Source organism: Saccostrea cucullata, unplaced genomic scaffold, assembly GCF_032062105.1.
Source record: "Saccostrea cucullata isolate Sc308-1 unplaced genomic scaffold, CSIRO_AGI_Scuc_v1 ctg298, whole genome shotgun sequence".
In the NCBI taxonomy this organism is placed as follows: Eukaryota; Metazoa; Mollusca; class Bivalvia; order Ostreida; family Ostreidae; genus Saccostrea; species Saccostrea cuccullata.
Window position 1 is genome coordinate 1 of NW_026926095.1, and position 268,262 is coordinate 268,262.

Below are 268,262 nucleotides of genomic sequence, written 5' to 3' on the forward strand. Positions count from 1 at the left end.
TCACCTTGTGCACTGTCTTTTTCTTTTTCTTTCTCCTTATTTCCTGTACGTGGCATCTTTTTTCCTGAACTTTCCGAATTTCCTCGAAGAAAGTATGGTCCCTCCGCCCGTAGCATCCAGTGATATGCAGCAACCCTGAATCTTGCACAAACGCAAACCACACCTACTTGGGGACTCGACTAGAGCACATTACATTCAATATACCACGGCCCACACACTAAACCTTTACGATAAGACCCTCAGCCCTCGTTCCCGCTTTACGCCATGTGCGTCGCCACACCGGAAGTCCTCAAATATTGAAAAAATCCTTTCCAACTAAAAATTAGATAACTATTAGACTTAGAATCATCTAACTTGAGAAATGAAATTGTATTTTTTGAATACCGTTTTAAATTCGCCCAAAGGAGAATAGTGCGAAAGGAGCGAAAATAAAACAGGGACTAAAATTTCCCTGTGTACTGTATTCACACCAGATTAGAGGTATTACTATTCAGCATTGGCTGCCACTCACAGACCTGTTATAATTGTAATAGCAAAAAGTAGTAATAATAATCATGACTACTCGAAAGATTGTAAACTGTTTTGTTAAAACTACATATAAGGCAACACTTTGTTATAAAACTTTCTAAAATTCAAGATCATACATGCCAACTTTTGAAAATTCCCATAGGGGGTTTTGCGCGTGAAAACAATTTTCAAAGCTTTAAATTCGCGGCATTTTATTGTGAAAATATGTAATACTTTGTTTAAATTTTAAAATATTGATATCACTCATTAATAAATCACAAATAACACATACAAATTAGTTTTATTTTTCCAAATTTAATATCTTTGCTTAATAGTTGTCACTCTCATGTATTTATTTACTTTCTTTCTGGTATGTTCCCCTTTAAAAAAAAAAAATTTCACTTTTATTCCCTAAGTTAGTAAATTTATACAGAAAATGCATGATTAAAATTTTTTCTCACACACAAAACAATTTAGAGAAATAATTAAATCAACAATGTTTTTTAACACAATCCCCACCCACCCATTCCAAACAGTGCCTATGATCCCAAAGAAAAATTAAAATTGTAAAAGACTACATTATGAACATAACTACATTATGAACATAATGAACTTTGGCAGTGCCATGTTGGTATTTACATGTACCAGTAGCAAAGAAATACAATGAACAATATGAGCATAATCTGGGGAGGGGGGGGGGGTTAAGGGATTCAGTGTACTTATCACAAGACTATACTTTCATCTGAATTATTTTCAATTTTTTTTTTTGACTGGCAAACTATACAATATTTTATTATTAATTTACAGATGAAATCAGCAGCTATCTTTGAAGTTTTTCTCTTTCGTTTTCAAAAACAATCTTTTTGGATTCTTATTTTATTGTTCGAATATCATTTAATTGTCTTTATTTTTTGTTTTCAATAAAATGATCAGTAATTTAAGCCCTTAATCTATGTGCTTCACTTTGCGTACCCCTTCAAGCTGAAGAGATTAATCCCTTAACTGCTCCAGGATATAAGCTATCTGTGTCTCGACAGCAGTGCCTGCGATCAAGCAAAAAATGATTTCCTGTGGCTAATTAAGGGGGATGTACGGCCACCTTTAGTGCTGTGAGAACAAAATGTAAACATTTCTTCAAATGGCTAAAATACATTATATTTTGATCAAATTTTAAGTACTTATGATAAAGATACAATAAATATGCATTACTGAATGCATGATGTGTATAAAAAATCTATTCTTTTGCAGAAAAATGCTTTTGATATGCTCTTTAGAACTGCGCAGCTACAGAATTCATCAGAGCCTTAAAAAATCCAAAAAAATATGCAAATTGTGCATTAATGTTCTCTCTACAACCATTTGTTGAGAAAATGTCTAAATTTTGAACTTTTAAATGATAATTTCAAGTTCAAAACAAGGTACCGTTGTCTTCAAAAAGAGTGCAAAGAACTATGAAAGTAGTTCATGGATAGCAGCACGTGGTCTATTTTTAGCATAGAATTTTGTTTTCCAGACCTCCTCTTAATATGGAGGGACATAACAATCTTTAAATGTAGAAGAGAATTACAGTTGCAAAATATTTCAAATAATATGAACACTTTTAAAAGAGGAAAGATGTTATAGTGTGGCTTGAAGTAAATTATTTAGTATTATTATCGAACAGTTGTTAAATAGTGTACGTATTGATATAAAAAATATCTTAAACTCTTTGATTCCAGGTAAGGAAAAATGAGCACCATCAAAGTTAAAAATAAAGAGTTACATAAGTTTGCCATAGATAACTTATATTATCTATCAAAATTTTAATTATCACTAATGAAACACAAAGAAATAAGACACATATAATCGATATGAATGGCCTTGTTTTAATACCTATTAGTACCAGGGGTGATCAAAAAGTTCAAACTATCTCTATATCTACAAAACCACAATTCAGATTAGAAACATAGCCAAACACAAGTTCTATAAATAGCATATGCTGAAGTTTTGCGCCTTGTTTATGATGTCACAATCTGAAAATGACGTCATGCAGGTACTTGTGACGAAATTTCTATTTGCCCATATTGTCAAAATTAAAATTTTACAAAGTAAAGAAAAAAATCAACATAATTAAATATCTTATACCATCTTTAAAATGACGTTTGGTGGTCCTCCCAACTCAGGGAAAAATTATTGGGCCCCTATTTATAGGTGAGAAAGAAATTCCTTAAAATTTAACATAATTGTTGACGAAAGAAAAAGAAAAAAAATCGTGTAATGGGATGTAAAAAAAAATATGAGTCGGGCCATTTCCAGGCAGTAGATCGATCGGGAGAGAGGGCAACCAAATATTTTTATGACAAGTGGTCTTATAAGGCTAGTACATATTCCATCACGTACTTAGTAATGCAAACATTTTTTTATCTTTTGCACTATTTTGAAAAACAAACATAGGATTTTCGGGGGGGGGGCTCTCACTTTTTTTGCGATGATAGATATAGCATATGCAATGGACCTTTCTTTGCAATTCTAAGAAACAACTCAATATATTTTATCAAGCTTCGTATGTTCAATGAGCGAAAGCTTACAACGTTGTCAACATAATAAGACATGATGCGTTTTTATGTCCAAACATTACTCCATACAATGTGTTCACCCCTACTAATGTGTTCGGAACCTTTTCTTTTTCGGTGTTCTGCAAATTATAAAATCCGATGAGTTCAGAGTAGCTCTGACAGTAGCTCTGGCGAGAGTTAGCGAGATTTCAGCGAGATAGGTAAATTATTCACGGAAATGTGGCTAGGAAGTGACTAGCACGTGGAGACATGGTAAACAGAAAAGTTATGTTGCGTTTTAGTTTTCACCACCCTATAATATCATTCTGTAGAAATGCACTTCAATAGATCTCTCTTGAATTCATTCAATTTTTAATTATAAGTATTCTTTATGATACAATTTTCTGCTGTCATGAATTAAAATTTCTTTTTGGACAAATATTTTGCATGGGAACCGGGACTATATTTTTTCGTCAGATTAGCAAATGGGGCACCAATGTGACTTTAACTGACAAATGAGCTGAATGAGAATTGCATTATGGGTTACTACGAATACTACAGGAATTTTACGCTTGATAAATTCCTTTATTGTACGGTGAATACAATTGAATAGATTCCCTGGCCAACACACGTGATAACGAGTATAGTTACGTAAAAAATGTTTTGTCCATTTAAATGCATACGAGAAGGGTGCTCGTTTTCCTTATCCTTGGAGTGCTGGTGTTCTGAACTTGACACTAACTACGTATACATTTTATAAAACATATTTATCTCTAGTTAACAACAAATTATAAACGCCCATGAGCCCCGTGATATCTTTCATAGTTTCTAATATTTGCATTTTGTTCATAAGAACATTTTTTTTATTTTGCACTCCATTGACATGATCATAGATTGACCTGAACCACGTGTTCGAAGTAACATGTAAACATGTACATATGTATTTGGCGTAAACGTATTCAATCAACAAATGCTCAGTTGCTCGTGGTAAGATCCTCTGTGCGCATTAATAGCAAAAGCCATATAAGGCAAACATAGGTTTGTCAGTGTAGATAATTTTACACATTTTTTTACTAGCGTATCGGTCGCTATTGAGCTGTGATTTTTGTAGTAAACTATGATAAGATGTATTAATTTTTATCCCCCCTTTAGCCACCCATTTCTGTTGGAAATCATGAAAGTCTTTCAGAATGGTCTGGAAACATATTTTTCACAGGACATGTTTTCAGAAGAAAACAGACTATAGCAATTTCCTGGCTACTGCCAATTTTATTTATAAAACCGTTGTACCCTATAACCTTTAAATAGGTAAACCTAAAACACGTGTCTTGAATTTAAATCACAATAACATTAGTAGGGGTGTGTTGGTCATTGCAAACAATCTAGCTATTTATGTGAGGTGCCTGAAGGAAATCCTAAAACTGCCTACTTTTTCTATCTAACTTCTAAACAAAATATACATATGTACCAATTTTAGAATGTAAGACATGTAACTACAATTTGTTTTTTATGCACCGCATATTGTTTAACATTTTCAAATTAAATGCTAAGCATCCTCTTTGCAGTGCCCCATTTGAAAATAACTTCTATCGCCACAGAAAAAAGACCCGCCGTAAACACATATGAATAGGACATTTTTATCTTTTTTTCTTGAGTTTTAAAGAAACCAACAAATTATCAAGACTTTTTCCATGAAAAATTAAATATAATCATTTGAATAAACGGATATATCCACAGCAGATATATGCACATGCCAACCACGTGCTCAGTGGAATAATTTTAACGAGGAAACTCGAACTGTAAATAGAACAGTTTTTCCCGATTTGCTGGAGTGGGGTTAAAATCGTGTTTTTCATTAATTAGATGATGCGATGCAACAAATAAAAGTAGTAAGTAATATAACCTAATGATTATTACTGAGTAATTTCTTGTCTTGATGTTATTATGGTCGCATTTATTCTAAAATCAATGTTATTCGAACTCTGTGTGACAGAGGAATGGCGGAAGAAATAAACACATTGCCTCAGGAAGACACCCATATGAAAAATCAAATTTTCAAGAATTATGGATAATGACAAGAAAAAAGCGAAACAAATGGTTGTAGCCATATTATCAATGAATCAAACTAACCCCATTTTCAATGCATTTGTCATCTCGTAAATGCTGTAGCTGTGCAGTTCTAACATGATTAATTTCCTCCTAATTAAGACAAAATAAACTTAATTGTTTACTAATTTTGGTCTCTAACAGTAGGTAATTAGTGCATTAGCACTTTGAGTAACTTTGGACTAGTTTAGTAGAGTATTAAGCGCATTCTTGGTATTTCTTATTTTACACCAAACTAGATCCAATATGGCTTGTACATCTCCCTTAACTCCTCTTGCACACTAAATAAACAATGGGACTTTTCTGTGTGCATAAACAAGTTTGATATTCTATTCATGATTAACAAAAAATCGACAGTAGGGAAACAGAAAATCTTATTTTTTTTTAAATCAGGAAATTATTCAAATTAGGGCATTTTTTTCTCGCGATCGGGACAACGGGATGAAAGGGTAAAATCGGGAGAATCCCACCTAAATCAGGAACATTGGCATGTATGCAAGATATGTATATTTTAGATTTTGGTGATATACATTTAACACATTTAACTGTATAACTTCTGTTACAGGTATCTGTTAAAGCCAAAATCATGGACCAAAAAGAGACAACTCTTCAAACCATCAAATCTGGAGAAGTCATTCAAAAACAGTATGTTACCATTTCAGATGCCTCCGATACCATACAGCTATGTGCCTGGGATAAACATATAAAACAAATTCAACTTGCGAAGAGTTACACCTTTTGCAATGTCTCAGTCAGAAATTTTGATAACATAAAATCACTCACCACATGTCCTGACACTGTAATTCAAGAAATATCAGATATTGGGGCGATCAACAATGCACAAGTTCAGTCGGTCAGTGTTATTGATACTATATTGGTGGATTCTGTTTCTTGTGTCTCACTGACCCTTTGCGGAGTGTGCAACAAAGACATCGGAACTTTTAATCCTAATGTACCTACAGTAAAATGCAAAGTATGCAACATGCGACAACGAACATCAAACCTGACAAGTTCCATGAAAGTGCAAGTTAATTGCAAGTTCCCTGATAATCCAGCGGCATTCAAATTTTCCATCTCAAATGGGATACTAAAAAATTTTGGTGACACTAGCCAATTAAACACACCGGATGACATTGAAGATTATTTCCTCTCAAAAAAACTAAAAGTGGAGATGACTCCATCAAAGAGTCAAATTTTGGCAATTATTAAGGCTTTGTAAATTTTGCAGTTACTTAAGACAGTTGATTGTTCCTGGCTAGAACATTATTGTCTGTAAATATCATCCGATTATTTTGACATTATAACAGTGAACAGTTGATACAGTTCTGTGTAGTGCTTCTACAAGTTAAATTGTTCATATAGAAGGCACAACCTAAAATTACAATATTTTATTAGGTTAAATAACCTTTTTTTTATATATATTATTATTGTTCAACCAGTTGAAGTACTTTTTTTTACCTCTTCAATTTTTTCATACCTTAAAGAGAAAAGGTTGTTCATACAGTAAAGTTAATTTTGTTTTAGCTTTACTGGTCAGAGATCAGAAAGGCTAGCTTATGCCATTGTAAGGTGTTTATTGTCCATCCGTCTGTATAGCTGTCTGTAAATTATTTTTTTAAAATGCTACTTGATTTATTGCATCTGTTTTTGATTTCACTAAATGGTGTTGCCATGATTACTAAAAATAGAATTTTTATAGAATGTAAGAATTCCCTTAGAATGTCACTCCTCCCACAGTTTTTTTTAAGTTCATTATAACTTGGCACACAAGTAGACTATACTAAAGAACATAATATAGAGCATCGGTTTTTGATTTCGATCAGGGGTCTTGCCAGAGTTACTAAAATAAGAAATTACTATGAAATTCCTCTAAAACGCTACTCATACAATTTTGGTTCAATTTCGATATTATTTTGCACACAAGTATTTACTTGAAAATAGTAAATAGTTCTATTTAATGCTGCCTGTTGCAAAGTTTGAATTTCAAATGCTACTCGTCCTTTATTTTATAGACAGACCAGTAGAGCAATAGTCTCATCAGAGACTTCTAGTTTATGTTAAGTTTTTTCATGATTTTAGTTTGTTTTTAGCTCTACTGGTCAGAGACCAGAAGAGCTTATGCGATAGTAAGGTGTCCGTCGTCCGTCCGTCTGTCTGTCTGTCCGTCTGTAAACAATTTTTCAAAATGCTACTCCTCCTACAGTTTTGATCTGATTTCAATATAACTTGGCACACAAGTAGTCTACACTAAGATACATAAAATAGTGCATCGGTTTTTGATTCTGATGAACGGTGTTGCCATGGTTACTAAAAATAGAAATTTCTTAGAAATTCCTTTAAAACGCTACTTCTCCTACAGTTTTGATCTGATTTCAATATAATTTGGCACACAAGTAGTCTACACTAAGATACATAAAATAGTGCATCGTTTTTTTATTTTGATGAGCGATGTTGCCATGGTTACTAAAAATAGAAATTTCTTTGAAATTCCTTTAAAACGCTACTTCTCCTACAGTTTTAATCTGATTTCAATATAACTTGGCACACAAGTAGTCTACACTAAGATACATAGAATAGTGCATCGGTTTTTTATTCTGATGAACGGTGTTTCCATGGTTACTAAAAATAGAAATTTCTTTGAAATTCCTTTAAAACGCTACTTCTCCTACAGTTTTGATCTGATTTCAATATAACTTTGCACACAAGTAGACCACACTAAGACATTAAAATAATGCATTGGTTTTTGATTTTGATGAGCGATGTTGCCATGGTTACTAAAAATAGAATTTTCTGGGAAATTCCTTTAAAATGCTACTCTTCCAACAGTTTTGGTCTGATTTCAATATTAATTGACACACAAGTAGACTGCACTAAAATACATGGACTCCTGCATCAGTTTTTGATTTTCTTGAACAGTTTTGCCATAGATACTAAAAATAGAATATTCTGTGAAATTCTTTCAAAATGCTACTTCTCCTACATGTATTTAAGTTTCAGTTCAATTTCAGATACACTAGGTAAATAAGTAGCTTATACAAAGATACATAATTTAATTAATTAGAAATGTCATGTTATTTTCTGTTTCCTACTATATGATCATTGTTGTCATGGTAATAGAATATTCTGTTATATATACTTTCAAGATAACTTAAAAATAGTATAATCTGTCATCTACTTTTAAAATGCTAATCTCAAAGTTTTAATCTGATTGTATAATAAACTTTATACACAATGAAATAGACTTTTAAAATTTTGCTTTAAATAAAAAAATAAGTTAACATAACATAAGACGTTAACGACAAAAATTCACTCGGGTTCGATGTTCAGAAAAAGTTGACGTACAGTCGCCATATTGTTTTCTACAGACGGCGTGGTCAGAAGTTGAAAGTGTCATCTACATTCGTTTTACAATTAAGGGTTATTTAATCAGTCATTGATAATACGTTTTCTTGTGTTATTAAAAGGTATTTATTGTTTACTATATTTATTTTACGTTTCATTGCTTTGTTGCGTGGAATGCAATGCGTATTGAACAAGGACTGGTGTTGAATCATGTCAGAATCTAAACTTGCAGATATCAAATAAATATATATACCAACGACACCTATGCTTGAACGATGACAGGTCGTTACGTATCTAATACGTGAATGGATCTTGTGCAACTTGCATGTATTATTTTAGAATTGGTTTTTACAAGATTCACGAGGAAAACAAAAGGGACGCAACTCTAGGTCAGTCTTCTCTATGACTAGAACGAATTTAGCATTAAAGGCATAAAAAATAAACTGGTTTTCCCGTTCATAACAATATAAATAAGAGAAATCTTCGGTCAAAAACCCATGTTGACAAAGCAAAGAGATAGATATTTAAATGGCTAGGAACTTAAAAAATTTAAACATTGAAACACTGAGCATGCTGAGGTGAGAAAATGTAATTACATTATTTTATCATTTTCTAAATAGCGGTTCGACACTGGTACTCCACTGTGTGTTTTTCTATAGGAGGACACATCGTCTCAAGCCACAGTCTGGAGTCCGCATATATAGCTCTCTCCTACCCATAGCTGCTTGAACACAAAAACTGTCGTAATCTTGAATATTTACGCCTCTCTATTGTGTCCTCATATTCTGTCAGTGGCAAGTTTTTTTTTAGCTCTACTGGTCAGAGACCAGAAGAGCTTATGCGATAGTAATGCGTCCGGCGTCCGTCCGTCTGTCTGTCTGTCTGTCCGTCTGTCTGTAAACAATTTTTCAAAATGCTACTCCTCCTACAGTTTTGGTCTAATTTCAGTATAACGTGGCACACAAGTAGACAACACTAAGATACATAATTCTGTGTATCGGTTTTTGATTTCAATGAACGGTGTTGCCGTGGTTACTAAAAATAGAAATTTCTGTAAAATTCTTTCAAAATACTACTCCTCCTATAGTTTTGGACTGATTTCAATATAACTTGGCACACAAGTTGACTACACTAAGATACATAATTCTATTTATTGGATTTGGATTTCGATAAACGTTGTTGCCGTGGTTACTAAAAATAAAAATTTCCATGAAATTCTTTCAAAATGCTACTTCTCCTACAGTTTTGGACTGATTTCAATATAAGTTGGCACACAAGTAGACTACATTAAGATACATAATTCTGTTTATCAGTTTTTGATTTCGATGAAGTGTTGCCGTTGTTACTAAAAATAGAAATTTCTGTGAAATTCTTTCAAAATGCTACTCCTCCTACAGTTTTGGTCTGATTTCAATATAACTTGGCACACAAGTAGACTACACTAAGATACACAATTCTGTGTATCGGTTTTAGACTTCGATGAACATCATTGCCTTGGTTACTAAAAATAGAAATTTCTGTAAAATTCTTTCAAAATACTACTCCTCCTATAGTTTTGGACTGATTTCAATATAACTTGGCACACAAGTTGACTACATTAAGATACATAATTCTGTTTATCAGTTTTTGATTTCGATGAAGTGTTGCCGTTGTTACTAAAAATAGAAATTTCTGTGAAATTCTTTCAAAATGCTACTCCTCCTACAGTTTTGGACTGATTTCAATATAAGTTGGCACACAAGTAGACTACATTAAGATACATAATTCTGTTTATCAGTTTTTGATTTCGATGAAGTGTTGCCGTTGTTACTAAAAATAGAAATTTCTGTGAAATTCTTTCAAAATGCTACTCCTCCTACAGTTTTGGACTGATTTCAATGTAACTTGGCACACAAGAAGACTTCACTAAGGTACACAATTCTGTATATCGGTTTTTGATTTCGATGAACAGTGTTGCCGTGGTTACTAAAAATAGAGATTTATGTGAAATTCTTTTAAAATGCTACGTATCCTACAGTTTTGGACTGATTTCAATGTAATTTGGCACACAAGTAGACTACACTTAAGATACACAATTCTGTGTATCGGTTTTAGACTTCGATGAACATCATTGCCTTGGTTACTAAAAATAGAAATTTCTGTTTAATACTTTCAAAATACCACTCAAATACAGTTTTAGTCTGATTATAATATAATGTGGCATGCAAGTAGACTACACTAAGACATAGAAAGACTTAATCAAGGATCATTATTCTATTTATTGCTGTTATAAAGTTTCAATTCCCAACTGCTTAAGTATTTTTCTCTTCCTTTGCTATAAGTACAAACCAGTAGAGCTTCAGTCTCGACAGAGACTTCTGGTTTCCATCACAATCGAAATCAACAACTGATGTCAACAATATACAAGATATATTTCTTATACTGCGATTGGATATTGAAAGGTCGCGATAAAGTTCATCATCCGACTATGCTTTACTCACAATGGTCAATATTTTAATGAGCTACGAAGAATTCTCTCCTCGTTCAACCACAGCCAGATGGGAGAGGAGCGTACATTTTGGCCGTGGTTTGCGACGATGAGGAGGACACTACTTTCGATCTTTTTTTTTTTGGTTTGTTATCTTTTTATTATGCCTAGCATCAGGATATTAGCACTGCCAAGTGACTTGTTTGACTTCCATCTTACTATTTTCTTACAAAACCACTACAATTGTGCAAATTGTGGATTATTATTTTTTGTTGGACAAAATATAGGGTTTTTTCATATGTAATATATTTATAAAGTGAGAAGTGAATAGAACACTCATCACTGCAAACTCGGAAAGCTACACCTGGGTGTAGAGAAAATTGGGACTATCACACATATATTCCTAAAGTTCAATGAAGCTAGTTTGAATTAAATTTTAAAGCATGCATAGCAGCAGAATTGAGTGACATGCCACACATCGGTGGTCAGATATAGGTATCAGAGCTTTTTTTTTAGAGAAAGACAAAGGAAAGTTATGTTAATCACTAAAATGTAGACAGTATTGTATTACGTGAAACGGATCTGTTCTGCATGGTGTGATATGTTTGCAAATGACATCGTAATAATCTTACTGAATGACCTTAAAGTAGAAATAAAATTTTAATTCACATTGTGATTATTGTACTAGTATTAAGCATTAGCTGCTGTGTGAACACAAGTTTTAATTTGCTTTATACATATGTATTTTTATTCACATTATTTTAGTTTTTACTTCACAATAATTTACTGTGAACAGGGCATAGATTACACAGAACAAATTCTACTTTTTTACAGAGTCTGTACAATGTCATTAATATGATAGAACATGAAACTTGTTGCTCTCTTGTTAAAAACGGATAGGCTAGAGAGCTATAGATCCAAGCACTGTAAAAAACCTGCTTTTTGTCCTGTGTTTTCAGGTGTTTTTTCTTGATTTTATGCATTTGCCTACGTTAAGCGTGATATCCATTATTTGTCCCCTACCAGTGAAACCAGAGGGGACAATAGGTTTCCTCAGTGTCTGTCTGTCCGTCCATCGGTCCATCCGTCTGTCTGTTAGTCTGTCTGTCTTGGTTTTCCGCACTTTTTTTCTGAACGCTTACAGATATTGAGCTGAAATTTGGTATGTAAATGTATCTTCATTTTAATTTTGTTTTGCTTCATTGATTTTTGACGGAATTATGGCATTTTTAATTTTTCATAATTATAGAGTTCGTGCTGCGCTAAATTTGGATGGTCGACATTGAACAGTGTGTGTTGTAAATTATGAAGCGAGAAAAAGACGAGGGTAGATAATGAAGAAATAGTTTTAAAAAATGTTTGCATGCTTTAAAAATCTTTAAGAACAACTGGGTTGGGAAAGATGATACTAAAGTGGAAGCATCCTCAGGTAGTGCAGATTCAAATTTGTTCAAATCATGACTCTTGGGGTAGGGTGGGGCTGCTGGGGCCACAATGGACAATCAAAGTTTTTAAAATCCTCTCAAGAAAAAACAAAGTCATGACTGGTCATATTTAGATGGAAGCATCCTCATGTAGTGTAGATTGAAGACAAATCTTCTCAAGAAGAACAAAGCCATGATTAGTCATATTTATATAGAAGCATTCTCAGGTAGTGTAGATTTAAGTTTGTTCAAATTATGACCACCAGGGGTAGGATTGGGCTACAATGAAAAAATCAAATTTTAAGAATGCTACTGTAAACAGGGAAATTTTTGCCTCCATTTTATTTTCGCTCTACCCTCATTTTGGCAAATTTAAAATGGGGCAAATTAAAAGAATAAAATATAATTTTTTAAGCAAAACTACAACTAGGCAAATTTAAAACGGGGCAAAATTTTTGCAAGTGTGAAAGGCCGAAAATAAGAAGGGGAGAAAATAGCCTTGCATACAGTATATATAGAAAAAAATCTTTAAATTTCTTATTGGAACAAGTAAACCATGATTGGTCATGGTTATATATAAGCATACTCGTGTAGAGTAGATTTGGGTTTGTTCAAAGCATGACCTCCAGTGATAGGGTGGGGACACAATGGATGAACAATATTTTACATAGGAATATATAGGGAAAATCTTCTCAAGAAGAACAAATTCAGGATTTATAGCCATATTTATATGGAAGCATTTTCTGGAAGTGTAGATTTAAATTTGTTGAAATCATGACCCCTGGGGTAGAATGGAGCCAAAAAGGAAGTTCAAACTGATAGGGAAACAGCCATAGTATTCAATGAAATATGTAAACATTCTTAGCTAGTGTGGATTCAAGTAATTCAAATCATACCCCCATCCCTCATTTTATAGGTAAGTTTGGGACCACATGCTTTTAAGCTTTTCAATACTGGATTGATTTATGCTTTTTTTCTAGCCATAGTGCTCAGGTGAACAATTTGACTCATTGACCTCTTGTTATGCTTTTCCTATTAGATAGAAGGGGAGGCAGACTTCTCTTTTACCTTAAGTTTGCATATTGATTCCTTTACCCAGATTGAAATTCTTGTCCAGCCAACAATGTTATGGAGAGTAGGTAGATTGTTTATGTCCTGAGGACGTGTCATAAATTTATGCAAGGTCATAATGGTAAAGTTCAAGGACACAGAAAAGTGTAAAATTCCATTACAGGTCTATTATTTTATAACAAAAGCATTAGAAGTCCACATTTCACTAAAAGAGTACATACTTGTGACAAATTAGATGTCTTTTTTTAAGCAAGGTGTTTTTGCCAAGTTCAATGTCGTATTTACTTAATTAACCCCCCCCCTAGCTCCGCAGTGGAAACGAAATTTAGGGGGGGGGGGGGGTATATTGGAATGTACCATGTCCGTCTGTCTGTCTGTAGACGAGATTTTGTCCGGACCATTAAGAAAATATTGGAAGGATTTGTCTGAAAATTTGTACACATATTCACCATATGAAGTTGTGCACCTGATATTTTCATCTTGATTGGATTATTATTTTGAATTTTACAGGTGAAAAAGCTCACCTGAGCCGAAGGCTCAAGTGAGCTTTCCTGATCACATTTTGTCCGTCATCCATCCACCTGTCTGTCCGTCCGTCCGTCTGTAAACTTTTCACATTTTCGACTTCTTCTCAAGAACCAATGGGCTAATTTTAACCAAACTTGGTGCAAAGCATCCTTGGGTGAAGAGGAGTTTAAATTGTTAAAATGAAGGGCCAAGTCCCCTTACAAGGGGAGATAATCAAGAAAAGACAAAAATAGGGTGGGGTCACTAAAAAATATTCTTCTCAAGAACCACTGGGCCAGTAAAGCTGAAACTTATGTGGAAGTATTCTAGGGTAGTGTAGATTCTAAATTATTTAAATCATGACCCCCGGGGGTAAGGCAGGGCCACAGTGGGGAATCAATGTTTTACATAGAAATATATAGAAAAAAAATCTTTAAAAATCTTCTTCTCAAGAACCATTTGGGCCAGGAAAGCTGAAACTGATGTGGAAGCATCCTTGGGTAGTGTAGATTTTAAATTGTTAAAATCATGACTCCCAGGCGTAGGGCGGGGCCACAATAGGGAATCCAATTTTTACATAGAAATATATAGAACAAATCTTTAAAAATCTTCTTCTCAAGAAACGCTGGGCCAGGATAGCTGAAGCTCATGTGAAGGCATCCTTAGATAGTGTAGATTTTAAAGTTTTAAAATAATAAAGGGAAGTGGGTTGTTGGGCATGATGGGTATAGCAAGAGGGGGACTCTGTTAAAGATCTGCATCACCCTAGTTACTCAGGTGAGAGATGTGGCCCATGGGCCTCTTGTTTCATTTTTAGCTCTACTGGTTTTGTCTGGACCGTTTCTCAGAAACTATTGCAAGGATTAATCTAAACATTTGTACACTTATTATTCACCATATGAAGGTGTGCACCTGGAATTTTCAACTCATTTTGTTATTTTTTTTTTGCATTTTACAGGTTTTATTTTTTATTTTTATTGACTTGTCCATTTTGGGTTCATGTATAAGGTTTGAGATGACTGGACATGCATCCAGTTAAAGATAAATTAATGAGTTTGGTGTTGGAAGTTGTTAAGGCATATTTCTTATCAAGTGTGTGTGTTATCTATCTCCAGGGAATAAGGCACAAGAATTAAAGATCTCTCTTCTCTTATTCTCTTAATTGTAATTTATTGTCTGTCAAAGCACTTCATTACTGGATGACCAGCTGTTTATTTTCAAAATGCATTTCAAATTGATATATCAAGATTAATTTGATTTTGTATAATGCTTTTTTTTCAACATTCAGTTTGCAGAGTGACATAACACATAATTGCAATATATTTTTTTAATGCAGTAATAAAAAAAAATAAAATGAAAAAATTAAAACAAAATGTTACAATGGAATTACAATGTATTAGTTTTGATGTTTCATTTGGTTGCACCTTTGTTTCATTCATTAAGAAACATGATGAGCAATTGTATTTCACTGCAAATTTTTGTAAGTAAATTGTGAACACCTCTAGATCCATAAAGTATTTTTGAATTGGCACCTTCTCTGAAAAACCCAGTGGGGGGTATTCTGTCCCTATTGGACAGTTCTAGTTTGAATTCGCTCATATGATGCAATGGTTACAACGTTTGTTTAAAATCGCAGAGTAAGGAGCTGATCTTTACATTGTACAATAGGGTTCGAATCCCATTGCGGGATTTTGAGACAGGATTTTAGATGACACTATATAAACAACGGTCCTATGCCACATTAGGTGCTGGTACTGAAAAGGTCCCTCAATACTCAGTGGCCTTAGTGCCAAATGTAGATCTATGTTTCCAGCCCTACACCAGCAAGTGGTGGCATCTCCAAATGGGTGAAAAATTCTCGATAGAGATGATAAAAAAAAAATTGAATGGGCTATACAAAAATGTAAGGGGATGTAAAATGTTCTTCAGATGTTTATTATGATTTTAGACTGTCTTGTTGTTATTATACCCCCCGCAAATGAAGATTGGGGGGATATATAGGAATCAGTTTGTCTGTCTAGCTATCCGTCTGTCTGTGCAAATGTGTCCTGTCCATATCTTTCTTAGGGAGAAACATTAGAATCTACTACTCCACACAAAGACTGGTCATAAGTTAAGGTTGTGTCATGACTTTGACCTAAGGTCATCTGGAAAAGTTCAAGGTAACTGGAAGAAAAATTTCATAATTCTTGTCCGTTCCATATCTTTCCTATGGATAAACTTGGTGGATTCTCATTTCACACAAAGATTGCTCATGACCTAAGTGTGAGTCATAACTTTAGCTCAAGGTCAGCTGGGGAAGTTCAAGGTCACTGGAAGAAAATTTTATATAATTCATGTCCAGTCTATATTTTTATTCTGGTTAAACTTGGTAGGTTCTCATTTCACACAAAGACTGCTCATAACTTAAGGGTGTGTCATGACCTTGTCATAAGGTCATATGGGGAAGTTCAAGGTCACTGGAAGGAAATTTTTTTATAATTCATGTCCAGTCCATATTTTTATTTTGGTTAAACTTAGTAAGTTCCTTTTTTACACAAAGTTTCATCATGACCTAAGGGTGTATCATGACCCTCACCCAAGGTTATCTGTGCAAGTTCAAGTTCAAGGTCACTGAAAGAAAAATTGTGTAATTCATGTTTGGTACATACCTTTATTGAAAACCTTGAATCTACTACCTTACACAAACATTTATGACCTGGGGTTGTGTCATGACTTTGATCTAAGGTCATTTATGCAAGTGCAAGGTCACTTACAGAAAATGTTCATAATTCATGTCTGCTCTGTATATTAAGTCTTTTTTTTTTATGAGGCTGCACATTCATTTCATTAACAAAATATAATGATCGATTACATTTGCACTAAGAATGTTTTAGCATTTCTCTCTTCTCTTAGATCTATAAAATATTCATGATTTAGCACCTCTAAAAATCCTAGCGGGGGTATTTTGTCCTGTTTACCAGTAGATGGTTCTATATATTATATTATTGTTTACAATTTTCTTAGATGCCAAGAAAGGGGAAAGCATCCCAAAAAGCCAGAGGTATGGCTAAGACAAGATGGGTAGCAGAGACTCCCTCAAAGGATGGTAAGCATTCTGTTTCAGATCCTTTAAATGCCTTGAAGTTGGCACCTCTTCAAGGAAGTCTGCCTATCCCAGAGAGGGGTAACATAGCTATGTCTGACTCGCCAGAGTGCGTTTGTACACCAGCGAGTGTACCTTCACCAGTGTGTGAAGCAGGGCAGGCGCCACTAACTGACTCGCTGCGATGCGTTTGTACACCACCGAGTGTACCATCACTGTCAGAAGTGGGTGATGCAGTTAGTAAGACAAATCAGAAAAGATGCAAGAATCAAAATGAGGAAAATATACAAAACAAAAATGAGAAAGAAATACATGAGAGCAAAATAGAAAAATTGAACAAAAATGAGAAAGAAATACATGAGAACAAAAATGAAAAACTGGAAAACAAAGGAAAGGAAATGAAAGAGAACAGAATAGAAAGGATATGTGATAATAAGAGTCAGAAAATGTGCCCCTTGACAAGGAACATTCAACTAGAGGATAGAATAATAGAAAGAAATCAAAAGAAAACAGGTAACGGAATTGACACTGGAATGTTTTTATCTGTACAAGGACACTTTCATCAAGGCTGTGCAGATCTTTTTGGATTTTCAAGTGGCAAACAATGTGTAGCTAATACTTTATCAAGCATGATTTTTTCAAAGATAAAAGTTCAAAATATTTGGTCAGCATCAGATATTGATAACATTTTGACAACTGGGAATGAACTGTATGGTTATCTGCAAGCAAGTGCAACTGTGCAGAATGAATATTTATTAGTATATGAACTACCAAGTGAGATAGAAGTTTATAACAAGTGCTTCTCTATGCAGATCTTTGAATCATATGTTGGTTTGATTGGAAATGATAAAGCATTAGAAAATCATGGTGAAACATATGGCATTTCAATTAAAGAGGCATTGCAAAAGTCTTTTGAAACAACAGAAGGTGCCTTTGTTTGCTTTGGAGGAAACACTTTTTCTGTCATGAAAGTTGGAATACAGTACTTTCTTTTTGATTCCCATGCACGAGATCTTAAAGGGTTACTTGATGCCAATGGAAAAAGTACACTAATTAGAGTAGAGACATTGGAGGGTGTTGCACAACATTGTTTAAAGTTGGCATTATCTCTCTCTGTTGACCAAAATTCTCAGTTTGAAATAACCCCAGTAAATATTTTTGAGTCAAGTATAAATGCGCTACAAGCAATGAAAGAAACATCTGATGGAAGAGCAGAACATAAAAAAATTGACAGACTTCTTGACAGATATTTTGATGATCAAGAATGTAGACAGAAAGGCATGATCAAAAAGAAAGAGGAAGGAAGGATCATTACTTCTAGAAAAGAATACATTAAAAATTACATGAAAAACTGGAGAAAGAAAGAGCATGGTAGAAATATTGAGAAAGTAAGAGACAAAGTAGCAAAGCAAAAAAAAAAGGTTAGACAATGAAAGAAGAAAAATTGAGAGAGGAAGAGAAAGAAGAGCAAGGCAAGTAAAGAGATTAGACAAAGACACTAGAAAGATTGAGAAAGAAAGGGACAAATCAGCAAGGCAAGCAAAACGATTAAATGAAGAGACGAGAAACATTGAAAGAGGAAAGGACAAAACTTCAAGACAAGCAAAAAGATTAGATGAAGAAACAAGAAACATTGAAAGAGAAAGGGACAAAGCAGCAAGACAAAGAAAGAGGAATAACCCAACATTTAGGCTGTCTCAGAAAGAAAAAGAGAGAACTGCTAAGCAAAAACAAAGGAAGAATATCGATGTCATGAAGAATGAACGGGAAAGAGATGTCAAAAGAAAAAGAAAGAGTAGGGAAGATTCTGCATTTCTTGAATTGGAACGTATTCGAAAATCTATGAAAAGAAATAATGTGGATTATCGTTTGAAAGAACAATTCAGAGGAAAGAGTGCTAAAGCCCAAAAAAGGAAAGATCCACATTTCTACAGGAAAGAAAAGATTGCCAGAAAGCACAGAAAGTATGGCTCAACACTGTCAGAATCAATATCGGTGTTTGATAAAAGAACAGAGGAAGGGCCATTATATGTATGCACTTGCTGCCAACAGACTTGGTTTTCTCATTCAGTTATTGATAGCAGCTTTCTTAAAGAAAAATTACCACCTGAAGATGTTGCAAAATACCTCAGCAAATACATATCAGTTGATGGAAAAGAATGGATTTGCTTAACATGTAAGAAATCTATACAAGATGGGAAAATGCCAAAGTTGTCAGTAGCAAACCATGTTCAATTTCCTTCCAAACCAGAAGAACTCCAACTTCATCAGTTAGAAGAACGCCTCATAGCTTTACGGATTCCATTTATGCAGATAAGAGAGTTGCCTAGAGGAAGACAATTGTCTATAAAAGGAAATGTTGTTAATGTTCCAGTAGATTTACAACCAACTGTAAACTCTTTACCAAGACAGTTTAACAATGACATTACAGTCCCAGTCCGATTAAAGAGAAGACTAAGTTACAAAACATGTGATTTTGTAGAAAATGTCAGACCAAAGCATGTAATCATTGCATTACACTGGTTAATGAGTAATAGCCAAATGTACAAAGATGCAAAGATTCATGTAGATGAAGATTGGGAAGCTAGAATAACCGCAGATAGCAGTGAAATAATATCAGAATATTTTAACACAAGTACATCCGAGTGTATTGAAGGAAGGAATACAAATCTTGGTGTTACATCAGATGAGAAAGAAGAAAGTACATTTGAAGAAATTGATGAAAGAGAGGGGAATTGGCAGTTGTGACACATTATTGGATGATGCAAATCCTGTGCAAGATCAGGTGTATACGTTTGCTCCAGGAGAAGGTCAAACCCCATTGAGTTTGTACACTGATAAGGACGCAAAATTCTTGTCTTTTCCAACCATTTATTGTGGTCAGAGGATGGCATCAAATGATGATCGTGAAGTTAAAGTTCATTACAGTGATCTTGTGAAATGGGAACTTAGAAATATTGACAGACGTGCAGCAAACAGTGTGCCAAATTTATTTTTCAAAATGAAGAAAATTCAGATGAAGCAGATATCGGATAAAGTCAATCTTGTATTAAGAAGATGTAAGGGCACAGAGAAGAAATTAACAGCTGGTGATGTTCTCAATCAAGAAGTACTTGACAAGATCACAAGATTAGATGAAGGATATTACATTTTTAGAACTTTGCGTAACAGTCCTCCCTATCTAGAGGCAAAGAAAAAGGAGTTGTTTGCCATGATTAGACAACTGGGGTTACCAACTTGCTTTGCATCTTTATCAGCAGCAGATACAAGATGGCCTGAGTTACTCAAAACTCTTGCTAAACTCAATCTCAAGAAATCACTTACTGATGAGGAAGTAGACAAGTTGACATGGGCTGAAAAAACTGACTTGGTGCAAAAAGATCCTGTGACATGTGTTCGCTTTTTTGATCACAGAGTACATGTGTTTATCAATACAGTTTTGAAGAGTGAGCATCAACCTGTTGGAGAACTGATAGACTTTTTTTATCGTGTTGAATTTCAGCACAGAGGATCACCTCACATTCATATGCTTATGTGGATAAAAGATGCTCCAAAATTTAAGGAAGATCCAGTTACTGACATTGCAAAATTTATAGATCAGTACGTATCTTGCTCTGCAAATTGTGATGATGAAGTTGCACCATTTGTAGAATTACAAATTCACAAACATTCCAGAACTTGCAAGAAAAAAGGAGAAGACATTTGTCGATTTGGATTTCCTCAGCCTCCTATGGATTCAACTTTGATCTTGGAACCTTTATCAGCAGATGAATCAGATGCATTGACATACAGAGAAATTTTTACAAAGGTGAAGAAAGAATTAGCAGATATGAAAGAAGGGAAAAACATTTCTTTCAGTGAATTTTTAAAATCACTGAACCTGGAGAAAGAAGATTACATAAAGTCAATTAGAAGTTCCCTTGATGGACCACAGCTTTTTTTGAAGAGAACCCCTTCTGAAATAAGAGTAAATCCTTACATGAAAAATGTTATGACAGCATGGCGAGCTAATCATGATTTGCAGTTTGTCCTAGACCCATATGCATGTGCTATGTATATTGTGTCCTACATTAGCAAGTCCCAACGTGGAATGAGTAATCTGCTTGATCAAGCATGTAAGGAAGCAAGAGAAGGAAATATGGATTTGAAAAAACAGGTTCGACACATGGGAAACAAGTTCTTGAATGCTGTTGAGATAAGTGCACAAGAAGCTGCATACTTGAATTTACAATTGCCTTTAACAAAAAGTTCAAGAGATGTTGTATTTATAAATACTTCACCACCAGAAGAAAGAACTCTTCTTTTGAAATGCAAGTCTGCTTTAGAAGAATTGCCAGAGAATTCCACAGACATTCATGCAAGCAGTGTGATCAAGCGTTATTCTCAAAGACCAAGGTAACTTGAAAATTGGTGTTTAGCAGACTATGTCGCAGAACTAGAAATTGTATATCCAAAAGATTTCAAAGAAAATTATGAGCTCTTAGAGCAAAATGATGATTCTGAAGATGAAAAAGAATTAAGAGACTTGGAAGATGAAGAGATCAATTCAGAGCTGATTAGGATAGTTTTGAAAAATGGCATCATCATAAGGCAAAGGAGGAAGGCGAAGTGCATTCGTTATGTCAACTACTCAATCAAAGTTGATTCTGAAAATTATTATAGAGAAAAGATTTTACTTTTCCATCCATGGAGAAAGGAAGATATAGACATTAAAGGAGACAAATCAACTTATAAAGAAAGTTACAACCAACTGAAGAGTTTTATAGGTGCTAAATTAAAGAAGTATGAACACAATGCAGAGGAGCTGGAAGAGGCACAGAGGCAGGCTGAAGAGGCTGATGTACAGTTTGATAGAGTAGCACCTAATGCAGAGCAAATTGAACAAGAGGACTTGGATGAAGGGAGTAGGGAAAGTGAGGAATTTGTGTATTTTGACCCAAAGCGTCCTGAAAATCACCAGAACTATGACATTGGAATAGATCTTTGATTACCTAGTAGTTCTACTAATGATGATCAAACTCTTCAATACAAAATGACCAGTGAGATGTATTTCCAACTAGTTAGCAAGTTAAACAAAAAGCAAATGGAGTTTTTTACTCATGTGCTTCATTGGATTAAAACCAAAAAAGAACCACTTAGAGTTTTCCTAACTGGTGGTGCAGGAGTTGGAAAGTCTGTTGTTGTAAGAGTTTTGTATGAGGCACTCACGAGACACTATTGCTCTACTGAAGGGGAAAATCCAGATGACTGCAAGGTTCTACTCTGTGCTCCAACTGGAAAAGCTGCATTTAATATAAAGGGACAGACAATACATTCAGCATTCAAAATTCCAGCAAGTCAGGGATTTAACTGCAAGCCCCTTGATAGTGAATCTTTGAACAGCCTTAGAACAAAGTATAAATATTTGTCAACGGTCATCATTGACGAGGTTTCAATGGTTGGAAATTCACAATTAAGTTGTGTACATGAGCGTTTGAAGCAGATAAAAGGCAGTAAGGAATACTTTGGAGGTATCAATGTCATTTTGATTGGAGATCTTTTCCAGTTAAAGCCAGTGATGGATGGGTGGGTTTTTGATGACTTGAAGAAAAACTTTGGACCATTGGCAACAAACTTATGGCGAGAATTGTTCACAATGCATGAACTAACGGAAATAATGAGACAGAAAGATGATGTTCATTTTGCCGAGTTACTCAACCGTTTACGAGAAGGAAATCAAACTGAAGCTGATATACAGACATTGAAGCAGCGATGTGTAGATGAGTCACTACCTGTATATCCCAGAGATGCTCCAAGATTATATACGAGAAATGAAAGTGTGAATGCCTACAACAACCAAGTGTTTCTGCTAGCTGATGGTGAAAAGGTCAATATACCAGCTCATGATTCTGTAGTAGGAAGGGAAAATTTAATACAGCACTTGAATTTGCCAGATGACTCCTCTAAAACAGCTGGATTGGCTAAAAATGTTCCCATAGCACTTGGTCTCCAGTATGAAATCACTGCAAATTTATGTGTTGAGGATGGGCTCACAAATGGTACATCATGTAAGGTAGAGTACATAGAGAGGAGACAAGAAAGCACTGAGAGGCCAAGTATAATATGGATTTCTTTTGATGACACAAATACTGGTAAATCATGGCGATATCAGTATAGACATCTGTTTGGACGTGGGATAGATAAGTCTTGGACACCAATATTTGATGTAAGAAGGAGCTTTCAGTACCTGAGACACACTGTTGTACGTATACAATTTCCGTTGCGACTTTCTGCAGCCAAAACTATACACAAATCTCAGGGAGACACAATGGTTCAAGCTGTGATCAATCTTGATATGAATCCGAAATTTACATTGCCACACATTCACTATGTTGCTCTAAGCAGGGTTACAAAGATCACAGGACTTCATATCTTGAGTTTAAATGAAAGCAAAATTTGTGCGTCTGAGAAAGTGAAAAAAGAAATGTGCAGACTACGGACAGAGGCAACATTACAGTTATGTTATCAGCCTATGGATTCTACAAACAACCAGACCATAAACATTGCATTCCAGAATGTGAGATCACTGCATGCTCATTTTGCAAGTTTCAAAAATGAGCCAAATCTTCAACAGTCTCATATCATAGGAGTGGCTGAAACATGGTTGACAGCATCCGATGAAAATGAAGATTATGAATTGGAGAATTACAGCATGTTCAGGTTGGATTTTGCATTGAATCAGCAAAGAGGCAGACCTCATAGAGGCATTATTACATACATTAGAAATGACTGTCAAATCATTAATCATGTGAGCAATTCAGACAAAGACTTAGAATGGCAGTACAGTGAAGTAAAGTGCAAAAATGAGAATTATCAAGTTGTTGTGCTATATAGAAGTCCAAGTTCTACTGTTGAAAGGGCAAAAAACAACTTTATCAACAAATTGTCAGAAGTACTTAAGAATCAGCAGAATATAATCATGATTGGGGATTTCAATATAGATCTTTCTCACGGAGACTCTTCACTGGCTACATATATGTCTGAAGCTTTCAGTTGCAAACAGATTGTGTTAAAGTCAACCCATTCTTCTGGATCATTGATAGACCATATTTACACAAATGTGACATGTAATATTATCACTGATGTCATAGAAAGTGTTTATTCTGACCACAAAATAATATATACATCTTTAGCTAGAGATTTTTGAAGGAACAATTGAGGAAAGAAAAGGTTCATTTTAAAGGAATAATTTAGGAAAGAAAAGGTTCGATCATTTTATTTTTGCCTATCCCAGAGAGGGGTAACATAGCTATGTCTGACTCGCCAGCGTGCGTTTGTACACCAGCGAGTGTACCTTCACCAGTGTGTGAAGCAGGGCAGGCGCCACCACCTGACTCACTGCATGCGTTTGTACACCACCGAGTGTACCATCACTAAGTTTGTGATGCAGGTGGTTTTGAAAGTCTTTGCCATAAGGTGTTGTTCACTTAAAGTGTATATCCCTCAGTATTTATTTCCCACTGAAGTCATTGTGTCCCCTGATGCAGTTTCATTATTTAAATTATATGTACATGTATAAATATTACATCTTCAAGATTATTGAAAAAAAACAACTTTCATTGTCTGTTCTTTTTACAATATTTGTGAATACATAATATGACTAATGACAAATTTAATTTGCTTTGTATTTATATTTATATATGAATCAACTATATGAATGCCATGCTTTTTGTGGAACTAAGAAAGCCATTGTGTTTATTAAATTGGAGAGAATGTTTATATGTTTGTATATTTTTTAAATTTATTGTGCTGAGGGATACACATTAAGTGATATTTGTTTTCTTATATGTGATATAAGCTCGAAAAAATAATTTCTGTACTTCCTAATTTCATTTTTATAGTAATGCTTCTATCAGACCAATAATAACAGAGTTGTTCATTTGCTTGTAAATATTTTAAGTAAATACTAGTGAACCTTTCTGAAAAGGTTATGCAGTTTGTTTTATTTCGATTTTTTGGGTAGACGGATGTGTCTTGATGTTATCTTCATTGGTCAAAATTGTTACATTATGCAGTAAAATTTGTTTCGTATGAACATGGAATATTGCAAATTCACGGATATACCGAAGTCATCTTGGATTCCCAGCTATACAAATATAAAGAATTCCTTCTACGGATATAGTGAATTGCCTATATTATAGTGATATAATTTCATATACATCTCAGTGACTTTGTAATAACTGAGTTTGACTGTACTGTAATAATTGAACATAACTATACTTTGTGGTAAAACAATTGTGAAAGACAAATGTACCGGGTACTGGATTTTTATTTGACATACTTACAGGAATAATCAATATTGACAATAATTTCTGCTCCAAATAATTTGCTTTATTTCTAATTATTTCTATTTATCTTATAAAAACAAAAGTTTGTGTATATGATGTATATATTCCAAGCAATGCTGAGACAATATTGAATGTATCTCTATACTTAAAACATTTTTGTGACGTCATCTTTTGTTAAACCTGGTTCAATAAATTTGTTATTGTCCTGCATCCCGTCCAATAAGTTACCTGTAGGTGTCCAGTAAGATTCAACTTATTGGACAGGTACAGGTAACGTTAAAATGAAGACAAAGGGCGAGGCAAATAAGTAAACAGCACTTAAAAGACAATGACAAATCAAACAATTTTTTAATATGAACAATGTAGGAAATTAGTAGCGTTAAATGTTAATATTTTACAAAAAATCCTATTGAAAATGGCACAAATAATCCAGTGAGTTGAATGTCTCAGATTCATTATTGTAGACGCATCCGTGGCTCCGATCATAAATTTCCTAAATTCACCGTTCATTGCTATAAAATAGATTTATTTCACAATGATTGATCCATGGAACATATATAGAATCCAATGGACACAAAGATGAACGAAAAGCATACGTTTTCACTTTTAACACACAACCTTGGGCTTTTTGTTTATTGAATATCCATTTTTCCGCATTTAGCACAAAATATAGCTCAGGAAATTCCAACAGAATCTGTAAGTTCGTTCGGTGATTTTTGACCATTTGTTCACCTAGTCCTGCGTCGTTTGAGCGAGTGTCTGTCGTTGTTTTAAGGAGTGGCTGGAGCAAAACCTGCACACAAAAGAGAAAGTGTAGCATTTTTAAAAAAAAAATACATCAGAAATAATCTCCCAGTTTCATAGAAAATAATGAAACAGTTGTTTGGAGTAAAATCCTTCAAATCCTATTACTTTACGAAAATTACCTGTTCACGGGAAACTGTTCTTGCAAATTCCGAAACATAAGAATGTATATCCGGATTTCACATTAGAAAACTTGAACTGAGGAGGCTTCTTGGTGTAATCGATAAATGGCATCGTCAAAACACCCGATTATGAAGGTCTTTTTTCAAAATTAAAATTTACGTCGTCATCCGTGGTCGTTACGTTGTAAAATGAATAAATTGTAAAGAATTTAGTAGAACTGACTTTTACGCATGCGTAGTTTGTTTAAAAAATGTCGCAATGCGGATAAATAAGACTAAACAAAGTTAATGTTCATATTTATCGATATAAAACACCTCTCGGTGATTCCTAATATTAATAAAGACAGAAGAAAAACCAAAACTGGTTTTCTTTGGCCTAACTTGATGAACAGTGCCAGGTAGTCATCAAAGCAGAACGAGACCTTACCTGTGGCTGTCCAATAAGTTAACAATGGAAGTGTTCGATAGTGGTGAAATGTTTTAAGTAAGTTATAAGCCTCAAACTGACCATTATGTCAGATATTAGACTCTCCTCGGCGCTAACGCGCCTCGGGTCGTCTAATATCTGACATAATGGACAGTTTTCGGCTTATAACCATTACATATAAATGAATGTATCGATTCACTTATGTACAATTAACAATTGATATTGCAATATGACAAAACTGACCAATGTTTGAATTGATTATATATAATGTTCATTTAGTTATTGAAATGATATGGGAATCAGGATACAATTTTATATCACTCGCTAAGTTAATCGTCTTGATTATTTTATATTCACACAACTTTAATATTAGAGAAAATGTATTATGTAAAAAGTCCAGGTTAATACTTATAGCAAATTGGTATGTATATTTGTAGTATATATCTGAAATATTTTGTATACCAAATTTAATTTAGTAAGTAAATCAAGTTATGGACATAGAGTGTGTTACATGATTTAATTTTATACATGTATTGTACTAGTTAAATGCAAGTATTATGTATTTAATACTTGATATGCTTTTTTCCTAATGAGTTTTAATGTTGAATTTTCCATCAGGACAGATTGTGTTTTCATTTGACAGACAGTCATTTTAATGCATTGCATTTCACACTTCTTTGAATTTCAATATACTATGAAAGAAGTCTATTCTGAACATATATGACCATATATAATGTTCTATATAAATTATTATATATTATATATTACCATATTATGGTGTAAATATAATTTAAAAAAATATATAAAACAAATTTATAGACAAGTGAGTGTTATGAAAAGAAGGATAACGCCGCATGTCCATTAAACCATCTATAATAAGAATCAAGTATTATTCATCAAGTATATACTATGATGATGAAATAAATATTGAGAGGTGAGTATAATTGGAAGAGGGAGGTCACTGGCCAGCCCGTAAAGGGAGGTAAACCGTTCCTCTCCATTCATGTTTCACTATATTTATCAAGTAAATACTATGATGATATACATGAGACTAATTTCCCAATTATATATATATATATATATATATATATATATATATATATATATATATATATATATATATATATATATATATATATATATATATATATATATACATGTATATATAACATTTTAATTTGACATATAAAATATTTTAAGCACAAAATACTTTGATATAATAGTGAACTTGAGCATGGATTTGTATGTCAAAGAAGACTGAATATAATAGCATAATACTCAAATCATGATCTGTCCTGCTTCTGTGACATGTAATTTACTGGATTTAAACACAATTTTCATGTTGTAGTAAAACACTTAATCAATTGAATCAAATGTTACTTAGTATATTATTAATAGTTGAAGAGTGAATGTATTCATACTTCCAAACTATTTTGTCATTAAATATTATACAAGTTTTATTTCTGACTATCAATATCAGAGCTAATGTGTAACAGTGAATTCTTTAAATGCTGATAATGATTACAAAATTAATTTTTCATAACCATTTCTTGTAACTAAATCAGAATATATAAATTAAAACACATTCATTTTGTCTTATGTTTTCTCTTTGCAAGCTTGTATGACAGTACAATTAAATTGTCCAAAGGGGAAAAAATGCGATAAATGAAAAGTTTAGCTAAATGTATGGCACGCCAAATTCACAAAAATGAGATAATCATAGTTTCACAAACGATAAACTAGGTTTATCTGTTGTAAACTAAAGTTTACGAACTGTAAACTAAAGTTAACAACGTTAATCTATATTTCACATCTGTAAACCATAGTTAAAGCGATAATCTATGTTTCACACCGTAAACTATACTTAACACTGAAAACTATCATTTGCGATTGCAAAACATAGATTATCTGATAAATACAGTTTCACGATTTGTAAACTATAGTTTACAAACCGTTAACTATAGTTAACGATCTGATAAATATAGTTTCACGATTTGTGAAACTATGTTTAACAACTCTTTACTATAGTTTACGATTGTAAACTATAGTTTACAAACTATAGTTTACAAATGTGAATCTATGTTTATCAACAAAATCTATTGTTAACGCTTTATTCAGACAGATAAACTTAGATTAGCATTCATAAACTATAGTTAACGGCCGTTAAATATAGTTTTACAGATGAAAACTATACTTAACGAATCGTTAACTATAGTTTACGGTTTGTAAACTATAGTTAACGGTTTGCAAACTATAGTTTACAGTCGATAAACCTTGTTAATATCAATTGTGAAACTAGGTTTATCTCATTTTTGTGAATTTGGCGTGCCATATAAATGGTTCAATTGTTCATGGAGCATTTCGGCAAACCTCGGCTCATTCCATCATCTTCATATGAGGTTAGATGAGGTATGAATTGGCTTAAGTGTGCCGACTTGGTTCATGGGGGTTATCACAAGGACTGTAGAATTATTTTATCTTAATGTACAAAAGGCAGACTACTCAATCATTAATGACTAGTATAAGGTACTTGTATTGGCATAGAAAAGTGAAATTTTGAATGAAATTTAATCTCAGAATGTCAGACAATTAATTACTCCCCACCTTGTTTCCTATTCAATCAAACCAGTAGAGCTACAGTCTCGACAGAGACTTCTGGTTTTTTTTCAAAATAGTTTTTAGTTTTCTTTTTCCATCTGCTGCTAGATGTGAAAATAATTCACAAATAGAAAATGAGAAACTGCTAATTCTCAGAATTTTCCAAGATATATTTGTTAATATAAACTTCATAGAAAAAAACTGAATATTGCTCAAGGCAAATTTCACAACTGCCATTTTCATTTTGTGATGTTAGTTTGAGTTTCTTTGTTTTCAATATCACACAGCCAACACTGACAGCACGAACAACACTGGTGTTACAAACTTTAACCAACCTTTTAAGACATAATTATGCTTGTGTATGATTATCAAGTATACAGGAAAAGGTTATGTGAAGAACTGTTTTATAAATCATGCTTTCACAATATTGATTAGTGTGTTTAACTTGAAAATAAAGTAAAAAATATAAACTAAATTATTGTGATTTATTTATATATCTTATTGCATATAAATATTATCTATTCAACAAAATATCAAACTAAATATACATGTCATGAAATAATCCTTTTACATGGAACATAACTGAGCAGTGGAAATACATACACAAGGTGTCTATTGCCTTCATTACCAGAATAGAATTTGCCAGGAAAACAAATTGTAGTAAAACTCAGTTATGAAGAAGTCACTTGGATGGGGGGGGGGGTGTTTCTATATATTGTGTTTATTTGTACTATTCAAAGTTTCACATGCTGCAGTTTCAGCAAAGCAAGGACCAGGTTAATGTTTTTTAAGCAGGTTAACATTTTTGGTGCAGTTTTTGGTGTAGGTCTCATTTCTGAATAACTATAAGCCCTATGCTGACCAAACTTGCATGGATGATACATTTAAGGATGCACACTACCAGGCTTGCTTTGGATGCTGAATCTGACCTACATTTTCCGCTTGAGTGAACATTTTAATGTTTTCAGTAAAGGTATCATTTCCAAGTAACTAGGAGCACTACAGTCACCAAACTTGCATGAATGATACATCAAAGAATGCATACTATTAGACTTGCTTCGGATGCTGAATCTGACATACATTTTCCGGTTGAGTGAACACATTCATCTTTTTGTTGCAGGTTTCATTTCAAAGGTATTATGAGCCCTATAATAACTAAACTTGCATGCATGGTACATCTTAGAATGCGTACTACCAGACTTGCTTCAGATGCGGAATCTGACCTACATTTTCCGGTTGAATAAACAGGTGAAAGTTTTTTGGCACAGGTTTCATTTCCAAGCCGTACATCTTAGGATACATACTACCAGACTTGCTTCGGATGATGCATCTTTGGATGCATACTACTAGATTTGCCTCGGATGCTGAATCTGACCTACATTTTCCGGATGAGTGAACAGGTTAAAGTTTCTGGTGCAGGATTTATTTCAAACTAACTTTAAGCTCTTTAATAAACAAACTTGCATGGATTATACATCTAGGGGAGCATTCTACCAGGCTGGTTTCCGATGCTGAATCTGACCTATATTTTCTGGATCAGGGATAAAGTCATTTAAAATCTTCTTTTCATGAAGAACAAAGCCATGAATGGTCATATTTATATTGAAGTATCTTCAGGTAGTGTAGATTCTAGCTTATTCAAATCATGAACCCGGGATATTAAGGTGGTGCCAAAATGGCCAACCAAAGTTTTACATAAGAATATATAGGAAAAATCTTTAAAAATCTTATTCTCAAGAACAACTGGGCCAGAAAAGATGAAACTCATGTGGAATCATCTTCAGGTAGTTTAGATTCAAGTTTGTTCAAATCATGACCTCCAGAGGTAGGATGGGTCCAAAATGGCCGATTGAAGTTTTACATATCAATATATAGGAAAAAATCTTTAAAAATCTTCTTCTCAAGAACAACTATACCAGGAAAGATGAAACTCATGTGGAATCATCCTCAGGTACTGTACATTCAAGTTTGTTCAAATCATGACCCCAAAGGTAGGGTGGGGCTAAAATGGCTGACCAAAGTTTTACTTAAGAATATATAGGACAACCTTTGGAAATCTTCTTTTGAAGTACTTTAAAGCAATTATTAGTAATATTTATATGGTATCATAATGGTAGTGTAGATTCTAGTACATTCAAATTATGATCCCCTGGGGGGATGTAAAATTCACCCCCCCCCCACCCTCCCAACCTCAGTAAACTTTCAGTTCTGATCTGATATGTGCTTTTTCCAAGTTGATATGCTCAGGTGAGCGCTGTGGCCCCTGGGCCTCTTGTTATACTTTATACAGATCATTCATGTAAATGTACATCTATGGAATAAAAAACATGTATTTATAAAAAAAAATTGTCAGCAATTTTTTTTTATTTTCATAGTGATACATAGAGTACTATGTTACAATTTATATATTACATATAATGTTGGGTATTAGAATGAAACAAGATGTGTTTGTGAAACACTGACGAACCCGTGTCGCAGCATAATTCAAAGTTGAATTTTGTCAAATGCAAGTCAAACTCCAAGATCAAGGCAAATGATCAAAGTTATTGGTATCCAAAAGAAGGTATTGTCACAAGGAATACAATTAATTGTTCAATATGAAAACCATAGTACCATCTTTTCAAAAGTTATGGCCAGGCTTGAAGGTTAAAATATTTCAAAAGTTTTCAATGGTCAAGGTCAAGAGGTCCAAAATATTTATACCACCCATTCTAAAGTTATAGGCATTTAGCATTCAAGTTTTTACAGACAAACAGACAGCTTAAGACTGACAACGGACAGTGCAAAAACTAGATATTTAAATACAGGAGTAGAGAGAGAGAGAGAGCTAACCTTACCTCTCTTTTCCTTGGTATGGGTCTCTACTACATGTACTTACAGGCATTGCTGCATAAAATATACAAAAAACATATACATTAATTAATACTTTGTGTGTTTTATTTTAAAGATTTTGCATTTAATGGTTATAATTTATATCTTCAAGATTGGATTGGTGCAGCTTAAATTGCTACGGTTTTATTGATAAAAATATGAATAGGCCATCTAATTAAGAGGAAATGTACTAATGTGTACCATCCTTGGTCATTGAACTTAGATAATATTAACTCTTAAATTTTTGTTCCCTTCTTTTATGTATTATTTTTTTTTTAAGTAGTTATTGAGAACATAAAGGTATATAATTATATTGTGCAATATTTACATGAGGCACTTAGTTGTCTTGTTGGGCTAGGTGGGGAAAGGGGTTCCTCTAAGGGTGTCTCCATGGCAATGAATGCATGACTTGCTGGAGATTGGGATGGCACAGGAAGGTCCTCACAAGCATTTTGCCAAATGTCCACATCATGATCCTTAGTTATCATGTTAGTTACAGTCTGAGTGCATGGAGATACTGCCATGTAGGATATTACTATGGGAAAAATAATCATTATTAATAGTCTTTTTTTACTTACCGGGTATACACATGCACTGGTAGTATTAATGCAGCAATTTATAGGCAATTCTAAAATTATGTACTCATAGCATAAATTCATCAGATAATATCTTTAATATATATTTACTTTTCATATTTATAGCACTTTTTATATACATATTTATATATGTATGAATGAACACATAAAGATGATAAATAATTTTCTTTATTCTAATACTAAGTCATAAATATTTTTAATTTTTTTTATTCTGTAGAATTGTTATTTTGTAATTTTCTCTTGTTTTTTTTCTTTTTTAAGTTTGCTTTTGTAATCGATAAAAAAAACCACATGTATAAACAAACATTAATAAAAAAAATCAAAAACTGGACCCCCCCCCTTCTGCGTTACTCGGAATTTTTATCAAGATGATAAGATTGGCATTACAGTTAATTATCTTAAAATTCATTTATATCCTTTCCTAACTTCAGAATGGCTATCAAAGCATTGGTTGAATGAACTTTTTGAGGTTCTTTCAGATTTATTTTTTAACTTGGGTCCACACCAGAGACATATAAATAGATCAATCCACGTGTTTTATTTTCGCATTCGACATCCGTATCCTCTTTCGTCCCATTTTAAAGATAGAACACGGTACTTTTACTCATCAACGTAATTCACTAAACCTGCTTCATAAAACATTTTGGCGAAAATCCGACTAAAATCGGTACCGCCGTTTCAAAGATAATCAATGTTGAACGTCTGCATTTGCACCTGTGAAAACGATCGATAATCCTTGACAATGTCACTTCCGGTTTAAATGCAATCAAGTTAAATGACGTCACAAGTGTGTCTCGCTTCTCTCAATTGATAGACAGAAAACGCTGTTTCGGATAATTCTGATAGTCCATTATAGGAAGAATCGTTAGAATTTTCTTGTGGGTCGTCAAGTTTTGATGAGGATTCATTGCTGTGCAATAATACAGAAAATGTGGGAGTAGAACCCTTTCGTTTTGAGCCCTTCGGGAGTGAACCGTCAGACGAAGAGAATCGACCACAAACGGTGCGGAACCCGAGGAAGCAAATCGTTTGCATACTAGATTGGTATGTGAGTAAAACGATAGAAAATATTCTCAAGTAGCATTTTAAATCCTTATTTTAAAAAATATATTTAATAAAACATAATTCGACACATTACCCATTTGCACCCCCACCCCCCAAAAAACTTTGACATATAAAGGCTTAAACAGCTGATAGCATGAATAATATTAGTCCCTACTGATTTTAATTTTGTTGTGGGAACCCAACCCACTCTTTTTTCTACACGTTTTAAGTTTGAGAATATTTTTTATTGTCATTTTTTTTTTAATGTTTTGCAACATTGAATATTTTTAACAAATGACCCCCTCCAGTAAAACTGGATGCATGACTTTTTAAAATTAATTTATAACAAAGGCACGTTATTTCGGTGCTTGCAGTTGTATAAATTGATTTTAAAAAATAAAATTTGTATGTTTTACAATTTTGTGAAAAGAAAAAAAATGTTTTAATTCTCATATTAAAATATTATGGAATTTAATAATAATAATAAAAAAACAGGTTACGTATATATCTAGGCTTGATGTAACACAATCAATTAAAAGTCAGATGTTGAATTCGACTTTCAGAGTTTAGTGAGTTTACTAAAATTGTTAGAATATAATTGATATGTATAATCTGTTTTTATGTGTCACATTATTCATGTGTTTGTACGTTGTTTCATGCAATAGTAATTTTATTCAATTTTGAACAAGTCAAGGGTCCCGGATGATCGTTATTCTACCATGTAGAATTACTGTAATATAGAAGTTGATACACAGTTACATTTATGTAAATTAAAAATTAAATAATCAATTAAATTCATATTCAGTGTCAATGAGAACAAGACAATTGATGTATATATATAGAACGATAGACGATGTGAAATGGGCCTCACCCCTGAAAATCCAATGAATTTTCAATGTACAATATACACTCTGTTCTCGGTAGAAATTTCAGAGCGTGACTGTAAGCAAAAACTTCATTTATCTGTGATAGAAAGATCATTTTGGCATAATGTGCACAACCGGCAATCCTCGGCTTACTCCGCTACACTCCATCCAAACAAGTATACGAGCCATCCAAGGAGATCCGAGTGATGTACATGTGTATACGCCATACCCCCTCCACCACCCCCACCACCCAAAAATAGAATTAATAAAGGCATAAATTAATGATGATCGTAGGATTTTATTTAGAAAAACAAGTAGTTAAAATTAAAAAAAAATATCCTATTTAACATTTCATTCTTATAGTCTGGTTATGACAGGGTGGGTAAATCTTAAATTAAAATGTCGAAATTTCTTTCATTCCTGATTGAAAAATTGAAGAAACAAATTTAAAATCATATGCTTTTATGAAATGGCTTTATAAAAGGTTATTTTACAGAGACAAAATATTTTACAGAGATAAAAAAAGAAAGTCAACAGACAATATTATTAAGAGTTCACAAGCGTAAATAAGCAGTGGTTAAATACAATAGCAGAGTAAATTGAGACAGACTGGTCTACGGCAACACTAAGAAAGAGGTGAACAGCTTCCAAATGTCAAATTATTATGATCCTCTGAAAATGACATCTATGATTAAAAAAGAATACGGAAATGAGGTTTGGAAAAAAATTCTACAACATGCACTTTACCGATGGCGATGATGTGAACTTCAAAACAATGACCGGTCCTTCCTCATGACCTAAGGGTGTATCATGACCCTCACCCAAGGTTATCTGTGCAAGTTCTAGGTCACTGAAAGAAAAATTGTGTAATTCATGTTTGGTACATATCTTTATTGAAAACCTTGAATCTACTACCTTACACAAACATTTATGACCTGGGGTTGTGTCATGACTTTGATCTAAGGTCATTTATGCAAGTGCAAGGTCACTTACAGAAAATGTTCATAATTCATGTCTGCTCTCTATAATTTATTCTTTAAAATTTTTCATTACCGGAAAGCACTAAATTCCTGAAAAATGTCAGAGATGAACACTTTAGAATGTCGGAAATGAAAGTTTATAATGTCGGAAATAAGAAGTTTAAAATTTTCACACCAAAAAAAACAAAACAAAAAAAAAAACAAAAAAAAAAAAAAACAAATCCGAAATGGAATGCAGACTGAAACATTTTATGAAAATCAAACAATTTAAATCAATCACGTTTCATAGATATCCGAGATTTAAAACAATGGCCGATTCTTATCGACTCGGAATTTAAATATCAGACACAGTTTTAATTCAATTAGTTTGAATTTAACTGATAGAAACGTGGGGATATTTAAGTTTAATATCGGTGAAAATTTTAATTTGAACATAAAAACCAAATGTCATGTAAATCTACGCTTAATCTTGTATTTTAAATTTTTAGCTCAGATACGCCATATTTAGCTTAAAATTTTCAAATAAAGATTTAACATGTATGGTTATAATTATTAAAAATGTCGCAGTTTGGAAGTGTACGTCTGAATATTTGGTTCCTTGGCATAATCTATTAATTAAGAAATCAGATCTATTAATATGTAAAGCTAACACATGACCCTTAGGTTCACCGACCATTCAATGACAGCGCCATCTGTCGCGGGCTCTACCTGTGGGTACAGTGGGTACCTGTCAGGTAAACAAATACGTCACACACCCATTGTTTTATTAGCTATACACACCGACAGATTTCACACCTTTAATCGTACTAATTTACAAAAAGCAAATTCTAAGTAAAAACAAACACTTGCAAAATAATTGTGGCATGATTTTTAAAGAAATCATGGCCCTAAACGGCACTGCTTAAAGCACACTAAACGAGTAGATTCTTGTCTAGAGATACTTGTATGTTGTACAAAAAATAAAACACAACAGGGTTAATTCTTCTTTCATCATATAGTATAAACAAACTACCCGGTAGCCTTAATTTCATATGTTAAAGTCAAGATTAAAACACCCGGACCTTAAATCGCAGGGGGACCTTTTCTTATACGGGCCGGACCTTTTCTTATAAAAGGCGGACCAAATATGATATCGTATTAGGTCCGGCCGGACCTTTAAACGAGGCGGACCAAATATTATGCGACACCGGTCCTTCGGATGAGACCGTATAAACCTAGGTCCCGTGTCGCAGTAGATGCTGGCACGATAAAGATCCCTCCCTGCTCAATAGCCCTAAGTGCCGAGTATAGGACAAAATTTGCAGCTCTCCACCGGCAAGTGGTGGCGTCTCCATATGAGTGAAAAATTCTCGAAAGGGACGTTAAACAATATACAATCATTCAATCAAAACAATGATCCGGCACTTCATTACAATTTAATTGATCAAATATATGAGCGATGTTTTTTTAGAAGGGGAGATGTGGTGCTTGTACCAGCGTTTTAAAGGTTATGGTCGAACTAAAAAAGAAATTTTTAGTAAATTAAATGTGTAAAAACGAAAATGGAGAAGCAAAACTGATCGAAACGAAAAAAAAATACTCAAAAAAACTAAGAGAGAATAAAGAAAAAAAATCGGAATTAATCTATGAAATGCCTCCCTTTCCGTAGTGATAAAAAAAACTTGCGCATCCAAAAAAAATTGGGGGTGGGGTGGGGTAAGGGGGGTTAATCAAACCATATCATTACAATATTTATACATGTAGTCCGGAAGTATATTGTTTTTGCCAGAAATAAAATTAGTAATCAAAAAATAAAACTAACGTTCTGTCTGCATGCGTTTGATTTTTTAACAACACCTCGTTTCGTTTTAATGTATTGCAATTACTGTAGACAATGAAAACAGGACATCAAATTACCGGTAGTTTTGAAAATGACCACTGCTTATTATCTTCACATTTTATTGCGTCTTGCAGTTTTTAAACTTCTGAGTGTTGCGCCGATGTTGATGATTAACTAATATATATATTTATTCTGCAAGTCACACTTGTGACGTCACACACGTCACTTCCGGTATACTGCCAAGTTCACTGCGAGCTCTCAGGTGTAAACTAAGCTATTTTTAGTAATATCTCTAATCAGCAAGAGAGTTAGTTGTTGTGTTGTATATCATTTTACTCGTAATTATAATGCCTATAGAACTATGTTGAAATGTAAAACCTACCAAGCCTTTCTTTAATTAAAGATTAATTACTGAACTACATATTCAATCTACTTTTCTCTCAAATTCAAAATAAAAATAATCAGTCAAGATCTAACAAAAGCTAGATCTAATCAAATTTTACATGTAAACATCCAGAAGAGATGCGCTAGAAGAGAGCACATGTTGATGGTGAGTTCGCATTTTAATTTTCATTTTGAATCGAAGGGCACATTTGGAAGATTAAAAACGGCAATCCGAGAGCATTATATTTTATTTCTAAACTCAAACTTTTCATATTCGGTCACAATTCTACATGCATGGCAAGTGTTACGATTGTATTTTCGATTTGTATTAGCCCCATCAAAAGGTCAAGGTCACGTTACGGTAAACTAAATCGAAAGAAAATACGGGGAAAAAATGACAATATTAACTAATCAATCACATTGTTAACAGCATTAATTAGGCTTATAAAAGAAAGGATAGGCTCCATAAAAAAGAAAACCGAACCTTTTTATACAGGTATTAAATAAAGATTTTAACAACAACTGAGTATGGTTTCATGTTTTGAAGCAGACGAAAATGTCCCTTGGTAGTAAAGCAATAGTATGGGACATTTCACTGTTTTGTTCCAATTAAGGTACAAAATTTTAGATCAAAGTAGTATGTTATTTTAAATTGATAAAATAATAATTAATAAAGAGTCATATTTTACCATAACAGCCAGGCATTGAAGTTTCAATGCCCCCTTCAATCCCATGGAAAGAACTGGCATCCTTATACATGTATACAACATCCTGCATTGTCTGGGAAAGAGGTGTGGGTGGAGGCCCTCCTCCTGTCTTTGTCATCTGTCTTCTGTTCTCTGTAAATTTCAGTTTGGCTTCTTGGCACATGTTGCGCCACTTGTCTTTGACTTCTGTCAAACTTCTTTTTGCCACCCCCACTGCATTAACTTAACTTTCCTAACAATTTCAAGCCAAATAGCTTGCTTCTTAGCATTGGTTAGAGTGTTGCTGTGCTTTGCCTCCAGAATAGGATGGAGCTTTACCTCATTTTTAGTAATTTCAACCTCTGTTAAGGAGAAATTAGTACTCCTGGCTTTCCTACCCTTTTTTATGCAGACGACGTCAGCCATGATTGTGTACAAAGGAAGTGAAGTGCATTTTTAAGCAGTTAACACAGTGTTAGCTAACCAATGCGTTAATTTAACCATCTTTTGAACAACCGGGCCAAGGAGTAAAGAAGATTTTTTTTTTAGATTTCATTAATTTTAGTGGACTTGGCCCCACCCCTCAGGCCCCAGAGGGGCGAGGACCATAAAATTCACAATTTTTGTTCCCCTTCACCCATAGATGCTGTATACCAAATTTGGTTGAATTTGGTTCAGTGGTGTCAGAGAAGAAGCTGAAATGTTTAAATGTTAACACACGACGGACGACGACGGACGAAAACGGATAGCAATAGGTCACCTGAGTGACTCAGGTGACCTAAAAGAAAGTAAGAGTAGTGACAATAGCAGCAGTAGTAGCGACTGTAGAGGAAAAAAGACGATTGAGGAAAATGGAGGGGGTCGTGATGCAGACGTAATCCGAGAGTTGCAGAAGGCGAATCTACATCTTTTTTAGCTCACCTGAGCCAAAGGCTCAAGTGAGCTTTTCTGATCACAATTTGTCCGTTGTCTGTCGTCGTCGTCGTTGTTGTTGTTGTTGTTGTCGTCGTCGTTGTAAACTTTTCATATTTTCGACTTCTTCTCAAGAACCGCTGGGCCAATTTCAACCAAACTTGCCACAAAGCATTATTTGGTGAAGGGGATTCAAGTTTGTTCAAATGAAGGGCCATGAATCTTCTTCTCTAAAACCACTGTGCCAGGAAAGATGAAACTTTTTGGGAAACATCTTCTGGTAGTGTAGATTCAAGTTTGTTCAAATCATGACCCCCGGGGGTAGGGCGGGGCCAAAATGGCCGACCAAAGTTTTACATTGAAATATATAGTAAAATTCTTAAAAAATCTTCTTCTCAAGAATAACAAATCCATGATTGATCATATTTATATGGAAGCATCCTCAGGTAGTGTAGATTCAAGTTTCTTCAAATCATGACCCCCGGGGGTAGGGCGGGGCCACAATGGCCGACCAAAGTTTTACATAGAAATATACAGGAAAATTCTTTAAAAATCATCTTATCAAGAATTGCAAAGCCATGATTGGTCTTGGGACTACTGCTGGATTTTATCTATTCAATAATAAATCAATTTCTACATTTTCCTAGCCACAGTGCTCAGGTGAGCGATGTGGCCCATGGGCCTCTTGTTATATCTATACATGTATGAGCGCTATCCCGTTTTTCTTTGTGTCAGAAGTGGGATAGCCGTTGAGGTTTTTCCTTTACAGTAATATATAATGTAACAAAGTCCAATAAAACAAAAATTTGGAAATACTTTTGTCGCCAGCGTGGCGCAGTGGTTACAGCTTCAACTCGAGTCGCGAACTGATTTGATCCTAACGTCGCAAGTTCGAATCCTACTGTAGGACGTGGAGATCGGTCCTTCGGATGATCCCTCACTGCTCAATGGCAGTGAGTGCCGAGCATAGGACAAAATTTGCAGCTCTCTACCGGCAAGTGGTAGCGTCTCAATATGAGTGAAAATTTCGTGGTAGCGTCTCAATATGAGTGAAAAATTCTCGAGAGGAACATTAAACAACAAACAATCAATCGAATCATTCTTTTTAAAAAGAATGATTCGTAACTTTTAACAATTTTTAATGTGATATTGAAAGACTACGACCTACATGTATATGAATATCAAATGAAAGTTCTATCCTGCTATTCCTTTCAATGGGTTACCGCTCTTTAAACAGTTACAACAAAAATGATAACTCATCTGGCTTTCCTATCGTCGTCTGAGAATAACAATGTTTTAATTAAGTGGCTTAAGAGCTATGAATATTGTTGGAACCAGCTCGACAAGATCCATCTACCTTTGAAGACGTATATACTTTCAACAAAAAAGAATTTTGATCTATATCCATTCACTCATTTATGATACGGTGTCCTATCTCCTTGGACAAATCAAACTGATGACAAGTGGTCATATAATGCATAATGATCTTCATTGGACAACATTGATTAAAGTAAGTTGGATGTACTTTAAACTTGTGTATTATACACGATCTGTTTTCAAAACTTGCAACTTAAAAATTCTTGAATTTTAAATCAACGAAATGCATTCAGTTTAAAATCAATGAATTTGTTCTCTTTGGAAATAAAACATTATAATTCTGATATTGATCCTTCGTTTTACACTAACACGACGACAATGGACCAAACATCAATATACATGCTGGTATAACAGATGGTAGAAACTGCCACTTTCAATCTCGTTTCAAACCAAATAATGCATTTTGTCAAACAATTTTATTCCATTTATATTGATGTCTTATGTAGCTGAACAAAATATAAGCCTCTATTTCTACCTTTAATGCTAAAAATTCTACTCACATTTTTTCAAAGTTATCCCTTTTATTTCGGCCGCATGGCGCAGTGGTAGAGCTAGTGTCTGCCCAATGGTGGAGTCAGGAGTTAATTCTTACGTCGCGCGTTCGACTCCCACTGTAGAATGTGAAGACCGATTCTTTGAATAAAACCGCTGACATACATGTGTATAATCAAGGTCCAGTGTCGAATAAATGCTGGCACGAAATAGAAAGCTCAATGCTCAATGGCCTTGAGTGCCGAGTAGAGGTCAATTTTTTTTTCGATGCTATTAAGATCAAAGCAAAAATTTTATCAGAAGAAATCAATTCGACAATTTCTAAACCATCAGTCTCATCGCTTTCGTTTTCATCATTTTCTTGATGTTTGTTTTTTTTTTCATTATTACTGTTGAAAACTGCCCAAGTTGATCCTTATTCAAACACTCATTGTAATCACCAACAACGTAGTTGTCGCAAGAAGAACAGGATAATTTTAGAGTATGAAGTTTATCGTTTTCTGTTGAACAAATTTGGTGATTTTCTCTATTATCTTTCACTGGTTGAAAATACCGATCTCGGTTCTTGTGAGTTAATGTACATGTACCTAAAAATGCGACGTGAACATTTAGATGAATCGGTTGTGCGAGATAAATGACTTTGGGCAAGCTCAAAGAAATCACAGCACTTTGAATAACTTGGGATCCGCGAATAACGGATAAATTTGCATTTTTCACGTAACCCCCTGCTTCATCTTGAGGTATGGGGCGCCGTTTTGGTATTTACTGCCAAAAGAATCACCTATTCGAATAGGTGATATCACCTATTTGATTTGAATTCGTGATATCACCCATTCGAAAAGGTGATATCACTTATTCGAATAGGTGATATCACCTATTCCTTTCGAATAGTTGATATCACTTATTCGAATAGGTGATATCACCTATTGGAAATGAACAGGTAATATCACCTATTCGAAAAGGTGATCTCAATTATTCGAATGGGTGATGTCACCTATTCGAAAAAGTGATATCACCTTTTCGAATAGATGATATCACCTATTCAAAATGAATAGGTGATATCACCAATTCGAATAGGCGATATCAATTTTTGCTAGTAAATACCAATACGGCGCCTCACATTGAGGCCCTCGTGCATGAGAGGTTTCAAAAAAAGAATCTTATAACTTTGGAATATCCAAAGTCAGAGCATGAATAGACTAATGTCTCCCATACAATGACGACTTTTTTATTTTGCAATGCACCCGTCGAATTCATGCATCACGGACACATAACATGATAAAGCTCGTAAATACTCCGAAAGAAGTTTTGTACATAAATTGTAAAGTGATGGTCATGCTTTTGGCCCGGACTTGTAGAAATAAAATGTTCAGTGACAATATTTGGATCGTTTTCTGAAAAGCAGACGTCAGTATTTTTAAACTTGCGGTTGCAGCTAAATTTCGTTTTGTTTTACTTCTCTTACGTTTTCTTAAGCAGATTCCTATGGTCTGTCACTGAATGAAACGTGGAATTTCTCAACAGCAGGTGATTTTGTCGCTCAATTTTATCTTCATAAGCAGAAAGTACAGCAGCACGTTTGCTTGTTTTTTTTTGTTTTTTTTTTTGTAAGAGCTTTATGTAGATGACAAAAGTTACAGATAATACTGTTTGTTAAAAACCTGACGAGTAAATAATTAATAAATATATTCCCTGTGACCAGTCCATTCTGGTTCATCATCTGCAAGTTGTCCTCAATGTAAGGACCAGCTGTTACTGGGTCGTTAATGTCTAGTTACAATGTCTTGACGTATGATCCCTAGTTATACAGCATAACGCATGCCACAACATACATACACATACACGCTCTGTGCGGGTTAATACGAAGTCCTGACAGGCAGGGTAATCTCCGTTTAAGAATACCACAAGTTTGTCCAATGGGGACTGTTGTCCTACAAACGGCCCTATTGAGTTTCTTCCTGTAGCGAACATCATTAGTTGTGTGAAAAGGAGTCTTCAGTTAAGTTTTACAGGGGTAAGCCCGTGGGGATCCGGGTTAGAATATGTCCTCAGTACCCCTTGCTTGTCGTAAAAAGCGACTAAATGGGGCGGTCCTTCGGATGAAACCGTATAAACCGAGGCCCCGTGTCACAGCAGGTGTGGCACGATAAAGATCCCTCCCTGTTCAAAGGCCATAAGTGCCGAGCATAGGCCTAAATTTGCAGCCCTTCACCGGCAATGGTGACGTCTCCATATCAGTGAAATATTCTGGAGAGGGACGTTAAACAGTATATAATCAATCAATACAGGGGTAAGCTGAGTCTAACAATCATAATCCATCACGTCGACCTTAAAATAATATATATGATAATTATATATATTTTAGCTCAACTTCAAGACAATGTTGAGTATACTCTTTATGATATTGAGGTATTACAATGTATTACCATTTTCAAATTGCTCACAAAGCTTGCTCTCCCGCAATATCCTTGAGTCATGACAAGAGCCCGGTCATCTTGCAACACAGTGTGTCACTAAAAAATTGCTGTCACAAGTCAGTCATCTTAAATATCTGGATGGAAAAAAGATTACCCCATTGCCTTTTCATGTATGGATATCTCTTAAATTTTTAAAATACTGTCAAAGCCAAGAAAACAAGATAAAAAGTAAATTACAGTTAAACGGTATATCTGAAACACTGGTATCTCGAATATGCTGAAGTGATTTGGATGATCGAACCATATTCCTTTAATATTTTACCTTTGTTATCTCTAATACTCTTTTTCGGTTTACAAAGTCCTGCTCATTGTTTGCAAACATTCCCAAGTTTTGCAAGGTAGATATGAAAATTCTACTCTCAAATCAAATATGTGTTTATTGAAATTTTCAATAGAGAACGTAAGTGAAAAAGATAACTATTTTAACACTGGGTTTTCTACCCAAGCTGTATTTAATGAAGTTTTAATTTTTTTTAAATCCTGGTCCAAATGGAGAAAATATAATTCTCAATACAGGTAGTGCAATTTCTCTTACCTACGTTTGAACCTTGAATATTTGTCCAAATGATAAGTATTTACTTCAGTTCATGCATCCATCCTTTACGGAAAAGTACCCTGATAGGGTCATTATAGATTGCTCGGAAATTAAAGTAGAAATGTCATCATCTTTACTTTTAAAATCCTAAATACATGTATACAGTAATAACAATAAGACTGCAAATTACGTTGCAAATTACGTTGAAAGGTTTGGTAGGTATTTCACCTTCAGGAAGTGTTAGCTCTGTAAGTCAGCTATTTACAGGATGTATATCTGACAGAGTAATCACAGAACGTTCTTGGTTTCTTTAACTTCCATATTTCAAAAGGGAGATGGTGTTATGACCGATAAAGGCTTTGACATTCACGACTTGTTAGTTCAAGTACATGTTTAACTGAATATTCCGCCTTTTTTAGGCATGTATGATCAAATGGCAGGTGTTGATGTTTTTTAAACCCAGAGCATTGCTGCTGAAAGAATTCCATGTAGAAAGAGCTGTAAACAAAATTAAATCATTTCATATTTTTGACCAAGTTATCCCTCTTAGTTTAATGGGGTTCATTACCATATTTGGACAGTGTGTGCACTTCTTACTCTTTTTCAACAACCTATTATTTCTGTATCATGAATACCATTGAGACTGGAGCATGTTTGAACATATATGCAAAAAAGTTGGTCTAATCTTTGCTTATTGTATTTTATACTTGAAATGAATTAGTGATAACAATTGATATTATACCAGTACAGAGAAACCAAAAACTTTCAAAAATCGGTCAATAAACAAACTTGTCCGCCAAAATATGACTGAAATATTGCCGACTCGGCGTTAAACAATATAAAATCAATCAATCAATCATTACAAAGCCTAATATACTAGCTGTTAACCTATTCCTGCGCTCATTAAACCATCTTTCTGATAAACTTTGTTCTCTTGTACTTTTTTCTAATTCTGTTGCTTCTGAACTACTTAATCTTAGCTTCAGCTCATCTTCAACATCAGCTTGAACTTTAAGTTCACAAGTATCTTCCCATGGGAATGAAGCTGGGTCAACTTGGGGATCATCCTTACATTCTTGCAGAGTAGCGCAGTCAATGTTCTCCACAACTCGTTTTCGTCATAAGATCTAGATCAAACTTGTCACTTTCACCTTTTTCTGCTTTGTATTTTTACTTGTTACATATTTACACTTTGAACATTTTATTGTCCCCCTCTTTCGCAAAAGCGAGGGGACATTAAATCTCATTCGTCTGTCAGTCAGTCTGTCCGTCCGTCACAAAAACTTTAACCTTGCTCATAACTTTTGATTTAGTGGAGCTATATCTTTCATGTTTCACATGTGTATTCCTAATGACAAGACCTTTCTTTGGGTACCACCAAATTTGACTTTTGTCCTTGACCTTAGAGTTTGACCCACTTTTACCCAAAAATTCCAAACTTTGACTTTGACCGTAACTTTTGAATGGTCGATACTAAGGCTTTCATATTTAACATATGTATTTTTTGTGGCAAGACCTTTCATTGAATACCAACAACTTTGACCTTTTGACCTTGACCTAGGAGATTTCCGTATTTATGAAAAAACTTTAACCTTGGCCATAACTTTTGAATGGTAAGGGCTAGGGCTTTCAAACTTCACATATGTAATCCTTGTGAGAAGACCTTTCATCGAATACCAACAACTTACCAGAAACAGCTCTCACTCCCACAAACTTCACCGTTGATGATCCGCGGGGGTAAGATTTTGGTTTCTTAGATCCTTATGTTGCGGGTATTGCTTGGCCCTCTGTGTCAAGAGTGGCGGAGTTGATACCAGATTCGAATAAAGACCGGTCGGCCACTGTTTCAACCAATGTGAACACAGGAAGTGGAACCGTTACGTCCGAGAGGGTTGAAGTAGCATCGAAGAAGTTAAAGGATAAGAAGAGTGAAGGAAGTCGGAAGGCTCCGAGGAAAGAAGATCAGGTAGCAAAAAGGAAAAGAAAAGACAGTGAAAACAGTAGCAATAGTATAACGAAGAAGGAGAGGAAAGAAGCAAGGAAAGCGAAAATGGAGGGGATCGTAATGCAGATAAAATCGGAGAGTTGCAGAAGGCAAATTAATATCTTTTTCAGTATGATTTATACAAGTATGAGCCCGTGGGGATCCGGGTTAGAATAGGTCCTCAGTACACCCTTGCTTGTCGTAAAAGGCGACTAAAATAGGGCGGTCCTTCGGATGAGGCCGTATAAACCGAGGCCCCGTGTCACAGCAGGTATGGCACGATAAAGATCCCTCCCTGCTCAATGGCCCTGAGTGCCGAGCATAGGCCTAAATTTGCAGCCCTTCACCGGCAATGGTGACGTCTCCATATCAGTGAAATACTCTGGAGCGGGACGTTAAACAGTATTCAATCAATCAATCAATATACAAGTATGAGCGCTATCCCGTGACAAGTTTTGGTGTCAGAATTGTGATAGGCATTGAGCGCTTTCGCGATATAATAACATCGGATATATCAAAGTTAAAAAACCCATTAATTTTGAAATATTTTCTATGAAAATATGGAATGATTCGTAGTTTTAACAATATTTAATGTGGTAATGAAAGACTACGACTTGTATATCAAATGAATATTCTATCCAGCTATAATCTTAAATTGAGTTGTCGCTCTTTAAACAGTTTCAATAAAAATTCATCTTGCTTTCCTTTTGTCGTCTGAGAATAATACTTAAGCTGGCAAATTAAAAAAAGAGTTATGAATATTGTTGGAACCAGCTCGATGAGATCTATCGACCATTGAAGTCATATATTCTTTCAAGAAAAAAAAACCGAAATATTTATAAGTAGTATAGTTATTTTGATCTTTATCCATACAAAATATAAACTTAATCACCTATTTTATCGATTTGTTTTTACATTTCAGAAATTTGAAACCTCTCTGGATGTCGGAATTAAAGACATACTTATTTCATTGTTATTGCACATAGTGTAAAGTTTGAACAAATGTACTATCATTTTACAAGGATCTCACCAACAGTTCTTGTCTAAGTAGTCAAACCACTAGATTAAAAGAATTTATCATTTTTTCATCATACTCGAAGTTTCGGGGGTCGATTGTTTTGTCGTGTCCGTCCATCTAACAGTTTGTTTGCAAAACTTGAACCTTGACCATAACTTTTGATATAATGGAGCTCATATTCCACTTGTGTATTCCTTGTGACAAGACCTTTCTTATGGTACCACCAAATTTGACGTTTAGACATTAACCTTGGATTTTGACACACTTTTACGCAAAAATGTCCAACTTTTACTATAGATTGGCCATGCATAGGTTTGAACGGTAGATATTAGGACTTTCATGCTTCACATCCGCGGCATCAGTGTTTCACAAACATATGTTGTTTTGAAAGACATAAGTATATATTTTTTGATCAGGCGGTCAGAAACGTTCATCAGGATTGCTGTTTCTGTTTATATTAACAAAGAATGTGGAAAATGCTTTACTGTTGCTGAACAGACTATGTGAAAACGATGATGAGAACCGACAGACCGTCTAAGATGATAACCCAGTCATTGTTTTTGTTTGTTTGTTGTTTAATGTCTCTGTTGAGAATTATTTTCTCTCTAAATAGCCGGTGGGGAGTTGCAAATTTCGTCCTGTACTCGGTAATAACGCATATTGAGCAGTGAGGGCTTTATTTCGTGCCAGCATTTACTGCAACACGGGACTCGATCGTTTTAACGGTCTCATCCTGTCTCCACGTCCCACAATGGGATTCAAATCAACGATGTAAGGATCGAATCCTTTCTTCTTGACTCTAGAGCAGACACTCTAACCACTGCGCCACTGTAAATTTTCTTCAGTAGACTAAGTATACCAACACTAACGTGCAGAATGAAGGTTATAGTGATTATGAGGGAAGAAGACTTGAATAATAATAAAGACTTAAATGACATTTTTGACAGCATACATAAAGATCAAGTTACAACATGTATTGATAGTGACACTGAAACACATCCAAATTACAATGTGAACCAGATGAAAGCTTAAATACAGAAGATCAACATCTTTTAAAGCCAGAAAAAACAACCATCCTCTCGTTGGAAACAAAGCAGCGAACCTCCAACTCTATCAAATGATGAACTGAGCTAAGTAATTAAAAGATGATACATGATCGTGGTAACATAAACACCCGAAATTAAAAGAAAAATTGCATTTGCTGACAAGATCATTGTATGAACCATATAACTTGCAAATTATGACTTTAAACGAGACTGTTGATATTTTTGTCTCATCAACATTATTGTCAATAGCTTGCCTTATTCTAAAATTGTTCGTATTTAGAGCAATCCCTTGCGTATCGCATCAATTTGGCTTGTCGATATGAAGAAAGGAAGATTATAAAACTAGGTTTTTTGATGTAAAATAATGTTTCTTTTCCAGATGTCAAATTTAGAGGAATCAAAAATGAAAGAAAAAATCCTTAATAATAAAATTTTGAGGAGAAAAAACTTTATTTAACCAAAACTAAACGGAGCGGAAAATTGATAATGGATCACACTAAGCGTTGAAAGTACTCTGTACCTATTTTCCGTATTCGCAGTAGAAAAACGATATGCCGATAAAAAAAAACAGCGTGTGTTAACAGCGTTAGACCGATCATTTAATTGATGGTTAGGAGATGAGGATGGCTATAGGACATCCCACAGCTCTGTCGTTAGGATATGTCGTCTTTTAATTAATAGCTCAACGGAAGTTCTGTCAAATTACCCTGTTTGGCATTGTAGTGACAGGAAATCCTTGGTTTTGTGCACTGGACATGAAACTCGAAGGTCTGCTTTTGCCAAAGAGGGTTTTTGTGTTAAATGACAAAGACAAACTGTAGAACAACAAAGTCTGTATTCTTTATACAAATCATCGTTCATCTTAATTATCTTTTTGAATTCGTCTTTGATTGTTTTGTATGTCTAGCATGTGGGAAGTGTCGGTGGTAAAATACTTTAAAGAATGTATTTGCATGATTATGTTCTTTGGTTAACGGTTCTTCAAGAAATGCCATCATTTGGCGCCAGAGGGCTGCAAATTAAGACCAGAGGCCTGTCCAAAAGAGCGAATCTCGCGAACATTTCTATTGGAGGTATAGGGAATTTTGGTGAGCGCTCGCGAACAGGCCTCTGTACTTGGTACTTAGGGTCATTGTGCTGTGAGGGATGTTGTTTTATACGGTCTTATCCGAAACTCCAGTTTCCACGTCCCGTAGTGGGATTCAAGCCCCTCGACGTTTGATTTACATAATTATATGTTGTGTATTAAAGGTTGTAAAAGTATAAGTACTCAAGTGAATCAATGAAATGGAGGCGCTGTGCATTTTTTGCACTGAATTGTCTTTTAGCAAACGTAAAATGCTAATAACGGTATTAATGATTCCGTGAATTTATGACTACAAATATACCACAAATATACTTAAATACATTTTTATATTTTGACGTTTGATTTTTCCATAATGATTGGCCGCAAAGTATAACCTTCAGTTATATTATTAGTGTATCTTGCAGTTGGCACAAGTAATTTATAGTATATCTAGGGACATGCAACAGTTTGAGTTGCATCTAGACACAAGCATTCACTTTGAAATTTATTGATTAGTTGCCTTCGTTGCAACAAAGAAAGCGATCAAATGCAGCGTGTATATAACAACCAATAATCTAACACATAATCTCTACCTTACACTGGCCCATTTAGAGGGGGCAGCACCCCTCCCTTTTGTCCAAAATATGCATGATATAATAAATCTATTTTTGGTGTGGCTTTTGGCTCCTCCCCGACCCCTAACTTCTCAGGAGCCGTTTTCAATATTCCTAGATCCACCATTACCCTAATAAACATGCCTCGTGATAATCTTTAAAATGATCATTTTCCATCTAGATCTGCTTTTTTAGAAGATTATTTTTCCCAAGTTACAAATCATCTCTAACTTCACATTCGATCCAAATATTTGTCGACAGCCTCAATAAGTCGTGCAGAACTTTATTGAACTTTCACTACAAAAAAATAATAAATTCTTGATATCGCTTCTCTCGATTAATTCACTGCCTGGATTCTAGGAAGCCTAAAAAGCTTTAAACCTACGATAATGTTAAGATTTTTTCAGATAACTGGATAATAAGCAAATTTGTCATCAGCTTCATCAGCAATCCTCAACTGCCTTGCTTGTGTAAACTGGGGATGATTTTTCAAGACATAATTTGACAGAAGCGATAATTTTACGTCGTGAAATGAGTAGTGAAAGTGAAATGATGATTATCTGTTGATTTAAACAAATCCAAGTTTTTTGTGAAATGTTAACGATTTTTCACCAACAGCTCATTGCGGTAGCCAGCATATAAATTTAACCGAAACCTATCTTGGGAAGTTCTTTTTTCACTGTTCATTAACGGCAATAATTTCAAGGCATCATTTGGGAGTAGCTGTAATCTTTCATTATTACTTCATGTAATTTAGAGTCGTTCTGTTTTGTACCTGCCCGCGCAGAAATTTCAAATTTACATGTAAATTTCTCGTCTAATAACACTTTCCCTCCTCAAGCATGAAAATATTAATGTGTGTTGGTTTGTATATATAAACCTTAAGCATGTCGATTGAATGGCCAACATTGAGAAATTAATCTCCGTTTTATTCATTATATACCAAGAAAGCTTTAAAAAAGTATTTTAAAATTGTCACGTTACCTAGAAAAAAATACAATGGTAAATTTAAATTTATTTTGATCTGTTGGAAATATCACCAAAGAATGTAAATCAATATCATGATATTTAAAAAAACATCATCATGGCAATACATGCAATTTCATTGAATTGAAAACCTAGAATATGGAAATTTTCTTCCAGATCAATTGATAAACATAGGTACAGGAATTACATTCCCATTAGTCTAATTTTCTATTTCAGAAATTTGTTTATGCCGTTTGAACATATTTTGATAGGTCACCTGAGTCACTCAGGTGACCTATTGCTATCCGTTTTCGTCCGTCGTCCGTCGTGTGTTAACATTTGAACATTTTCAGCTTCTTCTCTGAAACCACTGAACCAATTTCAACGAAATTTGGTATACAGCATCTATGGGTAAAGGGGTACAAAAATTGTGAATTTTATGGTCCCCGCCCCCCTGGGGCCTGAGGGGTGGGGCCAAAACCACTAAAATTAATGCATTCTTTAAAAATCTTCTTTACTCCTGGACATCAAGCAGTCAAGCTGTTGTAATTAATGTAATGAGCACCAAAATTGTGAAATTCATGGCCCCAGGGTCAGGGGTTCTAGTGCTAGGGCAGGGCTATAAAGATTATATAGTGAAAATGCATTATTTCTTTAAAAATCTTCTTCTCTGCTCCTGGGTATCAAATAAACTAAGTACATAGTTATGATGAGCAAGAGTACCTCTTCCAAATTTGTGAATTTCATTGCCCCAGGGTCAGGGGTTATGGTGTTAAGGCGGGGCTCTATTGATTATATAGTGAAAATGCAGTAAATCTTTGAAAATCTTCTTCTCTGCTCCTGGGTATGAAATAAACTAACTAAGTACCTAGTTATAATGAACAAGAGTGCCTCTTCCAAAATTGTGAATTTCTTGGCCCCAGGCTCAGGGATTCTGGTGTAAGGGCGGAGCTCTATTGATTATATACTAGTAGTGAAAATGCATTAAATCTCTGAAAATCTTCTTCTCTGCCCTGGGATATTAAATAAACTAAGAACATGGTTATGATGCGCAAGAGTGCCTCTTTCAAATTTGTGAATTTCATGGCCCCAGGGTCAAGGGTTATGGTGTTAGGGCGGGGCTCTATTGATTATATAGTGAAAATGCATTAAATCTTTGAAAATCTTCTCTGCTCCTGGGTATGAAATAAACTAAGTACCTAGTTATAATGAGCAAGAGCGCCTCTTCCAAAATTGAATTTCTTGGCCCCAGGGTCAGGGATTCTGGTGTTAGGGTGGGGCTTTATTGATTATAAAGTGGAAATGCATAATTTTTTTCAAAAATTTTCTCCTCTGCTCCTAGGTATTAAATAAACTAACTTGGTATATAGTTATAATAAGCAAGAGTGCTTCAACCAAATTTGTAAATTTCATGGCCCCTGTGTCAGGGGTTTTGCTATTTGGTTTAAGGTGAGGGGGCTCTTGATTATACAGTGAAAATACATTAATTCTCTGAAAATATTTTCCTTTGCTTCTGGGTATTATGCCAATGATCTAAGTATATGTATGATGAAGAAAAGTGCATCCAGCAAAATGGTTCATTTCATGCCATGCCCCCTGGCTCAGGGGTATCGGGGGGGGGGGGGGGTACATAGTTTGAAAATAAATTAATGCTTTGAAGTCTGCTCTTTGGTTGTAATCAACCATTTATGATGAATGAAAAATAAAATTTCCAAAATTTTGAAATATGTGGCCCCAGGGTCAGTGGTTCCTGTTGGGTGGGGTGCACAACTGGTTTAGAATGGAAGTGTATTTTCTCTTAGTTACTCTGATCTACCTATGGGTATTAAAAGACTATCTAGTAACCATTGCTAAGTGTATAATTATGATAAGCAATGGTGCTTTTTTCAAAATTGTGAATTTCATGGCCTCTGGTTTGAAACACAAACCAAATTCAATTGTTGGAAAGTTGTTACATGATACTCAGGTGACCTATAAGGCCCGTGGGCCTCTTGTTGTAATCTATAGTTCTTAAAAGAACTATATATGCGGTATAGTGCACATTTTGCCCCCATAAAAGCCATATCTTGAAAAGTTCTTGAAATGTGCTGAATTGTATGAGAAATACAAATTAACAAAATATATTATAGTTTCTAAGTAGGCTATTGACGATTTTTGTTTTTATGACGTCACAAACTAGTCGGATTTTGTATTATTTTTCAGGGTGAGTTAAGGAAAAAATGGACAAAATTTTAGCTTTGAAATTTATAGAGCGCTTGCTCAAGAACAATATTTATATATTTCATTGATATTGTAACGTTTTTACAGAGTACAAAGGATAATAATTGGGTTCGCTCAGGTTTCCTTTCTAAGAATAACCTTTATAATATAAAATCAAAACAAACTTCCAATAATATCAATGACACTAAAAGAGCAACTTACTGAAATTCACTATATATACTTTTTCCTTGGTCCTATCTGGATAATGATTGGTAAACTAAATAAAAACATAATATAGTAAAAGAATCATCAATAATTAACACACCAATGATCAAACCTATTACCTTATCCCTATAGCTTCAGACTGAGTGGTTAAACTACCAGTTCTATTGTTTCCCGACACAGTCTGCAACTACCTAACAATGTCACAGATACACCTAAAGACACACAAACACAAGCTAAAGTCACCAATACACCATAGAGCTCTATCAACAGGACACTATTACTTTTGGTTAGACACAAGCTAAAGTCACCGAGACACCATAGCTAGTCACAAAGACACTAGGGAACTGGGTCCCTTGGCTGAGTGGTCTAACTAACAATTCTTTTGTATCCCGACCCTTCCAAAGTCACCTAACTCTGATAAAGAGTTACACCAAAAGTAAACGAAGCTGGATTGATCCCTATATCTATAATTTGCATCTGTTTAATGAGTACTTGATTGGTTAATCATTCTAATCATTTGGTTGGCTAAAATATCAACTCTGATTGGCTACACATAAAATTATTTGATTGGGTTATTCAAAACCTATTTCAATCCACCGTAATAATTTTGATTTATTACATTATTATCATTCTACACATTCTATCAGAATAGATTTAGCAGACCTACGCTCGATGACTTTTACCCAAAATATCGACGTAAATTTACCTTTTTTGTAGAAATCATGGATATTTTAATTTTTACGTCATTTTCCTGACGTCATTTCAAAACATGACGTCATTGCTAATGAAAACAATCAGTGCTTTAAAGTCTGCAGATACCGTCCTGTTTTAGAACATAATTATTTTTTCAATGAAAAGGCCTTTGAGCATGGCTACTGAAATTCAGTTTATAGAGATGTCACGAAAACTTAAGGTTAAATGTATAAGTCCAATATAATCTTGTAAATTATTTTCAGCACTTTTTAAGTGCATCGACTTTGAAAAAGATCACTGACCAAGAACATCGAGACGGATCAAAAGTCGTTATCCATTCTGATATTATTACTTATCACTGATTCCATTTAGATGATCCAAGGGACCACTCAACAAATCGTAAGCATCATCAAAGAATTCCCTCTTCACATTGGCCATAAGTATACTGTACCCTGGGGAATTTTATAAAAGTACTCAGACAATTGTCTTTGACAACAGCTCTTAAAGTGGCTTAGTGTGTTGGTAATTTGAGTCTAGAATTACATCTGTAATATTCCTTTTATTAGTGAACTGATCAATTTGTTGTGATTTCCAATAATCTCGAATACAGCATTGCATGACACAGACAAACAAAGAGGATCTGTACTGAATATAGACACAGCGTTTGTGTTCGCTTCTGTACATGGCATAAAATTTCAAAGGGGTAAAAGTTAAATGGCATTAAAAACTCCTTCCATATTTCGATGTCATTCCGATTGTATTTCATACATTGTAATTAATGACCGAATAAATAGATATACCTGTATGTATGATAGTTCTATATACACGTATGTAATCCAAATTACGTGGTGAAATTGAATACAATAATAAAATTTAATTTGTAAGAGTCGCACTTGTGTGTACTACTTAAAATTGGACAGTTCTGGTAAATTTTGGCACCTTTCTACGGTTTTTTTTTTTTTGTATTGTGCAAACAATGTACATGTAAGTTATACTAAGTGGAGACTACAAAAACTATTCCAGATATTAATCAGATGTGGATACTTAAAAATTCTAAAGAAATCTTGGACAATTTGAAATCACAAGACTTTACAAAAATCAACAGTTTAAAAGCTTAACGACTTTTCAACTTTATACACAAAAATTTCCCACGACAAATCCAGGCTTTTTGATATCATTGACAGCTGCTTCTTCAATAAAAATGGAACTTGTAAATTTACTTACCTCGCCATAGGTCATTTACAAAATTATTTTGTTAAAACAGATTCTGATTGCACACATAAGTACTCTGAAGTTGACATCAAGAAGATGCTTGAGTCTCTTATTGAAAATATCTATGTGATTTTTGGAGACCAGGTATTCCAACAATCTATTGGAATTCCCATGGGTACAAATTGCGATCCTTTATTAGCAGACTTATTTTTATATTCATATGAAGCAGAATTTATGCAAAATCTTATGCGTGAAAAGAAGAAAACACTTGTGGCCTTCAATTCGACATTTAGATAATTATATCGACAACGTATTGTCAATTAACAATGGTAATTTCCATTCCTACGTCGATTTGATGTATCTTGGTGAGCTTAAGATAAAAGATACCACAGAGTCTGACACTTCTGTGTCATACTTGGATATTTTACTTGAAAAAGACGCTAATGGTAATCTAACAACCAAACTATATGATAAACGTGATGACTTTAACTTTTCTATCGTCAACTTTCCTTACTTATGCAGCAATAGACCTTCATCACCTGCATACGGAGTATATATATCTCAGATGATTCGATAAGCAAGAGCATGCTCTACGTACGAACAATTTCTAAAAAGAGGTAAATTATATATTGACAAGCAAGTTGATGAAACAAGAATATCAGCAGTCTCGTTAAAAGTCATCATTTCGTAAGTTCTATGGTCGATGCAATGACCTTGTCAGCAAATACAATTTATTATTGAATCAAATGCTGACTGACGTTTTTCATACCGATTGTTAGTCCATTATTTATACACTGAATTGACGACGAATGTTTCCGTTATTTCCTAATCTTGACAATGAGCACACGGCGGGTGTGACCGGTCGGCAGGGGATGCTCACTCCTCCATGGCGCCTGATCCCACATCTGATGTTTCGGGGGTCTGTGTTTGCTCTGCTCTTATTTTGTATTGTTTTATGGACTTTGAGATTGAATACTGTTCGTTATCTCCATATCCTTCCAGAAGCTTTTATTGTTGCAAAAAAAAAAAAAAAAAACTAGACGTACTGTGAGCAATGAGCTCACTAAATGATATGTCCATGTGTTGCTATATATTGTTTTCTGGTAATATGTAAAGAGGAATAACTCGTCCTATCAAATGTGATCCAGAAGCTTCTATATGTGACGTCATAGGTAAACATATAATGGCAATGCCTATATGTTTTGCTATGGGAAACCTAAAATACGTGTCGAATAAAAAAGTAAAATAGGAGGTGCACAATGGCAATATGTAATAAAGATTCTGTGAAAGTTTCATTAAATTTCACTCAGTAGTATAGGAGGAGTTGCGGATAAGAGATAAAGCGTAACAGACGGACGGACATACAGACGGACGGAAATCCCGATTACTATATACCCTTCCACTTTTCAAGCGGGGGGTATAAAACCAACAAGAATTTTACATATTCATTCAAATATCCTGCAAATGTTAAGAGTAAAGAACGATTTTCTTTTGCAATAATTCATTTATTATACCCCCCGCTTGAAAAGTGGGAGGGTATAATTATAGTAATCGGTATTTCCGTCCGTCCGTCTGTTACGCTTTGGGGTACCCATCTCTTATCCGCAACTCCTCTCACACCACTGAAGGAAATTTAATGAAACTTTCACAGATTCTTAATTACATATTGCCATTGTGCACCTCCTATTTTACTTTTTGATCTGATATATATTTTTGATTTTCCAGAGCAAAACATGGACACTGCCATTATATTCATATTGGAGGCGGGGGTATCATTTAGTGAGCTCATTGCTCACAGTACCTCTAGTTTGACTCATGGCGAGGCTTAAATCTATATGCGCATCACGCAATACATTTGAAGTATAATTATACAGCTCAAATTCCCAACTAATTTCAGAAGTATACATGTTAACTAGAGCCGAGCTCGTTGCAAAGCAACGAGTGCGTCCTGTTTGACCGGAAGTAACTTTCATTTAAAAAAAAAGAGTAATGAAGTCCAAAAATGGGTTAATCCTCTAGATTTATGTTAAGGATAGCAAAATTAAGCCATTCATATATAATATTTAAGCTTCTAGTGAGACATTTCCAAAAACCTGTCAAAAACGGCAAAAATATGCAACTACATCGACCGGAAGTGACACGTATTTTGACGACCCCATTAGATAAAGCTTGATATTTTGAACAACTTTGCTTCTTTGATGCGTAACAAATTCTCAATACTTTTTGAGATATCTGGAAAAAACTTTTGACCCCTCTAGGTCCCTTAATTTAGGGGTCAGCCCTTTTTTCGACATATCATTTGAAAGATCTTCTAATTCTGCACAAATTATGTTCTATATATTTTAACAGTAATTTTTGGTTCTTTTAAGCGTTCTAATTTTTGACTATATAGCGCCATTTTGAATACAGAAATCGAAAAACAAAAACCGATGTGCACAACTTCAATCCTTCTATTATCTAAATTCAGTAAATCCAGCTATATGGCGCCTATAAATTTTCCTTTAAAGGAAAATAATCAAAACCGGAAGTGGCTTTTTGAAATACATTTGATAAAGTTTATAATTATACTGAAAATTTGAGCGAAATCCGTTGAGAAATGAGCGAGATTCCTCAAACTAGGAAGCAGAAGAAAAAAAAGAATAATCTTTACCAACAGAAAGTATCTTGTTGGAAACGCAAGACCTTAATAATTTACAGTTAATTGACTATTGTACATATATGACTACAGAAGAGACTTGCATTGAACAACCATATTCGATTCGTAATAATTTCTGGTGTGATATTTGAATACAACAGTAGAAGGAAGAAGATGATTTTTCTTTTAAAATACATGGAAATCTGTTTGATTTTAAATTGTCGACAACTTATATTTAAAGAAACCCAATTACCATCTTGATTTAAGACAGTTAAGAGGCTGAGTGCTCTTTAGGTGGAAAAATCAATCGACAAGATCACTTCAAATAAGCAACATCGACATTTTCATCGGCTTCAGTATCGCACTTTAGGCACCCTTTTCCAGATTTTTTTTAATTTGAGTGTCAGAAAAAGTCTTGACATCATTGAGAATATGTTTTCTTATCTTGAAAAGACAATTTCGATTTTTTTTATTTCGATGAACTAACCAAGAGGAAAGAGACCGAGCGCTGAATCTGATCATTTATCGAATAAAAGCTGCTCATTAGTTGCTTTGGATGTGTGAGGATGCATTTCGGGCTCGGAAATCTGGATTTCATATATTTATTGGAGTAACATGGAAGTTTGCTGTGTAAGAGAAAACCATTTGCCGAGGACCATTAAGATATTCGTGTTTCTACTACTTTTGCCAGGTACATGTAATTATGTAGCAGTATATGAATATCTCTAATAATCCACATATCAGCTTTTAAACTATAAAATTATACGATAGAAAATGGTCAAAATGTAAATTAAATCAGAAGATATTGTTGAAAGCATTTATTTGTATCATAAAATTTAATGCAAAATTGGTTTAAGTTTGAATTTTCTTTCTGAATTTTTACATGGGATCTTTTCAAGTACATGTACTTGTATTTATTTTAATAATTAAAATGTCTTAAATTAGTTTGCTTGAGAATTAATTGAACTTCTTAAACCTTGAACTTACGTTAATGAATATTATTGGCTGTTGAGAAATCTCAAATTATTATGTGATAAAGATTAAGTTAGCTTCAAGTTTAAAGTTTTAAATATTCTTATGGTAATACATTAATATTCGATAATAACTTTATAACTACAAGTGTAAATGTACCTGAAAAAAGTCTTCAAGAACCACATGAAACAAATATCGACTTAAAAGTTTGGATGTGGGGGGGGGGGGGGGGAGGAATAAATTCGAGAAAGTTTCATCTAGTTTTATTTGCTCTATTTTATGCACTACACCCTATTTAAAAAAAAAGGAAATTGAAATTAAAATTTAATCCAGAAAACCCAAAAGGTATAAACAAATCAAAATTAAAAGAAAACGGAAAATAAAAATCAAGAAGGAACATTTTGACACTTTATTTTAACATCTTGATACTGTTATAATGGCCTTTACCTCGATCGTTGTTCTTACATAACAAGGACTAGAAACTCAAAGGAATGAAAATCATATGCAATCAATAACAATTTTATTATGTGTGCACGTTTAAGAAATTAAAAACCGTTGTATTATCGCAAATTCATCTAACCTGTGGCGCGATTTTTCATTCAATTACTACTTTGTGTGCACGGAAGAACCATCCTTTATTTGTTTCAAGTCTGTAAAATAAAAATTTCGAAAAGCAAATGCGATAAACATGTAATGCACCGCATTACAATTCTAATATTCGACGCTCCTGGCTTTCCTGTAGACCTTCCGCTAATCCTTTGCATTGAATCTTGATTCTCGCGGTTCAAAATGGTAATCAATTTTAAAGCATTTGATCTACTGGAAACTTGCGTGACTGGAAGACAAAGATGACACGGAGCTTTTCCTACATCCTTTCTAACGACACAAACAATGAAGGTTTCCCGGGCTCTTTTTAACTGAAAGTCTTCAAATCCGACAGTGAGGACGGGGAATTCTTTCTTGCATTGATTGGGATCAAGGGACCATTGAGCCTGATGTCTCGAGGATGTTCCGATTATATGCTAACTAAGAAAGAATTTCTTCTTTGTAATTGGTAAATATCGTAGGTTTTTGCCCTTGACAAAATATTATAGTTTTCATTTATCCCATAATCAGTGTAGAGAATTAAATGCACATCAGGTATATCAATCAATTTGACCTTCTGCAAACTAGAAGTATAAATCTTTATGAGTATTGATGATACTATTGCCCGGCTTCAGGACAGAGTTCAACTGGTCAAAATGTCAGTCAACATTTAAAAAAGTTATGGCCATTTTTCTGAAAGCTCAAATATACAGTAATTGATAATGACAATAGGACGCGTCACGGCCTTGGCTAAGAATTATCTGGTCATACACATGTATTGGCATAAGAGGATAACTTTGAGTGTGGGTCGTTACTTCTGGAAAGAAGAAAGATGGAAATTCACACACACGTATATCAGGAGGGCTGAATATGTCATTTCCCATCGATGACGTACACCCTACCTCAAATTTGAAGGTTCCTGACCATAAGCATTAAATTGTCTTTTTAAATTTACGTCCGTCCGTCTGTCCGTCCGTCCGTCTGTCCGTCCGTCGGTATTTCCGCCGTCCGTCTGTCCGTCCGTCCGTCTGTCCGTCCGTCTGTTACGCTTTGGGGTACCCATCTCTTATCCGCAACTCCTCTCATACCACTGAATGAAATTTGATGAAACTTTCACAGAATCTTTAATATGTTGCCATTGTGCACCTCCTATTTTACTTTTTGATCCGACACATATTTTGGGTTTCCCGGCCACAGGAAAACATGGACTTTTTCAGTTATAACCATATGGGAGGCACGAGCTCATCGCTCACAGTACCTTAGTTAAATTTAGGTTCAAACTGTAAAAGTTTTCTTCGGACACGAATTGCGCGACTTTGATTTCCTATAGATCAGAATCTTACCATGAGTTAATTTATTGATGAAGCGACTTTAAATATGTTTTTCAGGGTGTTTGGATGAGCAGAAAATCTATATGGTCGTACTCGGGTACTCACTTTGAACCTCTTAAGGAATATTGTCATAATTTAAATAGATAGAATGCTAACCGCTACATGTATAATTGACCTTGTGAATAAAAATGTTTCCATTTGTAAAACCGGAAGCAGTTAACGGAAGCCGTTTGGCTTTTTCGCTTAAGGTTATGAGTATTATGATGCAAAATACTTTTAAAAATTTTAATGATTAGGAATGCAATCTAAGTATTATTTAGAGAGACATAAAATTGCAGAAAACAATTATGTGCTAATTTATTTAAATCATTTAAAATATTCTGATAGAGACTTTATGCAAGTTTTTCTCATTTCTTTAGAGCACCTTGCAAATTTTCCCGCCAGCATCACCGACAGTGCATTTTATAACGTTACGTACGTGATGAACCGTAAGGTTGATGACGTCATTACAAGACCGATACCTGATGAGCAGAGGTTGATGAATCACATTTTGAGGGGATATGAAAAAGCTGTGAGACCCGTTCAGAACGCTTCGTCAGCTGTTATCGTAAAGATGGGCTTGACCCTAACTCAAATATTTGATATGGCAAGTATTACGAGGACCTAATGCACACTTTAAAATGACAGTCTCATTGATTTTTGCTATTTTGTTTACATCTCATTCATCACACTAAAACGTCAATTTAGCATGCATTTCTCATTGTACTTTTCTACATGTGACACTTCGCAAAATTGGCAATTAATTCAATTTCATAGTTGGTTTAGCAAAACTAGGAAATCTAAATACAAGGTCATAACCTACCGGAAGTGACGTTGTTTAACTTAAGGAAGCAAACCATTCAATATTAAAACTGCTGTTTAAACAATTTTAATTTAAATTTTTTTTTTTTTTATTAATGAACTGTTCCGAAAAGGTGTGAAATATGGAGATAACAAACCATTATTAAGCTTAACACTTTTTTACGAAACAAACCTCGAAACGGGAACAGAACAAACACATACCTCTAAAAACAACAGAGGTAGGGTCAGATGCCGTCGAGGAGTAAGCGCCCCTTTGGGCTTAATGTCATACTGCTCGATTGTTGTATTTTGTAACGCTGACATTTTTCCGGATCATGTAAAATTGTTCGAGTAGCATCTTGATGCTGTTTAAAGTGTTAATGTTACCATGTTATGCTGATTGTAGTTTATGTTAGCTGTTAATGCTGATTATGGTTGCTGTCAGTGCCCAGCAATTGTTTTCAGTACTGGTTATGATTCCTAAAGGCTAGTTATATCTGTCGTTGATGCTGGTTTGCTTGTTGTCAAAGCAGACTATGATCGCCTTTCAGTGCTAGGTTTGGTGGATGTTAATTCAGGATATTGCTACATGTAGCTATATGGTGGTTATGTTTGCCGTTAATGTTTGCTTTTATTGCTGGTTGTGGTGCTATAAATACTGTTTTGGTTGCTGCCAGTAATAAAAATGCTTAGGTTTAATAAAAATAGCGTTGCCTGCATGAGGCAGTGGTTAGTATGAGCCGAAGGAGTTTAAACTTTCATGGCGGACTTGAATCCCACTCTAGGATAAATAGACGGGTCCTTAGGATGAGACTATATAAACCAAGATTTCTTTTGCAGTGGATGCTGACATGTAAAAGACCCTTCACTGTTCAGTGACTCTGAATACCTTGTTCGCTAACAATTTTATCATGTTTGTTGTAAATGCTTAATATGGCTTTTATTCCCCCGCTTTCGCGAAAGCGAGGGGTTATGTTTTCTGTCACAAAAACTTTAACCTTGCCCATAACTTTTGATTTAGTAGAGCTATGACTTACATATTTCACATGTGTATTCCTTGTGACAAGACTTTGGGTACCACCAAATTTGACCTTTTGACCTTGACCAAACAGTTTGACCCACTTTTACACAGAAATTTCAAACTTTTACTTTGGCCATAATATTGACTAGGACTTTCATATTTCACAAATATATTGTTTGTAATTATTCATTGGATACCAACAACCTAGAGCACCTTGACTTTGGAGATTTACGTACTTATGAAAAAACGTTAACCTTGACCATAAGTTTTGAACGGTGCACGTGAGGACTAAGGCTTTCGTACTTCACAAATGTAATCCGTGTGAGAAACCTTTTATTGGATACCAAGAACTTTTTTTGACCTTGACCTTGGAGTTTTAATACTTTTTAAAAACTTTAACCTTGGTCACAACTTTTAAACAGTAGATACTAGGACTTTTTTTTCACATATGTATTTCTTGTTGCAAGACATTTCATTGGATACCAACAACCTTGACCTTTTGACCTTGACCTTGGAGATTTACGTACTTATGAAAAAACTTTAACCTTGACCATAACTTTTGAACGGTGAGGGCGAGGGCTTTCGTACTTCATATATGTAATCTTTTTGAGAAGACCTTTCATTGGATACCAACAACTTTTACCCTTTGACCTTGACATTGGAGTTTTAACTTCTTTTAAAAAAAATTTAACTTTGGTCACCACTTTTGAACGGTAGATACTAGGACTTTTATATTTCACATATGTATTCTTTGTGGCAAGTCCTTTCATTGGATATCAACAACTTTGACCTTTTGACCTTGATCTTAAAGATTTACGTACTTATGTAAAAACTTTAACCTTGACCACAACTTTTGAACGGTAAGGTCTAGGGCTTTCATACTTCACATATGTAATCCTTGTGAGAAAACCATTCGTCAACAACTTTGACCCTTTGATCTTGACCTTGGAGTTGACCTACTTTTAAAAAAGTTAACTTTGGCCAAACTTTTTTTAAATAAGGGATTTATCCTTCAAAAAAATCAACTTCAATGATAATTTCTAAAAAAATTATAGGATGTTCATATTAATTACAATATGTCATAAAAAATAACATCTCACCAACAAAGACACCTTAAAGCGGGGGACCAAAATTCTTTAAATTTGCTTGTTGCTGGTTATGTTTTCAACGGAGGTGATTGATATGAGTTCCTCAATAGCAATTTCTAAAATATATGACAAACAAGCTCATTTAAGCAGCAATTTGCAATTCTTTATATTGAATTGTCAACTAGTATCGTTTAATTATTCATTCATTTCATAGAGCACACGGCGAATTTGACCGTCGAAACGTGCGCTTACCCCCCCCCCCCCCCCCCCCCCCCCCCATGACGGTGATCCCACCTGATAATTTCATAGGTCCATAACTGTTTTGCTCACAACTTTAATTTTTTCAAGTTTGATAAATAATTCAATCGTTGTTTTTTTTTAAATTATTATTACCCTTTTCCGTGTTAATGGATTGCTGTAGACACTTATTAAGTTGCTGTCAGGGTTTACTCTCGAGGTGTCTAGCTGGTGCCTGTTGCTATTTCTAGCTGGTGCCGGTTGCTATTTCTACTGGATATGGTTGATTACTGGTTATGTTAATTATCAATGTTGATAATGCTGCTTATGCTTGTTGATGCAGGTTACGGTTACCCTGTAACGTTTGTCTGCTGTAAGCTGGATAATATTGCCGCTAATACTGACTTTCTGTTGTTAATGTTGGTTATGGTTGGCGTCAGGATTGATCATGAGCACTTAATATCATTGCCTATAGTAATTGTTCCTTATTGTTGTTGTAATGCATTTTCTGTTTGTTGTTAATGCTGGGTTTAAAGTTTTTGGAATTGTCAGTGCTAGTAAAACTTATTGACAATGTAGAGTATGGTTTGTGCAAATACTTAGATTTTCTGGCAGTACTAGTTGTTTGCTGTCAACTTCATTTTTGTTGCTGTCAAAACTGTAGCTAGTGTTTGTTGTCTTGCTGATTGTTTGTTGTCCATATTGACTTTCTACTCACAATCTTGGTTATGGCATTGATAATAATAAATGTTTACTGGTAATTTAGAGTATCTACTGACAATTTGTATTGCTTACTACCATGTTGACAGCTTGCTAACCATGTTGACTTCTTGCTGACCATGTTGACTGCTTGTTGACCATGTTGACTGCTTGTTGACAGTGATGACAGCTTGCTAACAATGTTGACTGCTTGCTGACCATGTTGACTGCTTACTAACCATGTTGACTACTTGTTGACCATGTTGACTGCTTTTTGACAGTGTTGACTGCTTGCTGACCATGTTGACTACTTGCTGACGGTTTTGATTGCTTGTTTACTATGCTATTTTTGTTGGCAATGCCGACTATTACCAATTTTATCAATATCAATTGTATGCTGACTGCATACTGACTTTGCTTATCTTATTTGATTTAACACAGTATCTGAGTTTTTAAAATGAATTTTCATCAAACAAAAGTTTGACCCTACAGTGGCTTCCAGGGAATATTGACCTTCATCATGTTCATTTTGACAATAATCTCAGAAATTTTGGAAAGTGTAACAATATGGCATGACCACCTTTGATCATTTTGACGTTCCTTTCTTACCTTGCCTTCAGTTACAGTGTGTCACATAATCACATTAGTGTACTCTTGCAGATGGTGGTCATCGATTCTAAGATAATGCGATTTGTTATTTCTCTTGTAATTGACTCATTTTTGGGCTCTAATTGGTTCCCGCTCTCTTTACCAATAAAAGTGATTGGTTTGAATATCTTGCCATTTTTCTCACTATGCATGCTTACAGTGTTCGCAACTCTAAAAGATCCTACCTGACTTTTGTTGAAAATCCTACGATATGTACTTATTTTACGTTTGATATAGTTGTGAATGTCAATTGTTTAAAGTCTGTGAAAATATTGTATCATACCCTGTAAAGGGGAATTTGATTAACATGCAAAATTCAGTGGATAGGTAAAGTGAGTAACCAGTGGGATAGGTAAAGTGAGGACTCATTAGGTCCGGAAAATCGATTGTCTGTCGATTTCTATTTATCTCTTCCTAGCACGCACACATCGTTTACACAAACATCTTCCTAACCACGTCAGATGACATAAAATTTCTCTTTTATCATCCACCATGTTTTCTTTAGTAGCAGTCATAAAGCCGGAACTCTATGAATTATTGTTATTCCTTCGATTTCCGTTCAGTATACTACTATTTTTACCTTGTTCCTTTGCTTAGATGTGCTTCATTTATCCCGAAGAACAATGAACATATTTTTATGTGGTCATAAGATGCACTGCAAAATGTGTACAACATGAAATATTCAAAACGAGGCCTAGATATCTTATCTAACGTACATTTTATGGCATATCAATATACATGTGTCATTTATTTTATGTTTTGACAATTATTATATGATGTTCAATTCTAACAGAAATAAAGAAAACAAATCAATTTTAAATCAATAATAAATTCAAGTTTCACCGTATTCATTATTAAACAAGAAAAAATCGAGTTCGATATTATACTATAAGTCTTATCTAATTTCACCGTCTACATCATGAAACAAGAAAAATTATCCTATAAGTCTTGTATTATCTAAAATCCTCTTAAGTTATCATGCCATTCTATTGTGTTGATCTTTTTTTTCAGGATGAGAAAAATCAAGTTCTCGTCACGAATGTCTGGCTTGATCAGGTAAGTCTTCACTAATCCATGAAAAAAAATGATATTGATTTTTCAAAGAATATTTAAAATGCCGAATTTAAGGATAAATATATATATAAATCTACAAATTAAGCTTCTAAAAGATTTTCTTTCACAGGAATGGGACGACGAATTTTTAAAATGGGATCGAGAAAAATTTTCTAATATTAGTAAAATTAGAATTCCTTGCCATAAGATTTGGCTTCCAGATATTGTTCTATACAACAAGTAAGTTTTATTTTCAGTATATTTTTATGCTTTTTGGTGCATGCATATCTGGCGCCGTTGTGTTATTTACTGGCAAAAAGTGATATCACCTATTTGAATAGGTGATATCACTTATTCGAATTGGTGATATCACCTATTCATTTTTAATAGGTGATATCACCAATTTGAAAAGATATCACTTATTCGAATAGGTGATACATGTATCACCTATTCGAATTGGTAATATCACCTATTCGAAATGAATAGGTGATATCACCTATTCGAATAAGTGATATCACCTCTTCGAATAAGTTATATTACCTATTCTAATAGGTGATATCACCTATTCAGTTTGAATTGGTGATATCACAAATACGATCAGGTGATATCACCTATATGAATATCTTACAATAATGAATAATGAATGCTCCCTATAATACATAGATTACCACTGGAACCAAGAAAATTCGGACTAATACCCAGTTTTCATGAGTTTTTCCAATTTTTCTTCAAGTTATATATATGAAATAAATAAATTTGTGAGCAAAACAAACCACAATATCAATTGGGGTTGGTTAAAATTAAACCCAAAATTGTAATCAATTGTCACCTAGAATGATGAGTTATAAAATGAAAGTGAAAATAAGATAAAGGGACCTATAGTCTTGGGAGTTGTTCTTATTTCATAAATAATTTGAATAGTTGATATCAACTATTCGAATAAGTGATCATCTTTTCAAAATGATATGGTGATATTACCTATTCGAAAAGGTGGTATCACCTATTCAATTTGAAAAGGTGATAACACTTATTCGAATAAGTGATATCACTTATATTCGAATAAGTGATATCACATATTCGAATAAATGATATCACCAATTCAAATCAAATAGGTGATATCACTTATTTGAGTAGGTGATATCACTTATTTGAATAAGTGATATCACTTATTCGAATAGGTGATATCACTTTTTGGCAGTAAATATCAAAAGGGCGCACCATAAATGCAACTCTCTCTCTATCCCGGTAAATACAAGAAGAATACAAGTAAAATTGATGAGCATCACCTCTTCGCAAAAAATTTAGCATTTAAAAAAATTATTTCACAATTTTAAAAGCGTTTGCAAGGAAAGATATTCAAAGGTGAAACAGTTGAGTACTTTTTATTTCAGGCTGTTTTCAAAACAAAATAAATAATTTAAAAAAGTAAATAAACAGACATTTTACTGCGTTTGCTCATATATAGATTCATCGATGGAAAAAAAAAAGTCAATGATAAATGATTTAGCGTTATTTCCATGAATCAAAATGACAAAATGACATAAACACGCCTTGATACCCCTGGATCTTGGTCAAAATAATGCCCATAGTTTCTACAGAGTAGGCTATGCTGCAAGATTAAATGCAAAATGTAGAAAAAAATCTATTGTCATAAATTTCAGCTATATGAAAGTATTTTCAAAACAGTTTTTATAGGCCTAGTTGAAGAACTTTTCAATTCACCATGCACTTTTAAATCATTATTTCGGAAAATCGATATCGATTTCTTTTCAAAATATATGGTGATATCAACTATTTTAATGTAACCATAAATTATCAATCATCTGATGAGAAATGATAATGAAATTGAAACAAAATAACAATAATTTATACTTATTTCAAAGCAAGTTTTTAAGATATTTTAATCGAGATTTTTACTTGTTATAATTTAAGAATTATTTTACTGAACTAATGAAAAATAACGTCTCATTTCCCCATGTGCATTTTCTAACATATATCACAAATAGATCGGTCGCTGCTTATGGCACGCCAAATTGACAAAAATGAGATAATCATAGTTTCACACTCTCTCTTTATCCCGGTAAATACAACAAGTTTACAAACCGTAAACTATAGTTAACAACGTTAATGTATATTTCAGATCTGTAAACCATAGTTAACGAGATAATCTATGTTTCACAACCGTAAACTATACTTAACACCGAAAACAATCATTTGCAATTGCAAAACATAGATTATCTGATAAATACAGTTTCACGATTTTGTAAACTATAGTTTACAAACCGTTAACTATAGTTAACGATCTGATAAATATATTTAGGATTTGTGAAACTATGATTAACAACTCTTAACTATAGTTTACGATTGTAAACTATAGTTTAACGTGAAATGTTTATCACCAAATCTATTGTTAACGCTTTATTACAGACAGATAAACTTAATCCACTGACTATAGTTAACGACCGTTAAATATAGTTTTACAGAGAAATTAGTTAACGAATTGTTTATAGTTCACGGTTTGTAAACTATAGTTTACAGTCGATAAACTTAGTTTATCAACTGTGAAATTATGTTTAGCTCATTTTTGTGAATTTGTGCCATAGCTACAAAGGATAAAATAAATATTTGATAAATAATATACAGTAAACGCATCATTAGTCAGCGGTTTGGCGACAGATATTAGTACATGAACATTTACAAAAATTCGTCTTCTTGTTACTATTCTCCGACGGAATAAGTTATTAGTCAAATATAATGACATCTCTAGAGAGCAAGATGAAAAAAAAACTGATACCACAACATAAAATATTTCTACAGCCAGATATGAAACGCATTAGATCCAATTTCTCTCTCAATAACCTTTAAATGAAGGCAATGATTCCTTTTAAAGAAAAATGATCAAAAAAGGCATCTAAATCAGTGTACTAGTATATGCAGATGTGTCTGTCTTCTCAAACTTTTAACTAAGAAAATAAACGGAATGTACACAACAGTCAATAACCCCATATACGAATCAATTTCCTTAAAGTACTCCGACCTACCTGCATGCACTAGATCTTACTCAAAACAATTTACAATGTAATACATCTTTAAGCTTGTCTATTTTCCTAATATTACATTTCAGTGCAGCCGAGTACACAGATGGGGTCATGTCGGCAAATGCAATGGTAGAAAACAATGGAAACGTTTTCTGGCCCGTACCTACCAAACTTCAAAGCTCCTGTAAAGTGGACGTGACCTACTTTCCTTTCGACGACCAGATCTGTAAAATGAAATTTGGGTCATGGACATATGATGGCTTTCAAGTAGACATCACGAATAGGTCATCAGAAGTGGACCTCACGAACTATGTCGTGAATGGTGAATGGGTTCTGATAAGTGTCAGAGTTCAAAGAAACGTGGTTCAATATACATGCTGCCCGGAACCATTTCCGGATGTGACGTTTTTTGTTCACATAAGACGAAGAACACTTTACTATATGTACAACGTCATCTTTCCATGTATTATGATGTCAGCGCTCACCCTGTTGGTGTTTTGTCTCCCGCCGGATTCCGGAGAAAAGATAGCACTCGGGATCACTGTTTTACTTGCCTTTTCTGTATTTATGCTTGCAGTGGCAGAAAATTTACCAGAAACTTCTGAGTTTGTTCCACTTATCAGTAAGTAATATCAATACAATATACAATATATAGATAATATCTTTGTTGCTTTCACATTGTAGGTTTAATTGGTGATAAATTAATCTGAAGTGATGTGTTTCCAACATATTTTTATGTCCCTGTACTACAACATCATATTGAGAGTAAAACATCATTTTATTTTCTTATTGATAAAATTTTCTTTTTGTACATGTAGAAATTTCTCTGAGCTTTACAGTTCTGAACCATCTTGTCATTACTGCAATTTCTGGGATCATGGTTCTAAACTGTCCTTTGGCAATGACATTGATACGTCTATTATCACATATTTCCTGGACATATTCTCGAGCAGGACCCGGATACCCTATGGGAATTCCGGCTTATATTGCAGACCTATAAGTCAAATGATATCATTACCAAATAATCCCCAATCTTAAACCAGGAAGCATTAGTGAGGTCTGCCGCCCGTCAAAACTTTTTACACCATACATCATATTCCACATCATGTTGATCGTAAACAATATTTAGCACAATATGTATTTAGGTATATTTAGAGAAAGACTTGACTCGTAAATAGTTATATTTTCCTCTACAGAAGTATATTAAATGTAGGATAATTTAAAGATTTTAACTTGCAAGTTTTTATGATTTTACAGGTCTTTTACCGACTATCGAATTATGTTCATATTTCTTCTAAAGTGAACTTGACGGGTTCGGAATATATTTTTAATCTTAGGTTTCGAATCAACAGCAATATAACCAAATCTTTTGGCTCTTTGGGAGAAACATTTTCCTTTTTAGACTGCAGATGAAACAAACCGCGTCCCTATGAAAGCATGGACTGCAATAAACGCACAGATGACGGGAATAACAATTTGTAAATTTATCACATAGCATGTCCCTTAATGCAGTCTGTCATGTTTAAAAAGATAGAAACTGGACATGGTGTTGTTCATTTGTAGTTCTCTTTCCCTTGGAAGGAATACAAATGACGAAGATATTGTATAAGCTTCACATTAAGAGAAATAAAGAAGTCCATAGGGAATATCAGAGAAAGAGGAAACTGAGAAGAATTATACACAATTCCCGCCTTTAATTATTGGATATGAGAATCTTACGTTTTTAAAATCCAATTTTGATCTCAAATATTTGATTAATTTTTATTTAAAAAGTTTAAAATTATTTTAGCTGTGCTGATCAAAGCCCAGGAAGGATAAGCTTATTGTCTGTCGACCGTCTAATTTTCTTGTAACTGGAGAATCCTACCTGAAATTTTGATTGGAAGAAGCAACATTAGATACTCATATTTAACATATAATTTATGTCATAATATATGATAAATATGAGTATCAAATGTTGCTTCTTCTTTAGCAAAGGAGGAAATTATAGCAAAAAAGGATGCCCTTGTTTTGAAAACGACGTTGGTTGAGTGTCGCATTGCAACCGTTTATTCTGTTACATGCACCATGCAGTTGAATCTGTGATAAGATTTTACAGAATCATGAACAAGTTAGGGAAAAAACTGGAATCTTATAAACAATTCAAAATGCCCATTAATTACAATATTGCCCTGTGGGGATCCGGGTTAGAATAGCTCCTCTGTACCCCCTTGCTTGCGTAAAAGGCGACTAAATGGGGCGGTCCTTCGGATGAGACCGTATAAACCGAGGCCCCGTGTCACAGCAGGTGTGGCACGATAAAGATCCCTCCCTGCTCAAAGGCCGTAAGTGCCGAGCATAGGCCTAAATTTGCAGCCCTTCACCGGCAATGGTGACGTCTCCATATCAGCGAAATATTCTGGAGAGGGACGTTAAAGAGTATACAATAAATAAATAAATAAATTACAATATTTATTTAATATTATAAGTAATGAAATATATTATATAATTTGAAACATTGATGAATTTTACAGGAAAAAAACATGCATTATCTCCGAATTTCTCTCTAATTCCAATTTTTCAATTTTAGGTATCTATCTCACTATCGTTATGTCGTTGACATCAGTTTCCGTAATAATGACGGTATTCGTGCTAAATCTTCATCACAGAGGCCCAAACAGGCACCCGGTGCCGGTGTGGTTACGTAATTTCCTTCTTGGACCAGTTCATGATATGTTATGCATGAGAAAAAGTAATGGATTACCATCAATAAACCAAGAACAAAATCATCGAATTTTAAGAACAATGTCTTTAAGAGCAACGTTAGAAAATATTGCTCAGGAACTTCAGAATGAAGCGCAATTAGAAAATGGTGGAATGGCGGACACAATTATTACAGATGGACAGGGAACAACGCTCCATAATGACGTTAGGTGTGACGTCAGACTATTACCAAACGAAACACACCAAAGGCCAAAAAGAGGAATCCAAGTCAAAAATTTGCATACAAAATCGCACGAAGAGATCATTAAAAATTTACAAATTATTTTGGACAAGCATGAAAAGGAAGATCGAGATTTTCAAGTTATTCAGGAGTGGAGGAAAGTGGCACAAGTCGTGGATCGCATCTTATTTTGGATTTTCCTTTTCGGAACATTATGTTCGACCATCATTATTTTGGTTATTACTCCAGCAGCAAAATAAGTACATTCATTATCCATTGTCTTGTTAGGTCACCTGAGTAAACTCAGGTGACCTATTGCTATCACTTTTCGTCCGTCGTCGTTCGTCGTCCGTCGTTCGTCGTGCGTTAACATTTGAACATTTTCAGCTTCTTCTCTGAAACCACTGAACCAATTTCAACCAAATTTGGCATATAGCATCTATGGGTAAAGGGGAACAAAAGTTGTGAATTTCATGGTCCCTGCCCCCCTGGGGCCTGGGGGGTGGGGCAAAAACCACTAAAATTAGTGCAATCTTTAAAAATCTTCTTCTTTACTCCTGGACATTAAGCAGTCAAACTGTTTGCATGATTGTAATCAACATTGAGTCCTCTATCAAAATTGTTAAATTCATGGCCCCGGGGTCATGGGTTCTAGTGCTAGGGCGGGGCCAAATAAGTATATAGTGAAAATGCATTATTTCTTTGAAAATCTTCTTCTCTGATACTGGGTATTAAATAAACCTACTAAGTACATAGTTATGATGAGCAAGAGTGCCTCTACCAAAATTGTGAATTTTATGGCCCCAGGGTCAGGGGTTCTGGTGTAAGGGTGGGGCTCTATAGATTATAATAGTGAAATTACATGAATTCTTTGAAAATCTTCTTCTCTGCTCCTGGGTATTAAATAAACTAACTAAGTGCATAGTTATGATGAGCAAGAGTGCCTCTACCAAAATTGTGAATTTTATGGCCCTAGGGTCAGGGGTTTTGGTGTAAGGTGTGGGGGGGGGCTCTATAGATTATATAGTGAAAATACATGAATTCTTTGAAAATCTTCTTCTCTGCTCCTGGGTATTAAATAAACTAACTAAGTGCATAGTTATGATGAACAAGAGTGCCTCTACCAAAATTGTGAATTTTATGGCCCCAGGGTCAGGGGTTCTGGTGTTAGGGTGGGGCTCTACAGATTATATAGTAAAATTACATGATTTCTTTGAAAATCTTCTTCTCTGCTCCTGGGTATTAAATAAACTAACTAAGTGCATAATTATGATGAGCAAGAGTGCCTCTACCAAAATTGTGAATTTTATGGCCCCAGGGTCAGGGGTTCTGGTGTAAGCGTGGGGGGGGTCTATAGATTGTATAGTGAAAATACATGAATTCTTTGAAAATCTTCTTCTCTGCTCCTGGGTATTAAATAAATTAAATAAGTGCATAGTTATGATGAGCAAGAGTGCCTCTACCAAAATTGTGAATTTTATGGCCCCAGGGTCAGGGGTTCTGGTGTTAGGGCAGGGCTCTATAGATTATATAGTGAAAATACATGAATTCTTTGAAAATCTTCTTCTCTGCTCCTAGGAATGAAATAAACTAATTACAAAGTTATGATGAGCAAGAATACCTCTTCCAAAATTGTGAATTTTATGGCCCTAGGGTCAGGGGTTCTAGTGATAGGGCGGGGCTCTATTGATTATATAGTGAAAATACATTGAATCTTTGAAAGTTTTCTTCTCTGCTCCTTGGTATTAAGCAGATGAACTACCTATATAGTTATGATGAGCAAGGGTACTAATCTTCCAGATTTGTGAATTTCAAGGCCCCAGGGTCAGGGGTACCATAAAGGAGGGGGGGACTGTACTTATATACTGAAACTGGATGAATTGTTCGAAATATGCTCCTTGGTATTAATCAAATATTTTTGAAAAGCAAGGGTGCCTTTTCAAAAATTGTGCAATGTGTGGATCTAGGCCTAAGGGTGAGGGGTTCATGTGTGATTGGGGCATTACTGATCATGCTGAATATTACTGATTACTTGAAATGCATTTTTTGTTCCCCTACCCTGCCTATGGGTATTAAGTAAACAAACTAAGCAACTGCTAAGTGTATTGTTATGATGATCAATGGGGCCTCTTTCAAAATTGTGAATGCCATAGCATCTGGATTAAAACATGAATCGAATTCAATCACTGGAAAGTTGTTGCATAATGCTCAGGTGACCTATAAGGCCCATGGGCCTCTTGTTTTTTATATCTATCAAAACTTTAAGTTATAAAATGCATCTCATTTTTTGAATCACTTCATTTTTACATGTGTCAATTTTGTTTCATACATGTTAGTGCAAACATGTTTCAAATATATGACAAGATTTTTACAATTACACGACTTTTTAAGAAATTTAATGCATCTCCACTTTATATTAAAGATCTTAAGAATGTCATGATATTCAGCACTAGATTCAGTATCCCTCTCCTTTTTTTGCATAAAGATTGATGTTGTGATTTTGTATGAAATTAAATACCTGTTCGCTGGAGCCTAGAGCACCAAGTCCGTCTTCAATCAAATTTGATACTCGATGAAACATTGAGATATGGTTGATTAATTTTAATTTTTTAAGACGCTTGATTCTACGTTTCTCAAACAGCGGCTTCCTTTGTTATTTTACTATGTCAAATCATCAGCCATTAATGGGAGGACGGATATAATTGATTCTTTTAATATTATACACCTTTTTATGTGATATATCAAAACTTTAAGGTTCTACAATGTATTATTTTGATACACAATATTTTATCCTTTTCAACAACTCCTGATGATGCTGTCAGCAGTTCCTTTGGATCAATAGAACTGATTTTACTTTCTATATACGTATGTCAGTCTCTGTCTTCGTTTTCTCAGTCTCTGATAGGTATACCGGCGTGGGGTCTATTGCTATGCTGAGATTTTAGAACACTGTAGTGAATCAATTCATTACACAGCTGAACAATTCATCATGATATTGAATGGCCGGTGGGTCATTACTGATCAGAAAAATGATTAATTAAAACATTATTTCCGGTATTTTCTAATCAATACAGACATCGTCAGAATGATACAAATTTGTAAAGCAGTTGGACGCTAGAATACTCAATACGGAAGCTGATTGTTCTTTTTGCTACGAGTTTTGAAAATGGTCTCATCTAACAAAAAAAAAATAAAATGTAAAGTTTATGGTTGTTTCTTTCTTTTGAATATTATGTCTGGACAAACTTATAATATGTGCCAAAAAGTCACGTCAAAAACGACGTTCGTAACATTCAAGTGTGTGGTGATAAACAAAACCTACCGTTGTGTTAAAAAAAAATACTTACATAACTATTAACTAAACGAAACTTGAAAGCAAAAATTGAAATTAATTGAATTAGTAAAAATTATGTTTTATTTGGTTGGATTATTTTTATAGAATTTAAAAAATTAAAGTAGTGACATTACTTTTGCATCCACCCCCGTAACATACTCCTTGACATGAGAGAAGAAAGATGTTGAACTTATTATTAAAGGAAACGATTATTCAGTAAAATATGATGCTTATAATTTAATACTCCGACATCTGTATCAACAATTTAACGATAGTAAGAGGATATTGCATGAAAGGGTCACCAGACTGAGAAGTAATTGAAAAACAATGATAAACGTGGTCAAAAGGGGTTGATAAAAATCGTTAAATAACGTCACATGTCTTAGACGAAAAAAAAAATCTCTATCTACACATCAATTTCAATGATTTTGTATAGTAATCAATTGCCACATCAGATTTTAATAATCCTTCGTTGACTACAAATTACTTTTTTAAGATAAGGACATAACAACCTACCTTACCTACTGATAATTTTTCAAGATATTTTTAATTTAAAATTATTATGCCATCAGATACATGTATAAAGACAAAAAATCAGCATGCATTACCAGGGGTTTGAAAAGATATCATTTGATGAAATTTTTTGTTTTATTCCAAGAAAAACTAGGGCTAATTGTAACGGGAACCGTTACAGATGTTCCCCAAACGCTCCCCAACTCCCTTTTGGTGCCTTACTCCCTGTAAGCTTCATTAAATAAGACGAACTCTATGCCTTTTAGACTATAACAATGTTTTCCCAAAAGTATATTCAGTATATTCAAATTTATGCATTGCACGCATGCGCATTTGAATGCATGTGCGTAATGACCTTATCATCTTGTCTACACTATTTATACACTAGAAATTACAGCGTTTTATCCAAAAGTATTAAAAATACGTTTTAATCTAGTGTATTTGTAATTTTACTCATTTCACGTGCACGCACGTGCGTGCATGTGCATGTCGACCATATCTTCTTGTAGGAGTCTGTTATGTATGTCTACGTTCTAAATCCCATCCTGTTTGGTTGAAAAACGAGGAAGTTATAGCCATTTTAAGTTTAAGCCAATCAGATTGCAGCGCACGTGTATGCGCATGTTTTCATGACAACTGTTATATATCATATTGTAGGACATCCTAATGCATGATTATGTTTAAAATTTTAAAGCATTTCCTCAAAAATTAAAAAAAGATATTGCGATTTTTGTTTCAGCGAATCACAGCAAAGCACACGTGCATGCCTGTGCATGACGACCATACCTCCTTGTGGGAGACCATTATGTTTGTCTATGTTCTAAATCCCATACTGTTTCGTTGAAAAACAAGGGAGTTATAGCTATTTAAAGTTTAAGCCAATCAGATTGCAGCGCACGTGCACGCGCATGTTTACATGACAATTGTTATATATCATATTGTAGTACATCCTAAAGTATGCCTATATTTTAAATTTCATAGCATTTTCTAAAAAAACAGAAAAGATATTGAGATTTCTGTTTCAGCCAATCAGAGCGAAGCGCACGTGCATGCGCGTGAGTTCGTGCTAATTTGACAGTGTCACATTATCTACACTATGAATATATCCTTATTAAATGAGTTTTAAAATATTTCATCAAAAAATGTTAAAGTTATGGCTATATAAAGTATATCCGTCATTTCACTCATTTCACGCGCCCGCACGTGCATGCGTATGCGCGCAAAATAACCTTCGTGTTGCACACCTACACTACACACCTATTAACCCTAAAAAGGTTTTAGCTCAGTTGGGTGAACAGTTTCTGAGAACACTCGCGGACAAAAAAGTACCGGAGAACAAAGAAGAAAAAAAAGAATAATAATAATAACTAGTGCTAATTGTAACGGGAACCGTTACAGATGTTCCCCGAACGCTCCCAAACTCCCTTCTCGTGCCATATTCCCTGTAAGTTTCATTAAAGAAGGCAAAATCTATGCATTTAAGACGTAAAAAAAGTTTTCCCAAAACTATACCAAGTATTTCAAATTTAAGCAATGCAGGCGTGCGCAAGTGATTGCATAAGCGTAATGACGATATCATCTTGTCTACACTATTTTACTCATTTGCACGTGCACGAACGTGCATGATGACCATACCTTCTTGTAGGAGTCCGTCTATCTATGTTCCTAATCCCATCCTGTTTGGTTGAAAAACAAGGGAGTTATAGCCATTTAAAGTTTAAGCCAATCAGATTGCAGCGCACATGCATGCGCGTGTTTTCATTACAATTCTTATATATCATATTTTAGGACATCTCAAAGTATGCTTATGTTTTAAATTTCAAAGCATTTCGAAAAAAAAAACAGAAAAGATATTGAGATTTTTGTTTCAGCCAATCAGAGCGAAACACACGTGCACGCACGTGCATGCATGTGAATTGTGACCATACTATCTTGTAGGAGTCCTTTATGTCTATCTATGTTCTAAATCTCATGCTGTTTGGTTGAAAACCAAGGGAGTTATAGTCATTTAAAGATTCAGCCAATCAGATTGCAGCGCACGTGCATGCGCGTGATGTGATGAAAAAATTGTAGTACATCCTAATGCATGTCTATGTTATAAATTTCAAAGCATTTCATCATAAAACAAAAAAGATATTAAGATTTCTGTTTCAGCCAATCAGAGCAAAGCGCACGTGCATGCGCGTGAGTTCATGCAAATTTGACCATGTCATCTTTTCTACACATCTTATATATCTTTATATAATGAGTTTCAAAATATTGTATCAAAAAATATAAAAGTTACAGCCATATTAAATATATCGGTCATTTTACTCATTGCACGCGCCCGCACGTGCATGCGAATGCGCGCAAAATGACCTTCGTTCAGCACATCTACACAACATGCCTACTAACTCTAAAAAGGTTTTAACTTAGTTTGGTGAACAGTTTCTGAGAACACTTCCGGACAAAAAAGTACCGGAGAAGAAATAAGAAGAAAAAAGAATAATAATAATAATAACTAGTGCTAATTGTAACGGGGACCGTTACAGATGTTCCCCAAACGCTCCCCATCTCCCTTTTGGTGCCATATTCCCTGTAAGCTTCATTAAATAAGACAAACTGTATGCATTTGAGACTTTAACAACGTTTACCCAGAAGGGTACCAAGTTCATTCAAATTTTAGCATTGCACGCGTGCGCATGTGAATGCATGTGCGTAATGACGATATCATCTTGTCTACACAATCTATATACTTTAATATACTAAATATTAAAGTATTTAATCTAAAAATATTAAAACATACGCTCATTCAAGTGTATTTTTGATTTTACTCATTTCACGTGCACGCACGTGCATACATGAGCATGGTGGCATACCTTCTTGTAGAAGTTCATTACATCTATCTATGTTCTAAATCCCACTCCGTTTGGTTGAAAACCGAGGGAGTTATAGCTGATTAAAATTTCAGCCAATCAGATTGCAGCGCACGTACAGGCACGTGTATGGATGTGCAATACTTTCTTGTAGTAGTCCATTATATCTATCTATGTTCCAAATCTCATCCTGTTTGGTTGAAAACTAAGGGAGTTATAGCTATTTAAAGTTTCAGCCAATCAGATTGCAGCGCACGTACACGCACGTGTATGGATGTGCATGGTGACCAAACCTTCTTGTAGAAGTCTATTATATCTATCTATGTTCCAAATCCCATCCTGTTTGATTGAAAACCAAGGGAGTTATAGCTATTTAAAGTTTCAGCCAATCAGATTGCAGCGCACGTGTATGCACGTGTTTTCATGAAAATTGTTATATATCATGTTGTAGGATATCCAAATGCATGGCTATGTACAAAATTTCAAAGGATTTCATCAAAAAACAAGAAAGATATTGAGACTTTAGTTTCAGCCAATCAGAGCGCAGCGCACGTGCATGCGCGCGAGATCTTGCTATTTTGACCATGTCATATTGTCTATGCTACTACTATATCATTATATTATGAGTCTCAAAGCATTTCATTAAAAAGGTAAAAATTTACGCCTATATCAATTAAATCGGTCATTTCACGTGTTGCTCGTGCGCGCTCTTGCAAGCACGTGCACACAAAATTGCATGTTGACAATGTCATCTTATCTACATTTATAATATGTCTATATATTCTAAATATCAAAGCATTACATCGAAAAATGTAAAAGTTACGGCAATTTCAAGCATATTGGTCATTTCACGTGTTGCACGTGCGCGCTCTTGCAAGCAGTGCGCGCAAAATGACCTTCGTTCCGCAAATCTACATAACATGCCTACTTACCCTAAAAAGATTTCCCCTTAATCGGATGTGTACTTTACAAGATCATTCGCGGACAAAATTTTCCCGAGAAGAAAAATAATAATAATAAGAAACAGAGTAAAAACAATATGTTCCCCAACTTCGTTTGGGGAACATAATAAGAAACAGAGTAAAAACAATATGTTCCCCAACTTTGTTTGGGGAACATAATAACTAGTGCTAATTGTAACGGGAACCGTTACAGATGTTCCCCAAACGCTCCCCAACTCCTTTTTGGTGCCATATTCCGCGTAAGCTTCATTAAAGAAGACAAACTCTGTGCATTTTTCACTTTAACAACGTTTTCTTAGAAGGATACCAATTATATTCAAATTTTAGCATTGCACCCATGCGCATGTGAATGCATGTGCATTATGATCATATCATCTTGTCTACACTATCTATATATTTTAGTATACAATATATTAAAGCATTCAGTCCAAAAGTATGAAAAATCACTCTTTCAAATGTATTTTTCATTTCACTCGTTCCAAATGCACGCACGTGCGTGCACGTGCATGATGACCATACCTTCTTGTAGGAGTCCCTTATATCTATCTATATTCTAAATCCCATCCTGTTTGGTTGAAAAACAAGGGAGTTATAGCCATTTCAAGTTTAAGCCAATCAGATTGCAGCACACGTGCATGCGCGTGATTTCATGATTTTTTTCTATTTCGTGTTGTAGGATATCCTAATGCATGACTATGTTTTAAATTTCAAAGCATTTCGTCAAAAAACAAAGGAGATATAGCCATTTAAAAAAGATTGCAGCACGCGGGCATGCACATGCTTTCATGAAAATTCTTATATATCATGCTGTAGATCTTCATAACGTAGTTCTATGTTCAAAATTTCAAAGGATTATGACAAGAAACAAGAGAGATATTGAGACTTTAGTTTCAGCCAATCAAAGCGAAGCGCACGTGCATGCGCGTGAGATCTTACTTTTTGACCATGTCATTTTGTCTATGCTTCTAATATATACTTATAATATGAGTTTCAAAGCATTTCATCAATAATTTAAATAGTTACGTCTGTATCAATTATATTGGACATTTCTCGTGTTGCACGTGCGAGCTCTTGCAAGCACATGTGCATGCACATGCTTTCATGATAAATCTTATATTACAGGCTGTAGACCTCCCTTATGTATGACTATGTTCAAAATTTCAAAGGATTTTATCAAAAAACAAAAAATGATATTGAAACTTTAGTTTCAGCCAATCAGAGCGAAGCGCACGTGCATGCGCGTGCGATCTTGCTATTTTGACCATGTCATCTTGTGCATACTATAATATATACATTATAAGTTTCAAAACATTTCGTCACAAAATAGAAAAGTTACGGTTAAATTCCATTATATATTGGTCATTTTAAGTTTTGAACGTGCGCGCTCTTGCAAGCACGTGCGCGGAAAATGACCTTGATTCCGCAAATCTACATAACATGCCTACTTACCCTAAAAAGGTTTCACCTAAGTCGGATGTGTAGTTTACAAGAACACTCGCGTACAAAATTTTCCCAGGAAGAAAAATAATAATAAGAATAAGAATAATAATAATAAGAAACAGAGTAAAAACAATATGTTCCCCAACTTCGTTTGGGGAACATAATAATAATAATAAGAAACCGAGTAAAAACAATATGTTCCCAAACTCCGTTTGGGGAACATAATGTACTGAATTTACTTAAAATATTCTTGATGTTTTGTTTATACAAAGTTGTTATAAAAGACATGCATAAATAGACATTGAAAGGTAGCACACAGTTCCTTTTAATATTGGAACTCTTCAACTCATGGGAAAAAGACAATCAAATTCAAACTACAAGTAAATTGCGTATGCATTATTTCTTTAAAAGTACATGTGAATTATTAGAAATATGCGTCGTCATATCTATCTGGTAATTTTGAATTTTGAAGCTATCATGCATAAGTTTGGAGGCAAAAATTGCGCAAAATTATCCAGTTTAGTACAAAAAAGATGGGCGAAAAAAGAAAATAATATATCTACATATAATTTGAGCAAACTTGAATCTACACTACCTGATCTTAAGAATTCTTGCATCTCAAGCTTAGCTATTCTTGAGAACATTTTCCCCCTAAATATTTTAATATATAAAAAAAATATTCCCCATCGTGACCCCATCCTTCCCCCAGGATTCATCATTTAAAAAAACCCCTTCACCAAGAATGCTTGAAACAAATTTGGTCGAAATTGACCCAGTGGTTCTGGAGAATAAAACCAAAAATGTAAAAAAAAAAAATTCTACAAACGGACAGACAGATGGACTACATACAAAAAAAAACCCTGCGATGTAAGGATCAGCTAGTTACTTCGCGACTCTAGAACAGATGCTTTAACCACTGCGCCACGCGGGCGATTGCATGGTTGTGGCTATATATCAAAACCATTGGACTGTATATCAAAACCATTGGATGCTAGAAAATTCGTGTTAATGAGGGGGCGGTTTTTCAACTTTGTTGAATAATGATTGTTCTATTGAAAAACACTTTATAGCATCTGTTTACAATGGCTTAAGATGACAAGTATTTAAATGAATCCAAACATTGATTAAAACTGTGAAGGATTCGTCGATATAATGGTATCTTTGCATCAAATTTCTTAACGTAAAAAAGTCCTTGCATTGTCACACAAATTAAAAGATTAAATCTATTACATGTGGACAAAACCATACACACAAAAAAAAAAAAACACGAGAATGTAATTAAAAATAAACAATGCTATCTATGTAATAGGATAATAATTCAAAATTACAAAAATATAATAAAAACAGATGGGAAAATGATTTTTTTTGCAATTCAAAGATGATATGTAATTAAAATACACACTACTGTAGTTTTTATTTTGTTTTCTTTATTTTGATATATATACATTTAATGTATTGACAATAATCAACTGGTATTTCACTTTAACTGAAATAAACGAAATACATAGTACTCCATTTTAAATATCATAAAATGACTGGTGAACAAATGGTTCCACTGTGTATTCACAAGTCTCATCTTTAAAAATAATTTAAACATATCGTTGCTTATTATAAAAAAAAAACTGCATAGATATCGTGAACACTCCGTCTAAGCCACATCCGTGTATACTTTTTATGTTATTAAAATCTGGGACTCTCTGCTCTCAAAGACAGATATATCATGGATTTCTCCGACGGGACTACATGTATTCTTTTACAGTATTCTTCTGGATACACCTTTCTCTCTCTCGAAGAATCTTTGATAATTCAAAGAAATATACATCATCTCTGGATTTCTCTTGATTAAACTGATTAAAAAATGTTCAGCTAGTATTTTCTGGAAAACCTTTGAATTCCCATTTCTGACGTTTGTTCGATCTGTCGCAGGTATTCATGACGAGATGTAAACCGGTCTCTGATACTTCCAAACACAGAGCTGTAGCAGCATGTTTAAGGACCTGGAACTATATAGAAAAAATTATCTGAAAATACATTCTGGTCCTCACACGACCAAAGTCCAACCTGGCTGCGACCAAAACACAGGAAAATAGTTGAGAGAACTACGACTGATCGCAAAGATCGTGGTTGATCGCTCTTGCAAAACCAGGTTCAACGTTTACAACGTGCAGATCAATTGTGCATAATCGCAAGTCAATCAGCTACTGTATACACTAGTTATCTTACTCGAACTTAATTGCATCTAATAGTTTAATGGGTTTCATTTCATAATTATATATACAGCTAATACTGGAAACAAATGAAATTTAAACCATCATATTTTTTTTTCTTCTTCAGCTGTACATGTACATCAAAATTCTTTCATGTCTATCTATCATTGTATGTATTTCTTTTTGATAGTGCAAAATTATAGCAATACAATACAATATTTTTGAATACTTACCTCGTATGACCACTGTGTGACAGAAATGTTTCTAACTTCCGGACAACTCTGTAGATGGGGTACGTAGTCCAGACCATCTAGAATCACCACAACACACTGAAGAACTGTCCGTAACTGACCACTATTTGTAAGGGCAAACACCTGGAACAAACACCGGTCATGTACTCTAAAAACTTTATATATCTTAAACTATAGTAAAGAGTCGTGGGAGCAACAAAATCTATAAAGCAGGAGTAAAACAGTCCAATGGAAGTTCAATTTCAATCTAAAATTTCCGTACACTGCATGGAAGAAGGGGACATCAAACATACAACCTGTGGCTAAATTCAATAGTGATATGTTATAAACTGTACCATGTTCTTAACAAAGTGAGTTAAAGACTGAAACGGGCACTTGTTTCGTACACGTGTAATCCCCACTTCTATTTTTCACATGGAACATGTATCTGACTCGATTTCAGACACACCCACTTAACGTATTTTTATTAATTAATAAGTCATAAACAACTTAAACCTGATTAGTTCGCTTCTAGAGATTTTCTCCCTTTCTTATAAATCGTTTCAGACAACCTTCAGTATACAACATTCGTTTATTCCTTCAAGCTGAAATTTTCCTCACGCCATCTTAATTTACATAGGATACAGCAACTTCCGGCTACAGTTAAAATAATAGCCTAAAGATAAAACCGTACCAGAGACCTTTGAAATTTGAAATCTCTTGACTGGTTTAATCCTAAACTTAAATTGTTTTTAAATAAATTAAACCTTTAAATACTTTAGGATTTTACCTTTCAGAAAATATATAGGTTGCTATATGTAAAAACAGAAAATGTCTAAATTTCTATTCGAAATTTTTTAGTCAATTTTGCAGTAAAAACGCAAAATCTCTGGTAGTTAAAGATACAAAGGTCCTTGCCTACATAGACGGTTCTGCAGCAGAACACATGTCTAATGTGTCTCTGAAAGGTTAGCTTGGTAACTTAAAAAATTGAAATGTTTCTCAGGCGGTCCAGATGTTCGTGTTGAAATTTACTTCCGTTTTTATTATTCTTCACCCCTTTACTGCGTAATACCTCGGTTTCAAAGCCAGGGACCGAGAACATAAGATTTACATTCGGTCAAAATTAAGAGGCGGACATTTTTAATCTTTAGAGCATTTAAATCCTGAGAGATCTAGTTCTAACAATGACTCTAAACAGACGAGCTTTATCATAAAAATTTAACTTTCAGGAAAAAAGAATATAACTTCCGATTAAAAATAAACAGTACTAAATCAATCAATCTCCATTTTATTTAAGAACACTGTTTAAATACCCGGTATGCTTACCAAAAACTATGCACACAAGTAAAGTACACTAAATTAATTATAATACTAAAAAACAATATAAGAAAACAATGATATTATGATAAAGTAATCTGCTGACATTCTATATGATAATAGGCGACAGATGGCAAGCCTGAAACATTATAGGTCTGGAAAATAATTGAAGAACTATTATGTCAGAATCCGTATTTTTTTTTATAACAAAAGTACAGATGTGGGAAACAATTGACCGATAATTTGTCGATAACTTACCTCTGTCACTGGGTCCTCTTGACAAGGTCTCACTGTCAATTTCTCAGGCCACGAAAATAGATACTTATTATTATTCAAGCATATTTTCCGTGCCAACATGTCAGTCTGAAAAAGATAATGTACATGTAAATCATAGGCAAATCCAAGCAAAATCGCGCATATGTAACATTAAGTTGGACAAGATTATAGGACGACGTGGATAAATTCTTGTATTCACCTGTACTTTACCCCAGACTTTGGAATTATGCTGGTATGGGAGTAATTCTGGCCAGACTGTTTGGAGAAACCAATAGAAAGGTTTGCATTTTAATGTTCTTCTGATTTCTTGCCTTTTACTTATATCCCCAGCATCTGCATCCTTAGTAACAAAAATAAAGACTGATTTTATGAACAAAAACAGCTGCATGTAACAAAATCAGTCGATAATAAAATAATGAGTAGCACATACATAGGCATATATACCACTCATGCATGTATAATGACTGATTTTTCGATGATTTTGGTATTTTATTTTTCCTTTCAAGGCTTAGGATCTAGAATAGAAATCTTTATACAGACCCTAAACTATACCACTTGCACGGTATGCGATTCGTTTCGCTTTGTGCACGGTTCGTTTCGTTTTGTGAATGGTACGGTTCGTTTTGTGCATAGTTCGTTTCGTTTTGTGAATGGTACGGTACGGTTCTGTTCGTTTTCTTTTTTAGGTGTAATAGCACGTTTTAGGGTCTGTTATTATCTAAATATTGTATGCGGTTCATTACGCTTTGTGCACGGTTCGACAATGGTTTTGTGAACGGTTACGGTACGGTCCAATATTTATTATATTTTGTGCACAGTTGCGCGCATAAATTCTGCGCAGTCGCCATTTTTTTGTGAACGGTACTGTTGCTACGCAGGACGCTTATATTTACTTTCATGTAAATTACTTGAATCTGATTCGTCGAGAAACATTTTTAAAAAACACTATTACCCGCTGAATAATGAAGCCACACCCTCCTGCGTAGCAACAGTCAACACAATGGTTTTCTTGGGGTGAAAATGTTCAATGTTACACCCAACTACATGCAATATTTATATAATATTATATAAATATATCTCATCATACTATATTACATTTTATGAATATTCAAGTTGGTCAGGCATATAATGATCATAAAAACCAGTATTTCTATGCATTTGCTTAATAGAAAATAGTATTATCCTATATTACATTGAATTAAGCATTTAATTTTTATAAAGGTAACTTGTAAACTTTCAACAAATATTATAATTATAAAGGGATATTTTATGTTTGGAGATTAAAATTGTCGCTTAATTTTTAACTTTATTGTATTTTTTCCGAAATATCCTGCCGACTTCTTTTTTTTCAGTCGGTTGCAAATAAGAGTAATTTTTAGAAAGTGATACACTGTAAACGAATGATGGTGGTAAATCTTAATTTCTGAGATTATATTAACCGGATCATATAAAGTTTTAATTACAACTTTAATTCATGTGCCTCTACCTCAATATTCGCATTATATTCGCAGTATATTGTTTTTGTCCTGTTTTTTTGTCTGTTTATCTGTTTGTCTGTTTGTCTGCAAACTTTTCGACATAATGGTGAATGATCTCTTTGGTAAAAACTGATTAAGCTCTTTCACATGACTTTAAGGTCAATGACCCTGACAGTCTATATGCCTAAACCTTCGCCATAACTTTTGAAACAGTCATAAATGCATACACCACTGATTAAGTTTTTTTGACACCAAGTTCAATGACCTTGTGACCTTGATCTCTTTGCTAAACATAACTTTTTTGAGCAAACCTTATTTTGCCATAACTTTTGAAGTATAGAGACTTAATACATGCACTGATTAAGCCCTTTCACATGACACCAAGGTCAATGACCTTGACTGTGACCTATATGCTAAATATATGTGTTTTTTTAAACTTTGTTGCCGCCGGGCGCATAGCGTTTCACAAACACATCTTGTTTCATGATTCATATGGTTGTCTCTTTAAAAAAACTAGCTATCTGGATATATATATGCAGTCAAATAGTTGTATATAGTTTTTGATACACATATTGTTGTCTGTGTCTGTCTGTCTGTTTCAAAAACTTTAACCTTGCCTATAAACTATGACATTCATATTTCACATGTCTTTTGTAATTATATATGACCTTGACCTTGGAGTTTAACCAAATTTAACACAAAAATTTTGAACTTTTACTTTGGCCATATCTTTTGAACAATAGATACCAGGACATTTATATTTGATATATGTATTTTTTGTGGAAAGACCTTTCATTGGATACCAACAAACTTGACCTCTTGACCTTGACCTTGGAGATTTTTGTATCTATGAAAAAACTTTAACCTTGGCTATAACTTTTGAACATTAAATACTAGGACTTTCATACTTCACATATATAATCTTGATGAAAAGACCTTTCATTGGATACCAAGAACCTTGACCCTTTGATCTTGACCATACCTACATTAAAATATTGACCATAATTTTTGTGTTAAATTCACAAATAACAACCTTGACTCTTTGACCTTGATTTTAGAGTTTGAAACTTTTTACAATCTTTAACCTTGGCCATTAAAACATGTAAAATGTTATCTTTATATCTATGAACCTATATACTATAGCCAAATTTATGAACATGTTTTGATGTATCTTTTAAAAAAAAAATTAAAATTTGACAAACGAGCTATCTTTAGGTATCCTTACACACGAAACAAGTAATGATTCTTTAATTTGTTCTCGATCCTTTCGATACGTTGAAAAAAAATAACATTGATATATACCTTCATAGTTGGATAGATTTGATACACATATTGTTTGTATTCGTCAAACCACACTTCCACAATTCTCTTGTAATTGTATATTTCTATGGTGCTCCTATCTTCGAGAAAACTGTATGGCTGGTCACGTGCAATATGACCGATCTTTGAACATGCTACATGGATGAGCCGACCCCCGCATGTCCATACCTGATATAGTTCATATTTTTGTGTTAAATTAATAACAAGAGCTAAAACGTCCTTCCATTAAAACATGTAAAATGTTATCTTTATATCTATGAACTTATATACTACGTAGCCAAATTTATGTACATGTTTTGATGTATTTTTTGTTAATTAAAATTTCGCCCTTAGTGATGATAAGGGTTTCCATATGAATATGTGATATGCAATGAACATCCTAAGACAATGCTTTACCCGTATTTATGCCACCGTCATCAAATGTGAACACTCCACGTTTACTGCAAATAATAAATGCCAATTTTTGTGTATAAAATTTACACGTAAACTGTATCCAGTATGTGTTTGTACTCATAGGCGTCGAAACCGAGGGAGGGAGCTGAGGGTTAAGTTCCCTACCTTTCCAGTCTGATAAAAATCAGATCTTTGTTACGCTCCGAAATTCTGATGACGTTGTACAGCGTCATCAAAATTTCGGAAAGGAACAAGGATTTGATTTTAATCAGACTGCTCTCTTTCTAGCAAAGATAGACATTATAAAGGCATTAAAAATCAGGGTTTAGCTCTTTTTGTTTGTTTAGCCCCCCTTTTCACTTTTACCCCCCCCCCCCTTCAATTTGTGTCCGAAGTCTATGTTTACTTACTATCTTCAGTTCTAAATTACTACCTATATTCATGTAAAGGAACAGTCGTATTTTTGAAGTTTCTCTGAAAAGATTTAGTAACAGTATACACATGTATATACTGATCATGAATAGCCTAGGATATCCATTGAACAACTCTTATTATAGCTTCTAGTATTTCCTTTAAAAAAATATCAACAATGATATTAAAAGTTAATGTTTACATATCAGTATTGATGTTTGCAAATGTTTTTAACTTAATTTCAAGTTTACCTTTAAAAACAAAAAGACTGTTTAGATCCATCTGTTATTCCATGAACATACATCAAAGAACTTTATACATGATACATGATGAAAGATGGCCATGCAGACACCAATCATAGCGTTTCTAGGACAGTTCAAGGTACATCTATATGTGTAGCACATACAGGTATCAAGTGTTAGTAACTAAGTTTATGTAACCCTATATGTGTACCGCAAAAGTTGAAATATAACAAACACATACATTTATTAAATGACAATAAGTATATAACACAGATAAAGTTAAGGGGAGATCACCGGGATATTTCCTGAGTACAAGTTTACTCCTTTGAGCTCAATAATAAGTCAATATTAATAAGCATAAAACGTAAATGTAATAATAAGCTCTAACCTTCAAATTTAAATGATCATACATACAATCTCAAATTGCAAAACTATTCGATGTGCAACCACTTAGACCTGGACGTATTTCTTATACATGTAAAACAAGTAGATACTAAGACCGGACCAAAAAAGATAAAGACCACTTTGTTCTGGGGTATGTTCACAAAATCTTTATCAGTATATTACAAAACATCGTACAGAGTTCCTTTAAAATCAATTCGCTATATAATAATTACAGTGAATAAAATTTCATTTTCATTTTTGAAAACATCTTTTGATCGAACAGATTAAAATATTAATATTTAAGTCGAATTGGATTGAAACTTAACGAGGCCCGATCTACTTGATCTGCGCACACGTTTTAACGCAGCGTCGACTCAGGCACGTCACAATACCCTTGACTGCCGTCACAATTGAACACAATAACGTCACAGTTAAAATGACGTCAAATTGCGCTAAAATGTTTCGCTGATCTTGCTTACCTGGTAGCTCTATAGAATATGCATTGAAAGCTGGCATTTCTATTATTTTTTTTTTTTTAGATATTCAAATTAATAAACAACTTTGGAACCTAATTAATTTTGAGGGATTAATTTTTTGGTACAGATTCATTAATTTTATTCTGTTTTATTTCAATTTACGAGTTTAAAAAACAAACACTGCAACTAAAAGTAAACGATATTAGTCTTTCTCTTTGAACATGTTGAAGTGTTTATACACACTCTTTTTATTGCGGACTTAAATATGCATGGATTATCTTCAGTTTTAAAAAGTAAAATAAATCATCATCAACCGCCGAAATATTTTATTTTTCTATATATTACATGATATTAGTAATTGCAATTTTGTCGCCCTTACCCCCACCCCTCCTCCCTCTACCCCTTTTTTTTCATGTAAAACAACGTCGAGTGTTAAGAGAAAAATAAAACATGGCGAGAAAATTATTTCATAATGTAAGAATTATTTATTTTTTTAGAAACTAATACATTATTGTAATCGTTTGTTGGCGTTATGTAAACCCATTGCGACCTATAAAATACGAAGTTGGATAGAATAAATCCAAATTTTGTGTTTTGACATGCCCCCTTTTCACTGCAATAAAGGCTACCTCCAATTTTTCTTTCATTTTTTATAAGAAAAATGAAAATTGCATGATATATGTGAAAAACAAAGAATTTCATCATGTATTTTTTTTAATTTGTAAATTTCTTTGTTTATTGAAGAGTTTTAGTATGTAATTGTGTATGAAAACACGAAAAATGGTCCATATCTTGACAGTGCCCCCATTTCACTACAATAAAGGCAAGGTAACAAAATTTCATTCTAATTTTTCTAAGCATAAAACATACAAGTATATTTCTAAGAATTAAAATTTTTTATCATTCCGTTTTTGTAATTTTCAACTATATCGGGCCTCGTTAATTAACATCGTTGACGAAAATAAGAATTGCTAGAATAAATTCTTAGTTTACCTTTCTCCTACATATATAGGTAGGTCTCTTTTTACATTTTTCTTTCTTATTTTAATTTTGGTTCCTACTTAGGATCAGCCAATGGCGATGCAAAATACCACAGAATGGTCTTTATCTTCTTTGTACAGCGTATACATTTATCAGACACCTTAACAGAACTAAACTAAGTTAAGAACACGGTACTACTTTATTATATACCATTAAAGCTGCATCTGTAAACCATAAAATGGCAAATACACTCATTTTCGTATCTTACTTCCAAATACATTTTTGGATGTATATTAATGATAAAAAAAATAATAACAATAAATAAGAAATTATTAAATTGTTCATTTCTGAAATTCACATGCAGTTTTTTCGTAAATTATCTATATATTTTATATCATTGCTTCGTGTTTTATATACCGAGTTAAAATTTTCATTCTGAAAGAAGTATTCAGCATTATAGTGACGAAGTAAAAAAAAACTGCATAATTATCCGGATCAATTTTAAGTCGCATTATCATGATTATGTGGCATTTCAACAAAAATATAAACTGACAGGCAACTTACGGCAGAGATGCAGTATCCGGTTTTCCTTCTGTTTGATCTCTCCGGAAGTAAGTTTCAAAGAAATGTAGCTGCCAATCAAAACCGTAACGTGTTCGATAGTTCCTCTCGTGTGAGTATTTGAAAGTTTTGGCGTCGATGTAATCAAGGTGACACATTGCAATTGTTGCTTTGTTGTCCATGATTTCCACCAACAAAGGTTGCAACCTTAAAAGTTCAAGTACCTTTAGTTTGTGACTTTCAAAATAAATATTTTAATTGGTGGACAAAGTTTAAACTACATGAAAATTTTGGAAAGCGAAATCACGATGTACTTGCAAACACGTTTAGTAAAATTTGAAGAAAAAAATTCGGACACCAAAAATCGGTTGTTGTAGGTTTCAGGATAAGTTTACATGCATTCTAAAATGTTGATACTGTGATATTGTTTTATGAAGGAATGTTACACCAAAATTTGATTTCATATATCATTAAGACATCCTTACTAAATTACGGTGTCAGCACTGAAAGGCCGACATTAGCCTAGCTCTTTCAATGCTGAAACAATTTATTAAAGGGATGACTTTAAGATTTATGAAATAACATTTTGGTATGGCGTTCCTCCTTAAGAATATTAGGGAAGAAAGTGTTCTGGTGGCAAGACTCTTTGAATTTGCCTACGTTGACAATGGTTTTCGAGAGTAAAAAAATTTCAATGTTACATTCAACTACTTCAATATTTATATAATATGTACATCAGGCATAACATCAAAGAAATACGACCATTTTAAATAAATCAGTATCAGGTAGGTCTATTCATCAGCTTTATACAAACTTTTACACGCATCAATAGAGAAAAGGCCTTGTGGCATATCTAATACCTGTATATCTGAGCACAATCAATGGTTTTTTATGATGAATCAAGATACATATTTCCCAGTAGTGGTTTATAATTAACTCTGATGATTATAATTAAGCAAAATTAATTACTGTACCAATTATTGTTGACCTCCATGTGACTATCCAGGAACACAACGACTTCTGACTTGACCTGGGATAACCCATAAAGTCGGGTTCGGACCAATCCATGCCGCTGCTCTAGTCTTAGGTATGTAATAGGAGAATTTGACACGTACGTTTGTAAGAAATGGGGGCCTTGAAGGGTTTCTCGTTCTGTAAAAAATAACATAAAGTCTTAAAAATATCACCAAAGAAAACATATAGATGTACAGTCACCTAAACACAGGTGTTTGCATGCACGTACATATAAGAATTTATTTTTTCTTGAGCTGTTCATAAACTTTTGAAGTTTTTAAATCAAATGAATATTTCATCTAATATATACAATCCGGTTTAATACTACTTGTAGTATTCATCATGTTCATTTTATATAATGACCATGATGAATCTTTCGACAATTTTTGCAAATTATTAACTTCGTCTATCATTGAGAAAAAAATACTCAGTTTAGTGCACATATCCATTTAAAAGAAAATATTATATTTTTAAAAATTAATCAAATTTAATTATCAATTGATGATTACCAGTACTGGCGTCGTCCACGAGTATGATCTGATCCAGCAGGTGCGCGGGGGTTCTCTGTATCACGGAGTACACGGTACGTACTAACACTGACGGCCACTCGTTGTGGTACGCGATCACTATGCTAGATTTGGGTAAATTCTGAGGCCATGTCATTCCACTACAGCTGGAAAATGTTTAAAATATATCTGATCTAATATGTTTTTTTAAATCTGGACTAAACTTTCATGTATGTATATTTTGTTTTACAAGTACCAGGGAACCATTTTACAAAAGAACTTAATATAACTATAATAAAAAGCTTGAGGTTCTTTGTAAAATTAAATTAAGGTTTATATCAAAATGGTCTGCATAGATATATATTTCATTTATATATATTTAAGTTATTAAATATTTTGAAATATAGGTTTCAAATTAATGTAAAAAAGAGAGTTATTCGCTAAATTACATGTTGGTCTTATTCATACATGTATAAGTTCTTTTGTAAAACAAGACCCTCGATTTACCAAAAATAAAAATTACCGTAAAGGTCTGGAATCAGGAACTGGGCGGTTAACAGGGATTCGGTCACTGAGGAAAACATTCATTTTATATTTCCTCCGGGGGTCCCCCTGGTCTCTGGAAATATTCGCTAAAAGTTGTTCAAATGGGGATTCTTCTTTAAGTGTTTTGGTAAAGAAGACTGCATCGGCTTGAATGGGGATATGCATATTCTCCGTATCTCTTCCGCGTTGCCCCCCTTTCATAAGTAGCACAATGTACACAGTCGCGACGATCAAAGAAGATAGTAAAAGAGTTTTCTTTTTGCGGTATATTTGTTGTGTAATCCATTTTCTAACCATTTCGCTTGAGTACAATTATACGAGTAATTTTCCTAAAGAGTTTTGTTATGAATCTTTATAACACGTGTGTACCATGCTGTTTCATTACATACAACAAAATGAACAAATGTACAAAACAAACAATTGCACCCACGTTATGGACATCCATTAACAGGTGTTGGTCTCAGACTGATATCCTTCGGTCATCTCTGAGTAGTATAGACTGGACTAAGCTTTCATTTCTTCCCCTTTTAAATAAAAATATCGTTAATTTCTTACTTCATTGTTGATGTCATATTTACCTTGCCCAGGTAGATTTCCTACTTTCATTTTCTAATCAAAGCAAGAAAGGTAACTCTGCCGGGTACTCAGAAACGCAAAGCATGGATCATTTTCGAATTGCTTCCCTTGTACACGTTCAGTTTATATGCGTTGATATGTTTAATATAGGCCTACTTGAGTTCTTTGCTCCTTCAAAAACTTTTTTCAATAAAAATATGTGTCATCGTTTTTTCTTCTTTTTTTTTTGAGTTTAAGAAAAATCAAACTCCAAAGAGAAAAAGACCCAAAGAAAATAGCAAATGGGAGTGGGTTTCATATGGTATTTTATACCCGGGTATACTAGTACCTTTTCAATCTAGTTTTTGTGTGGTTACACATGTATAGAAAAAAAATTAAAAATGAACAAAGAATTGGAATTTTGAATTCTAATACAAAATTATATGCAACAATATATTTAATTTTAAATTTTCCCATTTTTAAAATGTAAGCCTGACATCTTTCTTTCATTTTTTTTAATGTTTGGGATGAATCCAGCTTTTATCTAGGGGAGATCAGGCACTTAATTGATGACCAAAAGTTTGATATATTCTTTTACTTTCTATACATTGCATGTACAAGAAAATGTACATAGAATAGAATATAAAAACACCTTAAAGTTTGCTTATCTACACCTAAGGATTAAAACTAGTATTTTCTTATCTTTTCCCGTTAAAATGTTAATATTATTTTTCTGAGAGGTGAATGGTTGTCCCCATGCTCTGGATGAGAGAGAAAAAAAAATTGAAATATTAATTTAAAATGTATAGCACGTACTCTGATCCCTTATTCATGGAGAAAGCTTGTCAATTTTCTCCCTCCCTACTAGCATGTTTTCAGAAAGTCTTAAAATCAAATTATCATATGTCTTCATATTTATTTGTTGATTGAAATTGGATCGAGCTAGCTATTTACCTGGAAATAACAGGCCTATGTTAATTTAGAAGTTCTAAGGGGGCGATTTTGTGCCCCCTCTTAATCCGGGATTATTCAGTATTACATACTGTGTAATCTTGTCAGAAAGTGTGCTAGGAAATACGTTATTTTCAATCCACTATTTTTTATAACCTTTTTGCCCTAACTAATATACATGAAACAGTGTGAATTATTTTATTTCTTTGAGACTTGTCTTTTTTTCGGCATATCAGAAAACTTTTCTGGATTTGCTGTGGGGTTTATTAATTAATAATTATGGCAATATTTACTAGTATTTAATATGTAACATGTAGCTACACTACAACTCTGTCATTCAAACGACAGTCAGTCACATGCTTATGTAGTAAGGTAATCTTTACTTTGGTTTCGATAACGAATTTTTGCACAGCCCTGCAGTTTCATTATCAGAGTGGAACAAGTTAAAATGTGCATTCTCATACAATAAGAATTTCTCTCCTACTTTTAGCAAAGACTGACGACAGTGGAATAAATCGATAGGGCAATTCCACATTTTATTGATTTTTTGTTGTTGTAAAGTCTGCCTGCCTTCCATGTGCTGTTCTTGGACGTAATAGCGTGAGTGTGTTTTGAGACGATCCCTCTTTTTTGGGGGAAATGCACTTGTCTATTTTTAACTTTTGTGGGGGTCTTCTTGCACTGCATCACGGAGGTTTTTATCTGTAAAGTAAACAATGGACGTCAAGATACAGGTAGAAAACCATAAGGACAGGTAAGACATTTTACTCAATATTTAGGATCATTTCTTGCTGTGATTTAATTTCCACACTCGTCCGTAGTGCTATATATAAAACAATCATGCTTATGAAAATTTATGAAAACCATCATAAACTGTATAGAAAGCGGTATCCTACGTACGGGTCTGATACAGTTACATATTGACCCCATTCATACAAATTTTTATTACTAACAAGGCTATATTGTGTATTGAGATCAGGCGTCTTATCGGCTTATTACAACTGTACAATGCGGTTAGTGCAACGTCGTTAGTGATAAATGCACACTTGTAAGGGTGATCCTACACACACGCGATGCTACTTAACATATGCTTATATACACTTCTTTTTTCTTATCTCATCAAATTTCTAATCGGGAACTTTACTGGCTTGGAGATTTGTGTTTTTAAAAAAATCATTCTAAAATATTGTCCTAACCTTAAGCATGGTAAGAATTAAAGTTTCCTACAGATACAATTGTACATGTATTTGATGGGGAGGGGGTATATGTTACAATATTGTATTGCCATATCCTTTAATTTATAAATAGTGAATTTTGTATGGATTTTTTTTTAAATCATGAACTGGTCAAATATATAATACTTGATTTACTTTTGATAAAGCAAATTAAAAGTTGGTTTTGGATGGAAGACAACATGGACAATTACAAAATACTTGTTTTCCAAAACCGGCATTATATGCCATAGATAATAAACAATGAGAATACATTTATTTCACCATGATTCATTAATGAAATATTTTTCAAAGTTGCTTTTAATATGAAAATTTAGACAACCCATGCTTATTTTGTTACATCCTTTTAATTACCATGTGAAACGTATAGCTATTTATTAAGCGAAATTATTCATAAACTGACGATGGGATTTGGCAAGTCCCTAGTTATATATTCAAAGTGGCCAGGTAAACAGGATGTCAACAAAATGACCTTAGCTATATTTTATATTTTTGTGTGTATACATGAGTATATACTAAGACTGTATATACACTTTCTCAGCGTGACCCGGTACATGTAAATGGAAACAGTAAAAAAAGGAAACACAGAGTTCTTTCCTAGATGATTAACGAGGGGGCTACATTAAGTGTAAGATCGTTATCTAAACCTAAACACTGGTATAGCCTTGTCCGTAATGTTGTACTATGCTGAGTGTCCGGGTTTAGAGGTTGAGGAGTGGGAATTTTGACAGCTGGACTGCCTGTCCTCAGCCCCGTGTGAAGACTTGATTAGGATCTCTCAGGTTAGTTTATCTATTTCGGGACTTCATTAACTGCGATAAGGTATGTGGATCCGACGTGTGTACATTTTTTGTTGTTGTATCGGAAATAATGAACTTTTAATGAAATCTATTTTGTCTAACCTTTTGACCATTCTCTTTGCAAGTTAAATTCACCGTCACCTCATCCATTATATACGCACTTGACGTAATGTACGTGTGCAAAACGTGAATTGAGAAAATAATTCTTTTCTTTTCAAATGAAATAATCGAAAGTTAAGTTCAAACGTACATGTATTAGATGTACCTGTAATAGATGACATTTTCCCCTGGAGAAAAGTAAGATTTCTTCGTACGTGAGGTTAAAAGACAAATCATTCCCATTAAATTAATCTGTTACACACATGAGTGGCTCCTTTTCTATCAATTTCAACGCGATTTTTATACGAGAGAACATTCTATCGTCTTCGTTTTGTTTGCTAACGAGAATGTATGAATGAAATTCCATAATGTGCATATATAATTAACCTCCCGATTTAGAACTTTGATTTGCGAAGTGACGTGTGACGTGTTTGCTCCGATGATAAAAATATTATCGTTAAAATGATTTCCTAACATTTTTTTTTCATTATTAATAGCATATTTCTGTTATTGTCTGTTATTGTCCAATGCAACAGTCCATGTACAAGGACATGGCATTGTATACATTTATCATTATGCATGTATGGACATTGGTTTACGGAGTAAAAAAAAATATGATGACACCATTTGTTACAGGTTATTTAATAAACAATTTATAATACAACTTTAGATTTAATGTTAAACAATTACCATATACTTATGCAATTTTAGGTTTTTTTTTTTTTTTAGAAGATTCACGTTTGAGTGCGTGAAAAAATTGTGTGACAGTTATCAAGATAAATGCATTACTTCTGTGGCTGCAATTAATTTTTTTCAGAAAACGGAACCACAAAGTTTAAGGCTACTTTGCATAAAATATTTGTAACCTTTACGAAGGTACAGTGAATACTTTGCTAAATAGAAAGGAGTTTCTATTCTTTGTGTTGTTTTTATATCAGTGGAAGTGAACGGTACGATTGGCATTTAGTGAGGATATCCATGTACTTGTGTTATTTGAATGGTCCCGGAAGTACGGACACTGTTAATGCGGAAACTCCTTGAATTAATACCCAGTAATGTAGATGTGTTTGAAAATGTGCTGTGTATAAACTGGATTCTCAACAGTAGCTATGAACAATTCTATCTGATTAAAATCTTTGTTACGGTCCGAAATGCTAATGGTCGCTATACAGAGCGTATCAAAGATAATGATTTTAACCAGACTGTGAAAATTTGCGACAGTTACATGTACCAAGATAAATGCATATCTCTGTGGGTTAACTTATCTCTCCATCAGAATCATTTGACTTGCTGTTTATAAAAAGATTATAACTTAAGCGTCAAAAAAATATTACAGAACTTTATAAAATGTCAAAGTTCTTTTTTCAGTTCAATTTGTTATTTTTCAGGTTGACCAGACAGCAGGAAGTTAAAAGAAAACAGTGAATTTTACGGGTGGATTATAACACGACATCCGGTCACAGGTCATTGATTTCATACCGTAAATCTCTCGAGGTGTTCGTCTGACATGTGTAATAGAGATTTAAACAATTCGCCATGTAAACAAATTAGAAATCTGTGATTGAAAGAAAAGGAAAAATGAAAAGAGAAAAAATGTGACGCCAGACGGCGAAGTCTGGCTGTGTTTTTTACTCTGGAATTTATTGTTCTTTTGATGGACTATGCGCCTCACGTACCGATATATAGTGGCGTGTGTTGCGGTCATCCTGTTGGTTTGTACGTACCAGGTTTACATTTTGTCTCGCAATGGTTCCTTCCTTAGACTACCGAAGACCAGAAAACGAACAGACGTTGTGTCGGTTGCGAGATCTGGTTCGATTCTCGGCAATGACACACGAAAAGACAAGGGCAAGGTTTCAAAAGGTGTGATCGTGTCCATAACAGCTGAGGAATATAGACAAAATCCAAAACTCAAAACAGGAAATCCACTTATAGACGATTATGGAGAAAATGATCTCACGAAGACGGGGGAAATGGGGCGGGGTGTCACGTTCGTGGGGAAGGAGAAGACTGCGGCGGCGAAGAGAATGCAGCTCTACAACATCAATGTGATGGCCAGTGACCTCATTCCACTGAATAGGCTGGTCCCCGACTCAAGGCCGCCAGAGTTAGTACTTTGTGTGTCTGTCTGTTTCAATTAACGATAATCTCGACTGACTGAGTTTATATCTACCATGAGTTAGGAATTCTGTATGTTATTATTATTTTTTTAATTTAGAAGACGAAGATCTAGACCAAGACAGAATTTTTAGAACATCTTACAAACGTTACATTTACCCCCCCCCCTTTCCCCTATTTGTCTTTTGAAAAAAAAGAACGTTTTTCCACACTTTCAGTACTAAGGGTTTGTTTAGAAAGAAATTGTAACCTTTTCATATCTTATATGACTGTATCCTTAATAAGAGTTGGCAATATGAGGATTCCTATTACGTGACAAACGCATTTCTAGGTTTAGCTTGGATACAGTAAACGGTGTTTTAATCTTCCTTTAGAATTGAAATTCAATATCAGCAAGTCATATAAACAGGGAATATTGATATTCATAACTTCGTTTTTCCCAAGGATATTATTTTCAGCATAAGTGAAGTTTAAAACGTCGATAAACATGATAAACGAATTGAAATTGAATCGAAATTAGAAAAGAGACTTTATCAAAACATTTCGTTCCCTCTGGCCAAAGTTAATGAATACTTTAATTTAAATCGGTTTCTGCTATATAATTTTAACAGCAAACAGATGTTTCAAGGGGTTCTTCACAGCAATATGACTATCAGGCATAGAACATAAATATTATATGCATGTAACTATGATCATGCGTGTACAGATATCAAAACGATAAACATTACATATGTATAATTATATGTACGACCAAGACAGATTGTAAAATTACAGACATTATTTACATGTTTTACCATGTTTAATACCTATTTTTAGGTTTGCAACAGTATTTTTTATTTTGCCCATTTTCCTCGTTGTCTATGAATTTTCCTGGGGTTAAATAGCTGGTACCCTTTGTAAAAATGAAATTACCCATTCCATGAGTTTTGGATTGTTAATGATATATATATATATATAGTTTTGAATTTCTTAATTGCAAGACTTTAATGTAAAAAGTTATCCTACTTCTTTTAATGATTTATTCGTAAATCTATCTACACATTATGTAAAAAATATTTTCTCAATGTTGTGTACCTTAAAAATTGTCCACAACTTAAACACAGTAACTAGTATAAAATATGGCCCCCTCATATACACAGCTGATACATGTTACGTTAATTGGAGCTCCGCAGGTACTTTTCATGAGCACAATGTATCCTTGTACTATACGTTTTCCAATTTGTTATCTACATGTAACAATGAAGATCCCTTCTCAATGCCCGGACAGTGTGCTGTATATAGATTTCTCTAACATTTCTTTTCTGAACTCCAGTTAATTGAGATCTGGCAACTTTGACGGCCACATTTTCACATAAATGTAGCTGCAGAACTGTAGCTCTCTGCTTGAGAAAATTCGGACAAATAAAGCAGAGAGCTACAGATCCAAGTGTTGTAAAAACCTTTGATTTACGCCGACGATTTTTTGTCGCTACTTTAGGTTTTTATTTTGTGAAGCTTAAGTTTTCTCTGGCTTTTAGAATGGTATCCTATACTAATTCATATATTTAACTCTTATATTTGATACTTTGTTTACCTTTTATTGGTCCAAAACAGTCCTAAATATAATTTTGTAATGTCGGTTTAAAAGAGTTCCATTTCGACGTCCGTAACCACAAACAGCCATTTGTTATCGTTGGGAGGTAAGTAAATGATCAGGAATTGAGGTTGAATGTATGATTAACTATTAAATACCATTAAAAATTATTTTCAACGCTAGGGAAAGTATGAAACACGCGAAAAATACCCATAGTGAGCGACAAAAAATCGTCGGCATGAATCAAAGGTTTTTACAACACTTGGATCTGTAGCTCTCTGCTTTATCTGTCCGAATTTTCTCAAACAGAGAGAGTTCTGCAGCTAACAAAAATGCTGTGTGTTGTATGGCAAAGTGCGTTGTCCTATCATAATGACAAAACCATGCCTCTTTTGGCAAGCATAAGCTTAATAAGCACTGGTCTCGGAAATCATCAAGATAAACGTATTTTCGTACTGTATTCCTAACCTACTATATAATTATTATAATAAGGCATTTTGAACTGTTTCACGCTTTACTTTATGTTTTTGCGTGATCATGAAACAGTGAACTGTTGACCGGGCCACAGAATGAACTGTTGCCTGTTTAAAGCGTCATCGTGATATTCAAGCGTTTTGATGATCACGACATCACTATTTACCTGCTCTATAATTAATCAAATTTAAATAAAACACACAAACAATCAATTTATTAAGTATTACTTTTAAATTAAAAATATTAATTTAATCTTTATATCATGTGTTTAGCTAATTAATAGACAAGTATGTGAATAAACAGTTGAGAAAACTTTATATTGATAGTTTGTGTGTTTTTATTACAATTTAATTAATTATATAGTAGGTTAGGTAATAAAACACTTATTCAATGACTACTCGGTGAAACAGTCAAAGTGTTGTCCCTCGGTAGTGGGGGAGTGGGGAAGACCCTCGGCCTTCGGCCTCGGGCAACAGTTTCCCAGGTCTCCCCCACTACCGAGGGACAACACTTTGACTGTTTACCTCGTAGTCATTAAATAAGTGTATACTGTTTCTTTCTCAGTTGTCCATTTGTTTTTCGATAGCCCCTTTTTCGGAGGTTAGTTTTGTTTCGTTGAGACAAAAAGGACGCTTGCACAGTCAGCCTATGCCAATCAGCCTTGCATCTAAATTAGTAATTACATTGTAATATAATATAGATTATTGAGATACATGTAAATATCGAAGATCTGAAAGCAGTCATAGTATTATTTAGAGTACATATATGTATTACAACGAGAGCGATAGCGAGCCGGGCCCCGCCCTGTATCTAAATTATTCTAAATGACTTGTGACATGACCTTTCTTATGACCTCACTAATTTACATGCGTATTTGGGTACATATCACTCAACCAATCAGATGATTTTGCAGAAAGTTGATTTAGTATTCCATTTTAAGCATTCGCAACTGAAATGCCGAGTGACGTGGACGTGCAGGTATTTATCATTTTAAAATAATTATTTAGGGGATGCATAATATAATTTGTTCTCCAAAAAAATTAAATTTAGATTTCATTATGTAGTGTTTTTTTTCTCTTTTCAGCTCTTGCTGACATTTTTTTTTAATTTAAGCCACGACTTAATTAATGCAAAATATTTTGATATATAAGAATCATGCAGAATATTTTTGAAACAAAAATGCTTCGGGGAGATCGTATTCTGAGAGAAATGTCCGAGAAATGTCCTCCGGTCGTCAATATAAAATTGAAATAAATAGATGAAAGGAAGGGGACCCACCCATATTTAACTTCATGTTTTAAATAAAATGTAGTGTAACCAAAGGGGATCCGAGCAATCACTGGTGCCCCCCCCCCCCATCCTCCTTGATTTTTTTCTTTTTCGCTTTCGTAAATGATTTTTGGTAAACTTGTATACATATGCTTTTTAATTTATCAACAAGTAACGATATCACGCACATAGTGTCTTGGTTGGTTATAAATCTAACCCCACGAAATACGATTTCACTGATTTTTTTTTTTTTGGGGGGGGGGGGGGGGGGGTGTTCAAAGTAATCAGTTGTTTCCCTCTTTTCTTAAATTTTTGAATCCGACACTAATAAATTTACGTTGTAAAATTTTATTTTTAATTCACCTCAAATTTTTAGTAAATACTAACAGTGCTATCATGCGAATTGAACGATTTTGTGTCTGTCTATACAGATACAGCTTTCCGTCATGGCTAAAAATAAACCGTACTGTATCGTTGATATTTTGCAGATACAGTACAGTTTCTGTTCATTTGCATAAGAAACGCCCACAAAAAGTGTTCTGTATCGCAGTTACAGTATGCTTGACTTCAAAGGAAAACTCGCCGGGTCATGTCACAATATGTATTAACAACTGCATTATAAATTTTCAAAATTTAAGATTGCTGTCAAAACCTTCTCGATCCCCAATTCTTACAAACATTTGCGTGTCTCTCTCAATATGAATTATATCATATACAGCATGTTGAATTTCCTCCTAAGCTTCTGACTGAGCTGCTCCCTTACTGAAGTCAGTTTTCACAATGAAATAATCATATAAAGGATAAAAAAATAATTTTTATCATAAGTAAAACTAATTTAAAGTTTTTGTATCACAGCAAAGTGATTTCATTTTCTATTTCAGATGTAAGAGTCGGACTTACGAACACGATCTCCCGACTACCAGTATTATAATTCCGTACTTTGACGAGTGGCCTTCCGTCCTTCTCCGATCTCTATACAGCATTGTCAATCGAACACCCCGACACTTACTGCAGGAAATAATCCTCATCGACGACGCCAGCACAATGCGTCAGTAACTAATACAGAATTTTCTAAAACTGATTAAAAAACTATATTTAACTTCTTTCAAATCTTAATATTGGATGAGGATGATTCAAACAAAAGCTTCAGAAGTTTTGTAATATTTATCTACTTTGTTCTCTTAAAGTCTACGTTTTTAATTTATGCAAACAGTTTAAATATCAATGCAATTTATTTTCTGTTGGATTCAATCTTAGTTCTAGCTTAAGGCTTACTTTTGAAATTCGCAAGTTTTATCGGACAGAGTAACTATCTTTTATAGTTATGTATTCAGAACCTAAGACCCGTTAACATAGATCTATGTGAGCGGATCAAAGGATCTCTAGTCTAATATGCTTAAAATCTCCAGCCTGTAAATTGTTCGCTCATTATCATTTCCAAAATATTTCTTTTTACAGCTGAATTAAAAGAATCTCTCGAGGACTACTTAGACAAACACTTTCCTAAAGGTCTCATCCGGGTTCTACGTAATACTGAACGTAAGGGTTTGATAGCAGCCCGTCTCCAGGGGTGGAGGATCTCCAAAGGTCAAGTCGTGTCCTTCTTTGACAGTCACATGGAGGTCAACGAGAACTGGTCAGTATTAACAAGACAAGATTAACAATGGTCTCTTTTACAGAAATGTTATGATGTCTTTTCGAGCATCGATATTTTACTGGGGTTGGGGTGGGGGGTGGGGGATGTATTATTCAATGGTGAAATGGTATTTTTATGCACCAAAAATCAAACATCAGGAAAAATGTTGCTTCCATTCACTCTTACAACCATGTATATGTGTGGTACTTCAGTTTTGATCATATATCATTTGAAGGTTAATTGCCTTATATTATTGTCAATATGACTATTGAGTGTTTAACCATTATTCAACGTCGATGTCCAGATTTTAAAATAATATTCTTTTTCTGGCATATTTTGCTTTTTAAAACATCAAGTTGGCTTTGATCAAAGGTCACGAACAAGTTCAAGGCCACAGGGTATATTATTTTTGGTTCATAACTGTGTAAGGGAAAAAGTTAAAATCTTGTACTGGGCGCAGACGGAAGAGGATGTAAATATATCTGTTGCTTAGCACAATGATTTTATTTCGTTTGCACATGTTACAAATGTATGTATAAAAGATAACACCGTCAACCTCGCCAGGTTACTTCTTGGGGAGTTAACAAATGACATTTTTAGAAGAGTGGTATTATACGAGTAATTGTGAAATCCGCTTTAGAAATTTCTCTATTGAGAAGAAGGAGTTTTGCACTTTGGGACGTTTAGTGTATCAACCGCAAATGAACAAATATTGTGTGCATTAATCTGTCTAATATCCCTAGACGTACTAGATTTCTGGTCTGAGTGAGGAAAAAAAATGCGAATCTGTGTGCATCGACCTGCCATTGAAATGTGAACATTTTTTAAATATATTAAATAAAACGCATTTCATAAACGTGTATAAGCAATTCATAAAATGAAACACCTTAAATTTGTGACCAATATAGACGTACACATGTACTTTATAATTTTGCATAATAAATACACATGTGCTTTTAATTTTGTTTTCTGTAAATGATGACGACTGCATGTGTCATCTTCTACCTGGAGTCCTGCTAATTCTGGTATTTACGTAAATTCATTAAAATTCAAAAATTAAAATAAAATACATTTACAACAGATTTTATTTCTCAAAGTCATAACTAAATTGTAATGTTAATTTTACGACAAATGTTTATGGAGAGTACGTACACTGCAGTAAATATGTTGAGGTTTTTAGCTATAGGGGTCCAATTTTGCTTAGCTTCCAATTAGTCTGCTCCAAAGGATCTTTAATCTTGATTACTAAAACTACTTAGTAGATTACATTTCAACCACTTAGCAGATTACACTCAAACCATGCAACAGATTACATTTCAACCATTTAGAAAATTACATTTTAACCACTCGTGAGCGAATCTAGAAGCTATTTTCTTAAATTCCAGTATACAGTATTAAGTCCTTTATGGTATGTCTGTTGAATAACGGAAAAGAACTCTATCCTCGAAGGAAAACACAATCATGTTTTGTCACATAAAGGAGTTTGTTACACTGGAGTCTGTCGTCTTTCTGTGATTTGGCAAATTTAAAAAAAATCTGCAATTTTACTGTGAATTAGATTTTCTTCCAATTAACGTTAGGAAGTAGCCATATATTAACTGAATACGTTCATGCTATAATCGAATCGCTCAAATCCCTTCCTTGCCATTTTCCTCAGAAGAAAGAAGCAGATTATAGAATCCACATAAAACAGAGATGTTGTTGGACTCATTTTTGAAAAATTAATCACCCTAAACCTTACCCAATTCATTCTCCTGTTTTGAATTGAAGTACAGTCAAACCTCGTGACATGTATATATATCTCGAAAAAAAATATTGATAACATATCCCTTTTTCGGAGATATATCAGTGTTCGATACAGACATGTATCTCAACATGTATTTTACATGTACTTGTACTTCATTAATATACATGTACATGTACTTGGTTTTTATAAAATTTCTTGACGTGACTTTTTTCCTGTGTTCACAGGTTACAGCCGCTCCTTACAGAGATTAAAAAGGACCGTAAAACAGTTGCCATGGGAGTGCTGGATTACGTCAACGCTGAAACGCTGGAGTACCGCTTCAATGACGGTTATATGACGCGATACGGCTTTGATTGGAGAATGGTTTTCTTTGAAACTTTCTTTAGACAAGACCAAGTTGGAAAAACAGAGGCGGATACCAGACCGTAAGAGTAGAATAAAATTTTCAAAATTACGAATTGTATTTTTAAAAAACGAATATATCCTATTGTTTATTTTTATATTGTTTATCTCTTGGTGTTTTAGCGGTACCGTGATGGTGGGAGCTGCCTACGCCATTGACAGTAAATATTTCGGGGAGATTGGATCGTACGACGAGGGGATGAAAGTGTGGGGAGGGGAAAACCTGGAAATGTCATGGAGGGTAATTTTTATTTAGCTTAATTTTATACTTTGCAATTTGCATTGGAATCAGTTCTTCAAATTTTTCTCTTATCTTTCGATATTTTTCCAAGAGCTTTACAAATTAGTGAAATCACATAACAGCAGTTGCTCGCTTAGATTTTAATCGCTTGCGGAAAAAAATTATTGCTTTGTACAAAGGGAACAAAACGTGCACGACAAATCGGTTTCATCGACCGACTGCATTTTATACTAGGTTTCGGATACATAAAAAACAACATTTAGAAATTTATTCAGTATGATATTAGCATTTTAACCGAAGAAAAAAAGACATACTAGAAATCGGTCTATAAGCATGCAGTGGGATGTATTGACTTTTGCGACTGAGTTTTAATATTTGCTAATATCTTTATTATTGTCTCATCGAAATACGATCAGGCAGACTATTATTTAAATCTGGATGTTTATTTTTTATAATTATGATGAGAAAATGATAGCATCAATATGTCGATCACCAGTCCTCCATTCTCTAGTCTTATTTGAATAGATTTATAGCACCTTTGATTTTAGTGAGAAGGACAAAAGATACTAGTAATTACACTGTACTTTTATTAGATATTTAATCCAAGTGTCTCTCCTATCCTTATGTAAAAAAGCATGCACCTTATATTGAAGATTTTTTGACTTAAAGATTTAAGTCTTTGATGTTTTTAATATATTGGAAAATGTTTGTTTTTTGTTTTTGTTTTTTTGCATTTTTATTGGAAATAACATACCTGCAGGTTTTCACTGGTTTTGGAATAGCGCGCTCACAACAGATTTTGTTTAATTAACTTTTTATTTACCTTTGGATCTGTCTGCCAATTTTTAACGAGCTTTAGTCATGTACAGAGAAATCAACAAGAAGATTGCCTTTGCAATTCAAATTTATTACGTTTAAAAAAAAAATATTGACCAAGCTAATTCAAAGAATAACTCTAAATTTTATTTGTTACTTGAAATGTTACATGCTATCAAGATGAAGAAAATTTTTCTCTTACAGGTGTGGATGTGTGGGGGTAGACTGGTCCATCTCCCTTGTTCTCACCTGGGCCACATCCCCCGGTCCCAGCCCTACTCCTTCCCTGGAGGAAGGAGAACCATTGAGGTGTATAACTACAAGAGGGCGGTAGAGGTGTGGGTGGACCCGGAGTATAGGGGCTTCATCTATGACCACTTTGACGAAATGAAGGTAATTCATGATATTAAAAAAAATACTTAATAGCCTATAGTTTAAAGCATCCAGGGCTAGAAACTGAATAAAAGGCATACATGTGGTACATTAAATTGGAGATAGGTCTTTTGTGTGAATTCGTGTTGTGTTACTTATAAATGTTTGGTCGTGTGTAACTAAGTGAATCTATTAAAAAGCGACCATGAATTTGATTTTACCCTTGAGTTGTTCATGGATTCTGCAATCTAAGTTTAATATTTATTTTACCTAATCTAAATTCACATTTCTTTTTTTTCTCGCTAAACGATTTTTCGATTTTTTCCCTTGTATGTTCAATCTTCTTTTTGATATCGCAAGATCAAAGGTACATGTATTGATATTCCATAAAAAATGGAAATTTTAGTACTAGTATACGTCTGTACGCAGATTATGATCTAGAAAACAGCTAATAATTAATGTTATTTAACTCAAGATCTAAATCGGACCGCGATCATTCTCAAGCCAGAAAAGTACAGAGCAATCGATACTGAAGTCTAATACCTCTCTCTGATGTAGATTTTTTTTTGATTGTTTACTGATTAGAGGTTAAACATGCAGTTTCGCTGTTGATATGGATTTTACAGTCAGGAAAAAGCTTATTGCTCTGATATCTCTTGTTCAATCTTCATTTATATGTATTTATAAAAAAGGGATCGCATCTGCAAATGATTGATAACGACATATTATTTTAAACCAAGGAAAATTAATGACAATGATTGATGTGATAGCCTATGCCCGCATGTATAACAGTACATATGCAACTTTTTTTTTCTTGTTTGAGGCAATGATTAAGACACGTGTTACCTTTGTTATACATAAAATGGAAAACAGAATATGTGAAATTTGTACATGTATGTTAATGTTTATGAAGTCTTCAGATTTTGCAACTAGCTACGAATTTACATTACATATGCTAAGTAAAAAATGTTCCTCTTACATGTGATCACTTCAACTGTACATAACTCGTGTTTTTCCATAAATATTCACAACTAAAAAATCCCCACTTTTTTAATTAAAAGAATGGGGGGTTATTTCTTGTTTTAAAAAAAAATACATGCATGTACATATGTTGTATAAATTGTCCGTTAGTCTGTTTGAAATGATTTGCTTGCAAAATAATTAAAGTGAAATATTACAATTTCAAACCCTTATCAGACATAATTATAAACTTTTAATAAAAATTCAATTCAAAAATTAACAAATAAAGCGATATTGTTTATTCAGTTTTTATCAGAAATGTTTTTATGTTTTGATGTAAGAGTGATAACTCTATTTCAGACTCTTGACGCTGGGGACTTGAGTCCCAGACTTCAGTTGAAGAAGGACCTCCATTGTAAAAATTTCACGTGGTTTATCGACAACGTCTGGCCGGAACTGTTCATCTTCAACAGAAATGTCCAGGCCTGGGGATCGGTAATATTTCTAACATTAGATGTTTGATCATGGCCGTAGGAACTGAGGGTATGGGGGAGGGGGAGGGGAGGGACGTGTCTCCTCCAATAATTTTGCCAATATATAGTATAATATAGAAAACAGCCACAGGCACCTGACGTTACTTATTTTTCTTTTAATTAAAAAATATACACATACCTATGTTTATTATTAGGTATGTGTATATTTTTTAATTAAAAGAAAAATAAGTAACGTCAGGTGCCTGTGCTCCTATCGCAGAATTCATTTTAAAATGTAGGATATAAAAATAATTTTCAAAATAGTTCAATTTCTTTGTTAACTTTTATTACAGTTGCGCAATGTGAATGACAATAAATGCTTTGACAATCATCAGTATCTGTTCCAAGCCCCTGAGCGTCTTTTCTTTGAACCGTGCCATTTTAAACTTGCTACGCAGGTAAGCATAAAAAAATCTTTCATTAGATGATTTAAAGAAAAATAAATATATCATATAAAACTTGTAAGAACGAAGAAGGTGAAATTTGACAATTGTCTTTTTTGTATACATTTAATCTCGATTGATGAAAAATATCTTATTAACCCTTACATTTGTTTCCCTCGTTTTTTCATAAAATGAAATTTTGTCATTGCTATTTTTTGGATTAATTTTTTTAGGGATTTTCTCTGACAAAAGATAATTTACTAAGGACTTCCTTACAATGCGTGGTGCTAAAGGAAAATCAAGATGGGGCTCGTCCGATGTTAGAGGACTGCATTATAGGTCCCAGGGATAAGTGGACCCACACTAAGGTAAGAAGGGGGGTGGGGCTTGACCAATGTTAGAGGACTGCATTATAGGTCCCAGGGATAAGTGGACCCACGCTAAGGTAAGAAGGGGGAGGGGGGCTCAACTGCTGTTACAGGAATGTACATCTACATGCATTATAGGCCTTAGGGAAAAGTAGACCCACGTTAAGGCCAGAAGGGGGAGGGCTTAACCAATGTCACAGGGCTGAAATCAAGGTCCCTGGGATAAATGGACCCACTTTAAGGCAAGATACATGTAGCGTAATGCCACAAACAAGATGAAAAATCTGTAGGTGACATGTTAGTCCTGGGTAAAAATGAACCCTGTGATGTTCAAGAAAGAGGAGGGCTAAAGGAAGATAACCGTTTTCAAGTTTAAGGTACAAAGGAACCCATACTATGACGATATGAGGCTTGGGGGGACGGGGGTCAGGAGCAATCATGTCAAGGTAGGAAGACTGAATTATGAAGGCAAGGTACAGTAGAAATCACTGGCACTAGGAAAATTTTGATTTATATCCTAAGACAGAGAGACAGGAATGATCATGCTGAGGCTGGATTACTGCATTATGTATTAGATAAGGACACAAATACATGTAATATTAAATAAGACCTACATGTAATTAATTATGTTTCATATAGCAACATCATAATATGAGAAATAATACAAGTGGAAAAATTATATATGATGATTGCTGACATATATATATTGTCTTTGCGACATATTTTCTAGGATTATATTATTTTATTTTTGTGAATTGAATAAAATCTAGCATCTGTAGCTTCTTTAGTAAGTACAGTAACTATAGCATGGAAAAATTCAGCTTTCATGGTTTATTTTTGATATCTTTACAGAACAGCTATATTCGACATGAAAGGACTGGACTGTGTTTGGACGTGGATCCAGCGGGAGTGGTAGCGAAAAAATGCACGCCGGGAATAAAAACACAGCAATGGCAGTTCAATTACTATGTTTGACAAAAACAAAGACTTAAGTTCATTTATACAATTTCAATGTACATACCATTCAACATGTTTTATTGTTAATTGTAAAAAGTTACGAAGTTTTTACAGCTCTCTGGATGTACATAAGTCATAACGCATAAATTATTATGTGTATGTCTTAATTTTATTTGCAATGAATGTGGCCAAACTGAAAGTTTATCAAACAGTGTAGACACTTCGGTGCGATTGGTTGATGACACACATGTGATTCATTGATGACAAAGATGTGATTGGTTGATTTTGATGAGAGTGATGTGATTGGTTGATGACACAAAAACTATTTTTGATTATAAATCGTTTTATAGGGTAAATGTGGATATGTTATTGTGTTTCAAGTTTTAATCATATTAGTGGGTAAATGTGGAGAAGGTTTTTTGTGTTCAATGTTTGAGGGCATAATAATTTAGGAAATTGCTCATAATTTAACGGCATCATGTCTAACGGTTGAGTGTGTATGTACAGGGTGTGTGTGCGTGTGACTTTGGATGTTTGTAGTCTTTGGGTAAGGATAAATTGAGGTTACTTTTAAAGTTTTATTTGGCATTAGACACGATTTGTGGTTTTTATTGTGACATGCTGAATTTTTCTTTAAAAAATTATGATAAGGATAATTTTAAGCAATGATTTTTCATCCTTTTGAATTATTCATAAGATGAGTGTTAAATTACCTTTTAACTACAATCATGTTTACATTTAATTTTAAGTATTTACTTGTGCCATGTAGTGTATTTGAATTTGAAATTTGTTTCTAGTTGTTTAATGAGGAAATAATTCCTTGTTGGTATGATTCATGATTAGAATCTTAATTAAATGATTTTAATAAAATCTAGAAATCCTGAGAGTTCACATTATATTCAGTAACGTCCACCAACGACTGTTGGTAGATTAATTGATTTTGAATCGTTTCTTATTTAAATATACTTTAAAAAAATATGAACGAATGAAAACCAAATTCTTAATCTAGATACAACTAAGGATGTCAAATTTTTTGTATTTATTTTTTTTTCAAGATCATTAATGTATTAAAACAGTACGTACAGAAAGGTTTTTAAAACAGTAAACTGATACATGAAAAATATTTATATTTGGTAAAGGTGGCCGCACAGAAATTAACAGATGCGGTTTGATTACAGAAACGGAATTAACGGATATCTGATCTTCAGCCAGGAAGGATACATGTAACTCTTGAATTTACTATCAATTTCAGTTCAGTGTTAAGTTTTGCATTACGTCACGATCCTTTTCGAGAGATGCATCCAGCGTAAACAGTTCACGTGATTGGTCAACTCATATTATCAACATTGACACAGAAATAGTCTGTTGTACGAGCAACCAATCAGGGATTTGAAGAAAATTCTAGTCGTAAAGCTAGCGGTTAGGAGGCGTGTACGGTTTACATTGAGCGCAGCTGTCAAACTAGATCGTAACTTAGCGTAAAACTTCACACTTAGCTGCAATCTATAGTATTATTTAACTAAAAATAGTCTCAACGTGAAACTGAAAAACTTTTCACGCAACAATTTTCATTTTATACATCTTAAATACGATTCAAGGTTCTTCGAAGTCTTAGAAAAAGTGTAGTAAAAAGTTGACAATTCATATATTAATTAAATTTTAAAATACACCATGAAAGTTAATAAACAGTGCCGTACTGTAAACGTATTATATTTAGCGTGTACGATATTTGGCGGAAATTGATTCTTGCACAAGTTAAGCGTATATTTGATTAATGAAGCGCATTTTCTCAGTGTTCCTATTTATGTGTATATGTGCAAGACATTTGGCGTTGTACTTGAATTAGCGGAAGGGTTTACTCCGCCAAAAGCGCTTAAAAGAATACACAGCCAAACCATATGAACTTTAATTAAATGAATATCTTACTATCTCTCATGAAGTTCTTTTAAAAATACAAAAGATGCCAAAGTTTTAGTTTTTTTATTGTATAAAATAAGTATAAAATAATAATAATAACACCAGGTATTATATTTGACTAGTATTATGACAATGATTTGTTCCGTTCGGCGCTTTCTTCACATTTTCTTTAACCATACTTCATTATGACGGTCCGTCACTTTGTACGGGCTATCGTACCCAGAGAAGAAATAGAATGCATTCTCGAATCTAGCGGTGGTTCCAATCTGATCAGCCAAAGTCTGAAGTTCGTTCATGTAGTCGTCTGGAGTTGCTTTACCTCCAAATGATCTGTAACGTTCAATTAAAAAAAATGTATGTTACGTATATATATTTCATGTATATTATATTGGTAAATTGATTAATTAAATAAATGATCATTTATTTATTTACCAAATTGTGATATATATAATTGTTACGTTAAAAAGAAACATCTATGAATTTTAATTATCTTGCATTAACAAAAAAATAAATAAAAATAAGTGCAGTAGGAAAAGAGCCATAAAGTTTACTATCGCATTATTTAGGTTTGGGTCGATATGGGATAACGCGATTATGCCATATAGCGCGAAAGTACGATGACGATGAAGCGATGTTCACTATCACTTCATCGTGCTTTCGCACCATCGTCATCGCATTGTTGCATCATTGTCATCTTGCTACATCGATTCATCGATATCGTTTCATCGTTATCTCACCATCGCATTTTTGCGTCATTGACCCTTTAGTCGATTTTCGCAATATTGAACTACGTGGCCCTTCCAGATTCCATAGTTTACGGAATTTAAGAAAAATAGAACTTCCCTGGACGTTCTTTAAAGGTGTGACCGCTTTTTGGAGGGTCTGTTTTAATTGTTTATCCGCGTTGTCGGCTGACGTACTGTTCTTGACATTGCTACTGAAATTGTAGCATCATATGGAAAGATGGGGAGTATTTTGAAATATGAGGGAAAAATGAAGATAAGTGTAAGCGAGGATACATGTAGGCTTTTCTTGAGAAAAAAATTGGAGAAAGGGGCAGCATTTTATAGAATTACGTATTCGAATTGGACTTTAGGGTGAGATGCTTCTATAATGTGACGTGACATGCTTAACTTGACGTTACGTCGAAGTCTCCCCCGGGTTTTACAACAATCCATTTTCAGAAAGCTGGTGTGACCTTACTTGTTATTGGAACACGGTGAAATTTTCCAGTATTGTTGCATTATGACTCTATATCATAAATATGTCTATTGTTTGCTATAATCAAATCTCGATAAAATTTTAGAAAGAAATTCCACGAACTTTTGGATCAATCCTCGTACATGTACATCTGCACGGTTGCTAAATATTTTGATCCTTCACCCACAAACCCCAACCACCTCGCGCGGCAACACACAGCCCAAATAGTTTCAGTTACCATTCCGTCCAGTTGCTCTTTAACATTGGTGGACTCCCATAATAAATACCACAAGAATTTACCTTACAAAAACCTGCATGGCTGGTAAGTCCCTGATATACACGGTCGGATCTGTGGGGGTGGGCGTGTTCTGTTGTAAGGAGAAGGGGATCATAAAATGGGTCAAAAACGTGCTCTCACAGGCTGGACCCGGTCCATGGAACACTTCTCGTAATACTGGGGCGGTCATGGGGATTTTTGAATCTGTAGAAAAAAAATTATTTTAATTCTTTAATTGTACATATACAGAGCATAACGATTCAGATCCGTCTCTTACAAAAAGATTTCGTTTTGAATATTTTTCATGGCTGCATGATACTAAGAATTTTGACATTTCATAAGATTTTAGTACATACTTACGAGCAGAATTATTTCCAGATATATAATAAAACAATTTATCAAACATTTTTTTGTCATCGTCGTCCGTGAATATCATGGCGGTTAAGTTTGTCATCACCCATTTTGATGCTTCGTACTGGCGGAGCTCATATCCCTCCTTCAAGTATAGAGAAATAAATTTGAATATAATAAATCAACCATAGAAAACAATTTAAAAGCAAAACAAAAATAATTTTTTAGCGAGGATTTAAATTTAGAATTATTAGCGAAGCTGTTGAGATCGCTAAAATTGAATACCGCTAAATTACGTTTTATTAGTACTAGCTTGTTTAGTGAGCATTTTAAGTAGAACCAGTTTTTAAAGAAATATCGCTAATTTTGCGTCTCGCTAAAATTTCCACTTATATGGTAATAGAAACACTCGAAACTTCAAATTTTATTTAACTCTATACATTCAATTTGTTTTTTAAAATACAAATTCTACATTGAAATTATCAATTTTTAACCCCCCCCCCCCCCCCGCGGTCCGATAATATCTAAGAAATTGTTGAATTACTTTGAATGTTCTTAGGACGGAGAATCGTGGACAATCCAGATGATTACAGAATGCTGGCAGAGGAGCATTGTGGTCATGTGTGTGGGGGTTGTGAACAACTAACCCGACGGTTAGTGTCAGGAAACTGGAAATAAGTACCTCGCGAATCATTCTGAAAATGAAATATAGAAAAATAAATGCAGAATTAAATAATTCCTAAATGGTAATAAGATGACTATAGGTAAATGTATATGTTTGAAAAATAAAACAATTGGATGCTGTCGAATTGAATCGTTTTTCCTTCAAATTTTTAATTAATCATTAAGGTTTATTGATACTCTGATAAGGGAGATAACTCTTACTGTTATGAATATCTTTATATTTTATCTAAATCAGTTTGTCAAATTAAAAAGTCTTTTTTGTGATGTATTGCCCCAGAACCTTTGTTAAAATTATTACTTAAAAATACATTAATTTTTCTTCTTGAAAATCGTAAACGTTAAAACGTCAAGAATATGAATGAACAGAGTTAAAATGAAACTTAAAGAGTATGATATGGGATTAATATAGCCAACCTACCTTATTGCCTCTTTTAATTTAAATTTCAATCAAACTGATCACTCGTGTGTTCTATTACCTTATGATGTGCGCATACAGATTCTTTTTATATTTGAACGAAAATGAGTTATATCACCAGTATATACTCACACAAGGCACGTGTAAAGCCACGTGGGATGACCCCCCAGAAGAAAGATAACCAAGTTAAAATCATATTTATTCAGACATTTTGTTGTGTAACCGGCCTTCTTCAGAAAATTACCGTTTGAAGAACAAATAGCTGTTATCTTTCACAAATTCCATTTTGATATCAAAGTTGACTGGACGAGTCCTCATACATGTACGTCACTAAGGTCATGTAAATGGCAATGACTTGGTCCTTTTTTTCGGCTACGTACATGTATAACCGAACACTACCAATAGTTACAATGAACCTTGTTTATATTGTTTGGGTGGGGTGGGGGCTGTGGGCTTACATGTACCCTGGACTCAAGAAAACAAAAGATTACAAATTCATTGATAAAACATTTACAAGATAATAAGTATTAATGAACACAATGAACTTAAAATATATTTTTAGATCTGTAAAAGATGTAATTTCAAAGAACTGCATCTAAAATGCATGTTATGACTATAGTTATACCACCTAATTTTCTAATTTTTTTTAAATTAATGAAAAAAAAAATTTGGAAGATAATAGAAATTGATTCCTCGGATTCTGTTTAATTTTTTATAAACATGAAATGTCCTATTATCATTTCTTCCAAATTTGGAAAAAGGACACTAGCATACCCTCCTGGAAGTGTCAATAATTGTTCCGTAAGACGCTCTCACACGTGTCAGGCACGTTTGTACGTTATCAAACCAAACTTTAAGGCCCCCGACAGTCTATAAATACGGAGGATCAAAAACATCGAAATTATTCTAAATTCCGAATTTGAAAGGTTAATAATTTGGTAGCATTCAAGGTAAGAAATGAGTATAGAATAAATATATTCATTTAATAGTACATGTACTGAGTATTCAAAATATTGCTAATTTTGAAATATTGAATTCTTGCTTTATTACATGTAGGTATATAATGCGGATATAAAATCCCTATTACAATGGTATACAAAATACGTTTTTTTCATATTTTTGTTAGAAATAAAAAAAAATCAGACTAACGCATTTGCGTTTTCATGAGCTTACAAGTATAATCCCCCCTTCTTTGTTTATTTTTTTAAATTAATATCTCATGCGAAATAATATTTTTTCTTTTTTTAAAGATTTGAGTTAAACGCATACAACTGTCATTGTGTTTGATAATGATTTAATACAGTGCTCCACCATTTTAAAGTTGAAAAGCATGGGGAAATCTAAAACTTGTATATTTCTAAGACACTTTGAGAGTCTCTGAAAATTGTATGGGGATATATCAAAATATTTTTAACATTTATAGATCCATTAAAACAGTCAATTTTACACTTGTAAATTCTAGCCGGCGCAATGTTTCTACTCGCTGTTGTCGCATCTATCCTTGTTTTCTCTACTGCAACACCCAGTCATCCATGGTTTTGTCACGACCTAGACTGCCCCAAGTATACCGTCTTGAAAAACTTCACAGTAAGTATTGAACAGTATCCGTATTTCATTAGTCTCCATATGAGTGAAAAATTCTCGAGAGGGACATTAAACAACATACAATCAATCAATCATTAGTTACATTTAAAAAAGGGAAATAACTTTTAGTTCATTTTTCCCAATTCGTCATGCGTTTCATCATGCACAAAAAATTGTATATTTGTATAATTGCTTTACAGTGAATTCGTATCCGACCCATTTAATGAATTAGTTCCACTGTACATCTACATGTATTTATTAAAAGCACAAAAAATGTAATTAGTCTTCAACAATTTTATTATATATAATTCTGTAGCCGTTTTCAGCATCATATTTTTTTCACATTTATACGTATTTATAACATTCTTTTTTGTGTACTTTTCAGGGTTATGAGTTAAGGAGATATGAAGTCTCACAATGGGTAGCAACCAGAGACATGATTACAAATTACGACACCCACAAAAACTCACAAATGTTCTTCAAGCTCTTCTACTATATTTCTGGAAACAATACTGCAGGTATACACTAAATTACATTCATCAGAATTTAATTATAAAACGCAGAAATTGTAAAATAAAGTATACAAACTTTCAAAGGGTCTTTTCGATATTTTTCAAGGCATGAAGATCCCCATGACTGCCCCGGTGGTCAACATTTTCACCCCAGGGGTGGGGATGCAGCAGACCGTGTCGGAGATGCACTTTATGATCCCCCATAATATGCAGCCCTACCCTCCCCAGCCAACTGACCCCACCGTGTATATCACGATGCTTCCAACACTGGATGTCTACGTCAAGTAAGTATTAGAAGCTAATTAATACACAAAACTAAACTGTACCGTACACCTTTACAGTTGAGACCATTGTTCTAGAGATGTAAATTAAATAGCAAGTGCACGCTTGGACTTACATGTAAGATTAGTCTACAATAAAACAAAACAGTTATTGAAGCTGAGCACGACTCGTAAATATGCATTCGCCATATTAGTTTTCTTATCTCGGATATCAGCAGTGGGGCATACACTTCACATTTGTCGCACTAGCGTAGAATAAAAGACGAGTGCTAGTGTTAGTATTATAAATTTTATGTTACATAATCCATGTTTAAATTTTATTGCTGTTTACGTGTATTTGTGTTTGTTTGTACTGCACTGACCTGTGCAACTGTTGTCGATTTCTCTGGAATTAGGGAACTCATATAATGAAGGAATGACAAATATGGCGGACAAATTAATTCCTTTTACGAATTGTATTCAGCTTTAAATTAAGTTACATGGGACTTTCAAACATGGTCAAAACTGAGTAGTTGTATTCAGCAAAAAATTTGTTTATTTCATTGCTTTGAACGAAATATGACCACTTTTTTTTAACAAATCTACTAGTAAGTCATTTCAAGTGTGTTCGATATGTAAACATTATTTTGTCATAAGTACTGTATACATGTATATATTATTTTATTTCTTTCAGATCTTTCAGCGGGTTTTCGAATCACATGACAAACATTGTAAAAGTAACAGAACTGAAAAATGAAATTAACAACAGCAGCCTGCATTACGACGATCATTTCTATACCGCGGGTTATGACGGACCGTACTCAGTCAATAGGCATAATGAAGTCTGGCTAGCTGCCAGAAACTAAATTCTGTGATACTGAAATGTACATATGTAACATAACGTTCATTATCATATATAATATGAGAACTTATTCATATCTCACATAGACTTTCGTCTCACATCATTTGCATTTTTCATCTGTATAAAGAAATACTACCATTACTTTGTAAATATACTTTAATTGCTTTTTTGTAAATAATTTTCAATGTGTAATAAATATATTTTAATAACATCCGATTATACTTTTTTTTTTAAATTTCAAAAATGTAACAAGGTGTGTTTGTAAAAAACTTATCCCACATATGACAGCTTTAGGGGAATGCTGTAATTTCTCAAATGTATTCATTAAGCCTAACTCCAAGGTCAAGGAATGAAAAAATGTTGCTACCCAAAGAAAGAATTTGTTCCCAATGAATATATTTGTGAAGTATGAAGATCCAAGCACTAACCATTAAACAGTTATGGCAAAAGTCAAAGTTTTTTAATTGTGGGTCATACTCCAAGGTCAGGGTCATGGTCAAGAGTACAAATATGTTGACACTGAAAAAAGGCCTTGAAATTTGTGAGCCATAGCTTCAATAGCGTCAATAAGCTCTCATGATTTGCTACTAAATGGGCTTAGGCATTCTTTGATACTAACTGGGCTGAGACATTAATTACTACTAACTGGACTGAGACACTCATTGCTACTAACTGGACTGAGACACTCATTGCTACTTACTGGACTTAGACACTTATTGCTATTAACTAGGCTGAGGCACTCGTTGCTATTAACTGGCCTGGGCTGAGACACTCATTGCTACTAACTGGGCGGAGGTACTCATTGCTACTAACTGGGCTGATACACTCATTGCTACTAACTGGGCTGAGTTACTTTTTGCTACTAACTGGGTGGCAACACCCATTGCTACTAACTGGGCTGAGACACTCATTGCTACTAACTGGGCTGAGGCACTTACATATACTGGGTCATGGTCCTCATTGAAAAAAGGCTCACAAAAACTACACCTGAAATTTGGCCATAGCTTCAATACAATGAGCTCTCATGATTTGCTACTAACTGGGCTGACTGGGCTACATTAATTGCTACTAAATGGGCTGAGGCACTTATTGCTACTAACTGGACTGAGACAATCATTGCTACTAACTGGGCTGAGACACTCATTGCTACTTACTGGACTTAGACACTTATTGCTATTAACTAGGCTGAGGCACTCATTGCTATTAACTGGCCTGGGCTGAGACACTCATTGCTACTAACTGGGCTGAGACATTCATTGCTACTAACTGGGCTGAGGTACTTTTTGCTACTAACTGGGCTAAGGCACCTATTGCTACTAACTGGGCTTATACACTCATTGCTACTAACTGGGCTGAGGCACTCATTGCTACTAACTGGCTGGAGGCACTCATTGCTACTAACTGGGTGGAGGCACTCATTGCTACTTACTGGGCTAAGGCACTCATTGCTACTAACCAGGCTGAGACACTCATTGCTACTTACTGGGTGGATGCACTCATTGCTTTTTACTGGGCTAAGGCACTCATTGCTACTTACTGGGTGGATGCACTCATTGCTACTACCTGAGCAGAGGCACTCATTGTGACTAACTGGGCTGAGGCACTCAGTGCTATTAACTAGGCTACTCAACCTGGCTGAGACACTCTTTGCAACTTATCCCAGAGATATTCATTGCTACTTATCTTGGCTGAAGCTTTCTTTGCTCCTAATCTTAGCTTAGGCATTCTTCCTTACTAATCTCATCTGAGACACTCATTCCTACTGATCATAGCAGAGGCTATAAATTGCTACAAATTTTGGCTGAGATGATGCTTGGCTGGATGTTTGGAGTGGTCTGTTTTTTTTCTTTGTTAGTTTTTATGAAAGTTTTCTTTAAAAATCTAAAATGGCCAAATGCAGATGTTAATAGAGATTTTTTTTAGATGAACTTCTGTATAATAGTATTTGAGGGCAATGCTGCATAATTGAGGATTGCAAATCTTTCTATAAATGTGCATATATAGTTTTGTTACTCTGTAATACTCTGATAAGAGAGATTAACCTCAATGAGATAATTAATTCATTTACGAATTTTTCAAGTTGAGAGTTGTTTTTACTCAGTATTGCCCTGAAAATAATGCTTCAGTGCTTTGCATTTTACTTACAAAATGCATTTCTTTAAGAAAATCATAAGCATTAATTTAAAAGCAATGTGTGAACAAAGGACATTAAAAGTATGAGGATTGTCCCAAAATTTCATAGACAGAGCTCATATCTTTTAAATAAATTAATGTAAATTTACAAAATTTTCTTGGTGGATAAAGCTTCTTCTTGGCAGAAAAATTACAAAATACAAAGTTTAATCATATTTACTTGAAAACAATTCGAGTTATAAAATTTGAAGTAATATCCTTATCTGACACCCAGAGCAATCTGCACGTCAAAAAGACAAATGTCAACAGTTCAGAATTTTGGAGAAAATATTCTTTTACCAAAATCAAATTCCATAATTATTCAAAACGATCATAGATATTTATATGAAACATCTTAATTGCTATGGTATTTTAAGTTTACTTAACACACTTAAATTATTCACTGAATAAGGACTAAACAAAGGTACAACAAAGCACTATTTATTTGTCAAAATTGTGAATTCAGAGATAAATTATGCATAATACAAACCTGGTTGTCCCTAGACTATATGACAAATTATAAAGAAAGTTCATATAACACTGTTACACATTTTTCACTTGATACTTACAGTATCAATGCGGCAATACATGTACACCAAATCTAATCTCAATAACATATGAATATTATAATCATAATTTCATAATTGCTCTAAATAAAATTTGCTCTGTATCCCTTTTGGAGAATCATACCTGAAAAATTGAAATTGCGGTTTGTGGTATACAAGTATTAATTATTCTTTAATTTGAAATTCCTACTGCATTGCATATTTAATACCACAAGTGCATGTTCATTATTACAGCAAATGTAAAACAACATATGTATTTACTATGTTATATATAAATGTAAAAATTATTTAGCCACAGGATTATACAGCAAATGACATATACATGTACATATGTACCAAAGTCACACAGCACTGTAAACATTTATCTGGAAGCAAACCTTATATTTCAAATACACAAGCTGTTCTGTCAACTCAAATCATTAAAACAATTACTTCATGTACACCAAAAGCATTATAGCTTCACACTTGTTCTAGTTCCACTAAAACACCATTGCAGTCTTTAGGATGCAGAAAAACCACAGGTTTACCATGGGCTCCTATCTTGGCCTCTGCACTTAAAAGTCGAATACCCTTAGATTTTAGATCCTTCATTGCTTCATTTATATTATCAACCTGCAAAAAATACTCATATTTGTTAGTGACATCAAGTAGATGAGTACATATGATATACATGTACATGTTATGTAATTGTGCCATTGTCATAAGCTATTTGTGTAACTTTAAAGGGTTATTTGTTTTAGATACTGTGGTTGAAATCATTGTACCTCAATGCAAATATGGTGCATACCACCACTTTTGTTTTTGTCCAGGAAGTTCTGAATTGGACTTTTATCTCCTAATGGATTTAAGAGCTGCAATAGAAAAAAGTAATCTGGTGTTAAAGTGTAAATAGTGTATGGGTTGCTTTGTTTCATTTTGAGGAATTTCCAATTATTATCCCAACCTCAATCTTTGTTTCTCCTAGCTCAACAAATACTGTATATACTCCATGGTCTGGCTGAGGCTACAAGAAATAGATATTGATTGTGTGAAAGTATCTGAACTTGGTTTTTTTTTCTTTAGAAAAAGACAATTATAAAAGGGATATCTCTTAAATTTATTTTCTTCTTTAAACGCAATGAATTATCTCAAAATTTGTCCTTATATACTGCACAGCATTTTATTCCTCTCAATTTTCTGTCAAAATATTATATAATAAAATTTTTCAAAAAATTTTTTACATCTTTTTATCTCAAACCACAGTCCTATATCAAGATATAGGTCTCTTCTCCCAGAATGGGAGAGAACCATTCAGCTTGGAATTGATATATGTATAAGGTTCTGAGAAAATAATGAGTTGTAACTTACATGCTTCTCGCTGACTTTGGCTCCCAGAACATCTCTAAACATTGAAGCTGCCTTTTCAATATCAGGAGTTGCTATTGCCACATGATTGATCTTGCCAATGTTCCATTTCTGACAAAAAAATTGTGAAAATGGAGGAGGGGCAAAACAAAATGATTTTTTTTCTTATCCTAATGTAAGCCACTTTCAAGTCAAAAAATAAGTTTTAGGTAAATACAACCTGAGTCAAATAATTGAAATTATGCTTTTTTAAAAAAAAAAAACTGAACTAATTTTGATTCCCTGGCAAAATGTTACACCAAAAATAACAGTACTATACTTACCCCAGCTGCTAAATTCTGGTGCGTGTGAAATGCTTTGAATGCTGACCCTCGTGTCTGGAAAAATATACCAATAAAATTCATATTTTACTGTTAAACCAAAAAATGAACTCTAGTCTTTTTTTTAAAGTTTGAATTCCAATGGGAAACCTGCAGAATAAAACACAGACTGGTTTTCATTTCACTCTAAATGCAAATCAAAACAATGTCATCATAACCATTGGGTTATGTCCGATATGTATCTATTTCTAGAACTATTTGCACGATGAAGAATATTATACAGGCTTTTCAAATTACCACAATTCTTGAAAATTGTTGCAGCATTCGTGATGACAGTTGGGCCATTTTTTTTCTACTTTTACTTTTTGTTTTGGAAAGGTCAAACCCGATCAGTAGGAGAAATATGTATGTGTTAAAGATAAATGTATTTTATGCCGACAAATATATAAGAATTCATTTATTGAACATGGAAATTGTTGTTAAAGCATTATGTATCTTAAAATATAGATTCTTTCAATGAAGAAATTAATTACATCGGGATCGAGGTAATCAAAATTCACTATAAACCAACATGTCGACCTTGGGCCACGCTGCTGGTGTTGTTTGTCGTAAAAGTTGTGTTTTACAGGTAAATTTTGCTTAAAATGTTCTAAAGTATATATGATCAATCTATATGCCATATTGTGTTTGCCAGTGTTTTTGATTTTCTTGATGATATTTTGTAACAATAACCATTTTATAATTTTACATTTATTTTGACTTATGCAATTTCCACAAATAACTACGTCTCTATATTTTCACAGAATTTTGTAGTAATAGTTTTGACTTTCAGTGTTTTCGTTTCCTTTTATTTCTAGCTTATTAAATGTCAGCGATGTTTAATACCACGTCGTCAGAACCATGTGTGTGGAAACGTCAACAGAGGATCAAATGTGCTACAGCAAAACTCTATGCAGGCACAATACAAGCAGGTAATTATAAAATAAATATATTGGAAATTGTCTGCAGCATATTGTTGTATGGAGAAGATAAGTGATAAATGATAATAATTTTCTTTTTTTTCCAGGTCCGATTTTACTCAGAAAACCAACAGCCAAGAAATTTCTTTCAAAAATTAATCAGTCAAGTTCAAGAAGACCTGAAAAAGAACAAAGAAATCAAGGTAACATAAAAAAAATCTTACATGTGATAGTTATACAGAAGTTGACACTAAGACAAGTCAGACTGATCATGACCTACTCACCCAGTGTAGTAAGTTAGTTGTACTTGAAGAAGACTGACTGGTTTTGTGGATGATATAAATATTAACCCTCATTTTAGTCTTTCAAATAAATATCTCAGAAACCCTTAAAGAAATTATTTCATGTGATTGATGATAAATATAGACATGATGGTTGTGTTTACAATCAGTCAAATTAAAAAAAAAATAGAATATCCATAAAATCATTGTCGTGTGCAGAAGTGAGTTCTGTATTAATCAGAATTTTCAGATACTTTCAATTTTCATAAAAACCTCTTACTCTGATGTGAAAGTTCATGATATGCTTTCTTATCACAGGAAAACTTGAAGAAATTCAGAGAAGAAAGAAAAAGTCTAGAGGAGTCAGAAGCATTGTTAAAAGCAAGAGAGAAGTTTGTAAGTTAAAATCTCTTTATCATATTGTTTTAAAATTTTAATTTGATTTTTTTGGCATTCATATACCTTGAATAATAATTAATTCTGGTTGTACATGTAGGATTGGATAGAAAAATCTGTTTATGGTGAAACCCGTGTTGCCTATATCTCAATGTCACATTTATTATAAGTAAAAAAGGAAAAACATATAAATCCATATCAATCCACTTGATGTTTATATTTAAATAAAAAAAAAGAAAGTATAATTTGAAGGTATTTCTGAGGGAGAATTTGTCTTAATTTTTAAACATTTGTTTAAAAAATGAGCATTATGATTATGCATGTATTTTTAAAAACAATTGTATTAATTTTCCAGAAAAAAGTACAAGAAGAAACCAAGAAAAGTTCAACGGTCTTTCAGAAAACTTTTGAGGATGTTAAAGGAAAAGTCTCAGAGGTAACTTATTACTTAAGTTATTCTTATTTTTGACTTTCCTTGAATATGTTTTTTAAAGCATTGTGAGTTATCAGTATCTTTTTTGAAAAATTGTAGGCTTCTGATTGATACGTTTTTTATGGCGTCGGGCTTGCCCGATCGTCATCTAGCGATCAGTCAGGTTTACGCGACCGCACGTGTCGGTGGATGCATCCGCAATAGAAAATAGCAACAGCTGTAAACCACTTTCTTTTAAAACGTTCACAATGAATAATAGCTTGAATATAAAATTAAATCAATTGTATCTTCAATTAATACTACTTCAAAACAACGATATTATGTTTAATTTCTATGCAAGAAAGAGGGTGTGCCGAATGACATGAATCACATTTTGGGACCGATTAGTAATACAAACAATCTTAAATACGGTAAAATAATTACAAAATAAACACGAATACAACAAGACTATAAAGATTGAATTTCTTAATCTAATTTTTAACATCTTCAATCCAATTTTAAAAATATTGACCAGTAGTGCCAGTATTACTGTATTTATCCATTTCCTCCATTTGTTTACCGCGCCTTATCGTAAGTCGATGGTACTTGTAACATTAGAGTCATGGTTGTAGTAAAGATGCAATCACTATACATCAGAACAGCACTCTGACAATGGCAATTAAGTAAAATAATTTATGAAACCCTTCATATGTCTTCGATTGACTGAAAAGAAATTAGATTGATATAGAGGATGGACATTTCTTAGCACTGGTTCTCTGCCCTTGATTCCAGTCGCTGCCGCTAGGAATTTTTGTTTTTTTCCTTGAATATGTTTTTTTAAAGACAATGTCTGGTGAGTCGGACCAGGACACAAGGCTATCAGGCCCTATACTGTATTTGTGTTAAGACTATTTTTTTAAATTTTATTATTATGTTAATACTGGAGTCACTTACTTGACCTATTTGCAGATCTTTTGAAATTGTTTTTCTTGTTGGACGCCATTGAAGCCTTTCAGGCTTTTTTTTCTCTCTATATATAAAACCTTAGGAGCATAATGATTTGAATTTACATGCATTTGCTCTGTTTACAGAAGTAAGGATGTGAATTCATATCATTTAATACCCTAAACCATATATTTGAGGAAAAATATTGGCTTGTGGGGATTGGATTTTGTGGTAAATGTTCATGTACATGTAAATGAAATTTTACATACCATGGTGTACATGAATTCAAGGTTCTTTTTATTCTTTGAAAAATAATTTAAAAAAAATTAAACTCTCCAAAAAAATTGTGATTTCACAGTAGATATTTAAAAATGTGGGAAAAAACACTTTTTAGACAGTGGATGAAGTCAGTAAATCAGAGTTCGGGAAGAAAAGTAAGGAATTTACAGAAGAACTTGGGAAAACAGCTGGTAAAGCTGCTGAAACAATTTCCAGTGCAGGAGAGCAGCTGGCCAAGACCCAACCGATGAAGAAAGTTGCACAGGTATACCAAAACAATTGGAGACTTTGACTTTTATGCCATATATTTATCAAAACAGTAAGAGAGATACTTCTAGTATGTTTCATTGTACCAGTCAAGGTTTCAGATGCTGCAATACGCGAGTTTCAAGATTGTAACTCTAATACCATAGAGGCGCAAAAAGTATCCATTTCAGCATGGACGTGGGACAGGTTGTTTCTGTATACAAACGTGCATAAATAAATGAACGATATTTATGGCTTTTAAAATTTATTAAATGTGATAGAAAGATAATAATGTTAAGCAGTGATGTATTTGATGAGTTCATCAAACTCAACTATGTATAATTATTTACAAATCTACTTTCACTTATAGGGCACTTGAAAACGAGAGAAACGTTGTACTCTTTATAAAACGTAACCAATTTTCTTGATTGTACAAACACTTTCTAAAAAGTTAGTGGGTTTTTTGAAGTTGTTTAGTTGGTTTTTTGAAGTTGTAATAAGGAAATAAAAGAATCAATATGTCATTTAGATTGCCGACATGCAATGATTGCATTGTACAGTATTTATTAGAGGTCCATATCTCTTCCCTCGTCTGAAAAGTCTCACATCCACTGATACATTGTATTTTCTTTTTTGTTACGATTTTTTCCCTTTAAAAATGACGCCTTTACATTAATTCGGTTATTCTCAAGTTGAAGAGTGTACCCCGACAGTCACGTCGTTATGATAAACAATTTTTCAAAACGCTACTCCTCCTACAATTTTAGTTTGATTTCAGTATAACTTGGCACACAAGTAGACTACACTAAGATACATAGAATAGTGCATCGATTTTTGATTTCGATGAACGATGTTGCCATGGTTACTAAAAATAGAATTTTCTGTGAAATTCCTTTAAAACGCTACTCCTTCTACAGTTTTCGTCTGATTTCAATATAACTTGGCACACAAGTAGACTACACTAAGATACATAGAATAGTGCATCGGTTTTTGATTTCGATGAACGGTGTTGCCATGGTTACTAAAAATAGAATTTTCTTTAAAATTCCTTTAAAACGCTACTCCTTCTACAGTTTTGTCTGATTTCAGTATAACTTGGTACACAAGTAGACTACACTTAGATACATAGAACAGTGCATCGGTTTTTGATTTCGATGAACGGTGTTGCCATGGTTACTAAAAATAGAATTTTCTGTGAAACTTTAAAACGCTACTCCTTCTACAGTTTTCGTTGATTTCAATATAACTTGGCACACAAGTAGACTACACTAAGATACATAGAATAGTGCATCGGTTTTTGATTTCGATGAACGGTGTTGCCATAGTTACTAAAAATAGAATTTTCTTTGAAATTCCTTAAAAACGCTTCTTCTACAGTTTTGGTCTGATTTCAATATAACTTGGCACACAAGTAGACTACACTAAGATACATAGAATAGTGCATCGGTTTTTATTCGATGAACGGTGTTGCCATGGTTACAAAAATAGAAAAAAACGCTACTCCTTGTACAGATTTCAATATAACTTGGCACACAAAAACACTAAGATACATAGAATAGTGCAGAGAAACGGTGTTGTGGTTACTAAAAATAATTTTCTGTGAAATTCCTTTAAAACGTTTTACAGTTTTGTCTGATTTCAATATAACTTGGCACACAAGTAGACTACACTAAGATACATAGAATAGTGCATCGGTTTTTATATGAACGGTATTCAGAGCTATGGTTACTCAAAATTATAGAAGATTCCTTAAAAACTCTAAAGTTTTTGTCTGATTTCAAAATAAGTTGGCACATAAGTAGACTACACAAAGATACATAAAATAGTGCAATGGTTTTTGATAAGTACAAACCAGTAGAGCTACAGTCTCGACAGAGACTTCTGGTTTGAAGTTGTAATAAGGAAATAAAAGAATCAATATGTCATTTAGATTGCCGACGTGCAATGATTGCATTGTACCGTATATAATATATAAAAAAATTTCCCTTTAAAAATGACACCTTTACATAATTCGGTTATTTATGAAGAGTTCCCGACAAAAATGATAAACCATAATTATACCTGTGATGCAATGTATCCAATATATAAATATCTGTCCCACCTGTTTGTTTACATGGCAACAAAACTCCCCTCCTCAACGAAAGAGCGCACCAAGGGAGATAATCTCGAAACTTGCGTATTTCAGGTTAAGATTGATCAAGTAAATGTGTTTAGAGTATGTTTCATAACACATTTGTTTTCTTGTTCACAGGGTGTTAAAACAGTATCGGAAGAATTAGATGAACTTGCTTTCTCTAGAAACAGAATTTATAAAGCTCCTGGTCAGTATATTCTAGTGATTTTCAAAATTAAAAAAAAGAACAGAAACCAAAAAACATCAAATTGAGAGAAATTGTGTTTATAATAAATTCAGTTTTGTTGCATTTGAAGACCAAGTTACACTGTTGGTTTTATTTATTTATGCAGAGAGACCACTGAAAAGATCAGAATTCAGGACAATAAAGAAGGAGGAGAAAGAAATCAAAGTGGATGAGTAAGAATTCTGTTCACCTTATCAAGTAAAATGTAATAAAAAAATTCCAAATTGTTTATAAATTATTTGAAAAAATGCCCTTATTTAAGACCAGTCTGTTTATTTATTAGTGAAACCACAGGTGTGACACTACATAAAGACTCCAAATTTTACCAGAGCTGGCAAAACTTCAAGGAGAATAATGCCTACTTAAATAGTAAGTAGAAGTGAAGACACCTGCCTCTGTGTTATGGAGGTATATTGGTTTAACATTCAGACACTATATGATGATAGGATTCCTGTTAGGTACAAGAATCATCAGTGTAAATATTGGTAAAATGTATGAAAGTATTAGATATGAATAGCTTGTAATCTTTATTAATGAATTTTATTAAAAAAGAAATGTAGGCATCTTTTAAAATTCAGGATTTTACCCAGGGGTAGTTATGTTTTGAAATGAGTCAATATTTTCTCATATTGTCTGGTACCAGGCCTAGGGGCCATAGATTTAAGACAATCTCACTTTTGATCTCAGTCTCACTTTTTCCAAAGGAATTTAAAAGAATGGAAAAGAGAGACAGAAATCAAAAGTGAGCTCTTCTAAGTTTTATGGACCCCAGGCCAGGTTATAATTTTGGCATACACCCTAAACCGATAAATGTCTTTTTGATGCATCTATCTAGACATGCTCAAGAGATGCTGCATCTGACCTCTATATTCTAGATAAATGAAAAAGTTATCAATTTAGAGTAAGTCCTGTTCCAAAGCAAAGACACACTCTTCCCTGGCCAAACCTTTAGAATGTTTGAACTCTTTACACAAGTAAACTGTTGACTTTAATTTTTGTATTAATTAAAAAATTGTGAGTTACCCCACTTTTAATTTTTTCAGAAATGTTTGAATTAAAAATGAGGTATGATGAAAGTGATAATCCTGCTATTAGAGTAACCAGAGCTGTGACAGATTTGATAGGCAGGGCTTTAGGTAAGTGTTGCTCTGACTTTTTGAGAGACACCATGATAATTGCATACAGTAGCTCTCTTTCTGCTTTGCATTATTCTAAATTCATGTATTTACAATGGACCCTTAAACAATACTTGTTACTGAAAATTGTGTACAGTTTATTTGAAATGTTGAGTATGGAATTGACAAACATGTACATGTACAAATATCTTTGGTCCATATTTTCTCTTCATATTTTTTGTGTTTAAAGAAAATATGGGGATTAAAAATGCTATATTTCATGAAATAAAACCTGTCAAAATGACCACATTTCCGTTAGTTTTGGTTGCAATGACAACGGACACCCGAAACATTAACTAAGGAGGTTTTCTGTGTTAGACACTTGACTACACTCTATATACAAAAAAATTACGTATTTCAAGGACATTCGTTTGAACGGCTCTCTTGGATTCTTTGGTTTTTACAGAGAATGACTCTTAAAAGTTGATACATACAGTGTAAGAAATTAACATTCAGTTCTGGTTGTTTTAGGTAGTGTAATGACACCTTCAACACTGAGTGAGGCTTTGACAGAAATCAACAAATACGACCCTTCCTTCACCCCAGAGAGTTTTGCTTCCTATTGTGAGACCATTGTTGTCCCTCATATCTTAGAGGTAATGTATACTTGGAGGTCTTGAGATCTGATAATAGACGACTTTCACATTTACAAAAGTTATTCCCCTTTGAGGGATCAATCAGGGGTCAACCGGCGTAAGGTACTGTTTTCCCTTGATAACCTTACCAACTTTATGGGTCAGTGTCTTAGAAATAAAATCTATATGAATATGTTCATTCTGTTTTTCATCTTGTCCCATACTCTGGCAATACAGGTAAAGTTCGAAATTGTCCGATAACGTTTGAAGATTAAAAACATCAACAGGTATTTTACAAAGGACAAAGTGCGAAAAATGAGCGTTACACCGACAAGGGAGATAACTCTTAGGAATGTGAAGTTTGTCTATTATTATAAAACTAAATATTGGTGACATCTGGGTAAACACATTATGTAATGTTCTTAAGAATTAGAAAAAAGGAAGGAGGTGGCTGTATCGTGAAAATGTTGGGGCAGTTTACGCTTGATAAACCTTGAAACTTATGTGCACCCATTTGAAAAGCTACATGTATAATTTATTTCTACAATTCCCTGTTCTTTTGTTTGTAGGCCATGATTAGAGCTGATTTAGAAGTATTAAAAGACTGGTTGCATGAATCAGTAAGTACTATAAAGTTTGAGTACTGTGATTGAGGTTCTAGCTGAATAGTTCAGTTGGCACTTTGCAAAAAATGTGACCTTTTGCTGAATAGAGATACATGTAACTTTTATTGTAGGTGAACAAAATTCTTATAACTATTAATATCTTGCAATATGATTACCTTTTCTGTATTTATATAATATCTTTTGCAGGCATACAATGTTACATCAGCCATATTAAAGCCTTACATAGAAGCTAGATACAAACCATGCTCACAGATCATTGATATTGGTCGTGTGGATGTAAGTAGTTTCTTGTACCCTGGGTTTTAGCTCAGATATCTTTTTATATGTCAATATGAAAGAAAATGCTTTATTCAGTCTTTACCATCTTGGATATTAAATTAAAAGAAGGTCATTTTTTGATAGGGAACAAATTGAAAAACTCAGGGGAAATTTTTTTTGTTTTGTAATTCATAAACATGATAAATTGAACTGTAGATAAATTATTCTAAGTGTTGTATTTTTATTTTTGACTGCAGCGTTTTATTGATCACTGCGATGTTTTTTGTTTGTCAGGTTCTGGGAGGACAAGTGATGGAGCAGGGCCCAGTTTTACTAATTCAGTTCCACGCTCATCAGATTGAATGTTGGCGGGATTTTAAAAATGAAGTGGTTGTTGGTAGTCCAGTGAGTAAAATCTGTATATTAATCATACTTAAATTTTTACATTTTGCCAACCAGATTTAAATTTAAAAATCTAATGAAAAGCTTTGGAATTATATAAAGAAATGGACTTTGTACTTTCATATTGACTTAAAAAATATTTTTGTTGTGATCTTAATTAATGCACTGAATTTAAAAAGTAAAATATTTGTGCAAAGTGTCAACGTTTTTTTCTTTCAGGATGATATTTTCAAAATGACCTACACTTGGGCCTTGTGCAGAGATCAAGATGAATTGGATCCAAAAGCTGCCTGGAAACTGTTAGAATTTAGTGCTACAAAAACGAACGTAGTTATATAAAACACTGCTACAGACCCTAGGCTTTTAACATTTATTATATGAATGGTGCCAAAAACATGTGAAGGTGGTTCCTTCCTTCAGGCCTTGTCATCTGTGTGAAAGATGTGAAGTGATGAAAATATGTGAAAGGGTTTCTTCTGTTTAATGATGCAATGTGAAGTGATGGCAGAAAAACTGGAACATGTTTCAGACTATTATCCATGTGAAAACTATCATTCCATGTGAACACTTGTATGTGATGTATGGAATTTATGTGGTTACACAGGTGCATCACATTTTATAAACCATTCTTAAGTCTGTGCTCTTTTATCCATGTACATGTATAATAACTGAAACTTATTCTATGTTCGTTTAGAAGCATGTTTCAGAACCATTCGACATATACTTAGTAGGTATTCTTTTACCTACTGACATGACAGTGATACATAATTAAAATGTCAATAATGTTGAACAATAAATTATTTAATTATGATGAAAAATATGAACATTGTTTGAAGTAATTGTCTATCTTAAATGTTTGAATTTTTATATAAATCAAAATAAGTAAAGGTTAACTCAACCTTCAGTCAAAGGGAAAGAAAAAAAAAACACCAATAAACTTGTATTATTTTATAAATCGATTTGATTAAATTAACTCTTGGGATCCTTTCCAACATCAAGAGGCCAAAGAGTTTTGTTGTAGGTCACCTAAGTATCATGTAACAGGTTTCTCACAATTGAGATGGCCAGGTTTATGTTTTAATCCAGAGGCCATGGAATTCACAATTTTAACAGTTGCACACTTGCTCATTATAACTATTAAACTGTGTCTGTTTACTAAGTACCCAGAAGCAGAGCATGAAGATAAAGATTCTTTTGATTTTGTTGATTTTAGCCCCTCCCCTCAGGCCCCAGGCAGCCTAGGAGCATGAAATACACAATTTTTGTTCTCCTTTACTCATTGATGCTTTATGCTAACATTGGTTGAAATAATGGTTGAGCAGTTGCAGAGGAGAAAATGAAAATGCTTAATGGAGGATGGACAGCTCATGACAACGGACGAAATCGAATAGAAATATGCCACCTGCGTGACTTGGTTGTATAAGCACACTGCATTTTTTCTATACAGTTTTATAAGTATAGTGGATTTCCTATAGCCTTTCACGGAATTTCAATCAAATGTGGCAAAGTATAGGCATGTATGCCTAAAATATCCATTGCAGGCATATATTCCTTCCTTAGTTTATTTACTTATAATTTTCCCATCTAGCCTAAGTTGTTTTTGCACTAAAGATTATGATTCTTTCTGTTGACTTGTTTCAAACAAATTGTAAGGCCTTTGTTTCGGTTCTTAGTTTGACTACAGAACCTTCTGTCTTATCAATACATATGTAGGACTCACGGCGACTGTGACCGGTGAACAGACGATGTTTACTCCTCCTAGACACCTAATCCCACCTCTGGAATTTCCTAAGGGTCCGTATTTTTGCACTTTTCATAGAGATCTGGCCTTGAGGCCATAAAACTTGGACGAGTTCACTTTTGATCTCAGTCTCACTTTTCCACTATATATTCCTTTGGTAAAAGTAAGACTGAGTTCAAAAGTGAGCTCGTCTAAGTTTTATGGCCCCCAGGCCTGTACTTTTAGCTCACCTGAGCCGAAGGCGCAATTGAGTTTTTCATCGACATTTGTCCGTCGTCTGCCGTCGTCATCGTTGTTGTAAACTTTTCACAATTTCCTCTTCTTCAGAACTTCTGGACCAATTTCAACCAAACTTGGCACAGAGTAGTATCCTTGGGTGGCGGGGATTCAGGTTTGTTCAAATGAAGGATCACGCCCTTCTTATAGGTGAGATAATTATGAAATTGCAAAAATTAATGGCATCACTGAAAAATCTTCTCAAGAACCAACAGGGGAGATGAAACTCATGCGAAAAAATCCTTAGATGTCGCAGATTCAAGTTTGTCCAAATTATGACCCCCCAGGGGTAGGGTGGGGCCTCTATGAAAAGCCGAACTTGAAGGGAAAAAAGCCACAGTCGTTACAATATAACAATTGTTACTCTTCCAGGAAAACTATATACATGCATTATGGATAGACTGAGAATTATTTCACTTGTCTCTGGAGAAAAATAAAGATGAAACCTAATGCTGTGTAACTGACTATGCATAGCATTTGTATGACAAGGCACCTATCTCTATTTCTATACATTATTAATCTATTAGTTATTTTGTGTTTGCTTTGTTCTGGGAGTGTAGCCATAGTACATGTTATCAAATAATCATCATCATTAAGGACTGCATATACGTGTACATGCATGTAATATTAAGCAAAAATTTAATAAGTTGTTTGGATTAAGGCAGACAATAGATTCCTCGCCCTAATATCTAGTTTAAAAAAATATCTTTTCTCAATACAAAAAAATATTTAATTAAAATTACTAATCCAGTGTTTTGCGATTTGAAACTGTTTTCTAAAATTAAAAAAAAATCGTTATTAATCAAAATTCAGCAGTGCAAGACATTTCCAGTAAACTTATACATATATTTCTCCGTGTAATTATATATTGCCCAAATGCCTTGTTAATGTATAATTTATCTTAATTAATTTCTTCATAAAGTAACAGCTACCCCGTAGTATCTAAATCACACATTCTTGATATATTCAATTTCAGCAACACATGAAATGAAAATAAAAAGTTTGATACAGAATAATGGAGGCTTCCAATCTAAGAAATTGAAATATTGATGTGCCGAACCTTGAGAAATGATGGACAATAAATTCCTGAATGGAAGTGGCTGTCTACACTAATAAATGGAAGGATCCCTTATTTTACGAGGGTTGTTCGAAAAGTTCGTGGACGATGTCAATCTTCGTTACATTACTCACTAGAAATATAAAATGAACACAATATAATTTGTAAAAATATTTGTTTTGCTGATGTGTGAAGTTTCATTCCATTCGATTTAACAGAAATCAATTTACTTTATTTTAAAATCAAAATTTTTTAGTACCTGCGGAGCACACTTAACGGCTTTGTATCGTCAAAATATAGCGTTAAGAATTTTTGAAAAATACTACATGTATCCCTCAACATTTCACAAGTATAATCCATTAAATCATTTTTTCTAATACTTGACATTTATTTTTTAAGAATCGGTAACGTTGTATAATTTCCATTGTTATGATTTTAATTTCTTTTATTAATTAACTCTGCTTTCTCAGGTTAAGCAACTCTGAAGCGTCTATGTCTTTACTTCAAGTTCCAACTTTTTAAAGTTTTTGTTAAGATTTTTACAGTTAAACTGCTACTTCACAGATTGTCCTCATCCGATATGTACAGAGTCTCTGTCACTCAAATATTGCTTGTACTATTTGTCCACACATGCACAACTTCCTTGTGACATTTTTTTTTTATTCTTCCAACATTTTTTGAGTTTATTCAAGATTTCTCCCGAGTAAAACACGAAATAGCATCGTTTTCTGCTGGTCTGTGACGTTCTAAAATGTCATCGTTTTTGTCGTTTTTAATGAGGAATATATCTATCTTCTCAGGTTGATTTCTTTTCAACAAAGCAAAATAGTTAAATATTAAGCCATAGTTTGGAATACGAATTCTCCCGAGTAAAACACGAAATTGCATCGTTTTCTGCTGGTCTGTGACGTTCTAAAATGTCATCGTTTTTGTCGTTTTTAATGAGGAATATATCTATCTTCTCAGGTTGATTTCTTTTCAACAAAGCAAAATAGTTAAATATTAAGCCATAGTTTGGAATACGAATTCTCCAGAGTAAAACACGAAATTGCATCGTTTTCTGCTGGTCTGTGACGTTCTAAAATGTCATCGTTTTTGTCGTTTTTAATGAGGAATATATCTATCTTCTCAGGTTGATTTCTTTTCAACAAAGCAAAATAGTTAAATATTAAGCCATAGTTTGGAATACGAATCGATGTAAAAATTCTTAATTTGAATTTCTATGTTAATTTGTTTTTCGTTTTTGCTCCATTTTACATAGACTATGACTACAGACATTATTTAGTGTATTGTTTGCAACTTACTAAATTTTGACCTGCTCCTCGATCTGATTTTTGCATTTGTAAAGATCTGAATAAGTTTTGAACAAATTGTGATATTTAAAAAAAGTATAATACAAATCATTTGGATTTATTGTTGAAATATTTCTAACTCATTTGGATAACATATTTTGTTAAATGGAAGATATGACAGAAGTCTACGAACTTTTCAAACAACCCTCGTATAATTTTTAAATTATTTTCTCTATTTATCGACATTATGATATGACCCCCTGGGTAGGTTGGGGCCACAATGGGCTATTAAAGTTTAACATAGGAATACATAGGAAAAATCTTTAAAAATCTTCTCAAGAACCATACGGCTAGGAAAGATGAAACTCATGTAGAAGATTCCTCTGGTAGTGAAGATTCTAGTTTGTTCATATCATGACCACCGGGGTTAGGGTGCGGGACAAAATGGGGGATCAAAGTTAAATACAGCTCAACAAACTTTTTAAACTCACATGGTTTTCCGCACAAAATAAGGTCACATTGGTAAAAACTTCCGTTTTATAAAAAAGACAATTAAATGGACTTAGAGGGAAAAAATCAATTTATTTATTCTCTAAATGGATGATAAATTCATCATACAATTAATATTTGGTAGCTCCACCCTTTGCTTTTATCACTGCTTTTATTCTGTCAGGCATGCTATGAACAAGGTCCATGCAAAATTCTTTCGTAACTGTGTACCACATTTGTTGTATCTGTTCCCACATGTCTTTCTCCTTAGAGGGTAATTTCTTGGACAGTTCTCTTTTCATTTTAGCCCAAATGTTTTCGATTGGATTGAGATCAGGACTGTTACCTGGCCAGGGGAGAGCGTATTCTCTTACTTTCAAGAAAATTTCTAGTACTCTTTGATATGTGGCATGGTGCAAGATCTTGTTGAAATATGTACGATGTTTTAGGAAACACTAAACATTCACAGGTTGTTTTTAAATTGTTGATTATTTCTTCTTGATATCTGCTGGAATTTAGTGTTCCCTCATATTTTTTCAAAACCCCAACTCCGTTTGCTCCAAAAACTCCCCAGCATGAAATTTGGGTAGGATGTTTCACAGTAAACTGTAGACATTTTGAATCATACTTTTCAGATTTTCTTCTCCAAATTCGACGATTTTTCCTGTCACTGTAAGACTTGAATAAACTTTCGTCTGAAAACACAACACTTTCCCAATCTTTCTTCGTCATGTTCTTGTGATGTCTTGCCCATTGCAAACGTCTTTGTTTCTGTTCTTTGGAAAGTAATGGCTTTTTAGCAGGAACGTAGCTCTTAATTCCATACTTGTTTAACCTTTTTCTTACAGTCGTTTCACTTAAGGAAACCCTGTTTGATTTAAGAATCTTTGTCTTCAGGTCTCTTATTGTGAATCTCCTATCTTGCAACGCCAGGTTCTTTATCGCTCTTTCTTGTCTACGGGTGACTTTGCTTCTTCTACCTCGTCCAGGCAAGTCGTGCAATGTGCCATGTAACTTATACTTCTTGTACAGTCGCATGAGGCCGTAGCGCGAAATGGAGACGCCATATCTTTCTGTCATCTGTTCCTCTACTTCTTTCCATGTTAACTTCGCATTTCTCAAAGTAATGATCTGAAGTCTAGCATCGAGAGAGATTCGTCTTACTGCAAAATAACAAAATATTAAGTCCTAAAATGTACGAAAAAATCTTTTCAATTGTAAAAATTACTTATTTTTTTTACAAAAAGGAAATAGTAAATAATCTTACCTTTTGGCCTGGTCTCCATGTGCAGCTAATCCTTTTTTGTCGCCCGATCCCAATGAAACCGATGGGAAAATTATATGTAACCAAGGTTCATTTAAAAATATTAATCTTTAAGAATTGATTTTTAATTTTTCGACCACATACTTCTGCAGAAACTATAGGGAATGAATTTTTAAAAATAGTATGAGAGAATCATTTTAATTGTTGCATCATTTTAATTTTTTGCTTAAAATCATTTATAAAAGCGTCTTTTTAAAAAATCAATAATTTTTTTCAAGGGCGTGTAACCTTGACAAAAGATATTAAATACAGTTCATGGTCAATACCTTGTTCTTTTGCTATTATGTTGTAAAATATTTTCAAAATTATGTGACCTTATTTTGTGCGGAAAACCATGTGAGTTTAAAAAGTTTGTTGAGCTGTATAGGAATACATAGGAAAAATCTTTAAACATGTTCTCTTTAAGAACCACTGGGCCAGGAAAGATGGAACTCAAGTTAAGAAGCATCCTCTGGTAGTGTAGATTCAAGTTTGTTCAAATCATGACCCTCGGGGGTAGGTTGGGCACACAATGGGGATCAAATTTAAATATAGGAATACATAGGGAAAATCTTTTAAAATTTCTTTCTCAGTCACAGTAAAGCCATGGCAAGTCGTATTTATATGGAAGCATCCTCTAGTAGTTTAAATTAAAATTTGTTCGAATCATGACCCCCGGAGTACGTAAGGGTGTGGCCATTATAGGTGATTAAGTAGGGTTACATAGAAAAAATCTTAAAAATAATCCTTCTCAAGCACACCAAAGCTGTGCGGTCATAGATATATGGGAGCATGCTTATGTAGTGTTGATTCAAGTTTCTTAAAATCAGGACGGCCAGGGGAAGAGTGGGGCCACAATGGATCGTAAAGGTTTTACATAGGGATACATGGGAAAAAAGTTAAAATTATTCACAAGAATAACAAATCCATGATTAAATTTAAGTATAAAAATAAATGAAAAATAGTTCCAGAAAATGAAAACAGGGTATCATTATGTTTTTTTGGTTGTTATTTACAAGTACTGCATTTTTTAAATTCATAAATAATAAAGGTTTATTTCAAATATTATTTATCTACATATGATATGCTAGCTGATTTGAACATTGAATGTACTGTGCATCTGTTCATATTTATGATACATATTTTAAATTATCCCACCAAAACGAAGTCAGTAAATATGTGTAAAAAGTATTGAGAAGTTCAGTAAATATGTGTATTTTCTGACTGAAATAAGTAAATACTTGTATTTCCTAAGCAGAATAGAAATTTCACGTATTTCCTAAAATTCAGGAAATACATGAAATTCCTGATTTCATATATTTACTGTAACATACGTATAAATATTTTACAACTGCATGTAGAGATGATAAACATATGTTAATAACAGAATATATGTATTCAATGCAAAGAAAAAACAATTAAAAAGGACAAACAGTCTCAAAGATATTTGAAATAAATGTATAAAGTTTTCTTTAAGGTTTAACATATTTGAATTTGCCATTAGTTCATAAAACTTTACAACATTTGGTCTACTGCAGTAGCTTTACATATAATATTTAAAAAAAAAATTCGTATTAATAAATCTCTGAAAAAGCTGTTCTACAACATACGTGTAAATATGGCATTAAAGCTAAGAAAACATTTACTTTGCCAACTGTCATCAAGAGAGGCAGTTTTGTATACAAGACAATCGCCAGTATTAAAATTAATTTTAATTTAGAAACATAGGGAAGGAATCTGACCATTTGTAGAACTCTATTTCAGTAACCTATGGCGGCCGATGGGATATTGCCCTTGCAAAACTCAGGTCTATCGAAAATATTTTGAAAATCAGTTGTTAAGCTTTATCTTTTCATTTCGAGTATAGATATGCAAAATCAATAACATCCCTTTAATATTTTCAAAGGAAAAAAGTGAACCATCGATTATAAAGTTGAATGCAAATGCATGAAATTAATATTTTATAAACTTTAATATTTATAATCTTTGAGGATGAAACAAGAGTCATTAATTTTTTAAAAATCCTGTTAACCGTCGAATTTGTAACCAAATACATTTCAAATATGATATATACATGTAATCTCAAAAATTATGAGCATGCGCAAAGACCTCAAGTTCACTGATATGAAAGTGACAATTTGTGTTATCATATGCATTCATCTGTAGTTGTATAAATTGTCCCACCAGGCACCGGGGACAAACAATTATTACATTCTGGATCTGACTGCCGGAGTTACAGTATGCCATCTCAGAAACGTTTGTTGTTAATCCTATTCTGACGTCAAAGTTAACACATGTGGCTGAATCTGTTCAAAATAAGAAAATTTGTATGATGATTATTGATCCAAATAGTAATTCAAACGAACAATTGTGCAAAAAGCTGATTAGCATTGTTACGAGACAATTCAAATTTTGAAAAGAGCAAAGTTTGATGTCATATATTTTGATCTTAATTACATTCCTAAAGATATTTGATACTCTAACGATCTAACATCTATTGTGATTATACACACAAGTACTCTGAAGTTGACATAAAAAATGCACGAGTTTTTGATTGACAATATCTATGTGGGTTTAAGAGACCAGGTCTTCCAACAATATAAAATGGAATTCCCATGGGTACAAATTACATCCCGTTATTAGTAGACCTATAATTGTATTCACATAGCAGCATTTGTCCAAAATCTCATACCTGAAAAGAAGAAAACACTTGCTGTGGTCTTCAACTCGACATTTAGATATACATGTATCGACGCGGTATTGTCCATTAACAAAATTATGGTTATTTCAATTCTTTTGTCGGTATGATATATCCTGGTGAGCTTGAGATTACAGATACCACAGAGTCTGACACATCTGTTTCATATTTGAATATTTAACTTGAAAAGGACGTTAATGGTAGTCTAGCAAACAATCTCTATGATAAACGTGATTACTTTAACTTTTCAATCGTCAACCCCTCTTACTTATGCAGCAATATATCTTCATCACCTGCGTACGTTATGTATATATCTCAGTAGATTCGATACGCAAGAGCATATTATACGCAAGAACAATTTCTAAAACGAGGTATATAATTGACAAACAAATTGACGAAACAAGAATATCAGCAGTCTCGTTTTAAGTCATCATTTCGTAAGTTTTATGGTCGATACAATGACCTTTTCAGCAAGTACAATTTTTACTGAGTCAAATGCTGACTTCATACTAATTGCCAGTCCATTATTTTCACACTGAATTGACGAAGGATTTTCCATCATTTACCGATCATGAAAAGGAGCACACGGCGGGCAGGGGATGCTCACTCCTCCATGGCACCTGATCCCACCTCTGATTTTTTTAAGAGCTTGAATACTGTACGTTATCTCCATATATTTCATGTTAATAATGTTTATTTAAGGACGCTCTAAACACTGCACACTTAAGAGCTCTATTTATTGGATAGTTTTATGCAGTTAGAGTGATCTGCCCTTTGATGTAAGATTAAAGAAATTGGTATTTACCGTTAATTACATAATTTATGATAGATTTAAATATTTTTAGCATTATATAAGACCAAGAGTACGAAATTTAATTCATCATTTTCATATATTTTCCCTATGTAAGTAAACAACAGTGATTTCTGCTCACAAATAGTCTATTGTCTTTGAAATTTTTTCCTGCGCAAATAAGGCACGTACCCTATATTCTAAGTGAATGAAAAAGTCTCAATATGCAAATCTTTATATGATATATTTTTCTCTGAGTCCAAAAAACCAGTTTCTGTTAGTATTTAGAGCTTCCTTAATGAAACAATGAAATGTTAGTAAAATGTGTTCTTTGTTGTCTTTATACATGTAACCGCTTTACCTTGGCTGCAATAATGTAGCCCTCTCCGGTCTTTTTTTTTTATCTGATATTCTAATAAGAAGAGATTTTTATTCACTGTCGACAACATAGCCCGTTTAACGCCAAAACCATTTAATAAATCTGAGTGTTTAAATTTCTTTTCGTTTTCATAATATTGCTTATGTTAAGCGTAAAGTTTTGCGCATTTATTTTTGTGTGATTTGGTCAAGGTATTTAAATACCGTCTCAGGCCGTTTTGGTCATTCGAGTTTGTACTCAGCTATAAATAGCAAATAATACCATGAATATTGATGTCGAACACAATTTTTTGTTCAGGGGAATTTATTTTTAAGTCGTTTACAATATGTTTTCTATTGCAGTTTTTGAATGTCCAGATTTTGCAGTACAGTTTGTTTTAAAGAAATTCTAAGGGCATAAAACGATTGCATTTTATATTATAGGTAACTAAATTTGTAACAATACTTTTCATGTATATCGATATTAAAGAGAAATAATTTTATAATGCGGAGAGACCAAGAAGACTTTATTCAAATACTTGAATATTGTAAATCGGAGGGAAGATTACGAGAACTATTATGTTAATCGAGTTGAGTACACGACTCATATCTAATAAACATTGTAAAGTATAAAATGTTCTTGAATTTTATTATGGATTAGAAAAGAAATGTTTTATTTGCGGATGAACAGAGTGAAGTAGAAAATAATACCTGTTATTATATGATTAAATAATTTCCATCTCTCTGATTGGCTGAGATCCAACTATGTTAGAAAAATACTACGTTGTATTGACCTGCACGTGACGTTCCAGGTGAATACAAGGATTTATTTCCACTACATTGATCTAAAAATAGATCAGGAAATTCCAAATTGATACAAATTGTTTTGAAAAACATAAGCGATTGTATAGCTTTGGGTAAGGGTGGTGAAAGGGGATGCAAGGACACCCCCCCCCCCCCCCACCCAAAATTAACTGAACAACAATTTTTACTTTTTCTCGGCTGTCAGTTTTCCCTCATAATACTCATTCCTTTCAAAGTCTATCCTATAAAAAGAGTGACATTATATCTTCTTTCATGGCAACTAAAATAGATAAAAAAAATATTCAAATTGATACGACTGGTAAGGTTTATTTATAGTTTAATTCTGCTTCTTTCTTCTAAATGGCTAAGACTTCATTAAATGCAAACAAGTAATGAGCTGTATCATTTTATCGGTGAATCATATAATAAAACAATTGTTGCTGTTTTTTGAGGGTCAATACAATGATTTAGCCATCTTCGAAGTACAATATTCATCTCGCCCTTCGGGCTCGGTGAATATTGTACTCCTCAGATGGCTAAATCATTGTATTGACCTCAAAAAACAGCAATAATTGTATATTGCTTCTACTCAGCCGCCATGACAGTTCAAGCGTGACGTACTAAGACTTGCACTTGAAATTTAGAATAACTCAATAAAGCAGGTACGTGTCGGTGTTTATAAATAATTGTGATGAATAGTATCAGTAAACATTGATAAGTAAAACCATTCCATGTGTTATTTCTACGTAAACAGCGATATTTAGGCTTAAAATAAGGTATTTCCAATGAAATCCGCTCCCTATAGATCCTTAATCTCATTGGCTGTCTTAAAATAAAATCTGTTAAGGTCAGTAAACATGGCTGATAAATTTAAGTTGTGGTGTTGACATACACAAAAAATAACCGATATATGGATTGTTCTGTGTATTTTTGGATCGAAAAATGTCTTGGATAACTACAAGGACTGTTCAGTAAATAATGTCCTGAACTGTATGACATACAATACAGATATCATATGACATTAAGCTTGACTTTTTCGCATTATTGAATTTTTAATGAATTTATTATTTTATAACAATTTATGTGACCACTTTTCATCAAATAGTTTCATTGTGAGAAGCTGGAAAACAAGGGCTATTCGAGACACTGCATGTAATATGAATGTTAAAGAATCAATAAACTAGAGTGAAATTAAACGCTTCATTCAAGCTGCTGTAAAATTCGTTAAGAATCCCAATGAAATATTCACTGAAATATGTAACATTTAAGGCAACCAATGTCTGTCTTACAGACAAATGAGCAGGTGGATTTAAATGATAACAAATTATATAATGGGCATCAAAAATGGGTACTGTCCTTGCAAACAAAAATTATAGACATCATTTCGGGAGTAGTTTGACAGTAAAAAAGCTTAGTACTCAAAAGTCACCCTATGTTTTGAAAAATGAGTGAAAACGACAGCGTGTAAGAATATCTAAACAATTATTTTAAAAAATGAAAAATTGTAGTTATTCTATTTGGTATTTTTGGGATAAAAAGAAAGTGATTTTTTTCACACTAACAATATTCGCCAGATCTTCCGCCTTTTGATTTGTTTCATTTTCCAAACTTGAAAAAAAACATCTTTCAGAACAAAGAAACTAGTCCAGGAAATCATAAGATCTGCCATTTTCCAGTATACATGTACTAGGGTCATACCCAAAAATGAGTTCTGAAAACAATCAGAAGTTGGATAAATTTTTTTATCGATATCAGTTTTAATTGAAAGAGAATATGAAGTTAAATTATTAAACGTTTTTTGCTTCTTACTGAGCACCGAGGACATTATTTATTGAACAGCCCTCATACATTTTGGAAGTCCGGGCAAGACATGTTAATTAAATAGCCGTTTACTGATAATTTGAGCCGAAATCCGTGCGGGAGTGAATCGCTCCCGCTTTGCACCATTGGAGATCCTAAGGAATTGTAGCCCCTCCCCCCCCCCCCCCCCCAAAAAAAAAAGGGAGAGGGCTACATTATTGCAGATAGCTTTACGTATGTGTATATGTGTACCGTAAATCATCTCATATCTTAAAAAGAAAAACTAAAATTAAGACTCTTAAGACTTTTAAAACATAAGATGCCTTATATTTATATTAAGTTCGATGAGACAAATTTAGGCGGAAAATTTGTGACCACGTACATAACGTAAATTAATACAACGCGGAAAAAAGTACTTGTACAGTAATTTCTGGATTATGATGAACATATAAAATTAAAACATTTTAATCATTTAGGCCATCCTTAAAAAATTGTTTGTTTGGAATTGCCGCCTGGAGGGTTTCAGACACAGGAGGGAGGGAGGGAGGGAGGGAAATTATTTTTTCTTAATTGAAGAAAAATTATAAATTTTTGATAAAAATCTCAGAACAAAAATACCTAATTTTACATAGATCTGACACTATATTTCAGTGTTTTGTATGGTGCATGTGATACATGTAATGGGCAAAAAAAATTGATTAAATAAATAAAATCTTCCTACTTTTGGTCAATAAAATTTTTTCAGGAGGGGGGCATTTCAATGAGGCGGGAGGCAATTCCAAACAAACTATAATTTTATTTTGGCCTTACCATGATATTTGTACGTCTTTATCTGGTTTATCTCGTACACTCGTCCTAAGTCGAGTATGAACCATGGTCTCGCGTGATCTGTTTCACTCCCCTCTAACGTTTTTTGTCCGTTAGTTACATAACTGGTATCAGAACCAGAGGACGAATAAACAGTCTTCCCAAGTGCAGCATTCACAGAACTGGCTGAAAAATGACCCTTTTTAATATAGAAATTAGGAAATTTGTAATGTTAATACAATGTACACAGTCATGAATAAGCAAGTGTTACATATACATGTACAGTGTATATTCTGTTCAAAGATTTAATAATGAAAAATAATTAATTGTTTACAAATATTGATTTAAGTTTTGTAAAGTTCACGTCATTAATGAAATTTCTGGATATGCATGCATGTATTTGTAATTTATTTACGTTTTTGCTAGGAAACTCCCATCAAAATGTTTATCAAATCAAAGATGTCTCCCAAGTTAAAGCATGATTTGGCATTATATGGACATCAAGTTTTGTATTGTCCATACGATTTGGTTAAGACTCAATCTGATCAAGACACGTTCAGTATTCAGTTTAAGGAGAGGACGTTGTAAGTATTAAGTACTTGTGACCAATCCTTTTGTTGTAACATCTTAACAATAAAATATGTTCAAACCAATTCAGTATACAAGGATTAATGCATGTTTAATTGTACATGTACCTGCTTTGATATTGTAAAAGGGAAGGCAAGCTCTTGCTCCTATTTGTGTTATAAAGCATTCCTGGTATTCTTTCAGGCATTGTGGTTGTTGAGCCATCTATATGGAAAAAGAAGTATAAAAACATTGCAAATCGAGAGAGAGAGAGAGAGAGAGAGAGAGAGAGAGAGAGAGAAAATACTTACAGATTCTGAAGTAGTGTTCTTCTTGTCAATAAGAAAATATTGAAAATTGCTGTCGGATTTCAGCATCAATGGATAATCATTGTCGTCCACAAAATTAAGCTCACACACCAAGAGTTTTCTGCTATAATTTACTGATCTACAAGCTGTGTTCCGGACGCAATGTGATATACATGTGTTTTTCCCATATTTGTTTGCGGTATGAAAAGTTGCATTGAGTCTTTTTCCTTCCTCTGTTTTCAAAATAAATTGATTGTAGGTTCCGCAGTCAGACAAAATTAAAACAGGACAAAATAACGCATTCAATACCGAAAAATAAATGTTCATGGCTGTTTTCATGGCGCATTAATTTTGTTCTTTTTATAAACAGCTAATGTTAAAAATCCAGTATTAAAGTATTTCACATAACAGGGACAATCAAATTTATAATAACCATGCCGAGGTCTTTCAAAACAATTAACTCTCCGTTTGACAATTCATATTTAATATAGCCGGTACTTCGACTTCTCCCGGAGAGCATTTATAGCTTTTACTTTTATGAACTTGTGTCACATTACATTGATCGACAAGGACTAAACCGACCAATCATGTCTTTAATTAATGCCAATAATTGAAATAATTTATACGGTATGAAAGGATTTTTTTGCAACTGGAAAGTCGTAAATTGAAACTACCATGTAACGGTTGTAATCGAAAAGAAAGTAAAAAAAAAAACTTTAAAAATTTTTTTCAGTTTGTTTCTTTGTTGTTATTTTAACGTCCCTCAGAAAAAACAAAGTAATTTCAGATTAGTAGTCACGATTACCCCTTCCTTTCTTGAATACACATTGGGGAACAATATTTTCTATATTTTTAAGGCTCAATATATATAAATGTTATTTTAAAGGCACTGCATGGGATTTGAGTTTACAAGTGGTAAAATCCAACTTATACCCAAAGCCTCCTTTATAAGGAAGAAATTCTTCAAAATTCATTTGTTAGTTATAATTTTAACACTAAATATTCCCAACAAACAGATTGAATTTGAGGTGCACTTACATGTACCTATAATGGATTACTAAACTTCATAAAAATTGCGGGTTCCAGTAAATGTTCTACCAAGCTTCCTTCTTTATTCCTAACTAAAAATACTAGTAATACAGTCATGTAAACAACACTTTTGGAGTACTTTACAACAGTATATATCTTCGAGAAGTGGTGTATATTAGATATTAGATACTTAAAATATCCAAGGAACTTTTAGAAATCTCTAAATCATAAAATTTTAGCAAAATTAGTAACAATAAATCTACAACTTTCAACACGTTACACAACCTTCCAGAAGAATAATGAATGTCCTACCTTTCTGATATCACAGACAGTTGCTTTTTCAACAAGAAAATTATAATAAAAAAAAGAATATAATGTATTCAAACAATCTGTCGGAATTCCCGTAGGTACCAATTTCGCCCCGTTATTAGAGGTTCAATTTTTAGTATTGATATCAAGCAGAATTTATTTAAAGAATTTATACAAGGAAAAAAGGTAAACAATTACTGTGGCCTTCAAATTGAAATTTAGATATACATGTGACTATGAAAATGTGTAATGAATACAATAATTTCTTCCATTCACATGTCGACTTGATATATATTCCAGTTAACTTGAAATAAACCACAGAGTATAACACACTCATCTGTTTCTTACTTGGATATTTAACAAGAAAAAAGACGTTAATGATAAAAAATTAAAAACAAAACTTTTTGATAAACGTGGTGTACATGTAGGTATCGCCAACTAGTGTACATGTAGCAGTATGTACCCTTATCACCTGCATGTAGGATTTATGTATTCTACTTGATTCTAAAAACAAAAGCATGCTCTACAATCTAAAACAAGGCAAACTATTAACAAATCAGTTGATAAATCAAGGATATCAACAGTCTCGTTTAGTCAACATTTCGTTCTAAGGTCGATGCAATGACAATTGTAATAAAATTAAGTCGAATGCTGACTAACTTTTCCAATTGTGAGACCATTATTATCTACATATTTTTTTCTGTTTTTTCACTATAAAGACAAGAAGCACACGTTGAGTATGATCCAAGAAGGGGATATATGCTTACTCTTTCACGTCACCTGATCCCACCTCTCATGTTTTAGATGCCCACTCTTGGTTTGTATTGTTTAAATGGTCTAATGAGTTTGAACACTGTTGGTTATCTCCACGTTTCATTTCTAAAGGATTGCTTCCGTGGGGAAGACTTAACGCGTTCTCTCTAGAGTCGCTGAGTAAGGAACGTCACGGTTTCGACTTCAGTGTGGGACGCAAAGACTGCGTGCGGTTCTGCCTATGAAACAGTATAATCCGAGGTCCCGCAGACCCCCACTTCTCAACGGTCCTGGTGAATATAGGGACATGTATAAATTTGAAATCTTCCCCCGTTAAGTGGTGGCATCTCCATATGAGTTAAAGAAAACACATACATGTAATATATAATATACCAGTAGCTTAAAATTGGACATTTCACGGTTCATTTTGAAAAAAAAAACCCATGTAAGTAATGATTTCAATTACTTGATAACATGTAATATCAAGAGCACTTTAATCTTTTTAAAATTGTGATAATTACTGCAGAAATACGTTTTATATAATATACCAGTAGCTTAAAGTTGGACATTTCATGGTTCATTTTGAAAAAAAACAACCCATGTAAGTAATGATTTCAATTACTAGATAACATGCAATATCAAGAATACTTTAATCTTTTTAAAATTGTGATAATTACTGCAGAAATACGTTTTTTTCTGTTTTACAGCAAAGAGGTGACCACTCGAAATGTATAAAAGTACCAGAATAATGAACTTTTCTTGATATATATAAAACACTTGCAAAAAAAAAAATATTTTTAAAGTTTAATTGCATCATTCATGTCATTATAATGAAATCATATTTTGCTGGTCTTCACAACTGCTTGAATACAGCGGGATAACCATTTGCAATCGAGCAACAAAAGGCTTAAAGTCAAGGATCCAGTACAATATACAATGTACATGCATATATCTTCTACTTGTCCAAATCATGTAAAGATGGAGCAGATGGAGTGGTCCTATTTAATATCTCTTGCGGAGGATCTGTGCAAAACAATTCATTACATATCTTACATTATAAAAAAAATTGTGAAAATAGGCATTTCATTACATTTGAATATTAGTTATGATTGTAGCATTGCAGTCAAGGATACAAGTATTTTGACTCACCCTTAGAGTATAGCGGAGGTAAGGGCTCATTAGTATATGGGGATGATGACAAATTTCCTGTTAAATGAATTATTTAAAGATTATGTAACTTAAAGATCAGGGAAAAATAGAACATCACTCTCATGAAATGTCTATTTGGAGAGAGAGAGAGAGAGAGTTGAAAGAAATTCGATATATATTCTAAGAATTTTGTTATTTTGACTCACCGTCAGAGTATGGCGGGGGTAAGGAATCGTTGTGGTATGGTGGGGGTGAAATTCCTAAAATATCACAGGAATTTTTTTTTAAGTTTGCCATAAAATTTACTGAAAATATGAACTTCCAAAAAACAGAAAACAAATGATATACTTTAACATACCTGTACGCTGATGAAATTGCTGTTGGGAATTTAATGCTTCGGAAGAAGAATGGGACGGAACCTGTGCTAAAGAATAAATATCAGATTAATTTTAATTATTAAACATAATGCCAGTGTAAATTGATGTACCGGTATGTATGTAGACCTGTGTGAGAGTGAGGGTATGGGTGAGAGAGAGAGAGAGAGAGAGAGAGAGAGAGAGAGAGAGAGAGAGAGAGAGAGAGAGAGAACTTACAGGTGCTAAATACCACATTGGTAGGATTTGATGTTGAGTGGATAACAGTGCCCGCTGTTCTTTGCTTTCGTCGACAACACATGCAGGTAACAACTATAATCACTATAGCAACAACACAAACTAAAACCCCTACGATAGCTCCGATGTAAAGTAGTCTATGGGTGAAAAAAAGAATGAAAAGTATTAATACGTGCGACCATTAGAGAGAAATTTTAAGTGAAATATGTGATAACGTACAGTATTTGAGCTCAAAAGTCCATTAAACATTAGAAAGTAGGAGCAGAGGTGGGATCAGGTGCTATAAATGAGTGAACATCCCTGCCAACCTGTCCCACCAGCCGTGTGCTCTTTGTCATGATCGGGAAATAACGAAAAAATCCATGGACAACCCAGTCAGCATGATAAGTTGTATTCGCTGAAAAGGTCATTATATATCGACCATAGAACTAACGAAATGATGGCTTTAAAGGAGACTGCTGATATTCTTGCTTCATCATCTTGTTTGTCAATAATTTACCTGTTTATAGAAATTGTATATACGAAAAATATGCTTGCTCATGCGTATTGAATCAACTGAGATTCATTAATTCCGTATGTAAGTGACAAAGGTATATTGCTGCAAAAGTAAGGGAGTCGACGATTTAAAAGTAAAAGTCATCACGTTTATCGCAAAGCTTTGTTGATAGATCACCATTATATTGTATTTTTCTAGAAAAATATCTAAACATTTCACAGATGTGTCAGACTCTGTGGTTTCTTTTATTTCAAGCTCATCGGGATATATGATGTCGACATAAGAATGGAAATAACTATTGTTAATTGACAAAACGTAGTCGATATATCTTATTGTCGAGTTGAAGGTCAGAGCAAGTATTTTCTTATTTTCACGTAAAAGATTTTGAACAAATTCTGTTTGATATGTCGTTTTCTTTGATCTTTTTTTAAATAAAAAAATCAAAACTCTTAAAGGTCTTTTTAAAAAACTATAAAATTAACTAATTACGAAATTGATTTATCAGTAAGTAAAGTTACCTTGAGTAAGAAATAAAAATTTCTGATATCGAAAGAAAATCAAAGAATAACCTGAATTATTTTTCACTTGCATATATGGGTTAATTCGATACGCAGGAGCATGCTCTACGTATAAACAATTTCTAAAACGAGGCAATTGCAAGCTATTGACAAACAAGTTAATGAAACAAGGATATCAAAAGTTTCGTTAAAAGTAATTATTTCTCCTTGTCAAAAAATACAACCTATCATTTAGACAAACGCTAACTAACGTTTTTCATTCTAATTGTAATTGATACACTGAATTGTGTACGGAATTTTCTGTTTGTGCCGATCATGACAAGGTATACACGGCGGGCGAGACCATACGACAGGGAATGCTTACTCCTCCACAGCACCTGATCCCACGTCTAAATTTTGGGGGACTGCATTTGCTTATCGTCTCAAGCCACGGTTCGGAGTCCGCTTATAGCTATCTCCTACCCGTGGCTGCTTGATCACACTTGAATATTTACGTCTGTATGCTGTTTGCCTTGGTCTTTAGGGGTTGAAAAGCAAAAGAAAACAAGTTTTTGTTGTCGAAAAAGTCTTTAAATGTTTTACTTGTTTTACATGTATATACCTTACTTTTTAGTTTGTATATATCTTGGACTCGTCGACAGTTTGCCATGAAAAAGATCAAAGGGGTACAATATCTAAAACAACGGTCCAACGATCTCTCTCTGTGTTTTTTTTGACCGCCTAGAAAAACATTGGAAATGCAAGAGTCTGACTATCTGAGTTTATAGATTTAGAGAGGAAACCATTTTTTAAAGTTTAAGAATTTATTTTGTATTTTTTCTCATTTATCAATCGAAAATTATGTACGATTGTTGCACGAGATACCTGATCGGTAAGAAAATCTAGAAAAATAACTTGAGAATACAATACGTTCGTAATCAGAATACGAGTCGAATTATTAACGACAAGATGTGTTTGTGAAACACTTATGCCCCCGTATGGCAACATAGTGAAGTTTAAACTTTTCTTGAATGCAAATTTTATATATTGGTACCCAAAGTAGGGTCCTCTAAATGGAAATACAATTGTGAAATATGAAAACCCTATCACCGTCTGTACCCGAGTTATGGCCAGGTTAAAGTTTTTCATAAGTACAGAAATCTTCAAGTTCAAGGTCAGAAGGTCAAGGTTATTGGTATCCAATGAAAGGTCGTGTCAAAAGAATTACATATGTGAAGTATGAAAGTCCTAGCCCTTACCTTTCAAAAATCTAAGGTCAAGGTCAAAATGTCAAGGTTATTGGTATCCAATAAACTGTCTTGCCACAAAGAATACATATGTAAAGTATGGAAGCCCTAGCCCTAACCATTCAAAAGTTGTGGCCAAGGTTAAACATTTTGAAAATTAGGCCAAACTACAAGGTAAAGGTCAAAGAGTCAAATTAAGGAGGCTGGGGGGTCAACAAATTAATCACAAATTAACCATCAGATTTGACTTATTTTTTAGATACGGTATCTGAAGCTGTCAACTATGATTTGGCAAAGAAAAAATTCATACATTTTAGTTTTAAAATTTGATCATTATTGTGTATATTTATATGGAGCTTTTCTTTTAAAGGAGATAGAAATAGTCTAAAAATGGCTGCCACCCCCAGCCTCTTTAAAGGTCCTGATATCAAATGAACTGTCTTTTCACAGGGATTATATAAATAAAGTATGAAAGCACTAGCTGTAACTCTTTAAAAGATATGGTCAAGATTTGTTTTTTTAAAGACGGTCAAACTACAAGGTCAAGGTCAAAGGGTCAAAGTTCGTGGTATCCAATGAGAGGTCTTCTTACACGGATTACGTATGTGAAGTGTAAAAGCTCTAGCCTTAACCGTTCACAAGTTATTGCCAAGGTTAAAATTTTTTCATAAGTACGGAAATCTCCAAGGTCAAAATGTCAAGGTTGGTGGCATCCAATGAAAGATCTTGCCACAAAGGATACATATGTGAAGTATAAATGTCCTGGTTACTACTGTTCAAAATATATGGCCATAGTAAAAGTTTTGAATTTTTGTGTAAAAGTGGGTCAAACTCCTAGGTCAAGGTCAAAAGGTAAAATTTTGTGGTACCCAAAAAAGGTCTTGTCACAAGGAATACACATCTTAAATATGAAAGTCATAGCTCCATTAAATCAAACGTTAAGGGTAAGGTTAAAGTTTTTGCAGACAAACAGACAGACAGATAGACAGCTAGACAGACTGACGGACGGACGGGCACGACAAAAACTATATACCCCGAAACTTCGTTTACGGGGGCATAAAATTTGATTAAAAAATAACACTATGATCATCAACAGGATACGAATCAATGTCTCATCGTTCTCCAGAATTTTTGAAAACCTCACAAGCTAAAAGAGTGACCTGATTTCCACACATATACGTTGATAAGTAATACTTTAAAATGGAAAGAGATAAATATTTATTATGATGGAAAAGGATTTTCCTTAAAATATCTATGCACCCTTTTCCTAAGACAAATGAAAGGGCGCTTAATCATTTACAATTGCATATAGAAATGTACATTAAAGGGAAGGAAATTAAGTTGATATAGCTATATTATTACTTTTTGATTTATTTATTGTACTTACGTATTGTAATTTTGAGTACTAGTAGTACTAGCAGATGTAGAGTTAGACGTATATCTGTAGTAGGAATAGTATCTATTATAGTACTGAGCTTCTACGGTGATTAATCCTGTAAAAATCAAGATGAAATTTGAATAGTCCGTTACATATTCCATGCACTTTTTATATTGATTAAAAATTAAAAATTAAAAAGTGATTCGTTGATGTATGTCTGTGTAAATATTATGTATTTCAAATAAAAATGCCAGTCTTACTTGCACACGATTAGGAGAAAAATACTTGATAAGAAATTTTTTCTCTCGAAATTTTAAAATGAGGATATCCATTTCCATAAGCTGATCAGTTATCCGATACCTATAAAATACTACAGGTCCGTGCACTTTTAAAACTCGCATGGTTTTTCGCAAAATATTTTGTCACATTGTTTAAATAAGAAATCGTGTAATGAGGCAGAAATATATATATATATATATATATATATATATATATACAGTAAAACACGTTTACGAACACGGATATAGCGAATTCACGGATATAACGAAATTGTCCCCGGCAAAATTCTTAACAAATCTTTGTAAAATTTTACGGTTATAACGAATTTACGGATATAGCGAACTGATTTTGAGTCCCGCTGAGGTTAAATATAATGAATTTTACATCTTTTATAACGAACTTTCAAAGATTTCAAAATTTGAATAATTGAACTGACTTTATTTTCTCTAGCATTTGAATATAAAATTCAATTCATAATAAAACCTTAGTTATCGAAGGTATGTTTTGTAATATTTGCTTCCCTAACATATTTGATAGTAACTTTTGAAGGAAAACATGCATATTGTGAATTCGCTATATATGCTTATACGAATTCGTGATACGGATATAGCGAATTACGGATATAGCGAACTCTGATATAACGCATTTACGGATATAGCGAACTGATTTTGAGTCGCTGATGTTAAATATAATGAATTTTACATCTTTTATAACGAACTTTCAAAGATTTCAAAATTTGAATAATTGAACTGACTTTATTTTCTCTCAGCATTTGAATATAAAATTCAATTCATAATAAAACCTTAGTTATCGAAAGTATGTTTTGTAATATTTGCTACCCTAACATATTTTGTAGTAACTTTTGAAGGAAAACATGCATATTGCGAATTCGCTATGTATGGTTATACGAATTCGTTATACGGATATAGCGAATTACGGATATAGCGAATTAAATGAACAGGTCCCCAGGACTTCGCTATAACCGTGTTTTACTGTATATATATATTAAAAGTGATTGTTTAACTTAATTTGAATTTCATTTCACTAATTAAAACATTATTCACAAATAATAATTGAAAATATTTTGATGTGCTCTTAATGGTTTTCATGGTTTCTCGTCAAACGCTGTCATCTTGTATCTGTTAATTTGAAAGCAGTCCTTTACCTTGACTAGACACAGAAAAATGCAGCTCATGTTACTTCTGTCTTTTCTATACATTAACGTGTCCCCAAAGCACAAGATGAAAACAGCTTGTTATCTCATCTGCTCTTCTGTTTTCAATGTTAAAAACCGGTTTTTTTTTTTTTTTTTTTTTTTTTTTACATTTTTACCTACTAAATAAAACATGGCGATAACGAACAGTATTCCAGATCAGAAGTCCATAAAACAATACAAAATAGGAGCAGAGCAAACACGGACCCCCAAAACATCAGAGGTGGGATCAGGTGCCATGGAGGAGTGAGCATCCCCTGCCGACCGGTCACACCCGCCGTGTGCTCCTTGTTATGATCGGGAAACAACGGAAAAATCTGTCATCAATTCAGTGTATGAATGATGGGCTAACAATAAGTATGAAATAGTCAGTCATCCACTGACTCAATGATAAATTGTATTTGCTTACAAATTCATTGTATTTATCATACAACTTACGAAATGATGACTTTAAAAGAAACTGCTGATATTCTTGTTTCATCAACTTGTTTGTCAATAAGATGCCTCGGTTAAGAAATTGTTCATACGTAAAGCATGTTCTTGCGTATCGAATCAACGTGAAATTAATAAATTCCGTATGCAGTGATAAAGGTATATTGTTGCATACATGTAAGTAAGGGAAGTTGACAATAGAAAAGTTAAAGTCGTCAAGGTTATCGTAGAGCTTCGAAGGTAGATTACCATTAAGGCCTTTTCCAAGCAAAATATCCAAACATGAAGGAGATGTGTCAGACTCTGTGGTATCTTTCATCTCAATCTCACCAAGATACATTGTATCGACATTATAGAATGGAAATTACCATTGTTAATTGACAATACGACGTCGTAGATGTATGTAAATGTTGAGTTGAAGGCAACAGCAAATGTTTTCTCTTTTCACCATAAGATTTTGGACAAATTCTGATTCATATGAATAAAAAATAGATCTGCTAATAAGGGGCGCAATTGGTACCCAAAAGGAATTGTAATACGAGTAGATTGTTGGAAGACCTGAACTCCAAAAACCACATAGATATTGTCAATCAGAAACTTAATCGTTTGTCTTTTTTGATGTCAACTTCAGAGTACTTTTGTGTACAATCAGAATGTTTTTTAACAAAATAATTTTGCAAATGACCCATGACAAGGTAAGTAAATTTACGAGTTCCATTTTCATTGAAAAAAAGCAGCCATCAATGAAACTCTGTATCAAAACGACTGGACGTTAATTTATCGTGGGGAATGGTTGTCTATAAAGTTGAAAAGTCGTACGTTTTTAAGCTGTTTGTTTTGGTAAAATCTTCATATTGTCCAAAAGTTAGATTTACACCATTTCTCGAATATATTGTTGCACATGCAGTACTCTTGAAGTTTCTCCTACACTACTGTTAATATCTAAGTGAGGAGTAAAGAAAGAGGCTTGGTTGAACATTTACTTGAACCCGCTATGTATCTTTGTTTGTAAGGATTCTTATGAAGTTACGAAATCCAATATATATATATGATAGTCCAAATTCATTTTTGTTCTTAGTGATATCAAACATTTTCAAAACTGGCATATGATTTTGAAGAATATCTTCCTTAGAAAGGGATCTTTATGTATAAGTTGGATTACCACGTCTAGCAGAATTAAATATATATTATATGAATAAATAATGTAAGCAGAGACTAGAAGAATGTGACCTTAATTTGTGCGGAAAACCATATGAGCTTAAAAGGTGCGTAGAATTATCAAAACATGTCGATACATGTATGTATGGTAAAACTTCATTTCTTTAACAGTATATAAAGCAAATTGTTAAGATATTAACCTATGTATATTTTTTGACATGATTTTCTATTGTTTTCTCTTTACTGGCATCTGCACAATCATTGTATAGATATTGTGCAAGTGGGAAGAAACAGAACTTATCAATTTTTTAATTTTCACAACAGAGCAGAAGAAATGCATGGATTTCCGTTAATGTACAGAAAATTACTTTCAGTTTACACACTTTTCACTCTACCAACATCGAGTTACACTATTAATAAAAAACGCGCATAATTGATATAGACACTTAATGGTTTTTTTCTTCAATATTTACGTACCCACAACGTAACCAAATAAATTCAAAATGTAACGAAGATTCCTCATTTTCATTTACATGAATAAACTTCCTCATTCTCCAAGTTGTTTTTATGTCACGCATGGTTAAGCTAAATGTAGCAATTTAAAAGGTAAGTTGACGTGCAGAATGAAAGTTATGGGAGTCATTCTGACCGGATTTTAGACTGATCACTAACAGTGACATTATAAAATTGTAACAGGGGCAAGAATGAACATTGTTCCTCAATCATAAACACAAAGCGAATTAATTCATAAATTAATGGTAATATAAAAACCAAGCTTTATGATAAACGTGATTACTTTTCAATCGTCAGCTTCTCTTACTACAGTATACCTAGCTTTATCAGCTGCATACGGGAATAATATCTCTTATAGTTCATTCGATATGCAAGAGGATGCTCTCTTAGAATGTACAATTTCTAAAACGAGGTCAATTATTGGCAAACAAGCAGATGAAACAGAGTATCAACAGTCTCGTTTAAGTCATCATTTTGCCAAAAACAATTTATCATTGAGTAAAATGCTGACTGGCGTTTTTCATACCAATTGTTATGCTATTATTATTATTTAGACATTGGATTGGCGACGTATTTTCCCGTTATTTCCCGATTATGACAAAGAGCACACGGCGGGTGTGAGCGGTCGGCTGGGGTTCTTGAAAAGATTTTTAAAAGAATGTTTTCCTATATATTTCACTGTAAAACTTGGGTTCTTTAAAACAGTGGCGTAGCATCGTTTTTGAAAATGGGGGGGCCAGCCAGAGAAAAAAATTTTTACTTACCTGAAAAAGTTGACAAGCAACAAAAAAAAAAAAAGTTAACTTTTTCTCAGTGTCAACTACTTTTAGTACCAATTATAATACTACATTTTCAGTGTATCACTAGATGTGAGGGGGCCAGCCAGGCTTTCAATTAACATTTCCTATAGTATAAGTAAGGTTGGGAAAAAAAGTGGGGGGCCAGCCCCCCCCCCTGGCCCCCCGGTTGCTACGCCCCTGTAAAGTGGCCCCACCCTGCCCCCGGGGTTCCTGATTCGAACGATTTAGACTCTACACTACCCGTGGATGCTTCCGCATGTTTCGGCTTTTGTGTCGCAGTGGTTCTTGTGAAGAACATTTTTATTATGACCTTTACCCTATTTTTAATTGTCTTTTCCTGATTATCACTCCTAGTTAGTAGACATGACTCTTCATTTTAATAATTTAAACTTCCCTTCACCCAAGGATGCTTTGTACCTTTTTTAAAAATTGATTCAGTGGTTCTTGGGAGAATTTGAAAAGGTGAAAAGTTTACAGACGGACGGACGGACAACTAGACCGACGACGGACATTCAGTTATCAGAAACGCTCACTTAAACTTTCAGCTTAGGTGCACGAGCTAAAACTCTAGACTTCCTTAAACCATTGCTGTACATCCAGTTGCCACAAATTATACCCTATAAGCTGTCTAATCCATTACTATCATTTATATATTTTTAACTGGTTTAAATGACGAAATAAATTAAGCTGTTTTGTAAACTCAATTAGTACTTTGCTTGGTCATGATAGATATCCATGAGGTCAGAGCAATGACGCGCAACAACGGCAATTAAAATATGCATATTGAGAAATTCAAACTTTGAATCGCTGAATCACCCAAAATATTAGTTTCTAGCAAAAAAATCTAAAGATTTTAATAGCATGTAAACTTCATTTTTTTTCAAAAATGTTTTGAGACATGAAAAAATCCTTTGATGGTTACTTCCCAAGGAAATCTATGCTTCAAAATTAATTACCTTAATATGATGGTAAAGAAAAGCATGATGAATATTTATTATGGATAGACCTTGAATGAGTGCATATACCACCCGACAAAATAAAAAATTGGTTAAACTTATCAGAATGTAATTGAAACAAATCATTTGTGTCCCATTAAACCTGTTTCAAATAAGATACTCATTGTTTATTTATTCTTGTAAATAGTGTTTTCTTTGCACTTAATTTCAATTTCTATTGTGGCATTTGACTTCGTGGCCATCAAACGTAGATGAGCTCACTTTTGATCTCAGTCTCACTTTTACAAAAGGAATACAGTATCTGATGGAGAAAATGAGACTAGGGTGAAAAATTAGGTCTCTTTTGTGTTCCAAAAAATGGAAAAATTCTGAATTAAAGGAAAGCTTTAACAATTATATAAGCTTAAGAAACGCAGTTCCCAACAAAACAATGGCCATTATGAGAAGTTTGCATTGGTTAAATAATGAAGGAATCCGACCATATTGACCATAATGGCGGACAACGGGAATTCACCGTTGCAAAATACATGTACATGTATATGTCAATCGAAATTTATCTTTTAGTTAGCATTACTATTCATTTGAATATTGTGTCTCAAAAACATACGTTTCATGCATAAATATCTAAGATCAACTTCAAAAACTTATTCTGCTTTATTGTTTTCAAAAGACACAAAGTGAACAATATATTGAATTTTTAAAACAAAAACAAACTGAATATTCATAATTTTTGAGGATAAGAGGAGAGACATCGACTGTTTGAAAACATCGTGCAAAACATTAAAAAAAAAACAACATCTCATAAATGTTTTAACATGCAAAACCAAATACGATACATAAATCCTAAAATCTCAAAAAACATGAGCATGTGCAAAGACCTCAAGTTTACCTAGTAAATGAAAGTGACAATTGGTATTATCATAAGCATTAATCTGTAGTTGTATGAATTGCCCCACCAGGCACCGGGTACAATCAATTGTTACGTCGTGGACCTGACTGCCGTAATTACAGAATACCATCTCAGAAACGTTTGTTGTTATTCCAGTTCTGACGTCAAAGTTAACACAGGTGGCTGAAGCTGTTCAAAATAAGAAAATATACTAACATTATTTTTTTACTGATCCAGAAATTATATATTTGGTCTATTAATTGCAGAAATAGTTATTGGAATTGATACAACACGCATCCACATTAAGCTTTCAGTGAAGAGCAATATTCACAAGAGTTGTATTTTGGCCCTGTGTTAGAGTCTCGACAGTAAGCCTTTGAGACGATTTGGCTGGACCTATAGACTAAATATTTGCATAATTTCTTTTATCTAAATATAAATTTGGATTCTACAATGTCAATTAAATTATATTCAATAAAACCTTCGTGTTTGAAGTCCTAAAGTTTAAAAATTAATTAAAAACAATTATTTAATTATCTAAAAACGACACATTTAATTTAGTTCCGAAAAAGATAATTTTCAATGTATTCAGCAATAACAAAAGGTTTCCCCAACAAAATCCGATTAAACATATTGAATATATGCCTGCACGTGTGTAAAACAATCTTTACTGGTGTATATAATTTCTAAACGCCAAAATATACAAAAACTCAGAACAATGATTAAAAATATTTGATGATGATTAATCATTAGAAATATTATATTCGTAAGCGTTACTGTGAATTCTGTATGTCGTTATTTCAGTTATCTCGTAGGCCTGTCCTAAGTCGACTAGAAACCATGGTTTGGGGGCGGTTGTTATAAGGCCATATCCAGTTGACGAGTATACAGTCTTCCCGAGAGCAACATTCACTGAACTAGCTACAGGAGAAGTAAGAAACATATTTTAGGTCACCTGAGTCACTCAGGTGACCTATTGCTATACGTTTTCGTCCGTCTTCGTGCGTCGTGTGTTAACATTTGAATATTTTCAGCTTCTTCTCTAAAACCCCTAAACCAATTTCAACCAAATTTGTTATACAACATCTTTGGGTGCCGGGGAACAAAAATTGTGAATTTTATGGTCCCCGCCCCCTGGGGCCTGAGGGGTGGGGCAAAAACCACTAAAATTAATTAAATCTTTAAAAATCTTCTTCTTTACTTCTGGACATCAAGCAGTCAAACTGATGTCATGAATGTAATTAGCATTACTAGTAACTCTCTACCACAATTGTGAAATTCATGGCCCCAGGGTCAGGGGTTCTAATGCTAGGGTGGAGCTATATACATGTAGATTATATAGTGAAAATACATTATTCCTTTGAAAATCTTCTTCCCTGCTCCTGGGTATTAAATTAAACAACTATGTACATAGTTATGATGAGCAAGATTTCCTCTTCTAAAATTTGGAATTTCATGGCCTCAGGGTCAAGGGTTCTGGTCTTAGGGTGGGGCTGCATGGATTGTATTGTGAATTAGTTCTTTGAAAATCTTCTTCTCTGCTCCTAGGTACTAATTAAACTAAGTTAGTACATAAGTTATGATGAACAAGAGTGCCTCTACCAAAATTGTGAATTTTATGGCCCCAGGGTCAGAGTTTCTGGTGTAGGCTGGGGCTCTATGGATTATATAGTGAAAATGCATTAATTCTTTGAAAATATTCCTCTCTGCTTCTAGATATTAGATAAACTAACTAAGAACATAGTTATGATGAGCAAGAATGCATCTACCAAAATTGTGAATTTTATGGCCCCAGGGTCAGGGGTTCTGGCCTGGAGGTCATAAAGCTTAGACGAGCTCACTTTTGACCTCAGTCTCACTTTTCCACTATAATTCCTTTGGAAAAAAGTGAGACTGAGATCAAAAGTGAGCTCGTTTTATGGCCCCCAGGCCTAGTGTTAGGGCAGTGCTCTAATATGATTATATAGTGAAAATACATTAAATCTTTAAAAATTTTCTTCTCTACTCCTGGGTATTAAATAAGCTAAATAAGTACAAAGTTATGAACAAGAGTGCCTCTTCCAAAATTGTGAATTTTATGGCCCCAGGGTTAGGAGTTCTGGTGGTAGTGCGGGCCTCTATTGATAAATTATATGGTGAAAATACACTAAATCTTTGAAAATCTTCTTCTCTGCTCCTGGGTAATTAGCAGATGAACTACCTAGATAACTGTATTGAGCAGGGGCCCTTCTTTCAGAATTTATGAATTTCAAGGCCCCTGGGGGGACCGGGGGGGGGGGGGCTCTACTCATATACTGAAAATGTATTGTTTGAAATCTGCTCCTTGGTATAGCAGACATAATTATATGTGCATTGTACATGATTTTCAAACAATAAATATTGTTTTCTATGAAAAATGATTAATGTACAGTCAATTCTCGAATTATCGCCATTCCATTCATCGCCATTTTCGCAATACCGCCATGATTTGCTAAGAACGTTTTTCTTGCTATATAAAAATTCTCTTTATAACGCCAAATTCGCATACCGCCACCCTGTTTTCAAAACAAACATCCATTTTTAAGTGTCAATTATCTCGATATACCGCCACAGGTGCGTGCGGTCAGTGAAGCGCGGCTAATTGGTTGACGCTATCCCTGTTGTAAAGCATGCAAAGCCAGTCAAGGTACACGCAATTATATAATTACATAAGATCAAATAAACAATGATTTTAACATTAACTGTTATGATAATTTTTTTTCTGTTTAACAAAAATCATTTAGTGACGGCTTTGCCACGAAAGCGGTCGTTGTTTAAGAACACAGATAACGATATTATTTTGATGATCTCTGCTTTAAACAATACAAAATTCTTTGCTTTAAAAATAATTATACGGTACAAATGGTGAACGTTTTATTAACAATGATGCCTTAAAAAAATGAATTTATTCAAGAATTCTTTTACGTATTATCATATATAGCGATAGATCACGACGATCGACCCAGCGTTGTGCAGATTTACATCATCCACATGTATTTGTCTTTATTTCATAAGTGCATATTTTGTTTTAACGAAATTGTCCATAAAAATTACTTGAAGTATTTTAAAATTTAGAAATATGTTTTAATATGTACATGTACATGTAATAATGAGATAGAAACGCTAAATGGTATTCCTAAGAACGGTTACTCTACTTCTGGTTTCCTAAACGATCGGAAATTCAATTCATCGCCAAATTCGTTATACCGCCATGATTTCTAAATTACAAAAGGTGGCGGTTTATCGAGAATTAACTGTATTATAATTTACAATATGGTAGTAAACATCATAAACATTTCTGTAATTTTTACTTAAACTACTTTCATAATTATTATAACAATACCACATCGATCAAACATTTATTTCCTCAAATAAAAAAAAATTATTTGAATTGGCATTTTTGATCTCTAAGATTCCTATTTTCCTCCACATCTTTGAAAAAAAATCAGGTTATTTGAAACAATTTCAGAAAATACAAATGTTTAGTTTATACATGACTGTACATGTACAATACCTTCTTTGAAATCGTGAAAGGGAAGGCAAGTTCTTTCTCCCATGTGTGTAATAACACATTCCTGGTATTCATTCAGGCATTGTGGTGTCTGAGAAATCTAATTTGAAAAAGAAAAGCAAGATCTGTTTGTGAAACACTGATGGCAGCTTATGGCAATAGTTTCATTTTCTCAAATGAATGTCAATCTCCAAAGATCAAGGTCAAAATTTTTGGTGTTGAAAGGAAGGTCTTGTAACAAGGGATACTCCTGTGAAATATAAAAACCCTACTTCTAACTGTTCAAAAGTCATGGCCATAGTTCAAGGTAACTTTTTGAAAAGTCGGTCAAACTCTTAAGACAAGGTAAAAGACTGAGAGGTCTTGTAACAATAATAAACATGTGGTGTTTGAAGGCCCTAACACCAAGAGCTCAAAAGTTATGATCAAGGTTAAAGTGTGAAAGAACATTTTGTAAAAGTGTGCCAAACTCCAAGATCAAGGTCAAGAGGTCAAATTTGGTGGTACCCAAAATAAGGTATTGTCACAGTAAATACATATATGAAAGCTACATTCCAATGCTCTCAAATGGAATGAGCACGGTTAAATCTTTTTCGAGACAAACAGACAGACAGACAGAAAGAATACTTACAGATTTTGAAGTACTGTTGGCCTTATCAATAAGATAATATTGAAAATCGCCGTCGGACTTCAAGAACGTGGGATAATCAATGTCGTCCACAAAATTAAGCTCACACACCAAGAGTTTGCGGCTATAATTTACTGATCTACAAGCTGTGTTCCGGACACAATGTGATATACATGTGTTTTTCCCATATTTGTTTGTGGTATGGAAAGTTGCATTGAGTCTTTTTTCATCCACTGTTTTCAAAATAAATTGTTTGTAGGTTCCACAGTCAAACGAAGTTATTCCAGGATACAATATAACATTCCACACCAAATAGATAATTTTCATAACTGTTTTCATGATACATCAATTTTGTTTTTGTTTTTTTCAACAGAACATATTTTCATAAATCCAGTATTAAAGTTTATACATCACAGGAGTTTACAATTATAAGGTACTCCCATACTCCAAGAAAATCAACAAGTTCTTTGACAGTAAATATTTAATTAATGTACAACTCTCAGGGATATGAACAAGAGTGCAGGTACAGCTAGCTTCTCCACCTTTATAAATTTGTGTAACATTACATCGATCGACAGCAACCCAATTACCAATCATTTCTTTAGTGAACAGCATATATAATTTTTGAAACTGATTAGTCGTTAATTTTTCCGTTAAGTAATCGTTTACTATAGTAATCGAACAAAAAATATTATTTTAGTATGGATTTTTCAAACGATTTTCTTATGGAAACTGATGCCCCTGCATGGCAACGTATGACAAAAGCTAAAATTCTCAAATGGATGTCAAACTCCAAGTTCAAGAGATAAAAAATGTTGTTACCTCGCCCCCCCAAGGACTTGTGTCAAAGGATAAACCTGGTAAATATGAAAGTCCAAGCACCAAGAGTTTGGTCAAGGTTAATGTTTTCTCAAAGTGAGTCAACTCAGGCCAAGGTCAAAATTAATAATACGCAGTGGATGGCCTTAAAAAGTCATACATTTTTATGCAATATGTGAAAGCCCTAGTACCAACTGTTCAAATTATATGACAATTTGGCAGATGGAGTAGCTATTTTTCACAAAACATTTCAATAAATTACTTGCATTTTAATTAAGGAGTTAATTTAGACAAAACAAATCGGGAGCAGTACAAACATGGATATCTCAAACATGAAAGGTTTCATGGGATCAGGTTCCATGGAGGAGTGAGCATCCCCTGCCGACCAGTCAGATCCGCCGTGTGCTCATTGTCATGATCGGGAAATACTGTCAAATCCCTCGACAATTCAGCGTGTAATAAATGGCCTAACAATTGGTATGAAAAGAGTCATTCAGCATTTGATTGAATGATAGGCTGAATTTGCTGACAAGGTCATGTATCGACCATAGAACTTACGAAATGATGACTTCAGACGAGATTGTTCATATCCTTATTCCATCAACTTGCATTGTTTGTCAATAGTTTGTCTCGTTTTTGGGATTGATTATAGAACAGAATATGCTCTTGTGTATCGAGAATCAACTGTGAAGCAAAAGCCCCATATGCAGGTGATAAGGGTATATTGCTAAATTAGTAAGGGAAATTGACGATTGAAAAATTAAGTCATCACGGTTACCATAAAGCTCTGTTGTTAAGTTCAGTCCAGTCCAATACGAAAATTCGTAATATTACAAGTTTTCGTAATATAAAACTTTTATTACGATTTTTCGTAATGTAGTTAAATTACGAATACGCGTAATATAGTTATTTGTAAGAAACTATATTACGAGTTTTCGTAATCCAAGACAAATTCAAGCATTGAAAGAATTTAGTGGTGGGTAGCAAAGTATGACGTCAGTAATATATCAGAACGGCTAATGATAGCATGCTGTCAGTGGTCAGTTAGCCTATCAGAAAGCAAGGAAATTCAAGAAGAAATATAAAGTGGACAATTTCTTTTATTATTCTTTTATAGGAATTTTCCCACGGATAAGACCAAAGTAAATTTCAATATTCGCTCAAGCATGTAGCATTGGTCTATATCACCCGAACTCCCTACTTTTCTTCCGAAGTCTACCCTAAAAATCACACCCTCGTTTCATAATTCAACTGTTCGTGCAATTCTTATTAAAATACACTGAAATTCAATTCTCAGTAAGCGTTTTACAAGTTATCGCCCTTGACATCTCGTATTAAACGCCATACTTTGCTACCCACCACTCAATTTCTTGCAATGCTTGAATTTGTCTTGGATTACGAAAACTCGTAATATAGTCTCTTCATCTGCTATATTACGCATTTTCGTAATTTAACTACATTACGAAAAATCGTAATAAAGTAATCTTACGTTTTTTCGTAAAATTACGAATTTTCGTATTGGACTGGACTGAAGTTACCATTAAAGTATTTTTCTAATATGATATTCAAATATAAAACAGATGTGTCAGACTATGTAGTATCTTTAAGTTCAAGCTCACTGGGATATATCGAGTTTGACATATGAATGGAAGTAACACAAAAATGTTCTACTAAATTAAAAATAATGTTCTTTGTTTTCGTCGACAACACATGCAGGCAATAACTATAATCACTATAGCAACAACACAAACATACCCCCCCCCCTTCCAACGATATCTAAAGTAAATAAAACAAGTAAATATTTATGAAATTTTGAGGATGACAAATTGCAATTTAAACATAATACCATAGTCTCTGACTTCCGTTTCATGATGGGATTTTAATTGCCTAACGGGTAAACTTTATTAAATGTGGATGACTTTTTAAAAACTTTCCTTTATAAAGCATACATCAACACCTGCAAATGAGTATGATCTGCGTAATACAGCCAACTCACAAATAAGAAGCACTTAATTAACTGGGGAGCTTTGAGTCTGTATTTTCCAAGACTATAGTACATTCTGAAAATAATGGTATAGTTTGCAAATTTAATACATCCTTGCTACAAATATTAACTGTCGTTGTTCATACAAATGAAATTGTAATTGAAATTCATACATGAAGTTGAAACGTAATTGAATAGTGTTTTTGGGATTAAATCTATTTATTTATTATGAGGTTATCATTACATCCCACTATATTAAGAAAATGGCAAGAAAGTATAAATAACAACGTTATATTATTTTTTAACTTGCATGGAAGCCATCTTTCTTATATGCACTCTAGAAAACAGAAAATTCAGCATGGATGTCGAAATTTTCAGGGGAAAAATTGGTTACTTTCCTACCAATCCCTTTTTCATCCTGAGTTGGACGAGGACAAATAAACATTTTTTGTTTAAAGTTGGACTAGGAATACATATTTGTCTCATTCATTTGTCAATTAGTTTTTATTAGGTCACCTGAGTAAACTCAGGTGAATTATTGCTATCCGTTTTTTTTTTATCTGTCGTCGTGCGTCGTTCGTTGTTCATCGTGTGTTAACATTTGAACATTTTCAGCTTCTTCTCTGAAACCACTCAACCAATTTCCACCAAATTTAAAAAAAAAGCATCTTTTGGTGAAGGGGAACAAAAATTGTGAATTTAATGGTCCCTGCCCCCCTCAGGGCCTGAGGGGTGGGGCCAAAACCACTAAAATTAGTGCAATCTTTAAAAAGCTTCTTCTTTACTCCTAGACATCGAGCTGTCAAACTGTTAGCATGAATGTAATGACCATTGAGTCCTCTACCAAAATTGTGAAATTCATGGCCCCAGGGTCAGGGGTTCTAATGCTAGGGCGGGGCTCTATTGATTATATAGTGAAAATGCATTATTTCTTTAAAAATCTTCTTCTCTGCTCCTGCGTATTAAATAAACTAACTAGGGACATAGTTATGATAATGAAGAATGCCTTTTGCAAAATTGTGAATTTTATGGCCCCAGGGTCAGGGGTTCTAGTGCTAGGGCGGGGCTCTATTGATTATATAGTGAAAATGCATTATTTCTTTAAAAATCTTCTTCTCTGCTCCTGGGTATTAAATAAACTAACTAAGGACATAGTTATGATAATAAAGAATGCCTTTTGCAAAATTGTGAATTTTATGACCCCAGGGTCAGGGGCTCTAGTGTTAGGGTGGGGCTCTGATTGATTATATAGAAAAAATGCAGAATTTGTTTGAAAATCTTCTTCTCTGCTGCTGGGTATTCAACAAATTAACTAAGTATATAGTTATGATGAGCATGAATGCTTCTTCCAAAAATGTGAATTTTTTGGCCCCAGGGTCAGGGGTTCTGGTGTTAGGGTGGGGCTCTATTGATTATATAGTGAAAATACATTAACTCTTAAAAATCTTCTTGTCTGTTCCTGGGTATTAAATAAACTAAATAAGTACTTAGTCATGATGAGGAAGAATGCCATTGTGAATTTTAAGGCCCCAGGGTCAGGGGTTCTGTTGTTAGGGTGGGGCTCTATTCGTTATATAGAGAAAATGCAGAAATTGTTTGAAAATCTTCTTCTCTGCTCCTGTGTATTAAGCAGATGAACTACCTATATAGCTATGATGAGGGCCATTCTTCCTGAATTGTGAATTTCTCAACGCCCCTGGGTCAGGGGTACCATAGAGGGGGGGGGGGGGGCTCTCCTTATATACTGAAAATGAATTAATTGATTGAAATCTTCTCCTTTGTATTAATCAAATATTTTTGATAAGCAAGGGTACCTTTTCCAAAATTGTGAAATATGTGGACCAAGGGTCAGGGGTTCATATGTGGTAGTGGCACTATACTGATTATTACTGAATATTACTGATTAGTCGAAATGCATTTTTTTTGTTCCCCTACTCTGTCTATGGGTATTAAGTAACCAAACTAAACATGCTAAGTGTATAATTATGATAAGCAATGGTGCCTCTTTCAAAATTGTGAATACCATGATGTCTAGTTTAAAACATGAACCAAAGTCAATTGTTGTAAAGTTGTTGCATGATGCTCAGGTGACCTATAAGGCCCATGGGCCTCTTGTATTCTAGGAATATTAATTTCCTGTGACAAAGTGATAAACATGTATATACGAGGGGTGATCAAAAAGTTCGCAAACTAATTGAATAACTTCCATACAAGAAACAATATTTGGTTTTAATGTTGATTATATTTTGAATTAATCCTCCCCGATTTTAATGCACATCAACCACCGTTCTGTGCATGCGCGAATCACGTGATATTGGCGGTCACGTGACCCCCTCCGTAGCGTTCTGTCACAAAAATTAAAAGATTTTTCCGAGTTTTATATTTCTTTCCATGTGAGTTAATTTTTATGACAAGAACAGTTAATTTGTCAGAAATGGTCATATCTCGGCAACAGAACGGGTGGATAATAACATCATTTCCAAAAATAAGCATGGCGACCATTAAAACACAAATCTTCTGTCTCAGGAGAGACCTTTATTCAAGGTGGATAGAGAATGGGTGCATCCTTTTTATCATATCTAATATGTTTAAAATCTAAAGTAAACGATATCTTAAGTATTTAATACTTATATCATTGTTCAAATATTCAACTATTTTTCAAAGTGCTAATTGGAGGTCTTTGATAGCAAATTGCTTATTTAAAAATACATATCTTTTCAAACTTGCTTTCACTGGGCAAGATGACAAGTATCATTTTTAACCATCAGCCTTCCTTCACTAAAACGATTAATCCAATCATTAATTGAATTTATAGGAACTCATTTATCTCAATAAACTGTGTACAAATTATTATATGATACTGTAGAGGGATTTCTAAGAAAAAAAATTGTACAGTGTTTGCATTTTTATAAAATTCACAATGACCTAAAAAAAATTTTATTGTGACGTCATATAAAGAAATTAATTCGCTATTTATAGACCTTGTGTATGGCTATGTGTGAAAATTTCATTCTAATCTGAATTGTGGTTTTGTAGATATAGAGATAGTTTGCGAACTTTTTGATCACCCCTCGTATGCATCGCCTAGCAGTGATTTAGTTTTAAAGACGTACAACACACTGGGGGAGAAACTCTTGCGATTTAAAAATTCCAATTTTAAATAAAGCGTCAAAACGACTGTAAAACGATCCCGATGTATATCAACCATGAAATAAAATTGAGATATGGGGCTTGGCTGTGATTGTATACCATACTCAATCCATAAGTATTTTTTAATTAACCCGATTAAACTCCGTAAAAAGCAAGACATAAAATACCATCCCTTAATGTTTATTTCATTTCATTTCATATACAATAAATTGTATTTTTGATCAAAGCGCAGCATTTTTTTTTATTCTGAAAATTCCGATTAATGGTCTTCATTACAATTTGTGCATACACGATATAAATATTGTTTTTCTTCTTTAATTAAATAAAACAACAATAAATAAACAAAAATCTTTTTACAATGTAAAATCGATGTTGTTCTCAGACCTTTACTGATCAAAGAGGAACAACTCTGAAAATGTAGGAAATATTTATTTTCCTCCATTTATTCACGGTTTTCCAGAGAATCAGATACATTTACAGCAAGACCTGATAAATCCGAGAATTGAATACTATAGACCTCATATACACAATGTAAGTATAGAATTGAAAAGAATTGTTCACTTGTACTGAAATTATCTGCATTTATGAATATCCTATTGCAGCAAATCGTAACTTTGACTTTCTGTCAACAATGTCGGTTCGCATTTCCTCGAATCAAAACAAAACGTAGCCTATAAGATTTTAAAAAATATATATTTGATATAAATTGAAATAGATGAAGAGTTTAATTATTGATATTTTGATGTTAATGTGGACGAATACGGTATTTTCATTTTAACTTTAGAAGCGACGACATTGAAAGAAATGCATACAATATCATGAGGGGTGTATGTACATCTAATGCAAATGTCGATGTATCCCCACGGCCACATACTGTCTCGTTTGAAATAATGACATGAAAGAAACTACAATTATTCCATTTATATCACAGGAGAGTTGAACATACACCATTTTTTAATAAAATTAAAAATCAACATATTCAAGTTCAGCAAAACTTGAATTCGTATCCAGGTTTCATGTGATATGGAATGCATAACGCAAACGTATATGGACTAAACACTAAAATTTTTAGTAATTTTTTCCGATACATATAAAAAGAGTAGTCAATATTTATTCTGCATTCATGAATTTAAAAAATAATGCATACCTCCCTTGGAAATACCTATATTTGCACTGTAAACGATTAATCCAAATTATTAATTGAAAAAAAGAAGGGGGTGGGGGTGATAGGGGTATTCAAAAATTGCCTAAAAATCTACAAATTTTACATATGAGAACTTTTAAATTTGTAAGGTAATATATTTTTAAAGCAAAAGCAATATTCCAATTTAATTTTTTTGATGTGTATTTGTAGATTCATATAACAAAGTGATCGACCCCCGTCTGAAAGACGCGCGGGAACGTGTTTTATTGAGAAAGGGGGGGGGGGTGTAATTTTCCGCTATTAAATCAAAACTGGTCGTACAAAAATTATACAAAAAATTATGAAGATTATTTTTACTACCAGCTACCTAAAGAAAGTTTTTTATTAAAATTGTGACAGGTTTTTTCACAAAAAATTTTGGATAGATTTTCAAGGCTTAGAAAATTCATAGTTTTTCAGTTTAAGGTCTTTAAAAATTGTTTTGATATATGTATATCAAAAAGATGTATGTTTTAGTGTGTTGAATAAGGCAATAAAATTTGACATATATACCTGGTTTTTTTGAAAATCAAGGTTTAAGTAGTTCATGATAAAAAATTTTCACTCCTTATAAACAATTAAAGGGGGGTAACTTTTTGTCCAAAAACCACTCACGATTTTGTCCAAAATATGCATACATGCAGTAGATATAGTTATGTACTACATATACAAAAATAACGAAAATTAAAGCAGGAATTTTTTGAGGTGTGTAGTTTTAAACAATGCTCTATGTCATCTAAATAACATATAATTCATGTAATTCAATAACTTTATTTCTTTTTTGAAAAGAAATTAATAACAATAACTGTCTTGCTGCCGAATAGGCAGAGATATTTTTAGAAATTGTCTCGTTAAAGTATAGCTTCAGAACAAGACATCAAGCTATCCGCCCCTGTGAATGAATCTTGAAGAAAGGATCCAAAGTCCTGTAATGTGCTCATGTCTGGTAACGATTGAGCAGACGAAGTGACCCTGTTTAACATTTGCAATGGACGAAGATTTCCTGTTCAAAAAAGTATACAAAATTAACATGATTTTTAAATCAGTTAAACAACTGAACAAGTACAAAGATAAAACAAAGTGTCCTGAGTTACATGTACCTGTACTCTGTTGAAATGGCTGGTGGGTGTGAAATCCAGGGGAAAGAAGTTGTAATTGAGCTAAAGATAAAAGTAAAGTGTAATTATTTCCATTTTTCAGATGAAGTTTGTGTATGAGAGATAAAGATTCTTGATACTTAAGAATCTTTATCTCTGTATGTATTATATGATACTTACAAGTACTCTGCTGAGATTGATAGAATGCGGGCCGTTGATAATGTATTGCATGTTGCCCATGTTGTGCTGTGGAATTAAAATGGAATTCTAAAGTATTTATAATAGAAAATATTCTGAGAGAGAGAGAGAGAGAGAGAGAGAGAGAGAGAGAGAGCTTACAGGTGCTAAAAACGACATTTGAAGGATTTGAGTGGATAACAGTTCCAGCTGCCCCATGATGTCGTCGACAACATACGCATACAACAACAATAATCACAATGGCAATGCAAACAACAACTCCAATGATGGCTCCTACGTAAACCAGTCTGTATTGTGTCAGAAAAGAAAAGCATCGTCATGAAAATTGATCGTTTTAGAGATACATAAATGATGAACAATGTTTTTGTAGTAATATTAGAAATGCATGCATAGTATGCAAGTTCTATGGTCGATACAATGACTTTGTCAGCAAATTCTCAGTATAATCTTTCATTGGTCGAATGCTAACGGGCGTTTTAGATTCATAATTGTTAGGCAATTTTTATACACTAAATTGTTTACGAATACTGTAAATGAATTACGGGCGTTTTATATTCATATTTGTTAGGCAATTTTTATACACTAAATTGTTTACGAATATTACCGTTGTCCGATGGTGAGAAGGACCACACAGTGGCTATAACCGGTCGACACTAATTAGCTGCAGAACTGTAGCGTTTTGATTCAATATACAATGTTTTAGTCTTTGACCATAACGCTACAGATCCCGTAATGCAAAACAAAAAATGTGCAATTTACGGCGCAAGATTTTTTGTGCATTTTTGGCGAGAATTTCTCCATTTTTTTAGCATTGGTCAATCATCTACCGTTCACTCCCTAATTCTAGACACATTTTTTTTTTACCAATCTGTATATTTTATCCACCTCACAACCCTTTATAGTCGTCTCTACAGGCGATAAACTCGCTTGAGGTGAATTTTCAGTAATCAACAGTCATTTGTCTTCAAGCCAGTTTATCACTTGCAGAGACGACTATAAAAGACTGGGAGATGGATAAAAAAAATTGCAGGTTTTTTTTAGAATTTGTCTAGAATACGGGAGCGAAAAATAGTTGGTTGACCAAATTAAGCTGAAGTGAAGAATTTCTCCCCAAAAATGCGCAAAAAAATCTTGCGCCGTAAATTGCATTTTTTTGCATTATGGTAGCGTAATGGTCAATAAAGACTAATACGAGCCATAACGCTACAGTTCTGCAGCTAGATCGACAAGGGATGCTTACTCCTCCATGGCACCTGATCCCACCTCTGATGTATTTGTTCTGATTCCGAATTGTTCAAACTACTAGTATCTTTTAAGCTTGATTAATTACAATGTACTGTTTTTTCTCCATATTTCATAACTTATTTTAGCGAGTTCGAGAATATTATTTACTCATTTTTATACTTACGTATTGTCATATGTCGTGTAAGAAGTATAGGACGAATTGTAATCATAATAGCTCTGTGCTTCTACTGTGAAAATACCTGAAAAATTGAAATAAGATACCTACCCAAGTGATTCTCACAGGTATATATTTTATCACCATCATCATAGACATTTAAAGTTTTGTTTATATTAACATCAAGGAACAGAAGAGATTTTCACAGCATCTTTTTATATTTTTCTAAATACACAGAAATATTTGTAAGGAATTTTTAATAATGCCTTTCCATTCTTTTATCAATAGAGCTCCAAATTTACACCAGAACCCCAATTTCAGGGTTGTGAGTTTCGCGATTTTTAAGGAAGAACCCTTGCTAATCATAAAGATGTACATGCACTTCATAACAAGGAGCACAAGGTGGGTGTGACTGGTCAGCAGGGATGATTTCTCCGCCATGGTACCTGATCCCACCTCTAATGTTTTTAGATGTTTGTGTTTGCTCTGTTCCCTATTTGTAATTATTTCTTTGGACGTTTCAGCTTGAATACTGTTAGAGTTATCTCCATATTATACTTAGTCTATCTGCAGAATACCAGGTATATTGCGGGGATGAGAAGATTCACTATAATATGATCACTATTGGAGATCCACCCTGAATCCAAAATCCCTTGCCCTAGGTTCATGAAACAATTCGCAATTTTGGGTAGAAAACTCAATGCTTATTACAATCATGCCAACAGTTTATATTCCTTTTAAGAAAAGTGCTAATTCTTATGGCTTTGGTCTCATACCACACTACCTTAAAGGGATTGATTATTATTGTTTAACGCCGAGTCCGCAATATTTCAGCCATATTTCGGCGATGCCTTAAAGGGTGAATAATAATTTAATTTTTGGTTCTTTTTCAACCATCGATGCTATGAACTCATGTAGCCATTGTAAAGAATTTTACGACCGACGGTCTAAATGAGTTTCATGTAGCAACTGTCACCCTGAATGATCTAAATAACTGTCTGATAAAAGGAAAAAACGGTCTTTTTAGTTAGGTTTTTTTGTGCATGTGACCATCAATTGCATCTGCGCATAAGCATTTTAAAATTAACAACTACAGACATTACGTTATATCTTTAATAAAAAGTTTGTTTCATAAAAAAAAATTCATTTTACCTTCCTTTTCAAACATGAAAAAATATTGTTTATATAGGTATTAGCCATCTTAATTTTGATGAATGAAGACGATATCTATACTTAAAATCGTGTTTCTATTCTTGCTTGTTATCTTGTAATCAAGTTCCTTTAATCGTCATAATTCCTCGATTTTTAAAATGTAAAAACGATCAGAATATTTTTTTACTTGATTGTATTTGTATTTATGATCAAATCTCCGTTTTTTATTTAATGAAATGTTTAATGCTTAAAATTAATGTGAATAGTAAAACGCCTTATAATTATTAGAGACATTGATATCTTTTACAGTATAACTTCATTGCATTCTATTACAATAATTAGTTTAATTACAATATATATACATTTTGTAAGTAACGTACCAACAGAACCAAAAACAACCAAGAAGTTACCAAGATTCCTCATTGTCAAACTCCGTTTTTCCTCAATTAACGTGTAAAATTTTTGTCATGCTTTGTTAAAACTTTGTAATGAAAGGTGGGATTTTTAAAAGGTAATGTGCATTATCAAATGCATTTACATGTAGTGGCAAACAGACTGTGACTGGGTTTTCTTCACATTTAGAATTTGAACAAAATTAACATCCTTGTGTCTTGTGTATCTATCATACATATATTTAGATATACATGACTGTATTTACATCATTCATTAGCACACACCAGGCAGGAAAAATAATTTAACTTATAGACCTTTTTATTTAATTTTCTAATTATTCTGAGATTTTCAATAATTATAATTAGTTGAATATTTAGCAGCAATTATGTTAAATAACAAAATTCAAATTATTTTTCGATAGTATTGAAGATATTAAATGTCAAAAAATTATTTTTCCAAGAGAATGATTTTTGTCTCACATTTTCCCATTGACGCCCATTGTGTTTTATTTTACATGTACGCATATACAGTGTAACTTTTTATGTACATTTCATTTCAAAAGCAATAAATTATTGTAGTTTGCAAGCACTCTTTGAGTGTTTGTTACTGTTTTGCATCAGATTTGAACATTGAAAAAATACACGTATTTTCCATTAAAAAATATATGTAAAGCAATAACTTACACAAATACATGTACATGTAAGATATCAAATCTATAGTCTCCAAGCATATCATTACAGGTCTACATTGTAACATTTACAACACGAATAGAAAGCCACAGAGACTTAGACAAAATCGCAAAAATTTTATTGTTGTTTATACTTTGTTTAACGTCCCTTCAAGAATTTTTTGCCCCTTGTTCTCAAATGCTGAGGTATATATAAAGACTGCACGGCCATGTTTTTTCAGACAAGATAAATCAATAACTTAATTTTCATTGTAACACACCATTTGATTGGATAAAACAAATGTTTTTATAGTATAACATAAGTTGCCAACATCACAATGAGTTACGTCTAAAACGTACTACGGATACTCCGTTTGACAAACTTTGAAAATATGCTCCGATTGAATTCATTTCTGAAGGAAAAATCGTCCTACTGTCTACACTGAATGATGAAAAATTAAATTATAAGGAATGAATATAATAACTACCCAAGTTATACTGGCATAACATTGGTTGGAATTGTTTAGGTTTTTTTCTTTTGATAAACCATATAATTTAAATAAAGCGTCAACTGCCCCAACCCATGTTATACAGTATAAATGGGACGCTATCAAATTCATTCCTTAAATATGCTTTCTTCAAAATTATGAGGTTTTTGTCTTAATTAGGAAAAAATTATCGAAAACAAAATCTTTATGTAATTTGAGTTAATTTGTAGCAAATTTGAAAGGGAATAAGTCTATATTTTGCAGATATCGACAGTTGCTTTTATCACTTCTATTAAGATATGGATTCCCCCTTATCTATTTAATTCTACTAAACTGCACTTTGCTTTCCCCAGTGGGGTCCCATACTTTGTCTCTCTGGGCATTGATTGAACAAACTAAAAAATCAGATTGCACGTTTTCTTTTTTTTCAGTTTGATGGTTCTATATACTTATGATAAGCTTTGTGCTAATTTAAAAGTGAAAACAAAATGAAACATGAATTTAACATACACTAAACAAGGTCAAAATGATTTTCTACTCCATTATTTGCCTTTTTGTGAATCTCCGTATTGATATAAAAAGTGTTTTTTTAAACTTGTGATCAGAGATTATTATAATCTGCGATAAATCCTGTCTTTATTTACATGCAGAAAATTTCTGTGAAAGTGAATAGTACATTTGGTACTTTAACAATGTATCTTTAAAATCACAAATAAAAAACAAGTTAAATTTTATGCATGTTTTAGAATTAATTATTACATATGTAATTCATTTTGAGTTACAACATTTTTTGTCTTTGTTAGTCTCATCGCTTTCATCACAAATGTTCTCTTGACAGTCCTCATCATCAGATTCTATTTCATCTGTCTGTAAATCATCGAAATCACTCAAAAACTCATCATCAACATCACCACTTGCTTCCTCTAACTGTTCGCTTGTTAACTTTCCTTGCTGTTGAAGACGCATAAATGTTCCTACAAAATGAAAATAAAAAGGACTTAAACAGTTTTTTAAAAACAAAATTAAGAGCTACTGTAATTCTTGAATCAATTTTTTGTAAAGAAATATCGTAAATTTAAGGGTTATCTTTTTTCAGCCTCTCTCTTTTACAGGGAGGGCTGACGTCATTGTACATGTCACTTCTGATTGTGTTTAGGCCTGTGTATTGAGCCAAAAATTTCGATACGATACAATACAATATTTTTTAAAGAGATATGCAATATATTGGATTCTGAAACAAGTCCATCAGAAAAGGCTTCTAAATCATTTTAATGCATACATTTCATAACAATTAAGTGTTTTATTACCCTTTTTAAAGTTCTTGTCTCATTGTCTTTAAAAATAACACTTCAATTAAAACTTTAGATGACAGTAAAATCAACATGTTCAAAACAAATTTCTCTTTGTATTTTTAATAATTATAAAAACTGTGTTATTTGACTTATTTCCTTAGAAATTATGTAATTATTGAAGGTTTTAATTCAAAAAAGTAAAATATAATCTTTGGTGATTGAAATTCCCATCTTTTAAACAGAATTTGAAGAAAAAATGTCTGTCTGATGCGTATTGGAAGTTACTTTTCGATACGATATTTTTCTTGAATATCGATAAGTATCGATATATCGATATATTGATACAGCCCTAATTGTGTTATGGCATTTGTTATCTTAATTAAACAAAGATTAGTCATTGTAAATTATACTGTAAATGTAGTATTCAATGATAAATAAAAAATTTACATGATGTTACATGTAATACAAATAAGACATGGAAATCAATCAATCAACAGAATTACACAACTTACTTCTTTTTCTCTCTGGTAACATTTTCAGTTCTGCTTCTACCTGTGCTTCATTTGACATTTGTTCTGCAGGGGTGCGTGTTTCTGCCCTAATATATAAACATTACATTGCTTAAAATCTTACAATATTGCCTGAAGATTTCTATTTGTAAAGTATGCATTCTTCATGTAGTAAATTTTTCCAGCATTTTTTTCCCCTTCAAATATATGAGGACTGCAGCTAACATTATATTTACTAAAATTATGAATAGGTACATGAATACCAGGTATGTCTGTCAGAAACATGATTATAAATGTGAAAATTATTGATAAATGATATTGTTATACCTTTAAAAATTTGTTCCTATACAAATCTATACAAAAAAAGTCTAACATTTTAATGTTTTGCTGAGCGGGCATAAAAAAATCGATGTTGGACCACTGGTGAGATGTTGGACCGCTTACATCACAGAATGGGCGGAGCTTAATCTCATTTTCATTCGTTGGTGTTAAGCAGTGACAGACCTGATGTTACATCATGGAATACAGTACAAAGAAAAATGAAAGGTATAACAAAACATTTATTGACAGAGTTCTTGGGCAAAATGTGTGTTGTCGGACCCTCGAACCAAACTGTCTGCCTTCGGCCTAACGGCCTCAGGCAGATAGTTTGGTTCTTGGGTCCGACAAAACGCATGTTGCCCGAGAACTCAGTCAATAAATGTATAATGCAGTCTAATAAGAAAAACTTACTCTTCCACGATTTCTGATTTTTCTCCACATTTGGCACAGATATCTCTTTCTTTTGCACACTGAATACAGATTGTATAGTATGCTTGCTTTATCCTTTTTTGGAGACACTTTGTGCTGGAAAATAAGTGGCAAGTTTTAAAATTTATTTTCAAATATTTATAGATAATAAAGATTTGACTTCCTATGGCAGCCACCATCCTAATCAGAGGTTACAATTTATTATTAACAAATATTAATCTATACTTCAGTAAAGATGCTCACGTGCATGTATCAAGTTATCAACATCACTAAAAGAAGACCTGCTATTGTTTAGAAGGGAAATATGAAAGATTTTTACTTGATATATGAAATAAGCCTTTTTAGTTTTAAAATATTGTTGATGTCACATAATACTCTAGGCCCAACCCTTTGGTGTTGATTTATTTTGTTATCCCTCTTCTTGGCCCCATGCACTTGTCATGTGAAGTCATATTCTATAGTGTGGCAAGTCTGCCTTTTAAAGTAACATGTTATGAAGAGATTGATTGAAGTCGAAAGTACTTATATTCTTGTTTAATGATACCCACTTCAGAATGTGTGCCAGCATTCAGACTGCATATAATGACTTTATTGTTCTTGTGAAGAATTTTCACGATTTTTCCTATGTTTTCCTTCGTAAAACCTTGATCACCCATTGTGGCCCCATTCAACCCCCGTGGGTCATGATTTGAACAAATTTGAATCTACACTACCCGAGGATGCTTCCATATAAAAAATATACAAACAATCAGAGCTTCGTTGTTCTCCAGAAGAAGAATTTTAAAGAACTTTTCTATGCAAGTGAGTTACGGCTGTGTATGGAGGTTTCTATGCAAAAAAATCTAATTAAAACCCAAAATCGCTAACCCTACCTCACAGATAAAGTTAAGACTTGTTTTCTAATACATTCTTGGTATTCACAATATGTGATAGCCAGTACTCATTATGATGTCATATTATGATGTCATTGAGCTCTGCTACTGAAACACAAGTTTATAAGGAACATCAACAAAATCGCTTCGGCACAAGGGCGTACCCTACTTTGTTTTACAGAAACAAGGTATAAAGAGACATAGGATATTCCAAAGATTTAAGATATTGCTGCACAAATGAAATGTCGACACTGCAAATGTTTAGTTAATATATGAACAGTTTTAAATTGAAACAGGGTAAAAATTGACAGTCCAGTGTAAGTTTCCTAAAATTTTTATAGATTGAGAAAGTGCATAAGATTTGTGCAGCAATTTTAATAATTTTTAGAATATTCTCTTTAATATGATACATCATTAATTTTAAATTAAATAGGATATGCCCTTGCACTGATATTGTTTTGTTGATGTGTTTTATTACCTTGAATGGGAAAGAATAATGACGTCATAATATGTAATATGTACAAGCTTTAACATGCTGTGGGTACTAAGTATGAATAAGAAAATCTATTTTAACTTTCTTTGTGTATAAAATATACAGCTTATGCATTTTTATTAACTAATGTGCATAGAAACGCCCATGTTTGGCCTTAAGGATATGCGATCCTTAGCCAGGAAGGATAACTCCAAAAATTAATATTTAATTTGAAACGCATCAAAATGAAGTTTGAAAATGAAATTTTTTCATGCAACAATTTTCATTTTATTCAACTTTATAAGATTCAAGGTTTTTGGAAGTCCTAGAAAAGGTCCTATAAAAGTTGACATTTGTACCATATAAAAGGAAAAAAATTCATACGGTTTTAGAGAAGTAAGATTTTATTGAATTCAGCCTTAGATACCCATGCTTATTAGCATGATATAAAATAAGAAGTGATTTGTGGTGTCTTGCAATGATAGAAAAAGCCTTTTACGCTATGTATTATAGAATACATGACGAAAATAGAAGACAAGAAATACCAAATAAGTATAAAAATCATGACAATTTCTCTGAATGCCTGGATACATATTGTTTTTTTTAACCTAAAATATATTTGTTGATCAATTTGCAATTAGAAAATGCATTGCTGATATTCCAATTCGCTTTTTCTGCAAAAATATTGAAGATTTGACAATTTTCCCTATATAACATGATAAACTTTAATCTTTAACTTTAAAGAAATACTGTGGATAAATTTACATAACTTTGTGGATTCAGAGATACTTTTATGAGTATTTTTGATTACTTAGCTGCTAATTTCATAAACCTAAGGATCGGACTACCTTAACTCACTTGCATAAGTAATCCAACTAATCATCCAGTAGATCACCCATTATGGCCCCACCCTTGCCCCAGGGGTCATGATTTCAACATATTTGAATCTACAATACATGAGTTTCATCTTTCCTGGCCCAGTGGTTCTTGAGAAAAAGGTTTTTAAAATATGCCATTAATTTTTCACTAATTCATATTTATCTCCCCTTGGAAGAGGATGTGGCCCTTCATTTGAAAAAACTTGAATCCCCTTCACCTAAGGATACTTTGTGGTTAAAATTGGCCCAGTGGTTCTTGAGAAGAAGATGAAAATGTGAAAAGTTTACGACAACAACAACGACAGACAATAGACAAATTTTGATCAGAAAAACTCACTTGAGCTTTCAGCTCAGTTGAGTTGAGCTAATAAAGTCTTAAAGAGCAATTAAAAAATGTGTTTATTAGGGCTAAATTCCTGATATATTAGTTTACTATAAAGTCTCAGTTCAATGTGTGTTCAATGTACTGGTTTATCCACACACTAACAGGTTGGGCACACACCGCCAAATGGTCATTTAACCCCCGTTTGGTGGTCAATCGCCCATATCGGCGTCTTTTTTACCTACCAAATGGTGGTCTTTTTTATTCAAATCCAATTTTCATTGAAATAAAGCAAAAGCGCATTTACTTAGGCATTGAAGAATTTTAATTAACATATTCATCGCACATTTAATACAATTTAGTCAATTTTCCATGTGGAATTTCTGTGGAACTTCGTAAAAACGAAACCCACAGCTGTTCGTGACGGCAGAACTATTAGCTCAAACAATACGAAAAATTATTTTGTTGTGTATAGTTCGGTAAAAAATACATATAAACAAGAGGTGTTAGTCTAGAGAAGTAACTTTTCAAACGATCTTTCGATCTGCGTCTACATTAATTTTTATAAAATCCTGTTAAACACGAGCTCCTCGAATCTTATTCGTATGGTGGGCAGTTATTGCTATAATATTCATTTTTCCTACATTTGAATGTACTATTTATTCTTTATTTTCTTTTAGGATGAAGTTACGATTTCTGTGCGACCCTTTGTGGTTTAGTATGCATATCTAATGTTGTATCTACCATATTTATTAAATATTTTTGAATAAAAGATTTACAAAGTGATATTTGCAATTATTCCTGTTTTTATTCCAAGATTATGGTTTTCGAGTGATTATTTTAACATGAATTCACTGCATATCGCTTTTGTACAAAGAATAAAGCCATTGCTTACGAAATAAACTAAATAAAGGCGAATTCTTACCCTTCCTCTTATTTTACTTTTTGAAAATTAACACTTATGGGCCTCCGTAGTTAATTCAGTCTTTTGACCCAAGTTTGGAAAAGATCGTCATTTTTGATCACTGAAATATGAAGTGATCAACACGATTGATAGCGAGCGCAGCGAGGCGGCGCGAAGCGCCGCTCGCATAGCGAGCTCTTAAAGCAACGCCTGTGCGAAGATAAAATTCGGACTTCTGCACATTCATTCGATAGAATTTTTTGATGCAGTAATTTGGACCCACAATGCATCACTTGTTTTAGCTACGTTCCTGCGAGAATCACGGCAAATGTTCAACAAAAAGTTTACTCGCCTTGATTTAATGGACATATATTGAAGATAAATAGAAAACAAAACGTTCTTCATTAACTTTCAGCACTGTTCAGGCTTTTTCTCGGTATATTGCGACTTATATACGTCATGTGACGTCAGAATCTAGACGCACCAAATGTCATGTGCGGTTTGACGAGCCCGATCTAAATCAAAACAATAGAAGAGTTTGCGCTCGCTCTAACGGTCGCACCGTCAACATATTAGGCTCAACTACGCGCGAGACGGAGGGAATTTTTCTTTTTAAGTTAAAACAGAAAACGTTACACTTGTTTACATAGGTGACGATTTTGTCAATTATTTGAACGACACTGCGCAAAAAAGTCCGCGTTGAAATTTTAATTTTTTTTGTTCAGAGTACAGATAAATATCTATATTTTATTCCCCGTGAGTTGAAATTATGCGCCATTTAATGTCATTCCAGAGAAGTGAACAGAACGATTTTTCTCTCCCATTTGGTGGTTAATAAAGACGCCGATATGGGAGAATGACCAACAAACGGGGGTTAAATGACCATTAGGCGGTGTGTGCCCAACCTGACTAACATATAACAAAACAATCTTTTAAAAGTTCTAAACGGATTTAATTTACCTACCACTTTTTAGGAACTGTGAGTGGTTTGTACTTCTTGTATTTAATTTTCCAGTCAATGACATCTTTACATCTTTTACAGACACCTCCCAGCACGACACTGTTCATCAGCTTCACTCTTGGGGTTGTGTCATGAAGATTGTTTTTAAAAGCTGATTTATTCTGGTATTTTTGGGGACCAGATTTTCGAACATTTCCCTTCTGACTACTCATTATTACAAAACGAAACTAGTTTTGTCTAAAATTGACTAAATATTTTAGCAAAAAACAAACAGTGAAACACGCTGTCATCAAGAATTCATGTAGGAACTTGGAAGGACTCCATAAACTCAAAATAAAAATGCACAAAATATTATATTCCGGAATAATGCAACAAAAGCATGTAATATTATCTAGTATGCCTTTCTTGCATTTTATATTTGAACTTAATGAAAAGATATTAATTCTATAATGAACAGTCATGGTCTTTTGATTTTTGTTCAGTCTTTTTCCATATATTTCTTCGGATTCTTCGAAAAACTTAAGTTTGGTTCTAACACTTATTTCAAAAGTACGAAACTAAAAAGAGACTGTTTGTAATTTTTCTTCAAACAGCCATGAAAAAATATGGCATTATACTGTCTTAATTCTGATTGTAAAAAAAATTGTTAATTCGAGGAAAACCCATAGACCCATTCACCACCTGTGACTAAAATAATTATATTCGAAACCTTTAATGAAATTTTCTTCCGGTGACTAGCAAAGTGACGTCACCGTATATTTTTTTTTTTAGAGGAAAGGAAATCTTGAATGAAATCTTACTTTACACTAAGTTTATGAGAAGAAAGCCATTCAGTTGCCATTTCACTATGCGACAGTGATAACAAGACGGTAAATATTTGTAGAATTTGTGAAAGACCACTCCCGTCAGCATCACAATCATCTGACACCATGAATAGCTTATCGTTCAGTGAGCTTTGTGGTTTGTTCTGTTGCCCACCATGTCCATCAAGAATAGCAGCTAAATTAGCCTTTCTCCCACCCGAACCAACATATTCCCTTATATCCGACGATACGGGTTCCAAGTACAGCCTACATCTGACTGAGAGAGCAGAATGGCAATACACACAAAGAGAACTAGACTGTATTGAAGTTTTCATGACCAGGACTTCCAAAGGGAACAGAATAGCATGCATGTTTGTCAGATGTTCACCCAATGCTAAATATACTATGTTATTTAGTCACGGAAATGCTGTTGACCTGGGGCAAATGAGCAGTTTTTACATAGGGCTAGGTTCTCGCATTAACTGTAACATTTTTAGTTTTGACTATTCAGGATATGGAAGCAGCTCAGGAAAACCATCAGAAAAGAATCTGTATGCAGATATCGATGCCGCGTGGCAAGCTCTGCGTAGTAGATATGGTATCAGTCCTCAAAATGTAGTGTTGTATGGACAGAGTATTGGCACGGTACCCACCATTGACCTGGCGTCTAGATATGAGGTTGGAGCAGCTATTCTTCATTCTCCGCTTATGTCTGGGATGAGAGTGGCATTTCCAGAGACCAAGAGAACATGGTTTTTTGATGCCTTTCCAAGGTTAGTTTTGAAAGAACAAATCTCAATTTTGCCAATGTAGTAATCGTAGTAATTTATGTCTGATACAATATAAGTTGATAACCATACACATTCTTTACTGGTTAGGAACAAATTAGTTCTATTAGTCAATGACTAGAAGAGATAGGCCATGCAAAGTTAACATACATGCCAACTTTCCCGATTTTTGCGGGAGTCTACCGATTTTGAACCCTGTCTACTGCTAGTCTACCGATTTATTTTTTCCCCCGTTTCCACAGATTTTTCGAAAATCCGGATTTTTTACCGATTCGCTTTGAGTTTGAATAATACAGTATTTCCATGTGCAGAAAACATGGCTGTCTCAATGTTTATCAGTCGGATATCTGTTTATTGCCGCTGATAACAGGTAATCAACAAGGTGTCAACTGTGCTATCAGTCATTACAGTGGTTTTAATTGCTCCCGATTCTCATTAACAGTGTATATTAACCTAGACAATTATGCCAGATGTGGAAATTTTAGAAATACACACGACAGGATACAAACTGACAAACGTGTGAGAGTTCACACTTTACAGCAAACTTTGACAATAAACCGTTTATACAAGGTTTTCTAGTTTTGAAATATGGCATTCCTCATTAAATTATGATCTACTTCATGGACACTGCCAAAATCCAACATGAAAAGATGTGCCTGCAAGTACAAACCATTAGAAGTGATGCAGAAAAAGAAAGGAAAAAGACCATGCTTTAATTTTGCAGACTTTGAATGAAAAAAAAATGACTTCTTAATATATTTCCTCTGATTAAAAAAAAAATAATTATGTGTCTGTGACAGTAGCCTTATAAACTTTGTTATTTACCAACAGACAATGAACAGTAACCACATGGTAAATGCATAAACTAAACTTGCTTCAGCTTATTTGTAAAGTTTAACATCCTTATTCAAGTAATAATCTGTTTGTATCACACTCTTTAAGGCAGTGGGTATGTTTATCTTAATATTAACCTATTAAATAATTTTGAATAAAAAAGTCTTTTTAAAATTTCAAATAATATTGTATTTGTGCTTTTGTTGAAGTTGATAGAGATGAAAACACTTTTCAAAGTAGTGATAATATATGATACATGTACAAGGTAGTAGATTGATATTTTTAAAAAAAACCTACAAGTAGTTTTTTTTTTCAAGACAAAACACAGCGAATTAGGAACTTTGAAAAATGTCGTTACACGCAATCTCCCCCATGAAAATTTCCAAAAGTTGGCATGTATGAGTTAATTCCTTGGTTCTCGGGCTTTTTTTTAAAGAAATATGATGTAGGATTTAGTCATTTTTTTTAATACTTTTTTTATTGCCCCCAAAACATGATGAGGCAGCTTTTTACATTGTACAAAACCTCAAAAAATGAAGAAGAGGAAATGGAGCGCTACGAGTATATCAACCCACGTAAAATCCACCTTTCTGAATGTTTTTTTTTTTAATTTGTCAATACATAATAAAGAATATTTATATGATACACTGTAAATACTTATTATATATTAGTAGTGTTAAATTCATATATAATATAGAAAGAAAGGCGAAACAACTGTACTGAAGTTCGTCTAACTCAATGTGTTCCAACAGCTTCGTTAGCTCAGTGAAATGAGTACTGGACTCCTAAGGTGAGGGTACCGGGTTCGATACTCACTTTACGGGTACTTTAATTTTCTTAATGTGAAACTAAACTTTACAATTTTCTAAACCTCTTCTCTAAAATTTTCTAAGTTCTTTCCTCGGTAGAGGTATGGAAAGGAGAATAAGACAATAACAAATTCCGTTTTCAATGTAATTTGCAACTCTCCATTCTTGAAAAGTAATGGAGCGCTCAAACAAAAGAATGACGTCACAGGTGGATTTTACGTGATGAGAGAGGGCCTGAGAACCAAGAAATTAATTTTTTATGGCCTTAACTTTATACAATGATAAGGATTTGTCAGCCAAAGGTTGGTCACATGGTTCTCTACAAGTCATTGATTTTTGCTTGCGGCAGATTCACCGCGGACTTCCTGTTGTAAACAATTGTTTGATCAATGATATTTTTTTTAAAATGCTTATTGAAATTGAATCTAAGATCTGAATATAAATCTTTGATGAAGCTGACTAGATAACGCATGGTATCATAGCAATAGCATTTTCATAATACCGGGTATAATTTTGATCCAAAAATATTGAGCCGCATCAACATCAAGGGTCAGTTTAATTAACATATTGCTGTTGAACTCCTGACTAATATCATTCAATATTCTATTGGCTGATGGGCTCTGAAATCTTTTGTGGAAAGTACACATCAGAATTGTTTTTCTTACATCTCCATTTATAGTCACATGAACCCTGTCAGTGACAAACCTGAGCACTGCTTCCTACAGTTACTTTACGTGTACGTTTTATATCAACCAATGAAAGCCCTGATCTCTCTGACAGATGCGTCTCAATAAGAGAAGAGAAGAAAGTCTGTAGAATATCAAATGAAATTGGTCAGGGGTCCAACAGCAATATGTTGGTTTAGGACCCTTGCCATTTTATAAAGGATGGTGTTTACCAAGTTTACTCTTTTATCATGTTTATTATAGCAAAGTAGAAAAAAAGTGTTAACAATCTTTACCTTTTTTCTTGTATGCAAGAATTCTTATGAATTGTTGCAGTTGTAGTAATATTTTTATTTAGTACAAAATGGTCAGAGGTAAGTTGGTGCATTTCAGTGTTAAGATATTATTTTCAAAACAATAATAATTCTGTATCTCTATAGTCAACTCTTTGCTAATGAAGTTTTCACAGGCTAAGCAGATGAATGAATTTGTTTTGTCAAAACCATATTATGCAAACACATGTATTCCACCTTCCAAGTGAATTTAATGAACAAATTTTCAAATTTAAAAATATTTCTTCAAAATTTCAATTGTTTAATCAATTCTTTTCAGAGGGATTTTGTAAGGACATACATGTAGTTTGAGACTGAAATTGTGTCTCCAAAATCTGGTTTCAAATTATCAAAAATTTCCCAGGAATGGAAGGCATAGCCCTTGACCCTATTACATGTAGCAGACTTAAGCCTTTGTCATTATGAAAGTAGTTCACATTTCTTATTCTTGAGATTACTAGTAATCCTTGTTCTTTCATTTCAGCATAGATAAAGTACCCAAAATTACCTGCCCCGTGTTGGTAATTCATGGGACAGAGGATGAGGTGATAGACTTTTCTCACGGACTCGCCATTTACGAGAAATGTCCCCGGGCCGTAGAACCTCTGTGGGTGGAAGGGGCAGGACATAATGATGTGGAGCTATATGGACAGTACTTAGAGCGTCTGAAACAGTTTATAAACATTGAACTCTCGGTCAATTGACAACTACTGCAACTTAGGGGGGAGGATGTTACATGTAATGCCACAAGTGCAGACTTCTGTGTTCAGGACTTCGGTAACTCTCTGTCAGCAATTGTGGCGGACACTTATACTTCAGACGATGGCAATGCATTTAAAGTTAGGAAAGGCACGGGAAGGCGGATGAAGAAACACCGAGTCAAGTTAAAGTCTGATGCTGACAAGAAAACAAAGGGTGATGTATCTAGTGTTCCTAGTGGACCAGTGAAGTCTGACGGTGAGCATATCAAAGAAAAAGCTCAGGAAGGAGAAACAGAGGTCGTAGTTCATCCTGTGAGAGAAACTGCTATTGATGAACCTTCAGTGGAACAAGATGCAGTGGACTCATCTGCCCCAATTACAGACTCATCATCTCAAGTCCAAGAAAAAAAGGAAGTGGAAGAAGAGTCTCATTCTGAGCTCACGGAGAGTCATAAAAACAATGGACAAGTAAAAAGTGATCTGGAATGCCCGTCAGAAGAAGGGGGGTGTCATGATATGAGAGAGTCTGAAAACTCCTCTCCAGCTGAAAGCCGTGTTTCTTGTGATGTTCATATACAAGATATCATTGTAGAAGTCAACAACAGTATTCCCATCAGGAATTGTGATGACGATGAGAACGATCTTGTTGAATCTACGGATCTGTAAAATTAAATTCGGCAGCAGCTGCATGTAGCTTCTACTCTAGCAATAAATTTATTTATTATCAGATATGTTAGAACAACTACAGAGTCTGTTTTTTCTTCCTGTCCAAAGTATGATTTTTTCCCCCTATTAAGTGACTGGGGAAATTGGAATTTTGCTTTTATAAGTAAAACAGTTTTTTTTTTTTTAAATCCTCATTTGAAAATGGTATATTTTATAAAAAAAACCAGAATAATTACCTTGGTACTGAACATAAAGGATAGATTTTTTTCTCTCCAGAATATGAAAAATGTGAATTTTTTCTCAGTAACTATGTGAAGAGTTGTCTTTCTTTTGCCAAAATGGATAATTGTAAACAGTCTGCTTTTGTAGACCAGCTTTATATACAGTGATTTCTGTAGCTCAAATGTGTTTCAGCTGTGTTTCTCAACTTTTTATGACTACATTTTGCATATGGTATCAATGATAAGTTCTTCAAAAATAAATACATATTCAAGAACAAAACATCTCAAAGGAGATGTACATTTTTGCTTGATATGGTTTGAAAAGCAAAAGGTTTTGTCATATGAATTTATGATATGTTGTAGATCTTGTTATTATACTTATATTTAATAATATGTATAAACCTGCATGTTACAAAATATGATGATACATGCACAAGAAACAAATGGAGTCAGTGAGTTCAAGTATGTATAAATTATATCTCTTAAATTGCTTTATGTACATTAATTAGGTGTATTAGTCATATGATTTTTGTAAAAATGTAATATTACACTAAATAATACTGTAACATCTCTGCTTGTTCGTGCATGTTAGTCGTTATGTGTTTGTGTGCAAAATTCTTTGTAAGGGGCTTTTAAAGATTTCAGAGGAGATGCACTGATATTGATAAAAATGAAAATATCATTTAATGTTTCCTTAAAACTAAATGTTTTGTGACATTGCATCCTTTGGTAAAATTATTTGGCACATTTTAGAGTACAAAGTGTTATTTGTAGGTACTCTATTATTTACATGACTGTATATTTTGTTTTGTTAAAGCATGAAAAAGGCATGTTCCCCATCACTGACATCATTCAATGCTTTAGCACTGTAGTAGTGACATTGTGTATGCATGTATTTATCATATAAAATATGACGTTGTTTCTGTCCAACACAAATAGATCTCTGATTTAGAGTAGTACATGTATTTCTGCCATATATCTTGTGTTCTATGTGAATGTATCATTTCATATGCATGTTTTTTTTTTTTGGTGTATAGTACATGTACAATTGCTTTTATAAATCACAAAAAAGATATTAATTGTATTCTTCAGTTCAAAAGACAACTTGAAATTTTTTGATATTGTTACATAGCAGTTATCATAGATGTATTTTGAATTTGATGTGAAACATCTTATTCACCTAAATCTAAGACAGATTTTACCTGAACATATCTTTAATTTAGAGATAAGAAAAATTAAATGGAAAATGCAATGTGAGGATCACAAACATGTTTACTTCATAGTCATGCAAAACATTATTTACTTCATCATGTTGGTATTCATTCAAAATATTATTGTATGAGCAAAACAAAAAAAATCTGTCCTCAATGAAACAGCATGATAACAATAATAATGATTATGTGATTAAGGAGAAATTAACACCTCATTTTAAGGAACACATGCTACAAATAAGACGTCAACTTCGTGAGGTGTCTAGAGCTTATTGATATTATTAAATAAACAAGTCACTTATGAAAATGAGATCAGAATTTAATAACCTTTAATTGAACTTTTGAATAATTCTCAAATTATAGGATATGTAGATGGCAAAATAACATTTGTTTAAGAAATTTTGCAGTCAAAATTATCATACCAGATATTTAACAACTTACATACTTTCCAATGAAACTTATGGAGATAACGAACAATAATCAAGATCCAAAGTCCATAAAACAAAACAAAGCAGGAGAAGGATAAACATGGACCTCTAAAACATCAGAGGTGGGATCAGGTGCCATGGAGAAGTGAGCATATCCTGCCGACCGGTCACACCACTGTATATTAGAGTATATGTTAAACCTCCTCCAAACCCATTTCTGAAAAAAAAATGGGGGATGGGGGAGGGGGTGAAAATTGTAAAGGAATCACCATGTCCAGTTGTCTGTCTTTTGCTTGTTTCTTGAGTCAACTTTTAAATTAGAGACATTAAAATTTACAGTTAAGTTGGCTTCTGAATAAAGAATCTAAATGTTAAATTCTTGTCTGTGCTATAGTTTTGTTCTACAAAGAAAGCAGAAGTTCATACATCTCTTATTTTTTCAACCACAGGGTGTGTCATGAACAAAATTAAGATTGAAGGGTTTTGATACACAATGTTTTGTTTGGTCTGTGAAAATTGTAATATAAAGTAAAAAGAGACACTGGTAATTTAGACAGATAATGCCATGACTAAAGGATTAAACTTGACCTTGAAAAAGGTCAGGTCAGTTTGAGAAGATCAAGGTCATGATTTTATCAAAGAATAATATAATTCATATTTCATACTTTATGAAGATTACTACTTATGTAATAACCTTGAGAAAAGACAATTTGTAAAGGTTCCAGAACTTGGAAAGGAATAATTTTGCTTTAGTCACTGAATGGGATAATCAGAGATTGCAGAAAAATAACTGCAAGATTGATTTTGATCATAACTTATATATAAATTGAATATTAACTTATTCCTACACTTAATGAACAATAAATACAGTTGATAAATATCAATGGTAATGGAATTAATTTCCTGATCCTTCCCAGTTTCCTACGTTCCAATTAATGTTCAATTATACCATTTACAGTGTTTCCTGTGGTTGGTACAAATCCTATTTGGACACATTTAGGAACTTTGAAAACATAAATTAATATTTCAGGTGTTAATAAGTTACGGATGTCATATTTATAAATTACCTACATGTACAGATGGTAAATTTACTGCAATGAATATAGAAGTTGATATGTGCATGGGGAATTATATTGTTTTTTACACAAACTAATGTTGTCAGCTTTCTTGCAGAGACTGCCTAACATCAGAGTATGGCAATATTATATTTTTTTCATAAGAATACATAAATTTTCAATTTTTTTTTCTGAATATACGTATGATTTTTTTTAAATGAGTATAAAATAGATTCATTTTCAATTAAACTTGTTCTTTCATTGATATTTGGCTTGTAATTCATTTAATAATATGAAACATAGTCTGTTTTCCTAAGTGCATGTATAGAAATAAAATAATTGTCTCCTCAATTTGCATAATTACCAAACATTAAAAAGTATTTCCTCAACATGTACTCAAATTAATTTTCATGAAATAGGATTAAACAGAATTATAGATATCATTGAATGTGAATGTAGCATGGCCGTAGATCAGTTCCAAGGGGCTTGTTAGACAATCATATGCAAGGTCGAATGTTCTTAATAATTAGATGAATTATAAAATTTTTGAGTTTTAATTGTTTAATGATTGAATGTATACATTTTTATCACAACATTTTCTGTTTGTCCTATAGAGCTTATACACAGAACACCGATGGATTGTAAAAGTAAACAATGCGATCTCATTCATAAGTAATCAGAATATGAGGCCATTTTATGTCGGGAATTGAGTGTTTGTTTCACCAAATGTATTTATCAAGTTTGTACATGTCTCTTTAGAGATCGATATAAGGAAAATAAAAACTGCATGCTCTGTCATTTATATTATCAACTCCTATATCTGTATTTGGTACCTTGTACATATTTGTAGCATGTGAAACAGATATAAAGATATCATACAGACAATGTACGTGTTCTGTGTTTCAGGAGATTGAATGTATGTCTGAACATTTTTTAAAATAAAATCATGGAACATCATCCATAAAATATTTCTTTCTTATGAAGTAATCATCAAGCGTATTTGTAATCTCAAATGCAATGGACCGAATTTTCTCAGCTTGTGAAATAATCCACGATTTCTAATTTGAAATCTAGACAAAACTGAATTACTTGTGATGTTTAGTAAAGATATAATGTAGAATATCATGAATATGTCGAATTTAAAATTACTTTAATGTACTTCCGTCAATAAAAAGCTTACTTCCGGTAAAGGGAGAAGTCATTTTAATGGAAATTAAATGAAAATAATGAAGAGAGGTATCTCTCTTAGCAATAAAGAGATATCTCTTTTTAGGTCACCTGAGTAAACTCAGGTGACCTAATGCTGTCCGCTTTCGTCCGTCGTCGTGCGTTAACATTTGAACATATACAGCTTCTTCTCTGAAACCACCCAACCAATTTCAACCAGTTTTAGCATAAAGCATCTATGGGTGAAGGGGAACAAAAATTTTGAATTTCATGGTCCCTGCCCCCCTGGGGCCTGAGGGGTGGGGCCAAAACCACTGAAATTGATGCAATCTTTAAAAATCTTCTTCTTTACTCCTGGACATCAAGCAGTCAAACTGTTTGCATGATTGTAATCAGCATTGAGTCCTCTACCAAAATTGTGAAATTCATGGCGCCGGGGTCGGGGGTTCTAGAGCTACGTCGGGCCTATATAGATCATATAGTGAAAATGCATTATTTCTTTGAAAATCTGCCTCTCTGCTCCTGGGTATTAAATAAACAAACCAAGTACATAATTATGTTGAATAAGGCTGCCTCTTACAAAATTGTGAATTTTATGGCCCCAGGGTCAGGGGTTCTTGTGTTAGGGTGGGGCTGTATTGATTATATAGTGAAAATACATTAAATCTTTGAAAGTCATTAAATAAACTAACTTATAAGTATATAGTTATGATGATCAAGAGTGCCTCAACCAATATTGTGAATTTCATGGCCCCAGGGTCAGGGGTTCTTGTGTTAGGGTGGGGCTCTATTGATTATATAGTGAAAATACATTAATTCTTTGAAAGTCTTCTTCTCTGCTCCTGGGCATTAAATAAACTAAGTAAGTACATAGTTATGATGGGCAAGAGTGCCTCTTACAAAATTGTGAATTTGATGGCCCCAAGGTAGGGCTTCTGGTGTTAGGGTGGGGCTCTATTGATTATATAGTGAAAATGAATCAATTCTTTGAAAGTCTTCTTCACCGCTCCTAGGTATTAGATAAACTATGTAAGTACAAAGTTATGATGGACAAGAGGGCCTATTCCAAAATTGTGAATTTTATGGCCCCAGGGTCAGGGATTCTTGTGTTGGGGGGGGGGGGGGGGCTCTGTTGGTTATATAGTGAAAATGTATTAATTCTTTGAAAATCTTCTCTGCCCCTATATATTTAATAAACTAACTAAGTGCAAAGTTATGATGGGGAAGAGTGCCTCTTCCAAAATTGTGAATTTCATGGCCCCAGGGTCTGGGGTTCTAGTGGGGGGGCTCTCTTGATTATATAGTGAAAATGAATTAATTCTTTGAAAATCTTCTTCTCTGCTCCTGGGTATAAATAAACTAATTAAGTACATAGTTATGATGGGCAAGAATGCTTCTACCTTCTACCAAAATTGTGAATTTCATGGCTCCAGGGTCAGGGGTTCTGGTGGTAGGATGGGGCTCTAAATGATTATATAGTGAAAATACATTAAATTTTTGAAAATTTTCTTCTCTGCTCCCCTGGGTATTAAGCAGATGAACTACCATACCTATATAGTTATGATAACAAGGACCCTTTCTCCAGAATTGTGAATTTCAAGGCCCCAGGGTCAGGGGTACGGGGGGGGCGCTCTACTTATATACTAAAAATGAATTAATTGTTTGAATTCTGCTCCTTTGTATTAATCAAATATTATTTTTTGATAAGCAAGGGTGCCTTTTTAAAGATTGTGCAATGTGTGGACCTAGGGTCAGGTGTTTATGTCACAGTGTTAGGGGCGCCGGCACTACTGATTATTGCTGAATATTACTGATTAGTTGAAATGCATTTTTGTTCCCCTACCCTGCCTATGGGTATTAAGTAACCAAACTAAGCAATTGCTAAGTATATAAGTCTGGGAAATAAATGTTGAAAAAAGTGTTTACACCTGTACTTATGATGAGCAATTTTGCCTCTTTCAAAATTGTGAATGCCATAGCATCTAGCTTAAAACATGAAGCAAATTCAATCACTTGAAAGTTATTGCATGATGCTCAGGTGACCTATAAGGCCTATGGGCTTCTTGTTACTTGAGAGATATCTCTTTTAGACACTTTTGAAAGATATCTCTTTCACTCTGAGAGATATCTCTTAGGATAAACTAAGAGAGATATCTCTTTTACTTTAAGAGATATCTCTTTAACTTGAAAAGATATCTCCAAAAGTAAAAGAGATATCTCTCTAGGTGAAAGAGATATCTCTTTAACCTTTAGAGATATCTCTTTTCACGAAAGAGATATCTCTCAAGGAGAAAGAGATATCTTTTCAAGTGGAAGAGATATGTCTAATTAAAAGAGATATCTCTCTAAATATAAGAGATATCTGTAAGTTCAAGAGATATCTCTTTTTCAAAGAGATATCTCTTTAAGTTGGGAGATATCTCCATTTTTTAAAGAGATATCTCTCTAAAATGAGAGATATCTCTGTAATTTAAAGATAGATTTTATTTTACGAATAAATAGCAAAAGGGCTTGCCATAATTAAGGTCAGACGACACGTTCCTCAAATATATCTTTTGTAATTCTTGGTATTATATCAAAATTATTTGTATTTGTCATTTTCTTCTTATTTCTACATTGTTTTCAGAATGTTTTTAAATATAAGTACACCAAAAATTATGAAAAATGCCATGCAGAATATTATCCATAAGGGTTAGATAAGAAATATGACCTTCTGGTATCTTATTCAAATGCCTGGTAAGGTACCCTAATTTTTTGTGAGGAAACTTGTTTAAGTACTTATACTTCAATGACAAATTCTTAGAAAAAATTATATATAAATTATATAAATTTGAGGAACGTGTCGTCTGACCTTAATAGTAATCTAGCAAATATGATCGATCTACCTGTATATAGAATATATACATGTACTATACAAAAATGTTAACATGACATAAAACACGGACCACGGAAATTAAACAGTTTGGATGTTACTTAGATATTTGCAATGCTTACCTGTCAAGGCCAAACAAATTGTAATCGAATGTTTAATTACTCTACCGTGACCGTTTCCGTTAAAAAGCATGAAATTAGAGTTCCATACGTTTTTCGGGTTTATTTTTCATTTTTTTTATTTCCATCTGTTCTCCATCTTTAATTGTTAACGAAAAACAGAAAAAGGCTTGATTAAAATGCGGTGTATGTCCACAAAACAATGTGCAAGTGAAGTTGAAATGGCCCACGCTGGTCGTAGTTAACGAGAGTTTTTCCTTTTACTGTATGTCTTCATTTTACTTAAAACCTTTATAATTACCACCCGGAAGACTTACAAAGCATACCTAAATTCCTTTCAATAATTAAAAAATCGATATATTATTAACAAACATCACAAAACCATCCTAGAATTTATCCGGAAATAACATTTAATGGAACCGGAAGTGACTCCTCAATGTCAAACTGGGGGAGTGGGGAATGCATGTAAGGAGACATTATGTAACTATTGTCGGCAGGGCACAGACAATTTCGGTAAGCCCCCTTGCCATCCACATTTCAACCCTAACTAGCATGTATGGGAGAAGATAGACATGAGAGTGAGACAGCTTTTCTTAATTTATTATTAGGTAGGAGGTATATATTTTTTCTTATTAAAAGAAAAATAATTATTATTTAATACTTTAATTTTTCAAATAAGACAGGTGTTCTTGAACAAAATGAAAAAAACAAACAAATTTGTTATTTATTTTCTTTGCAAATGAGTGGTTAGAGCGTCTGGTTTAGATTTGCAAAGTAAGGAGTTCATCTTTACGTCGTGGGTTCGAATCCTACTGTGGTATATGGAGACCGGTCCTTTGGATGAGACCGTATAAACCGAGGTCCCGTGTCGCAGTAGATGTTGGCACTAAAAAGATCCCCCCTGCTCAAAAAAAATTGTTGTTCAATTTGTGAACGTTCTACTGTATTTTTTTTTTTACATTTGTATCTCATTTCAGAGGAATATATGACATTGATATACATGTACATGTAGTCAATGTTGTCTTAAATTGATCTTAGTAGTCAAACGTATTCCACAAGGATCAGTTTTTGGCCATTTACTTTTCTGATAATGTGCAGAAAAACATGGGTTCATTTGTTTGGAGATGATATCTTGTTACAATCTTCATGATATAAGGTTACATATATGAAACATATATTGAATCATGATTATCATATATATCTAAGAAGTCGACATATTTTATGACAAAACTTGAAAAATTTGATATTGCGATGCTTGTGTTGAAATACCTGATATAAATTACAATCTACATATTGCTATAGTTATAGTACTCTGTGAAAAAGCATTTCTTTTAGTGAAGAAAAAATATGTAATTATATAAACATATTTACAATTATTAAATGATGTTGTGGGTTATAAATAAACATAGAATTATTTTCTATTTCAAACAATTTATACGGAAAAAGTCTTTTAACAAAGAAAAGGTTTAACAAAGAAAAAATTCCTTTTTCTTTTAAAAAAATTAAATTATATGAAAATTCATTTGAATATATATCTAAGTCAAGAAAAAATTTTTGGATATATTCTTTGAGGTAGGTGGTGAAACAATACTTTTGTTGCAGTCTTTTGATTTTGCTGAAGAACAAAGGTCAAAAGTCCATTAAACAATACAGAATTGGAGCAGAGCAAAAACGGACGTCCAAAACATCAGAGGTGGGGCCAGGTGTCATGCAGAAGTGATCATCCCCTGCCTACCGGTCACATCCACCGTGTGCTCCTAGTCATGATCGGAAAATAAACTACGGAAGAACCTGTCGATCATTCAGTGTGTAAATAATGGCCAACATTTGACTCAATGACAAACTGTATTTGCAAACAAGGTCATTGTATTGAACTTACAAAACGATGACTTTAAATAAAACTGCTTGTATTCTTGTTTCATCAACTTCTTTGTAAATAATTTACCTCGTTCTAAAAATTGTACATATGTAAAGATGGTTCCTTTGTATCAAATCACCTTAGAGATATAAACCCCATATTCAGGTGAGGAAGGTATATTGCTGTAAAAGTAAGGGGGGCTGACGATTGAAAAGTTTTAGCCATCACGTTAATCATAAAGCTTGGTTGTTAGATTACCATTGACACTCTTTGAAGTAAAATATCCAAATATGAAACAGATGTGTCACACCGTGATAAATAAGTTTTCGTATAAAATCATACCTACTTGAAATATACGTATCATGTAATATTTTCATAAATAATAAAAATCAGTGTAATATTCTGCCATCAGCTACAGCAATGATTCATCTATTTACTGTCAAAATGAGCTTAAGGGGAAGTGAAGCGTTTTGTCAAAATCAAAATTCTGGCCCAAGACCATAAACTAAGAACAGACAAGTTAATTCAAAATTTTGATTAAAAGCTTTAATATCTCGAGTTTTATTTAATGTATTTGAAATGTTGTGTAATTTTTTAATTCAAATATTTGATGAAAATTTTGATTTTTTTCTCTATTTTTCTTTGTCTTCTCATCATATTTCCCAATACACTGACATTTAAATACCAATGAATTACCAATGAAATACCAATGAAAATTCCAAGGACGTCATAACTAAAGATTTAATTAAAGAACTAATATCAAGAACTCTTTTTTTTATATCAGAAAAAGACCCCCCAAAAACGGCGCCTAATAGGTAAATTGTATATCTGATATATCATACCATCTTCGTCTTGAGCATGTATCTCTTACCCAAGAAAAATACTAAAAATATAGAAGACAGCATGTTCATTTGATGTTAGAAGAAAATGTTAGAAGAAAACGAAAAATAACAATTTAATTTCTGTTGTAACACGTCATTTTATTGGATAAAAGATTTAGTTTATCTCATATAACATGAGCTGCTTACGTCACAATGATTTGAGTCAAAAACGAATTACTAGTACTCTGACTGCTTGACGTTACTTTTAAATATGCTCAATTTGAAACCATTTTTGGAGAAAATTATATTGACGTATTGTCCACAATGAAATTAAATTATAAGTAATGAATCTTACTTTAACCTATGTTACTAGTATGTATACGATATAACATAACTTGGGACAGTTTACACTTTTTTTTATCCAAACCGCTTCTCGGTTTCTAAAACGTAAACTGTGTCAAGTTATGCTATATATACATGAATCGTATAATGTAGGTTAAAATAAGCTACATTCCTTAAATACATATGTACTTGGTAGAGACTTTATGAGCTAATACATGAAAAATGCATGAATTTTTGTGTAAAAGGCGTGAATATCTATGATTGTCCTAAATCTCTAACTCAATAAACATACAAAAAATAAAAATAAAAATTATCAACATGTACATCCCTTATTTTATTGATATACATGTCCATATAGTAATTAAATGTAAATATGTACATTCAAAGACACTTTTTTTTAAAAATATTTAAATAATTGCAATTACTACATGTATTTAAAGTTATAATACATTTAATCTTCGATGTATTTTATATTTATGATACCTGTTACATGTAACATAAAATCAAACACACAACATTTTTGACATTCCTTTAAATGTTACTTTTTTGATTCTTAATAAAAATAACAAACAAGCTCGTGAATTTGTTCCTAAGTTGTTATTGCCCCTAACAACATGCCTATGACCACTAGAAAGGTTTTTCTAATCTATTAGCAATTGTGTACCTCCGTACATAATAAGGTTCAAATGTCAAAGTAAACCATCAACTGTAAAAGTCAATGCTTCTCGCAAAAGCTTATTTGTATGAAAAACATAAGTCAGCACTGACTTGATATGATTGTTTTAGTCCTCGTGTCGACAGAATCCATGGTATCTTTTATTTCAACCCCACTGGGATATACCGGGTCTACATATTAATTAAAAAATTAAAGTAACTATTGTTAATTGATAATACGTTGTCGATTTATTGGAAGCCACAGCACTGATTAGTGTCCATATATATGAAGTTTTGAATAAATAGTCTTAGAGACTCATATCTGAGACTGACGAACCCAATTTTGGGGTGCATCACGGAAAGCAGTTGAAGCTATGTTGTAGAGTAAGGTTTTCCTCTTAGCACGAGTACCCCCCATCGTCGGATACCCACGGGTGATGTCATCTTTACTCATCTCTTATAAATAAAGACGAGATAGCCTGTAGGTTTCCGACGATGGAGTATCCCGTTATCTGTGCTCTTAAGTTACTTAAAGGGGCATGGACACAGTTTCCATTGAATTTTTTAAAAACCAATTTTAATGTTTATTATTCCCACCTGTGTCATCATCTAATGATTAGCAAAAATTTGAGCATAATTTGTTGATTATCAAACGAGATACACAAGTTAAAATTCTTCATAATGTAAACAAGGCTCGTGCCTTGTTTTTGTTTACATATAGAAAATATCATATTTATAACAAAATGAAATTCAGCAAATCAATAAGAAACTGTCGAATCATATTCAAAATTAACTTTTTTTATTTAAACTATCTACTTTGAACGAACATTAATTAGAATATTAACCTATCCAAAATGTTGTTCCTCTTTCCCCTCTTACATAAATACAGCCGAGATACATGTGTATTATTGAGTGAGGAATAGCTCTGTGGGAAACCGCACTCTAAAACATGTATAGAGGAAATTCCAACTGACAAATTTTGTGAAGGAAAAATCTACTCAATGGCCTCTTATCTGCGGGAATCTTACACTAGAGCAGGTTCTTCTTGGAAGATATTTTAGAGAGGGAAACTTAATTACTTTGGTACAAACACACCCACCCTAAAGCACAAAAAACTCAACCCCCTCCTCTTATCTCCCACAAAGAAAATAACATTTCCGATGACCTTCTTGTATAATTTAGAAGAGTACGTTTGTCTTAAATTTGGTTTAATTTTAAAGTCAATCTACTGAACTAAAGGTAAAACCTTTAAAAAATATTTTTGAAAACTTTAATAGCTACATATACATGATATATCAATATGATAATTCGAAGAACATTTCATCCCCAGGGAGAAGATTATTACTCTGTAACCGTGGCTTGGTTATTACTTTGCAGCCCTTGATTAGCGATACAATATTTTCACGAATTGTGGTTATTGCTCTATATAATCTTAAGGAATACTATTATACGCGAGAATTAAATTTTCGAGAGCACTTTGTCTCGCGTAATTGCGCGAAAATAAATTTCTCGCGAATAAAAAGTGATTTAGAAATAGGTATTGAATAAAAAAGTAAATATGTAATAACCAATGTTATCAAAAAAAGACTGGGATTTTCTAAACTTAAATGGAAACTTCTCCACAATTTTGCAACATTCTTAGAAATGGAAAACTTAATGGGGTTAAAAGAACAAAATCCTCAAAAGAAATGCATGTAGACCTCTAACGTTGACCAAACTTGCAACTTTTAAGGCATTGTATCTGGAGCATCGGATTTCACACGTAACCTACATTTGGCAGTTGAATATTGTTCAAATTTCTGTTTTAGTGCATTTCTTAGTATCGACAATCATAACAACGGCCAGATTTGAGGGAAAAAAATGTTTTATAGAGGGATATGAACAAATCATTTTCGGGTATTCCAAAAACTACTAGTATATGGAACATGCAGGGATATTAACAAATCATATTTCGGTTGTTGCAAAAGCTACTTGGAACATAGAGGGGTATTAATCAATCACATTTCGTGTGTTGCAAAAGCTACTAGTATATGAAACATAGAGGGATGTTAACCAATCATTTATTGAATGTTGCATTCATAACTGATGGCAGACGGATAATAAACAATTACATTTTTGGTGTTGCACACAGAGGGATAGTACACTTAAGTGATCGGTCATAGTGGGATATTTACCAACCACACACTGAGCGAAACATTTATATTTTTCAGCAGACGGATCATGATAAATCCATTTAAGGTCCCCATTCATATGTTAATTTTGTTCATATTTGTACATACAGTATATGGAATCTTTCACTGAATTAGAGGGAAGAGAAAAGGAGTGTTTGTCTACGTTATTGTGGATTGTTATGTGTTGTTGTTATTACATAACCTTGTACTTGTTGTTGTTAGATTTCAATCCTGGCATACTAATTGACACATGTGTCCTGTAAATCAGTTTTGTAATCTATGTTTTTGTATTTATTAATAAAATATCTGTAGGATCGGAAACAATTTCTTTGAAATTAATTGCCATCTCCTTCCTCGCATGGTTATCAACAACAAAATAAAAATATAAAAATACAAATCAATATGATCTATTTGAACAGAGACACATTAAACTTGTAAACAGCAAAACAATACCAAAAAAAAAAAAAAAAAAAAAAAAAAAAAAGAGAGAAGAAACAAACACTTCTTTATGCAAAAGAGGGGTTTACCCAAAGGTCCCCCAAAACTAAGTTCGTTTTCTCAATAAAATCTTTTTATATTAGATATTTGTTAATATCATATACCTAGTATATAGTGTGATATTCTATATTTATTATTTTTTTCAAATATTATGGTAAATGAAAAACGCCATGCTTTCATTTTTTCAAATATTATAGTAAAAGAAATACGCTATGCTTTTATTACACAGTCACAAAGGTATATTGATTGATTTAGTGTATACTGTTTAACGCCACTTTCAAGAATTTTTCACTTATATGGAGAGCCACAACTTGCCGGTGAAAATCTGCGAATTTCGTCCTGTATTCGGGACTTAGGGCCATTGAGCAGGGAGGGATCTTTTTCGTGCAAGCACCTACTGCGACATATGGGACCTCGTTTATTACAGTCTCATCCGAAGGACCGGTCTCCACGTCCCACAGTTGGATTCGAACCCGCGATGTAGAGATCAACTCCTTACTTCGCGAACCTAGAGTAGACGCTCTAACTACTACGCCACGCGAGCGACACACAATAATCATATGTATATAAAATTAACATAGAGTTTCCTACATATTGGAGATTATGATATTATACTTTCTTGACCTTTACTTAAAAATTGTTCATTTCTGATTTATCAGGGAAAATAATTTTCAGTTATGCATTTAATTTGAAAGTTTCGTTTCACATTAACGCTTGATGTTTCGTGAACCCGTTTTATCTTAGTGATTTCTGCATTTTTTAATGAAGCATTAGAATTTTATATAGTTCGAATTTTACTAAAGTTTTGCAGCGAAGCATCACAAGTACAGAAAAAAAAAACTTAAAATGTCTCTATAAACATGTGATTAGTTAATCCCCCTTAAAAGTTCACTGACAACGTATCAGATATCGACTCTGATAAAATAAATTTCAACTTTCTTTTATCATGTTTATGAGACAAAAATATTTTTTTAAAAATCCCCCCTCTAATCTTTAGATCAATATTATATTTCATTTTTTTTTCGCTTAAAATGCACTATTTTGAATTAAAGTTATTTACAAAAAAAGTGTTAGATTCTTGAAGATACATGTAATTTTGAAATTCTTAAATTGGAAAATTGTAAAGCAGCAACTGAACAAAGTAACGATTCACAATTCAGTCTAATTAATCTATATCTCAAAATATTAATTGTTAAGATGAATTTTAAGAAGCCTCAAAATTAATAGTCTTAAAACAATTATTTCCATGCATGCTATTTTATCAAGATAAAGGTTCATTATACTCATTTCCGTATCATGGTCACTAAGTAATTTCAATGAGACACTTAACTACTTTCTGTTTACACTCACTGTGTTCTTCAAATCAAAGATTTTAATCAATAGCATTATCATTTCATGAGATTATCTGGACGACTGAGCGTGTTTATCGCACGTGCTTAATTATCACACGCAAACTACGAACATAGTGTAACAAAGTCTTAGAAAGACAGCTTGCTAGGCAGCTAATCGTTTTTGCCGGTATTTTTCGCGGATGAAATCAATCCGCGGTGTGATTTGTCTCCTACCGGAAGTATTAACGACTGGGAGTGAAAACCTTGCACGGAGATGTTTGCCGGTCACTTATTAACTTTAATGGACATATTCATGACAAACCAAGTGTGATTAAATTCTGATTTCAATATGAAGAGGGCGCCCAGAAACAGATACATTGTCACACAAGAAAGCTTTTTCTTTTTATGTTGGATTTGAGGTTATAAAATGACTCTTCAAATAAACATGAAAAGGTATATTTCATATGTCTATGTCTAAGGTCAAACCATGATTTATTATAACTCTATTTACAGTTTTAAGGAGGATTGTTAGAATCAAGGCTATTTTGTGGTATTTTTAAATGATATGAGGGCAATATCTTAAAGAAATTAACGCTTTCTTTAAATCCACACTGAGATGTTCGTGCATCTATATAATTATACACACATGTGTAGATACATGAAAAGTTCTTTATCATCAACGTCAACACGTTCATCATGTATTCCATAAAGTATTTTGAGAATTTAAAGCTATTCTGGGATTTGTGGTTATTAGTCAGCAGTAGGTAGGTGGGGGATTAGTGATGTCATTTTACATAGAATGTCTTGCCCATGGGATGTTAAAAAAAAAAAGTAAAATACAAGGGTTGATCCAAAATTGATCTACAAAGAACATTGGAATCTATGTTTTGGTATTAGAATTACAAGTAGCTAAAGTTGTTCCAGGACCACAAAACTTTTAACAAGGAAGTTAAAAAGCGTGATTTTCAACACCTATTTTTTTTTTACTGCAAAGGTTTGGAAAAACACTGATGAAAAATAGTTAGTGATATAACTCACGTACATATAAGTGTACTTTATCAATATTATAGCAGAAAGGTTACATAGAAAATATGGATTCGTAACCAAAATAAATGACTGTAACAAAATGTAATTGCGAATAATTTTCCATCATACCGGTACATTATTTGAAAATGATTTCACTCTTTTAAAAAAGATATTTTTTGCTTACAAATTTGAAGGAAAACGTTGATTTTTGAAAGATTTTAAAATCAACTAAAAATGATTGGTCATAGTGATTTAAAGTTCCTTTGTAAAACGGGCTGGAAGAAAACTTCCTTGTGCCTCATAATCATGTACTTAATAGTTTGTCTGCTATTTGATCAAGGTGCAAAGAAGATTGTCATTTTAAAAAAGTGAACATTCACTATATAGTTAATAGAGTTCTGCTTTAAAAGAGGGAATTTCTGATCAAGAGGCCACGAAGTTAACAACTTTGGAAGAGGCACAATTGTTCATCTTTCTAATGTGCATAATGTACTTGGTTTATTATTTTGTTTTCAACCCAGTAGTAGAGAAGATTTTCTAAAGGGACACAGACGCAGATTCAACCGATTTTTATTTAACCAACATTAACATTACTATTCCTAATTAAGGTAATTCAAATGATTAGCAACAAAAAAAATTGAACATCATCATTTGTTGATTTATATAGGAGATAGGAAATTTTCATAAGGCAAGCAAGTTTCGTGTCATGTTTTTGTTTACATATGTAGAAAATATCATATTTGTAACAAAACCAGATTCAACAAATCACTAGAAAATGTCTAACCGTATTTTTCTTTATGGAAAAAAATCGGACATACATGTATATTGGTATATTTAACCTATATGTAAACAAAAACATGGCACGGGCTTTGTTTACATAACAAAGGTTTGGAGTTCTAAATCTGTCTTGTGTCTCGACAACTGAAAATCGTTTTTGTTCATCATTAAAAATACCTTAGTTAAGTATTTGTAAACATAAAAATGGAAAAATAAATTTGAAAATTTTCAGCTGAAACTGTCATGACTGTGTCCATTTCCTTTAATAAGAACCCCTTCTTACATTTTCCCTGACCTTTGGGCAATACATTTCATAATTTTAGAAGAGGACTCATGGTCATTAAACCTATGCACTAAGGATCTTCAAAACGTTAAGGAGCAAACTTTAAGATGATTTTCAAAGAATTTAAGATTTAGATATATAATCAATAGAGTTACGCTCTAATAAAGAAATATCTGGCCCAGGGCCACGAAGGTCTCAATTTTGAAAGATCGAGACGCCAATACTCAACATACCGGGTTATCTATATACAATGTACATGTATACATGTACAAATGTACTTGGTTTGGGACCCGAGAAGACTATATATCGCCCTTGGGCCAAAATTTTCCATATTTCTTCTGAGTGATTCAAGTAATCTTTTTGTGGCCTAAGTCTGTGGGGGAGTAATTTACACTGTAAACAATTAAGAATCTTCTACGATTCAGAAATCTTTTGCTCGAGTTTCACCTTTTCTGCTCCAGTGGTACTTGTTCTCAGACAAAGCATTTTTGCCCTTATTTTGCATTATTTTCTCGTTGATGGTCCTTCATTTTTAATAATATTGAGTCCCTCTACCTAAAGATGTTTGGTTGAACATTTTCGAGTGGTTCTAAAATTCCTAAAAATATCTATTACGATATTATTAACTTAAAATTAATTAGATTAGATTACTTTGTACTGTATAAATCAAGATAAGATTTGTTTTTCTATTGTTGGGTTACTTTTTTTGATTTACGTTGTTTAAAGGTTAATTGTCCATGCTCCAGAAAACCTGATAAATGTAATTTTCAGAATTTATAACCGAATTGATTTTTAGTGTACACGCCAACAACCTTTCCAGAATGGCAGTATTTTTCCTGACCATTGACTATCAATCATTTCTAAGATATTCGTGTCTCCTTCTGTTTGCGTTCTAGAAATCGCGCGGGAATCTTCATCAGTCTGATGCGCCTCGGAACGGAAATCATCCCCAAACGACCCGGATGGCCAGGCTCATCATAGCAGGCGATTGATTGCAAACGAAATCCACATAATTGACTTTGTCAGCATGGATTATAACTCTGTAAACGCAATTACTGGAATTTATTCTCACTAATGTTCATAAATCTAGCCATTTAGAAAGTAATGATATCTGATACGCCGTTATATTTCGCTGCTGCCATGAAAACATGGGAAAAGGAATTTGCTTTTATTAACAAATGTGTTGTATTAATATTTCTTTTGAATTTCATAAATTGATTCTTATTATTTGTGTGAGATAGTAATGGTTTCCTATCTCCTCTATTGACCCTTGTATTAGGAGAAATCCGGACACAAATTGTGTGGTTCAAAAATGATGCATTATCATGTTTCGTTGAAAAGTAATGTATTATAAACAGAGAGAGAGAGAGAGAGAGAGAGAGAGAGAGATTATTTTGGGAATTTCTTTCTCTTGTTTTTCCCTCGTTGCTTCTTTAAAAAAAATCCTTGGTCTTTTCTTTGAATAAAGGTTTTATTTTCATAAAGATTTTATTTTTACAGTAATAATAATTGCGTTTTTAGTGCAAATATACCAATCACAAGTACTGAGATAATTAAATAAAAATAGGTAGAATATGCAATAAAAAGAAGATGCCAATTGTAAAAAAAAAGACCATGTATGTAACATAATGGATCAAATTAAAATTAAATCATACTTTTCAGTAGTATCTATTTTCTTCTTAATATTCTATTAACTTTTGAAACAGATTTCATATCCAACTTCAATGTTAAAAAAATTGAATATCCTCTGAATACATCGACTCGAAGTACCATTTACCATGATCTGAATTTAAGAAGATAAGTTAAAAATTTTAAATGTATGAAATCAATTTCTAACGTTGAATTTAACATATTTTAAGAAGCAATGAAATTGCACTGACATGTAGCATTTTCATTCTATTTTTTAATATATTTATTAAATGAAATGGCAACTGCAGTCAATGGACATACTATTTCAATATAAATATTCTCTCTCTCTCTTTTCTTTCATCCTTTTTTCTCTGACATAAGTAATGATGCCTTTATATTCAATAAACCGTTATTAGTACCTTATTTATAAATCTAAGACCGATTCCTCACATTGTGTTTATTTCTTTACGACTATTCTGAGACAAATCGATCTGTCCAATATTCTCCACCACCTCTTAGAACCTGAACTGAAAATAAAATAAATTATTCTGCAGGAAATGGCTTTTAAGGAATTTACTTGGATATAAAACGTTTCGACTGCAAACGCTTTCATCCAATTAGTTCTATGACAAAGCTAGGCGCACTACAAATGGATTTTTAGAAGTTTCTTTTGAAATGTGGCTATTTTTCGTGCTTTATAAAGCTTTCTCGGTTGCCTTAGCGTTTAATGCATGAACTCTGTCTTAACATATAAAAATGTAGTTAAGATTTAACAATGAAATTCTAGTAAAATAGACTAGTTTTACAAAGCTTTGGCAATTTATGGTATTTAGATTTATTATTTGTAATTAAAATTAATGAACAATTTGAAAAAATGAAAATAAAAAAAGAGTTTCCCAAAATCAAACAATGTTTTTTCTCTCCTTCAAATATATTTCAAAAATTTTAAAATATGATCCATTCATTTTATACCGCGCTGATTTTAAGTCGAGGAACTATTTCGTTTTAACTTTTATTGCTTAGACTTTTTACTCATTCATACTACTATATGCACATTACGCTTATGTCACTGTACTGCAACAAAAATAGCTGGGGGCTACCAGTCGGACTTTCAATTACCATTTTCTTATCTGAAAAAAAAAAATGGGGACAGGCCCTTGATCCCTGCCTCCTCCCTCCTCCTGCTATGTGCCTGTTGAGGTCCGCCGAAGTAGCTCATTCGTTTGACAGGAGAACTAAGGAACATAAATACATGTTCTGCTCACCCAATCTAAACAATAAAAGTTAGCAACTGTTCTTTCTGCCCTTATCGCTCTCAAGAAATAATTATGAGTTTACCCATGTATGTACATCTGGTGCCCATATCAAAGGGACATTTCTTCGTATATATTTTTGTTTTTGTATAGAATTAAGAAAATTAACGGTGTTCAATTAAATTACATATCTTTGCAATCATGTAAAATGTTTTTAAAAAAGTTCTTTGAATTTCAACAAATATATTTTTCAGATAATTATGGAATGCAGTTCTTAGTTAACCCCAACCTTAATCAAAAATATGACGTACATGTATCCCTACACCCCCATTTTGTTACTCCCATATAAAGCTTTTATAATCAGCGTTCTCTAGCGTACTACAATGTATGTCTGTCACCCGCAAAGCAGTCGAGGTTTAATTTGTTGGCATAGCTGATATATGTTTCTTTTCCCACTCAAATACATGTACGTGCTAGTGTTTGGCCTTGAACAACGCCAATGAAACTTTAATTTCAACAGGATGTTTGTGAAAATACCAAGATGTATTTGTGAAACACGTATACCCCGTATGACAGCTTTTGGCGAAGGTCGTCAGCCAAGGTTAAAATTTTTAGGTGTGGTTCAACTCCAAGGGTCAAATCAAAGGTGCCTAGAGAAAGACACTGTCATCAGAAAATTAAATACCTAGATCCAACTGTTTGAAAAAAGTTATTGTCAGGTATATATAAAGATTTTTAAAAGTACGTCAAAGTCTAAGGTCAAGGTCAATGATGTTGTATGAGGCCTTGTCATAAGAAAAATGAATTCCCTTTGGTAACTATCCAAACGTTATTCATAGGGTAAAGATTTTTAAAACGGGTCAAACTCAGAGTTCAAGGTCAAAAGATAAAAAATATTTATATGTTCAAAAAGGCCTTATAACAATGATTACAAATTTGAAGTGTGAAAGCCCTACACCAACTATTAAAATGTTAATATGGTCAAGGTCTAAAGTCTGATTAATTCTTGCAAAATTGGGACAAACTTCAAGGTCAAGGCCAAGAGTTCAAATATGTTGGTACACAAAGAATTAAGGTCTTGTCAGCTGTCACAGGAAATACACATGTGGAATATGAGAATTTTAGTTGACAGAAAATCATCTTGTTTTTAAAAGTGATAATAAATCAGCAGATGTAACAATATGTTAATATAATCTTATAAGATATTTAAATATCACCTATGACGTGAAGGTATGAAAAATATATTCCTGTAAATTTCATCTAATACGTAGATCAACTCAAGTGATATATATATATATTTGCATAATTATTCTCACTTGTTAAAAAAATGTTTTAATTTCGAGGAATAGTATAGACTTAAACAAATAATTACACCAGAACACGTTCTTAATAAACCGTTAGAAGCATACATACTGTATATGTCAAGGCAACACTTTCCTCCAATGTTTATTATTTTTCAACAACAAACAGAAACTGACAAAACTCTGACAGAAATATTATTTCAATATGCCAAAGCATATAATACTAATTGCATACTGTTAAAGAATTATTAAACGGGGCTGTGAAAAATACCAAAAAGGTTATTGCAGGGCAGTTTTTCTTTAGCTCCCAAGGGATTAATTTTGAGGTAATACACTGAATTCTTAACAATATTAAATGGTTAATTTTGACTTTAATACAACGACACACCTGCAATAAGCAGCCATAAATCACTTTGTCAATCGACATCAATCGGCATATTGAAGCACGTGGCTCATTGTGTCTATAACGGTCCCCGCACGCCCTTCATCTTGTTTATAACGGTAATATTGAATTTCAGAAGAGACAAAATAAAGACGAGTTCAAAATGGAAGCAAACGTCGCTCCAGCTAGGGTTTTTAATTACTGTTTATACAGTGAATGCATATCACCACAGACAGCGATCCATTTCATGGGATTTTCCTTTTCTTTTATCGTCCCCTATTTTGTCTGGTTAATTACTACGGATATAATTAGAAAAATATACCTGTATCTCTGCTATATGACGTTTTTTTTCGTCTTATGAACGTTTCGCTTAACTGCATGCTATTGGAACAATTTCTGAATCGTGAATCTTTACATGCCATAAAATGTGAGAACATTGGCTCTCCATGGCGCTTATTCTGTCTTCTGGATTCAGAGGGATTTTCTGCGACAATTATTCCTGTAGAAAAAAAGCAGTTTATGTTATTTATTATCTGGATACCAAAAAACTTTCATTTATTTTGATCAGCCAATTAACTTCCATGTTTGATTTTGTATTAACAGTACTTAAATGCAGATGGACAAAGAATAACTATGTTGGATGAGAGAGAGAGAGAGAGAGAGAGAGAGAGAGAGAGAGAGAGATATTTTCTAACCCAAACGCAAACTTTCACCAAATACCTTGGTAGTGCTACATGTAAGCATTGGTGGGTGTATTTTAAGCATCTGAAATTTTATATTTACCAGGTCCAGTCCAAGCACTATTTTTACCTATGTAGCTACTTATAGCTACATGTACGTAGGTATATTTAAATATACTTTTTCAGTGTTCATTCATTTATTCTCTCAAAAAACCATATACATGGTACAAAAGGTACATATATACATATTTACAATAATTATGGACGAGCAGAAATTACAGGAGGACAGTCAGTGTCAAAAATTTTTGTGATAAATATACACAATTTTCGTAAAAATGCTGGATCAGTACTTGTCATCAAATTACAGAGTTTTATCATTTTCGGATGTACATAGTATTTCTGCAACAAAAATCTTTTCGGATACTTTATAATGCATTACATTCCAGTAAATAATGTAAAATGCTAATAGAAGCACTTTCATTAAGATTTTAAATTTTATATTATTAATAGTATATAAATATTAAAAGATAAACTATCTTGCAATTGAACATTTTATTAAGTAGTAAGTATTATGTAGTTAAACTTCTGATTTTTTAAGCATCAATTTTGTTAGACACATGCACTTTGAAAATGAATGAATCAATCAATAAATAAAAAAAATATTTAATTATCAAATTATTTATTAATTTTACAGCAATAACTTATGCTATTAATCAATAAATAAAATATGAAAACATCGCAAGAATTTAAAAAAGTTTATACCCGATTTCCTGTTTAAAAGAAAAAAAATGCTCAAAGACAAATTCTTAATTATCAAACTTTAGTGAATATCTGATATCATTGTTGAAAATACATATATTAATTTTTTTCGCCGATATACATGTATAAAGAAAAAATACACATTATACCAGTAAACGTAATTACTAAAGACTTCTTGTCTGCTCCTTAGACATTCTGAAAAAAAGACGTAGGCAAACAAAAAATGCCTTTATCGATAACTTAGAAGGAGAAATTCGTCTTCCCTGTCTGTCGATAGAATAAATTACTGCACAAGAGAGACCTTTGGTAATCCCCCGACTTGGTAATTTCTTTCTATCCCCCGCCGTGACTTAACGCGAACAATGAATGATCCTTAAATATTTTATTTAGATTCATTTATCGAGGCTTCTCGTGAGGAAATACATCTTTGATTTTCATTCTTCTCCGCTAGTTTCTTCACTTAATCATATTTAGCATATTTATGCAGCTAAAAACCGGGAGAAAACGGAAAAGAACATTGGTCTTTTATCCTCTCCATATACTATTTTATGTGCATAAGAAGTGCAATATTGTGAGAATTCTATCCGGAAGCTTTTTTTTTTCTTCGTAGTAAAATATTATATTGCATTGTCGTAAAATTTTGTCTAAGGATTGATAAAGATCACGTGACTGTAATCATAGCTACATGCGACTCTACGGGACACAAACACTGATTAAGTAATCACAGCATCATAGCTAGTTTTTCGTCTTCTCGATATTGCTTTGTCGCTAATATGTGATGAAATATTAATACCTAAATAAAGCAAATGTTTTCTTACTTTATTGGCAAATTAATTATAATCATTACAAAGTTAATAAGACCTACCCTATATTTATAATATAAAAAGTTTTAAAATGAATCAATGCGTTAATCATACTTTTTTAAAACTCTTATGACGTCATAAGTAAAGGTTATAATGATTAAAATATAATTTGTTTTTCATTAGATTAGTCTTGGATATGTTAACACCTTTTTTGTGGAGGAAGAAAATTTCCTAAATCTATTTTTAGCATTTAACTTAATCGCTCCTTACACGAAAGGAATAGTCATGGTTAAAATGTAACCAGTTTTTCACCATTCATTAGCACATGGTGATTCACTTGGCATTTAATAGTAAACAAAAAATTACGTTAAAAATAAAATATTTTTCACTTTTATCTATGGCAAGTCAAACGTTGCAATATTCGATCTTTTCCATTTGTATTGTAAAATTTTCTATTTGTATTGTATAATTTTTATTTGTATTGTATAATTATTATTTGCATTGTATACTTCTTCATTTGTATTCTATAATTTTCCATTTGTATTGTATAAGTTTTCATTTGTATTGTATAAGTTTTCATTTGCATTGAATAATTTTTCACTTGCATTGTATATTTTTCATTTAATATTGTAAAAAAAAATTCATTTGCATTGTATAATTTTTCATTTGCATTGTATCCGAGGGATTGTTTATTTTGGTTTGTTACGAAAGATTTCATTGGTTTAATCTAATCATATATTAGTCTTGTCCCATGATCCCTTGCACTTCGTTATTGTCCCATGATCCCTTGCACTATCTCGGGTATTGCAACATAATACGAATATTGCAACGTTTGACTTGCCATATTTATCCTTCTTTACAGTGTAATAAAAGTTTACACATTCGATCTACCCAAAAGGGGGTTTGTTTTGTCTTTACATGATTAATGGAACGGAGTAAAAAGGTAGTTTTACGAGGTATATTATGCCCTACAGATGATTTTTTATAGGTAAAAAGTCTCAAATCCTATGTTGCGAAATGAACTCGATAAATATAAATATTTCCTTCTTTATGCTTTTAATTTGATAAATTCCAGAAAACATACGTATGTAATCATTACATATAGAACGTTATTTTAACGTGGCAAAAAGCAGAGTTCTTTATAAATATGAAGAGGAGAGAAAAAAAGGTTTCTGAACAAACTTTCTTCAAGTTCGTTATTAAATTAAATGCATGGACCCCCCACCCCCACCCCCCGATTTAAGCATATGTTTCCCTACGCGAAAAACCTCACAACATACATGTATTACTGTACATTCCTTATTTTTCGCGAGTACTTATTATTGCAAATGAGCTCTTCAGCGTCAAATCGCGAGAATAATAATTTGGGAATGAATGGTTGACCCAGAAATTATACATAGATTTCAGCACCATAAAAATAAAGGCGAGTAATTTTATTTCGCGCGTTGTGTCTCTCGCAAAATTACGCGATCCCACGCGTATATTTAGGAATCTACAGTATATAGTACTGAGGAGAATTTTACATCCACAGCATTAACATTGATGAAATGTAAAAGTCAAGGGAAATGCTGCTGTTTTGCACATACAAGAGGATGTGTCCCACTTCTGTAATTCTTACCGGTTATCACTCCAGTTTCGTCAAAATAAATACCATTCTTCCTTTTAAGAATATTTTATTCATAACGTCATTTGAAACTCATTCACCTAAAAGTATTTCCTTGTTCTCCACTTTTATCAATGCACGCTAAAACAAGAGGTCAATGGGTCGTACCGCTTACCTGAGTAGCTTTGACCATGCTGTTCTTAATCAGATTTCCCGCGTTGTAATACCTATTGTGATCCCACCCTACCACCAGAGGTCATGATTTGAACAATTTAGAATCTACACTACCTCATTATGCTTCTACATAAGTTTAAGCTTTTTTTAGCCTGGTGGTTTTTATTTGGTTAATATTTGGATTCCTTACCCCGGGGTTCTTGATCTGAATCTATACTACCCTAGGATGCTTCCACATACATGTAAGTTTCAGCTTTTCTTGCCCAGTGATTATTGAGAAGATTCAAGAAGATTTCCGAAGATTTTTCCTATAAATTTCCATGTATAACTTGGATTCCCTATTGTGGCATCGCCTTACCTCCGGGGGCCATGATTTGAAGAATTTAGAATCTACAAAACTCCAGGATTAAAGAAATTCCCTATTGTGGCCCTGGCCTATCCAGGGGGTCATGATTTGAACGATTTAGAATCTTAACTACCCCAAAATGCTTACACATAAGTTTCAGCTTTTCTTGCCCATTGGTTCTTGCTAAGATTTTTTAATACACCCACCCTATTTTGTCTTCATTTTAACACCCCCTCACCCAAGGATGTATTGTACTCAGTTTGGTTAAAATTGGACCAGTAATTCTTATAAAGAAATTGAAAATGTGAAAAGTTTACAGACGGACAGACAGCTTTCAGCTCACATGAGCTGAAAATAAAGAGCAACATCCATGGAACATTATTTTCAATGTTTTATTTAATATATATTTAATTTATTAATTTATTTACCATTCATGTTTATACGTCTAAGAAATATTAAGTTGTATTTATTAAATACTTTAAACATATAAATAATGTAGTATTTCAAGTTGCACAACCTTTATAATCTACATCATGTAATTGAAGGAAATTCCTCAATGCTATATATAAATTATATTTCATTAATACATTTGTATGATTAATTAACTAGTGTTATATAAAATTAATATCTGATTGGAGGATCAGGTGAAAAAAAGGGGAAAACCAACATACGTATAAGTAGTCTTTTAAAATGATAACAAACGCTGTCTAGACGATTCCAATCGCATCATCTCGGGTCTTTCCGTCAGAGATCGGAAAAACCGCTAGTCGTAAAGGCCCGAGAAGTTGCGATTGAGACGATTCTACACAATAATACAGCCCGCATTGCGCATGCGCATTGTTTAGCGATTTTCGCGCTGAGTCTAGGAGTAAAATCGAGCTGAGTGACCCTTGTGCATCCTTAGGAATCCCAGTAGACATTTTGAGGACAGCGGTCCTTTGGATCCGACCTTATCTAGGGCCCTATATCGCAGTAGGAAAAAGCTCCCTCACTGCTCAAAGGTTGCAACATACGAATATTAAAGGGGAAAATGAACTGGTTTAAAAGCCGATTAGATTTTATTTTATTCATTTAAAATTATATTCTCCATTTAACAGACCGGGTATTGAAATGAACGATAAAAACGATGGCTGCATTTATGATATAAGACGAAATTGCAGGTGAATAAAATTTAGTTCTAAATAAATTGAAATCGATCTGTGCTGCATTATATGTTTTGTATAAATCTGCGACCAGAAGGAAATAAAATGTTTTTATTAAATATAATTAAATAAGTTTTGGATTCTGGACTAAAATATTGACATATTCCTATGTAGAAAGGTCAAAAGGTCTACTTCTTCTGCTCCAGATCTTTGATGGAGCTTGTTTCATGAACGTGGGGTATCGGTTCGATTCTCGTTCATGGCGTCGCGTCAAACCTAAGTCATTTTAAAATATACACGTGGAAAGTGACTGTTCCCCGACCAAGTGCCTAGCACAAGAACAGAAATCTATAGTTCTTTCAGATGTGACCTTAAAACCGGTCCCGTATTATCATAGGTGTTAGACCAATAAAGATCCATCACTGCTGCTGAATGGTACACTAAGGATCTAAATCTGAAGCCTTTACCATTTCAAAATAAGTTAAAAAAGTATGGAAAATCACATAAAACCCAACAATCACATTTTTTTTTTAGAATTGAAATAATTATCTCCCATGTGATAATTTTATAGACATTTTAAGGGCTAATTTTTCAAAATTAAATTAGTCTTATTAAATTTTGAAATCTTAAAAAAAAAAAAAAGTTTAACTTGTTTGAAATCTCCAATAACTTGAGACAGTATTAAGTCATGATGTGAAATTGAAAAACAATAAGAATATATCATGTGAGATGCAAGAGATTTTGAAATTTATTGGCGTGTCTTTTCTTAAATTATTTCAAATGTTTATACATATATATGAAATTCTATCTAGTTTTCGTTATATCAACTATATATGTACAATAATTGGGTGACCCTTTTTTGTTTAATTTCATTCTTTTTTATACTTGTCGTTATTGAATACTAATAGTGACAAAATTAGGTATTTTTAGACATGTGATGTGAGATCTTCATCAACTGAAAATATTTTCAAAGAATGGACCTGTCAGGAGGTGTATATCGTGAATGAGATAAATGTTTCTGAAATCTATAGGTTCATAAAAAATGGAACAACTATTCAACATATATGTTGTCAAAATCATCTGTTAAACGTTTATTCGTTTGCTTCATTGAATTCACTTTTAAAGATAATTTATTTTTTAGTCATGTGTCTTTAAGTTTGTTCAAAACTAGCTTCATGCATAACCAAATATGGTGGTAAAGCTTTATGTTGAACGCGATAACAAGCTACGATAACACTGCCATGAACTTTGAAAATTGGGCCATGAACTTTGAAAATTGACTGAGATATACATGTATATAAAACAATAATGAAACAAATACGAGATATATTAAAACGCAGAGCAAGAACAAGGTTCACTTAGGCCTTTTTTGGCCCTGTGAATTCATGAAAAGTCAGAACTGTTCTTTTCAGTTGAAAATATGTTAAATTTCACTTTGACTCTTGGCAAAGAAAGCACTGCATAAATCATTATCAGCTTGATGTTTTCAAAATGTTAGATAATGTCACAAACCAAATTTCATAAATTTAGGTCATGTTCACGTGACTTGTTTACTGGTTTTACTTAAATATAGAGCACATATACACTGTGTACATGTGTCTGAAAAAATATCAAAATTTTCAATTTTTTTTTCTTTATCAAAATTAAGTTTTTTTTTTCCAATATTAAATTCTTTTATAACAAAAATCTTGAATCTAGACTGTATAATTATGGATTATTCCAGTAGTTTCTTTAATAGCCAATTTCTCCACGTTAACACATAATTTATTAGAAGTCCATATTTCAGTTACGTTAGCTTGAAGTTGAACTTTTTTCTCATTACTGACAAAACAATAAAGAGAAGATATGTACTTAATGAACAGAAAAATTTACATGTGTGAAGAAGGAATAACAGAGTCTAATATCAACCACTGAGTCAGCTCTCAATTATGATATCTAGCAGTTTACAAATTCTGATAAGTTGATCAGCAATGGCTACATTTCAAGGCAATCAGAAGTTGGAAGGTTATTCCCTTTTCCATATTGACTATTCGAATGGCGAACACATTACAAAGCATTTCAAATTTCAAAACATTTTCAAAATATTTTGACAAAAACATGTACATTACTCTTGAGTTCTTTATTGAAACAACATCAATACATTCAAACAAGTAATGAAATTTATCCCATTTAATTGCACTTACATAAATTACAACTTTTATTTTCTGTAAGGATGTTTATTGCAATTACATACATGTAATTTACAAATTCTATTTTTCTGAAGGCATGTTAAACAATCTACATGTCTTGGTTGATAATTTTGTAATCTCAGTTCTAAATAAACAATATTTCTTGGGCTGTTTAGGAGGCAAATATTCAACAAATAGTCGTAGAAGGTAAATGATTTTTTTTTTTAATTTTATATAATTCAAACCAAAAAAGACTGTGATTCATTTCATATTTGAAAGTATGCTACATTTACGAGATAAATTAAAGAAGTAATTCTAATATTCTTAAATCGTCATATTTATTTAAAACCAAATAAAGCCATTTTATTACATTAATATATTCGCGGTTGTTTGGGTAATAGAGGGAATTAATAATAGATTATCAAGAATTTTTAGAATTGATTCTTAAATTACAATTTAAGAGGGCTGAGTGGTTGTGGCCATTTATAGACTAAATTGCTCTCCTTTAAAAGAAGAGCTCCTTATAAAGATAATTATATAAAAATGGTCAAATTTTAAAAATAAATTTGAAAATGTATGGAATTTTTCTTTGCCAATTGATAGTCAACAGTTTATTAAAGATATATCATATCCGAAAAATAAGATATATATAATGGTTAATTTGTTGACCGCCAGCCTCCTTAGCGAGTGTGCATTTTTCAAATTAATTTGTGTATGGTGTTGAATCACAAGCGCTTGAGTGTTAAAAAAAGTATTGAAGAAGACTACGTACTATAGTGCTAATTTAATAAACTTTAATAAATAAATAATTATTGTCACCGATATCAATTTTAATAGTGAGGATAAATATTTTGCGGAATACTTGCATTAACATAAATTCCGTATAAAAGTCAGCTTTCAATTAAAATTGCAACAACTGCATTGTTATTATGTCGTATACATCCGGAGTTATAACGTTACCTGCATTTGATTTTCTTTTCACAACTAAATTATAGGAGTCACTCAATCCATTTAGTATTTACATGATAATGTAATTTTGTTTATTACAAATGAAAGGAGTCGAACAATGAAGTATCCAAACAAAACGTCTGAAGCACGGGAAAATTCGTCCTATTTAACTGCATAGAGAGGCAAATATTATTCAACGCCATTGATCAGAAATTCCCACAATCCCTTTGTATATACATATCATTTGTTTGATACCCGACTCTCATTGACTAAACAAAAAGGAAAACAAACTGTGTATTATTGTTGCTGTCAAAATGCTTGACCCCCACTTTTCTTTTCTTTTCTCTTTTTTCCTTTAGCGATCAATAACACTTAATATTCATGGACTCTGAAATTATTGGCATTTCTCAGAGCCATTGCCAGATGCCTCCGTAGCCGTATATGGGAGGATCAGGAGCAATAAGTACGTCAGCGGCAAATCGTAGATCGAATTTCGTCCAATGAAATTCATTTGCGGATGCTTATCAGAAATAACCCAAACAATTGATATAAAAATAAATGGAAGGTTTTAAAAAATAATTTTCATATGTGATTCTTCTACAATTAGGAATCCAAAATGGATTTAGGAACCGCGACTTTGATGCCCATGGCTGGGAATTTCGGAGGGAACTCGCAAGGTAAGAGATGGCTCCGACTGCAGTATTCTACATTTATAAGAAAAGCAAATTAAGCCAGTAGGCCCTGGTTGGACTAGTTCTTATTTAATTCATCTGGCCGTAATGAAACCCCAGTTTTTCAATTTCAAGTTTATTGGGTATTGTGAACCAAATATGATTAGCGGTAAGCGACACCTTCTTTAATGATGTTAACGCGTCCCAATAATCCGTCAATGTAAATCCCCAGGAAATGTTTTGATTTCCAATTTTTGTGTTTAAATAAATTATTTATCTTTAAATCTACAATAATATGATCCGACGAAATCCCGCCCCGTGTATTTAAACTAAAAATTAAGGGTGACAGCAATAGAACTTTTCCGTAGATATTTTTGAAGCTTTAAAATTGACGATAATTTTTACTATACAAGTAAGGAAAAGAAATATCGAATATGAATTTAGAATCGTGTTAATTAATCTTTACATGGTTCGTGATTCGGAGCCTGTTTCTTCAATTAAATTGAATTGGCTTTAATTTGTTAACCTTTTGATTGCTCTAATATTTAATTATTTTCATTCATCAAATATTTGACGATTAGATGTTTGATAACATTTCATTGAATAGAACTTTACCTATAATAAAGAGGGCACGTGTATTTCAAATTGCTTAAAGAATATCGATAATTAAAATTGAAAAACAACAGCAGAAAATAACCATGATAACATGTGCATTTCGGTATTCTTATGCTATTTAGGTGGCGTCATCAAGAACGAGCTGGGAAATGTCACAGGAAACACTCGTCCTATCCCCCCACAAAGTCCCTCCCGAGACTCAGACAGTGAGGGGGAAGATAGAATGGGGGACTCGGATAAACCCTCCAAACAGAAGAGACACAGGACCAGGTTTACCCCCGCCCAACTCAACGAGCTGGAGAGAAGCTTTGCCAAAACTCACTACCCTGACATTTTCATGAGGGAGGAATTGGCGCTTAGAATCGGCCTGACCGAATCAAGAGTTCAGGTTTGTATTTTTCAGCAACTTAAATTAAGAATCCATAAATGTCTTTGTGTATTTATTCATCTTTTTTCAGGGTTTTGTGTAGTTCTTTTTTTTATTTGAAACTTTATGAAAATGTCTCTGCAAAAATGAAAAATGAAGCATGCAATTGATGCGTATTGCGTAAAAAAAATATTATGTCAAGCAGGAATAAAATCACCAGAGACGATATTTGGGTGATGCTAGAAAATTTATTTGATTTACTCCATTTTTAGATTTTAGTAATAATAATCATAAAACTTTTTTCGACCAGTTAATTTTAATGATTCAGTGGGTAGTATATAGGTCCCTGTAATTAATAGACCTACGATCAAGAGACTATTCATGAATTTATGCTGAAGTTATAAATATACTGACGTATGAATTTGAAAAATGAAATTTCATCTTTTGTTTTTTTACAAATACACAAGTAATCAAACTATGTTAAAAAAGATAAAACACCAAAAAATCACGTGGCTAATTTTCAATCATTGCTAGATAACAGGTGGATATTACTGACAACTATTGAAATCCGTCTTTGTCAAACAAAAATGAATCACATCCATTCGTAAAATATCTTGCTGTTCTTTTACGTTTACTAATGGTCTCACTGTTTAATCTATGATATGTTAATTAAAGCATATAAAAAACTATCGTAGGTAATTTGAGAAGAATACAAACTCCGACAAAAGATATAAGAACAATTTACGAAGCTACCCCGCAGTTTCGCAAATTGCACCCCGCTGTTTCGTATCTTCCATATAAATTAAACACCTGAGATGGGCGCTATTCATGCTTTGACCAGAGTCATCTTTGAACATACTTGTGATTTCTTTGCAAATTCGAGTTTGATAGCAGCATATTATTTTAATAAAGATGTGTGATTTTTGGCATCATAATTTAACCATTTCATCGATTCAGACAATGATTATGTTTACCCTATATAAAATGATAAAATAAGCCAAGAATTACTTGTAGTTGTACATTTGCTGATTTTTTTCCACAACATAAATGAACATTATGAACAGACAACACAATGCACTCCCCGACATTTAGAGAAAGTGAGTAAGAGTTTGTCACACGTTGGCGCGCACCTTACTTTTGACATGTAATGCCACGCGAAAGGTGTATATTTCATGTTGGCTTTCTAACGGTTTCCACACTTGAAACGAAAGAAAAAAATATAAACTGTGAAATTGACATCCTAATTGTTTGTATGTGCCAAATAATATAGACAATTTTGATTTGTTTTACTGAGTTTGGTTTATCGATACTTCATTGTTTAAATGTTATAACAAAAGAATCGCACAATAGTTATTAAAACTTAAAACTTCCTCATCTTTTACGAAATTATTTACACAAAATCATTGTCAAAAATTATTTAAAATCATCCCCCCACCAAAAAAAAAAAAAAAAAAAAAAAATCCCCAAGCTGAGAGAAAATAATACTGTTATTCATGTAATTTATTTAAAAGATTTTGATATCTCGTAGAAGCTCAAGATTTTTTTAAATATTATTTTTCTTTAATTTTCGTGCAGAATTGTTGATTTAATCACTTTAAAAAAGTAAAGCAAAATTATTTTGAATTTAATTTGAATATTTCGTTCTCAAATAAGGAATGGATATCATGGGAAGTTTTTTTTTATTTCAGTATAACAAAAATCTCAATTATGATTAATTGATTTAGTGTTAAAAGACTTCAAAGGAGGATTTTACTTTGAAGTGACCAGAATATTGATGCTTTTTTGCCCGATACACAATTCCATTGTCGGCTTTCAGAAGCATAACAGAAAAAGAGTGCGATTCCATTTTGTAATTCATATGTACATTTAAATGTTGTTTAAATAAAATGACCTGAACGGTCGGTCAAACCAAAGACGAAGTTGATTCAAACTTTAAAAATCGAGACGGTTGACCCCATTTTATTGATACTCTCTTGTACACAAATCCTATTAATAACTTCTTTGATCCTCGCCGATTTACACACATTTATATTCTTCAATTAATTGCTTAAAATAAATAAAACCTGTGAAAAGTAAACAAATTCAATTGCATTCAATCGTCGGCATTTTAACTGCATTGTAGTTCAGAAATAAAGCATGGTAAATAGGAGGTAAATATTGTAGTTAATATACTTCTAGAATTAAAATGACCCCCATTTTAAAATATACATTTACGTGTATAAAATTCGCATAAGAAATTTCGTCTAAGCAAATCCAGTTATTTGTGTGAATTTTTTCATTCAATTTTACAGAAAATATTAAAGAATAATTTTATTTTATTTTTAGTTGTTTGTGCATGGGTTTGGAGACATAAATTGAAAATTGATATACATTGATGAAGCATACGATTTTGATGAATTTTTCTCTCACGCCATTGGAACATTTCAATTAACATACAGATTATCTTCGACCAAAGCCTATCTATGACTGACACATTTATAATTATTTTATTAACTCTACTAAATTGTCAAAGGAATATCATGACACAACGGTATTTCAGCCCTGTCAAAGATGTGCAAATAGAACAATTAGCATTTTCTAACGGCCACCGTGCTTGCGTGTGTCTTGTTATTGGAAAACGGGTCTGCCATGTCATCCTAACGCACGCTCATCTCGCGAGACTTTGGGTCCTGACAGCGATTTCATACTCTCGGAAAAGAACAACTTTTTTTAAAGCTTAAGATCGGAATAGACAGTGGTCACATTTCACAAGTAGGAGTGTTTTCTTCTAACAAGGATAAAAATAGAAAATGCGTGGTGTATCTGACGTTTCCTGGAAATTAAATTATTAACCGTTTAAAATCCGTTCAAAGCAAGGAACTAAATTTTAAAGTACTGTAATAATTGAAAAATTATATATTTTTGAATTAATTTTAATTGTATTTTGTTCACAGAATGCACAGGATTAAACGCAAGACCCACTGCCTTTACATTTCATTCAATAAGTAAATTAGTTAAAAAAGTAATACATATATTTATCGTTTGTAAAAAAAAACTTTAAAAAATTTGAATAGATTCACTGTTTATATATGGCGAGAGACCTAATATATTCATACAGATATTGAGATAAATTTTTGAAATTAAGAAAAATAATTGGAAGTAACAGCTGTTTAGACAATAAATAAATATAATGTAATTAAAAAGAAAAACATGCAATGAGAAAAAAATCCCATAACTTCAGTTTAGATAACTATAATCATTCCAAATGCATCGTGTGGTTTGAAGAGTCTTATATAAAAAAGATGTACATGTACCTTTAAATAAAATTTCTTATGTTTAAATATATACTACATGTAATCTTTATTCAACAAAGTCTTAACTTTTCCATTTTCCCCTCAGCGGTCCAAAAACTATATCGATGTTGAACCGCTGAGGGAAGATATTGCCCCGGGACCCATGCACGAAAAACACCGTGTACATGTAAGACTGTCTTTTACATTTACCTGTAGGATACATGTATGGATCAGCCAAACCTTATCAATGATCGAAACCATGAAAGCCAACTCAGGATATGTTAAAATCAAAATTAAAAGGTATACCATAACAATTATTGACCGCGTTTTTTTTTTAATTTACTGATTGCATGGGAGTAAATGCAAAAGAAGATGGGGGAACAAAGCGGGCAGAATGCCTATAGCGCGTTGGATATTAAGAAATCATATTCAATATGTAAATTGAGTATTTAAATTAACTTCTCATTATTAAAATTTAAGAAATTATGAGAAAAAAAAACTTTTCTGAGAGAAAAATATAAGATGATATTCGTGGGATTCGAACCCCCTAGCAATAAAAATCCTATGTATCATACTGCTTTGAGACTTACCATTATGCTACATGGCTTATGATGATTTTGGGAATTTAAATCAGGTTCGTTATATGACCCTTGACTTAATGGACTTGAAAGATGCGAATGTTTTGTCATAAAAGAGCACTTTTAAGGTATAGTGGGTCTTCGCTTCATGTTTTTGTAAACCAAAAAATGTATATTTTATTGCAAACTTTTAGGATTATCTTTAAAAAAAATGGAGGGAAGACCCACTCATATTGAAAGTTTTTGTTAAAGTATGAGAAAATTATCGTTTTTGTTCTTTTTAGTGTGTGTAATATGCTTTTTCATAGGCAAATATTTTCAGTCTTGGTGAGATTTTTGCAAATTGTAGAGATTTTACATTAAGTATACTTTAATATTAGATAAGATTTCAAATAAAATTTGGATATAATTGAGATTAAATTTTTCACTTCTTATCTCTCGCACTATAGGGACTTTGTCCGCCTTATCCACCCATCTTCTTTAGAACATGACAACAGTTGTCGTGTTCTGGTATTTACTCCTATCCATAAATTAATATTTAGAACACAAAAGTGTTTTCTCGGGCAAAATGCCTTTTGTTTGCCCTTGGAACCTAAATGACCTCGGGCAAACCGTCAGTTTGGTGGTTGGGTCCAACAGAATGCATGTTGCTCTCGAACCCAGTCAATAAATGTTGTGTTCGTCTGAACGACTGTATCTTGAATTATATTATCATAATATTTATATCGTTAACATTTACATTATCATCACAATCTTGTAAAACATGATTGAAAGTTTTGATAAAACATGATTGAAAGTTCAAAACAAACTGATTGTTCTTGACATTAAATTATGTAGAAGTGTTTATTTAATATTAACCATCGTCAGGTGTCCATCATAATTCATTATTACAAATTTTTAAAATTGAATTGAAATAAACAGATGGTATTTAAATTGAATTAGTTGTGCTATCACGAAATGTAAATGTTAATATATTATTATATAAGATTACATTAGATGACAGACATGCATGTACATGTACTCGTAATTAATGAAAAATATGACTAATGTATATTACCTATGTTAGCACTTCTTGAAAGAAAGCAAATAAGAGCTTATAATTTTTTCACTTATCTACGTACATATCATTTAATTGTGCAAATCCTTTCTATTCTGGCTGTCTGCATGAAACAATAAATTGTTGAAATTGACTGTTATTTATAAAACAAAACCTGCACCAGTTTTAGAATTTCACACTTTAATACACAGCATCATTGTATTTGTGTACCCCATTCAATTTAAATACTGTATTTATGTAAGTCAACAACTTTTTCTTGTATTTTCAAATATTTCTTAAAACTTTATTTTAACAGGTTTGGTTTCAAAATCGACGAGCAAAATGGAAGAAAAGAAAGAAGACAACAAATGTGTTCCGAACACCTGGCGCCTTGTTGCCGAACCCTGGAATGTCTCCATTCGGAACAATGAATGACGCTTTCTGCACCTTTCGTCCCACAGATTCGAGATGGTCTTCGATTCCAAGTATGACGTCAACAATGAACGGAAACCCTCTTGCCCTCGCATCCTCCTTGCCTCGACAAACATCCCTGGGTCAGTCTTTTGGGTCCCAGGTCCCGTTCACGGGCCTCCAAGAAGCTTGCTCTACGATTGCAAGCAACATTTCAATGCCAAATAATGGTGCTTCGCTGCACAGCACGTGCTTCGGTGTTCCACCTGTTAGCTGTGCTTCTCCTCTTTCAGCAAGTTCTAATTCTCCGCCGATTTCCCATCCACAAGTGAATTGTGGGATGCAGGAAGTGGAAGATGTTTGGAGGGGCACCAGTATAGCAGAGCTGCGCAGAAAGGCTTTGGCGCATACAGCAACGCTTTCAGGGTACAGGTGAAGACATTTTCCCCAAGTAATACTTTAAATTTGAAATGCAGTGCAGTATCGAGTGAAAGTTTTAAATTAAAACAAATGTACTATTTATTATTTATAATTTAGGACCGTATTTTATTGATTAGAGCTTTATATGTTTAATGTAGGCTAAATGCGACATGGTCTTTAATTGTACAATGTAGAAGACATCCGGGAAAAAAAAACAACAAGCATTTTTTTGTACCTCTCTGACAAAATAGTTTAAATTTATTTAAATGTCAAATAGATCTATTAAGCTGAGTTGTATTCTTAGCAGAAATTTACTTCTACTGGACAAAGGCTTATGTATTTTACTTCCGATGAAAAACACATCACTGAGTTTTCTTGTCAAACAGCTAAAAATTGTACACATATGTTTAGATACACTGTCTCTCTAGGGATATAGCATTGATACTAAATTCAACCTCTTCAGAAGGTTAATGCTTGTTATGATGCAACGAATAGAAATACTAATTACATATTAAGTATACAATTTGGAATTTTTTCTTCTTTTTGTGAACTTAACATAAAATGTTTTATTCGAAATTGTATTATCTATTGCAATATTTTGCTTTTTTATTACCTCGATCCATATGCATCTTCGCCAAGAATACTTAGAATTTCTTTTATTTATTAATGTTTTTCATCTAATATGTTTATAAATTTTAATTTTTTATTTTCTTAAGGTATGAGAAAATATTCTTCAACTGTTTCTTTGTCTTGGTAAGATCAAAAATATTTATCATCATTACAAGCGAATATTATCTTAAGATTTCTAAACTAGTTTCAAAATGTATATAAAAATGTTATACATGTCAAGTGATTTATAATTATTTTACTAAAAATATTAAAGAAATCTTACTCAAACCCAGTTGATAAACCTAAATTCTTTTTGAGAAAACTTGTCAAAGTAATTTAACTTTCAATCGTCGCAAATTCTTGAGGAAAATTACTTGCACACACATGTGTAAGAGGAACGTACAGACAGGCCTTGCAATTGAAGCGCATACAGAACCAGAAACAATGAAATCTAATACCATTTAAACTATAACAGAAGACTTAAAATTGATGATTAAAAAGTTTTTGTTATTAAAAGATCTGTATCTAAACTACTGCAATAATCATAGCTTAAAAATGTATAAATATATATATCTGGTATATATATATACAATGTACACCATCATTTATGTAGTTAAGCAAATCGTTGTGTCATTTTGTAAATTTTGTATTTATCAGGTGACAGTAAATTGATACAAAATTTACATGACATTTCAAAATTTACATAATGGTAGTTGTGTGGAATTGATGGTTTTCTTCATTGAGTATCATGAATCATATTTTCTCTAAGACATTGGGTTGTATATCATTGAGTGTATCAGTGCCATCCTTGTTGTTTATTGGAATTGTTGTTTTCTATGTATCATGATTGTATGTCACAATATTGTATGATAAACTCTATAAGATATAAAAATGAATAAAATAAAAACAATCAAAATGAACTAAGGTCTTGCTTGTGATTTAAGAAATTCTAGCTGTATATGTTATATTTCCTACAATTATTCTAAAATCTTAAAATTAATTTTATGTTCAACCAATATGATTTAATCAAATATAAGCGTTAACTAGAGCAAAGCTCGTTGCAAAGCAACGAGTAGGTCTTCCGTCCTGTTTTGACCGGAAGTGACGTCAACAAAAAGAAAGCAATGAGCTAGGTTGTCTCCAGTGACTTTATAATTTCAATTTTGAGTCAAAACCTTCAAAATAAGCTTTTTTGGCTACTTCTGGTTTGACCAAAAGTGATGTGAATTGACAAAAAATTAAGTTTAATGCCTTCAGTGATATATGTTACCCAAAACCTTGTCAAGAATGACAAAAATATGCACTTTCTGATGACTTTCGGTTTGACCAGAAGCGACGTCACCAGACGCATTTGGACGAATTCAATAGATTAAGCTTGACATTTTGAACAACTTTGCTTCTTTGACGTATTACAAATTCAAATCTTTTTTTCAGATATTAAGGAAAAAATTTTGGTCCCTCTAAGTCCTTAATTATAGGGGCAAGCCCTTTATAGTTGATATCCTTTGGAAGATTGTGATATTCTTCACAACTTTTGTTCTTAATGTCTTTTCAAAATATTAACATGTAAAAAGATATTGCAGAAAAGGTGTGAACATTTTCTAAATCCCCGATGGGATTTTTTACAAGCCATAGCGAGCGCCGACGTGCTGCACTTCCGGAGAAAGAGAGAGGTATGTGTCACATCAGCACATGTAGCTCTATCATCACTGAAAATATTATGTTTCTGTCTAAAAGCAATTTTGAGAAAAATGCTGGTCAATGTGACCCTATGAAAATCACTAAATCACAGAAATCTACACTAAAGAATGCTCTGTGCCAAGTTTAACTTAACTTTGTCCAGTTGTTCTGAGAAGAAAATGAAATTCTGAAGAATTTAAGATAAAGATGATAATGGGTGAATTTTCAAAATTTTACTACAGCTTTAGCTCATATGAGCTAAACTGTAAACAGATTTTGTGCTTTGTTGACTTTGAAATGTGACTGGACATCTCTTTGATCTTGTGTTTGAAATAACATGTCCGTTGTTCTGAATCATGCACATTTGTTAATGCTTTAGTTGTTTATGCCAAGATAGCAATGTTCCTTCAATTATACTGTAAAAATACACATATTAGACCTTATATATTGCCACTGAAGACAGACCTCTATCATCTTTACCATTAGAATTGGTATGTCTTCCCTTGGAAGCGGAAGACCTCAATACAGATGTAAACATGCAAGATCTGACAAATATTTAAAAGAACATTTATTCCAAATTAAACATATTAGATTTTGCAACAAAATCTATTTATCTTGAGAAACTGAAAGCAATTGATATAATCATATTTTTGGATTTATGTCTGTTTCTCAAATCAAAATTTAAATATGATATATTTAAAATCATCTTCTTAAACTGAGACTTGATTCAGTTGATTGTTTCAATTTCATTCTGCTGTTTATTCTTTGTCATCTCCCAAAAGAGGCTCTTCTGGCAAATCATGATTATGCTTGGCATCAAATTTCAGTACTCAGATGACAGTCACACCTATCAAAAGAAATTGATTTTTTTAAAAGTACAACTTATCAGATAAGATAAACCATCAAACTTAGTTATAAGATATTGTTATACCTTTAAAAAATTGTTCCTATAAAAATCTATACAGAAAAAAGTCTAACATTTTTAATGTTTTGCTGAGTGGGCATAAAAAAATCGATGTTGGACCGCTCGGAGAGATGTTGGACTGCTTACGTCACAGAATGGGCGGAGCTTAATCTCATTTTCATTCTTTGGTTTTAAACAATGACAGATCTAATGTTACATTACGGAATATAGTACAAAATACATGTATGTCAAAAAATATATAATAAAATGAAAGGTATAACAAAACATTTATTGACAGAGCTCTCGGGCAAAATGCGTCTGCCTCGGGCAGACAGTTTGGTTCTTTGGTCCAACAAAACGCATGTTGCCCTCGAACTCAGTCAATAAATGTATACTGTCACGTTTCTGCATGTGTATTATTTGTAAAACTACTCTATAATCATTTATAAATTTAGGTTTACAGGCAGTCATTTGAGGATGTAATAAATAACATATTAGTTTTTCATGATTTCAAATAAAGGGTATGTACATAACTTGTTCATGTCAAAATTTATTAGGAATGGTAATGGTTAACAGTTTTTAACCGACTAATCAGTCAGAAAGATGGTATCTGGTTATGATTTTTTATGTGTCAGGATAAGGCCATTCATAAAGGTGTTACAGCACATTAGGAACAATGCACTAAATGAAGTGACAAAACAGCATCGCATAAGAAACAATGAGCTAGCGCAAAGTAACAATGCTGCTCTAGCTCATTTAAAACACCATGCTACTAAGTTTATGACAGCATGCTAATTGTTTAAGACACTTACATGCTAGCGTGAAGTAAAAATGTGCTATCACGCTTATGAGAATGGGCTAGTGTGCTTATGACAACACGGTGACAATGTACTTAGTGCGTTTGTAACAAAGTTTCAGCAGGCTGTTTACACTACGCCGTCAAGCTTACACATAAGGCTAAAATAAAATATACTCTTGTTTCCTGTCCCCTGACCAAAAAAATTAGGGTCGGTAGGTAGGGAAAAAATTTTATTTTGAGAAAAAATTTTATTTTCAAAATTTAATGAATGCAGAACATATAGCATGTAATAACTGTAATAACAAGAAAATGATATGTTAACAGTTTCAAAGCAAGTTTGTTAATCAAGATTTATAAAGTAAAGGTAACCTGTACACTTGTGATGTATTAATTCTGTAAATATCATTGGTCAACTTCAGTATTTTAGAAAAATAGTTATCCAAAAAATGAAAATGTAATAAAAACTTTTAGGGTCGGAGGGTAAAATGTAGGGTAGGTCGGGTGACAGGAAACAGGAGTATTTTTTTATTTTGGCCTAATAGATTGTGTAAAGTTGTATTAGGCCATTCCAAGTTTTTTCTCTGTTTAGCGTCCACCCATCTTTCAAAAACCTACCAATCTATTCGCAAAAAAAACAACAACACAGAAGCCAAAACATAAAACACAGGATTAAAATGATTTTCAATGATTTGATCTAACTAAACTACTTTAATAGAAGAAATGTCTATTCTTAAGCAAAAACAAGGGAATAAATGCTTACAATACACCAAATATAACTTACTGTACAGAATTTTTTGGAGAAATTGACAAATTCAACAATTTTGCCTAAATTAATCAATTTCAGGACTCCTGATGGTGTGTGTTTTTTCTAACATGGGGTGTCAAAAACCAAGGCGCACACGGACGCTAAACATAGAAAAAACTTGGAATGGCCTTAGCATGGCAGCATGTTGAGCATCAGCACAACTGCATGTTGTTCTAAGTTGCCTTAGCCTAACAGTGTTGAGAACACTGTGTTAGCACATTGTTCCTAACACACACTTTAACAAATTGCCTTATCAGGACACCATTTAGTTTTCCATATATATTTTAAAAAGACTGGGAATAAAATTCAGTTTTCGATAAGCTTCTTTTCATTATAAGTGTTTGCCTAAGCGTTTTTTACTATATAACCCAAATACATCATTGTCTGTTATGGTAGCCTAGTGGTAGGGCAATCGCTATGTATAATCATGAAGCTGGGCTTGATTTTAATTCACTGCATCAAACCTAAGACAAAAACATGTACGCAGTTATGTTCCCTTATAACCATGCACCCAACATTTGTAGTGAATTAGACCCTAAAAACCTCACATTAGATGTTAGGATAATGACCCTGAGTTCCAAGTAAAGGTCCATATTGAAGCTATTCACCAGTATATATTAAATGAGTGAATGAGTGAGATTCTCATGATAACATTATCAATCAAAGTATCAATAAGAAGCTGATACTTACTGCTAAATGCTAGAGACAGGTTACTCCAAAGAGACTGTATAAACCGAGATTCTGTGTCACAGTAGGTGTGGGTGTTGGCACGAAAATGATCCCTTACTTCTCAAAGGCAATAAGTGCTGAGTACAAGTCTATATTTGCAGCTTACTATCCCAAGTGGTGGCATCATAAAATGACTGAAAAATTTTCAATAGACTAATTAACAAACAAACCATTTCTGCAGCCTTATCACAAAAAAAGCAAACTCTACTATTACATTTTTTTTTTTTTACAAATTTCTTTTGCAATTTAACTAAGAAACATACATATGACATAATAAAATATTGATTTAATTAACTGAGCAATATTATATTGTGTGCAATTTTTTTGTCAATAAATTATACTAAATTTTTTTCTGCAGTAACTTTGGACCCACAGTGCTTTGCTTCTTTGAGCTACATTCAAGCTTGAAAGTGGTATTGTAGGCCAAACTTACACTACCACATCATGTGACTTTAGAGTCTAGTGCCCTGTTCAGACGGAGAGTTTAATTCGCAGTAAATTATTGCGAAGTAAACTAAATTAAATGCAAATCAAACTAATGCGAATCAAACTGTGTTCACATGACAGCTAATTATAATGCAAAGTAACCAAATCGAATAAAAATTTTACTTTGACAGTCATGCAGGCTTCAGTTAGGCTTTTATGACATCATTTACAAATCATGTCACCTTAGGCATAAACAGATGTATTTGTCAATGACATAATGTCACAGTGTCTGTTTTCACATTTTAGTGATTAACACTATATTTTCCTTAGTTTTTCACTCAAAAATAGCACAAGTACTTAAAGCTGACCACCAACATGTAGCATTTGACTTAATTTTGCCATTTCACATGCCTCAAAATTTAATTGGAATTAGCTTACCTTAGTCATGTTAGTGTTCACAAGGAGCTAATGCAAAGTAATTTAATGCGCAGTAAATTAATTCGAATTAAAATAATTTGAATTGAACTCAGTCCATGTGAACATGCATCGATGCACCAAATGTCTAGTGCGGTTTGACAACCCTGATCTAAATTAAAAGTGAATAAGTATCTGCCCTTACCATGCTTATCGTACCCTAACATCACACCCGTCAACATATTATTAGTTGAAAAACATTTTGTTTTGAACATGTTGAAAGCAAGTATTGTTGAAATTACATGCTCACACATATTTAAATAAAATTTAAAGCTGTGGGGATTTTAAAAGGCCAACTGAGAGCGTCTGAACTGTAAAACAGTTAGGCTAATACATCGCTGTGTCTGTGTATTTCTAAAAATATCGACAGCCGATAAATGCTCTAAGCTGCCATAGTAATATAATGTAAATTTTAGGTAAACAAAAATCTTACCTTCGAATTCATTCCCATGGTCCACGCCAATCATAAATTAAAATGTAACCGTCAGCTCTTTAATCATTCGATACAATTATCACTGGGGAATCCGAAACAGAGTCAAGAGTGTTCATCCTTGTTTATTATTGTGACAGTCGGAATTTCCTCGTAAACAATTCACACAAGAATATATAAATCGGATAATTTTGCTTAGAATAATACTCCAGAGGATTGATAAAGTACTTTGAGCTGCAGATAAAATGTCCGTGCATGTTTACATACGGCTTGTATGGTGAGAAAATCCTCAACTTCACTTTGTAAACATGATCAACATGTGTCCGATTTGCCGATTTCGATTTGACAAACTGAAACCCGGATGTACTAAAGACCTGAAATTACCCGATGTTTTTATTTTAAATTAAATGATAATATTGAGTACTTAAAATGTCTTATTTTAAAGACCTTTGACTATGATGCATTATGTTATACAAGAATTCATTTGTTTGGAATATTACTGACAGTTTTTAATCAGGTCAAATCAGGATATTTTAGCATATCAAGTCTTTAGTACTTCCCGTTTCCCACAATGCCGCGCGTTGTTTACACCTATACAAATGCAGAAAAATTCACCTTTTGTTGTGTACATACATCACATTTTAAATTACTTGCATAAAAAGAAAACAGAGAAACACCGAATCAACACTATATCTTACTGATGCATCAACTAAAACCAGGGACCTATGTTAGTATATAGGTCCCTGCTAAAACTGTGCGTTAGTGGCACAGTAAAGGCTTGGCTGGCTACAGTAGCTAGACAACTTGTCCATGTAAGGTTTCCCACATATTTGTTTTATAAAAAACAAATATAGTTTGGAGTTTGTTATACCAAATGACAGGGTTTTTCATCAATTCGAAATGATTTCAGATAAAATTTTTCATAGTATAACTGTTACCATTAAAAATTCATATTTTTAGCTCTCAGAAAAAAAAGAAGTTTATGATCTTTTTACCCCTGGCCTAATTATAGGGGCCAGCCCCTTTTCCTTAATCTTATATGAAAGCTCTCATAATTACGCACAACTTTTGTTGTATATTTCTCGTCAAACTATTCTCGGTGCAAAAGTAATTACGCGTTTTGACCGGAAGTGACGTCATTTGACGACTTTTGACAATTCCGGCATTATTTCCGGCTGACATCACAGTCAGCAAGTCAGAAAAAAAATGAAAAACTCAAATTCAATCGTTTTATTTGATTTATTTTGATTCAAAGGAAAAACTTTGAATTTTCGACTACTTCCGGTTTTTACCGGAAGTACTTCTGATGGATGCTTTTTGTTGAGGATTGTGAATAAAAATGTATGTTCTATTTGCCTTTAATCAATCCCGTTAAATTTTTCAAAAAATCTTAAAATTAAACATCCCTTCCTGTGTCGACCGGAAGTGACGGATGCGAAATTAAAAGACGTCATGCATAACTCAATAAGATGTTTTATAATCCCTGAAAATATCATGATTCAATCTTGAGTGGTTTACAAGAAGATGCTTGGACAAAATGACAACTTAAAAAAAGAAAATCGGACAAAAAATGCGACCGGAAGTGATTTTCAAAAAAATGAAAAAAAGGTCTGGAGATATTACAACAATGCATCATTCCTGAAAAAATCTTTGAAATCGGTTCAGTAGTTTCGGAGAAATCACGTGTACTATGAAAAGGGAAAAATAATAATAATAGGAAACATAAGAAAAACAGTAAGGTCTTCCGAAGGAAGTCGGAAGACCTTAATTATAATGACACATTGTGGAAAAACATACAGTTCTATTTATCATGACGTCTTTTTGTTACAATAAATGTACAAAATTCAGAATAAAGAAAGACGAATGTTTTTCACATTCATTTAGTAAATTCTATTCACAGTTATGTATACAATAAATCATACATTGTATAATTTTATTTCATTTATTATTTTATTACTCGTTATTTGTTCATAAAATTTCTCTTTAATTAATACATTGTAAAATTATCATGAATAAATGGTAAATAAATTAATATGCTTCTAGTCTGATCGATAGTTTGTAACAAAAATTGACACCTACCTTCTACCTGCCTATTGTAATATATCAGCAGTGAATACTGTCAAGATTTCCCTAAACATAGGGCACTTAAATCTAATATACTAAAGGAACAGAAAGAAAAGATGGATATCGGAAATGCTAGAAATTGCAGACTTTGTTATAATTTTAAGGTCACACGCAACGAACTTTATTTGGTTCTTCCCTGGAGTTCCACTGAAGGACCTGTGTGCAATTTTTTAAATGTCTATATATGATTTTGTACACCTCTTCTGAAACAATTTTTGATGAAAAAAAAATCTGGAATTTTTGTTTTGGAATTTTTGTACATTTTTCTTTGAATGATGCAAAATTTTTCAAAATTTGATATCTTTTCCAAAACCCTGGTAACGCAAGCTGATTTTTTTTGTCCAAGAACATGTAATGGTATTATAAGTTTAAATTTAGAATATCTTGAAAAATTATCAGTAGGTAAGGTACCTTGCGTTTGTCCTTAACATTATATAATTAGTATACTTTCCCTTCAAATTTTATTTGTCACTTGACACTTCTGGGAATTTGATTTCTTGTAATATAAGACTTCTGCGTGCAAGGGAGTTTATTTTGAAGTGTCCAGTAGCATCATTCTGATATTTAGAAAATAACTCTGATAATGAAAAAATATTGCCAACCCCACGTGCAGCTTAACCGGAAAAATACTTATACATTCTATTCTGGACTGACAATGGATATTGAAACTTGCCTTCTTGTTGGAGTGCATCGGCTGTAGTCACGGTCAGGTGTCGAAGTTCTATAAACAACGGAAACTAAAATTACTACATGCAATAGTAAATGTTAAGTTCTATAGCTTTTATAGATGTGACTAAAGACATTTCTTTTCATTGTTTCCTTGACTGTAAGAATATAACTGTGGAATGTCATTGCTTCTCATTTCTCTTATCATTTCTTATCACCGTTCACGGTAGCTCAGTCGGTAGAGCGCTCATTCCGTGATCGGGAGGTCGTGAGTTCGTATCTCGGCCGCGACTGGCCTAGTCGTTAAAATTGGTATCAACTGTTCCTTCGCCATGCGCTCGGCACTTTGAAGTGAAAGTTGCGGGTCCTTCGGATGAGACCTTAAAAACCGAGGCCCCGTGTCAGCGGCAGGCGTTGGCACGATAAAGATCCCTCACTGCTCAATGGTCCTGAGTGCCTAGTAAAGGTCAAAATTTGAAGCCCTTCACAGGCATACGGTGACGTCTCCATATGAGTGAAAAATTCTCGAGAGGGACGTTAAACAATATACAATCAATCAATCAATCAATCATTTTTTATCAGTAAAATTGCGGGCATGCAATTCACCACACTCAAAAATGAAATTTCATTGGTTAGTTCGAATAAGTGTATCTATATCACAATTCAAGTAAAAAAAAATCATTAAATACAATAGCTAATGGAAAAATATATTGGTAGAAAATTTACAGATAAAGATTATCACACCAATTGTACTTTGTCAACAAATACACTCTATCATTGAGGCGAATGCTGACTGACGTTTTTCATACCATTATTTACACACTTAATTGTCGACGGATTTTTCCGTTATTTCTCGACCATGACAAGGAGCACTCGGCAGGTTTGAACAGTTGGCAGGGGATGCTCACTCCTCTTTGGCACCAGATCCCACCTCTGATGTTTTAGAGGCTGGTGTTTGCTCTGCTCCAAAGTTTATATGGACTTCAGACCTTGACTGCTCTTCGTTATTTCCATATATTTCTTTTCATTCATTCAGGTTTACCCTATGCCTAAACCATTATTGTGTTAGCTAACAATTATTGAATATCTTGCAATAATTAATGATAAAATATGGTTTTATGTTGTTTCAATAGATAATAAAACATATTAATAATGTATTTTGATTTAAGGGTTGCATTCGATTGAGAGATTGTATGGTAAGGTTTTCCATTGAATTAGAAAAGAGAAGTAACTTCTAAAAATGTTCCATCATTGTAAAACTGCATGCAAGGGCGTAAGCTGGGATGAGTGATATACAACATTCCATGTACGTAAAATGTAAATACATTTGTTGTATCTCTACATTATATAAACATACAGAGAACAAATATCTTCAATTCTGTGTGAAGTTTGTCAGAAGTCAGAGGTCAATACGTGACCTAATCACACGGCGCAATGATCTAGAGCTACCGGTACAAAATGACTTGCTCTTTTTTCATGTATAGAAATGAACAAAACAAGCAATTAAAATAGTCATTATTTTATTTACAATGTAAACGAGTATTTCATACATTCTTGGCTATCGATTTAATCTGTAACATAGAGTAACATAGAGAATATACACATAAAAACCAGCGTTTGATTACAACATTTATGACACTTAATTGTCAGCTGCACAGTCTCTAACGTATCCAAATTTTTGGGGTGGACCGTTAGTTAAAATTCTATGAAAAACTACAATATTTTCATTAAAATCTACTCACGGTAAATGTGTAAATCTGTTGGAAAATATCAAAGCATTGCAATCACGCCACAAACTTTTCAGCATTGATTATCAGTTTTCACGAATAAAAATATTCCCAGACACCAATCTATTCACTATTACCGATGAGAAGTAGCCTTTCACAAAATATTCCCTTAGAAATAAAATCCTTAGCCTGGTGAATTCGAAGCGTAACCGCCATTCAAGCCGATTTACACCTTGCGTCATTTTTCAAAATCTACGACGGACGGTTAGTGCAAAAATTTATATTCGAAAATATTCAATTGTCTGTCTCAAATGTATATATAAGTAATAAATAACAAGTTTATAAACTTCAATGGGAATTGAAGTGGGTCGGTACGTGATCAAATCTTCTGAGAAGGCCTTCGGCCTTCACAGGATTTGATCCTCCAAAACCTGAATTCGAAGCAGCGTCAGTGTAAAGATGAAGGTCTGCATTAGAAGTAAGATATCGCTCATAGAAAAGTGAAATCCCATTCCAGTCGGATAGAAAAGTAAGCCACATTTTCAAGTCTTTTATGCACTCTTGATTTAAGTGAACATAATGGTGTAATTCCTTCACTGTAGTGGATAGAGTTATAAGATAACTTACAAATGTTCGTCCTGGCCCCGCCGCCACCAAAATTATACCGTACTCAGCCTCAATTCTCTACTCAAGCGCTGAGGCTATCCTCAACTGAGAAAATTCTCAAATCGCCACCACCAACATAGTTGAGTATGTACTCTGTTGAATATGAATTTTTACGTTCTCAACTCTGCTGAGTACATACTCAGTCAATTTTTTTCAATGATCTAAGCGGTCTCACGAAATATACAAATTTGATGAAATGTTTGTTACGTAATAAACAGGTATTGCCGTCTGCTTTGTTTGTTTGTTTGTTCACAAACATGGAGCTTATAGAAGTGAAACTCCCGACAGAACAAAATAATATTAAAAAAAGGGGCACCAATTGGACCCCAGAGGAGGAGATCCTCCTAATAGAAGAGGTTTTGAAGTATGAAGAGACCCTCTTCGGTAAAAAAAAAAAGGGCTCGGGGGTGAAGGGTAAACATGGTAAATTGAAAGAATCTACGTGGAAATCCATCGCAGAAACCCTGAACTTGTAAGTTCTGTTGTTGTTGCATATTCAATCAAAACATTTAATTTTCCTACACTTTAAAAATCTAATAGCTTAATAAGTTTTTACTTAACTTTTCTTTTCCAACTTGCTGTAATGCGGACCTGTTGTAAATAAAGTTTAGTAGTTATCTTCCTTCAATTTTTACATTGGTATAACTACTGGAGTATTCATTTCGACCCAATACTGTTTGGAACGTGAAGGTTTGACGTCCACTATGTATGTTGTGCAGTTGTATATTAGATCTAACGTTAAAAAAATACGTTGCGGCTTTTTAAAAAATACATTTTAGATCGCAGAACATTAACTGGCAAGAATGAAAACATTTCACATTTGATTCTTTGTAGATAAGAATTTTCTATCCATTTTATTATGCCATCAATGCCCCCCCCCCCCATCTCCATCATTCCTTTCTCTAAAAACACTGGATAGATAATTGTAATGTACATAAATCCCAAATTATTTAGAATTTCTTTCCATAAAAAAAGGAATTCGTAATAAAAAATTAAATTTGTTAAAACAGATTTCTGGAATTCTCTATCACAGCCGGATCCAAAATTTTGTTATAACAAATAAAAATTCGTGAAACGAATTCTAAAAATTGTTAAAACGAATTACATGTATTTTTTTTTTTAAATTACGTGTAATTATTAAAGGTACTTGGACACAGATTTGAAGTTAATATTATCTGTATAATATCACGAATTATATATTTTAATAGCATTTCACACAAAAGTTAATTAAAAATCTTATTTCATTTGAAAGTTATTAAAACTTTAAATTTTTTGGCGGGTTTGATTGACACATCCTTGCACTTTCACAAATCTTAACTTTATTCTTAATCCTTAGGAAAAGTGGGAATCCTGATGTGTATTAATGAGAAATATTAAAACTTAAATCAAGAAGAATAATTTTATTCAGAGTTGAAATGTTAGAAAGCAGAACGACTTCACAAGTATCGTAATTCCGTTGTGTACAGAGTTTTGCGAATCGATCACACTCGTGTTATGTACACAGGTTTTTGTAAACATGTTATTGTTTGATGTTTACGATTCATCGGGTGCGTTAAATCGCCAAAGTCCGTTCACCACAACTGCACGGACTGACAATATATTGTGTGTTTGTTTTGCTTTAGAACATGTCTACTATAAATTTTCTGGATTATTTTATTTTTTGTGTGAAATGCTATAAAAATATATGTCGTAATATTACAGAGAAAATATTAACTTCAAATCTGTGTCCTAGTACCTTTAAAGATTAAATTCCTGATTTACGGTCTATGTGATTTATAATATATGAATTTAATTCTTAAAATAGCTTATAAAAAGAAATCGTTAAAACGAGTCAATTTTTAAATTGTTATAACGAATTCAACAATTTTTTGTAACGGATTAAATTCGCTATAAGGATTGAATTCATTGAAATTGATATAATTAATTAAAAATTTATTTAACAATAATTTACATATTATACAATACTCAGTATTCGTTATATCGGATTCAGTAATATTTTTTGATAGGTCCTAATTGGCGATCTCAATAAACTTCTGACTAAAATATCAATCCATAGTTTTCTCAGACGATTGTCTGACCAGTTGCCCCCCCCCCCCCCCATTTTTCCAGTTATGTTCTGTGGTCTTAAAATAAGTGTTAAACATTTTATAAAAGTACTCTTTATAAATTCATCTACCATCAATTATTATTGTATAAATATAGAGAATATCGCCTTGAACATCAAAGTCGGTATATAATGCCATCGTTTCCTCATCCCTCTGCATACCTCTGATTTTTTTTTTCCAATGGCTTACTTTTCTAAATACTTTCGGGCGGTTGATATTCAAAATGATGGTGTTGTAGAAGCTACAAAAATGACAGAGACAACAACACAGTAAAGAAGAAATTTAACAACATCAAACAAAGAGGTTTCTTTTTGTTTTTTAATTTATTCGTTTAATTCTTGTAGGATTCGTTTAGACTTTTGATGATTATTTTAAATTTGTTTTGTTGATTTCCATTTTTTGTCAGTGCAAAACTTCATCTAAACTTTATTGTTATCATTGTTGCTATCACTTTGGTTAAAGTTTATGCTAAACGGAAACGGTGACGTACCATCGTTTCTGAAATTTGGGTAGAGGTAGCCAGAGAGAGAGAAGGGGGGGGGGGAGAGGAAGAGAAAAGAAAAACTTGTCCAAACTCTGATATCCTATTGGAGGGAGGCTCAATTTCTATAGTATAACGTTATGGCTGGAAAAAAGGGACCCCCCCCGCCCCTTGCTACTTGCTGAGAAATACACTTTACTGTTACATGTATGTATAAAAGGTAATACTAACACAATCATGGACACAATTTTCATAAAGTTTTTGTTCTTTGTAAAAGTAGTAAATTGGAAAAGGATATTGTTGCATGAATGAAGCAAATTACATTTTTTAATTTTTTTTCTGGATGAATGAAAATGAATGAATATGTACGAAAACCCACTGAGCTCATTTTCGTAGGTTAAAAAATATTTTTTTTTCACGTTATAATGAGATTTAGAAACAGGAAAGACATATCTCATCCTCAGAATATACCTCTAACGGATTCATTCGGTCTCGTATTACTCTTTTTGAAATTCTACAAATATGTCGCATTTGTCGCCGGCGGCGCCGTTTATGTCGTCTGTGAGCATCCATTTTTATTGCTTGAGTATTTGCTTGAGAAAGGTCAAGATCTACCTCAAATTATTTGAGTACGTAATCAAATTTTTGACTTGAATATGTACTCAAATATTTGGTGGCGGTGACTTGAGGCTGAGATTATGGGTTTGAGAACTTTGTCAGAGTTGAGGCTGAGTTTTATACTCAACTACTTTTGGTGGCGGCGGGGCCTGGTACTATCACTCTAATTGCAAAATCAAAGTGCCCCAGCAATTGTAAAAGTTCCAATTTTGAGCATGACTTTTTCCTTAAAAGTTCATGAATAAATTTTGCAATACGCTGTACTTTCTTGCTTGAGAAAGGTTATCAAAAATCCTTGGGCTTGATCGGGATCCAAATGGTAATCTAACACAAAAGTAGTAGTTCTTGTTCCATTTAAAACCCAGAAATTGCCACTGTTCCGGTAACACAGGAATTTGCTTGAAAGCGTCTTGAATGTCTGTTTTACATAAAATTGACCCTTTTCCATATTCTTGAATGTGTTGAATAGCATCATCAATTTTAACATACGAAAGTGAGCATTTTTCTTTGTCAATTAAACTGTTGATGCTTTCATGATGCTTTCATGATTTGGGTCATTATGGGGTGACGATAAATCTAAAATGAGCCTTTTCTTTCCTGAGTATTTTCCAAGAGCTATACCCACTGGACTAATTCTATGTAACTTGAATGGAGAGGATATAAAAGGGCCTATGACAAAACCTTTCTCCACTTCGGCCCTTATGAGACTATCAACTGTCTGGGGGTCTTCACGAGCTGATTTCAGATTCCTACTTTCTTACTGGTATGAATTTCCTCTTCATTTATAAGAATGTCAAAACCGTTAGTTAGACTGTCAATCAAATAATTTACAAAAGTTTTATCAGGATGTTCGTGTAATTCACTATCCAAACGAGGAATATTTATTGGTGTAGACACTTTGAAATCTAGTCATTTTGCAGGTGGTAATTCTGTATTCTTTCCACTGGCTTGAGGCGAACTTTCTGTTTTCCTTTTCCTATATTTCGTCACACTATGAGCCTGGTAGCATATACAACAGACATGCTGGAACTTGCATTCTGTTCTAAAGCAGCCCCTTTCGCTGTTATAGTTGTTGCACAGTTCCTTTCCCTGGTGGTATCTTCTTGGTACTTCTTCCGTGCATGTCAACCTCTCTGTCTATTTTTCTTTGAACTTTCTGTTCTTTATAACATTACACATAAGTGTGCTATGTGCTGTCGAACCACATCTTTCGCACTTTGTTACACTTTGTTACACTGCACAGACTCTCATTAAAAGGTCAGGGTCTCCAAATGCCCAATGTATTTAATATGATACTGTAATAGAGCTGTCGAGGCTTTGGCAGAGAACAACTTGTGATACTCGTAAAATTGTTGCCCCCAAGTAGAATACACATCAATAATGTGGGACAGGTATCCGTCTAATTCTCTACTTCTTTGAGGAAAGGTTTCGACCATGATGGATTTATAAATTGTAAATGCCTTAACAAATTCGCCGATGGATAAAGTTCTGTTCAAACGCTCATCCTTCTCTTCATCTTTCTTGGTTTTTGGGGCTATGTAATTTGATAATAAAAGTTTACACATGTTAACGTCCTTACCCGATATTATTTCTTTCCGTACAGTCGGTGATACTGCCATGACATGTTGTAAGTCAGGGGATGGGACGCCATTCGCACTCGTCTCCTTCATGGTACTTTTGAACAAATTCGGGTGCATTTGGGTAGACGTTAATTGCTCTGGTGATCCAGCTGCGAAAGTCGCACTGCTTCGGTTTTCATAGAAATTGCGTAAAGAGTAATCTTCTTCTTCTTCTTTATCTTTAGTTGACTGTTGGATAAGTTTCACTGTCTCCTGTAATGCTACAGCAGTAGACATCAACACCGAATTTTCATTGTTTACGTTTTTCTTCGGAACTGTGTTGCTTGGTCTCGTTGGCGCATGCGCATTTCCGTCAGTGTACGTTGAGGCCCTGACATGGGTTAGTACATATGTTTCAGCAATAGAGGAAGCGGATACTTCGTCTACACGTTCAGTGGTATTAGTAGACTGTGGTACTATGTTTCTATCTTCATTCCTTGCCACACTTGGTATATTATGAGCTAATTCACTATGTACTGTTTCCCCATCGGTGCTCCTGTTTTTCTTTTCTTTGTTATCTAACCACAGTTTAACTAGTATTTTATGGGGAATAGCATGATTAATATCTATACCGCAAAGTTTTAGTTCATTTTTCAATTTATCAGCTGTCCAGTTGTTAGGATCGTCAACAGATTCTGTCCTACGAACCCTGGATCTTGATCTAGTGCGATTCATGGCGGGGTCAAAGTCCAAAGGCACGGATCACTAATTCAGAATAAAAACACTATCACATGGTAAACACGTGTAGTAATTCCAATATAAGCAGTATGTCAGCGTAATGAAATATCCGAGAATAATTCAAATGGTAAGTAAATGAAAGTTATAATAGCTTTGTAAAACTACAGAATCACGATGCTGCCAGCCATAGCGTCATTATCAGAAAGAGGCTGGGTATTTTCCCTCCGTAACTTTGTCATCTATGGGGCGCCCGACGGGGAAATCTTCCGCTACGGGGCCTCATTAAGGAAATGAATGTGTTTATCTGTTTTCCTGGTATAAACTCAGTTTATACCTTCATAAACTTTAATTATATTGCCTGCTGTTGAAGATTGACTTTCATTCCTTATTTCCTCAGCAATTTGAAAAAATCGCAGAATAAATTACCATATTTCTTAAAAGTCGGTCTCCGCCAATGTCTTTCAATATCTTACATTTTTAGGCTGCTATGCATTTTTAATTATTTATTTCGTGAAAAAGATATAACAAAAAAGTGCTGATAAAATGTAACACCGTCACGCAGAAACAAGAGCATTATGGAATAACAGGATATTCGAGTATATTGACATTCTCACACAAGATAAAATTGATGCAACATCACAAAAAGAATGTTTACCTTTTGTCTGCGGTGGTTGGACCAAAAAAAGTTTCTTTCTCTCATAGCTTTGCAGTTGTATCATTCATCGAAAACTCAGACTTCATATGCATTCTCCAATGGTAATCTCATTTACTTTTAGAGTTATTATGTTTTAAAATAAACTTGAAAATTACATTTTTAGTTCATGATATACCGAAATCAGTTTGCATTCACTCAGCATAAACTGTTTGGCTAGGTGTGTGGTTGATTATACATGTATTAATTAAAACGACAATGTTGCAAATGCATATATTTTTTAAGACGAAAAAAATATGTAAAACATGCCTTAATGGGCAGCCTTACTTTACTTCCTTATAGTTGTGGCCCAGTAATGGCTGATGTACTCCAAGATCTGAAACGTAAAAGAAAGGTATTCCTAATGTTGTGATAGACTTTTATTTAGAAAAAAGATAATTATAAGATGAACCATGTTCCAAGCCAGAACACGTTTTATTTTTTACAGGTAAAATGTTATGTCTACTCCAGCATAATATATGCCTGATTATTTTCATTATTTAAATGTTTTGATCAACGTTAACATGTCAGTGTGAAATAATGAAGTTTATACTTATTTCCATTTTTGGACAAAAAAATGCCACTCCATACTATAAACAAAAATAAATATAAAACGTCACAATATCATCATTTAAGTGCAACAACGATAATGCAAGTGGGTCAATAGCCCTGGAAGCTTATACACAAAGTCAACACGATATCCTATTGTGTGCATTTTCCTGCACTGATTACCTCAGGAAAGTAGTGCACTTGTCAGGGCTTGTCTTGATAATTATAGAGTCGATCATGTACATCATCAGTATAGAAGAATTGATATTTCCTTACATGAACAATCAAAAAATTCAAATTCTAAGGCCATTAATGAAAAAAAAAATCCTTAAGAATTGATACATCATTTAGAAAAATATAGAAAACTAGTGCTAATTGTAACGGGGACCGTTGCAGATGTTCCCCAAACGCTCCCGAAATCCCTTTTATTGCATAATTCCTGTAAGACATTTAAAAAAAATATGATCAGTATCGAAGGATTTCATCAAAGAATTATAAAAGCTACATGTACAATGATATCAACTATATGTCATTTAACGCATTATACGCGCGCGCACGTACATGTACATGCAAGATGATCATGGCATGTTGTCTAAACAATTAACATCTCTATATATCGTGAGAATAAATAAAAAATTCCTTACAAAATACGTTTTAATGTTTTTTAAAAATATTGGCCATTTTGCGTATTTCGCGCGCGCACGCGCATGAATGCATGTTCGTGCATTCAATTTTGATAGTACCATTATGTAGGAATCCATTATACCTATTCATATTCTAAATCTTATCCCGTTTCGTAGAAAACTAAGAAAGTTATAGACATTTAAACTTTCAGCCAATCAGATTGCAGCAGGTGCATGCGCATGCTTTTCATGAAAATTCTTATATACCATGCTGTAGGTCTTTATAATGTATAACCATGTTCAAAATTTCAAAGGATTTTGTCGAAAAACAAGAAAGATATTGAGACTTTAGTTTCAGCAAATCAGAGCGAAGCGCACGTGCATGCGCGTGAGATCTTGCTATTTTGACCATGTCATCTTGTCTATGCTACTAATATATCCTCATATTACGAGTTTAACAGCATTTCATCAAAAAAAAAAAAAGTTACAGATATATTCATTATATTGGTCATTTCACGTGTTGCACGTGCACGCTCTTCCAAGCATGCACGTTCGTGTTCTGGTATTTACTCCTATCCATAAATTAATATTTAGAACACGAAAGTGTTTTCTCCGGGAAAATGCCTTTTGTTTGCCCTTCGAACCTAAATGACCTCGGGCAAACCGTCAGTTTGGTGGTTAGGTCCAACAGAATGCATGTTGCTCTCGAAACCAGTCAATAAATGTTGTGTTCGTCTTAACGACTGTATCTTGAATTATATTATCGCAATATATTTATATCGTTAATATTTACATTAACATCACAATCTTGTAAAACATGATTGAAAGTTTTGATAAAACATGATTGAAAATTCAAAACAAACTGATTGTTCTTGACATTAAATTATCTAGACGTGTTTATTTAATATTAACCATGGTCACGTGTCCATCATAATTTTTTATTACAAATTTTTAAAATTGATTGAAATAAACAGATGGTATTTAAAGAGGCGGGGGGGGTTGGGGGGTTGGAAGCCATTTTCAGACTATTTTCGATCTCCTCTAAAAGAAGAGCTCCATATAAAGATATACAAAAATGATCAAATTTTAAAACTAAAATGTATGAATTTTTTCTTTGCCAAATGATAGTTGACAACTTAAGATACCGTATCTCAAAAAAAAAAGGTAAATCTGGTGGTTAATTTGTTGACCCCCCAGCCACCTTAAATTGAATTAGTAGTGCTATCACGGTAAATGTTAATATATTTTTATATAAGATTATATTAGATGACAGACATGCATGTACATGTACTCGTAACTAATTGAAAATATGACTAATGTATAATACCTATGTTAGCACTTCTTGAAAGAAAGCAAATAAGAGCTTATAATTTCTTCACTGATCTACGTACACATCATTTAATTGTGCAAATCCTTTCTATTCTGGCTGTCTGCATAAAACAATAAATTATTGAAATTGACTGTTATTTATAAAACAAAACCTGCACCAGTTTTAGAATTTCACACTTTAATACACAGCATCATTGTATTTGTGTACCCCATTCAATTTAAATACTGTATTTATGTAAGTCAACATCTTTTTCTTGTATTTTCAAATATTTCTTTAAACTTTATTTTAACAGGTTTTGTTTCAAAATCAAGGAGCAAAATGGAAGAAAAGAAAGGAGACAACAAATGTGTTCCGAACACCTGGCACCTTGTTGCCGAACCCTGGAATGTCTCCATTCGGAACAATGAATGACGCTTTCTGCACCTTTCGTCCCACAGATTCGAGATGGTCTTCGATTCCGAGTATGACGTCAACAATGAACGGAAACCCTCTTGCCCTCGCATCCTCCTTGCCTCGACAAACATCCCTGGGTCAGTCTTTTGGGTCTCAGGTCCCATTCACGGGCCTCCAAGAAGCTTGCTCTACGATTGCAAGCAACATTTCAATGCCAAATAATGGTGCTTCGCTGCACAGCACGTGCTTCGGTGTTCCACCTGTTAGCTGTGCTTCTCCTCTTTCAGCAAGTTCTAATTCTCCGCCGATTTCCCATCCACAAGTGAATTGTGGGATGCAGGAAGTGGAAGATGTTTGGAGGGGCACCAGTATAGCAGAGCTGCGCAGGAAGGCTTTGGCGCATACAGCAACGCTTTCAGGTTACAAGTGAAGACATTTTCCCCAAGTAACACTTTAAATTTGAAATGCAGTGCAGTATAGAGTGAAAGTTTTAAATTAAAACAAATGTACTGTTTATTATTTATAATTGAAGACCATATTTTATTGATTAGAGCTTTATATGTTTAATGTAGGCTAAATGCGACATGGTCTTTAATTGTACAATGTAGAAGACATCCAGGAAAAAAAAAACAACAAGCATTTTTTGTGTACCTCTCTGACAAAAAGATGGTTTAAATTTATTTAAATGTCAATTAGATCTATTAAGCTGAGTTGTATTCTTAGCAGAAAGTTACTTCTATTGGACAAAGGCTTATGTATTTTACTTCCAATGAAAAACACATAACTGAGTTTTTTTGTCAAACAGCTAAAAATTGTACACATATGCTTAGATACACTGTCTCTCTATGGATATAACATTGATACTAAATTCAACCTCCTCAGAAGGTTAATGCTTGTTATGATGCAACGGATAGAAATACTAATTACATATTAAATATACAATTTGGAATTTTTTCTTCTTTTTGTAAACTTAATATAAAATGTTTTATTTGAAATTGTATTATCTATTGCAATATTTTGCTTTTTTATTACCTCGATCCATATGCATCTTCGCCAAGAATACTTAGAATTTCTTTTATTTATTTTTGTTTTTCATCTAATATGTATATACATTTTAATTTTTGATTTTCTTAAGGTATGAGAAAATATTCTTCAACTGTTTCTTTATCTTGGTAAGATCGAAAATATTTATTATCATTACAAGCGAATTTAGAGTTTAAAAAGCACTCTGTATAGTAGCATATTATCAGATAATATGTATGGAAAAAGATTTCTAAACTAGTTTCAAAATGTATAAAAAAATGTTATACATGTCAAGTGATTTATAATTATTTTACTAAAAATATTTAAGAAATCTTACTCAAACCCAGTTGATAAACCTTAATTCTTCTTGAGAAATCTTGTTAAAGTAATTTTACGTTCAATCGTCACAAATTTTAGTAGAAAATTACTTGCACACACATGTATAAGAGGAACGTACAGACAAGCCTTGTAATTGAAGCGCATATAGAACCAGAAACAATGAAATCCAATACCATTTAAGCTATAAAAGAAGACTTTATATATATATATATATATATATATATATATATATATATATATATATATATATATATATATATATATATATATATATATATATATGTACACCATCATTTATGTAGTTAAGCACATCGTTGTGTCATGTTGTAAATTTTGTATTTATCAGGTGACAGTAAATTGATACAAAATTTACATGACATTTCAAAATTTACGTAATGCTAGTTGTGTGGAAATGATGGCTTTCTTCATTGAGTACCATGAATCAAATTTTCTCTAAGACCTTCGGTTGTATATCATTGAATGTATCAGTGCCATCCTTGTTGTTTATTGGAATTGTTGTTTTCTATGTATCATGATTGTATGTCACAATATTGTATGATAAACTCTATAAGATGTAAAAAGGAATAAAATAAAAACAATCAAAATGAACTAAGGTCTTGCTTGTGATTTAAGAAATTCTAGCTGTATATGTTATATTTCCTACAATTATTCTAAAAATCTTAAAATTAATTTTATGTTCAACCAATATGATTTAATCAAATATAATTGTTAATAAGTAAGTAAGTAAATTATTTATTATAGTGACATGTGTATTGTTACAGTAATACAATATATTTTACAACAATAAGTTTAGTTTCTTACACCCGGCCCAAAGGACCTATACGTTACTGTTAATATTTTAACAATTTATATATACAAAGGCACATAATGAAGATAAATGATATTAGAATGTTCTTTTTATGAAGTTCTGGCGAGTTTTAAAAGCATCAAATATAAAGTTTGCAGATTGTCTGGGAAATTTACATAAAATATCTGAAAAGAATGTGTCATCTAAAGACAAATCTGATAAATTTTTAAATCATATTTTACGAAAGAAGTCTATCCTTTCAATTTCATATAATTTGCAGTGTAATAAAAAATGTTTTTCATTTTCGATTTCAGTATTGTTACAAAACTGGCAAATTCTATCTTGGGGTGGCTCAGATTTATAACGTCCGGTTTCAATTCGGAGTGGTAATACACCGCAACGAAACATTGCCATGACTGATCTTATCGGTTTTGTCAAATCCATAGAAACGTAATCCTCCAATTTGTATTGATTTTTAAAGAGACGGTAAGCTCTTAGTTTGGATTGAAGATTTTTTGCAAATCTTCAATCCATTGTGTTTTAATCTGTAGACAGAGGAGTCTTTCGGCAAGTTCTAAGCTGCAAATTGATAAATTTGTGTAGATATCTGGCATATTTAGAGAATCAAGAAGTAATTTAGTTTTTGAATCCAGTTCGTTTTGTTATTTTGTTCCCTATCCTATAGAAAAATTTTCTTTGTCCGACGGTCGTTTTCTAATGTCATCAGACGATTCCATAATCGCAAGACGTTAATCTGCTGTCGAAAGTAGCATGGCATCCAACCACATTCGCCTTGGATTGCAATCAATGGTGTGAATCGGTGTACTCCTAGAATATACCGTAAGGCGCGGGACTGCACCGTCTCTGTACAATAATAATTTGTGGTTCCCCAAACTCCGCTGCAGTAGTCCAGAATGGGAGCAACACAGTTGAGATATAACTTTTCGAACGTTTCGAATCCGACCATTTTTAAGGAGTGAATTTTAGATATCATAGATCCGAGAGCTCGTCCTCCAGATTTTCCTAAATTTTCCGCATTTCTTTTAAAATCACTTCTCATCAAAGATTACTTCTAAATACTTGTAGAAAGGTTCATAAGTTAAATTTTCTCCTCCTAGATAAAATGTATGAATACTTCTTTTTTGCGTTTTTTCCGAAAGTGAACTATTTTGGATTTGTTTGGATTGATTCGAAGACGCCATTTTTTACACCACGAGTCCACAACATTGAGCATGTCCTGCATGTTCTTTTCATTCGGAGAAATAATTGCGATATCGTCCGCATACAATAGAATACTTAAGTTAAGATTTTCGTCAATCTGTACTCCTTTATTTAATGCTTTAATGGCTGTAGCGGTTCTTTAATATGAGTGTGAGTACGGTTAAACCCAATCCATTTAAACCCATGCTCTGTTAAGTCTATACCATCTTCATTAACTAAGTGTGTTTCGTTCTACCCAACAATATCACAATTAATATATTTTATTATTTCAGTTCTTAATTGTTCATTTGATCTTGTCCATCCACAAACATTTAAATGTCCTATGCTTAGACTACCTGTGGGTCGGGTTCTGTCCTACTCATCCTCGTGATCGGAGAGAACATCACTGGTCTGTTCAACTTGCGGTTGCTTTTTAACAATTCTGCCGTTTGCTGTAATTCGAAACTGCTTGCCGTGTGGCATTTCGTTTAAGATAGTGGGTGCATTAAGTTCGATGCCTTCAGTATGGATTTTACTAGATCTGAGAAAGACGGTTTTGAACTTTTCTATTTCTCGGAGTTTACGCTTTTCCCGTAACACAGCCTTTTTTTCAGTGAGAGAGGATACCGAGATCTTTACAAGGCCTGGTTTGTTACCCCTGTTTTTCAAGCGGCATGCTACCACGACGTTTGCACTGTCGTCAAGATGACCTATGATTTCTCGCGCAACATCAAGAATTTCCTCCTCTCTATCTCATTTGACATTAGTTGCAATAAGTGTCACACTAGGGTCATCTAGTGGGTTTATGGGACATTTTGCCGTGTTTACATTTTCAGGTGAAGGACAATCTACTTGTTCAACATTTTCTAACCGGTTAACAATAGAATCAATGCTCCGTGACAAAATATTGATCTCATTTTTATGAATAGCAAGTTCAAGGTCAATGTCCGTCTTCATTGCTTTGAATTTTTCATCTATACTACTCATGAAATCATTTCGAAACTTGTCAAGTTTACTTTCGATCATTGCCTGTAAAGAACTCTGCCCTTTCTGCAATCTGTCAATAGCTTTGACTATGATAGTGAACCGGTCGACGATATCGGGTTCTTCGGATTCTCCGTCCCCATGAGAGCTACCTGTGTTACCTTTGCTACCGCCTTCCGCCATTTTGACTGACTTAGCTACTGGCTTCGGTGTTTTACCATCTGAAGACAGCCTTCGTTTACCGTCTGACATATCATAAGACCTATTTCTGAATAAAATCAAGTCTCTCAACGGTACTTACAAGTCTTAACTGTGATAAAGACGCTTTTAAACACCAGAAAACTCCATCGAAAACGCACAAATCTGAACACAGCCTATCTCCACGCATGCTCCCTCTCGTTAATTATAATGACACATTGTGGAAAAACATACAGTTCTATTTATCATGACGTCTTTTTGTTACAATAAATTTACATAATTCAGAATGAAGAAAGACGAATGTTTTACAATTCATTTAGTAAATTCTATTCACAGTTATGTATACAATAAATCATACATTGTATAATTTTATTTCATTTATTATTTTATTACTCGTTATTTGTTCATAAAATTTCTCTTTAATTAATACATTGTAAAATTATCATGAATAAATGGTAAATAAATTAATATGCTTCTAGTCTGATCGATAGTTTGTAACAAAAATTGACACCTACCTTCTACCTCCCTATTGTAATATATCAGCAGTGAATACTGTCAAGATTTCCCTAAACATAGGACACTTAAATCTAATATACTAAAGGAACAAAAAGGTAAGATGGATACCGGAAATGCTAGAAATTGCAGACTTTGTTATAATTTTAAGGTCACACGCAACGAACTTTATTTGGTTCTTCCCTGGAGTTCCACTGAAGGACCTGTGTGCAATTTTTTTAATGTCTATATATGATTTTGTACACCTCTTCTGAAACAATTTTTGATGAAAAAAAAATCTGGAATTTTTGTTTTGGAATTTTTGTACATTTTTCTTTGAATAATGCAAAAATTTTCAAAATTTGATATCTTTTCAAAAACCTTGGTAACGCATGCTGATTTTTTTTTGTCCAAGAACATGTAATGGTATTATAAGTTTAAATTTAGAATATCTTGAAAAATTATCAGTAGGTAAGGTACCTTGCGTTTGTCCTTAACATTATATAATTAGTATACTTTCCCTTCAAATTTTATTTGTCACTTGGCACTTTTGGGAATTTGATTTCTTGTAATATAAGACGTCTGCGTGCAAGGGATGTTCATTTTGAAGTGTCCAGTAGCATCATTCTGATATTTAGAAAATAACTCTGATAATGAAAAAATATTGGCAACCCCACGTGCAGCTTAACCGGAAAAATACTTATACATACTATGTATGACTGACATAGATATTGAAACTTGCCTTCTTGTTGGAGTGCATCGGCAGTAGTCACGGTCACGTGTCGAAGTTCTATAAAATGGAAACTAAAATTACTACATGCAATTGTAAATGTTAAGTTCTATAGCTTGTATAGATGTGACTAAAGACATTTCTTTTCATTGTTTCCTTGGCTTTAAGAATGTAACTGTGGAATGTCATTGCTTCTCATTTCTCTTATCATTTCTTATCAGTAAAATTGCGAGCATGCAGTTCACCACATTCAAAAATGAGATTTCATTGGTTAGTTCGAATAAGTGTATCTATATCACAATTCAAGTAAAAACTAAAACTAAATACAAAAGCTAAGGGAAAGACATATTGGTAGAAAATTTACAGATAAAGATTATCACACCAATTGTACCTTGTCAACAAATACACTCTATCATTGAGTCGAATGCTGACTGACGTTTTTCATACCATTATTTACACACTTAATTGTCGACGGATTTTCCCGTTATTTCTCGACCATGACAGGGGATGCTCACTCCATCACAGCACCTCTGATGTTTAGAGGCTGGTGTTTGCTCTGCTCCAAAATTTATATGGACCTCGGACCTTGAATGCTCTTCGTTATTTCCATATATTTCTTTTCATTCATTCAGGTTCACCCTATGCGTAAACCATTATTGCGTTAGCTAACAATTATTGAATATCTTGCAATAATTAAGGATAAAATATGGTTTTATGTTGTTTCAATAGATAATAAAACAAATTGATAATGTATTTTGATTTAAGGGTTGCATTCGATTGAGAGATTGTATGGTAAGGTTTTCCAATGAATTAGAAAAGAGAAGTAACTTCTGAAAATGTTCCATCATTGTAAAACTGCATGCAAGGGCGTAAGCTGGGATGAGTGTTTTGGGATTATATTGCCTGCTGTTGAAGAATGACTTTCATTCCTTATTCCCTCAGCAATTTGAAAAAATCGCAGAATAAATTACCATATTTCTTAAAAGTCGGTCTCGGCCAATGTCTTTCCATATCTTACATTTTTAGGCTTCTATGCGTTTTCAATTATTTTTTTTCGTAAAAAAGATAGAACAAAAAAGTACTGATAAAATGTAACACCGTCACGCAGAAAGAAGGGCATTATGGAATAACAGGATATTCGAGTATATTGACATTCTCACACAAGATAAAATTGCGGCAACATCACAAAAACAATGTTCACCCTTTGTCTGCGGTGGTTGGACCAAAAAAAGGTTATTTCTCTCATAGCTTTGCAGTTGTATCATTTATCGAAAACTCAAACTTTATATGCATTCTCCAATGGTAAGCTCATTTACTTTTAGAGTTACAGTATTATATTTTAAAATAAACTTGAAAATTACATTTTTTCAGTTCATGATATACCAAAATCAGTTTGCATTCACTCAGCATTAACTGTTTGGCTAGGTGTGTGGTTGATTATACATGTATTAATTAAAATAACAATTTTTCAAATGCATATATTTTTTTAAAGATAAAAAATATGTAAAACATGCCTTAATGGACAGCCTTACTTTACTTCCTTATAGCTGTGGCCCAGTAAAATTCACAAATGGCAGATGTACTCCAAGATCGGGAACGTGAAAAAAAGGTATTCCTAATGTTGTGTTAGACTTTCATTTAAAAAAATAATAATTATAAGATAACCCATGCTTCAAACCAGAACACGTTTTATTTTTTACAGGTAAAATTTTATGTCTACTCCAGCATAATATATGCCTGATTATTATCATTATCTAAATGTTTAGATCAACGTTAATATGTCAGTGTGAAATAATGAGGTTTATACTTATTTCCATTTTTGGACAAAAGAAATGTTTAACGTCACAATATGCATATTTAAGTGCAACAGTGATAATACAAGTGGGTCAATAGCCCTGGAAGCTTATACACAAAGTCAACACGATATCCTGTTGTGTGCATTTTCCTGCACCAATTACGTCAGGAAAGTAGTGCACTTGTCAGGGCATGTTTTGATAATTATGGAGTCGATCATGTACATCATTAGTATAGAAGAAGTGATATTTCCTTACATGAACAATCATAAATTTCAAATTCAAAGGCCATTAATGAAAAAAAAACCCTTAAGAATTGATCAATCTTTTAGAAAAAAATACAAAATGTAGCTTATAAATGTTATAGTAAAATCCGTAAGAATTGATAAATCTTAAGAAAAATATACAAAATGTAGCTTATAAATGTTATAGTAAAATCCGTAAGAATTGATAAATCTTTTAGAAAAATACATAAAATGTAGCTTATAAATGTTATAGTAAAATCCATGAGAATTGATTAATATTCTTTTAGAAAAAATATACAAAATGTAGCTTATAAATGTTATAGAAAATCCGTAAGAATTGATAAATCTTTTAGAAAAATATACAAAATGTAGCTTATAAATGTTATAGTAAAATCCGTAAGAATTGATAAATCTTTTAGAAAAATATACAAAATGTAGCTTATAAATGTTATAGTAAAATCCGTAAGAATTGATAAATCTTTTAGAAAAATATACTAAATGTAGCTTATAAATGTTAAAGTAAAGTCCATAAGAACTGATAAATCTTTTAGAAAAATATACAAAATGTAGCTTATAAATGTTATAGTAAAATTTTAAATACTTTGATTGCCAGTATACTGCTCTACTATATTTATTTTTCCAATGTTTACACAATTTTTAATGGATTAACCAAAAATCCGCAATTTGAAGAAATATACCAGAGCACATTCTACCCTATGATAGACTTTTTTTTGCAAACAGGGTCATTTTATTGATCATAGAACTAGGTAAATGTTGACTTTAATGAAATTGTTGATGTCCTTGTATCATTAACTTTTTTTATCAATAACCTTCCTCGTATTTTTCAATCTTAGGTCATGCGTTTCAGATAACTGAGAGACAAACTCAATATGTAGATGCTTCATTGATCATAAACGTATTGCTACATGCATTGTAAATATGTAAGAGAAATTGACCATAGAAAAGTATGTCATCGCGTTTTTCATAAAGTTTTTATATATCTTATTTACCAGCGATGTTTAGTAAAACATTTAAATATAAAACAGTCTTGTCTGTGTCTGATTCTGTGGAAGAAGTTAACTTAATATTGTCTATACAGTTACTGTAGATAAATCGTCGTCATGTATATAACTGTCAAATTGAGGGCCTTCTTTTTTCCAAAATTCCAATAATAATAATAATTAAATCGAATAAATGCTTCATATCAAATTTTTTAAAAAAGTACTGCTTCTAAGAAGGCAGAATAAGTACCGATGGTAATTCTAATAGATTAATGGAAGATATTGTCTCTAATTAAGAACTACATCTGTAGATGTTGTCAATATCAAATAGAATAAACTGAAGAAAACATTGTTGTTCGTAGAGAAGGCGACTACAGGAGGTTTTTAGAGGGCGGTTTACGGAGGAACAGGCTAGAAGGCTTTTAGAATATCATGAATGGAGTCTAGAACTCACAGTGAACTTCTTATTTACAGGTATTTGGAAATTTCATTTCTTAAATCAATGAATGTTTAAGATTTTAATGAGGTTTTCAAGTTACAATTTAACAATTTACTCAGAGATACATGTACATATGATACCCTTTTTAGACAAACAATCTTTGTTACATAGTAAGAGTTATCCGATATGAAATACAAAGATAATAATCAGTAAGTCCATCGAGTCAAAACAGATCAGGGGCAAAGCAAACACAGACTAAAACATCTGAAGTGGGATAAGATGCCAAGGAGAAGTAAGCATCCCTTTTGGACCACTCACATCAACTGTCTGTCCTTGTCATGATTGAGCAAATGGAAAAATATGCGGATAATTTAGTGTGAAAATAATGACCTTGCAAATATAGTATGAAAATGTCAGTCAGCATGGATTTAGTGATTGTTTTTAATAACACTGGCATTGTATCGGCTATAGAGCTTGCAAAAAATACTAACGTTTAATAAGACGTTAAATAAGACTGTTGATATTCTTTTGCATCAACCTGTTTGTGAATATCTTACCTCATTTTTCCAGACATTATTCGTATCTAAAGTATGCTCTTGCGTATTGAATAAACTGGGACACTGCGGTTAGGCTTTATGCAGGTGTTAATGGTATATTGCTTCATACATGACATAAGTTAAGCTGACATTAGGTATATAGATAGATGACTGGCAGTTCCTTACCTTTTTATTGAATTTCAGAACGTTTACTTTTCAAAGAAATGATTGTGCATAATACACAGGAATCAGAATATAAAGCAAATGGGTACCATAAAGGTTTTTGGTATCGGTGATGGTTAAAAAATTTTATAAAATTTTGCATTTGAGAATAACTAAGCCTTTGTCTGAGGTTCAGAGCAGGTATTTCTGGTTTCATTTGAAGAACTATCCAAAGCACAAGTTTTTCCATTGCAAAGAACAATAAATGTCATCTGAACTAACTCCTAAAAATTGCGATATCTGTCATTTTGAATTTGGGATGCTAAACTATACTTTGAAGCTTACTTAAGCTAGAATGGTTAAACTGTCGGTGAGAACTCTTGCAAACAAAGTTTGGGGAAAAACTTTATAAGGGATTAGCCCATTGGGGTATATAATGAATATCCTTCTGAGTTTCAGATAACCATTGGTGTTCGAGGTTATTCACCTCTTAAAATCGGATTAGGGAGCTTTTATTACTCTTTATTTTTGCGCTCACCAGTTCAGAAAGTAAATGTCATCTTCAACGAATTCATGTTTAACCTTTTTTGATGAGTAAGTAATTGAAAATAGAACAAGATATATATTCGCCTACATATAATAAAAATAATGCGGCTTAGCCTCGTTTAATTTTACCAGGTATTAAATTTTTAATAATATCATTGACGTTGAGTTGCTTTTATTACGTTAACATATGGTTATATTTTTCATATGAAAGCTAGTTTGTCTTCTGAAAAATTTTTCTCTGTATATATGTAGGACTTTGTTGTTATTTGAACTGATAAAATAGACAGCTCGGTTTATTCATAGAAACAATTTGTAGATGATATACCTTAAATTATTTTCTATGTCTGCTTTACAAAACTAACATATATTTTTATCGCAATATCAGCAAACCAAGAGGAAGTTAGGAGAGTTTCCCAAAGCGACGACGAAGGGGTAAAACTTTGCAAATTAAATTACAAGCAATGCTTAAAATTAAATTACAATGTGAACTATATCCTTGCATATACATTCAATATTTTTTTTAAATTTCCACTCATCTTAAAAGTTTTTAAGACTTATTATTGGATTAAGTTCCTTCAAGTTGATAGTGTTTAAGAAAAAAAATGAAGGTTCTGTTGTCGAAAAACACACGACAATATGTAAATTTCCTATACTAAATCCCCGGTACAATTTTGTTTCAGTGGCAGATCGTTTTGAACAACAGGGTTTGGCGGGAGCTTGCCAGACAGGCGCAGATACCGGATATTGACATTCGACAGTTTGCATGCCAAATCTGTAACAGCGTATGGTGGCGCCGTGTTCCGGGAAGAAAACCTGTACGTATGTATGTTTTGAACGCATTAACACGCTTAAAGGTTGTAATGTTTTACAACAATTTGGCTAAATAATGTAGCATATCTATAATAATAATTTTAATTGCATAGTACACCCACATGAAGGGTCAAGAAATACAATATTCATCATAGTAAAAAAAAAAACGAAAACAGAGAACAGTGGATGTAAACACAATGAAAAAATTATGAACAGTTTCATTTATACTGCCTCCTTAAGTTTTGACGGTGTGACCAAAACCATAACATTTATTTCTACGTCTGGATAGTCAAACTGTTGCTCTAAATTTATTTTGCAAATGGTTTCCCTAAAATTTCAAAAATCTCTACCTGAATATATCTTTGTGTAAAATTATTGTCGGGAGAACGTTTCATCTCCTCTTGGCTCAGTCGGGTTCAAACGTCACCAATGGAGTACTCATTCGTAGTGTAGATGGTGTGAAGTGATCATGGTCGTTGGCATAAAATCCTTATGCAGAGTATATTTACTTCCCCAATTTGCCTGCCTGACTCACATTTCACTCGTAGAGTACCGAGGGGAAGAGACTGTGTGGTTTCCTCGATCCAAGATTCTTACAATATAGTGATCAAAGTAACAGTTACTTTAAGTTACGGTAAAGTTTATTATAATAAAGTTTTTGACTTATTCACTAAATCTGGCCAGTAGAGTGCTCTATGTTAAAGGGTCTTTGATTCCAAAGTCCTTTGCTATAAAAGCGGATCATCAAAGATGATCACAATTTCAACAATGTCTAGTTGTATTTTGTATTGAATAAAATCAATAGTTTTGTATGCATGCATGTTTCTATTCTCTGCATTTTAAAAAATAATATTGAAAGTTTTTTGCTTCTTGTATTAAATTTCAGGTTTCTAAATGTCATCGATGTAAGAAAAAATATGACGCGATACCCAGAGAACGGGAATGGGGTGTAGCACAATTTGAATGTGACCAATGTGGAAATGTCTTTATGTAAGTCTTTTACTTAATTATTGATTTTTATCATGATCAAAAATCTACCATATGTCATATAACATATTAGAGAGATACATGGAAAGTTTCCCGTCAATTTGATTGTTTGTGATATTTCTTTTTTTTAAAAATTGATACTTTTTGTACAACGTACTTCACTGAAAAAAAAGAACTAGTGAAAGTCACGAAGAAGACTAGTAAATTTACTGTCCATACAATCACTACCTTAGAAGTAGTTTTACTAGGCATTCGGTAGATTTAATAGATAATATTAGTAAATCTAAGAATTTATAAGTAACTTTCACTCGGTATTTAAGTATCTTTATGACCACTACTCCACTTTTCACTATCTTAGCTAGTAAACAGAGTGATTACTAATCATGAAGAATGCTTTACTAGGCATACTAGTTAAATCAACTAGGTATTTCTCTCAGTGTTTAGGGAAGTTGACGAAGGAAAAGCTGCCATCTTATAATGAAATTTGTGGAGATAACGAACAGTATTCGGGCTCAGTCCATTAAACATTACAAAATAGGAGCGGACTGCAAAACGAACCTCGAAAACATAAGATGTGGGATCAGCTGTCATGGAGGGATGAGCATCCCCCTGCTTCTAATCATATTCGGGGAAAAACGGAAAAAATGCGTTGACAACTCAGTATGCAAACAATGGCCTAACAATAATATTAAAAGAAAAACGAATGCTTCAATTTTGGAAGGTTTGCCAAATGCGTTTCGATATGCAATCAGAATACCTTAAAAAGTATGAACGATGACTTAAAAGATATGCATAAAGATAGGAAATATAAGTATTATGACGATGAAGTTGTGTGTTTTGCTTTTGTTTTTTGTAGGCAGAGTAATGATTATAAAAGTAAGGAATTAAAATAATTAAATTTAGTAACTTTGTATTGTACAGGGTTCCTATCATTCTTGTTACAAAGGATATGCATCTGACACTTTCATATAAAAATATACAACTTCTATGTCCTTAAATTGTTTGACTATCTGACCCATATTTTTTTAAAAAATAGATTAAATAAAAACTATTTGAATATATGGAGTAAAATTTGCTTTACATATTATTATGATTTTATACGATATTATTGGTTACATTTTTTTTCAGAGGATTTGGACAAATGAATAATAATTTTAGCCCTTGTTATGCTTGTGGAAATAAAGTTGCACCTGCTAGAATATTTCCTAAAAGACGTAGTACTGGAGAAAGCAGAAGGCGAAGTACCCATTCCTGTTATGCCCACAACTGCTTTAACAGAGCAGGTAATTATATCCTCCTCAATAAAAACTTTGTCAGAGCAGGACAACAGAGCAGGTAATTATGCCCTCCTCCATAGAAACTTTTTCTGGAAATTTTTATAATAATATTTATAACATTGCAACATGAATTTCAGATCTTATTCTATAGTTTTGCATTCATTTAATAACCGTATTTTGTATCATACTTAAAACTTCAGTAAAGAGCATTGGGTATGTTTGAATTATGACTCTATGGAATTAAAGAAATGGAAATAAAGATTTGGATTTTCTAAAATTGCCTTATAAAGCTAGAAGTAATTACTTGACTGAAAGAATGGTAATGGGGTATTCAGTATATGGGCTGTCAGCTAAGTCAGACTGAGAAACATTCTAAAAGCAAGATTGAATTTTTTGGAGAGGCCAAACCATTATTTTTAAAAACGGAATGAAGTTGACGTTAAATCTTCTATGACGTGTAAATCTAAAAACCTTATATACTGTATGACGTGTCCTACATGTGAGGAAAATTATATAGGACAAACCGGAACCAAATTAGCCGATCGTGTTCGCGTGCACAAACAACAGATTAAGGATCCGACCATACGAAACACGCAATGTAGTGAACACTTTGATTCTTGTGGCAAAGGACATTTTTATATATTTCCTTTTTACAAAATAAAAGAGGAAAATGAACAATTACGGAAAGCCAAAGAACAATATCTTATAAATCTGTTTAAACCAAAATTGAACTGCTAAAAGGAATTTATATCAAATTATTTTATTATGTACATTTTATATAAAATGTCTCCATTATTGTACATTTATGATAGGCGCTTAACTTTGATCAGATGAACTGTTAAACTTTATCTGTGCGCCTCATTTAACTGTGATTATTATTACGTCACAATCATTATGTTTAACGTTGCCTACATAACGTCACGAGAATGACGTCATAATGTAACTTGTTTACAATTTCAAATCTACTGATGAGCCCGCATGGGGCGAAAGCGCTTTAGATAAAAGTTTGAGTTTATCATTTGAATTTGGATTTTATATATATATATATATATACACGTATCTTGATTCTAGTTTAACTCTCTCTGAACTAGATAATTTTTGTTTTCAAAACATTATTTGAAATTAAGAAAAGTTTGAACTTATCTAGGTGATGTTCTACCTGGGATATGTGTTCATCCTAGATCGCAGTGTCCAAAAGTGGTCACACCCAGTGCTGGGTATAAAACAATGCACGTTAGCGGGGTGTTACATATCATATATAAGATATATCAACAGTTAAAAAGTAATAGTGAAGGTGAATGGAAAAAAAAAAACTAAATGTGTGAGAATCTACATTCCTTACTCAAGATGACCTGGCATCATTTTTATCAGGCAGCAGTCGTCCAAACCTTTCAGATATTGAGGAAGACAATTAATAGCACTCATCTAACTGTATTTTTCTTTTTGCTTTTAGCAATTTTTTTTAGGTCAACTTAGATACTTAGTTGACCTATAGTAGTTGTGTTCGTACGTGTCATATCTTTTTATTAAAAAAATTAAAAGGTGGGAGATAACAAACAGATCTAAAAAAAAGACAAAAACAATAGAAAACTATGAAGAGGGCATCAACACTGACCCTATCAACATCCTTGAGGTGGAATCAGGGGTGTAGGGGGAGAAAACATCCCCTGTTGATCAGGCACATCCCCTTTGAGCCCTATGTATTTGATTCGGAACATTCCGTAGTCAAGTTCTTTATGAAAAAACAAATATATATAGAATTATAATAATAATAATAATAATAATAATAAAAATATTATACACTTATCCACTGCTTTTAGCATACTTTTTTTATCAAACTTAGACACTTAGACCTATTCCCCGAGGGCTTGCCCGTATTGTATTGATGTCTTGTCAAGGGTTTAAAAAAATATACAAAGTGGATAAGCGTTTTATTATACTGATGTATAATATAATTTCTGAGGTATAAAAAAAATAAAATAAAAAAATAAACCTGAAAACGTCACAATGCTACTGAAGTCATTATGACATCATCAGTTTAAACATTTATCGCTGGAAATCAAAATTGGCGGCAACAATTGCATGAATATTTTCCGAGGGTGGATAGCAAAAACTATACCCCGGGGTATAGCTTTGCTATACGTGGAGTATAAAGGATAGTTATTTTACCTTCTGAACATTATATAGGAAACATTTTAACAGAAGTATAATAATAATTATTATATAATCATATTTGTGAAGAAATGTTGACTTAAAACAGTTTGTTGAAATTCTTGCAGCATAAAGTTATCTGTCAGCAGTCAGTTTAAAAGCTGACTGTACTCGGAGCATGCTATTTAGTATGGGAAGTGGTGACAAAACAACTTATGTATTACACCCTCCCAATGCACTCCTTGTTGACAGAAAGAAGCTAAGACTTGGGTCTAAACTCCCACATAGAAATGTATAGGGTATGAAAAATAACATTTTAAAGGATAAAACGCCTATAAAATGTCAGATCGATAAGTTATATACCTCTTACATCAAAGATTTAAGTGTTTTAAAAGCAATGCCGGAAACAGAATTTGTTAGCATAATGGTGTGAACATTGTTTTCCCTTTTAATGATAAACAATGTATCATGAACGTTTGAAAGAAAAAAATATTTCCAGGAAGAATTATGCTTCAAATTATCAAATTATTCTGAAGATGCCCTCAAAAGGAGTACAAAATAAAGTGTTTTTTTCCTCGACGAAATGATTTTTAACAAACGAGAAAAAAGAATATGTTAAAAATGATCAGCAGGAAAAGAAATATTTTTTTTGAAATTCATATACTGATTAGGTCCTGCCTCTTTAAAACCAATATTTAATGTAGTGACATAATTTTAAGGCTTCATAATGTTCAAATGACATTGAAATGTTATACATATACTGTACAACTGATTTATGTATATACGTTAAACCTATGAACTGTATGGTTCTTGGCAATAAACAATACAATGGTTTGCTCATTCAAAATCATTTGCAACTTATTTTCATAGATAAGAATTCGTACATGTATTACTCAACTTCTTCATATATTTCTTATTAAACAGATTAAAATGTACTGTATCTTCATGGAATACTTTTCCAACATTTCTTTTTAATTTTACCAAATTAATTTGTGAATGCCTATATATAACATATGACCTTTTCTATTAAAATGTTCTTACTGGTGCAGATTATAACAACTTAAAACAGAGTTGAGACTTAAAATTATAAATTGTAAGAGGACTTAAATTTACATAGGGAGAATCCATCATCATGTTATACTCAGTCATTCGTACTAGTGTGTTCTCTTAACTGGCCATAACTTTCTTATTTTTCAATGAAATTTGGCAAGTATGGATTTATTTTTCTTGTAAAAGTATGGTCTTTCTTAATCTAAAATGATAAATTGTAAAACTGAAAGAGGACATAAATTTACATAGGAAGAATCCATCATCATGTTATACATATAGTCAATCGTACTAGTGTGTTCTCTTAACTAGCCATAACTTTTTCATATTTCAATGAAATTTGGCAAGTATGGTTTTATTTTTCTTGTAAAAGTATGGTCTTTCTTAATCCTAAGTGATTAAATTGTAAAACTAAAAGAGAACATAAATTTATATAGGGAGAATCCATCATCATGTAATACACAGTCAGTCGTACTAGTGTGTTCTCTTAACTGGCCATAACTTTTTCATATTTCAATGAAATTTGGCAAGTATGGTTTTATTTTTCTTGTAAAAGTATGGTCTTTCTTAATCCTAAGTGATTAAATTGTAAAACTAAAAGAGAACATAAATTTATATAGGGAGAATCCATCATCATGTAATACACAGTCAGTCGTACTAGTGTGTTCTCTTAACTGGCCATAACTTTTTCATATTTCAATGAAATTTGGCAAGTATTGGTTTTATTTTTCTTGCAATGGCATAAACTTTCTAAATCTTACATGATAAGTTGTAAAAGAACTGAAATTTACATGGGGAGAATCCATCATCATGTCATATTCAGTCAATCGTACAGGTGTGTTCTCTTAACTGGCCATAACTTTTTCATATTTCAATGAAATTTGGCAAGTATGGTTTTATTTTTCTTGTAAAAGTATGGTCTTTCTTAATCTAAAATGATAAATGATAAATTATAAATTTCTTGTATTTAGTAATTCTAACTTTATCAAAGTATTTGTTTATATATATTTTTTGAAACATTTAAGGAAATGAGAGACTGTTTTCTACTCAAGGCTATAAGTTTTAAAAATTTAATAAATTATTGAAAACGGAGGAGCTTTATAGCTGCCTTATAGACATAATTTATATTCAAAAACAAATATTAGATTTTATATAGTCAGTCCGTACCTGTATGCGTATTGAATGAATTTATTAGAGTCCTTGATCATGCTGACCAGTGAAACCTTGAGGGCTATAGGTCTTTTCTTATTTTATTTCATGTAAATTTGCTTGGTGTGGTATTTTTATTCCATAACACCTTCCAAACGCTACCAGTTCGTCTTCTTTCATCTCTTTTTTTATGATTTAAATTTATTAAGTACTGTTCCGTGTAAGAGTCAGGCAGGGTCCCATGTTGGGGTTACACACTTTAATTTTTGAATCTGTTTATTTCTTCTCAATTTTCATGCAAATTAAACATATTGAAATATTTGAATAAGAAAAAGTTCATTTCGTTTGTATATTTGTGTTATTTACACTCAAGTTATATTGATGGATTTGGTTAAATTCCTATATAATATCATTACAATTCATCCTTTTTGTATCAATAAAACACAGAAAAACATCATTGCATATAGTTTTCCATGATAAAAATATTTTCACCTTAGTATATGCTTTTATATAAAATTCTTGATTTTATGTGTTTTCTTCATGCTAACAAGTATACAGCTTCCAAAGTTAAGCCCCTTCCTCACATTTAACTGTAAGAGTTATCTCCCATTTCCCATAATGCAACAGGGCATCAGTAATGGATGCCTCCATTGAAAAATGTTCTATCAGTGTTTATACTTCAAATTGCTGTTCTATTTCACCTTTGCATCCATCAGAAAAAAAATTGATTAGATTAAAAGACTGTAAGAGAGGTATTGTATCGCATCTGTTGAAAAATGGGATTCGATCTGGCATGAAAGGAGAGGCTGATGTGTTCAGTGAAGCAGACCTAATATGTAAGCGTGTGGGACTTTTCACTGTTGAGGAAACATTTACGGTATGTCCCTATCACAGAGACTTTCTTGGTGTACATTGGCGCGCCAAGACCACTTGTCAGTATCCTAACCACCAGGGAAATGCCAAGCCGTATCGGAGTTTCAACTCTCTTATGTCTAAGCGGATGGTTTCCGAGTTTGGTACTTTAGTGCCTATAGGTTCTGGTAAGTTAATTTATATTCCCTTAGATAATTTAATCTAAATTTTAAAAATATCTTAAGGAAAGCACAGGAGACTTGCACAGCTCTTCTAGATGCCATTGCTCCTCATCAAGGAGAGATACTTAAGAAGATGACATTACCAAAGTCGGAAGCTGATGATGATGACCTTTTTCGTGTTGTCGGTGAACTGTACCACAATATCAAGGATGCAGATGTGAAATGTCAACTTTTGTCTCTAATAGTAAATAGATGTTCAAAGGCTGAACTGTTGACAAAGTTTCCAGAGGTCACAAAACATCAGATAGATAAAGCCAGGAGACATGCTTTCGTAAATGGTCCTGGATCAGGTGTTCAGCAAACAGTATCTTCTCAACACAGACAAAGAATCAATTTTGCAAAGTTACAGCATGCAGTGGAATTTTTCAGTGATCCATCATTCAACCAGATTTCATCATACACTACAAGGAACCTAAAGCTAGATTCTGGAGACACCTTAGTAATTCCTGATGTAGTTCGGACTATGATCCATTCAAATTTGATCAAACTTTACAACACATACTGCGCCAATAATAACTTTGAGCCTCTCAGTGAGTCCACTCTATATGAAGTCCTAAATGCATGCAGTGCATCAAAACGGAAGTGCCTGAAAGGACTTGATAACATTGCTGTTGATGGATCTTCTGCATTTGACAGTCTGACTAGCTTAGTTGATAAACTTGATGAGCCTCAGCAATGGAAAAAAGAACTGAAGGAAAAGCTGTTCAATGCTCGACTGTACTTA

At 33.2% G+C, this 268,262-nt stretch overlaps 16 protein-coding genes and 2 long non-coding RNA genes across 23 annotated transcripts; 8 read left to right on the top strand and 10 right to left on the bottom strand.

Moving 5' to 3' along the window:
* Nucleotides 1-5,712: 5,712 nt before the first annotated feature.
* Nucleotides 5,713-6,506, top strand: LOC134270742 (uncharacterized; the record flags this gene model as incomplete). Its single annotated transcript, XM_062752986.1, has 1 exon — nt 5,713-6,506. A coding segment is annotated over one exon (654 nt), but the record flags the coding sequence as incomplete, so codon positions are not given.
* A 52,020-nt stretch (nt 6,507-58,526) lies between these two features.
* LOC134270756 (neuronal acetylcholine receptor subunit alpha-10-like) lies at nt 58,527-72,724 on the top strand. Its single transcript, XM_062752997.1, has 6 exons — nt 58,527-58,709; nt 61,326-61,552; nt 66,451-66,495; nt 66,623-66,732; nt 69,617-70,152; nt 72,100-72,724. The coding sequence occupies exons 1-6, from the start codon at nt 58,634-58,636 to the stop codon at nt 72,711-72,713; spliced, it is 1,608 nt and encodes a 535-aa protein (XP_062608981.1). The 5' UTR covers nt 58,527-58,633; the 3' UTR covers nt 72,714-72,724.
* A 10,296-nt stretch (nt 72,725-83,020) lies between these two features.
* On the bottom strand, nt 83,021-88,578 carry LOC134270758 (polypeptide N-acetylgalactosaminyltransferase 1-like). The gene is made up of 5 exons (XM_062753001.1): nt 88,371-88,578; nt 85,790-85,930; nt 85,573-85,677; nt 83,998-84,138; nt 83,021-83,560 (listed from the first exon to the last, which is right to left on the bottom strand). The coding sequence occupies exons 1-5, from the start codon at nt 88,374-88,376 to the stop codon at nt 83,420-83,422; spliced, it is 534 nt and encodes a 177-aa protein (XP_062608985.1). The 5' UTR covers nt 88,377-88,578; the 3' UTR covers nt 83,021-83,419.
* Nucleotides 85,789-119,469, top strand: LOC134270757 (polypeptide N-acetylgalactosaminyltransferase 13-like). 3 transcript variants are annotated; one of them, XM_062753000.1, is made up of 14 exons: nt 96,043-96,162; nt 98,928-99,646; nt 103,855-104,021; nt 104,432-104,609; nt 106,581-106,781; nt 106,882-106,999; nt 108,020-108,208; nt 109,508-109,642; nt 109,974-110,078; nt 110,297-110,431; nt 111,284-111,400; nt 118,202-118,334; nt 118,435-118,612; nt 119,283-119,469. In XM_062753000.1, exons 2-14 carry the CDS (start codon nt 99,201-99,203, stop codon nt 119,452-119,454), a joined length of 2,274 nt encoding a protein of 757 aa, XP_062608984.1. In that variant the 5' UTR covers nt 96,043-96,162; nt 98,928-99,200; the 3' UTR covers nt 119,455-119,469. The 3 variants fall into 3 exon arrangements, with proteins under 3 accessions (XP_062608982.1, XP_062608984.1, XP_062608983.1); XM_062752998.1 differs by lacking the exons at nt 96,043-96,162; nt 118,202-118,334; nt 118,435-118,612; nt 119,283-119,469 and adding an exon at nt 85,789-85,869 and having other exon boundaries at nt 111,284-112,272; XM_062752999.1 differs by lacking the exons at nt 96,043-96,162; nt 118,202-118,334; nt 118,435-118,612; nt 119,283-119,469 and adding an exon at nt 97,290-97,422 and having other exon boundaries at nt 111,284-112,272.
* On the bottom strand, nt 91,790-94,518 carry LOC134270743 (polypeptide N-acetylgalactosaminyltransferase 1-like). The gene is made up of 4 exons (XM_062752987.1): nt 93,880-94,518; nt 93,360-93,523; nt 92,811-92,988; nt 91,790-92,043 (listed from the first exon to the last, which is right to left on the bottom strand). Exons 1-4 carry the CDS (start codon nt 94,197-94,199, stop codon nt 91,836-91,838), a joined length of 870 nt encoding a protein of 289 aa, XP_062608971.1. The 5' UTR covers nt 94,200-94,518; the 3' UTR covers nt 91,790-91,835.
* On the bottom strand, nt 96,076-97,791 carry LOC134270759 (uncharacterized). The gene is made up of 2 exons (XR_009992884.1): nt 97,706-97,791; nt 96,076-96,110 (listed from the first exon to the last, which is right to left on the bottom strand). It is a non-coding gene; the product is annotated as an uncharacterized LOC134270759 (long non-coding RNA).
* LOC134270744 (heme-binding protein 2-like) lies at nt 113,403-115,827 on the bottom strand. Its single transcript, XM_062752988.1, has 4 exons — nt 115,678-115,827; nt 115,143-115,278; nt 114,806-114,986; nt 113,403-113,635 (listed from the first exon to the last, which is right to left on the bottom strand). Exons 1-4 carry the CDS (start codon nt 115,825-115,827, stop codon nt 113,464-113,466), a joined length of 639 nt encoding a protein of 212 aa, XP_062608972.1. The 3' UTR covers nt 113,403-113,463.
* A 2,578-nt stretch (nt 119,470-122,047) lies between the features above and the next one.
* On the bottom strand, nt 122,048-124,205 carry LOC134270745 (methylmalonyl-CoA epimerase, mitochondrial-like). The gene is made up of 6 exons (XM_062752989.1): nt 124,150-124,205; nt 123,856-123,909; nt 123,536-123,643; nt 123,132-123,191; nt 122,953-123,039; nt 122,048-122,800 (listed from the first exon to the last, which is right to left on the bottom strand). Exons 1-6 carry the CDS (start codon nt 124,195-124,197, stop codon nt 122,648-122,650), a joined length of 510 nt encoding a protein of 169 aa, XP_062608973.1. The 5' UTR covers nt 124,198-124,205; the 3' UTR covers nt 122,048-122,647.
* A 195-nt stretch (nt 124,206-124,400) lies between these two features.
* LOC134270760 (mitochondrial import inner membrane translocase subunit TIM44-like) lies at nt 124,401-133,584 on the top strand. Its single transcript, XM_062753002.1, has 15 exons — nt 124,401-124,480; nt 124,710-124,823; nt 124,919-125,014; nt 125,411-125,488; nt 125,844-125,924; nt 127,240-127,389; nt 129,622-129,691; nt 129,837-129,903; nt 130,014-130,099; nt 130,774-130,866; nt 131,377-131,501; nt 132,050-132,100; nt 132,293-132,382; nt 132,659-132,769; nt 132,986-133,584. Exons 1-15 carry the CDS (start codon nt 124,424-124,426, stop codon nt 133,103-133,105), a joined length of 1,389 nt encoding a protein of 462 aa, XP_062608986.1. The 5' UTR covers nt 124,401-124,423; the 3' UTR covers nt 133,106-133,584.
* A 7,316-nt stretch (nt 133,585-140,900) lies between these two features.
* Nucleotides 140,901-165,322, bottom strand: LOC134270749 (uncharacterized). Of its 2 annotated transcripts, none has more exons than XM_062752993.1 (4): nt 164,925-165,322; nt 146,876-146,972; nt 146,184-146,366; nt 140,901-141,230 (listed from the first exon to the last, which is right to left on the bottom strand). In XM_062752993.1, exons 1-4 carry the CDS (start codon nt 165,258-165,260, stop codon nt 141,007-141,009), a joined length of 840 nt encoding a protein of 279 aa, XP_062608977.1. In that variant the 5' UTR covers nt 165,261-165,322; the 3' UTR covers nt 140,901-141,006. The 2 variants fall into 2 exon arrangements, with proteins under 2 accessions (XP_062608977.1, XP_062608976.1); XM_062752992.1 differs by lacking the exon at nt 164,925-165,322 and adding an exon at nt 147,059-147,655.
* Nucleotides 149,934-158,171, bottom strand: LOC134270747 (uncharacterized). The gene is made up of 7 exons (XM_062752990.1): nt 158,084-158,171; nt 154,534-154,639; nt 150,889-151,043; nt 150,654-150,719; nt 150,502-150,555; nt 150,296-150,352; nt 149,934-150,169 (listed from the first exon to the last, which is right to left on the bottom strand). Exons 1-7 carry the CDS (start codon nt 158,133-158,135, stop codon nt 150,102-150,104), a joined length of 558 nt encoding a protein of 185 aa, XP_062608974.1. The 5' UTR covers nt 158,136-158,171; the 3' UTR covers nt 149,934-150,101.
* A 7,451-nt stretch (nt 165,323-172,773) lies between the features above and the next one.
* LOC134270751 (uncharacterized) lies at nt 172,774-208,926 on the bottom strand. 2 transcript variants are annotated; one of them, XR_009992879.1, is made up of 6 exons: nt 208,892-208,926; nt 174,761-174,836; nt 173,494-173,639; nt 173,335-173,400; nt 173,158-173,217; nt 172,774-173,060 (listed from the first exon to the last, which is right to left on the bottom strand). XR_009992879.1 is itself a non-coding variant. In XM_062752994.1 (6 exons), exons 1-6 carry the CDS (start codon nt 176,324-176,326, stop codon nt 172,909-172,911), a joined length of 543 nt encoding a protein of 180 aa, XP_062608978.1. In that variant the 5' UTR covers nt 176,327-176,542; the 3' UTR covers nt 172,774-172,908. The 2 variants fall into 2 exon arrangements, 1 of the variants encoding a protein (XP_062608978.1); XM_062752994.1 differs by lacking the exon at nt 208,892-208,926 and adding an exon at nt 176,284-176,542.
* On the bottom strand, nt 178,071-184,724 carry LOC134270748 (uncharacterized protein C9orf85 homolog). Its single transcript, XM_062752991.1, has 4 exons — nt 184,415-184,724; nt 179,985-180,098; nt 179,256-179,341; nt 178,071-178,425 (listed from the first exon to the last, which is right to left on the bottom strand). Exons 1-4 carry the CDS (start codon nt 184,621-184,623, stop codon nt 178,220-178,222), a joined length of 615 nt encoding a protein of 204 aa, XP_062608975.1. The 5' UTR covers nt 184,624-184,724; the 3' UTR covers nt 178,071-178,219.
* Nucleotides 185,149-193,881, top strand: LOC134270761 (alpha/beta hydrolase domain-containing protein 17B-like). The gene is made up of 2 exons (XM_062753003.1): nt 185,149-185,987; nt 189,127-193,881. Exons 1-2 carry the CDS (start codon nt 185,341-185,343, stop codon nt 189,344-189,346), a joined length of 867 nt encoding a protein of 288 aa, XP_062608987.1. The 5' UTR covers nt 185,149-185,340; the 3' UTR covers nt 189,347-193,881.
* An 11,721-nt stretch (nt 208,927-220,647) lies between the features above and the next one.
* LOC134270762 (homeobox protein orthopedia-like) lies at nt 220,648-228,930 on the top strand. Its single transcript, XM_062753004.1, has 3 exons — nt 220,648-220,708; nt 221,440-221,705; nt 226,887-228,930. Exons 1-3 carry the CDS (start codon nt 220,648-220,650, stop codon nt 227,415-227,417), a joined length of 858 nt encoding a protein of 285 aa, XP_062608988.1. The 3' UTR covers nt 227,418-228,930.
* Nucleotides 228,931-230,319: 1,389 nt separating this feature from the next.
* Nucleotides 230,320-234,593, bottom strand: LOC134270752 (uncharacterized). Its single transcript, XR_009992880.1, has 3 exons — nt 234,261-234,593; nt 232,889-233,061; nt 230,320-230,537 (listed from the first exon to the last, which is right to left on the bottom strand). It is a non-coding gene; the product is annotated as an uncharacterized LOC134270752 (long non-coding RNA).
* Nucleotides 234,594-245,946: 11,353 nt separating this feature from the next.
* On the top strand, nt 245,947-250,098 carry LOC134270753 (homeobox protein orthopedia-like). 2 transcript variants are annotated; one of them, XR_009992881.1, is made up of 2 exons: nt 245,947-245,987; nt 248,427-248,550. XR_009992881.1 is itself a non-coding variant. In XM_062752995.1 (2 exons), the coding sequence occupies exons 1-2, from the start codon at nt 246,039-246,041 to the stop codon at nt 248,955-248,957; spliced, it is 573 nt and encodes a 190-aa protein (XP_062608979.1). In that variant the 5' UTR covers nt 245,974-246,038; the 3' UTR covers nt 248,958-250,098. The 2 variants fall into 2 exon arrangements, 1 of the variants encoding a protein (XP_062608979.1); XM_062752995.1 differs by having other exon boundaries at nt 245,974-246,080; nt 248,427-250,098.
* A 5,734-nt stretch (nt 250,099-255,832) lies between these two features.
* LOC134270755 (shiftless antiviral inhibitor of ribosomal frameshifting protein homolog) lies at nt 255,833-263,569 on the top strand. Its single transcript, XM_062752996.1, has 9 exons — nt 255,833-255,910; nt 257,703-257,814; nt 259,409-259,455; nt 259,704-259,838; nt 260,720-260,823; nt 261,949-262,103; nt 263,245-263,330; nt 263,373-263,391; nt 263,424-263,569. Exons 1-9 carry the CDS (start codon nt 255,872-255,874, stop codon nt 263,510-263,512), a joined length of 786 nt encoding a protein of 261 aa, XP_062608980.1. The 5' UTR covers nt 255,833-255,871; the 3' UTR covers nt 263,513-263,569.
* The last annotated feature ends 4,693 nt before the right edge of the window (nt 263,570-268,262 follow it).

Coding starts and splice junctions, on each gene's coding strand:
- LOC134270760 (XM_062753002.1), top strand. CDS start 124,424: ATGTCGACCTTGGGCCACGCTGCTGGTGTTGTTTGTCGTAAAAGTTGT. Junction 124,824..124,918: donor TGCAGGCACAATACAAGCAG/GTAATTATAAAA, acceptor TTTTTTTTCCAG/GTCCGATTTTACTCAGAAAA. Junction 125,015..125,410: donor AAAAGAACAAAGAAATCAAG/GTAACATAAAAA, acceptor TTCTTATCACAG/GAAAACTTGAAGAAATTCAG.
- LOC134270743 (XM_062752987.1), bottom strand. CDS start 94,199: ATGGTTAGAAAATGGATTACACAACAAATATACCGCAAAAAGAAAACT. Junction 92,989..93,359: donor CGTGGACGACGCCAGTACTG/GTAATCATCAAT, acceptor TATTTTTTACAG/AACGAGAAACCCTTCAAGGC. Junction 92,044..92,810: donor ATGGAGGTCAACAATAATTG/GTACAGTAATTA, acceptor TGAACTTTTAAG/GTTGCAACCTTTGTTGGTGG.
- LOC134270761 (XM_062753003.1), top strand. CDS start 185,341: ATGAATAGCTTATCGTTCAGTGAGCTTTGTGGTTTGTTCTGTTGCCCA. Junction 185,988..189,126: donor TTTTTTGATGCCTTTCCAAG/GTTAGTTTTGAA, acceptor CTTTCATTTCAG/CATAGATAAAGTACCCAAAA.
- LOC134270747 (XM_062752990.1), bottom strand. CDS start 158,135: ATGAAAATGAGGAATCTTCGTTACATTTTGAATTTATTTGGTTACGTT. Junction 151,044..154,533: donor AGTACTCAAAATTACAATAC/GTAAGTACAATA, acceptor TTTCACCCATAG/ACTACTTTACATCGGAGCTA. Junction 150,170..150,295: donor ACCTCCGCTATACTCTAAGG/GTGAGTCAAAAT, acceptor TGTTTTGCACAG/ATCCTCCGCAAGAGATATTA.
- LOC134270751 (XM_062752994.1), bottom strand. CDS start 176,326: ATGAGGAATCTTGGTAACTTCTTGGTTGTTTTTGGTTCTGTTG. Junction 174,837..176,283: donor GGTTGTTTTTGGTTCTGTTG/GTACGTTACTTA, acceptor TCAATTTTTCAG/GTATTTTCACAGTAGAAGCA. Junction 173,401..173,493: donor AAATGTCGTTTTTAGCACCT/GTAAGCTCTCTC, acceptor TTAATTCCACAG/CACAACATGGGCAACATGCA.
- LOC134270756 (XM_062752997.1), top strand. CDS start 58,634: ATGGAAGTTTGCTGTGTAAGAGAAAACCATTTGCCGAGGACCATTAAG. Junction 66,496..66,622: donor CGAATGTCTGGCTTGATCAG/GTAAGTCTTCAC, acceptor TTTCTTTCACAG/GAATGGGACGACGAATTTTT. Junction 70,153..72,099: donor TGAGTTTGTTCCACTTATCA/GTAAGTAATATC, acceptor TTTCAATTTTAG/GTATCTATCTCACTATCGTT.
- LOC134270755 (XM_062752996.1), top strand. CDS start 255,872: ATGGCAGATGTACTCCAAGATCGGGAACGTGAAAAAAAG. Junction 259,456..259,703: donor CCCAAAGCGACGACGAAGGG/GTAAAACTTTGC, acceptor ATTTTGTTTCAG/TGGCAGATCGTTTTGAACAA. Junction 259,839..260,719: donor GTGTTCCGGGAAGAAAACCT/GTACGTATGTAT, acceptor ATTAAATTTCAG/GTTTCTAAATGTCATCGATG.
- LOC134270753 (XM_062752995.1), top strand. CDS start 246,039: ATGAACCATGTTCCAAGCCAGAACACGTTTTATTTTTTACAG. Junction 246,081..248,426: donor ACACGTTTTATTTTTTACAG/GTAAAATGTTAT, acceptor TTATTTTAACAG/GTTTTGTTTCAAAATCAAGG.
- LOC134270758 (XM_062753001.1), bottom strand. Junction 85,678..85,789: donor AAGTCTGGGGTAAAGTACAG/GTGAATACAAGA, acceptor TATCTTTTTCAG/ACTGACATGTTGGCACGGAA. Junction 83,561..83,997: donor TCACACAGTGGTCATACGAG/GTAAGTATTCAA, acceptor TTTTCTATATAG/TTCCAGGTCCTTAAACATGC.
- LOC134270748 (XM_062752991.1), bottom strand. CDS start 184,623: ATGAGTAGTCAGAAGGGAAATGTTCGAAAATCTGGTCCCCAAAAATAC. Junction 180,099..184,414: donor CTCACAGTTCCTAAAAAGTG/GTAGGTAAATTA, acceptor CTTATTTTCCAG/CACAAAGTGTCTCCAAAAAA. Junction 179,342..179,984: donor AAATCAGAAATCGTGGAAGA/GTAAGTTTTTCT, acceptor TTTATATATTAG/GGCAGAAACACGCACCCCTG.
- LOC134270744 (XM_062752988.1), bottom strand. CDS start 115,827: ATGATTCGCGAGGTACTTATTTCCAGTTTCCTGACACTAACCGTCGGG. Junction 115,279..115,677: donor CCGTCCTAAGAACATTCAAA/GTAATTCAACAA, acceptor CTATACTTGAAG/GAGGGATATGAGCTCCGCCA. Junction 114,987..115,142: donor ATCTGGAAATAATTCTGCTC/GTAAGTATGTAC, acceptor TTTTTTCTACAG/ATTCAAAAATCCCCATGACC.
- LOC134270745 (XM_062752989.1), bottom strand. CDS start 124,197: ATGGCCCAACTGTCATCACGAATGCTGCAACAATTTTCAAGAATTGTG. Junction 123,910..124,149: donor AACAATTTTCAAGAATTGTG/GTAATTTGAAAA, acceptor ATATTTTTCCAG/ACACGAGGGTCAGCATTCAA. Junction 123,040..123,131: donor TAGGAGAAACAAAGATTGAG/GTTGGGATAATA, acceptor TTTCTATTGCAG/CTCTTAAATCCATTAGGAGA.
- LOC134270749 (XM_062752993.1), bottom strand. CDS start 165,260: ATGAAAACAGTTATGAAAATTATCTATTTGGTGTGGAATGTTATATTG. Junction 146,973..164,924: donor CCAACAGTACTTCAAAATCT/GTAAGTATTCTT, acceptor TTTTCCATATAG/ATGGCTCAACAACCACAATG. Junction 141,231..146,183: donor AAAGACGTACAAATATCATG/GTAAGGCCAAAA, acceptor TATTTTGAACAG/ATTCAGCCACATGTGTTAAC.
- LOC134270757 (XM_062753000.1), top strand. CDS start 99,201: ATGCGCCTCACGTACCGATATATAGTGGCGTGTGTTGCGGTCATCCTG. Junction 99,647..103,854: donor CCCGACTCAAGGCCGCCAGA/GTTAGTACTTTG, acceptor TTTCTATTTCAG/ATGTAAGAGTCGGACTTACG. Junction 109,643..109,973: donor ATGTCCAGGCCTGGGGATCG/GTAATATTTCTA, acceptor CTTTTATTACAG/TTGCGCAATGTGAATGACAA.
- LOC134270762 (XM_062753004.1), top strand. CDS start 220,648: ATGGATTTAGGAACCGCGACTTTGATGCCCATGGCTGGGAATTTCGGA. Junction 220,709..221,439: donor TTTCGGAGGGAACTCGCAAG/GTAAGAGATGGC, acceptor TATGCTATTTAG/GTGGCGTCATCAAGAACGAG. Junction 221,706..226,886: donor TGACCGAATCAAGAGTTCAG/GTTTGTATTTTT, acceptor TTATTTTAACAG/GTTTGGTTTCAAAATCGACG.